At 41.9% G+C, this 288,358-nt stretch overlaps 2 protein-coding genes across 8 annotated transcripts; one reads left to right on the top strand and one right to left on the bottom strand.

Moving 5' to 3' along the window:
• Positions 1-66,893: 66,893 nt before the first annotated feature.
• On the top strand, positions 66,894-280,637 carry DOCK9 (dedicator of cytokinesis 9). 7 transcript variants are annotated; one of them, XM_065896280.1, is made up of 55 exons: positions 105,204-105,329; positions 128,022-128,138; positions 146,652-146,741; positions 150,219-150,301; positions 151,990-152,059; positions 154,060-154,155; positions 155,136-155,270; positions 160,600-160,774; positions 161,694-161,761; positions 171,127-171,201; positions 172,509-172,649; positions 172,968-173,171; positions 173,565-173,687; positions 177,362-177,444; positions 178,028-178,150; positions 185,455-185,534; positions 185,615-185,802; positions 185,939-186,004; positions 187,123-187,215; positions 188,242-188,365; positions 188,717-188,838; positions 189,917-190,003; positions 190,392-190,481; positions 191,760-191,875; positions 192,152-192,221; positions 193,028-193,153; positions 193,710-193,781; positions 208,480-208,626; positions 208,831-208,914; positions 209,637-209,748; positions 212,872-213,050; positions 213,292-213,405; positions 215,619-215,739; positions 220,426-220,559; positions 222,599-222,713; positions 226,069-226,135; positions 227,514-227,561; positions 230,166-230,302; positions 237,967-238,082; positions 243,640-243,777; positions 243,896-244,078; positions 245,899-246,012; positions 246,132-246,347; positions 247,829-247,886; positions 248,775-248,852; positions 250,088-250,194; positions 261,755-261,877; positions 262,393-262,506; positions 263,177-263,212; positions 264,049-264,195; positions 267,749-267,959; positions 273,258-273,448; positions 276,441-276,541; positions 276,677-276,815; positions 278,762-278,884. In XM_065896280.1, exons 1-55 carry the CDS (start codon positions 105,204-105,206, stop codon positions 278,882-278,884), a joined length of 6,396 nt encoding a protein of 2,131 aa, XP_065752352.1. The 7 variants fall into 7 exon arrangements, with proteins under 7 accessions (XP_065752356.1, XP_065752355.1, XP_065752352.1 ...); XM_065896284.1 differs by lacking the exons at positions 105,204-105,329; positions 230,166-230,302; positions 248,775-248,852 and adding exons at positions 66,894-67,055; positions 230,846-230,889; XM_065896285.1 differs by lacking the exons at positions 230,166-230,302; positions 248,775-248,852 and adding an exon at positions 230,846-230,889.
• On the bottom strand, positions 205,264-205,539 carry KRTAP3-1 (keratin associated protein 3-1). The gene is given in 1 exon segment (XM_065896244.1): positions 205,264-205,539. A coding segment is annotated over 1 exon segment (276 nt).
• Positions 280,638-288,358: the final 7,721 nt, after the last annotated feature.

Genomic DNA, 288,358 nt, shown 5'->3' with positions numbered 1-288,358 from the left:
TACCCCATCACTTGGAAGGTGCGGAAGAGCAGCAGCGTGCTCTCCTGGGTAGCTGGAAACTTTTAGCAGCTCCTTGCGTTGGCGCTGCCATTTGTTTTCTTGAAAGGGGCTTGTTTGTGGGTGGGTGACTTGTGTTTGTTGGAACGATCCAAGAAGAAGGGCCTTGGAAGTGATTCTCTGGGCTTTGTGGGGCTGTGTGTGGGTTATTGTTGGGGTGGAGTGCTGGGTCCCTTAACACAGGGCCTGGCTCATCTTTTCGGTGGCAGATAGATGCCCTTTCTGGTCAGACACGGAATGACATGAATGATGGTTGTGGAGACTGGAGACGAAGCTTCACTGATTTCCATAGCTAGTCTGTTCAGTTTGATTTTTCTCACAATTGCTCTGACAGGTCCCTCTAGATTCTTCAAACTCCAATTGGTTCAGTAATAAGGGGTTTTATTTTTCTCTTTTTACTGAAGTAAGGTAAGGGTAAGGAGTAGAGCAGGAGTTGAGAATAGACCAAAACCTGGGATCTCTTCCATAACTTCAGTTGCTTTGGCCTCAGTAGTATATCCTGTATCTTCCTGACTTTTGCCAATGTGTGTATGTTAAGGAGAAAGCCCGCAGACATCTGTGGCTTTTTTTTTGTTCTGGAAGGAAGCTTAGTTCTTTTAACTGGGGGCACTGTCCTCATTAGAGATTTGAGGCAAAAGAAGAGTAAATAAAATCATGATTTCCAAAGTGCGGACAGACCCGGACTGAAGGAGGTACTAGTTTGATAAGCCATTAGGTTGAGCACAACACTGCCCATTACTCACGTGCAACAGTCCTTGAATTCAGCAGCCCTTCCTGTTGGAGGCTGGCCTACTGATAGTGACCTAGTAGTGTCCATTCCCATGCGCGACATACTGCTGCTGTGTTCTACCTCATGACACTGTAATAGTACATCTATTTTCCCTATTCACCCTTAAGCATGAACAGCCAGACGTTTGGCTGGTGTCTCAACCCTTAGTGTTGTCTGTCAGTAATCACTTGTCTGATGAAACTTGTGATGAAGCAAACACAAAATGCTGGAAAATAGGTGGGCCTCCTTGGGCCTTTGAAAGGCTCCCCCGATGAATAGGAAATACACTGCAGTGATTCTGCATTGCAGATGGAGGCATTTGCAATAGCTTACAGATACTAAAAACTACCAATCAACCTCACCCCCCTCACCTCCTGCCAGGTACTCTGCCACTGCCTGCTGTTTCTTGCTGCTCCCCAGTGTCTGCCAGGAAGCCACAGCAGGTGCACCTCTCTCGGCTTTGTTCTAGGAGCATCTAAGAAGCTACCCCTGATCCTTGCAGAAGGCAGAGCGGCAGCCAGGCCGGGGTTTGGAATCCCATGGTCCATGGATCCGTGCTTGGATGGAAGTAGTACTCTGCTCTGTTTTTGACAGCTTGGGTCAGCGCTAATACAATGCCTACAGCATAGTAAACACACAGTAAATATCTCTTAACTAGCTGACTAACGTAGCAATTCTGTAGATGGACTAAAAGAAAAACGAACAGGGTATGGCTTTAACTAGCTCTTCTCATGTTCCTAGTATTGATGAGTGGCTTTTAGTGAGATCAGAAACAACAGAATTAAATAGTTCAGTGGGTAATAAAGGCTGCCATTTAAAAAACAAGCTTTAAAGTGTAAAAGTAAGGTGTACTCATAAATTTTTTGTTAGGTTCATTTTTCATAAGCTCAGGTGTGTGGGCCTTTAAAAATGATAGTGTAGGGCTTCCCTGGTGGCGCGGTGGTTAAGAATCTGCATGCCAATGCAGTGGACGTGGGTTCGAGCCCTGGTCTGGGAAGATCCCACATGCCACGGAGCAACTAAGCCCGTGTGCTACAACTACTGAGCCTGCGCTCTAGAGCCCGCGAGCCACAACTACTAAGCCTGCATGCCACAACTAATGAAGCCCATACTCCTAGAGCCTGTGCTCCACAACAAGAGAAGCCACCACAATGAGAAGCCTGCACACCGCAATGAAGAGTAGCCCCCGCTCGCAACAACCAGAGAAAGCCTGCGCGCAGCAATGAAGACCCAGCGCAGCCAAAAATAAATAAATTAATTTATAAAAAATGATAGTGTATTAATTTGTTTGAAAACCTTGAAAAAAAATACAAAAAAGCAGAGAGAATAGCATCACGAACCTTCATAATCCATCACCCAGATTCAGTAATTATCAAGATTTTGCTAAACTTGCTTTAACTGTCCCCTTTTCCGCCTCGTTTTTTGTGTGATTGTGAGTGCCACACCACCCATCATTTCACCCCTATATGATACCCAGTGTGTATTATTAAAAATAGGGATGTTTTCTTACTACAGTGCCATTATGTTAAAGTTTGCAATAATCTGTTGACATACCATTCAGATTTCCCAGATTGCCTAAGAAACATCTTTTAATGGTAGTTTGTTCTAATCAGGATCCTAACAAGTTTTGCTGGCTTTTTCAAATGTGGTTTACTCTTTCATGAGTCTTAGAATTATTAATGACGGAATGAACCCTCCCTGGGGTCAGGAGTCCTGGATTTTAATCCTAGAGCTTTAGTAGTGCAGAGCGTGGGCTCTGAAGCACCTGGGTTGTAATTCCAGCTCTGCCCCTTACCAGCTGTGCAGTCTTAGGCATATAACTTAGCCTTGGTGTGCCTCAGTTTCCTCATCTGTAGAGTAGAGATAATAATCATACTTACTTTATATGGTTGTTGGGAGGATTAAATGAGCAATAGACGTAAAGCTCTTAGATGGTGCCCAGCTGGTATTCTGCCAGCTACTTAAGTCACCCTGGGCTGTCGCTTAACTTCTCTGAACCTCAGGGCTCCTGTTACATGGGGAGCTGTACTAGATTGTTCTAGAGTCCGTTTCCTTACCAACAGGATTCGATTCTAAGATGCTTTTACAAGAGTAGCAGAGGTACTACTAGTAGTATTCTTAACAGTAGGAAATGTAATTTATGATTTTGGGTAATGAAAGAAGAATCCTCACAACTCCAGAATTAGCTGCCCGTGATTGAGAATAGTCAGGAGGGCAGCACGTTCAAAATATATGCAAACTCAGGAGAAAAACTAGAAATAGTTCCCTGATCAGGGTTGAGTTGCGATTGGGCCTTTCAGATGCATTAAAGATAGCATCATAATGACCTAGATCTAACGGAGTATACCACCCAAGGCCTAAAAATATTCTTTCTCTGAAAGGTTTGTGTAAATATTGGGACAGGGCGCTTTGCATGGGTTTGCTGGCTCGACTGCGCTTGGGTATTGATGCCCAAGTCATCTGGCTGCCGGCTTCCTTGCCGATCTTATCTCAGCGTGCTCAGCTTCAGGCTCTCCTTTGACATCAAGCCCCTGCTGGTGACACCATTGCACAGCCATCGGAGAGCCTGCAGTATGAAACGAAATGAAACCAAGTCAGGCCGTCACTAAATTTTCCTTTGTGTAACTGGAGGATGATGGACAGAGGTGTGGGATGATAATCTCCCGGAGTGCACGCTTGAGGCCCTTCTCGCCCTCCCAGTTCAGTCAACACGAGATTCCAGTATGATCTGAGGTAACCTGAGACCCGAGGGTGGTGTTCTTTGAAATCCTCAGGTAACGTAAAACCTCATTTTGGCTGTAATTTTAAATCAGATAGGATAGGAAATCGGTAACTGAACTGGCCTGAGCTTCACCTCACTGTCTTTCTCCACCCTCTGGTAGAGTCCTAACAACAGAAATGTCCCAGAATACAGGAAGCAGGGTGGAGGCCCATCTCCAACTAGATAATCAACAATAGGTTCTATTTCTTTGGTTTCTGATCCATTTGAATATTGGGAGACAGGAGGACATTAGTAATGCCTTGAATTTGAAAAGGGAAGAAGGGAATTGTGAAATCTTCATCCACATTTGATGAGGGCCTGCTCTGTGCTAGGACTTTTTGCTGGGTGCTGAGGACCTGCTGCTGTGTTGGAGCAGGCCCTTGCCCTGAAGGGCTTATGGTCTAAACAGGTGGACAGGTCACTGTTCAACAAAAAGATAGCAGTACGCAGGAGCACATATAAAGGTTCAGATGCCTGATTCAGACTACACATGAAGGTGAAATAACAGAGAACTGATATAATGGGAAAGGGTTTGTGAAGAATTGAACTGGACCTGGAAGATGTAATGATAAGGAAGACTTTTCTCCAGAAAAGAATGAGAGAGATTGAGCACATGCTTAAAATGCCCGGCTAGGCAAAGAAGGAGCAGAGCAGCTTGGACAGAGAGGGTAAGTTTTAGAAGGAAGGGAGAGAAGCTTTGAGAAATACAGTTGCTAATTTGGGGAACAATTTCAATGACTGGCTGAGAACACATCATAAACGCTTCTTAGAGAGATCTTCCCCTCAGTGTAATCTTGGGGGTAAATAATATGACAGTTTTGTGTCACACAAGCCTAAGGACCCAAAGAGAAGTCTATGACCCAGAACAGAAAACAGGCCTCTGTGTGTGTCAACCTTTAGGGTGCATGTGAGCAGTAGTCAAACATGGTGGGTACACCATTGAGTAAATGATATTGCATAAAAAGTATTGGGGTCCCACCTTATACAGTAAGTCCCCTACATACGAACCTTCAAGTTGTGAAGTTTCAAAGATGTGAACGTGCCCCTGTATCCCAGCTGTTGTACTGGACTACTGTACTTTTCAAGGTACTGTGCTGTAAGATTAAAAATGTTTTCTTTATTTTTTGTGTCTTTTTAACGTATTTTTTGTGTGGAAACTATTATAAACCTGTTACAGTACAGCACTATATAGCCGATTGTGTTAGTTTGGTACCTAAGCTAACTTTGTTGGACTTACGAACAAATTGAACTTAAGAACACACTCTTGGAATGGAACTCCTTCGTATATAGGGGACTTGTGTCACTGAAATAAGTGATAACTAAATGTAAGAGTCACATGTAAAATAAATCAAAGAAACAGCATAAAACATGGGTGAATAATCATGTAAGGGTGGAGAGGAATTTTTTTAAAGCATGAAAGTAAAGGAAAATAGTTTGGCCTGGGCTTGGGAGGTGAACCTGGGCTTTGCCATTGATGAGCTGAGGACTTTGATCAAGTTTCTTCACCTAAGCCTCAGTTTGCTCATCTGAGAATTGGGATTGTTAGGTATTATTATCTTAGGGCATTCTTAAAGTAAAGATTAAACAGTTTAATATATGTAAAGATCCTTAATACTAAGTGCTTAACAAAGGTAAGCTTGTATTATGATAATAAAAGATTGCTTGTCTTGACTAAATATATCTGGAGCCAGCATTTATTAAGCACTTACTGTGTCCTAGGATATGTGTTAGGGCTTTACATGGGAGGTCAAGTCACTTCAAGGTCACAAGCCTATAAGTGGGGGATCTGTGTCTTGAACCTGGGCACTGTGGCTTCAGACCGTGTGTTTCTACTCACCACTCTGCCTTCTGCCTCCCCATGCAAACTCAAACCTCTCTTCTGTATGTTACAAGTACCATAAATTTAAAAGTCAAATAATAAACTTAGGAACAGTATTTGTCTTCTCTGTATATCTATATCTCTGTCATAGTGTTAAGTTTAAAAAAATATATTGAGAGTTCTTATGAATCAATTAAAGAAAGAAAAATACTCCAGAAGAAAAATGGGCAAGGACATTAATAGGTAATTCCTCAAAGAAAGGAATACAGTTAGCCAATAAAGAACAGAAGAAAAAAATGTTCAGCCTTGCTAACAATTAAAGAAACATTAATTACAGCAAGGTGCCATTTTGCTTGATAAATTTGCAAATTTGCAGAGATAGAAAAGGTTTTGCACAGATGGGGTGAGCCAGGCACTTTTGTTTGCAGGGCTTCCTCATCCCACAATTCCAGGGGCCCTATTCGCATGGCATTTTATGAGCATTGTGTCACCTGGGTTTTGTAACATGCATGGTATAACTTTTTGAGCTGGGCTGTATGTATGAAGAACTTTAATGTGCTTCCGTTCTTTGGCTCAGTACATACGATTATAGGAATTCCCCCTAAGGACTAAACTGAAATGTACATAAAAGACAGTGTCTGAAGTCACAGTGCTGATGGTTCAAGGCAGAAAATGTAAAATACTGACCAACTGCAAACGATCTAAAGGTCTTAACAGTAGTGTAAATGGATTGTGGGTTTGGATTGTTTATGATGCCATTAAGTTTAGTTTTAGAAGAATAATGACTTGAGAAAATTCTTCCATTATAGTGTTGGGAGGCAGTGAGGCCTGTGGTTAAGTTTGGGGGCCTGGGTTCTGTTACCACTTTAATACTAACCACTATGTGACCTTGGGTTGTGCCCCTGCAGCCTGGCTTCTGCCTTTAGTGTGGGGTAGCCTCTCCGTCCTCACCCGTTCAACTTGTCTTCTGCAGCATTTGTTACCACACAGCACCTCTCTCCCCTTCTCTGGTTCTCCCGCTCCTCTGTTCCCTTGCTTCACTCACCACCCTTCCGAAAGAGTCCCTTCTCCACCTTTGGCTCATAACATTTAATCTCTTCCCTGCACTCTGCAGGAAGCTGCATACCTTCATTGCAATTTCTGAATCATTATCTCAGTTTTGATTTTTCCCCCCAGCTCAGACCTGCTTTTCTGCTAACTTGCCTGACGTGTACTTGGCTGTCCTTAAGTTTAGCATCTATGAAACATAAACAGTCACTTTTCATCTCAAAGCAGACGTCCGTTTCGCATACTTGTTTTCTGTAGTGAGAGTCATCGTTGCATGGTCACCAACTCTGAAATCTCTAATTCCTCCTTATTTCTCCCTCACGCTGCCTCTCCATTGAGGGTGGCGGGGGACCACGTTGTCCATATTCTGGCACCTGGGTTGATGGGACAGCCAGTGTCTTGAATGTGGTGGGTTCTTTTTTTTTTGGCTGCGTTGGGTCTTTGTTGCTGCACGCGGGCTTTCTCTAGTTGTGGTGAGCAGGGGCTACTCTTCGTTGCGGTGAGCGGGGCCTACTCTTTGTTGCGGTGAGCGGGCTTCTCATTGCAGTGGCTTCTCTTGTTGCGGAGCATTGGCTCTAGGCGTGTGGGCTTCAGTAGTTGCAGCACACAGGCTCAACAGTTGCAGCATGCAGGCTCAGTAGTTGTGGCTCGCAGGCTCAGTAGTTGTGGCACATGGGCTCTTCCCGGACCAGGGCTCGAACCCGTGTCCCCGGCATTGGCAGGCAGATTCTTAACCACTGCACCACCAGGGAAGCCCCACAATTTACCTGTTGATGTGTATGTACATTTGTTTCGCATCTGTTTCCCTCACTGGACTGTTGGTTCACCATGGTTTCCATGCACTTAGCAGGGGCTCGATATATATATATATATATATATTTTTTTTTTTTTTAATTTTTAATTGAAATATAGTTGATTTACAATGTTGTGTTAGTTTCAGGTGCACAGCAAAGTAATTCAGTTATATACATATATATATTCTTTTTCAGATCCTTCTCCATTATTGGTTATTACAAGATATTAGATTTTTTTTTTTGATGAATGAAAGACTCCTGAAGTCTCTACATCTGACACGTTTTATTTTTAAATCTTTTTTTGATTCCCCACTGCCCCTAATTTCTCTCCCCTGCACCCATTTCTATTTACTTCATTCTAGCCTATCTCTCTCTGCCAGATTAACTTTCCTAACGCACAGGATCCATTGTATCATTAGTTTCTCATTGCAACCTGATAGATTTGATGATGTTCATGTACATAAGAATGCATCACTTTGAGGCTGGCCCTTTGTCTGCTTTAGTTTAGAAAAAGCAAGTTGTCAGTAAATCTGTGTGATCTTTGCATAGGTTTTGAGAGCAGCTGCTCATTTTAATACAAGTAATATTCATTTCCTTTTTTAAGACAGTTTTCTTTTCACCAAATCTGTTGAACTCCAACGTGTAGAAGAACACAATGATCTAATTCTTATGTTAGGTATCTAGTAACTCATCTGAGAACAAAACAAAATAAAACAAAAATACAAATAATAAAAACCTGGAAGTGCTTTTCTATCACTTGAAGCATGAGTTTTGCAAATCATTAAGAAGTACTTAGATGGTGAAGTTTTTTCTGTTTCTTTTACATCTCTGTCACTTTTTCTTTTTCTCTGATGGACTCCTTAAATTCTTATCAGCAAATTGTTGGCAAGGAGACTTACTACCTGATCAGAGCTCTGTAATGCCAAGTGGTTTGTTGGCATCTCCCTGCCCGCCCCCCCCCCTTGCCACTTTCTTTGAAGTTGGCAGGAATAAACACAATCAAGATAGTGCTTGGGTATGTCTACTTAGGGAGGCTGGCTGGGTCAGTGCATGTGTTGGAGATGTGCCTATTTATTTATTATAAATTAACATTTGTTGAATGTTAGTCTGAAAGTGAATCTGAAAGCAGATGTCATTGAACTGCCCACCATCTCCATTGACCACAAGAAGTTTATTCTCAAACTCTGTGTACTTAGAGATTCACATACTGTATTTTCATACAGAAAATACACGTTCTGTCACGTGGATATAGAAATGTTCTAAGAGTTGTTTACCATGATAAATTAAAAAATTATAAACAGTATATACAGATTGTTCACTTTTTAAAAAAGCATAAGCACTCTTTTGTTGATGAAAAAGTTTTATGGTATTACAGGTGCTACAGTACAGTATGCTCTTGTTTCAGGAATAAGTTAGATATCAGATGTTTCTGAATTCTAGAACTTAGAAAATAACCGTGGTATAACCAAGTTTCTGTTAATAGGGGGATAGTTCTGTGTGGAGTAGCAGTAGGATGTAGTGGATAAGAACTTGAGCTCAGGAGATTCTAAACCCAGCTCTTCAGAGAAAGCTCAGCTTTCTCAGTCTCTTCACCCCAAGAATGGACATCATAATAGCACTCATCCCATAGATGTTTGTGACGATTAAGTGAGAAGATGCATATAAAGCACTTAGAATAGGGCCTGGCGCACAGTAAATACCCAGTAAGTACAAGTTTTTGTGATTTATGAGGGCAGCCTAAAGGAATATCATATAACTCTTAAAAGTGCTACTTATGGAGGACTTATAACAGGAAAATTTTAATGTTGGGTGAAAAAGAAATAGTATGTGGAAGTATGTACGTCACAATTGTGTAAGAAATAACCTGTGTGTAAGAAAAACGTTGGAAGGAAATACGTGAAAAGGGAATATGATTTGTTCTTTATATACTCTAATATTTCCTAATTGTTTAACTTTCATAAGTGAATGGATAATAACCTATCAAGAAAAAAGAAAACGAATATAGGAGGGAAATTTTGGTGCTTCATGTAAGACACTCCAATTGGTCCTCTTTGAAAATTGTACATCTTAGTGCTTATACAGGTGTGCATCTTAATGTAAAATGTGTGTTCCTGGAATAAGATAAACATGTGCATCTTGGTAGCAAAAATATTGTCAACAAGTTAAGAGTCCTGCTTTGAATGCTCAGAGGAAGGAGGCCCAGGTGAAATAATGAAAGGTTACACTTGATGGTGTTATAAAATTCTTTCCAAAAAACATCTTGTGTGAGCCTCTGGAAAAATGTAGTCAGATAGACAGGGATAGTGGGGTTTTTGGTTTGTTTGTTTATTTGTTTAAATTTCTGTTTTGATGAGGAAACTGAAGACCAGAGAAATCAAGTGACTCGCTTAAGGTCACCTGGCTCATAGTTAACACTTCTTTCTTGATAGGGTGGCAGGTGTGTCAAAAAAGATATAATTTTAAAATTTGAGTTTGTCAGAAACTTTTAAATGGTTAATTTGAATCATTACACGCCTTTGTGGAAAGTACCATGAATTCTCTGGGTTGGTAGAAATTTGTGACATGGAAATGAAATCATACTGCTTTGGAGGTGAAAGATATCTGTAGAGGTCATCTGGTTCAGCTTCCTAATTTTACAGATGAGGAAGATAAGATCTACCATGATTAATCTGTTTATGGTCATACAGTTTGTGTTACAGACAAGAACAAAGAACAAAATCTACAGAGTTTACTGGCTCTGATCCAATGTATTTTCCACTGACCCCAGGAAATAATTGAATGTACTTTGTTTACTTTTGCATTTTATCAAGTATCTTTACATACTGCGGTAATCAGATCATATCAGAATATGAAACATCTATTTGTACCATGGATCTCTTTCCCGCTTGTATATTTCATTAGTCCTAGGCCAGTTTGTAGGTGAAATTGACATTCATTTTTCCATAAGCCAAGAAATGAGTTCTTCATTTCTGTTTAAGGGATATTAGGAGGACAGAGAGAAAGAAATAAAAAGTAAGAATTACAAGATTAATCTACAAAAGATCTCAATAGAAACTTACTGAAGAAGGAAGAATTAACTTAGTAGTCAGATAATATTTTTTTAAGGGATATGAAATCACGGTTTTATGTGTACTTTGGTTAAAATAATTATGTGGCTTGAGGAAAAAACCCACATTGGCCTATTAACCTAAAGTTCTTTAATGTAGAGTAAACTCTATTAACCTAGGTCATTTTGCCTTTCAGCCCGCTTTGCCTTGGCTGAAATAAATATTCAGCTGTAAATGGCAGCTTGTTCAAATTGTATCATTACAAAAAGTTGTATTCGTAAGATTGTTTAGAGAACTTATCTAATCTGTCATTCTAACTTATTGCTATTTTCTTAAGTAGAAAGCAGAGTTCCTATGGTGATAGCAGAGTTCCCATAATATTTATAGTATACTAAATTCGTTCATAAACCATTACACTAGCTAGTATTTACAGGATATTTAATCTCTGAGGTTAGCTTTTTTTCTTCCCAGGATTTGAATATGTTCATTTAGCCATTTTAATTTTCTTTATTCTTTAAATAAAAACCTTCTGAGAGAATGTTAACTATTTTTTTCCGGAAGATGAGAAATAACTGCTGTTTTATCATTGTTTTTTTAAAATGGAAGAATGTATACCCTACTGATTTCTTTGGAGTTGATTTTGTGAAAAACCAATTAAAGTATCAAACTTTTAAAGGGACTTAGAATTAAAAGCCACTGAAAACTGAGACGGGCAAACATTCCTGACACAATGTTAATTTCTCCTGGAAGAATTAATATATCAGGCATAGTTGCTGGGGACTCCATAGGTGGTGGGATGGTGGGGGTGGGCTCCTTTGGTGGATTTTGGGGAGGGTGTGGTCCATTTTAGGAAAGGGGTTTCAGAATAGCTTCCAGAATTTGAGAGAATCACAGATGTCTTCTTCCATAGCTTCAGTTGTTGGAAATGATCAGGAAGAATGCTGATTTCTTTCTTTACAACTTGGAGTCTTGGTGTCTTGGATGTCCCCTACTTTGTGAAGCAAGCCCCAAACCACTCTACCCAACAGTCTCCCAGCATATTCTAGTGAGCTGTACACTTGCTGTTATGAGACCTGGGTTCTACCTGTGATGCCTATCCCTTTGTGGTCTTGACCTGGTGTCACCCACACAATGTGGGGGAACACTGACCAGCCTACAGTGGATGTAAGATCCTCCTTTCGGACCAGATTTTTTTCTTTGGAGCCTGGCCTACTGCGGCCCTGGAGCTCATTTCCATCAAAGGTGACCTTTGGGAGGGGAGGGGCAGAGGCCACATGGAGCCCAGGCTTCTGCGCTCCAGGCTTCCTCATGATCATCTTCTTATCAGTCCAGGGTGTCTTGCCCTGGAGCCTCCCAGAGGATTCAGTGTCCTCTTTATCTTTTAGTCAGGATCTTAGCAGATCTTGAGGCATTTTTTGAGTTCTTTTTTTTTTTTTTAATTAATTAATTAATTTATTTATTTTTGCCTGTGTTGGGTCTTCATTTCTGTGCGAGGGTCTTCTTTAGTTGCGGCAAGCGGGGGCCACTCTTCATCGCGGTGCGTGGGCCTCTCTCTATCGCAGCCTCTCTAGTTGCCGAGCACAAGCCCCAGAGGCGAAGGCTCAGTGGTTGTGGCGCAGGGGCCTAATTGCTCTGCAGCGTGTGGGATCTTCCCAGGACCAGGGCTCAAACCCGTGTCCCCTGCATTGGCAGGCAGATTCTCAACCACTGCGCCACCAGGGAAGCCCTGTTTTTTGAGTTCTTAACAGTGACATTAGCAGACAGAAATGTTGTGTTGTTACAATTTTTTAAGCTCTTGTGCTTAAAAACTTGTGTTCAGTAGATCCCCAGTTGTCACCGGTTGTTCATTTACTCAACAGACACTACAGGATAAACATTTGATTAAGACACAGACCTTGTCCTCAAGGACTGTGCAGTCTAGAGGGAAAGGAGCACAGACAGGCCCCAGGGAGCCCTTGGGTTGGTGTTCCCCTTTGGGAGTCCTCTGCCTCTTGGCTGTTTTCGCACCCTGGAAGGAAGAAGGACGGTTGTGACCTGTTGCAGGTTGAGTTCCTAGGAAGGTGCTGAGAGTGAAGTCAGCTTTCTGGGAAGTAGAAAGGTACTGGGACCTCAACTATTACACTGCTTTCTTGAGACCCAGGAAACATGAAGCTTGACCTGCCTGTTCATTGTAGGAGTAGTGACAGAATGTTTGTCTCATGAAGATATTGAGTAGAGATAGAGGAAACTCACATCATTGATCAGAGTGCAATGGGAATTGTGGGTCAGGCTCAAAGGCACAGACTATAGAGCTAGAGAGGGAGCCATTAACATCCTAAAGAGTCCTAAAATTAAGATTTTTATCTATGCACGGGTAATTTACTTTGCCAACTAGGGAGAACAGATCGGACGTTTAAGAGATTTATTTCTTGTGACATCTAGAATATGTACTGAGGTGCAAAGATCCCCAGATATGCAGGGATTTAGATCTTGATCATGTCCTTATTTAGTCCTAGAAGCCATATGAAACTTACGTTAAATAATTCAGTGTGATAGTAACATATTAAACTTACGTTAAATAATATGGTAGTATATTATTGTAGTTATTTATATACTATGGTTGAGGGTTTAAGAACTGTAAAACCTCTGCTTTCTTCAGAACTGAAAATGAAACCAATTTTTGTGGGGCTCCAGATTAAAAATAATCTGAATTGATTGTGAGAACTGTGCATGAAAAGAAAATTCAGTTTTTTATGCAAAATTGTCAGTGACTTTAAGCTCCATGGGACAGAGATTTGCATGGTGCTGTTGCCTGGGTTTTTAGTGATTGTAAAAGATACTAATCATGGGCGCTTTTGGAAGTAAGGTGACATCCTGCTGATTGCACTTAGGCTAATGATAGCATAACTGACACTAGAAAAGTACCCCTTTTCAAGTGCTGAGGAATGTCTTTATTAATAAAATACTAAAATTCGTTCTTATGTAAGGGTGCATTACTTGGTTTAGGCTTGATTTTTATTTAGTTTCATAGATTGATTTTTGCTTCCTACTTTTAAGGACGTATGGATTACGTTAGTAAGCTCCTGGGAAAAGAAATGAGCACGTATTTGATTGACAAATAAATACACATATTATAGATGCTTCCACATCTATGTCTCCACATTTCTGAATAGATTTTTTGAATAATAGTGTTTATTTATTTTTACTTGTTGACAGTTTGCTTTATTTATGGCTGTGTTGGGTCTTCGTTTCTGGGCGAGGGCTTTCTCTAGTTGTGGCAAGCCACTCTTCATCGCGGTGCGCGGGCCTCTCACTATCGCGGCCTCTCTTGTTGCGGAGCACAGGCTCCAGACGTGCAGGCTCAGTAATTGGGGCTCACGGGCCCAGTTGCTCCGCAGCATGTGGGATCTTCCCAGACCAGGGTTCGAACCCGTGTCCCCTGCATTGGCAGGCAGATTCTCAACCACTGTGCTACCAGCGAAGCCCCTGAATAGATGGATTTTTAAAAATTAGTTTTTTATTGAAGTATAGTTGATGTACAGTATTATATAAATAACAGGTGTACAATATAGTTATTCACAATTTTTGAAGGTTATATTCCACTTACAGTTGTTATAAAATATTCGCTATATTCCTCGTGTTGTACAGGAATTGATTTTTTAAAAATTTATTTATTTATTTGGCTGCGCTGGGTCTTAGTTGCGGCATGCGGGATCTAGTTCCCTGACCAGGGATTGACCTGGGCTGCCTGCTTTGGGAGCGTGGAGTCTTAACCACTGGACCACCAGGGAAGTCCCAGGAATAGATTTTTTAAAAAAAATTAATTAATTTATTTATGGCTGTGTTGGGTCTTTGTTGCTGCACGCGGGCTTTCTCTAGCTGCAGCGAGTAGGGGCTGCTCTTCGTTGCGGTGCGCAGGCTTCTCCTTGCAGTGGCATATTGTTGTGGAGCACAGGCTCTAGGCGCGGGCTGCAATAGTTGTGGCTCACGGGCTCTAGAGGGCGCAGGCTCAGTAGTTATGGCGCACGGGCTTAGTTGCTCCGCGGCATGTGGGATCTTCCCAGACCAGGGATTGAATCTGTGTCCCCTGCGTTGGCAGGCGGATTCTTAACCACTGCGCCACCAGGGATGTCCCCAGGAATAGATTTTTAATTTCACACATACACCAAAGTAATTGAACACATTTGTTGAGTCCCTACATGTGCCAAGTACTGTGCTAGGTGCTTGGGGGAAGCAGGATGAGTAAGACAGATCCTTTCCTACCTTGCTGACAGACTAATAGGGAGGGAAGATTGCAAAATAAGCTTTATGCACATTTAAATCGAAGATTGGAACGTTAAAAGTAACGTGTTAAAGGCTACTAAGGAAAAGAGAGTACCTCTAGTGGAGGGAATTAGAAAAAACTTACTGAAGATGGTGGCATTTTGAGCTGAAAGTAGATTTGAGAGATGACAACTGTTCTGACTAGAGGGACCATGTGATGAAGGCCCCGAGGAAGGAAATCTGGGGAACATGGTCGTTGAGCCTGGTGAGGTGTTGGGAGAGTTAGGGGCGCACAGATCCCGGTCACCCAAGGAAGGAGGGGGCTGACAGAGGCCATGTCTGGAGTGTTGACTTTTTTCTTCATTTTGGGTTTTTGAGCTGGAAGGTGTCTGGATCAGAGCTTTGCCGAGGGACTATGGTGACCATGACATTGGAGCCCAGTGGCTGGGGTGGGGATAGAGGCAGAGAACTGGGGTTTTAGATGTTACTTAGGAGACTTTACCATAATTTAGGCAAGAGGTAGAGGTCATGTGTAAAAAGAATTTTGGGATAAAGTCGCCAAGTATTTGAACCTGATTAGGTTAGGTTTTGTATTCTGTAAATATTTACCAATAATCCCTCCTCCTCCCACTCCAGGGTGAGCTTGGCGAGCTCCCTGGCTACGGGAGAGTGGGAAGCTGGAGGCATTAAATACAGCCTTAGGTTTCAGGCGGAGACCAGGAAGGTGGTGATACAGAAATCTGAGAACACCCACCCCTCTTCCTCAGGCCTTGAAGGAAGTGTAAATTTACCTGGCCTCCTGCTTTCAGATAAACTGGTGCAGACAGATGAGACTCTCATCTCCTACTATAAACCCCACTAGAGAAAGGGGTTAGCAGTGAGCTGTTAGGGGCCTTCATTTTTTAGAGAGTGTTTAGGGTAGAGCCGGTAGCTTTAAAAACCACCCATCTCGTCCTTTTTAAAATACTCAGTCATATCAGCGTATGCTAAACCAGGAGGTCCCGACCAGCTGCTTTCTCTGCCACTGTGTCTTCAAGGCCGATAGTCTGACTTCATATCAGTTTTCTGGAATCACCTTTCTTCACTCTTCTTTTAAGGAAAAATTAAAGAAATCTTTCAAAATGGTAGGTTCACAAACAGTTATTTAGAGAGAAGATAGACAATTAGGTAATTCATTTTGTTACCCTTTTCATGCACATTTCTGTAATTTACTTGTTTTAGGCAAGAGAAGATAAATGACTGCTCCGTACAACGGGGCCCCAGTTCATTTTTGGATGTGAGTTTCTTTAATATTTCCAGATACAAGCTAAGTCACTGCGTGGATTGCTAAATTATAGATGGAAAAGTGTTCTCAGTTTTCCTCCTCTTGGATTTCTTTGCTTCCTATGACTGTAGATCTCTCCTCCTTGAAATCCCATCTTCCTTTGATACTGTTGTTACTACCTGGCTGTTAATCAATATGGTGACAATGGTAATAATGATAACTATTTTTTCATGTCTTCCTTTGTCTCTCACTGTTCCCCATTCTGCTTCCACTGTAGCCATACCCGAGAAGGATGAATACCTGAAGTTTTCCTCCTTCTACCCTCCAGAGAGTTTAGCTGCTACCTCTATTCAAAAACTCATTCCATATCTTAATTTCCAGCCTTAACCAAGACATTTTTGAGGGTCAGGAAAAGCCAGTTGGTGAAGGGTTATGGTGAGAGAAAAATGAGGAGAATCAATGAGAATTTGCCCCAAATAGAAGATCTACAGGTCTTAGTTGGCGGCTCCAGAATAGAGAAGCACAGGAGGTAATGGAGACGTGAAGGTGTTGAACCTACCTTTCTTGTTGTGAGGCAGAGCTACGCAATGTGAAATCCACTGACTGGAGTTTGTTTGTGAATTGTTTATAACTGGCCTATGATGAGATATGTGCAGAAATTGAGAATAAGTGTTTAGAAATCTTTAACAGTTTGACGGGGCAACTTTGAGTCTGTTGAATCTAATAAAAATTGTGACATATCTTGCATGCCTTTGTCTTTTATTTCATTTGTTATTATTATTTGATATAATATAGAAGTGTTGGTCCCCAGTGGAATGGGGGAGTAAGAGCACCTTCACAAGTAGTTTGAGAAGGCTGGTGTAAGTTTGTGTGGATGGTAGTCGGGGATGTTCTATTTGAAGTGGTTGGTTTGGGCAGCAGGAATTAGGGATGCCCAGGCCGGGAGCAGGTGCGTGCTCCTCTTAGCAGCTGAGGAAAAGGGTTCCCTAGTGCGACTGAGTCTTGTGACTTGAAGGAGGTTTTGGGGTGAAGAATAGTGTTTAGGCACATGGTGCCCACACCCAGGTGAGGCCCAGCCCCATCGTTTGGTAGGAGTATGTATATTGCCCTACCGGCAGGGGCTTCTAGGCTCGGGCTGTTGGACCATCATCCGTAGGTCATTTTGGGCTCACCAGACATGAATAGGGTATCACGTCTTTCCCTGTGCCCTAAGCTTGCTTTTCCTCTTTTATTTGTCTCTGTCCTTTCGTACCTTGACTCTGCCTAGATATACTGCACAGACCTAAATGGTGATTCTTCTCTTTTGTTTCCCAAATGCGTCTTTAAAATTCTTCTAACATGAAGAAGGATTCCTTCTGTTGGTGGTTTTCCTGGACCCCTTATATTCTAAGCCGTGCCCCTTTCCATAGGCCTTTTCCCAATTCTATCACTTGTCTGACAGTGGCTGCTGCTTCTTTCTGTGAAAGGTGGTGTCACGATAAATGTCCAGCAGGTACTAACACCAGCAGAGCAGATTCTGGCATCCTGGGCTGGCGATTTCCTAATTCTGTCTTTTCCAGCGAAGTGACAGGATATTAAACCACTGAACTGGTACACGGTCCTCGGCTGCCTGCCAACGGAATATTCGGGGAAAGAATGGACCAGCTTTTGTTTCTCTTGCCTTCTGTGTAGCCTTGGGGTGGATTCTGAGGGGATGTTTTCCCTTGCAGCTCTAACCCATTTGGTATTGAGAAAGCAGGAAAGCGAGTTTTCCTGTTACGAGCAGTGAACAAAAAGCAAGCAGCGGATGGAGATATCCTGTTGGAGGAGGCTTGGGGCGTGAATGTCGACAAATACACCTCGTTCTTCCCGTGTCTTTAAGGAATACGAGGAGATGGGAAGGAAATCAGTCACTCTGCAGGCCAAGTCGAAATGGTTTTCCGTTTATTTATGGTGCTTAGTAAGATTATAAGAGTGTGCTTTGTGATTTAAAAACTTGTCAGACACAGAGATCTATAGCTCATGACAAATTAGGAAAATGAAATAGTTTTTTGTTTCCCATGAGGTTGTTCTAAGTTTGCCTGGGAGGGGACAGTGAACTGTACAAGTAAATGTAAACTCTATCCAAGTTTTATTTATTATTAAGTTTAAAGATCACTTAAAATGGCAGATTCTTGTTGAATTAGATTTATAAGAGGATGGTTTGGTATATGCTCTTAGGGGACCATTCCTTGGTACTTTTTAAAGAGAACTAACTTTTTCCTTTCTTACTACAAGAGCAATACATGTTTATTATAGGAAAATTAGATAACACGTACAGCCAACTGAACAGTACAGGAGTGGGCTGGAAAGACATAGAAATGGAAAATTAGAGCAGTGTGGTAAAGGAGAGAAAACCAGGGTCTTCTGGGAGCAGTGGGGGTGGGAAAGGGTCAGGGATGATCTCCCCAGGCACCACCCCGGGGAGGCTGTCTTGCTTGCATGCCACACCTTCAGCGGTGACTTTATACCCTTTAAGGCTGGTGTCCCCACTCTACCACGAGTCTAGACCTGATTGAACATTCCAAGTTTGTTTGGGGCTGGAAAACTGTGATGACAAGTTGAAAGGCCAATTAACTCACTGCATTTCACATCTTGTCTGTCTAGGAGGAGGAGTGCTAGGCAAGGAGAATCTCTGAAAATAGATATATTAGCTAGTGAGTGAGTGGTGTGTGTGTGTGTATGTGTGTGTGTGTGTGTGTGTGTGTGAGAGAGAGAGAGAGAGAGAGAGAGAGAGAGAGAGAGAATCTTTTAGAACCTTGGCTGTAAGGGAGATAAAGAAAATATAAAAGAGTTGATGCAGAAGAGTAAAACAGTTTTTTTGAGGAGGGTAAGGGAGAAATGTACTGTGGCCTCTGTCATCCTTCAATGTCTTCTTGACCTTCCCAGTTCCTCCATGTCTTGCCACATTGACAGTATTTAGGTGTTCTATGGAATGAATAAGTTTCGTTTCACTATTGTATCTCAGTAAACACTTACAGAGCCGCTGTCAGCAGGTCATACTTTTAGTCAGATTTACCTTATAAGGATACCGAGAGACAGCCTTATAAGGTATGGGATTAAATTATCTTTTTTTTTTTTTAAATCTATGAAAACTTATTTACCATAAAATCTGCTAGCCATTTTATTATAGGTAATGTAGGATTAATATGTAAAGTGGAAAGTGTAGAGGCTTGGACTGGATAATCTGTTGATTTTGGTAACTTGTTTACTTAACAGATATTCATTGAGTCCTGTTACATACCAGCTGTTGGGCCAGAAGCTGGACTAGAAATGTAAATTAGACAGTTTATTGCAAGTCTTTGCAATAAACTTTGCAATCTCACAGACCTGCCAGTCTGGTCAGGACATAAATAGGTAACCAGACAGTTCAATGTGGTGGGATAAGAGCTCCAAAAAGAGACATGTGAGGTGTCCTGTCATTACATGGTAGAGGCATCTGTTCTGGACCAAAGGGAGTGACATCTAGGTGGAGATCTGAAGGATAAAAAGAAATAAGCCAGATAAAGGGGGTATTTTATTTTAGTTATAGGAACCAGCATGTACAAAAAGGCCTGGAGGCAAGAAAAAGCATGGCTTTTTTTTCCTTTTAGTTTAGCATCCAGTAACTAAAAGCTGGTCAATATGGCCAAAGTCTTTCGTCTCTGATGGGAATGATGAGAGAGGGCTCTGAAGAGGTGAGCTGGGACCCAACATAAGGCCTTCTTAGGCACGTTTAGAAGTAGAAACTTAGGGGTTCAGCAAAGATGAGGGGCAGAGGATCAATATAAAAAAATCAGTAGTGTTTCTCTACTAGCAATGGACAAACCAAAAGTGAAATTAAGAAAACAGTTCCAATTACAATAGCATTACAATAAATAACATCAAAAAAACAAATACTTAGGATTAAATTTAACTAAGAAGTGTAAGAATGCTAAATAAATGGAAAGACACCCACTGTTTGTGGATTGGAAGAATTAATATCCTTAAGATGGTAACTTAATTTGGGTAACTCCCCAAATCTATCTACAACTTAATGCAATTTCTATCAAAATCCTACCTGCTTTTTTTGCAGGTATCGACATGCTGATCCTAAAATTCATAAAGAAGTTCAGGAAACCCAGAATAACGAAAAAGATCTTGAAAAAAGAGAACAAAGTTGGAGGACTTACACTTCCTGGTTTCAAAACTTTCTACAGAGCTGTAGTAGTCAAAATAATGTGGTATTGGCATAAGGATAGACATATATATCAATGGACTAGAATTCAGAGTCCAGTAATAAATCCATGCATTAATAATCAATTGATTTTTTTTTACAAGAGTGCCAAGACTATTCAATGGAGATAGAATAGTCTTTTTAGCAAGCAGTGCCGGGACAACTGGATATCCATATGCAAAAGATTGAAGTTGGATCCTTATGTCACACCATGTGTAAAAACCCACTCAAAATTGATCATAGACCTAAATGGAAGGCCTAAAACTATAAAACTCTTTGAAAAAGAACATAGGTGTAAATCTTCATGACCTTGGATTAGGCAGTGTTTTCTTAGATATGACACCAAAAACACAAGTAATCAAAGAAAAAATTAACTGGATATTATCAAAATGAAAACTTGGGTTTCAAAGAACACTATGTAGAAAGCGAAAAACTAACCCACCGAATGAGAGGAAAGGGACTTGCATCTAGAATGTATAAAGAACTCTTACAACTCATTAATAAAAAGACCACTCAGTTAAAAAATGAGCCAAGTGTCTAAACAAATGTTTCTTTAAAGAAATATACAAATGAATCTGCTTAACATAAGTCATCTGGGAAATGTAATTTTTTTTTTTTTTTTTTTTTGCTGTGCGTGGGCCTCTCACTGTTGTGGCCTCTCCCGTTGTGGAGCACAGGCTCCGGACGCACAAGCTCAGCGGCCATGGCTCACGGGCCCAGCCGCTCCGCGGCATGTGGGATCCTCCCGGACCGGGGCACGAACCCGTGTAGCCTGCATCGGCAGGCAGACTCTCAACCACTGCGCCACCAGGGAAGCCCGGGAAATGTAATTTAAAACCACAGAGAGCTACCACTTGGCTCCCACTGGGAAGGCTAGAACATAAAGACAGACAATAGCCCTTGTCTGTTATTGTCATGTTGGTGAGGGTGTGGAGAGATCTGAGCCCTCAAACATTGCTGGTGGGAATGTGAAATGGTGCAGCCACTTTGGAAAACAGTTTGGCAGTTCTTCAAAAAACTGAATATAGTGGGGAGGGATAAATTAGGAGTTTGGGATGAACATATACACACTATATATAAAATAGATAACCAAAGAAGGACCTACTGTATTGTATAGCACAAGGAACTAAACTCAATATCTTGTAATAATCTATAAGGGAAAAGAATCTGAAAAAGAATATATATACATGCTCTTAATATATATATATATATTCTGAATATATATATATATAAATGAATATATATATATAACTGAATCATTTTGCTGTATACCTGAAACTAACAGAACATTGTATATCAACTATACTTCAGTTAAAAAAAAAAAGCTAAATATAGGGTTACTCTATGACCCAGCCGTTTCACTAGTAGGTATATCTAAGACAATTGAGAACATAATGTCCACAGAAAAACTTGTACATGGAAGTATTAGTCATGATTCTCCAGAGAAACAGAACCAATAGGAAATATATGTATGTATATCCTATATGTATAGGAAGAGGTTTACTGTAAGGAATTGGCTCACGAAATTATGGAGGCTGAGAAGTCCCACAGTCTGCCATCTCCAAGCTGGAGACCCAGGAGAGCCAGTGGTATAATTCAGTCGGAGTCTGAAGGTCTGAGAACCAGAAGTACCAAGGGCAGAGGAAGACCGATGTCCGAGCTTAAGTAATCAGGCAGGAAGGGCCATATTTTTCCTCTGCTTTTTGGTCCTATTTAGGGCCTCTGATGACTGGATGATGCCCAGCCACACTGGGGAAGGCAGACTGCTCTACTGAGTTCACTGATTCAAATGCAAAGTTTATCCAGAAATGCCCTCACAGACACACCCAGAAAGAATATTTAGCCAGGTATCTGAGCACCCTGTGAGCCAGTCAAGTTGACACATAAAACTAACCATCACAACAGATGTTCATAGTCACATGGTGGGTAATAGCCAAAAAGTAGAGAGCCCAAATGTCTATAACTGATGAATAACAAATATTACAGTTAACAAAATATAGTATATCCATACAATGGAATATTATTTAGCCATAAAAAGGAGTGAAGTGCTGATACATCCCACAACATGGATAAACTTTGAAACATGCTAAGTGGAAAAAGCCAGACATAAAGCCCACATATTTAGAATGTCCAGAGTAGGTGAATCCACAGGGACAGAAGGTAGATTAGTGGTTTCTAGGGACTGGGGAGAGGGGACGTGGAGAGACTGCTAATGCGTTTGAGGTTTCTTTTCGGAGTGATAAAAGTTAGACTGTTGTGATGGTTGACAACCCTGTAGATATACTGAAATCGCTGAATTATATACTTTAACTGAATGAATTTTTTGTGGTGTGTGAATTGTATCTTAATAAAACATTTAAAAAAAAAGTATGAATTTTATCCTGAGGTTGGTTGGGATCCCCTGAAGGATTTTCAGCAGGGTGGTGACATGGTTGGATTTGTTTTTGGAAGATCATTCTGGCTGCAGTGAGGAGAGCGGCTTGGAAGGGTTGAGACGGGAGGCAGGGATCCCACTAAGAGGCTGTTAGAGTAATACAGATGCGAGACTTTGCTGGTTTAAACTAGGGAAATGGCAGTGGAAATGACCAGAAGAAGACAGTAAACTTAACAGGGTTTGGTGATTGATTAGATGTGGGAGGGACAGAAGCGGGCGGGGGCTGGGGGCAGCGATTTGAAGTGTGTGCCTATATGTCCAGCTTAAGCCATAGGTGGAGGAGGGAGCAGGGAGGAAGGTGACATCAGCACGCCACTGCTGGACCCACTGTTGAGTAGGTAGTTGATACAGAGCTCAGGAATCCGGAACCTCAGGGGGCTTGTTAAAAATGCAAATTCTGGAGCTTCACTTTATGTGTATTAAGTCAGAATATCTAATCAGGGTGGATCTACCTAATTTGAGGCCACCCTGTGGACGTGCCTCCAAACTATAGGAGTGGATGTGGGATTTCCTGTGGAGAGGGTGTGGAAGAGAAAAGAAGGGACTCCGTCTCCATTTATGAGCCCAGTAGTGGAAGAGGAGACTTCACAGGGGTCTGGACCCTGAGAGATACAAGGCATCCAGGAGGGTGGGGTGTCAGGGAAACCAAGGGAAGGGTGTTTCAAAATAAGGAAACATAAGCTTGCCATAAGCTTCTGAGAGGTCAGGTAAGGTAATAGATGCAAAGTGTGCATTGGATTTACTGACAAGGTGGTGACCTGGTGAGGTCCATGGGTGGTGCAGACATGTACCTAGAGCCGGGCTGGCGTGGGGCTCCACGTGTGGCCCATGGGTCCATAGAGTCCTTATGATGATGGGCAGCACCACCCAGCACGCTTTCCTTGACTCTTCTCCATTCCGTAGTATGGCCTCGTTGGAGCACAGTAAACACTTACAGGGCCTCTGCTGGGTGAGTGTTTGACCAGGATGCTTGTAGGGGAACCCTTGGTGAGTGGCCCTGGCCTATGGGGCACATAGAGCTGGGCAGGGGAGGGAAGATGCAGCTTTAGGGCAGAGGGTCCTGGGGTCGCTGACACAGGTAGATGTCCTGTCTGTTTTTTCACTTGGCCTAGTAGAACCCAGCGGCACAGCATGTGTCAAGATGTCAAGTACTGCTGGGCTGACGGTCTGAATCACTAAGGCCGGGGGTTTTTAAGTTGGGGCATTTCATATTTTTCTTGGTATTTTGGTCATGTACAGTTTTGAGAGAGATACTGTACAAATACTTGAAATAAACTTCCCAACCCCCAATTTTGGCACATTCTTTGAAATATTGTTTAATACAAGTTATGGGATTCTCTTAGAGTTGTAAATGTAGATCTCATCAGTTTTCAGCATAACAAAACTACATTGTATTATCAGTATAAGAAAAATCAACATGAAGGATAGTATCTTCAAAATCAGTTAAACGCATGTCAATTAGTATACTGTCTAAGCAGAGTGCCTACTGGTCTTTTAGTCTGTTGTAAGCCAGCACGGAACTCCGGGTCTGCTTAACTGTATTTTTGAAACCACTGTTCCTTAAGGAGGGTTTAAGTTATTGTTTCAAAGAGCTTTGAAGCTGTTTGACTTTTAAATTTATAATTTGCACTTTTAACCTTTATTTTATAAGCTGCAGTTACTTTTTACTTTATTAAAGGCAGCACGTTAGTGTTATGGAAACATTTAAATGTTCAAATAACTATTATTCTTTTATTTGGGGGAATATTGTGTAATAGATGTGGAAGTCCCCTAAATGCAAAATTGACCCTCAGTCAGTGGTTTAGTAAAGAAATCGGAGATGAAACACGAAAGTCCAGTCAACCAGCTCAGCCAGGACTTCCCCTACCTGAGTGGCAGGGTAATTACTCTTAAATCAGGACTTAAAAATATCACCCCCCCCACCCCGTCCCCCGCTGTTCTATGGTTATCTATTTTGTGCTTGCAAGATTTCACACCCAAGGTATCAGTTGATATTTTGGATCATTTCTTTAGTGTGACTGCTGGAAATTCTTTGTATTAATTTGGAATATTGGTTGGTTGCAAGTGACAGAAAAATGGGGGGTGTATTATAAAGATGTAGGGTGTCTCCCAGAGCCCAAGGGCAGGGATGCAGCTGGGTGTATCGATGGGTTTCCCAGCCTTCAGTAATCTCTGCCTTACCCCTGCTGGTCTCCTTAAGGTTTTGAGTCCTTCTCTACCTGGAGATTCCCTTTCTTTGCTCCCAGTCTTCATGGTGGGGAATGGCACTTTGAGAGTCCAGCTACTTGTCAAGAGACTGGCCCATCTCTCAGGCCCAGCTCTGACACCCACAAGGAGGGGACCTGGCTTGGATCTGATGTCCACCCTTAGAACCTGCCTTTGTGGCTGGGGCTGTGGGTCATTGTAGGAATGTGGCTTCTGGGAGCCCCAGTGTTGTCCCTACGGCTTTGTAGGACTGCTGCCTTGTGTCAGAGCAAGGGACTGCTTCTGGGCCCCAGAGGTGGACTGGCCTGGGCAGCCTTCCAACCTGTCCTGGCATGAATGACCCCCAGTGCCATGGAGGGGGTTATGGAAAAAGGGGCATCGCAGAAAAAAGGTGTGTTACGGGGAAGAGGGAAGTGCTGGGCAGCCACCCAACAAGTATTCACTCCACGATGTTTATTTTAACTTAGAGAATAGTATTGGGGAGGAAAGTTTGTTGCCCCAGAATATAAATCCATTCAGAAATGACTTTTGGATTGCTCATTTCTTTGTTCTGGACAGTTAGGAGCTGGTTTTACTCACAGTGAAGATTGGGCCACACCTAGTTGAATCATTACACACATAACATCTTTTTACCCCCTCAGAGTTAATAATGTACAAAATAATATTAGTTATCCTTTATAAGCATATTAACATATCTTTATAATGCTTTTGAATAGTTAGTATTTAAATCGCCCTTTGATGTTTTCCATTAAGATTTGTTGTTTTAAAAGACAAGCTCAAAAACAACTTCCTCAGCACCATTTAATGTGCCGAAAAGATGTCAAACAAGAAAGTCATTGGATGCCCAGGGGGGAAGCTAAATTGCCTATTATTAGTCTGTTTGGCAAAACAGATCTCACAATTGCGTTTTCAGAAGTATTTTTTACACATATATTCTAAAAATGACTCCGAAATATATTTAGTGCTCTCTTTATCAGGAAAAAAATGTTTCCAGGGGGGCACTGTGTTCACTAAACTGGAAGAAGACCTTCTGGAATTTATATTTGTCATCTTCAAAGCATTTGGTGTGGAATACAATAACCAGGCTAGGTTCTGTTTCATTCAACTACAAAGGCACTTTTGTTAAAATTCCATGTCCCTGTGATGCTAGTGCAGCTGATTTTTGGTTCGGATGGTGCTTTTGGAAAGCTTGGTTTATTTCTGAAAGAGCCCAGATGCCTTGGGCTAGGAATTTACAATAGGCCTCAGATTCTGGGTCTAGTGCTGCATACTTCTAGTCTTCCCTGTATCTGTTGTCTGTCTTCGTTTAAAGCTGGGGAGAGGCTGTATAGACTTATGAGGCTGTCCTGTGGAAAGCCTGGAGAAAAGTTAAGAACTGTGTGCATAGTAGTAATTAATATAATTAATTACATAGCTTATGTGCCATATAAGTGCATATAGTTTCCATTAAAACCCCAATTCAAATTCCTTGTGCCTCTTTTCCTGCTCTGCCCTGTGTTTTTGGACTGACCACAGATGACTGAGTGCTTGCCAAACTGCCCTTTTCTTCCAATCTCTCCCTCCCCTTTCATCTCTCCAAATGGAGAAGCCCCAGCTAGCTTTCCCATACCAGGTGTCCTCAAGTCACCTTCCTCCACTCACAAGAGCATACCCAGCCCAAACAAACATCCCATCTCCTACTCCCGCAGCATTTCCTTCTTTCCTTTCAGATTCCTCGCAGGGAATCCTTCTTTCCTGCTTCCACATGGGGACCCGGATTTTGCTTTTGAAAGTTTCTAGAAAGCTCCTTTAGTGTTGGTCTTCAACAGAAGGAACCGTACCCCACACAGAGGGCAAATTACTATTTTTTTCCCCCTATTCTGTTTTTGGAACTTTTATTGAATTTCAAACTTAAACAGAACGGCAAGAATAAAACCAGGAAGTTCTGTATACCCTTTACCCAGATACCCCAGCTATTTACATTAGGGCTGAGTATTATTGATCATCTTCTTAAATGAACACGGAGAAAGGATAAGCCAGATATGATTTCTTTCCTAGCATGAACGATTTCTCTGTACTTTTAGGCTTTTTTTTTTTTTAAACTCTGCCTTGTATTTATTTGTGTACTTATCTCATCAAGCAGTATTTAATGTTTCAGCCTCGGACACTCCCTGTGCAGAGCTAGTGAGAACCTAGTAAGTCTACTGAATGCCGTGCTGATTTTGCTTATCAAATTCAGTTTCACCCACTTACTCCATTCAGTAAGCTATTTCTCATGTTTCATCTGTGTGCCAGGCTGCAAAAGTAAGTGAAGAGATTGCGGGGAGATGGGAGAGGCATGGTGCTTCTTTCCCCCCTTGCACTGGGTGGCCTGGGGTCAGGAAGAGGGAGGAAAGGGAAGCGCTGGACATGGATGAGCAGAACCGGAAGTGGATGAGTAGGGCAGGAAGTGGATGAGTAGGGCAGGAAGTGGATGAGTAGGGCAGGAAGTGGGTGAGCGGGACGCTTCACAGCTGGGTAATAGACGGCAGGTAGGCAGAGAGTGCTGTTGCTTCCTTCTCCAACTGTTTTTTTTTTTAAACAAATTATTGAGATATTCACATACCACACAACCCCCTTTTAAAGTGTACAATTCAGTGGTTTTTGATATTAGTTTTTTTAAATTGTGGTAAAATATATATAACAAGGTTTACTATTTTAGCCTTTTAAAAAATTTTTTAATTGTGGTAAAGTACACAAGACATGAAATTTACCTTGTTAGACATTTAAAAATATAGTTACAGTACATTTCAACATTGTCGTGCTATTATCACCACCTTCCATCCACAGAACTCTTTTCATCTTGCAAAACAGACTTTGTACCTATTAAACAGTAACTGCCCATTCCCCCAGCTCCTGGCGACTACTACTTTACTTTCTGTCTCTGAATTTGACTTTTGTAGGTGCCTCCTGTAGGTGAAGTCATACAGTGTTTGCCTTTTTGTGATTGGCTTATTTAATTCAGACTAATGTCCTCAAGGTTCATCCATGTTGTAGCATGTGTCAGAATTTCCTTCCTTCTTTTTTAGGGCTGAATAATATTCCATTATATGTATATACCATGTTTTGTTTACATATTCATCTGTTGGACACATGGCTTGCTTCCACCTCTTGGGTGTTATGAATAATGCTCCTGTGGATGGGGTGTACAAATATATCTTCAAGTCCCTGCTTTCAGTTCTTTTGCAAATACACAGAAGTGGAATTGCTGGATCATGTGGCAATTATATTTTTAATTTTTTGAGGATGTTTAAACAATTTTAAAGTGTACAATTCAGTGCATTAATTACAACCACAGTGTTGTGCAACCATCATTGCTATCCATTTCCAAACTTTTCATCACCCCAGACAGAAAACTTGTATCCCTTAAACAATAACAACCTATTCCTCTTCCCCAACCCCTGGTAATTTCTATTCTACTTTATTCTATTCTATTCTTTATGAATTTGCCTATTCTAGGTAGCTCCTTATAAGTGAAATAATACACAGATATTTGTTTGTTTCTGGCTTCTATGACTTAGCATAATGTTTTCAAGTTTTATTCATGCTGTATCAGAGTTTTATTCTTTTTTATGGCTGAATTATATTACATCATATGCATATATCACATTTAAAAAAAATCCACTTGTCTGTTGATGGACACTTGGGTTGTTCCACCTTTTGGCTCTTATGAATAATGCTGCAATGAATATTGGTGTACAAGTATCAATTTGAGTCTCGGCTTTCCGTTCTTTTGTGTATATACCTAGGAATGGAATTGTTCCTCCTTTAACTCTTGACACATTCTTTGTGTTAGTTAAACAGAATCAGTTAAGCCACTGAACTCCTAAGTAGTGGAGTAATGGACCATTCATTCATTCACATGTTCATTCAGGAAATTTTCAGAGCAGAAACTTTCTGTATTAAAAATGATGAGAACCTTTCTCTCCCTATTTTATATCTACTAATAGCAGTCATGACTGTGATTTAGTTTCTTGGTCTGTAAAATGGACGGATGAATACCTCTCTCCTGAGTTGGGAAGGTAAGTGGAGAAGGCTCCCTATAATTCTGAGACACCATCTTTTTTTGGTCTTCTTTGTGGATATTGGTTTAAAAATGGCTCATAGTAAAGGCAGCTCAGGTGCCTTTACTATGAGTAAGGTGGCTTGATCTTTTCCATCTCTCTCCTTTAGCCTTATCCCTTAACTTCAAGATGGTGCTGTTTTTGATTGCACTGGTCTGTGAGTGCACTGGTCCGTGAGTGATAACCAGTGGAGTTAAGACTCTCTGAGCGGAGGAGAGGGAACATAAATGCCATAGGTAAAAAGAGGAGCAAGTTTTATCAAACCACCTGTGGCAAAACAATAACAGTAAAAGAAATTTGATGTTATTCCGTGCCTTCTCTCTTGTCCTCAAACCCCGTTCAACAAAACAATAAACAAGAAAAGCCTAGTTTTTAGGTTTGTCACAGTTAAGAACTTAACTATTTTGTGTGGGTTTGTGTTGTTTCCCCAGTTATTCTGTAAAACCTGCTTCATCATGATGGGTGTTATGTCTGCTATTGTGAGCTCACTGTCTCTCTGCTGTTTAGGATGTACTAGGATTCTGGGTTCAGCTATCTTAGCCTCAGTTCTAGGTCATAGTGGGCAACATGGGCCCACCTTATTTCAAATTTTTAGATAGGTAAGAAGGTAACCTACCTTAAGGGTCTCAGAGAATGGAGAGCAACATTTCTATGTTATAATGATAGAACCAAGTCTTCATTTTTCTAGGTGAGAGCTCTTATATTTGTAATTTTGCAGCCTTTGGGGTTTATAAATAGACCTGGATAATCCCCATGAACTGGATTTCAGAGCAGTCCAGCAGAAGAGTCGCATCCTTTGACATGTGGCAAAGCATTGCAACATCTTTTACGGGGGAGATGGAGAAAGGTGAAAATGATCTATATAGAAATTCACTTAAGACTTTGACTTGGGCTTCACCATGGTTCCCCCTTTCTTGCTTAACATGTTAGGGCAGATAACCTTTGAGATGTGGTGTTTAAACTGTGTTAGCCCCATCTGTTGTGTGTTTTTTCAATGCAGAATTAATCTTTTTCCCAAAACCACCTGCTGTTTTCTTGGGAGTAGGAAGGTAGATAAGTGGAGATGGAGGTTATGGGGTGCTTAGCTTCCCTTGGTGATAACCCTCTGAGCCTGTGCTATCTGATGGACCCAGGCCACACGTACTATATATCACTGGGGACCAGGTAACAGTCTGAGGTTTCTTAGTTACAGTAACTGATCCTGACTCCAGGCCATGGCAGGAAGCAGAATACTCTAGCAGTTAATGAAACCTGGGACCCTGTTTTTATTTTTTTATTCCTTTGTACAAGTATCTGAGTTACAGAGTTTTCTGCCTTTCTCAGAAAGTTCTTACTGTTGGCCTTAAATAAAACCAGGTGACTTTCTGGTTCAAGTGGCTTACAGAAAGAATATCTTTGAAAATAAGTTAAATGTTTTAATGCAATTATGTTAAATTCAATTAAATTGAATTTGAATAATTAAGTTTATATTCTAAATTGTTTCTTAAAAGCCTAATGTGATATTTTGGAAATATGTATCAGAGTTGCTGGTGTATTTTTCCCTCCTCTCTTTTTGACATATGTGATTAGTGCGGGAAATTATAGTACCCATTGCTGCAGTTTTGAATAACATACAAGTGACAAAATTTATCTTCTTAGTTCTTTTTGTGAAATATTGTAGACTTGTGAATTTTTACTTTTCTCATTTAACAAAGTCCTTGTAATCTTGTGGTTTAAGTTATTGACATCATTCTTGCCTGATTTCAGTAGAAAAGGACAGTAGGAAAGTAAACACAATGGAAATGGGGAGGGGAGATAGTGGTGATATCAACAGTAATCTGTTTGAGGGGAGAGTGTAGAGGCTGCTGCCCGGAGGTTCATTTTCAGGGCTCTTTAGGGACTGTGGTCGTGGAGACAACTGACCAACAGGGTACTGGAAGTGGTTTGATTGAAGGGGTAATGGGAAAGACTTCACCCTACCATATAATCCTGAGACCTGAAAAATCTACCATTAGTAATTCGTTTATTTGTGTTACGCATAGCTGTCTTCCTGTTGGTCTCCTTTATCAAGTATATACCTCTGGGAACAATAATGCCTTAACTCACAAGTATCTTAATGCAAATTAGTTTCTCTATGAGATTTTCTAATTAAATTTTCTATGAGATAACTGTCCTCTGAGATAAAATGGGCCATAGAAAGGAAAGGGGAAAAGGGCACAGAATGGGGAGAGCAACTTCATAAAGCTTCCTGGTGGCCTTGGTTGATGGCTGAGTTAGCAGTAAGATTGGAAATTTCACTATCAGAGTTGTTTCTGGCAAGAATGGATGTGCAGTGATCCAAAGCAACTTTTACCTATCACTGACTTTATATTCTAACCTGGGAAGATGAAGGATGGTGTGTGTAAAATATCTGGCTTAAACTTTGGCACATGACAGGCCCTGAATTTTTGAAGTCTCTTAAAAATAATATGTTATTGGTGGTTATCAATAACTAATACTATAGTTTTACTCCCTTTAACAGTCTTCAGAATGAAAGGCAAAGACCTCTTGATTAAAAATGTTACGATAAAACCTGTATTGGGAGGGCTTCCCTGGTGGCGCAGTGGTTGAGAATCCGCCTGCTGATGCAGGGGACCCGGGTTTGTGCCCCGGTCCAGGAAGATCCCACATGCCGCGGAGCAACTAGGCCCGTGAGCCACAACTACTGAGCCTGCGCGTCTGGAGCCTGTGCTCTGCAACAAGAGAGGCCGCGATAGTGAGAGGCCCGCACACCGTGATGAAGAGTGGCCCCCGCTTGCCACAACTAGAGAAAGCCCTCGCACAGAAATGAAAGACGCAACACAGCAAAAATAAATAAATTAATTAATAAACTCCTACCCCTAACATTAAAAAACAAACAACAAAAAAAAACCCCTGTATTATCTTTCTTCCTTGGAGATTGTGGCAAGAGGATAAATGAAGAAATTGATACTTGGAAATATTTTGGGATAGTAGAATATTTTGTATGTTGATCATCACTCCTTCAAGGAATCTAGGGAGATGGGGAGCCACCTTCAGGGAGTCAGCTGGGTGCTAGCATCTGTTTAACATGAGATTTTTCCATTCTGCTTCAGGCCCAGGTAGTGGGTGGTAGGCCAGGCGCAGGGGTTCCTGTGGAGGAGACGATACTGGGGTTCCACTGTGTATACCCCTTTCTTTGCTGGGTACCCAATGCACCTGGCAGGTCTCTCCGTGTTTCCACGTGGACTGTAGAGTGGTGCATTTATGCCCCTACCCTCCACCGTAAGCCCCAGTTCTGCTGGCATCCACATATTTCCATGAGAAAATGGTCACGCTGAGATGCCAAGAGCTAATGACTTATGGTTATTAAGGATGTTTTGAATCTTTAAACAGGAATGGTCCCTTGGCTGAATATCAGTTTGGCATCTGTTGCCCCTTGAATTTCTTCTCTGTTTTCAAAAAGCCAGCTCGTTTCTGTTTCCTACAAGGTATTTCCTGTGGTTCTTGTGTTTTTTGGGCAAATTTATTATGAGGGAAGTTCAGCAGATTGTGAATTTCGACTTTTTCTTAGCCACTAGAGGAGTGAAACTTATTCTTTATCTCCACACTGGAAACATAGTTTTTATCTGTTGATTTTTGAGAGGGTTTTTGTCTGAGAATTGAGGTAATAGAGGGTAAAAAGGATGACTATGGTGATGGTGAAGGACTCCCTTCTGTAGCTGGGTCAAGTCCTCCTAGCGACTGTCCTCATCATTTCTGTCTCGGCTTTCTTTGATTTGCTCCTTCGATTGGCATATGTCAGTGAATGACTTGTAAAGCATTCTCATAGCTTTAAGTTCTGGGTGTTAAAAAACCACGGGAGGGTAGGGGAAGAGGGATAAATTAGGAGTATGGGATTAATAGATACGTACCATTATATATAAAATAGATAAACAACAAGAATTCACTGTACAGCATAAGGAACTATATTCAGTATCTTGTAATAACCTGTGATGGAAAAGAATCTGAAAAAATATATATGTATAGTTGAATCACTTTGTTGTACACCTGGTACTAACACAATATTGTAAATCAACTATACTTCAATTAAAAATAAAACCACCCAGAACTTGTTTGTGTGATATTTTCTTTGGTATGAAACCTGCAAACTTAGGTTCCTGTTAGGGGTGGCAGAGAAGGGGGAGGAGGAAGAGCCCTCAGGCCCTTGGCCCCAGACCCAGGGTGAGTTTGTGTCCCAGGCTCAGTCTTCATGGGCTCTCAGGAAGTAGCAGTTGTGTGTGCAGGGATAGTGAGCACGTGTGGAAATCAGTGAACTAGGAAGCAGTAACTGAGCTTGGGACCCGAGGAGTCAGGGGCGATAGGTGGCCTGGAGGGTCATGGTTTTAACTGCCAGCTCCTGGCCAGTGAAGGGTACACCAAGCTGGCTAAAGAGAAGAAAATCCGGTGAGGCTTCCCCGCCTTCCAAGCGCCTCCTTTCCCTGTTGGCGCCAGGGGACAGTGGAGGGACTGACTCTAAGGACACGGCGGGCAGTGGCTGGCACAGCCTCTCTTGCTGGAAGGAGGGGTGCCGGCAGAGCTGGGGAGGGGGCCGGCTGGGAGGGTGGGAGGGTGGTGCTGCAAAAAGAGGTCTCCCACCTGCTCCCCACCCTTCTTACGTCCGCTTCGTGAAATGAGCTTATCGTGCTGGGCTTCATACATTGGGCAGCTGTCTCTGAAGAGGTTTGATCTTTGACCTGGAGAGTCAGGCACCTTTGGGTCAAACGGGAACCAACATTTGGGGAGGTCATGTATCTGAAGTAGAATCCAGTTTTAGAGGCAGAGGCATCTAGGAGTGGGTCAGGCTGCAGCTGCTGCAGGGTATAGATGAAGAGAGCTTACGGGACATGCCGATGGTGTCTGGAACATAGTGGGTGCTTGTGAAATGTTTATTGAATGGACGGGAGAATAAGTGAGTCATTCAAGATCACGCTGTGGCTGATTCACATTTCTGCTCTCTTAGCTGCTTCTACTGGCGTATCACCCCAAAGCCATCTTGTTTATAGTTCTCCTACAGGCCTGAAATATGGGAAGAATTATAGGCACTGGACTATAATTAAAACATCACTGAAGTTTTATCTTCTGCTTTGTGACATAATATAAACTACACATTCCAGGGTGAAGGAGGGATAAATTAGGACTTTAGGATTAGTATATGCAGACGACTATATACAAAATAGATAAGCAACAAGGTCCTATTGTATAGCTCAGGGAACTATGTTCAATATCCTGTAATAAACCACAATGGAAAAGAATATATGTATAACTGAATCACCTTGCTGTACACCAGAAACTAGCACAACATTGTAAGTCAGCTATACTTCAATAAAAACAAAAACACAAAAACTATACATTTCATGTGTGTTTCAATTTTTCATTTGTTTTTACTTGCTGTCTACTGTTTGAAATTTTAGGCAGGATCCAAACAAAATGTAATCAGGTGTCATTTTACATTCTGAAACCTAAATATCCTTGGTAAACTTTGAAAACTTCATAGGTTATTTTAAATATGTTTGCTATATTTATTGCTTATATTTTTAAGTATGATGAAGATGTTGACCTAAAAGAGTGTCTATGGCATTATCTTGAAAGATCGATAATTTCCTAATGAAATTCAGTTTTTTTGTGTTAGAGATTATTAACTGGCTATAGTATATGTCATACCTTCAAAAATTATTTGTTACATCAGTAGCCTTTAACTGGCACCCTCAAATCAGATTTGTCTTTTTGTGGTGTGGTGTGTCCCTTCCCCATGGCTATGGCAAGCTTCCTGAAGCTCTGGGCTGGCCAAGATCTGATGAGAAACTGTCCCATCACCTGCTACCTCTGCTTAGCCAGATACTCTGAGGTTGGAAGGTGAGGGGGTGGGGAGGGTGTGTGAGTTTGGAGGTGTTGTAAACATATTCACATGAACTCAGTGTTACTGTTTATGAATTTTTGCTTCACAGTTGGGCCTTGCCTCCAAAATTCTTAAGTAATGGAAACTTGCGTAAGAATAGCCATTGATTACTCTGCCAGTTGGAACCAGGAAACTGTAATTTATTGAAGTCCATACAATGCCAAAACGTATTTTTTACTATTCCTTTTCATTCTATTGTCAGGCACATCATTTATCAGCTGGTATTAGTAGCAAAGCGAAATTTAAGTGATTGGAATTTCACTTTTTGGTACTCGACATCTTTACCTTACAAAGTGGGAAGTCACGAGAAACTGTCAGTGATGGAATAATATTATAAAGTGTATTACTTACAGTTACACAGGTAACTAAAGAGACCTAGAAATAGTGACAGTGTGAGCGTAAGAGTGTTGTTTGTGTGCTGTCCTCCTCTCTCATAGCAGAAAGTTGATTGAAAATGCTTGGAAAGGGTGAATTTAGAAAATCTATACATTAGAGCTACAGAGGAAGCTACCAGGAAAAGCACCAAAATCACTGAAAGGATTTGCCTCTGAGGAGCAAGGCTGGGAGTGGAGTGGGGTGAGCCAGGCTATACTTGCTTTTCATTGTCAGCTCTTTTGGTTATGTGCATATGTTACTTTGACAAACACAAAACACACGTTGTTAAAAATTCCAGCTTGTCTTCCTTTCCAGAGTAGGGACCAGACAGTAGCAGAGTGGTGAAGTTAAGCAGTGAGAGTGAGACGTGAATTTGGGGAAGCCCAGAGTCCTGGTCACCCATAGGTTGTATCCAGGTTTGCCTCTTTCTCCAAAACTCACAGTTTGGTAAAAAAATCTTGCCAGAGCTTTGGACCATGAAAAAACAAACAAAACAGTAAACCAAGAAGCAGACAGCAGTGAATCACTTTTAGATCCACGTGAACATCTTCCAGAACCTCGAGCGCAATGGGATACAGTGTCAGTGAGCTCTGTCTCTGGGCACCAGTGTTGGGTCAACGCTTGTGCTGCTATTGTAGTCCCTGGTGCTGCCCATGACCTGGAAAATTGAAAATTGGTGGCAGAGCCGATTACTCGACCAGTAGGAGCTCTGCTGTTGAGGAGTCCTGGACAGGAAAGCAAGACAGCGAGGGGTGAGCGAAATGTTGAGTTTGTGTCCAGGGACACTTTGCAGGAAAGGCTGCTGCTTAAGACTGGTGCTTCTTAGAACCACTGATTTGAGAACAAATTTAACTGTGGATTTTAATTTTTTGTTTGATTACTTTCAGACAACACCCGAGGAGTGAAAAACAATGTAGTAAAGAAGATATTCTTAGACCTGAAAATGTTTAAAAGTTGAAAAATAATCCCCTAATTTTTGTTGTCTGATTCTAGGGCCCTGACAGTAACAGGCCTGTGTGCTTGCATGGTAGGGGCATTTCTCAGTCTGGTGGCTCTCTGCTAGAATCTGTTCAGTTGTTTTCCTTAAGGTATTTCCATAGGAAAGGCGGTGTATTCTGAGGAAATCAAGACTGTATAACTTCTTTTTTTTTTTTGGCAAATAAGCCATACTTTACTTCCAGGGTCAACTGGAATGTGGTTTTTTAAATAATTAATTAATTAATTAATTAATTTATGGATGGCTGTGTTGAGTCTTTGTTTCTGTGTGACGGCTTTCTCTAGTTGTGGCGAGCGGGAGCCACTCTTCATCGTGGTGCGTGGGCCTCTCACTGTCGCGGCCTCTCTTGTTGCGGAGCACAGGCTCCAGACGTGCAGGCTCAGTAGTTGTGGCTCACAGGTCCAGTTGCTCCGTGGCATGTGGGATCTTCCCAGACCAGGGCTCGAACCTGTGTCCCCTGCATTGGCAGGCAGAGTCTCAACCACTGCGCCACCAGGGAAGCCCCCTGGAATGTGTTTTAATTAGCTTATCATCTTGGGAAATTTTATCATTGAGAAAAGTATACTAAAAGGCTTGGCTTACTTTATTTATTTGGCTCCTCTATGTGCGTCTCCAACACAGCCATCAAAAAATGGCATAGATTTCAGTGGCTCTTTGACATATTGTTTTAAATAAACATTTTGTCTATTAATTAATTGCTAGGGATATAAGAAATTAAACTTGTTTCACCCAACTTTTGCTCTCTCTTCATACTCACCCTTATGGGAGAGGAAATTTCAAGGTGGATTTTCACTTGAAGCATAACCTGAAGAGGAGCCTCTAAGAGACATCCAGAGCTACACTTTGTAGCATCAATGCACACGTGAAGTTAAGCATAAGTTATTTCTGGGGATATCTTTAGGAGAACTACGGCTCAAGAACTGGATGTAATGAAAATGAAAAAGTAAATGGTGGATTCAGGCAGAGAGAGATATCCATATCTGAGTTTATGCTCTGAATAAAACAGGTTTCGAGGGTGTGGATGAAATGCCTTCAAGGTATTTGACACTGCAGTGAGTCAGAGTGGCTCTTTAGAACCCCGCCCGCTCCCCCACCCCCATGGCCCGCACCTTTCCTGTTGACCGGGCAGGTTCTACTGGGTGTTTACCGCCAAGACAGGGCCTAAAAGTTGGGCAACCGTTTAATTGTTGTTTTGCAGCGTAGAGCTAAGGGAGTTAGCCCACTGGTTGTAAAATCCTTCTTCCTTTTGAAAACCTCAAAACCAACAAATTACTTCCTTTCTTAATCTCTGAGAGGGTGAGTGGTGAGGCCTAGCCTTTAGTTATGTGATGTGTGTGGCACCGAGGTCAGGTTCCTCCTACTCAGAGCAGATGGGCATCCTTCCAGCAAAATCTGCTGCCGAGCGTCCCACCTCCCACCTTCCCTTGGAGGAAGGGCGAGTTTGGAGCGGTCACTCAGCTTGGTTCTGCGAGTCTGGGGTGGCCGTGTTGAAAAGGAGTTCCCTCCTTTTCTCTCTGCTTTAAGATCTCCTGGTTGTTTTGTTAGTGGCAGTCACTTTGATACCACTTAAAAAAACTCTGATTAACACAGTGAGGCAAGTCTTGCAGAAGATCTGTCCATCTGGGTGCTACTAAATGGCTTGTGGGTGATGTTTTTATTGGTTGGATGAGGTGGGAGTTTCCTCCCTTTTTTTCCCTCCGTGTGGTAAAATCCCATCCTGCTGCTGAAAAACTGAGGGAGAAGTGTGTGTGTGTGTGTGTGTGTGTGTGTGTGTGTGTGTGTGTGTGTGATGTCAGCAGTTGAGCTTATAATCAGGCGAGTTCTTTTAGTGTAACTTCTACTTATGGTTTTAAAAACTGCATTGTAGTTTGGGGGAAATGATTGCCCTTGTCTTCAACCTGTTGTCAATATGGAAACAATTTCTAAGGGAGCCCAAAGTTAAGTGTCTTGTAAGTTATCTCAGTTGCTCTTTGTTCTAAGTTTTTGCATTTCCAAATTCTTTTTTTTTGGTGTATGTGTCAAAATTTGCACTTTTATAAAGCATCAGTGAGTAATTACTCTAAAATAAAGAAGTAGGCAATCATCCTGGTTTTCACAAAGAATGGTCTCTTGTTCCTTTCCAGTTGCCACTGTACAGTGGTCCTGGGTGGTATGGGTCTGGCTGGGGCCCTCAGCCAGGTGAGAGAACATTTGATGTCTCCAGAGGTTGAGCCATCTCAGCTGTAGGAAGCATCTGCTGTTACAGGAAACCTCACACTAAGCATTTATTGGCGTTCTCCTGTATACCTGCTAGCTGCTGAGGGGACACACAAATTATACCCAACGCCTGCTGCTCACTTGCCTGCAGGGTTCTCGTTACTTGAGCCAGTGATTCCTACAGAGACATTGCAGGAGGGCTGGCCAGTCGTTTCCCTCAGCGTTGGAGTTTAAGATCATTTTGCATAATCAGCGTGGGGCAGTGAACAATCAGCCTTGGCCCCGGCTTTCCACTTGTGAAGTTCAGCAGTGTTGCAGTTGAACATGCTTTATGACCAACAAACCATGACTGAGCCTTCCCGAGCCATTGTTCGCAGATAACTTTATAGCAGAGTTAATGTGTCATATAAATAAGAATCACAGTTGGGTTACACAACAATTAAATGTAAATGATAAGTAAGTGCTCACTGTCATTCATTCAGCAAACATTCACTAGAGGCCTCTGGTGCCAAGCAGTGTCCAGGGTGCTCACCCCTGCTATGCGGAGGGGTGGTCACGTCACTGCTGTTCCGACTACTATACGGCACATGTAGAGGTCTCGGAGGGCTTCAAAGAGGGGCTGAGCTGAGTAGGGGGCAGGGGATATGGATGATTTGGGTAAAGGAGTCAGTTCTCCTCCCCTATTACCACTGCTTGCTTGAACCCCCTTCCCCAGTTCCCCGTGGGGTGTCTTCTCCCTTTCCTCACCCTTGGTGGATAAGGATTAGAGATGGTCCTTGGCAGCTGCACTTTTGTCTGCCTCATCTTTGTTCTTGGGTCCTGTTTGTGTACCTGTCTGGCAGCCTCCCCCTCTTCCTCCTGAGGTCGACATCCTAAGTGATGGAAAGCTAGAGGGGCTGACATCCCAGGACAGGAGACCGTAGAGAAATGGGACAGATGACTGTTCTGTACTCAGGGAGGGGAGAGCCTGTCCAGGATTTCTGGGGCAGAAGGATGAAAACCCAGGCGCCTGCAGCTGCCTCAGGGCCAGTTAGTTCTAAGGGAAGTTCAATTTCCAAGGCAAGGAAAAGACGGGATGATTTCTTCCCAGTTTCTTTCTTTTGCCTCTGAGTCCTGTTGCGGTGACTGTAGGGGGTTTGAAGGGTTTGGGGCTGATCAAGGAAAAAGGTACAACCACGAGAGGCAGTAGTAGCACACAAGCTTGATTGGACAGCACTTGGGCGAAGTTACATGAGACCAGTCAGAGGCTTACAGCCAAGGGACCACCATTCAGAAGGGGAGGAGGGCAGGGGACTCCCCGGAGTGGGCTGAGGGGGGACTGGAGAGGGCTCCCATGTCTAAGCGACCTTCCTCAGCAGCAGAGGGCTCTTGCAGCCTGGGCCTTGTAACTGTAAGACCCTATCTCATCAGTGCCTGGTGACGTTCCACAGGGTGTGTAAAGCAGGCTAAAGGGTAAAAATCTGCTTGTTTGTGCTGTTTTCAAAATAGCCAGATGTGTAAAAATTTGAGTTTGGTGCCAGTGGGCTCTTGAGCCAACCTGTCTCAGCCTGCAGTGAAGAAATAAATGACCTGGGGCTCAAGGCACAGAGCACATCTTTGCCGCATTTATACAAAAGAGACACATCTTTCCGTTCCACGGTTGAAAGCAAAATGTCTAAAAACGTAAACTCATGGGGAGTAGGAACTCGGTGTTAACACATTTCACTCAAGTTTAAAAATATTTCCAGGTTCCTTCCTCGTTTGACAGGGGATCTTCAAGTCTGGGAAGCATCACTCTGTCGCCCGGCAGGACTAAGTGGATACTTTGCAGGAGGAGGAGGCTGGACGGTGCAGTAAACGTACACACCTTTTGGCTGGAAAGCGTGGAGGTGTAGGTAAAAGGCCACATTTAGTGGAGTCTGGGGTGTAAAACGCCGCTGCACCATCTCTTGCTGCTTGATCCTCAAGTTCAGTTTCGGTGCATCAGTGACTAGCTGTAGAACAGAGATCATACCTCCCTTGGCAGTTTGTTAGAATTATTGGCTACAGCAGAAATAAAGGTGCCTGACCATAGGCTGCCAATAAAAGCCCACTAGAAAATTCTTACAACCACAGAGTTTCCTGTATTAATCATATTGGTCTCTGTATTTGTTTCCTATAGCTCCCTTAACAAATTATCACAGACCTGGTGGCTTAAAACAACAGAGGTTTACTCTCTCAGTTCTGGAGGCTGGAGTTGGAAATCTGGCAGGGCTGTGCTTCTTTTGAAGGCTCTAAGGGAGACTCCTTCCTTGCCTTCTCCAGCTTCTGGTGGTCTCTGGCAATTCCTTGGCTTGTGGCTGCATCACTCCAATCCCTGCCTCTGTTTTCACACAGCCTCTCCTCTGGGTCTGTGTCTTCTGCTCTTCTGTCTCTTGTTAGGACACTTGTCATTGGATTTAGGATCCACATGGGTAATCCAGGATGATCTCATCTCAAGATCATTACATCTACAGAGACCCGTTTTTACAGATTTTGGGAGTTAGGACATGGACATATCTTTTGAGGGGATACCATTCACCCCACTGTACTCTCCATCTGTATCCTGATGACTAGAAAGTGTACCAGAGGCACCCCATGGCCTGCACTAGGTGTCCAACTCTAGGGAATGATGCTTTTACACATCAAGGTAGTTCACTCTTAGCTTATTGTAGAACACTTAAGATATACAGAGGAGTGTAAAGAAACCAGGAGGAAAATATATCTGCTTACCAATACATAATTCTCTCTAGGAGAGTAGGAGAAAGTGGATTATTTTTGCATGTTATCCTGTTTGAACATCTTCCTGCCTCCCTGTACTCTGTTTCAAGATGCTCTGACCACAGATGCTGAGTCCTCTCAGTTACGGGCTGAGGTGTGTCCCTCTGCCCCCACCCCATTCATATTTTGAAATCCTAACCCTTAGTACCTCAGAATGTGACTGTATTTGGAGATAAGGTCTTTAAAGAAGTAATTAAGTTAAAATGAGGTAGGAATGGGCCCTAATCTATCTAATATGACTGGTGTCTTTGTAAGAAGAGATCGGGACACAGACACACACAGAGGGAAAACTATGTGAAGACACAGGGAGAAGATGGCCATCTACATGCTGAGGAGAGAGGCTTCAGAAGAAACCAGCTCTGCTGATACCTTGATCTTAGACTTGTAACCTCTAGAACTGTGAGAAAATACACTTCTGTAAGCCACCCAGTCTGCGGGACTTTGTTGTGGCAGCCTGAGCTGACTGATACACGGCCTGTACCCAATAGCCCAACACAGTTGTCTGATGGCTCTTGGACACTTATGGACAAAGGGTTCTGCAGGGCCCACCTTAGGTGTGAGTGGAATGCCTAGGAAGAGGAAAGCCAACTCTGAACGTTTGTGTGGGTCATCAAACCAGATTCCATTTTAGTTTGCTTCAGAGGAATAAAGCCATCTTTTGTTACACTGCTGACTTATGCAGTGATGCTTGGGGGGTTCCCGGGTAGAGCAGTGAGGCTGGAAGAGATGGGTCAGTCTATTGTATTAAGAGTGTGTCCATCCTCCACCCTCCCATCCCCCGCCCGCCCCAGTCTCCCCACCCCCGTGCTGTCATTGGCTCCTTTAGGACGCAAGGAGGTCTTTCCCTCTGTGTGTCCTCCCTGGGGTCTGAAGCAAAGTAGGAGCTCTCTCTAAATGTTTGGTGAATGAATACTTGAATTCTGGGGATCCATGAATGATTTATGCAGCCACTAGATATCTGGTACAACACTTGGATTGAATTTTGAAGTAGAACACTTTACTTAAACAATCACTGTGTACACATTTTCCTGAAATTTTTATATTTCTGACTATATCTGTGGTTTCTCAGAAAGTCAGTGTCAGTTTTTTTCAATTTCTACTCAGTTCTCACCAATACTTGTAGATGTCCCTCTTGCTGATTGTGATAGGAAAAGAATTATGAAGTGATATTGTTTATGGAGTACTCACTATGCTAGAAGTAGGTACTGTTATTGTCACCCTTTAACAGATGGGAAAACTGAGCCTTAGAGAGGTTAAGTAACTTGTTCAGGGTTATGTGCCAGTAAGAAATGGAGCTGGAACTCCTCAAACCAGGGCTCTCTGACTCCAGAGCCCTTCCGGATTTCAAGCGTCCTGTCAGTACTATCAGGAAAGTGTAACTCCCGTTAGGCAGTCCAGACAGGAATTTGTAATCAAAGTACAATGGTACTCAGCCTCTTTTAAGCTGTGGCTGTGCTGATGACTGAGCAAATACGGAGGAGGGAACACTTGGAGTCAGCTACCAAGAATGCGCTGGTCTTCCCCTCTGGTGTAGAGAACTTCTCTAGCAGACAGAGGCCCTCATGGGGTCGAATTACTTCTGCACTACATTTCCTCCACCAAGCACAGTGTGTGTTCAAGGACTGATAACCTGATGGCACCATTTTGCAGAGAGTAGCCACTATACTTTATTACTTTTATTATCAATATTCAATTAAAGTAGTACGTGTATGACTTTCTACCAAGGTTTCTTTGTTACCAAGGTTTTTTGTAACAGTTTAATTTGAGAGTGTTTTTGTTTCTGTTTTTTAATTTTAGTAGTTAAAGATGAAACAACTCCCAAGTGTTAAGAAATGAAAACCATTTTTTTCTTCCTATGAGTCATGGTTGACAGTAGTGTCATTTAGATTGTAGAGCCATTTTAACACCCATAAATTACAGAGCTTATTTTGTGAGCTGAGTGTTAAGACTTTTAAGATCCCGCCTTATGTATTGGAGAGTTTACTAACATAATTATTCTGTGTACAAAACAATACATTTTCTAACTTCAAAAAGTAAAGTATTTTATTTACTGGGTCTGTTGCCCAAACAGATTTTGTTTTTTAAATAGTGTTAAAAAGTTAATCTATGAAAGATGTTTCCTGAAAAGTTTGATAATTCATGTGCAGATTTTTATTTAGAAATTCTCTAGTAAAGGAAATAGATATAAATTAAGTGAAATAAAGGTTAAACTGCTCTTTCAATGTTTTACCGTTGTTCTGAGGATAATGTGGAATAATTGTCGTGCACCAAATGTGCATAATTTCCAAGACAACCAATAGATATTATATTTATGAGTTTTTCATTGTGTTTTGAGAAATTCTCATAGTGGAATTAGGAGAATTTTAATTCATCCGCTAGTGCTTGATAATTTCTAGGTACTGTTTATCCTTTCCTTTCTTAATCCCCCTTTGAAGAATATACATGTGCACAGACAGTGTAAATGTACTTTCCCATGGGAGAAGCCAAAAATGGCACATAGGAAAACCGAACTCTTTTCAAAGGATGGAGAATATGAAATGCATATTCTTCTTCTCTTTTTTTCAGAAATCAGTTTTGTTTTGAGTTAAAAGTGGCATAATGTCAGCTTTTCAGCTTAGTAATGAGTAATACTGGGGTATTTTGATAACCTTAGAGCAGAGTCTGAATTAGACTAGTTCAAGCTAAAACACGGGTATGTTTGAGAGTCTTTGTGTGAAAATGCTACTATAGAGACATTTCCCCCATAAGTAGTTTTATTGAGGATAATTGACAAACATTAAAATGCAGATACTTAAAATGTGGAATTTGATAAGCTTTGACATGTGTACATCTGTAAAACAATCACCACATTCAAGAGAATGAACATATCCATCACCCCCAAAAGTCTCTTTGTGTCCTTTTATAATCCTTCCTCATCCTAGGGAATCATAGATCTGCTTTCTGTTACTATAAATTATTTTTTTATAAAAATGCCGTCATGCATTAAAAACTTTTTTGGTTTATCTTCTTTTAGCATAATTATCTTGATTCATTCATACCGTTCATTCCTTTTTATTGATGAGTAACATTTGATTATAAGGGTATACTATATATCAGTCAGTCAATCTAGACACTTGGACATTTGGATTGTTTTCAGTTTTTGTTTATTACAGATAAAGTTGCCATGAATATTTGTGTATAAATTTTTGTATGGATGCATGTTTTAATTTCTCTTGGGTAAATAACTGTAGAATGGTTGGTCATATGGTTGGTGAGTGTTTACTTTTTAAGAAACTGTCAGACTGTTTTCCAGGGTGGTTGTACCATTTTACATTCCCACAAACAGCTCATCGGCGTGTTTTGGAGTTCCTTTGCTCCACATCCTTGGCATCACTTGTTATAGTCAGTGTTTAATATTAGCCATTCTAGTAAGTGTGTAGAGGTAGCTCACTGGGTTTTAAAATAAATTTTGCTGATTACTGTTGATGTTGTGCATCTTCCAATGTACTGCTTCTAGATATCTTTTTTGGTGACGATTTTGTTTAAACCTTTTGTCTATTTTTATTGTTTACTTTCTTATTATTGAGTTTTGAGAGTTCTTTTTATCTGGATAAAAGTCCTTTATCAGCTACGTGATTTGAAAACCTTAAATCACTGAGTTAAAGTTTGCTTCTTCTGGATTCTTCTTTTCTTGGCAATATTTTTTAATCGTGGCAATGTACATATAACAAAATTTACTGTTTAAACATTGTTTAAGTGATAGGTTCAATGGCATTAAGTACATTCACATTATCTTATTTTTTAATACCACAGTCCAGAGTCTTTCAGCCCATCATTGTGTGAGCTCTTAGAGGGCAGGAACTGAGTCTTATTCTTAGTTGTATTTCTAGAGTCTATACCATGCTTGGCACGTAGTGGGTCCCCAGTAAATATTTGTTAAATGGACGAAATGTTTGTTTTCAGGTTTGTAGTTATTTCAGTATTCATTAGGATTTAACTTTAACAAAGACCAAAAAACAGTGGCTTATAAAGGATGGAAAATCTTTCTTACAATATTAGTCCAAGTGTTAACAGCCCAGGCTTGCTTGATGACGCTACCATTTTGGGGTCCAGGTTCCTGTTAGCTTGTTGTTCTGCCATCTTCCACATGATCTTTCTTCTTGTAGTTTTAGATGCGTACTCCAGCTTCTGCCAACTGGTCTGTATTAGGGCTAGCAGGAAGGGGAGGTGGTATGAGGATGACATACTCCTTCCCATTTAAGTGCATGACTTTAAAGTTGCACACATCACTTCTGCCTCTATCCCATTAGCCAAAACCTAGTCGTGTAGCCATACCTCACTGCAAGAGAGGCTGAGAAATATAGTCTGGTTGGGTGGCCATAAGCTCACTCATACTTCTCTTACTGTATCATAAGGGCAGGATAGATATTGGGGTGAGTGAGGCAATCAGCTGTCTCTGACAGTTCCTTCATATTTTGTATTACGTTACAGTTAATAGTTTAATTGGAGTTGAGGATGTTTACTGCTGTTATGAAATATGCTCACTCAAAACTGATAGGTTGAGAGTTATGACACAACAAAAGGTTCATAATGGACATTATTGAATTTGATGTTTCTTCAGACTTAAAACACAAGTCTTGAGTGAACATGTACGTGAAAGTTGACATTCAAATTGTAAAGCTGAGGCAGAAGACAGAAACACATCTTCTTAAGAGTATTCTATTTTATTCTTTAGGAAATGGGTTGACAAAGTTTTGAAACATTGTGGGAATGTGACAGATTGGGTCGAGGAAGGACAGTGTCGTGGCTTCTCATTGAATTTTGGATGAAATTCAAACACATTAATATGGTTTACAAGGACCCACCTTCTTGTTTCACAGATGTTTTGGTCACACTGAATAAGGGACAGTTCCTTATTATTTTGTATCTCCATATCTTCTAGCAACTCTGCTTGCCATTTGGATATATTACCTTTTTAAAATAGAAATTTGGGGGTGAAGAAAAGAAAGGGCCCATAAATTGGAGAAGTGAGCGTACTTAAATCCACCTGTCTGTCTCTGCCGTTCATTGCGTGCTAGGGTCCTCCTGGAGGTGCTTCTCACTGGTCATCCCTCTTCATCCTCACAGTACCCCCTGAGGGATAGATCACTGACCATGTTTTACAAAGGAGGAACCAAGGCAGAAGTTAAATGACTTAAGGTTGCAACATTCAGAAACTTGGCAGGACCAGGAATCTTGGCTGACTTCTGAGCTGGGTTTTTCCTGTCACATCTTGTTCTTTTCTTTGAGAGGAAGGTCTGCTCTTGAGTTTAAGGTGACGATTAGTAACTGCAGTAACATCAAGAGGCTATAGGATCTCTGTGAGCTTCAAAGTCAGGTCTGAGTTACACCTACTGGATGTGTGCCACGTGAGAACTTTTACTTTGATTACCTGTGAGGTGACCTACCTCGTTACTTACGTTGGGGAAAACTGGGAAGGGGGAGGAAGCAAATTTGGAGTACAGTTTTAACTAGCTGGAAAGAATTCATCCTTGACTCTTGGAAGCTTGTGGTTTTTATAAACTTTTCTTTCGCACTGCCATTTTAGGTAGAGGTTTGCGATAGCAAATGAAGGCTTCAGGGTTGTGTGAACTGAACAGTACTAAAAATGTGCATTTCTGTCATCCTGAGGATCTTCCATTAATCCACTAGATGGAGCACATGGTTTGAATATATTTCATGATTAGAAGTTGGAAGAAAGATGTGGTCTTCACTGGAGCCATATTGCAGACCCCCTGAAGTTGGCCAGGCATTTTGATCTGTGGGTTTTATTTTTTCCTCTGTAAATACAAAATTTTCTTTTACTTGCTTAGTACTTCCATGTGTAAGGAATGTATGAGGTTCTTTGGGGTCCTGACAGGGAAGCATTGTGGTAGAGTAGGAGTCTGAATCTGGAAGTCTGGGGATGAGGGACTAGATGTCCTAGTTCAGACACTCAGTACTCTGTGACTTTGGTCATGTTTTCTTTTTTTTTTTCCCTCCACATCTTTATTGGAGTATAAATGCTTTACAGTGTTGTGTTAGTTTCTGCTGTACAACAAAGTGAATCAGCTATATGTATACATATATCCTCCTATCCCCTCCCTCTTGCATCTCCTTCCTACCCTCCCTATCCCACCCCTCTAGGTGGTCACAAAGCACCGAGCTGATCTCCCTGTGCTATGCAGCAGCTTCCTCTAGCCATCCATTTTACATTTGGTAGTGTATATATTCCAATGTTACTCTTTCACTTCATCCCAGCTCCCCCCCCCCCCCCGGCCCCCGCCCCGTGCCCTCAAGTCTGTTCTCTACATCTGCATCTTTATATTCCTGCCCTGCCACTAGGTTCATCAGTACCGCTTTTTAAAATTACATATATATGTGTTAGCATACGGTATTTGTTTTTCTCTTTCTGACTTACTTCACTCTGTATGACAGATTCTAGGTCCATCCACCTCACTACAAATAACTAAATTTCATTCCTTTCTATGGCTGAGTAATATTCCATTGTATATATGTGCCAAATCTTCTTTATCCATTCATCTGTTGATGGACACTTAGGGTGCTTCCATGTCCTGGCTATTGTAAATAGTGCTGCAATGAACATTGTGGTACATGACTCTTTTTGAATTATGGTTTTCTCAGGTATATGCCCAGTAGTGGGATTGCTAGGTTGTATGGTAGTTCTATTTTTAAAATTTATTTATTTATTTATTTTTGTGGTACGCGGGCCTCTCACTGTTGTGGCCTCTCCCGTTGCGGAGCACAGGCTCCAGACACGCAGGCTCAGCGGCCATGGCTCACGGGCCCAGCCGCTCTGTGGCATGTGGGATCTTCCCGGACCAGGGCACGAACACGCGTCCCCTGCATCGGCAGGCGGACTGTCAACCACTGTGCCACCAGGGAAGCCCTATTTTTAGCTTTTTAAGGAGCCTCCATACTGTTCTCCATAGTGGCTGTATCAGTTTACATTCCCACCAACAGTGCAAGAGGGTTCCCTTTTCTCCACACCCTCTCCAGTATTTATTGTTTGTAGATTTTTTGATGATGGCCATTCTGACTGGTGTGAGACGATACCTCATTGAGGTTTTGATTTGCATTTCTCTAATGATTAGTGATGTCGAGCATCTTTACATGCATTTTTTGGCTATGTGTATGTCTTTGGAGAAATGTCTATTTAGGTCTTCTGCCCATTTTTGGATTAGGTTGTTTGTTTTTGTGATGTTGAGCTGCATGAGCTGCTTGTGTATTTTGGAGATTAATCCTTTGTCAGTTTCTTCATTTGCAGATATTTTCTCCCATTCTGAGGGTTGTCTTTGGTCATGTCTTCTTTAAACATCTTTGAACCTCAGTGTCCTCACTGGTAACATTATTGTACTAGGTAATATGTAAGATATACCTTATACATAAGGCATATTGGGCCTTCCGTGCCATCCCTTTAGGTTACCTGTGCGACCAAAGATGTGCTCACTCCCATTTTGCCTGGCTGAAATCACACTCACAGCCAATGCCTGTAAAGCAGAGAACCCATCAAATTGTAGGACCTGAAGGGACCTTTGACGTCATTTAGTTCAGTCTCCATGGCAGTGCTTCATCACTCACTGGCATTCCTGCTCCTGCTTGTTAGAGAAGTTTTGCATATTCGTCCTGGTTTTTCCTTCTAGAGCAGCCCAGGTCTTGTAATCTAATCTGTCTTCCCTATCCCGATTTTCTCTTTTAAAGCCAAGATGGAACATTTATCTTGGTCTTCTTTACTACTGGGCCTGGCTGAATTAAGTGATGTATAAGAAGTAGAGAGTATCATCAAAATGTTTCTCAGTCTTTAGTTCTTACCTGATGGTTAGGAAAGTGGCCATATATATATAAACCTGTTATCTGTTTCTAGATATGCTAAAACATCATATGTCCTAAGTTTTTAAGCTTTTATAGCAGGGAACTAATCTTTAACAGTTGTTGGTTGACATATTTGTTCCTAAAAGCCAGTGGTATCTTAGACTACTTGGATCTGCTATTCATGTGTAATGAAGTGAAATGAAAACTTTCATTTTTAGGCATCTTTGAACTTTCTATGGGAATGTGAAATTTTACCATTTGTAATTTCTATTAATTTTAAATTAGGTAGACATCTGCTGAATAAAGACTTTCATTTAGGTTGGTGTTCTTATTGGTTGCCAAGTACCAAAAATTTTGTGATATGTTGAAACAGACTCTTCAGAATTTCTTTAAAATTATACATGCTTGATATCCTCAGTGGGAAAGCAATAAAACATCAATTTATAACATATAAATTAATAAATTTATAGTACCTCTTCTTTTGGTTGTTGAAAAGGACCTGGCCTCAGTCTTTTATTTCCCAAATAGGGGAGTTTTAGGAGTTCATATATTTGAAAGGATCTTGGAATCAGTTTTAACATTAGTATGTAATCTCCACTGTGTCTTCAGTGGCACTGAGGTAATGGATTAAATGTATATGGCCATATTCCTATGCATTGGGTGAAAACTAAAAACTGAGAAACTTCCTTGGACCAAGGCCACTAAGTGTAAGTAAGGATGTACCTTGATTTCCTGGTGACCTCCAGCTAGTGACCTACATTGGTGACTCTGATGGGTTAAAAGAAGGAAGTGCATCATTAGTTTTTCCCAGGAAATTTTGAATCATCAAGCTGTTTCTTTGGTCACATAATAGATATAATCAAGCTATTGGTCATTATGAAATTAAGAATCATGTGTTCCCAGAAGTGGCCTTGGGTTTGTTCATTTGTGGAAATTGGAGGACTCTAATCTGTCTCTACCATCTGTGGTGTGTCCTAAGCAGGTAGCTGTGACATCAGCCCTTGAATTCCCTGTGGTTCTCATGAGGAACAGGAGGAATAATTCCTCACCTTCCATGGATATGAGGAATTTATGTACTGAGTAGAACATGAGGCTGGGCCTTTTGAATGGAGACTTTGCACTGGCTGTGCATGAACCACCTTGTATTTTAGAAGTTTTGGTAGGGCGGCTGGAATAATAAAAAAATATACCTACCTTGGGCTTCCCTGGTGGCGCAGTAGTTGAGAGTCTGCCTGCTGATGCAGGGGACACGGGTTCGTGCCCCGGTCTGGGAAGATCCCACATGCCGTGGAGGGGCTGGGCCCGTGAGCCATGGCCGCTGGGCCTGTGCGTCCGGAGCCTGTGCTCCGCAACGGGAGAGGCCACAACAGTGAGAGACCCGCGCACCGCAAAAAAAAAAAAAAAAAAAAATATATATATATATATATATATATATATATATATATATATATATATACACCTACCTGCTTACAGAGCATCTTCTTCAATGCTCTTCAGCTCGAGTGTTGAAAAGTCTTTCAGTTGATGAAAAGGACCTAGCCCAGCCTTACGTTTCCCAAATATAGGACTAGATCTGTTTTAAGGAACTAATATAACTAAATAAAGCACTGGAAGTTCATATTTTCTTTCAGCATCTTACATGTATGGATACTTTATAATTTTAAAGACCTCTTGTGTAATCATCATTATTATTAATGGGATTTGTGACATGCTGGAAAGAGCAGGGACTTAGGGGCCAGGGAATCTTGGTTCATATCCCACATACCAACTCTATGACTTTGGTCAAATCAGTTTACTTCTCTGAGCCTTGGTCTTGTCATCTGTAATGAGAGAGTAATACAGGCAACCCATGTCTCATGGCCTAATTAGTTCCTGGATAACATTAAATTTACCTTATATTTATCTTAAGTACAATGTTACAAATTGGGATTCTTTTGCAGAGCATAATTTTATACTATAAAAGCACCAAAGATTATTTTTTAAAGTTATAATAGTAAACATTAGCTTTTAAAAACATTAATTATGTAAAACAATATTTATTATGAAATTTATGTTATATTCCTTTTTGACATATTTTACATGGACCTCTGGGGAAAAGTCTTCTTAAAATATGAATGCCCTGAACTTGGGCTAAAGAGTAGTTCTTTTCTCTGTAGTAAGCATAGATATCATCCAGGAATCAACAGAAGAGTTCAAAATCTGAGTCATTCGTTTTAAGAAAAAGTATTTGCCTGTCTGAATGATTAGTCTAGTGGAGAGAGTGTTCCCATCTTTAGAGATCCTTTACTTTTACATTGTAATGATATCCGAGTTCAAGTTCAACCTTGTTTTCAAGGTCAAGAACAATTTCAGTGATGTATGTAATGTATTTAGTTATACTATATGCCTGTGGTCAGTCAGTCTTTGCTGTTTTGTAATAAGGCATCATCAGTCTGTCTTTCTTGGCAATGACGCTATCACTGTTAAGAGGCATTCCTTAAAAAAAAAAAAAAAAGCCTGTCCTTTCACAGGAAAGAATTTTCTCAGCTTTAAAACAGTATCTCCCTATTTAATGACGCTGGCTAGATCTGAATGCTGGTACTATCCTATTTGTTCAGTTTTGAAGCAGTCAAACCATCTTTCACTCAAGCTGGGCATTTCTTTAGTGCTACACACCAGACCTATTCTTAAGCATTTGAAAGAAATATATTCTGTTTACTGGAATGGTTTGTTCTTAGGCATCCTGTATGTATCACATGTAATTATATCTACGTCCAGACACAAACATTTTGTTTTACTTATTAGTGCATCGTGGTTTCTTATCATGATTTATTTCCTTTGCCTACGTCACTAGATTTTCTTCAAATCTTTTTCCTAGCCTTTTTTTTTTTTTTTTTTTTTTCGGTATGCGGGCCTCTCACTTGTTGTGGCCTCTCCCGTTGCGGAGCACAGGCTCCGGACACGCAGGCTCAGCGGCCATGGCTCACGGGCCCAGCCATTCCACGGCGTGTGGGATCTTCCCGGACCGGGGCATGAACCCGTGTCCCCTGCATCGGCAGGTGGACTCTCAACCACTGCGCCACCAGGGAAGCCCTTTCCTAGCCTTTTGTATCACAGCTTCATTGAGGTATAATTTACATACCAGAAAATTCATTCTAAATTTTAAAGGTACAATTCAACAAGTTTTAGTAAATTTACAGACCTGTGCAGCCATCACCGTTATCTAATTTTAGAACACTTCTGACACTGCCAAAAGAAATCTCATGCCCATTTGCAGTCATTCTCAGTTCCCACCCCCAGCTCTAGGCAACTACTAATCCACTGTCTCTAAAGATTTGCTTTTTCTGAACCTTTTATGTAAACGGAATCACTCAATATATGGCCTCTGTGTCTGGCTCCTTTTACTTAGCTTAATGTTTTTCAGGTTCATCCATGCTCTAGTATGTGTCAGTAGTTCATTCCTTTTTATTGTCAAATAGTATTCCATTCTGTTTTCTGGATAAAACACATTTTGTTTATCCATTCACCAGTTGATGGGCATTTGGGTTGTTTCCACTTTTTTGGTTATCATGAATAATGTTGCTGTAAACGTTAGTGTACAAGTCTCTGTGTGAACATGTGCTTTCATTTTTCTTGGGCAGATACTTAGGGGTGGAATTGCTAGGTTATGTGGTAACTCTTTAACATTTTTAGGCAATGTGTTTCCCAGAGCGGCTCTACTAGCAATATATGAGGGTTCCAGCTACTCCATATCTTTGCCAACAGTCAGTGTGGCCAGTCTTTTTAAATTTTAGCCATCCTAATAGGTATGTAATGGGATGTCATTGCAGTTTTAATTGCATTTCCTTAATGATCTTGAGCATCTGTTTAGTGCTTATTAGCCATTCTCATTCTTTGGTGATCCTAGTTTTTTTTTTTTTTTTTTTAAATAAATTTATTTATTTTATTTATTTATTTTTGGCTGTGTTGGGTCTTGGTTACTGTGCGCGGGCTTTTTCTAGTTGCAGTGAGCAGGGGCTACTCTTCGTTGCGGTGCACAGGCTCCTCATTGCGGTGGCTTCTCTGGTTGCGGAGTGCGGGCTCTAGGCGCGTGGGCTTCAGTAGTTGTGGCTCGCGGGCTCAGTAGCTGTGGCTTGCGGGCTCTAGAGAGCAGGCTCAGTAGTTGTGGCACGCGGGCTCAGTTGCTCCACGGTGTGTGGAATCTTCCTGGACCAGGGCTCGAACCCGTGTCCCCTGCATTGGCAGGCGGATTCTTAACTACTGCGCCCCCCGGGAAGCCCAATCCTAGTTTTTAAAAACTCCTTAGAGCCTAGTACAGTTGGCCCTCTGTATCCATGGATGCAGAACTTGCAGATACTGAGGGCTGACTGTACTGTGCCATTTTATATAAGGGACTTGAGCATCTTTGGATTTTGGTATCTGCAGGGCGTCCTGGAACCAATCCTCTGCACATTACAAGGAATGACTGTATAGCATAACAGTCAGGGTACAGCCAGGAAACAGAAATCACACCAGTTATTTTAATAGAATTAAATATAAAGAGTTGCTGTTAGGTATAAAATTGTTAAGTAGGTAATTGAAAAGTTAAAAAGAGAACATTAACATATCATGGAGGTAGTGGCAGCAGGAAGCAGCCATCAGCCCTGGAGCTTGGGGGACCAAGGGTTGAGATTGTGTTATTAAATCTTAGATGCTAAGGGTGGGGGGATTCCCAGAGCTGAAACCCAGACCTCTGAGGAGTGGGTGCTGGGCAGCTGGTGATGGTGTTTCTGAGGGGGAGCATAGTGAGGATGGTTCTGTAAGTGCTGGAGAAATGGCAAACCTGATTCAGCTGCTGTACAGGAAGGAACTGCTGCCTCCAGGGTGAAGCAGTGTTGCTGGGTGACACTGGGAACCAAAGCCAGCAGGAAGCTGGCACCAAGGAGCAGGCTCCTTCTCCTCCCCAGGCTTTGCAGTCTCCCTCTGGTGCCCCCTGCTGGCGAGCCTAACTGGGACCCAACTAGTAAAACAGTGTGGTTTTCAGAGGACCAGCTCTAGCATCCCAGAGCTGAGTATGGAAGGGTGGGGCTGGAGCTGGGAGACAGTAGTAGCTTAATAACTGGCACAGACCACCCCCTTGACTACTCAGCATGCAGACCCACCCTCTACACATACTTGAACTTCCATACGTGTTTCAGCCTAACAGAACGTAGATATCCTTCAAGTACATGAAGATGTTCTCATTGGCTCCTCAAGCAAGGAGTCACAAAGTCTCGCTGTATCCATCTTAGGGAGGAGTAACATCATCCATTTCTGGGCTTTGTTAATTAATCCTTAAATTCAGTAGCAGCCTCGTGAATATGTGCTACCCGAAGTCTAAATTGTAAAGTTTCAACAACAATGCTTGTATAAAGTAATACAAGAGGAAGGGAGAGGGCTTCCCTGGTGGCGCAGTGGTTGAGAGTCCGCCTGCCGATGCAGGTTCGTGCCCCGGTCCGGGAAGATCCCACATGCCGCAGAGCGGCTGGGCCCGTGAGCCATGGCCGCTGAGCCTAAGCGTCCGGAACCTGTGCTCCGCAACGGGAGAGGCCACAGCGGTGAGAGGCCCGTGTACCGCAAAAAAAAAAAAAAAATGGAGAAGGAGGAGAAGAGATGAAATTGGTACACACATACACCCAAGCAGGAAGGGAATATGCATAGGTGTTGCAGTGTTCATTTCTCTAACTGGCTGTTTGGGAGTAGTTCATAATTACATCTTTATTGTCCTCTTACTAATTCCATATGTCCTTTGCCCCCAGCCAGAACCTCAATTGATTAGACTTCTTTATCTGAACATCTGAATTCTCAGTAGTCTTGACTTTCTTTGGATTGCTGTCATTTTTCATCAACTTGTACTATTGGAGATAGAAATACTAAGAGATGCCTTGAAGAATCCATCCTGGGTTGCAGCCATGGTCTTTGCTGACCCTTTGGAAGGTGGCAGCCCAGTTTCATCTTACCCTAACTGGTAGAGTATCCTCCTCATTTGTCTTCTGGTTCAGCAGCTTGAGGAGCCTCCAAATGGCCAGGTCTCACCTTTCAATTCATTGTGCACTGTTGTGTCCCTTAAATGGAAGCATTCTTCCCTTTAAAACCAGGCCCTCTGTACCAGCAGGGATGGAGTGTGTTATTAGGGTTACAGTGAGACTGGCCACTCCCACCTCTACCCTTTGATTCCTGGGCTAGTGTCTTCAGACTTGGGGACAGACAGCTGCTTCAAAACATATAGTATATCGTGTGAGACAGAAAGCCGTCCTTTCGGAATGTTTTTACAACTGTTGTCTTCAGTAGGCCCTTGCATTCTGTTCTTGGGCCAGCTGCTTGTAGGGAATGTGATATGTGGTGACACTGGTGAATTCCAAGTGCTGACAGACACTACTTCATAAGTGGTACATGTGGTGGTTTCAAGCTGCAGGCCATGAGCCATAGTGGTCCTGAAGCCAGTTTAGTAGGCTGTGACCAGTTCCCTCCCTCCTTCCCTCCAATGAGCTAGCATGGACTAGAGAGGCTAGGCTAGAAAATAATATAGTGTAACACATGTTGTAAGGGTACGTATTCTTGGGGAGATATTCTTATACACACTGTATCGTGATTTAAAATTCATTTATTAATATAATTAGTGGTGACAGTACTTTGAAAGCTACCAGTCTAAGGAGACATTTGAACTTGTGGGTTTCTCACATCCAACCCCACGTGGTTTATCAGTCCCGGTCCACACAATGTCAGTGTTGGTTGTAGTCCTTCAGTGGTCCTACACACCAGGATGGGTTTCTGTGGAGATCTTGTTTACTTGTAACAAGGTCAAAGCATGGCAGTCACGAGTGAGCTCACCTATGAACTTAACTTTTAGAATTGTTTAGAAGATTGTGAGACCATGCGACTGAATTCTGTGCTCAGCATCTGGCATGTAGCAGGAATTAGGTCCACATAACCCACTCTATTAAAGATGTGCCCTGCACTATTTATAGAACGTTTTTCTATAAATTATAAATTCATAAAATTTACATTTAAAATGTAATTGTAATTGTCATATTCCCCTTGTACAATATATCCTTGTAGCTTATTTTATACCTAATAGTTTGTACCTCTTTTTTTTTCTTTCTTTTTGGCCTCCCTGTGTGGCATGTGGCATCTTAGTTCCCCGACCAGGGATCGAACCCACTCCCCCTTCAGTGGAAACGTGGAGTCTTAACCACTAGACCGCCAGGGAAGTCCCTAGTTTGTACCTCTTAATCCTCCACCCCTATGTTGTCCCTCTCCCTCTCCCTACTGGTAACCACTAGTTTGTTCTCTGTATCTGTGAGTCTGCTTCTTTTTTGTAATACTCACTAATTGTATTTTTTAGATTCCATGTACAAGTGATATCATATAGTATCTGTCTTTCTCTGACTTATTTCACTAAGCATAATGCCCTCCAAGTTCATCCATATTGCTGCAAATGGCAAAATTTCATTCTTTTTTATGGCTAAGTAGTATTCCATTGTATATATATATGTGCCACATCTTCTTTATCCATTCATCTGTTGATGGACACTTAGGTTGCTTCCATGTCTTGGTGATTGTAAATAGTGCTGCTATGAATATTAGGGTGTGTTTATCTTTCTGAATTAGTGTTTTTGTTTTTCTTTGGTAATATACCCAGGAGTGGAATTGCTGGGTCATATGGTAGTTCTATTTTTAGTTTTTTGAGAAACCTCCACACTGTTTTCCACAGTGGCTGCACCAATTTACATTCCCGCAGACAGCGTACGAGGGTTCCCTTTTCTCCACATCCTCACCAACATTTGTTATTTGTGAGTTTTTAAAAAATTTTTTATTGATAGCCATTCTGACAGTTGTGAGGTGATACTTCATTGTGGTTTTGATTTGCATTTCCCTGATGATTAGCAGTGTTGAGCGTCTTTTCATGTGTGTGTTGGCCATCTGCATGTCCTTTTTGGGGAAATATCTTTTCAGGTCTTCTGCCCATTTTTAATTGTTTTTTGTTTTTTTTTTTGAGGTACGCGGGCCTCTCACTGTTGTGGCCTCTCCCATTGCGGAGCACAGGCTCCGGACGCGCAGGCTTAGCAGCTATGGCTCACGGGCCCAGCCGCTCCGCGGCATGTGGGATCTTCCCAGACCGGGGCACGAACCCATGTCCCCTGCATCGGCAGGCGGACTCTCAACCACTGCGCCACCAGGGAAGCCTGGGTTGTTTGTTTTTTGAGGTTGAGTTGTATAAGCTGTTTGTATATGTTGGATATTAACCCCTGATTGATCATATCATTTGCAAATATTTTCTCCCATGAAGTAGGTTGTCTTTTCATTTTGTCCATGGTTTCCTTTGTTGTGCAAAAGCTTTTAAGTTTAATTAGGTCCCATTTGTTTATTTTGCTTTTATTTCCTTTACTTTAGGAGACGGATCCAAAAAAATATTGCTACGATTTATGTCAAAGAGTGTTCTGCCTGTGTTTTCCTGCCCCTGATATGTACTATCTATTTTTTTTAACAATTTAAGACATTATTCATGTATTATACAATTTACTCTTTTAAAGTGTACAATCCAGTCGTTTTCAGTATATTCAGAGTTGTGTATTTATCACTATAATCAATTTTAGAAAAATTTTATTACCCCCCAATGAAACCCTGTACCCCTTAGCTGTTGCCCCCTAATCCCACCCTACCCAGCCCCCCAGCCATAGGCAACCACTAATCTACTGTCTCTACATATTCTGGACATTGTTTACCAACAAAATCATACAATATGTTGTCCTTTGTGACTAGCTTCTTTCATTTAGCATCATGTTTTCAAGGTTCATCCATGTTGTAGCATGAATAGTATTCCATTGTATGGGTATACTGCATTTTGTTTATCCATTCATCAATTGATAGACATTTGGGTTGTTTTCACTTTTTGGCTATTACGAGTAATACTATTAAGAACATTCATACATAAACTTCTGTGTGGACATGTGTTTTCAGTTACTCTTGGGTCTATAGCTAGGAGTGGAATTGCTGGATCATATGGTAGCTCTATGTTTACCCGTTTGAGGAACTGCGCAACTGTTTTCCAAAGCAGCTGCCCTATTTTACACTCCCACCAAAAGTGTATGAGTGATCCAGTTTCTCCAACAGTTGTTATTATTTGTCTCTTTTATTTTAGCCATCCTAGTGGGTATGAAGTGCTGTCTCGTGGTTTTGATTTGCATTTCACCGATGACTTATCATTTGCTTGTTGGCCAAATGTGTATCTTCTATGGGTTTTGTCTGTTTTTAGTTGGCATGGAGGGATGGCAATATCTGTAATCTGTCCAATTGTTATGTGGAGACTGGTTTCCCAGAAAAGTTTCACACTTCCCTGACATAGTTAAGTTCACTTACATGTCAGAGAATGCTTAGTCAAAGTAACGTTCTTTTAAAACCAGTTATAGTTAAGCCATATCCCACCCATAAGGCTGTGTATAGAAGAGAATCTTACGAAGGCCCTGAATTTTATGTCTTTGTAAAAACAATTAAAACTTTTTAAGGAGTCAGGTAGAAAATGGAGTTTTATAAGCTTTCATAAGTGGGGATATATGATATATCTAGTTCTTTCTGACCCACTGGCCTAGATAAAGGAGGACATATTTTATATCTTTTCATTCTGCTTTTTCAAAACCATAGGAATATTTTGAAAAATTCCATTTCCCACCTATATTTTGGAGAAGTAACCACTGTGGTATCTTTATTTCTTATTATTTGCTTTTTGATTAATCTGATTGAAAGTCTGATGATATTGCATAGTTTTAATTTTTTTATTTTAATTTTATTTTTTTCTTTAAAAATGTTTGTACCTTTTGACCATCTTCATCCAATTCCTCTTCCCCCTCCCCCTACCTCTAGTAACCACAAATCTGATCTTTTTTTATTTGTTTTTTGAAGTATAATTGCAATCGTTTTTTTTTAATAAATTTATTTATTTATTTATTTTTGGGTGTGTTGGGTCTTCGTTTCTGTGCGAGGGCTTTCTCTAGTTGCGGCAAACTGGGGCTACTCTTCATCGCAGTGCGCGGGTCTCTCACTGTCGCGGCCTCTCTTGTTGCAGAGCACAGGCTCCAGACGCGCAGGCTCAGTAGTTGTGGCTCACGGGCCTAGTTGCTCCGCGGCATGTGGGATCTTCCCAGACCGGGGCTTGAACCCGTGTCCCCTGCATTGGCAGGCAGATTCTCAACCACTGCGCCACCAGGGAAGCCCTGCAATCGTTTTTAAAATGGCAAACTCAAATTTTATGTTTATGTTTTCCATTTTATTTATTTCCTTCCCTCATTCGTGTTGAGACAAATATTTCTGTACTGACACAATGACAGTAAAAAAATTTTAAATATTCAGCTGCTAAAACATAAGATACAAGTCCTTGAAATGTGTGGAATCTGAATTTTCTCTCTTCACATGTAAGAACAACTTTCCAGTAACTGTAACTCCGTATTTGAAGCACATGAACTGTTTTCATGAGTGCATTTGTACACGAATTATGCTGCGTACGTTTTATGTTGTTTAAACTCAGTATACCTTGCCACTAAGTGATTTCTTCAGATGTCTGCCTAAAATAGAATTTCCTTGGAAGAGGCTGGGGGAGGCCAAGAGGAGGTCACTGTGAGTTCTAGTCTCACTTTGCCATTGTGAGTTTGCTCTCCTTCCTTGTTTTTTGCTTAGTGTCTCATTTACAGTTGGACCTCGGCGCTTGCTGTATTCATTGTGCTTTTCTGGGCCATCAGCCCCCCTCCACTGAGCCCCTCCCCTACCAGTGTGTTCAGTGAGGAATAAAGCTTTGCAGATAGCTCTTTTGGCAGCTTCTCATATTTGACATATGATTGGCATTTATGGGTTTATTGATTTCTCTTCAAAAAACTGCGTTCCCTCAGAAACCATGGTTTTGCTCCATGACCTCCCATAACAGCGACTGAAGTTCTGACTTTGCCTGCAGCTTCCTGAGCTGAGGGATAAATCAGCACCTATATAAATACTGTTGGTTCGTTCATTTTGTAGCTCGAAATGAAGAAGTAGAAGTCATCTATGAATCAGAAATTTAAATCTCAAGCTGTCTTTTTTTTGTGTGATGGTACGTAGTTCAAAGGGTTTTTCTAAGAAGTTCATTACCAAGTGTTAATGAGGAAATATCGTAGTTATTAGTTATATAAACTATAGTATATAAACTAATCTAATATAAACTATTTGAAATAGGAGAAAAATAAGCATATGAAACCTATTCCTTGGGCCTGTCTGCCCTCCGTGAGGGGCAGGAGGAGAGAAGGGGAGAAAAGACTAGTTATCCTCCTGGTTTTCTGTTATTTCACATCAGTTGTTCCTGGAAGTCATAGGAGAGCAGTGCCTAGTAAGTAAGTTGCTTTTCTTTTTTTTTAATGTATATATAACATGCCATATACATTACATAAAATTTACCATTTTAACTTTTTAAGTATCGTGTGGTGGCATTAAGTACATTCACATTGTTGTGTAACCACCCATCTTTAGAACAGTTTCATCATTACAGACAAACCCTGTATCCATTAAATAACAACTCCGCATTTCCTCTTCCCCTCAGCTACTAGAAACCACCATTCTGCTTTGTGTTTCTATGAATTTGTCTATTCTAGGTACCTCCTATTAGTGGACTCATATAGTATTTGTCTTTTTGTGACTGGCTTATATATTTCACCTAGCATAATGTCCTCAAAGTTCATCCATGTTGTAGCATGTGTCAGAATTCCTTCCTTTTTAAGACTGAATAATATTCCATTGCATGTATGTACCACATTTTGTTTATCCATTCATCTTTTGATGGGCACTTAGGTTGCTTCCACCTCTTGGCTATTGTGCTGTTATGATCATGGATGTATATAAATATCTCTTTAAAATTAGGCTATCAGTTCTTTTGGGGATTGACCCAGAAGTGGAATTGCTGGATCATAAGGTAATTCTCTATTTAATTTTGTGAGGAATTGCCATACCCTATTTCAAAGTGGTTCACCATTTCGCATTCCTACCAGCAAGTAAGTTGGTTTTCTTAGTGCAAACTTTTCTTCCTTTTGGAGATCTGTTTTATTTGAAAAGTTGTTTAACTTGGTCTCCTGTCAAAAAAAGGAGGACTCTTTCCCCCTTTTTTGGGAGACTGGTCATCTCTGGAAGACCACCGCCCTCAGTTCCATGGAGCCTGAGTTGGTTGCTTCCACTCCATTTTACCTGGTCACCCAATGAGCATGCAGGTATTCAGAGCATCCCACAGGGACTGGCTGCCTCACTGATGCTCCAGCACCAACACAGAGACACCTGTGTAACTTTGCATTCTCTGCTTCTGAGAATGATTAAGTACCACTGTTAGCAGCAGACCTGACTCCAGTATTTTATGTGGTCATGACTTTAGAGATACGTTTTTTTTTTTAGCAAAATTAATTGTTTCACCACAGTGGTACAGACAGGAATGCAGACCGGGGCTCTCTCAGGGGTCTGACACCCTCCTCTGCACCACTGTCCCTACACCCACCTTCATCTCTGCTCACCTAGAGGTAACAGTCCTGGCATTTCAGTGTTTTGAGGGGGGAAAGATAAATGATGGATAAAAGTTTTTGGATACATGGTAAGTCTACCCACTCTCCTCCAATCAAATTTTAAGGTTTATGTTCCTGAAATACACGGTGGTGGGAAAGTTTTCCTTTTCCTTATTTTTTAAAAAGATTTTTATTTAATAACACTTCCATAATTTCCCTTATTTAAAAAAAACTTTTTAATGATCTTGACTGCAGCCTCCACTCCTTCACCAACTATCTTAACTCTCTTTTCCTGTACCAGCACCCACATTTCTCTCTTTTAATTAATTTTTATCACTACAAGTAATTTGTAGTTTGAATTTATTAGATCTCACATTCTCATATGCATGAATTTTATGTAAGGGATGCTTGTATTTTTGGAAGAACTATCTCACTCTTTACTCTTAATATCAGGGAAGAAAAAAATTTAATTTGGGGTAAAAGGGAGAAGGGAGAAGTACATTTATTGGGCATGTGGTATATACTAGGCCCTGTGCTAGACACTCGACTTATGATTGATTATACTGATTGAATAAAAAATAGGGTGTTGATAGATCAAGTTATATAACTTGTTCAGCAGAATTCACTGCATTAACATATGAAATATGGACTATTAGGGATGGAAATAAGCTCTTTGTCTGGACTGGCCATCATAAGGGCACTTAAATAGAATAAATGACCTGTTAGATTGAATTCTACCCATACTCCATTTATTTATTTAGGTTTTATGAAGTGTGGCTATATCATGTGTTGTGTATCATTACATGAGGTCTTCATTTCAGCACTTCAGAATGGACAGAATTCCACTCTCTTCCTGGCCTCCTAAGGTAGAACCCAAGGTCTGACCCGGGTGGAAGCCTTATTATATCTGTTTGAGATACAATAGTCATTCCAGTTTGTAGTTCAAGATATTTTTAGGGGTCACTTCAGATTCTTCTTTATCCACATTTTTCTGAGAAAGTATTAAGTAAATCTGCCAGTCAAACAAATCTGACTATTAGAAGATATTTAAAACAGAAAGACACTTGGCAAGGAGAGAACTGCAAATGGGAGCAGCAGCTCCAGATGGATATGCTTGGGGCGGGGCCGGGGGTGTGTGCTCAAAGCTTGAGACCTGTTTGCTGTGGTCTCTGTGGCCGGATGGCTGAGGTGTGTTGTGACCCCCAATGTGGCCAGCTAATCTCCCTGGACTTACTGTTCATACAGGCTTTCTGGTGTTTTGTGCAGCGTGGCGCCCCTTTCCCAGACCTAAAATGCACACCCAAGGGCAGCCCCAGGCACATCCCATGTTACTTGGTTAGTGTATTCCTGACAAGTGGGGCCAGCGCAACATTCAGACGTTGTAAGGTGGCTGTTTCTAGGTGCACAGTAAATCCCTTGTGAAGTATAAAACAACAGCTATTTCCGTGTCTATAGCAATGTCTCGGTTGAGTTCTCTCCTATGGTTTTATTTGAACTTGAGAACCTTATGTGGTAGGTAGAATAGATACTATCCCCTTCGCCTCTCCTATTTTAAATAATGGTTTTATTGAGATATAATTTACCGTTGGAGCCACTCCACAGAAACAGGATTGACACCTGCCCCCCTCCCCCCAAATTTGCTTTGGATGTTGAGACTAATGACACCACACACACACACACACACACACACACACACACACACACCCCACCCAGGAGGGTGTGAAAGGCTTATTACTCACATAATGAAACGCTCTGAGGGGAGCAGGGCTGTACCCAAGCACGTCCTAAAGTGGCGTGGCTTGACTGAGCAGGGAAAGGAGACTGGCTTGGGGGGTTTTGTGGTGGTTGGGGGGCGGGGCGGGGGTGAAGGTCCCTGAGAGTGGTTTGAATTTCCCGCTGGCACTAAGGGAGGGAGCCAGCCTGGCACTCCTTGTCCTTTGCCCACAGGGGAAGAAGGAGAGGTGAGACTTAAGAGCTGTTAGCAGTAAAACATCAGAAGTGGATTCGGGCTCTTTGTTGTATCCACATACAACAAAATTCACCTTTTCAAAGTATTCTTTATCCAGCACAGGGAATATAGCCAGTATTTTTTAGCAGCTATTAGTGGAATATAACCTTTAAAAATTGTGAATCACTATGTGGTACACGTGTAACTTATAACATTGTACATAAACTGTACTTCAATAAAAAAAAGAAAAAGTGTTCAATCCAGTGGTTTTTAGTATATTCACAGACTATATATTGTGTATAGATAGCATGTATGCTAGAAACACTAATTTCTGAACATTTTCATTACCCCTAAAAGAAATTCCATACCCACTAGCAGTCCTCCTGCGTTCCCTGGTAGCCACAAAGCTACTCTCTATCTCTATGGATTCGCCTGATTCTGGACGTTTTACTTAACTAGAATCGTATAATATGAGGTCTTTTGTAACTGTCTTCTTTCACTCTGCGTGACATTTTCCAGCTTCGTACACATCGTACCATGCACTTGGACTTCATTCCTTTTTTTGGCTGAGTAATATTCCACTGTGTGGTCGTACTATGGTAGTTATAGTAAAAGATGACTGACTTGGAACATCTGAGGGTGAGGTGATGATGGGAGAGCCAGGTATCATTATTAGCAGGAGAGGAAGACATGCGCTTGGATCTCAAAGGGAGTCAAGGGCAGACATCCAGGTTTGGATGTTGTATAAATTAGAGGTGGCATTTCAAGATGTGAGAGTAAACGTGATCTCCAAATTGAAATATGTACTCTGTAGGTAGCTGAAATGGTTGCCAATAGATACCATCCATCTATTCATGTCCTCTGATGGAATTCATGGTAATTATCATTTTAGACTAATCCAAGATCGTTATGATGCAGAAGAATCAGTGAAACCAGACACACATTTTGAATGATTCATTTTTGTCATGCTTCTGTTAGCATGAAACTCAGTTTTTGGCCTTGTTGAATCCCTTGCTCTAAACGTTTTCTGTTTTTCTTGCCCACTCATTTTGTTGGTTGGAAAATGATTAATATTTAAAATTGATACAAGTTGCTTAAATGCTTAAGGAAGTATTTCTTTTTCCTCTGAATGACTGTTAGGAAATTGTTTTATTCTCTTCCATTGTTTTAAGTATTAACTTAGGGTTTTTTTTTTTTTTTTTAGTAAATCAAATAGAATATACCAGCAACTTCAAATTTGCTTGGTTATCATTTATGATCCTTTGTAAAGTTCAAACATAATCTTTTATATATTGAGCAGTATTTGCTGGCTTCTATACCCAGGTTGTCTAAAATAAGTAATAATAGTAAATTAAGTTTAAATTTCTAGGTATCACCTTTATATTGGATTAACTATTACTTTTTTTTGTGTGTGTGGTACGCGGGCCTCTCACTGTTGTGGCCTCTCCCTTTGCGGAGCACAGGCTCCGGACGCGCAGGCTCAGCTGCCCTGGCTCACGGGCCCAGCCACTCCGCGGCATGTGGGATCTTCCCGGACCGGGGCACGAACCCGTGTCCCCTGCATCGGCAGGCGAACTCTCAACCACTGCACCACCAGGAAAGCCAAACTATTACTTTTTAAATTGTTCCCCTTATAGTACAGAAGTTAGGTTAGTTGGTGAGTCTTCTGAAATCTCAAGACAGACAATTTTAAACCCAGGTGTTTAGTCTTTTATAGTCTATATAGATTCAATTTCTGTGTAGATAAGTTTCCATGTTATTTATCTGCCAGCACTGGGATGTCACATGAAGACTTAGATCTTATGATATCAGGGCTTGGGTGTAATCTTGAATACTGTAGCTATTTTTTTTTTTTTTTTTTTTGCGGTACGCGGGCCTCTCACTGCTGTGGCCTCTCCCGTTGCGGAGCACAGGCTCAGCGGCCATGGCTCACGGGCCCAGCCGCTCCGCAGCATGTGGGATCCTCCCGGACCGGGGCACGAACCCGCGTCCCCTGCATCAGCAGGCGGACCCCCAACCACTGCGCCACCAAGGAAGCCCCTGTAGCTCTTTTTTTAACAGAATTACCATTCTGAAGCTGATTGCTTTTGACCACATATAGTTATTCTGGTTTTGTTTGCTTGCTTTTTGCATGTGGCTGGTATCTCTACTCCTTTGATCTCTATAGCTGTTTGATACACTGCATAAAAATTCAGGAGATAGACGAAGCCTAGACTTTTGCTTATCTATTGGGCCTAATAGGTAAACTAACCATAGAAAGCAGAAATTTTAGAATTAGGTGACTGCATGGTATTCTCTAAAGATTTGCTTTCACTACATCACACAGGTTTCTGTTACCAACCTTCAGGTACTCAATTATTATAATTCACTCTAACTTTGAAATCTGTAGATAGAAAATAAACCATCTGTTGCCTTGTGAAGTAAGGAAGAATATCAGAACAGATTTTAAAAGAGCAGTAACTCTTTTCTAGGTGCATGTTGTAGGTGGGAGGGGTTTCCCCTGTGTGTTCATCGTGGTCTTTTTACATAATTCGCTTTTCATTTTCTAGAAGGAAAGTGGCAAGAGTCAACTTGGTATTATATCAATGACGAGCTTTCCTATCAGCCATCCCCAAAGATATATACAAGGTAGTGTAGTGTTACTGAGTTCAGTCTGCAGTGGAAGGACCTGGATTACTTATGCACCAAAAATAATAACCTTGTTCCCTGTGGGACTTCAGTGTGCATTTACCATTGCATACCAGGGAGCTGCTTCAGAAGGTGCCAGGTAATCCTGTATCCATCTTCTCATTTGCATCTTTCGGTACCAGGCATAGGAGAATTCTTCCAAGCAGTGCAAACTTGCTAGCCCCCGTTCTAGCAGAGAGTGGAAATGGGCAGAAGTCAAGATTGACACAGCAATTTCATGTTCCCTTGTGGTTTGCTGTCAGCAAGCTGTTACCCACACACGCAAAAGGTTGTTTGAAGTGGGCTTACACATGTTTCCATAGCAGCAGTCATCTTAGTGATTCCTCTCGTTTTCGGACTTTTTTTTTCTTTTGCTTCCCTGTTCCTCGCGGATGCAGGATTAAACAAACAGCATATTTAGGTCAAGGAAAGAGATGTTTGCTAATATAGATGCTAGGCTAAGCATTCTGGGAGAGAGGTTTCTTGCAGCAGATGAACATTCTTTGTGCCTTCCAGCAGCGTCTGCAGGGTGCTGTCTGGCACCGTCTTTCTCATTTTGGGCAGGTTCTGAGATTCAGAACAATCCCAAGCAAATCCCAGGAGCCGGCAGTTTTCCAGTAACCACATGTAAATCTCCTGCTTATTTGTTTGTGGTACTAACAGAGAAGCAATCTATTGGAAAAACAATACTTTAAAGGTTTTGGCGCATCTGAAGGTGTGTCATCTTGTTTTTGCACCACCCCTCCTGTTTTACACTTGGAGCTTGGATTTTTTTGTCAGGCTGCTGGGCAGAAGCGGAATCTAGTACAGCAGCTCGGAGCTTCCCTTCTGTTCTGGTGTCGGCAACTGCCTGTCACGAAGATGGTGCAGTGGGAGCCTGCTCTGAAGAGCCAAGGAAGATGATGTGGAAATGGAGTAGAGATTGCTAGAGACCTGAACATCCACACCTTGGGGATGGGTTGCACTACTAGTGTGATTCTGTTTAAAGGCATCCGCACCGTTTTTGAAAGAAACTGTGCTTATATGTGCAAACAGCAAGGAGAGAATAATGCCCTTGAATACACAGCATACAATTGGACAAAAGAAGATTCAGAACTATTGATCTCCTCCTGTCTGGTAAATGCTGTCTCTTAATTAACAAGTAGTTTGCTGGTGTTAGGATAAACTAGTCTTTACCTGTAAAGCAAATATATTTATCTCAGTGTGCTTATATATATGTAGCTTGTGTGTATGAATGGGTAATTAGTGGCCTTAAAATTAAATTATGAAGCGCCTGTTTGTATGTGTGAGAATGTCATGTGTTAATCAAACCTGAAATACATACAGAGAGAGCAGCTGGAGTAAGATATTTGGTTACAGACCAGTTTTCTAAGTTAGCTCTGTGAGCTTACATGTTCTTAGTATAGTTCTAGAAATAATACTGGGCAAAGCCTGTATTTAAGGTCTAATAGAGTGAACCCTCTCCCTATGATGGTGAACTACTCAGTCCCCTTACATCTTAGCCTTTTACCTGGCTAGATTTTCCTTACTAATGGCTTGTGGTTAGTCCTTTGAGTCGGGGAGAAATGTAAAGGGAACATGAAAGAAAATTGTAATGTAACGGGTGTGAGAAAAATATTTGCAGTTTTATTATTTTAAATCCAGCTATTTATAATTTTGTGGGTGAAGGCTCTTGAGAGTAAAAGGAAGCTTAGCTGACGCCTCTGTGTTCTTTCCTCCTTTCCCAATGCACAAGGAGGTGTCAAGTCACAGATGGGTGTGCCTCTCCATGGCCTTCTCACAAATACCAGGCTCATGAGAAAGCTGCATATTGGTCTCCTCCTCCCTCAGGATGCCTTGCCATTTTTCCTTGTTCTTCTCACAGTTTGTGTCAAAACGAGTGGGGAATAATACACGTGGGAGTTTCTGTGTGTGGGGCTGGCCAGCAGGATCTCGGTATGGCGAAGGCAGGGTGTGCGGAAACCCCAAAACCGTTCCTGGTCGTTAGGCTGCCATCTGAGACTGAGAGGCTAGCATGCCATATGCACCTCCGGATCGTACCAGGTCGCCCCAGCCTTGCAGAAGCCCCTAAAGGGGATGTGTTTTGTGGAGAGGCTTATGTGATGTTAGCTCTCAAAATCCTTGGGAGGAAAGAAAAGGAGAGTATCACATGAGCATCAGATGCATTTTGGAAGGCAGTGAGTGTTATGCGTGGGTATGGAATTTAAGTGGTACTGTTTTAACTACTAAATATTTTAAACCCTAAAGTATTTGGGGATATGCTTTTGAGAATAGCTGGTTTCAGAGATTAGAAGGACTGGCTCATTACAGTGTCTGTCCCAGGAGTGTAATCCATAACCCTGACAGCCGTAGGACTGCTTGGCCCGTGATGCCAGCGCCTCTCCCATGCCACCAGCTTCTGCTCCCTCAGGCCACACTGACTTTTGTTTGGTTAACCTGCCTTTGGGAGACTCTGCATGTTTTTCTTTTTCTTTTATTGTGTGAAGGAATTCTAACCTGCCAGGGCCTTTGTTGGTACTCTGGGACTGGATTCTGAAGCACAGGTCCTGTGCCTTTGGTCAGATGCTCTCTGCCACCACCCTCACCCACACCAGCAGACCCTGGAGCACGACAGGACCGTGTGTGCATGTGGCCGAGGTGCTGTGGGTGGAAAGATGCACCCTCTCACTCCAAACTGGTCTCCCTGCCCCTCTCCTTGGCCCTATGCCTTCTCTACGTGGCAGACAGTGGTCCTTTGGAGAGGAAAGTCAGACCATCCTTCTTCTGCTCAGTCAGATCCAGAATCCTTACGGGGGCTTCCAGGTCCATCCCCAGCCTGCCCACCAGACCCTGTTTCCTCCTTGTCACCCTGTTTCCTCCTCATTCTCCTCATTCCTCTCTCACTGGCCTCTTCTCCTGGGATCTCTACCCAGACGTTTACCTGGTCCACCCCCAGCCTCCTGCAGGGCTTTGCTTAGATCTCCCCATGGCAGCAAGGCTTCCTTGACCACCGGTGTAATCCTGCTGCACCCCCAGCGCACCCTTCTCTGGGTCCCCGCTATAGTTTCTTCATAATATTGATCTCAGCTGACGTACAGTTAGGCAAGAATAATAGCATAAGTGTAGTAATAGTAATTAGTGCTGTTACTTACGGTACTTAACACAGGAATAAGATTTATGATGGCAGGGATTTTTGTCTGTTTTACTTACCGCTCTGCCCTCAACAGCCTGAACAATGCCTGATTCCTAGTAAGTGCTTGGCTAATAAGTGAACTCTGATGAAATAGCTTTATGGTCCTGAACTTGAACTTGGAGAAGCTGTTGAGAAGATAGGTTATCTTCTAAAACCAGTCTTTCTTGGAGCTACCCTAAGAAGTTATGTGGTCCAAGGCTGGCCATTCCATGGGTTTGCTGTGATCCTTGAGTGACAATTGATTTGATAATACTATCTTTGGATATTGTCCACACTAGCTCTGTTGAGACCTGTTCCGTGGCATGGGCATTTGAGGACCTTCTCATCCTTTGGTTTGATCCAGCCAAACCCTTTATTAAGGGAGCCCTGCCCATCGGCCCTCCCTTGGGCCTGCTCCATGCAAAGTAGGTTGACCTTCTCATCAGGCAGATGTGGGTCCTTGTCAGCCGCCTCAGCCTTGGTGGGGAGGATGTCTGTCCTTCCTCCAGCTCAGGTGGTGACGCCAGCCTGTGGCTCGACCTTAACTGTCAGCAGGTCAGCGCTGCACTTCACTGCTCCTCAGGGTATAACCCCCACCCCGGTCACTCAATGCATAAAAAACCTTGTGGAGGAAAAGTAATGTTCATGTAGCTACCATTCTTCTGGAGACTCTAAAATACCGGAGATATCTGCCTATCTGTTAGAAACCCACAGGGGTGGACTGGCTCATTTTGGCCTCAGAGGAATTGCTGCTCCTGAACTAAGCTTTGCGTTTTTCTCTTGCCCACACTGAAGGACATCATAAGAAACATCCTTAGAAAAGTGATGTCTACTATGAGGGTGTTGAGGGCACTATAGTGTAGTGGTTAAGAGTGGCGACTCTGGGGCTAGCCTTCAGGGTTTGAGTCCCAAATCCACAACTTGCTAGCTGTGTGACTTTGGGCAGTTTACTTAACCTCTCTGTTCCTGTTTCCTTATCCATTAAATGCAGATAATAACAGTGCTTATTACCTCATAGGGTTATTAGATGAGTGAATATGTCTAAAGTTCTTAGAACAGTGTTTTGCATGTAAGTTAGTGCTAATTGTTAGCAATTATAATTACTTATATTTTTTAGCGTTCCTTTTATGAGGAGCCCTGGAAGAAATTTCTTGTCTTCATGCTCTGAATGGTTTTGCTTTTCCTGAGGAACTACTTCATTTTTATTTTATATACATTATGATTCATGTAACTGACCTCAGCCACCTCTTCAGTTGACTGTTAAAAGAAAGCTTATCTGGGCTTCCCTGGTGGTGCAGTGGTTGAGAGTCTGCCTGCCGATGCAGGGGACACGGGTTCGTGCCCCAGTCCGGGAAGATCCCACATGCCGTGGAGCGGCTGCGCCCGTGAGCCATGGCCGCTGAGCCTTAGCGTCCGGAGCCTGTGCTCTGCAACGGGAGAGGCCACAGCAATGAGAGGCCCGTGTACCGCAAAAAATAAATAAATAAATAAATAAAAGAAAGCTTATCTTTTAACAGTTTCACAATATGATCCGATTCTAACATACATAGGCTCTTTCAAAATGATTTGTTTTATATTTCCCTTAAACTTTGCTTCTTACTTTCCTGTATGACTATTTTATCGCTGTCTGCTTCTTCTCATCTGCTTATTAAAATACTTTTAATCCTCTTCTGTATGTTTTTATGTAAATCACTTTAAATCCTTTTGAAACAAAGCAGAGTATGAATTAATAAGTGAATAGAGAACAGTAGTGAAGAACAAACCTTCAAGGTGGCTCTGAAGCAAAATCACGTCTTTTTTTAATGTTAATTTAATTCCGTAAAAATCTAATTTTATTAAGCTTGCTTTTTTTTTTTTACGTTTTGTTTTCACACAAGTTGTGTGCTTTGCTGTGCCAATGGCTACATCAGAGTTAAGACAGTTTTATATGATATTCACTTACAGCACGTGTAGTGCTTACGCTACATGTTACATCTTCATCCATTACTAAAAATCACCTGGGTGACTTCTTTAAAAGTTAAACTATAGCTCATTAAAAATCAGATGTCTTGAGTGCAGACGTTAGCTTTATAGTAAGGCTGCAGCTGTGCAATCTTGCACAGGAAGGTTCTTTTTATGTCTAAAAGGATGAATTAGCCCCGTGGCGGGTGGTACATTGGGAAAAGGGCTTATCTGGAAGTCATGGACTGACTGAATGTCCAGTGTGCCACACTTAAATTTTGATTAGTAATTCTGCCACAATGGAGGGACAGGATTGAGTTGGGGTAGATTGTATTCTTGAGTATAGAGTTTTCTAAAGTCTTTCTTTTCTAATTAATGGAATGTCCAGGTTATTCAAGAAACACCCTTGAGTGCTTCTTTGTGCCGGGTGCTGGATGTACAGGAATGATGAGGAAGCTCAGGTCCCCACCGGGGGAAGCTGACACAGGACGCACAGGGCACGGTCAAGGACGTGAGGGCTCAGCTTCGCCCAGGCACCTTCCATGAGGAGGGGCAGCTTGAGCTGAGACAAAACACTTGTAAATCCCATTTTTCCTTGTCTGTGAGGGTTTGTGATGCACCCAGCCCTATTGACTAGGACTTGCCCTGTTTTACACATAGCCAGTAATAGAATCTTCTTCTCTTAATGTTTCTGTGGAGGAATTGAGGACCTGTGGGATTATGCTGTACCATGTTCTCTTTTTGCCAGTTGTAACTGACGTGAAAGAAGTCACTTAGTTATAACCTTGATGGCCGCTGGGATTTTGTCAGTAGCTTCATAGAGAGCACGTTGCTGCAAGTCACAAGGAGAGAAGACAAACTTTCTTGTCCTCAATTTCTTTTGTGACATGTTGGGATAATATATTGATAATTTTACGCATGGTAAATTGATAGTTAATCTTTTTTTCTTACCTCCTTAAAGCTTTGAAGTTTTTCATGGTTTTCCTATTTCAAGATGTGCTACACGTCGTCAGCATGTTCTCAGCCTTTACTGCTGTGTAGGATTTTATCAGACTACTTTAGTCTCCCCAGGCTAAACAGTCCTTCCTAACGTAAAACACCTATTGGCTTTGAAAATCCTTTGGTTTGTCGTATGTGCACTGTGCAAAGAGAACAGAGTTGAAGGCGATATGGCCATAAGAGCCTGCGGTCCTGCTTGTACGTGTCTGTGCAGCTACAGGGATAGATGGGTTGCGGGAGGGTAAGGAGAGGTAACGGTATAATCGATGACGGGCTAAGTGAAAAGTGGTATAATACCTGTCAGCTTGAGGCAGTGGGGAAAGTAAAGGCTAGATCTTTATTTTTTCAGATGTTCTCTCATAACTGTTTCTTGCACTGTTACAAGTGTCTTGAATTGTAAGAAAGCGGAAACCTGCTTGGCCACCTTCTGGAACACTCCTTTGGTTCTAGGTCCAGTCACAGGGCCGTGGCTTTCGGTAGGCTGTGTTTTCCATTTTATTTTTAATATCCTTCCTAATGATGCCCAGTGGATTTCGTTGCCTATTTTGATCACAGCAGTAAATTGGGCTGATGTTTTCAAGGAACAGTCTGCTCTGATTCCTAGATCCATTTCCTGTGTCCTGAGATTGAGTTGCTCTATTGATGCTGCTTTTTGTGAGTGCAGCCAGCATGAGCTAGCAGGAGCGAGTATTGTACCTTTCCCTGGTGCTTTTTAAAAATTTACCGTCTTTTTAATATTTATTAAATCATAAGCAGGAAATTTAACATTCATTGTAGAAACTAAGTGTGCTGTGTTTGCTACACAGAGGTAACCACTGATACAAATATTTTGAGGCAAAAACCTTCAAGAACTTCATCCATGTATACTGTTGTTCATAAAAGTTACATATATAATGGGTGTCTGTGGACTAAATTTTGTTGTTTCCCTCCACCCCCAGTTCATATGTTGAAGCCCAAATCCACAGTATGACTGCATCTGGAGGTAGGGTCTTTAGAAAGTAATTAAGTTAAATGAGGTCATAAGGGTGGGGCCCTAATCCAAAAGGACTGTGGCCTTCTAAGAAGAGTAAGAAATCTCTCTTTCTCTGCCATATGAGCACACAGCAAGAAGGCAGCTCTCTGCAATCTAGGATGAGGGTCCCAATCCAGGATGAAGTTCAAAGTTAGGCCACCCTAACTTTGAACTTCAGCCTCCAGAACAGCGAGCAAATAAATTTCTGTTGTTGAAGCCACTCAGTCTTTGGTATTTTGTTATGGCAACCAAAGCTGACTAATAAATAACAATATACATGTTATTTTGTTCTGTAGTCTTGTTGTTTGCTTTAAATAGATATCACAAACATCTTTCTATGTCAATGAGTATACATGTATATCTAATTCTTAATGGTGTCATTTCATCGTATGGATGTGTCTTAGTTTATTTCGGGCTGCTATAACAGAATAACATAGATTGAGTGGCTTGTAACAAACGTTTATTTCTTATAGTTCTGGAGGTTGGGAAATCCAAGATCAAAGCAACCATAGATTTGGTGTCTGGCGAGGACCCACTTTTTGGTTGTCTTCTTACTGTAACTTCATGTGGAGGAGGGAGTGAGGGATCTCTTTGGGGCCTCTTCTATAGAGAACGCTAATCCCCCTCATGAGGGTTCCACCCCCAAAGGCCTCCCCTCCAAACACCATCACATTGGGAATTAGGTTTCAGTATATGAATTTTGAGGGGACACAAACATTCACATTGGAGGAAGTGACATTTTATTTAACTTAAACCCATTATCCCATTTTTTTCCAATTGTAAATGCTGTGATAAACATCTTTGCATGTGTACTTTAAACAGTTGTCAAATTATTTTCTTAGCATAAACTTCTAGACTTGGAGTAGCTGGGTCAAAGTATATTTGCTTTTTTTTAAAGTAGATCTTTATTGGAGTATAATTGCTTTACAACACTGTGTTAGTTTCTGTTGCACAACAAAGTGAATCATCCATATGCATGCACATGTCCCCATATCCCCTCCCTCCTCCCTATCCCACCCCTCTAGGTCATCGCAAAGCACCGAGCTGATCTCCCTGTTCTACGCTGCTGCTTCCCACCAGCCAACTATTTTACATTCCGTAGTATATATATGTCGATGCTACTCTCACTTCGCCCCAGCTTCGCCCTCCCACCGCATGTTCTCAAGTCCATTCTCTATGTCTACCTCTTTATTCCTGCCCTGCAACTAGGTTCATCAGTACCTTTTTTTTTTTTTTAGATTCCATATATATATGCGTTATCATACAGTGTTTGTTTTTCTCTTTCTGACTTACTTCACTCTGTATGACAGACTCTAGGTCCATCCACTTCACTATGAATAACTCAATTTCGTTTCTTTTTATGGCTGAGTAACATTCAGCCATAAAATATTGTATTGAAGATGTGCCACATCTTCTTTATCCATTCATCTGTCGATGGACATTTAGGTTGGTCCCATGTCCTGGCTATTGTAAATAGTGTTGCAGTGAACATTGTTGTACGTGTCTCTTTCTGAATTATGGTTTTCTTAGGGTATATGCCCAGTAGTGGGATTGCTGGGTCATATGGTAGTTCTATTTTTAGTTTTTTAAGAAGCTCCATACTATTTTCCGTTAGCTTTTGCACAGCAAAGGAAACCATAAACAAGACAAAAAGACAACCCTCAGAATGGGAGAAAATATTTGCAAATGAAACAACAAAGGATTAATCTCCAAAATATACAAACAGCTCATGGAGCTCAATATATTTGCTTTTTAAAGGATTTTTGTATGTATAGCCAGATTGTCCTCCAGAAATATTGTTTTGAGATTTTTAAAAATTGAAGACAAGAAAACTTGTTTTCTCTGCTTGTGACTTCAAGCAGTTTGCCTTCATAATTGCTTTTTTTTTTAAACATCTTTATTGGAGTATAATTGCTTTACAATGTTGTGTTAGTTTCTGCTGTATAACAAAGTGAATCAGCTGTATGTATACATATATCCCTATATCTCCTCCCACCTTCCCTATCCCACCCCTCTAGGTGGTCATAAAGCATTGAGCTGATCTCCCTGTGCTGTGCGGCTGCTAGGTACCACTAGGTATCTGTTTTACATTTGTTAGTGTATATGTGTCCATGCCACTCTCTCACTTTGTCCCAGCTTATCCTTCCCCCTCCGTGTCCTCAAGTCCATTCTCTACATCTGCGTCTTTATTCCTGTCCTGCCCCTAGGTTCTTCAGAATCACTCTTTTTTTTTTTAGATTGCATATACATATGTTAGCATACGGTATTTGTTTTTCTCTTTCTGACTTACTTCACTCTGCATGACAGACTCTAGGTCCATCTACCTCACTACAAATAACTCAATTTCGTTTCTTTTTATGGCTGAGTAATATTCCATTGTATATATGTGCCACATCTTCTTTATCCATTCCTCTGTCGATGAGCACTTAGGTTGCTTCCATGTCCTGGCTATTGTAAATCATTATTGCTTTTTATTAAGCTGTTGATGGAGTTATCTGCTCAACAGAATAATATCAACTTAGATTGCTGTATACTTAGGCAGTAACATAGTCATACCAGGGTTCAAATTAGTACTACTTTTGCCTCAACTTCTGGAAGCATTCTTAAATATCCCCGTAGAATTCTGAAATGTTCCATTGTGGGGGGCTGGAATGTGTTTGTTCTGGGGGGTCATCAACCTTTTAGAGCTGGTAGCTATTTCATAGATATTGAAGAGGGAAGAGCAGAGAAATACTGAGTAGAAACAGATGAGTAGGGCTGTTACTACTTTTGCTCAAGTCTTTTTAGGTATTCCAATAGCTGGTTTATGTTTCTCCCATTGATCTGGTGAGAAGCAACAACTTTTTTGCTTTTTTAAAAGTAACGTTGGTCGTCTTTCATATTTAGAATATGTAATTATTTTAGAAAATATAGAGACTACAGAGAAGAATAAAGAGGAAAACAAAATCAGCCATAATCCCACAGCCCTGAATTAATTACTGCTTAACATGTAGTGTATGTTTTCTAATATCTTTCCGTGCTTATGCAAATATAAAAAATGGTATAATATTTCATAAATAATTCCGATGCCTTTTTCTCTTGTCATTTTTTATGGCCATTTACTTATGCCTGTAATGTTCTGCTAACAGAGTGTTTAATAAGTGCATAATATTCCATTGTAATGCATATACTAGAATTTATTTAAATGCTTTTCTTTTGTTAGGCATTTAGGTTGTTATAAACTAAGCTTATTGAAGACATCTTTACCCAAACATATTTTTATGGATCTGTAATTATTTTCATAGGCTAGATTCATAAACATGAACTTGTTAAGGCAGGAATGAATTTTTTAAAGGCCCTTTAAGGCATGTTGTTTTATTGCTTGATGATTGATCCAAGTTACGTTCCTAGCACCAGTGAATATTAGTCTTGTTTTATATATGATGATTGCCAGGATCGTTTTGCCAATTTGAGAGATAAAAGATACAATTTTGAAACTCAAATCCTTTGTCATATTCTTTTCAAGTATTTCTCCATTTTGTCATTTGCCTTTAATTTTGTTTACCTTCTTTATAGTACTTATTTTACTAATAGAAGTTTAAATGTATGTGATAAGCATAAGAGTCTTTTCCTCTGTGATTTCTTCCATTACTTTTTTTTTCCCCACTTATTTTTTTGGCTGTGTCGGGTCTTAGTTGTGGCACACGAGATCTTTGTTGAGGCATGCAGGATCTTTCATTAAGGCCTGAGGTCTCTTTGTTTCAGTGCTCGGTCTTCTCTCTAGTTGTGGCATGCAGATTTTTCCTCTCTAGTTGTGGTGCGCGGGCTCCAGAACGTGTGGGCTCTGTAGTTTGTGGCACACAGGCTCTCCCCTTGAGCCGCACGAGCTCAATAGTTGTGGCTCGCTTAGTTGCCCTGCAGCATGTGGGGTCTTAGTTCCCTGACCAGGGATCGAACCTGTGTTCCCTGCATTCAAAGATGGATTCTTTACCACTGGACTACCAGGGAGGTCCCTCTTCCATTACTTTTATACTTAGAAATTCTTGCCTATCTCAGATCAGATATTCACCAGTATTTTCTTTTGGAACTTGTTTGCTTGCTTATTTATTTACTTACCATTTGGCTTTCTTATCCAAGGAGCCTGCTTGCCAACTGGTTTTGTTAATAAAGTTTTATTGGCATTTGTTTTCATGTTGTCTATGACTTCTTTCTTAGTGGCAGAATTGAGTAGTTGCGGTAGAGGTCTATATTATTTACTTTCTTGATTAAAAGATTTATTAGCTGACCCTTTATAGAAAGTTTGCCAATCCTCGCTTTAGTCAATCTAGAATTTATTTGGTATATAGTTTAGTTGAGGCCCTAACTTGATTTCCTCCTTACTCCCAACACTCATATTTCCCAATCCTGTATTTTGAATAATCCATTCCTTAGTCATTGATTTGTGATCCTGCCTTCATTATGTTTTATGTTCCTTTATGTACTAGGCTTTGTTTGGGAACTATCCTTTGTCCATTATAGAAGCAAACTTCTTATCCAGCTATGAGTTCAATTACAGTTTAGTAAAAATGGAAACAAGAAATTTGAAGAAACAAATTCTACATTTTAAAGATTTATCTATAAATAGGCTATACTGCATAAGTTGCTGATTTAGGTAGTTTTATAAAGCATGTATTGGTAAAGATTCAGGGGCTGAGGGTTAAGGATTGAGTGTAGAGTTAAGTATATTTGTAAATGTGTTTCCTTGTGAAATCCCCTGCTCATAAGGTAGATCAAGCTTGTCTTAATAAGGAATCTCTGGTGCATTTTGATGAAAGAGAAATTCCAATGTGGCAGCTGCATCCTCAAGTGACCTTGGTTTGAATCTACATGTTTTGTGTATCCGGTCTCTCCTAACAAAAGGAGTCCCAGCAAACTATAAGCAGAGGTACTACCAGAGTTTCCAAACCAATTGTGTTGGTGTCTGCAGGAAATTTATCTGTATCCTAATAGATGGAGAGTGAATTGTAGTTTTTCCTTTATACATTATATGCATTCTAAAGATAATTGATTTCCCTCCTGGCCTACGTTTTATGTGTGTGTTAAGTTTTTTGTTTGTCTTTTTCGGTACGCGGGCCTCTCACTGTTGTGGCCTCTCCCGTTGCGGAGCACAGGCTCCGGACGCGCAGGCTTAGCAGCCATGGCTCACGGACCCAGCCACTCCACGGCACGTGGGATCTTCCCGGACCGGGGCACGAACCCGTGTCCCCTGCATCGGCAGGCGGACTCTCAACCACTGCGCCACCAGGGAAGCCCTGTGTGTTAAGTTTTAGATATGCATATGTCTGTGTGTGACTGTCTATTTGTGTATGTGTGTGTATTTTTTGTTGTCACCTCAGTACTGAAATATTGGATAAAGGGGTACTTTACTTTTTTCGCATGTCAGTGAACAATCCAAGGCTTTATCCTCGGATACATTTCAATAAACATTTGTTTCTCTGCCAAGGAAAAACCCATATCCTAGAAAACTGAAGTAGATGTGACTTGTGAACCTAAGCAGAGGGACATGGTAGTTGCTGACGGATGGGTTTTCTCTGCTTTTCTAGAGTATGTTCTGCCTTTACAGGGTCTGTTTACTTATACAGTTCTAAGATGTGGGCTTGGTGGCAGTCCTTGCTAATAGTTTTATCCTTCTGCACGTTTGGTATTCCTTGTGTTTTCTAGGCTTATGAAATAGGTAACAGCATCATCAAAGAATTTGCCTTACAAGTGACTCTTATTCCTCTAAGCTTTCTGTACTGTCAAAGAGCAATCAGAAGAGAACCCTGAAATTGTTTTCTTGTTTTTTCCCCTTTACTGGAAAAGCTATTTCCTGTACTCCCAACACTTCTGACACCAAATATGTGGGGTTTATCCCTCATGTTAAACAATTTGGATGCCAACTACTCAGAGTTAGTGCAGATCCCACAGGTCAAGGGCTCAAGGGCTCACAGGTTTTCACCTGTGCTTCTGACCAGTCAGCTGTAAGTCAGGGTTTCCTACGTCCCCGCTCCTTGGATTCGATAATTTGCTACAATGGCTCACAGAACTCAGGAAAACACCGTACTTACTACTACTGGTTTGTTATAAAAGATACAACTCAGGAACAGCCAAATGGAGGAGATGCATGGGCCAAGGTATGGGGAAAGGCTATGGAGTTTCCATGCCCTCTCCAGGCATGCCATTCTCCTAACTCTTCTATGTGTTCACCAACCCAGAAGCTCTCCAAACATCTGTGTTTAGGAGGCTCCATTATGTAGGCGTGATTGATTAAATCATTGGCTATTGGTTATTGAACTCTATCTCCAGCCTCTCTCCTCTCCTGGGAAGTCAGGAAGCAGAGCTGAAAGATACAGCCTACTATTCACAGGATTGGTTCCTCAGGCAACCAACCCCTCCTGCTCTAAGAGTCACCTCATTAACATAAACTCAGGTATGGAAAGGGGTTTATTATGTATAACAAGATACTTCTGTCACCCCTGTTAGTCACGGAATTACAAGAGTTTTAGAAGCTCTGTGCCAGGAATCAGGGCAGAGACCAAATAATTCGTATTATGTCACACCCAATATCCATCGGATACCTTTTAATACAATGGTGAATAAGCCACAGTCTGTGCTCTCAGAAGGCCTGGAGATCTCCTGCGTGGGATACAGGCTGTGATGGAGATAAGCCTAGCTACCATGAGAAAACCTGCAAGGGACTCCTAGCTCACCTTTGGGACAGAGTCAAGGAAGACTCCTGGAGGAGGTGATGTCTGACTTGAGTCTTGAAGAAGGTGAAGAAGTTAACCAACTAAAAGGGTAGGAGGACATTTCTGCATAAGGAGAAAAGTCCTAGGGAGGGAGAGCTGAGACCTCCTTGTAGCTGCTCTAGTTTCATGAGGCTGGAGAGGGCTAACTGGGCTGAAAGTACAGTGGTGACCAGTGGGGCTAGAGAGGTAGCACGGACCAGATCATGGTGGGTCCTTTGGAACTTTATTCTAATATTGGAGGAGAACCATTTGCTGAAGGTTTTAGGTTAGGAAATACATGGTCAGACTGATGTTTTAGAAAGATCTCTCAGACTGTAGAGTGTATGATTGGGCTGGAGAAAGAGGGTGTCTGAAGATGGGAACACTAGTGAGGAGGTCTGGGCACCATGATGACAGGCAGTCGTGGCCTGACTAGGGTGGCTGGTAGTGGAGATGGAAGGTGGTATCTGGATCTAAGAGATAATTAAATGAGAGAGAAAGGAGTCAAGGGTGTTCAAATGTCTGCCTTGGGCACCTCCAGGCTGCCGTCTACAGAGCTGGGGAACAGCTTTGAAGGAATGAGTCTGGGGAAGTTGGGATGGAGAGGAGGATTTTATTTTGGGTCATCCTGAGTTTGAGGGGGGCCATGACTGTCGGGCTGGAGGTAGAACTGTGGATCCCAGCCTGGTGAGGAAGGCATGGGAGTGGACAGAGTCTCCTGGTGAGAGAGCTGAGAGTACCGAGAGCCAAGGCCCCGGGAAGGGCAAAGGAAGGGAGTTGGAATAGCTGTCTAGAATTGAGTGGTCAGGGAGGTAGAGCATGGTGAGGTTTGCATCTGGAAGCAGGATTACAGCCCCCTTAATGCCCAGAGCTTGAAGAACTTTGCCTGCATATGTTTGTTTAAGCCTCCTGCCTCTAGCGCACCGGCAGAGTCATCTGAACCACTCACAGAAACGTTTAGCGAGCTGTGTGCACAGTATCCTTCTTGCACAAGGTACGTATCCCCTCTGCCCTTTAGAAGGGGCTTAAATAGTGGAGCAGAGGAATAATTGATCATTGAATAAAGTCATGGCCCCTCCTTCTACCCCCATCAGAATAGCTGACGTTTATTGAGTGTTCACTAGTTCTCATGCACTGTTCTAAGCTCCATATGTTTATTTACTCGTTTAATTCTTATGACAACCTGGTGAAGTACTCTTGTTACCTTAATTTTATAGTTGAGGAAACCAAGTCGGGGAACAAAGAGAAAGGTGAATAAAGTGTAAAGTCATATAAGTAGTTAGTAGCACAGCTGGGATTCAAACCAGTCATTTAGTTGCAGAGCCCTGTGCTCTTAACCATCATACCGTAGAGTCCAGCCTTCTGGTACAGCACACATGGGGTGTGGGAAAGTACTCAGAAATGAATGAACCTCGTAACACTGGATGAGTGAGAAAAAGATGAGGCAGGACAAGGAGCCCAGTCCAGCTTGGGAGATAAGAGGAAACGTCAGTAGAAAGCAATAGCTGAATTCCACAGGAGGTCAAAGGGTGTGTGGAACAGCTGATCGGGGGCGACTGGGAAGGACCGAAGAGAAGGTGGCATTTCAGGGGGTCTTGAAGGATAAACGCAAACCCTGAAGGCATTAGGGTGCGGTCATGCGTGGGGAGGACCTGTAGCCAAGGGGAACAGCGTGCTGGGAGGTGTGCAGGGAGGGCTGAGCGGCTCAGAGCTGGGTGTGAGGTGGGTTGGCCTGTCTGTGAAGAGCTGCCTCATGTGCTGAGCAACCAGTGTTCAGTTTGGAGGCCCGCGGGGCCCTGTGGGGTTAGACCATCCTTCTCATGCCAGAGTGGGGTTTGGAATCAGAAAGGAAGAGACTGGAAGCAGGAGGACCAGGGTGAAAGCTCTGACCCTCCAGACAAACCCTCTGATGGAAGGCATGGAGGGAAAGGACTGCTGCACACTGGAAATGGATGAGAGAGCAGGGAATAGCAACGCCCAGTCTTCTGACTTGGGAGGTGGTGATGCCATTAATCAAATGCAGGCATGGAAGGGGAGGGACGGGTTTAAGCGTAGCTGGCATGGAGCAGAGGAAGGGGGAGAGTGGATCACGAGTTCACTTTTGGTCTTGCTGTGTTTGAATGCCTGAGGAACCTTCAGGTCAGGGACAGATCCAGCTTTTGTAGGGCCTGAAGCTCCTACAGTTGAGAGCCCTCTTTAAGAGAACTAATAGAAAATGAAAAGACCAAGTTAAGTACAGGACTTTAGGAGGGGCCCATGCCAGGGAGGGTCCTGAAGCGTGAGCTTCGGTAATTTCTTGGTGAACCTGCTCCTGTGTCGTGGCAGATGCCTAGGCTCCTGGAGGTCCTTTTCCCTCTCTGGTGTCCCCTGCTGTGTCTTCCTGCATCTCAGAAAACCCCCAGGTTCCTCTCTGAGCCATAGGCTGGTCATCATCTTGTTTAGACTGTAAGAGCTAATTTAAGTTAACCCGGGGTTACCTTAATGTGATGTCTAGGAAGGCCTGTGCTGTGCCTTCTGACTTTTCTGCAGAAAAGGTACCCTACTCCCGCCCTCTCCCCCGTCCCCCAACTCCGGTCTCCGTAACACACAAGTGAAACGGAAAGAAAAAGCCACAAAGGGCTTGTATGGGACGAGGGATTCGGTTTATTACCGCTGTCTATGACCAGAAGAGTGAAAGTATGGGTTGGCCAAACAGTTCATTCGGGTTTTTCCGTAATGTCCCGCACGAACTTTCTGGCCAACCCAGCATGTTCTATTTAGATTATCAGCAGGAATTGGTGGCCATGTGTACATTGAACTGTAGCACTTCCAGCTTTTCCTTTTAAGAAAGAGTTTGGGGGACTTATTTTACCTAAAGCCTCTTAGAATAAAGTCTTTTAAACCAAATTTGTATGGTTTCCTAACAGAGATGAAAAATGGTTTCATCATAGCCAGTAAAAATGTAAGGCAGCACATTTAGGTAATTATCCCAATAATATGTACAAAAAGTTCCGTAGCAGTAAGAAGGGAGCGGAGAGGGGAATGCTAGAATCATTGTTTAGTCTGTGTCGTTGATAACATTGCAGAAGAGCCTATCCTTGCAGGGAGATAATTACTGACACTACCAAGGACAAGGTTGTACTTGGGTCAAACGTCCTCTCTCCTGCTGCTGCACCTTGGCCTTTGGAACCGCCCACTACAGTGCCTCGTGCTCTGGGCAGCCACCTGCCCCCTCAGTGCTCGAGAAATCTACCCCCGCCCTTCCTGTCACTGTCAGTCTGCGTGTGGATGATCTCAGCTAGATGTTAGGCTCTTATCTGATTAAAACCTTCACAACATGGTATAAATAGCTTACAGAATTCTGTCTGTCAAAGGGTATTTGCACTTTAGAGGGGAGTTTGCTAACTAAAGGTAGCGCTGCAGGTTATGGAAGATTTTGGAGCAATTTGTCATTTCCAAACTGCAGAATGGAGTTTGTATGCTAGTTTCTATGTGTGTTGGGTTTTTGTTTAGATTATAGGAGGAGCATGTTTTTACCTCATTTTTCTTCTTCTTCTTCTTCTTTTTTTTCCCAAGTAGGCATTGGTTTTCTGTGTATGGTTATCTAGGGCAAACTTCAAATGTTTAATTAACCTCTAGCAGTGGCCTTCTCTGCTGTGTCTTGCCGACTGCAAACCACCAAGCTCCCAGAAAGATGAGCTTGGGAATCTAGCACCTTGCCTTGGAAAAGTTGGCTCCTGCTCTTGTGAACTGAAAATATCTGCAGATTGCATCGCCGGGCCTGAAATCCTGGGACCTTATAAAGAAAGGGTACTGAGATGTTGCTTTCTCATTCAGATCCATGACCTGCTGGCGTTCCTGAGTCAAGGCTGAGAACTGAGTGCTACATCTTAAGAAGGACCTAACAGGGCAGGAGAAAATCCAGAGAAGGGCTGTTAAAAGGACTGGTGTGTACTTATAACTTAAAGTTGGTAGGTGGGAGCCCCTTCTATGTATGTCCTTTCCCAGAGCCTTAAGTTACACCAGATCCTCCTGTGTTGATAAATCTGATTTGGGGTGTGAGTGCGGTGGGGTACTGAAGACAGGCAGAGCCCTGAATGTTTTAGCCACTCCTGCAAAGTAGACATCATTGTCTTATTTTTGGTTTCCCTTTTCCACTAACTGGAGTGGGATTCACAGTCCTTCTTTGCCAAATGAATAAATGAGGGCACATGGATAGTTTCTGGGAACTTGGATGCAAGAGAGTTGATGCTGAAATTTGTTTTCACTTTTCACCCTTAGAATTTAACCACCTTTTAGAATGGGCTGTTGTGTTACAGAGGGATGCAGGCGGCTGTCCAAATCATACTCTCTCGTGACCAGTGTTGTAAAACAAGAGGAAGTTCTGATAGTTTCTGGAGATGCGTGTTTATCTGAAAAATGCTGGGCACTGTCCAAAGGGAAAGCAGGCAGTAATGGCCTCAATTTTAAAAACAACCTCTAGCTGTACCAAAACTTGAAAACCTTTTTCATTTTTATAATTTCTAATCACCCTCTGTTAAAAAAAGAAACTTTTTTTAAAAAGACCATTGAAGATAAGTTTTAGGATTGCTTATGTTTTCTGTCCTGCAACCCCAGACATGTAGGGCTTGGCTGGAAGCAGGCAATTAGAGAATTCAGGAGAAGGCCAGATGATCTTGAAACAAGAGAGTTCATCGTTTAAGAATTCCTTCTATTGGGAAATGAATTTAAAAAAAAAAAAAAAACAAAACCTTAAAACTATTTTTGCTTTTCTTATTAAAAAAGAGTTGTTTTGTTATCCTTTCCTTGGCCATGTTCCTGTGTATGTGTGTGTGTGTGTCTGTGTGTTTATAAACTGCTCCTATGAACCTTGTTTGAGGCCACACACCCACCCTCTGAGCCTGTGAACAACAAGACTAATGAGTTGGAAAGGCTGTTGAAGGAACTCAGGGAATTGCCACACTAGGTTTTAAGAGAAGACTTAGGCCATTTATTTCCAAGTATACAATGTATGAGCTTCTAGTGCCAAACTCTTGAGTTTGGGTTTATCACAAAAGTAAAAGGGGGAGTTGACGCATACCTTTGACTTCCTGTCCACCCTGTTGTCTGTAGTTAGATTATTTATATAACAAAACTGTGATTCTAAGCTTCCCTCCATCCCTTTTCTCTGTTTCTTTCTGTGCCTCACCGTGACCCAGTGACATTGTGGCTGTCTTTCTCCACTATCCACTCTCTGTACATTTGGGATTGCAAACTAATTTAGAAAATAGCCCTAAAGATGAATCTGGCTGCTCAGATCCATAAGCAAATATAGATGGCCTTGGATTGCCCACCACGAAGGACAGTCTGCCCCCATCGCCTCTCTCCATTACTATTTTGGAAGTAATGGAGAGTAATCTGAATGATCTAGAAGAATTTGTGTGCCTAGAGTTTAAGCAGTTGGAGTGTTAGCAGCTGTGCAGCCTCCCTTGGTGTTGCTCTTACTGTCCTGGGTAGAAGGTAGATTGGGAAGATCTCAGCTGGGTGGGGAGTTCTCAAGTTTGCTCTAGAAAGAGGAGATGCTGACCAAGACTGTGCTCCCTGAACCGCAAGCCTCTTTCAGACTTCATGAATCTTACCAAATCTCTTGGGTTGGAAACTTGTAAAATATTTTGGCAGCTTGGCTTTGGGTTCTCTCTGCCTGTGTGATTCAGATGGAAAAACCAAGACCGGGAGTGCTGTAAAGTGCACTTGAGGTTAAAAAGGGCTCATCACATTGGTGACAGGCTTTTTCCGCTTTTCTGTCTGCCTGGGCAAATGATCAGCCCTTAGTTGACACCAGAGGGTGAGTACAATTGGAACCTCGAAGGTGGGGTGGTTCCTACCTTCAGGGGCTTCTGTTCCATTTAGTGAGATGAGACGTGTACACGGAGACGCGTGGGTGCCCTCGTCACACCCCGTGTGGCTTTTCTCTGTGACGTGTCCCCTCATCCCTGCCCTATGGCTCCATCATCCATCCACGTCCCGCGTTAGCTGTTCTCAGCTGTGACTCACTCACAGAGGGCCAGCCAAGTGCCCAGGAGCCATGGAGGAGGATGTCAGGTTGGGCACTGTGGTGTAACTTTCACCACCATCCTGGGATGTTTCTGTGGTTTGGAGCACAGCTTGCAAAAGCAGGCGGGCCTCTGCCTCACAGTCTGAGAAACTCCTCAGGGCTTTAGCAAAGAGGACTCTGGGGATTTAGCAGGGATTTGTCGGCATAGGTGGGCTGGGCAGTACCACACCCGGCAAAGCCAACCCCTCCCTAACTATAAGGTTGCAGAATGGCATGCTTCTCAAATGTCTTCCCACGATCCCGCGTGGAAGTGCCTTCTGTTCTATCACAAAGATGCACAAAATCAGGGAGGCATCTGGAGTATTCTTGACCACTCAGGACTTAACGTCTCACCCTGATGAGCTGTGAATCAGCAACGCACAGAGATGGAGAGTGAATTCCCGGGAAGAAACAGTGGAGGCTGAGCATGGCAAACCCTGGAAGATAGTCCAGAGAGGTGGGCCCTGGGGATGGAGTGTGGGTGGTAGGTGGTGAGAGAATGCCAAAGGATGTCAGATGGTTTTGAAGACAAACCTTATTTCACATTGCTGCTGATCTGGTTTTATTTCAGGTGTGGCAAATAGGAATCTAGTGGTCAAGCAGGACACACGTTATCAAAACCCTTGAGAGAGGTCTTCTTTACAGTGTTTTAGGCAAAGCCACTCTGAGGGCTCAGCATGACTGAGGTTAAAAAAAGGCTTTATTTAGAAGTTCAAGCCAAATTGGTGAGTTCTTTTTTATCCAGAGTTTTCATATCATTCCTGATTGGGGGTGTAAAGGCAGGTTTGGATTAGATTATCTCTCCAGGGTCAGAAAATCTTTTATTTTAAAATTGATTATTAGAATATATATACATCATCAAGGAACTATAACGTACAGTCCAGTTGGAGTATGGGATATAAATATATGAAAAATTAAATAACTGTGTAATATTAGTCTTGATCTTAGCTCAGAATGACTTTAGAAGGTGTAAGTCACCTAATGGTGAATTGCTGTTAGTACTCAGGGTCTGGAAAAAGGTGTGTGACCACTGTCATCGTTGGGCTGGTTTGCACCTTGGAAGCAGTGTGGGTGAGCTGGGTTTGTGGTAATTACTAGTAGTAACACCTGTATTACTCAGGGCCAACATCTTGGGTGATGTCATCCACTTTCATTTTTTAGCCACCACCTGCCTATATGTGGACTCCCACCAGATCTGCATCTGAAGCTCTGTTCTCATCTCTGTGCACGTGTGGCCACATATCATTTTCTGCCTAAAACCGCTTGATGGCTTCCCATGTAGCCCAGGCTAAAACACACAATCTTTAATACACCTATCAGGGTGAATCTGTACTCTGCTTACCCCATCAGGCTCAGCATGGGCTGTTCTCCCCTGGACCACTGCACTGAAACTGAGTGGGCTATCTTTTCATTCCCCAAATGGGCAAGTTCTTTTGTGCCTCAGAACCTTTGCATGTGCTGTGCTAAACCCACCCCCAACTTGCTCTAACTCAGCCATTCTTTATTCAACTTCACTCTTCCTTCTGGACACAAAGTATCTTCCTCAGAGAGGCTTATTTGACCCCAAACAGGTTAAGCATCTTCTGCCTTTCTTTCAGCACGCTTATCACGACCATACGTAAACCAGCAGTTGTGTAGCTCATTACTTACAGGAGGATTCCCTTGGGAGCTCTGCACATGTTTGTAGAAACCTTGGCGAGTCAACATGTCTCCGGTGCTCCTTCCTCCCAGCCCACTTGCTGGCGTTATGTGATGAGCCACTGTAAAGTTATCACCCCCATCAGTGCCCTGCCATTAGCTTTACGTGAGGGAACGATATTAATAGAATGTCCACAAGCAAAGGCCTTCCTGGGAAAGGGTGTCTCTGTCATGGTGGGACTCGGGGTCCTTGGTGGCCGCGTGACCTGCACGCACATAGACCCGGACGGTTGAGTACCGCCACCCAGCAGAGAGACTTCTAACAGCATGATTCAGACACTAGGGATGTTCTTTTATGTGTACATTTCTTTAGAACACCTGGGTCATTTATACAATTTCCTGTTTGTGGACTGGTAGTAACCATCCCTCACTAACTTCTTCAAGTTTTTTACTTGTTTACAATTTAAAGTGAACAGAAATGTAAAACTTAATGTTTAATATTGTTGGGCTTCTAGAATGTACTATTCTAAAACATAATAATTAAATATTTTTAACACAAAAAATTACCATATGTAAGGCCTGGATTTTTGATAAGCATGTTTCTAATTTTCTTCCAGAAGTCATACAAAAGAATGGAAAGAAAAGGGAAGATAAACTACCACTTTATATTAGGAGCACAACTGGGAGGAAGGAGCAAAGATAATGAATTAATTGACCTTGATTAGGGACATAATTGTAAATATCTATATATGTATATATATAATATTATGTACACTCACATATATGATTATAAATAACATGATTATATAAGATATAATTGTAGGATGGGTACACTGAACTCTTTGTGCCTGCATTCTCTTGTTGCAGAAGAAGATCTGTACATTTGAGAAGTCAGTCAGTCCTCTGATAGGGTTGGTGCAGGGCTTCTCAGCCTTTGCACTGTTAGCATTTTGGGCTGGATAATTCTTTGTAGGGGGGAGTGACTTGTACATTGTAGGAAGTTGAGCAGAATCCTTGGCCTCTACCCACTAGATGCCTCTTCCACAAGACAGCACAACCAAAAATGTCTCCAGATATTGCCAAGTGTCCCCTGGAGGAGAGCAAAATCACCCCCAGTTGAGAACCGCTAGATTGGAGTATCTCATGTTTCAGGTTAAGTCTGTAGTCTGGAGGGTGAGTGCTCAAAACTAGCCTAAGTGCTTAGAATAATGCAGGCAGAGCAGGGTGCCTGTCTCCATCAGCATTTCTGTCCGGGGAGGTGGTGTGCACATCCCAGCTTCTGTTGAGACTCATGCTGACAGCCCTTCCTCTGCAGTGGGCATTTCATTCTGGACTTTTCTGAAGTAAATGAAGTCGAGTTCATTGTTTTTTTTTTTTTTTAAACTTTGAAGCACCAATCCAATTCTGAATTCTTCTTATTTTGTTAGGAGCTCTGTGCCAGAAATGGGACAAAGACCAAATATGTATTTCTTATTATAAATCACAGTATCACAGTCCGCCCCCTGGTCTTCAAACAAGGAACTCTTACAGCAAAACAATCATAAAGGTCAAAAGATACTGGCACATTACTAGAATCTCATTCAGTCATTAATACCTATCCAGTCCATCATCATGTTGTATGAAAAAGTCTCCCGGGGCGAGGCCACTCAGGGTTGCAGGCTTGTATATTTTTGTCAGATTCCAAAAGCAGGAGTAGTGTCAGCAATATTTGGCTTGGTCCTTTCTGGCCTCTGATCTCAGGCCCAGCCAGATGGAAGGGATGCATAGGGTGAGGAATGGGGAAAGAGTTTCAATGCTCTCTCCAGTCACACCACTCTCCCTGAATCTCCACATATTTACCAACCTGGAAGCTCCCTTAATTATACCTTAAGAGCCAACTCAAACCCACCTTTGCAGGGAGCTAGATGACCACTCATCAACTCCTGTGAGCATTTGGTTGCCTCCCTCCTAGGTTCTCAAATGCTGGTCCTCAAACCATGACAAAGCTCTTTCTGATCTGTGTGCAAGTGAGAAAAATAAGGGAATGTAGTGAGCTCTTAAAGATTTAAAAGCTTTTAAGAAAAAAATTAAGATTGGCATTCCTGGTGGCAAGTATGTTTGTGTGTATATGTTTTAATAACCTTTCTATATGAAACAATGGTAGTGATTAATGTTATCTGTTTTTAGTTTGTTTGTTTGGGTTTTGTGTTTTAGTATTATTGCTTGGCAAAATAAATGTTGGAAACCTATGACAGTGCTCTGATAAAAGAAATTGATAATATATGCGAAATTTCTTTGACTAAGTTGTGTGTGAGTGAAGGATATCGAAAAGGTATCTTCTCATATTGCAGCTTGACTATATTAAGGTTATATTGCTGAAAGGGATATAATTTTTTTCTCTTTAGTGTAAAACCAGTTTGTTCCTTGAATTTGTTGGTTTTTTTTTTTTTTTGCCGTACGCGGGCCCCTCACTGTTGTGGCCTCTCCCGTTGCGGAGCACAGGCTCCAGACGCGCAGGCTGAGTGGCCACGGCTCACGGGCCCAGCCGCTCCGCGGCATGTGGGATCTTCCCGGACCGGGGCATGAACCTGCGTCCCCTGCATCGGCAGGCGGACTCCTAACCACTGCGCCACCAGGGAAGCCCCTCCTTGAATTTTTGACATAAGCAAATTCCATGTATTATTAATCTAATTTTAACTACTGTGAGAGAAAACATTCAATAAACTGTTTTTTAACAAACTATTTTAAATCACTTCCCCCTCCCTCAAATGATAACTAAGGGACCATTAGATCACAAAGGGACCATTTGTATTTGAGCAAAGAATATGTTTAGCTCAAATAGAAGTCTTTCTCCTTCTACTGAGAGAAAGAAAAACACTATTTTCCCCAGCGTTCATTTGGATACAGCACAGACAGCATGCCTGTTTCAGCATCTTGCACCTAGAAATCTATTTTCACCATTTAATTTTTAAAAACTATGTTTCCTGTGTGAATAAACAATTGTGAGGGTTGGAAATTTGGTATGGTCATAAATTAGATTATGATTTCGTAGAATATTGTTAACAGTGATTTTAGAGGTTATCTGTCTCACTGCCCTATTCAGAGGGCACTAATACTGAGTGAGTTGGGAACTGTTGTGTGTGTGTGTGTGTGTGTCCTGAGTAGTGGCAAGTAGGGCGCTTAGATCTGTGCCCCTGAAAGGGGCTCCTAGTGAAGTCCTGTTCCTCATACTCCCTGCCTTCCGTAACCCAGCACAGGCCCATCTGTCCTCTGCTGTGGTGTTTGTCAGTTCTGGTTGCTTCTCTCCAAGACAGCTAGCCATTTGTATCTCACCAGGTTGAGTAGCACCTGGTTAAAATAATAGACACTCTTTGCATGTGAATTATATATCTTTTCCTAGGAGCAAATTTTTAAAATTTCCATATCTAATTTCCCAAAAGTTTCCGTAAAAGTACACTGAAGGCAAATGTTACTCTGCTTATAGCACAAACACAGCAATTACATGGCAGTTAAATTATTTCTCAGGTCACATAACAAGATTATAATAAAGGGGTGGTTCATCCAAGAATTACAATTTTGGAGTCTCACAGTTGTCCATAATGAATAAATCACCATACTCTACCCCTGTCATTTCCCAGGAATTTTGCAGGTAGTTGAAGTATATTAGCAGACATTCATATTGGCTTTAGAGTAATTATTTTTATTGCTACCTATGCTGTGGAAAGGAAAGCTCTGCTTTAAGGTTCTCACTGAGGACTCAGTTAGAATTCAAACTCTTGACTGCTGAATACAAGTCTGCATTTCTCTGGCTTTTTCTCCCCCTTACTCCTTTCCTAGGACCTGTGACGTTTCTTCACTGAAAATCTTGCTGCTCCCCAAACACACCGTGCTCTTCCAACCCTCCAAATCTTTCTGGATAGTAGTTCCTTTTGCCCGGAATGCCTTTTGTTCGGTTCACTGCTTGACAAATCTTATTCTTTAAAGACGTTGGTTTTCAAAGTGTGCTGTGTGCTGCCTAGACGAGCAACGTCAGCACACCTGGGAGCGTGTTAGAGCTACAGATTCTCACCGGCCCTCCAGGCCTCCTGCACTGGAGGATTGGGGGAAGGGAGACTGACAGCAGCTCAGAAGAGGGTCTTGGGGGAGACCCTGTGTCCTTAGAGGGCTAGCGCTCTCACACAGACCTCCCTTCCTAGCTGGATCATCCTAGAGAGGATTGGAAGAGGACCCAGCAGTCTTCGCCTTAACAAGCTCTCTGAGTAATTCTGACATGATGGAGTTTGAGAACCACCATGTTTAGTCACCTTTTCGCGTGGCGCCTCATCTCTGAAGCTTATCCTGAGAGTTCTTGAGCAGGTAGTCATCTGTCTCGTGAGGTGCTTTTTCTTAGCGTGTTAATTAGTCAGGGTAGGCTAACTGCTGTAACCAAATGACAGTAGGTTAACACCAGGTTTATTTCTCGCTTGTGACAAGATCTCATTGGGTATACCTTGAGTGGTCTTCCACGTGATGATTCAGGAATCTAGTTTCCGTACATCTGTGGCTTCTCCCTTACCTAGGACTTCCTCAGAGCTGCCTGTGGAGTCTCTGCTTTCAGTGGGCCCATCAAAGAGACAGAGAGAGAGAGAGCTGGGACAGTTGTGCACCTTGTTTTACAGCTGCACCTAGAGTTTGCTACCTCATTTTTCTTATGTTCCTTGGCCAGAGTCCAATCACATAGTTTCAGCCTAACTGCCAAGCAGATTGGAAAAGGTGGTCTTTCTTTCTACCCAGGAAGAAGAAACAGTACTGGGGAGCATCTAGCCCAGCTCTGTCCAATAGCAATACGATGCCAGCCATAGCTGTCATTTTACATTTTCTAGTAGCTGTATTAAAAAAGTTAAAAGGAAACCGATGAAATTAATTTTATAATAATATATTTAACTTAATCCAGTATATTCAAAGTATTATTCAGCATGTAAGCAATAAAAAATTATGAATAAGATATTTTACATTCTTCTTTTTTCATCCAAATCCTTTGAAATTTACACTTAGAACTTATTTCCATTTGACTAACCAAATGTCAAATGCTCAATAGCCCCGTGTGACTAGTGGCTACTTCAGTGGACAGCACAGTTCTGGCCAGTCGCCACCACACGTGGTATGTACGTTACTCATTTGCATCCCCCCATCTTCACTCCCCCACTGGACTGTGTGTTTCTTACCTCTCCGTCCTTGCACAGTGCCCTGTGGTTAAGAAATGCTTGTGAGTGATTGAGGTGGGCAGGAGACTTCATGTGTGAATCCACTAAGTCATGAATGGATTAATGAGTAAATATGGGAGAGCATTCCTCTTGGCTCTTTTAACTACTCTAATGAAAGTTCCTAAGAAGTTCTCTTTTGTGGTAAGTGCTGGTTTGCACAGGGTATGACAAAATTAGTGTCACAGTAGAAGAATAAAATAAGCCTAATTAGCTGTGGTGCTAATACGTAGTACTTAATTGCAGAAAGTTTGAGCTGAAAGAACTTGACCATCAGATGGTTTGTTGTCCTCATTTGATGAGCATGTGTCCCTGAGACAAGTGGAGACTTGGAGGTGGCACATCAGCTCCAGGGAGTTGGGTCTGCTGACACTTATAGTTGATTTAACTCTATTGCAATAAATCTGAAGTCCTGTGTTTTCCCCCAAATGAATGAACACATATTTTAGTATATGCTGCCGTTATTTCAGAATGACATGTTAGGGAAAGTGTTAACATAGTCTCAGTTTAAAAATGCTGCTAAACAAAACTTGTTTAAGATTTTTTGTTTTACCATTTTTTTAAGTTTTAAATCAGGAGCTAGGAAAGCTCATGTAAGTTTTATCAGTCCAATGTACACACCTGAGATTCTATTTAAAAGGAAAATAGTACATTAGACTGTAATATTGGATTAGGGGTATTTTTTTTCATTACTGGGCTAATTGCAGTGTGGAGGATACATATGGAGGATGTCACTTTGGCATCTTATTCCTCTTATGGCAGGAAGAGAGGAAATCCTTAGAAATGCATGTGGCCTTTCTCTAAACAGATTGCTTCATTGCTTTTAGTTAGCCACCATAATGGTCACAAATTCGAACTTGAATAAGAGCTTGTAAATCAGCTGGCAAACAAGGTGTTTGTGAAGGGATTCTAGGCAACAAAACCCTAGGGTTGGTTTTGTTCTATGTTCTTCTCAGGAAAGTACACTGCTAAGCACCTGTTTCAGTATGTGATCATACCAAAAATAATTTGAGAGATGTGTGAAGCTTGTCCTGCTCTGTAGATCTTTTCTTATTGGCTTGAAATTGAAAGGCATTTTATTTTGGCAGGGGTCGGGGAAGAAGGAGCAAGGAAAGTGGGTGAAGGGTGATTCTGGTGGAAGAGCCCACCCACAAAGTTGTGTTTTTCCAAGAAGTGCAGCTAAGTAGAATTGATCAGTCACTAATGAGTCGAAACCTGCCATGGTGTTTCAGTTAGGCTAAGGCGTGTGTTCATCCCCGGGAGGATAGTAAACGTTTTGGCCTCATCCCCATACTCTACATGTTTCCTTGTATTGGATCTGGGCTTAAACATTGTGGGTGTTCCTCCTATATCTTTTACGTTATTGAATTAAGATCAGTGATTCTCAGACTTACGTGAAAGCCTGCGGCATAGTTATCACCTGCGGAGCTGTGAAAACTATAGATCCCCGGGTCTCAGCTCAAGGTTTCAATTCAGAAGTTCTGGGTGGGGTCCTGGATCTGTATAATACAGAGGCGAGCAGGCATTTGACAGGTTAAGATCGGGAGGTGGTAAGGGAACATTCCAGATTGACAGACAGCATTTCTGGAGGCATGAAGGTGAGGCATGAGGAGGCAAAACAGTCAGTAGTCCTTGTGCATAAGACTTGGGATGGGGTTGGTGAGGAGGGCAGGGGGGACCACAGTGGGTCTGTTGCTGCATCAGCCTGGCAGGCTGTGGGTTGAAGGGTTGCACAGCTTAGCACATGGAGAGACTGTCCTGCCCTGGGAGCTGGATCTCCAGGTTATACTGTTTGTTTCTTCCTTCCTGCCTTCCTTTGGGGGATTAAAATGGAAGGAAAGTCTTTGCCCTCACATTTCCATCTACCTTCACTCTGTTCCCTACTTTGAACTATTAGGAGGTTTCACCTATGTGTGAACAACAAAATAAAAAAGGTTTCAAGAGAGTGAGGTTTTGGTTCTTTGCCCAAATTGCCCCTGTATTCACCTAGTCTTCTAAGGAGGAAGCACTTATGTTGAGCTTCAGTTTTAAATCTTTCAAGTTGTGGATGATAATCTGAAGATCTGGTCATTTGTAGACCAGTTTTAAAAATAGATGCTGATTTTATCTTTATGGTCAAGGCAAGTAAAAATGACCTCTTATTAATCTTTTTAAAATTGTTTTACCACAGAACACCTCTGTGACCTTGGACTAACTCCCTAACTTCCGTGCCTTGGTTTCCTCATCTGTAAAATAAGGGTTGGTGGAGGACTAAATATACTGCTTATCATAGTGCCAGGCACAGAGTAAGCCCATGCTGAGCAGAGCTGTATTGGAGCCTGAAGCAAAAAGAAAAAACAATCAGTACTACTGATCTTATCTTTATTTCAAGTTTTGATTTGTCTATCATGGCTTTTTTTGGGTATTAACTTTGATTTAGTATTTCATTAAATTTTATGTATCTTGATTACTGAGTTTTTAGTGCTGTCTTAAATTCTGTTCCTCAGTTGAGTGCCTCACTTAACCTATCCCAGTCCCGGCCATGGAGGAAGTATTACATATGCATTAGCTACTTTTTAGACATAATTTAAAAAGTTTCCCAAATGGTAATAAATGGCTTTAGAAGGTTTAAATAATGTGCTTAGTTTAAAGTAATTCATGCTTATTAAAGGAAGTCTAAAAAGTATAGATAAGTAGAAAGTAGGGAAGATGAAAGCCTTTGTTCCATATTTCAGACACAACCGCTGTTAACATAGCATTTCAGTTTTCACTTCCTGTTATCTTCCATTCTAATATTTTCAGGCCTCAGAAAACTCTCCAGTATTTTCCGTGGCTCCCTTAAGGAGATACATGTTCGAAAGGGAGGTAAAATTATGTTTGAAATAAAACTTAGGGGCTTCCCTGGTGGCGCAGTGGTTGAGAATCCGCCTGCCAGTGCAGGGGACACGGGTTTGAGCCCTGGTCCGGGAAGATCTCACATGCCACAGAGCAACTAAGCCCAGGCACCACATCTACTGAGCCTGCGCTCTAGAGCCCACGAGCCACAACTACTGAACCCACGTGCCACAACTACTGAAGCCACATGCTTAGAGCCCGAGCTGTGAAACAAGAGAAGCCACTACAATGAGAAGCCCGCGCACCACAACGAAAAGAAGCCCCTGCTCGCCGCAACTAGAGAAACCCTGTGCGCAGCAATGAAGACCCAACACAGCCAAAAATAAATAAATAAATTTATTTTTAAAAAAACCATAAAATATTCCGACCTACTTAATTACTAGCTTTAAAATTAATTTTGAAGCATAGCTCCAAAGCACAGCAACTATGTGAACTTAGGGTAAGTTAGTTAATTTATAAGAACACCAGTTTCTATAAACAAAAATACCTCCATATAGTGTAATTATTGTAACGGTTAAATTGAAATGAATTAAATGAGTATGTATGTTGAAAGCCTAGCACATAGTAGGGACTTGGGAATGGTTTCCTTGCCCATCTCTGCCAGACCCCAAGCCACTCATTCTCTTCCCTTTCCTCTCCCCTTCTGTGTTGAAATTCCTGTGTGACAGTTACCTAAATAAATAAATAATTATTGACTTCTAGATTTAGGTCTAGCATAAATTGAAGTGTGTGCCTGGAAAGTTCCTGAATGCTTCATACAACTTTGGAAGACTCATTTATTTCGTATTTATTTAACCTGCTATTTTCGAATCGACAGAGGGACTTCAAGACCTGGCCCCCTTTTGTGGAAAGGCCAGTGGAATATTCATAGCCCCTGGTGTTGCACTTTTCAGAGCTTGATTAAACATGTCTCTCTCTTGCTCTCTCTTTTTTTTTTTCCACCTCTCTCTTTTAACTATGTTTTTCCTGGAAGAAGAGTTTTTTCCCTTGTGTGGGAGGGGAAAGCTGAAGTCCATTGTGTTGCATGCGTAATACTTTAGAAATGTGACAGAAGTAGCACTGGACTGTTCAACCTTCAGTACAGGACCAGAGATGCTGCAGCTCCATCACCACCACCACCACTGTTGGTTTCTGAGTTGTGTGATGTGTGTGTGTTGATCTGGCAGTGAAGAGAAGCTCTGATGGCCTGCCTTCCTTTGACATTTGCCCTCCCCACCTGCCTTGTTTGTATCTCCACGCCTGGTCACCTTTATTTGTAGCTTATCTATGAAAAATTCATTTAGTTTAGTTATGTATTTTTACAAGCACTCCGGGGGGGGGGGAATCTTTGACTTGTCAGGATGTATTGTCCAGGAATAACATTTGAGCCCCCTAAAACTGTCGGCTTTATTTTCTATTCCTTGTCAGTCTCTTAATTTCACAAAGGAAATCAGTCACAATGAGCTTGGAGGGAGGGCCCTCATTTAGGCAGCAGGATGAGAAGGACACATCATCTTGGCTGCTGATGAGTTTATCTTATGGAAGGGACATAATCTACTGCTTTTTAAAAGAGGGGACTTCCCAATTATTGTTAGGGAACCGGTATGATTGTAAATGATCATTGTCTTTTAAATGCAGGCTAAATTTGGCCAGATCTTCTGGAGGAGACTCCACACCCCCTTTGCGAAGTTTCCTCATGGTGGGTTTGCCCCTTGCAGCCTGGGAGTGTTTTCCTTTTTGCAGAAGTAGGTGTGCAGTGCTGGCTGGACCCGTTCTCTCTCCTTCCCCCTTGTTAGGGAGCTGATGGCCATGAACTGTGACACCTGGGAGTAATCAGAGCCCTGTGACCTCTTCCTGCTTGTCCCATCTCTGTCATCTAGAGATGCAGGCATCAAGATGGTCCCCCGGCTTTGCGCCTTATAAACACTGATGGAACATGCTTTAAGTAAATTAACATACACAAATATTTTAATGAAACCTGTAAACCTGGGGCCTTGGTTATTCGTGTTTTTCATTATGTTGTTTTGAGAGGTGGATATGGGGAGAAGTGAAAGAGTGGACATTTGTCTTCCATTTATAACCAAATAAGGCATTTGAAGGAAAAATTTAGTGCTTTCAAAAAAGGTTTTGATTATTTTTTTCTTACCAAGCACGCATTCTCTGGCCCTTCACCTCAGTATTTGTCACGTGGTGAGGAAAGTTAGAAAATTCAACTTCGTGTGAACTCCCTTGATGCTCGAGTTTGTGATAAATCAAACCAAGGTGAGGCAGTTTCATCCTTTGTTTCTATAAGCAAACATTTATGGATCACCTACTGTGTACACAGTACATAGCCATCCCCCCTCCCAGGGCTCAAAGCTGATGAGGGGAGATAACACATGCTCCAGTCAAGGTTGAGGCTGCAACAGGCCCGGCTTTGGTAGCTCAGGCCGGGAGTTTCATTTCCTGAGAGGAATCCCAGGCACATTATGTTTTTCTTGGCTATGTAAATTTCCATCTCTGAAACAAAGCATTGACACTGCTGGCTGAATTATCATGATAGTGACTAAAATAAATAGTTCACAGAAAAACTGTGGGTATCCAGAGTGTAAGAGCTCTATATCCAGACTGAGGGGTTCCTGACCCTTTAGTAGATTCATCCAGTAAATGTGTTTTGAGCACCTACCCTCTTTTAGGACCTGGGAATAGAACAGTAAACAAGACAGACAAAAATCTCTGTCTTCACAGAGCTTCTTCTGTTTTTAAATTGGAGTTAGACAGACACTAAACAAATAAGGAAAACAGAATATAGAGTGCCAGATGGTGATGGAGGCTGTGCAAGAACGGAGGCAGGAAAAGGGGATGCTGCGGGTGGGAAAGGCTGTCTTTACTGAGAAGCTTCTAGATCATTCACAGCTGTTGGAGGCAGCGTTCCTCCACGTGGTGGGACACGTCCATTGTCCACCTGGGTCTTGGGAGTGAATAATATCTAGCTAGGATAATAATGGTGGACTTTCTGATCCCTGTTTTCCAGGTGAGGGAACTGGGCCCCCAGAATGGTGAAGTCGCTGTTCTAGATTCCCACAGCCAGTACCAGAGAGCAGCCAGTAGAAATGGGAGGACTCTGCCCATCTTACTTTCCTTATCTGAAAACAGAGCCTTCTTTAGGGCCTGTCCCCCACTGTACCAGCCCTGTGGGCTCACCCCGCCTGGGGAGAGAGGGCAGCAGGCCTCCCCTTCCTGCTTCTTCACCAATAGAACATCCTATAGTTCTTGTCCTCTGCCAGCCTGTCAGCTCTGCCCCAGCTCTGTTGGAAATGAGGATCTGACATGTTTAGAAATATATCTACCTTTTAGTCTTTGTGTTTTTCTTCTGTGTGTAGTAGGGCAATATGATTTTGAAATATTTAACATTCCATTCAGATGGTTTATTTCTCCCCAGATGCCATCAATAGGGGAAGTTTTAACAGTTAATATTATAGACATGTGGAGCTGGAAAGATCTTTCGGTGTTAAGTTCTCTGTTGTTTTACAGGTAAAGTGTGTGGGACCCAGAGAGGTGAAGTGACTTCTCTAAGAGCACACAGCTGTTGAGCAGTATAGTGGGGCTGAAACCTCAGTGTGAGCTTTCTCTATGCCATTACCTTGTAATACAGCATATTTGTTTATTTCTAACTCTAGAAGTGATAAGTGCTTTTGAAGAAAATCTGGAAAACAAGAGTGAGAAAAATAAAATCACTAATAACCTTACATACCAGAAGTAACCAGCAGTCACATTTTGTCGTTGCTGTTGTTTTCAGTCTTGTATATGTGTATAATTGTGGGCATTTCCTCAATGTCATTAAAAGTTCTCAAAAAACATAACTTTTATTGGTTCTATTATTTGCCCTGTTTGGAGGTTTACTGTGTTGGCCTTTGGGTGTCCCCTGGGCATTAGGCTTCATCTGATGACTCATTTGCTGACTTGGCCGTCAGTCAGCAAATGAGTGAGACTGCAGGTGTTGACACTGCTGATTGCCATCTAATGGTCTGTTTATTTAACCACTTAAACCATTTAAATTGCTTTATCTCTACTTAAATTGAATTTGAACCTGCTCAAGTGAAGAGCTTTGTGTCTTAAAACTTTGGTTGACTCTGGCTGGTCCCTCTGGACCCGTTACCTTATTCTGTGAGTGGAGGGTCTTCCCTTGGTCCCTTCTCTAAGAACTAGGTAAACTCTAGGGGCTTCTCTCCTCAGAAATTACAGGAACACAAAATTTTGAATGTAATTTTAGAGGGTTCGTGGACTACTTTCCTCCCAAGTTCAGCATTGGATTCCAGGCTAAGAAACACTAGGCTAAGATGATGATGTGTATCTCGTTTCTGTGATTATCTGATTAAATCTCTAATGACAGAAGTCACTGAGGTGAGCATCAGACTTTATATCAGAATGTACTTTTGATATTAACTTTTCTAAGAGGCCCCAGGGGTCTGGTATAGAAACCCTCTCTCCTCTCCCCTCCCACCTCTACCTGTCCCCACATCTATCCTGCATTTTTGTCACCATATCCCTCCTGTACTGTAACTGACTATTTAGCACTTTGCTCCCTGCACCCATTGCCTCCAATCTTGTCGTGTAGTCTGTTCTGCTACTTCTGTGTACCATATTTTTGTTTTCTCAGAGGGACAGATCATATTCCCATCACCTTTTCTTTTCTCTGGCTAGCAAGCTGACCCATACACTGTGGAAAATCTTTAGTCATTTGCTCCTTTTTGCAATTTTTCTTAATAATTTTTTCTTACTGTTTCACATTTTCCCACAAAAGAGAAAAGGAATGATTACTTTGGAGTATATATCTAATATGTATTTATCTACTCCAAAGTAGAGTACACTTTATTTATTCAAATATACTTTACATGTACTTTAAAGGCATATATATATATATATATTTGCCTTTAAAGTTAATTGTTATATTTTAAATATCCTCCTGATATGCCAAGAACCTCTAATAGGAGAGTAAAAAAATTCTGTTGAGATAATTGACATTTATTCCTTGCACAGTCATTCTTTATATAGTTACTAGCTACAGCAAAATGCATTTTGAATTTTTATATAATTCATTGCTAAAAACAAGTTTATTTGTACTTCTTAAAGGTTCACTTACAGTTTCCAAGGATACCTTTGTCTTTAAAAATGTCTAGCAAGTTTTGCAGAAAAACATTTTCTTAGCTGGGAGAAAGGAACATTTTAATTATTAGTAAATGATCCGTTGGGTTTCAGTTTATGAACAGTTGAATGCTTCTTCCTTAATTTGGGTCATTAACAAGTGAAAATATTTGCATAACTTTACAACCACCAAATTGCACTTTAGGGCTAAAGATAACGGTGACATAAAACTGCCATAAGAATTCAATTCAGCCAGTATGTTTTGAATGCTTGCAGTACCTCAGACACTGGGGACTCAGAGGTGGTTAAGATACAGTCCCCGCCCCCATGAATTTATAGTCTCACTGAAGAGTGCAGCACATACAAACTTAGTAAAAGGTAGACTGTGAAAAGCTCCAAGATTGGAGGTAAATGAAACTAATGCCCAGATGGCATCAGAAGAGGAGCTAATTCTGTCTGGCCAGGAGGATCCAGGGAGTTTCAGAGGGAAGGTGGCATGTAAACAGGGTCTTGAGATGTCCCCTGGGCGAAAGGGTCCTTTATTCAGCTTCTTGCTTTTCAGAATGTGATGGAACTTCATCTTACGGTGGGAGGAGGAAGATGGGGGCTTTGGAGTCTAAAGTTAGCCTTCCTTATAGTAAAAAATTACCCTTGGAAAATTCCTTAAATTTCCTGTAAAGTCTTCATGTTTTTTTTGTACCCAACCTGTATAATAATTTGTACGTATATCAAAATCTGAGAGCTGAAACCCATATACAGAAACATCCATTTCATCTTGTCTCTGAAATGTTCCTACTTTCCCATGGTTTTTACTCCATTCTGTTTTAACAGTAAAACTCTATACCCTTAATGCATGTTGATAGACATATTTGTTATTTTAAGAGTTAAAGTGGCTAGTGTGTGAAAGAACTTGAGGTCGCTAGAGTTAAGAGCTTGGTGAATGTTTGTGGATTTGAATCCAGAGGTCCAGCCTATGCCTTGTTCTTTGAAATGTTGTAAAGTAGAACTTGACCACATACTTCCTGTCCTTCTAAGATGGTATTTCCTCTTGTGGCTGCTGTGACCAGGTGTCATTCTCATGTCCTCAGACGTCGATCTCATGAATCCCTTAGAGAAACCACATCCTACTTGTTGGTTTAGGTTCGGATGCTAAATTCTGTACTGTGTGACTCCCCTTGACAGGCAGACTTCTAAAGTGTTGGTCTGTCTTCAATGAGCAGAATTGAACAAGGGCCCCTTACATTGCCTGAGAAGTTAGGTGACAGGATTGGTGACAGTAGTATCTCCATTCCTCTAAGTCCTGAGAATTTCCTTCTTTCATAAAAAGTGGACCCACTCGAAGGTGACAGGCTAGACCAATGTCTTGCTCTCACAACTGCTTTCCTTTATCTGGGATTTCAGTATAATGCTCTGAGGTGGTGGTGAGAAAGCTGTGTGAATTTTGCTGCTGCATTTCCTATAAACATGTTGAGAACCTTGTCTAGACATTAATCAGTTCTCTTTTATGTAACTCTGTGTGAGAAACTTCAAAAAATTTACTTGCCTTACAGCTTGGTATGTTGTTTTGTTTTGATGATATGAATTATGGAACTGATTATGTTTGCCTTTCTGTCTTGGCTACCTGGAAGCTCAGAGCCAATTCGGAGTTTTTTCCTTGATTACAAAAGAAATGTAAATTCATGGCTAAAGTTTTGAAAAGTATAGGAAAACTTAAAGAAGAAGATGGTCATGGCATGCACACAGGGGGATCAAGACAACTGTTTGAAGGCTGTTGTCACAATCAAGCCACAAAGAGGGAAGAGCAGTGGATTTTAAATTGCCTAAGCGCTTTGTAATGTGTTGTAGCAACACAGTAGGCGGAATTGTCGTTTTAGATCACACAGCCAAAGTCCTGAATTTAAGACTAAGGTTAATTTCTTCAGATTGGAATAGCAACAGCAACAATAGTAATTACCATTAAATAAATACGTACATATGTATTAGGCACTGTGCTATGCCATTTTTACAGTTCTACCTCTTCACAGAAATTACCTTGATTGGATTAAACCCAGATGCTGCCTTTATCTTTAATCGTTGATCAGTAGCTTTTACCTATTTGTGCTTTTTAGCTGTTGGCATCGTTGGAATAGAAAACTGGTTCACCATAGCATCATGGTGAAGAGTGTGTACACTGCATCCATACTGCCAATGCAGTGTGTGACCTTCTGCACATACGTAACCTCTCTGCCCATCAGTTTCCTCATCTGTAAAATGAGAATAATCATGTTACCTACTTCATAGGGTTGTTATAAAGATTAAATACATTACCTCTGCAGGGTTTGGGACACAGTGAGCACTTACAGTGTTCATAAAATAAATAACCTTTTAAATTCCTTCTCATTACTTACAGAATGTCAGAGTATTTTGACCCAATAAATAGGATAGCAGTTCTCTCTCTCCTTGAAGTCTAGAACTTCTGTTGGCTTAATGATGATGGGGATTTGAGGAAGAATTGGGCTTTTTAGAACTTCTCGAGCCATTTCGAAAAGGTTTTCCAACTGTTGGTTATGTTGTGCTTTACTAGGGCTCAGTTTGTCTGTTTAGTGCTTATGGCTTGCCTCCTCTGATTTATAGAACATTTCTAAGTTTTGATTTAACTTATTTCAAATCTATATTTGTTACAGGCTCTTTAGGTTTTTTTTTCTATCCTCTTGTAACTTTTGAAAGATAGATTTAAAAACAATTTTTTTTGTTTTTTCTTTTTAATTTTGCTGTTGTGGGTTTTTTTGTTTGGTTGTTTTGGATATACCATGCTGCACGTGGGATCTTAGTTCCCAGCCCAGGGACCAAACCTGCGCTCCCTGCAGTGGAAGCACGGAGTCTGAATCACTGGACTGCCAGGGAAGTCCCCTCCCCAAAGATAGATTTTAAAAATCCATAGATTGTATTATTTTGGAACACAGATTTGGTGAGTTTATATTACCCTGAAAGATTACCCAAGGTTGAGAAATTGGGTAGTTTAAAAAAAATATTATAGAAACTACTAATTTTTTTTAATGGACTCGTAGAACCCTTGTGACTCATTACCCAATAGTATCCACACTCAGAAAGATTCCTGATGTTTGAGTGACAGAGACTGGGGTGACCTCAGCGGGCCCTGGTGGGAAGAAGAACGTGTGGACATAGGGCGCCATCTTGGCTCCCCCAGTGTCCCCTCGGAGCCCTCTCAGCCTCAGTCACTTGACCGGGAGAGGAAGAGACTTGTACCTATACCTTACGTGATAGTTTCTGTATTTTCCTGGATAGATACACCTGTATATCTTGTGGCACCTCTTGTTGTTAAGTGATACCTCGTTCCATTGTTTACTTCTACTTCTATTATTACTCTTGCTAAATTCTCCCCAGTCTCAGTGAAACAAGAAGAATAACTAATTGGGAGAAAATCTGCAGCATCCCGGGAAGTACAGATTAATATTTAATCCCATCTTAATGTGCATTTTCCGTGTAGTTTATTAATAAATCCCGTAACACTTTTGGTTTTTCCTGAGATGATTTAAAAGTTACTTCACTAGTAATTTGAAGAAATGATTAAAATAGCAGGCTTTTGGGAAAACACATTTTAAGTGCTACCACCATTGAACCATGGGATGGTGACCCATCTACTTTCCTGTGCTTTTGTGTAAATCTCTGTTAATTGCATGAGTCTGTTATTTATGATGTCTATTAGTCTTGCCTTCTCAACTTGCTCTGACACTCCCGGAAGGGAGAGACACTCTACTCTGCCTTGTATTTTTACTGTGATCCTCTCAGTACCTAGTACCAGACTTATTAAAATTGGTACTCACACACATATTGATGGATTTAAAGTAATATTTCGTTTAATTTACTGTGACATGTGGTATCTCGTGAAAATGTGAGATGACCTCCTCTTTTATCTGCTATAAAATAGTAGGTAAATTAAGTTTGCGTGCCGCAGGCTGTCGAGCAGGGAGAAACTCTTCACTTACATCTGCACGCATGAGGTGCCGGCTACAGGAACCCCTTGGTGTTTGCACCTCCCTGCTTTGATCATCAGCCAAGCATTTGGTGTTTAGCCATAACACGAAGGAAAGCATCCAAAAACTATACGAATTTTAGAACAGCCAGATGACCTAGCTTCTCTTCAGCTCCAGATTTGAAGTAATTATGAAGGAGTCTAACTGTGACTGGTTTTCTTTTCAACACAGCACTATTTTGATTCGGGTCGATGTGGCCCACGCCGCGTGGAGCAGGCACGATGAGGCCGGTCTTTATCGAAGAGGCAGTGCACTGTGCATTGTGCAGTTTGGGGTTTGTTTTCCTTTGGCCGATGAGTGGGATCCTCCCATTTTCCCAGCAGTAGTAACACCCCTGGAGGCTGGCCCTCCCACCCTAGCAGGCTCTGCAGACCCAGCCGGCAGGGCTGACCACTTGTGCCTGGGAAGTCAGCTTCCTTTCCGTCCTCAGGCCCCTGGCATGCTGGTGCCTTGCACAGCCAAGGACTCGCAGCTGTCCCAGTTGCCAGACTTTCTGACTTGCGTTTTCAGCCGAGGATGCAGGCTGATAAATTCAGGACAAGTAGTAGAAGTGTCAAAAAGGAGCTGGTGATCGAGTCCCCCCTGCAGTGCAAGGATGCAGCCCAGGGAGAAGTGGAAGCAGAGAGCCCAGGGCTAGTGCTGGTAAGAGGGCCCCATCCACGGGGCTTCTGCTGTCTTCTCCACGCAGTGCTTCTATTGCGTGTGCATGCTCGGGGCCTCTGGCTTTCTGGTTTGATTTTAAACTTGCCTTGCCTGTTTCTGGCGAACTCTCTTCTCTGTTTCCTCCTGTAGATTGACTTCAGTTCCACTTTGATTCTTCTTTGGGAGGAAAGATATGTTGACGTTTCGTGGGTGAATGTGGTTTCCAGGAGGCTTCTTTGTGTAGAACAACTATGGATTGTTCATGTCTCACCTAGCCGCACTGTTGTCAAACATAAACCCAAGAGGCACATTGTAACTGCCTTTTATAGGATTGAAAAACGTCCTTTGCAAAATTAAAACATACTTACATTATGTGTTTATGTGAAAATTATGACGACGACATGGGGGGAGTGTTAAGGAACATAACTGCTGAAGTTAGTTACATGTATTCTCACTCATTTTAACAGGTTTGCCTTGAATTGAGCAAAGTAAGAAATAACCTAAGCTTTGAACCAGTTAATAGAAAAGTTTCTATTTTTAACATTAGCTAAACTCAGAGCAGTTTGGATAAATTCAAGTGCTTCGGTAGACTTTGTAAGGGAGGAATGTGAAAAATGGTTTTGTTGTTATCACCAGTGAGTAGGTTGTGCTTCTCTCTCGGAATTTCTTTAGTACAATAAAGGCACATAATTTTTTAAGCAAACTGCAAAAAACCACCAACATGCCCTGTGGTGGGGACAATTGAGCCTTTCAAATGATCTGTTAAAGGGATTGTTAAACTTGTACTTAGCAATTTTATATAGTGATTTTTTTTTTTAACACGGAGGTTCATTTGCTGTTATAAAGTGTTTGGTTAATGAACTTAATTTTCAATTAATGTCTTTAAGAATCTGAACTTAAACTTCTCTGTAATGGATTTGATTTGAATTAAATTGCCTTTGACCTGTGAGACTGCCTTATATTGTATTGCCTTCAAAATTATGTTGCTAACCACGAACTGAGAAAGTCAGTAAAGTGTGATGGGCTTTTTCACTGTAGGCTTTCATCTGAGAGATTTAGGCCCCCCTCCCCGCTCCCAGCATTGTTTAGAGATGTTATTCGTTATCTTGGATTCCTTTCTGCTAGCACAATAGTTCATTTATCCATTGAGAAGCTTGAGCAGCTTTCATGCAGTAATAGATTTAACCGGTTAAAGCTCCCAGCTGATGTCGCTTATGATTTCTTGGAGGAAGTTGTGTGGTTTGGGTTCCCTTGTGAATATTCTTAAAAATCTTTTGTCAGTGATTCTCCAGATGTGTAGAAATATTTGCCCAGAGGATTAAATACACTGTAGAAAGATGCTCTGTGATTTTTTTTTTTATACCACCCAAGTGACTTTAAAAAAACTTGCTTCTCTTTCTTGTGCTCAAAAAACCAGCCGCTTATGTCCCAGTTATTTGTTTAGGTCAAATCTCACTCCAGGCAGTTCCACGGGGAGTACGTTTTCCACTGTAATGGATAAGGCTGTGCTGGCTGCAGCTGCACCTGGTGGGAGTGCTTGTGGGGACCCAGAAGCTTCTGGCAGCATGGAGAGCTCTGGCCCGTGCACCTGCAGAGAGAGGTGTGAGGGAGGGGGGAGGCAACAGTGATACAACAAGAAGCTTTTTCTTATCTGATGGTGTTTCTCTTATTCCATTGGGGTAACTAAGCAAGATAAAAAGAGCTACTACCAGATAAGAGAAGCAAGGATATTTAAGCAGAGCCTCTGCCCAGGGCAGATCTCCTTACCTGTGATTCTCACTACCCACAACAAATGAGAATTCATCACACTGCTCGGAATACAGCTTTTCTCCAAGATGATTTTTTAAAAGTATGCCAGCACAGCCATGAGATCTGTGTGTTGCAGTGCTGTTCGTTACTATTATGTTAGTTAGCCCATGTGCCTGTTGAGAATCCCCAAGTCTGTAATGTTTACATGTAAGTAACTTACTTTGAAATCAAGTTTTGGCTGGTTTTAGTTATGTACACAATCACTCCTTGGGGAAAATATTACATAGTTTAGAAAGCCAAACAAGTAATTAATGCATATAATTAGAAATATGAATAGTGTAAAATAGGGAAATGTAAAGTGCCCTTACCTTTAATTTCCAAAAGTGCCCGCCATTTATTATTTGGTATATAACTTTCTCCAAACTTTCTCATGTGCACATAAAAATATAACTTACTGTGTGTGTTTGGAAGATGCATAGTACTATAAATTTATGCATTAATTTTCTCCCAGAACATATCAAGAACATCTTTCTTTGTCACCACGTATGGATTTATGCCATCCTTTTTAATGGCTGTACCATAATTTGATTCCATTTGTTTCCAATTCTTTGCCATTAGTGCAATGTATAATCATTGAGAAATGGCTTTGTGGGCTGTGAGCGACTAACAGTGAATGTACTAGTAAACGTATCTGAAAGCATTTATGCTGGACAGAAGTACTTTTTCTGTAAAACCTCTATCAGAAGTCAGTGTTTCTTTCCCCTCTGCCAGGGCAACAGTTAAGTTTCCCCTAGCAGTGGCTACTTGTTCCATGGTAGGTAAACATATACTTTCTAAGAGAAGTATATGTTTGGACATGACAGATTTTCAGAGGCTGCAAGGTTCAACTTACAGGCACCTATGCAGGTAGGTCATGTCCCTTCACTGTGACAATAAACAGGAGGAAGTACATGGTGAATTTTCCCCGTTCCTCTCCAGGCTCACTGCCAACCCTATAGAAAAATGACTTTGTGGGTTGTGAATGACTAATAGGGGAACAATCAGGATATTCTTGATGTCTACAAGTTAGTTACCCCACTGAATTTGAATACCTATTTTTGCCCCCCAAACTCTAACGTAATTCCTGGAAATAATTTATTCTAATTGTTACAGCTCAACAATTTAGAGGAAAAGGGTGTGGCCTCAGAGAGTCAGAACTGGCTGGGGTATATGTCCTGTGTGTTGCCTTTGCATTGGGTTACTTTCAAGAGGCAGGTGAGGACTGCAGCACAGGTCTTATTTTGCGAATTTTGAAGGTTGTAAGATGTGAACATGGAGAGAGCTGCGTTTTCACGTGTTAGGTATACTCCTTAGGTATTTTTAAAGAAGTATCTTTTCAGAAACACCTTTTCTATTTTTGATATTTTTTTTTTTAAAAAAACAGCAATCAGAACTTTATTTATTGGCCTCACCACGTGGCCCGGTATTGAACCAGTGCCCCCCTGCGGTGGAAGTGCAGAGTCCTAACCACTGGACTGCCAGGGGATTCCCAATTCTTGATAATTTTCTGGAATCTTCAAGTGTTAAACACTGAATCTGAGTTCTTATTTTAACATTTTAAAGAACAAATGATTAGCTAAATGACCACATGAGAAAGGAGCATGTGTACCAGTGTAGAAAGGAGTAGGAGACTGGGCTGCTGGTTGGACAAGTCAGTGCAGTACCTGGAGAAACCTTTTCTCCCTCAAGTTCTATTTACTCTAGAAATAGCAGAAACGAATTAAGGTACAAACCCTGAAGGCTAAGCTTATGGGTAATGATCATGTTGTCAATATCCTATAAGACTTCAGAGTACTGTGATTGAGTTAATTAAATTATACTTATAAAGCTCTTCTGAAGTTTTTCTGCATCTCCATAGAAGTCTTTAGAAATAATTAATTATATTATGTGGACGATACTTAATATGTAGTTTCTTTTTTTTTTTTTTTTTTTTAATATTGAGTGGTAAAGGAAGGAAGTTCCTTCAAGCTCTGTGTAATGACATATTCCCAGGTGACAAACAACAGGACATTTTACTGATTCAGAGCCATAAACCTTCACTATGCTCTTTGGTTTTCCCCTTCATTTGTTTATTTGTTTGTTCATTCAGCCACATTTATAAGTACTGAGGTTTGCCAAACATACTGGGTAGTGCGTTGGGATACAGGGGTGAGTGAGATACATGCTCCCTCTCCTCAGGCAGCAAGGTCTGGGGAATGAGGGGCTTCCTTCCTCAGAAATGCTTTTCACGTGGTAGTTTTTAGGCACAGTGAGTGTTGATCTCACCCATCCTTTTCCACTTAGGCAGAAAACACCTAAATCATCATCAGCTCCAGCAAGGACACATTCTATTTTTTAGCACCTAAAGCAGGCCTAGCCTTGCTTTACTGAAGGCATAGGGACCTCTGTTCACATGAATAGTCTGTGTGATTGAGGCCCGGCTGTTGCACCGTATTTTGTGGAGCAGTTGGTGGAAGGAATCTTTGGGAAGTGCATGCTTCTCTTGCCCCAGAGAAGGAGCTTCCACAGCTCGTGTCAGTGCCTCATTACAGCGCGGAGCCACTCATGTCTTCTGGGAGGCTTGCTCGTACAGAGCATAAAAATCCACCCAGCCCCGGTGAGTTTCTTTTCTCATGCCTGTCATCATTGTGGAGGCAGAGTGGCTGGTCACTGTTTTTTTATAACAAGGTAATGGCAATTGCTTTCTTTCTTTCTTTCTTTTTTTTTCTGCTGTAAGGATAAAAATAGAAAATATTTATATAGTGTCTTGTTTTGTGTCAGACACTGTTTTAAACCTCTTTAAACATTATTTCAGCTAGTCCTCCCAATTCCAGGAGGCAGGTACTGTTATTATTAGTCTTTTTACAGATGAGAAGACTGAGCACAGAGATGTTAGGTAACCTGCACAAAGTTATACATTTAGGAAGTGACAGAGCCTGGGTTTTAAGCTGCCAGTCAGGTTTTCCAGAACCCATAACTGAACACATATGTATGATTCATTAACAAAAATGAGTGTATTCCTTATGCTTGACATTGGGATTATAAAGATGGAAAAGAGGGGTTCAAAGTTCTCTGTCCTTAAAAATTTTTTTTAATTGTTAGAGGAAGGCCAATTTCAAAGTGACAGAACAACGGCAGTTGAATAGCTCGGAAAAATAAAGAGGAGGATGGTCATGCCTGAGGAAGTTGGAAACGTGAACAAGATGGGGTTGGGAGTTACGTCACTTTCCTTTTGAGTGTCCCCTTTTATCATCTTCCCGGAAAGTTATACAGGAGCACAGATTGGTGGAATGTCTGACAGTCTGGAGACATCTTATTTTCCTCCCTAGATTTTTTTTTTTTTTAAACTGATTTACAGCACGATCCAGGATAACCCTGAAATGTTTATTCCCTAATCAGTAGAATAGGCACCGTGGTCCCCATAGTGTTTAGAGGAGGCTGCCACTTGCCCAGTGTGCTCTACCCTTTGACAGGTAGTGGCTAAATACAAGATAGCAGAACTATGTCACAGGCAGTGGGTGGTGTTGGGTGGTCTCAGAGAAAGCACTTTGGAGACCAGATTCAGGTTTGGTCTGGAATCTGCCTTTCAATCTCTGAGGATGACTACCCTTCCCTCCCCAACTCCGTGCCAGCCCGGCCCTGGCTTTAGTACTTTTCTCGTCTGTAAAATGAGAAGTGTGTAGTAAATAATCTCGAAGGTCTCTTCTGGGGCTAAAGCTCTGTATTTCAGGGTCATTAGCTTTGGTCCCGTAATAACCTGTGATGGAGTCAGATCCAGATCCTAGAGTTTCAGTTTCAGGTTCTAAGCTTAGTTTATCCAAAATCGTTTGGGTTTTGAGTTGTAGGAGCTGTAAAACAGGGGATACTGGATTTCCACCCAATGTAATGAATAAGATGAGTGCAGTGGGTTGGCAAACCTAGAAATAAATAGAAGTGGTAGCAAATTTGCAGTTACCAGGGATTACTGTACAAGAGAGGCAGGAAGACCTGACTTGAGCCTACAGATGACACGACTGAGTATAATTTTTAGAAACAAGAAGACTTGGAAATTATAGTTTATCCTCAACTTTCCAGAAGTTTGAAATATCCCTGTAATGTGATACATACAGCTCTTCCGAAGTTGCTCTTAGAGTACCGTTTTGAGGCTTCAGAAGTTTTTAGTGCTCGCTTTCCAGACAAGTGTACGTGCCGCTTACTAGTGGGTCTCTGAGTGCTCTGCCGGGTGCTTGGGGAAGAGCCAGTCTGAAATTCTGTTTTGGGATCTCCTTCATGGAGAGCCGTCACTACTAAGGGAGAAACAGAAGTTAGTGGTGCCAAGGGCCCTGCGCTCACAGTCAGGAGTCCTGGGTCCTGTGTCTTCTAAACATTCGACATTTCTAAGCTGAGATTGTGTTTCTGTCAGACGGAGGTAGTCGTGATGTCTGTCCTCCAGACTCCTCATCTCCGAGGGTTGTCTGGCTGCCCTGGTCAACTTACTGCATTCAGTCTTTTCTTATTTCGAGCCATGCTCCAAAGTGCCACCAGACCAATCTTTCCAAAACACAGATACGGTTATTAATTTCCTCCCTAAACCCCTCCCCTGACTTGCCTTTACAGAGAAGGCAAAGCACGGCCCACTTGACCCTCAGAAGTTGGCCCTGAACTTGCTTGCAGGTCTCCCTCATCTACTGCACTTTACAAAATGCATCCTGACCCAGGCCCTGTATTCTTCAACAGGGGGTGCTTTCACACCCGGGCACAGTGCTTCTTTTGCCTGGCGTGGCTTCACTGCCCGACAATTCTCCTTCATCCTTCAAGTCCCGGTCACATGCCAGCTCCTCCAAGAAGCTTTTAAAACTCTCTCTCCACATCTTCCCATGGACTCTGTTCTCCGTGGCCCATCATGGCATCATTATTCTAGCGTGTTAGGTTATTATGCATCTCTGCTGTGTTGTAGCTAAGGCTTGTACTCTAGTCTCCCTCACTAATGCGGGGGCTTCTGCCCCACAGGAACCATGGTTTTCTTTGTATTGTCTCTGCCATAATGTCAAAGCTCCCCCCGCCTTTTTTTTCTTTTCTTCTCAGCATCACTTTTGCAGGATGCGAAGAACAGGTTGCAGAAAGGGCTTCTGGGGGAGACGGGATCTGAGGATCATTCTCCCTCTTCATTCTTCCCTCTTCCACCTTCATCACTTTAGCCACTAATATTCAAATACGTTGAAATGCCAAAAAGTAAAAAAGGATGCACCTAGAGGAGCCTGCTTGACTAAATGTGATGTGGGTATTGTGCCCCCAAACTCTCCTTTGCTTCTGTTATTTTTGATCTAAATTAAAATGTTAGCTAACACTTTGTGACTTGAGGACACAAGTGCAAACTTAGGTGACCAGGGTCAAAACTCTTCTATTTCTTCCTCTTAGCCAGCACCCTTTCCATGTGAGTACTACTTCTTCTCATCAGCCACACCTGAAACTGTAACATCACCTTTAATGGTTGTAGGACATTTGGAAAAAATCATTGTGTGACCTTATTACCAGAATCCCAGTAAATTGATTATATGTGGAAAGGGTAGTGGAGACCTACAAGATGTAGGGCAAAGAAGACCACTCTTCCTGGGGGGGAAGAAAGGAAAGCGGGGCCTGTTAGCAACACTGAGCAATGTAGGTCACCTGCTTTACTTGACCAAGACTCGACCTGTTTTGTCCCTAATAGGGTAGTTTTTCCCAAATTTGTCTTGTGTCCAAGTGAAAATTTCACTTGGACACAAGTCCTTTGTTTTGCCATGAAGTATTAAAAATTACCTGTGTGTTAAAAAAACATATGTTTCATACAGTCTATAATTGTGCTGTCTAATAGAACTATATAGCATGAGCCACATATGTAATTTTAAATTTTCTTATAGCCAAATTAAAGTAAAATCGATAGGTGTAATTGATTTTAGTAATATAGCTTTAACCCAATATTTCCAAAAGTATCATCATTTTAGCATTTAATCCTTATAAAATATCAAGGCATTACACATTCTTTTATTCATACTAAGTGTTTGTAAATTTGGTGTCTATTTTACACCTGTAACACATCTGAATTCAGGATAGTCACATGCGGCTAGTAGCTACTGTAGTGAACGGTGCAGGTCTATAACCTTACATATTCCATAGCAGAAACACTTCAAACCAGAAAGTGGTCATTTTGGTGGGTGAGTCATTGGATGGGGTGGGGAGGAAATGCATGATTTAAGTTTAAGGTTGGGTTTTCCTTGTGAAGATCATGTCCTTGAAGTATTTGGAGGTAATGTAAATGAGGTTCTACCTGATGGCATTAAAACCTCACATTCAAACCTGATTCTTCAGGAAGATTTAATATTTTGGAGTATGATTTGTAATGTACTTGATATGGAAAATGAATATCCTTCAGGAAAGGACTCTGCCTTTTCTCTCTCCCCCGTGAGATCATGGAGCCTGGGCAGTTCAGTGTAGCTTACGTTTCCAGGTCTCAGAGCAGGGCAGAAAGCCTCAGATTTCTGTCCTTGCTGGAGGTGTGCAGGCTGAAGCATCACAGTGTAGAGCAGTGTTGTGCATTTCTCATACAAAGAGAAGTGGAAGCATTTAGGGGGGCGCTTCCTGTTCTGGAACTCTGAAATTCCATCACGTGTCTTGCTAGTGGGTGATGGGAAAGGTCCTGGGCTTGGGGCCTGGAGACCCACGGGTCACCATCTGTGAGACCTTTGTTAATTCATGTAACCCCTCTGAGCTTCAGTTTCCGCATTTGTGAAATGGTGATGATACAACCATAAGAAATTTGGGGAGGTTTAAAGAGAAGATATACGTGTGATCCAGCAAAGGCATGTTTATGTTGTAGGGACTAAAATTCTCCTGTATCTGAATGACACTTAACTATGTATGATCCCCGTGACCACCATTTGGTGAGGTCCTGCTCTGTACCAGGCACTGTATATTGAAACCCTTCAATAACCTTGTGATAAAGATAAGAGAAATTGGTACTTTTCCCATTTTCAGATGTGGATATGGAGATTTAGTAACTTGTCTTAAGGCCACATAGCAAACAAGGAGTCAAGCTAAGATTATTTTTTTTCTTTCTTTTTTTAGAAAGCTCCCTTATGTATGTATGTATGTATGTATTTTTGACTGCATTGGGTCTTCATTGCTGTGCACGGGCTTTCTCTAGTTGCGGTGAGCGGGGACTACTCTTCGTTGCGGCGTGCAGCCTTTCATTGCGGTGGCTTCTCTTGTTGCGGAGCATGAGTTGTAGGCGTATGGGCTTCAGTAGTTGTGGCTCACAGGCTCTGGGCCCGTGGGCTCAGTAGTAGTGGCGCACGAGCTTAGTTGCTCCACAGCACATGGGATCTTCCCGGACCAAGGCTTGAACCCGTGTCGCCTGCATTGGCAGGCGGATTCTTAAGCACTGTGCCACCAGGGAAGTCCCTCAAGATAGGATTAAAAAAAAATACTTTTTAATATGAAATTCTCAAACACACACAAAGCTAGGTAGACTAGTAGAGTAGTTCTCTAACTTGGGTGGCGTCACAGTCACACACAGATCACAATCAGATTGCAGGAACCCACCCCCAGAATTTCTGATTCAGTGGGTCTGGGGTGAATGTGCATGTCTAAAAAGTTCCAGGCGATGCTGATGCTGCTGGTCTGGGACCATGCTTTGAGAAACACTGGACTGATATAAGGAATCCCCATCCCCCTGTCGCCACCTGCAACAGTAGTAAATATTTTGGGGACCAGGACTTCAATCCTAACTCCCCACACCTGCCCTTGGTGGTCTCTGAACTGCCTTTCTGGTGATGACATGCTCAGAAGCTCCTGTGAACCAGAAATGTGTTATGAATTCCATCCCCCGCCACCAATATTTTCAGATAAGTAGCTTAAAGTAGGTTGTTTGGAAATCTGACTCAATCTGGCTTTGCGAGCCCTTTAGCCTAGTTACTTAACCTCTTTATTTCCGTTTCGAAAATAACTTTTATCGACATAGGAAGAATTAAAAATTTCAGGCCATAATGCTAAAAAAAAGGGGAGGGAAATTATTAGTTGGAACAGAGTCTGTAGTATAGATTTAAGATAGAATTATTTAGGCACCTACCATGGTGCATCTCTTTCTCTTTTGCTTTCATCATCACTTTGCACATGTGAAAAAATGGCAGCCAGAATTAGTCGCTGGGGTGGATGTGTGTGTGAGAGATGCTTGCAGAGCTGTCCCTCAGGCTCTCCGCCTGTTCTCTCTCTCCTCCTCACACCCTTCTTTACCCCTGTTTGGCTCATGCCCTGTGTCAGGATAGAAAGAAGACACTTGAGGTGCTGTCTGCAAGGGTGGTCCCTCCTCCACTCAGTTCTCTCCTTGTGCTCCAGAGGCACAGGGCATAGAGGAAGCCCCCTAGATCCCTTGTTCTCTCTGGCACCCCCATTGAGCACAGCTGACTACATACAAGCAGTTGTGCAGGTTTTTGTTAACAGGTGTTATCACCTTCATTATTATCTCAATTCCCTTTCCATTTTCTAGATGCTATTGACTTGACAGTTTTTCATAGAGTCTTTAATTCTGCTCATTTTAGTAATAGGATAATAATTTTGGAAAACCACAGTTATTTATAAAAATGACAAATACAAAACCCAGGCACTTATCCTTCCATTAAATTGATTGATTTTGGGTGTCCAGGTATTGCTCATACTGACATGCCTGATTAAATAAAATCTCTCAGTGACAAGTTTTCTCATTTGAGTGCTCTTTTTAGTACTGTGTAAAAAGGGAATTCAGCATCTTATCAGTGTTTATAATATAAAAAACTATATTCACAAGTGTGTTATTCTTGGTGTTAGTCTGTTCTGAGTGTAACACCACATTTCAGCATGAGAAACATATTTAGATGTGTACAAGTCTGGTGTTCATTATGTGTTCTTCTAGACATTCTCTGGTTCATCAGCTGTTATGGTTTAATGCTCAGGTTTGAGCTTTCTTCTCAGTCCAAGCTTAGATAGGGCTCCCTTTTTCCTCCACTTTTCTATAGCACGTGCTTGTGCATCAGTGAACCTGCAAAATTTTAAATGTAGAGGCTTAGAAGAAGAACAGGGACCAAGGAAGAGCATGGTCCGGGGGGTCAGGAGACCTGGGATTCAGGCCCAGCTTTGCCAGCAACTCTTTCTGGGACCTTAGGACAGTCACTTAACTCCCATCCATGCTCCCAGGTGTCTCTGTCTGTAAGACGAGAGGGCTAGAGCAGATAATCTCAGGTTCTGATGTTTGCACAATTGTAGTTCTAGTATTACTGAACCTCCTGCTCATTTTAAACATGCACGATTCTGAACAGCTGCTGAGACCACTGTTCCTACACACACTTCTCCACAGTCTGGAGAAGAGCATGTACTGCTGAAGGAGACTGTGATCATATGTTGGTTACCATGGTATCCTAAGCTCTAATGTCCTGGGTTAAGGGAAGAAGACCATGTGTATTACAAGGAGATGGGAGGCATTTTCCACGGCTGGAAGATGTATGGACGTAGTTTTATGTCTCTCAGTCTTCACCGGTTTGCTGGCTTCCTTAGGGACCTTCTCGACATGGCCCACCTGCCACTGTGGCCTCATCTTTCACCACAGGCTGTATTCTAGGGGTGGCTTTGAGACATGTGGGTACCCCAGGTGAGCTAATCATTGGGACGACCTCAAACACAGGCTATTCATGGGACTTCCCTGGTGGTGCAGTGGTTGAGAATCTGCCTGCCAATGCTGGGGACATGGGTTCGAGCCCCGGTCCGGGAAGATCCCACGTGCCGCGGAGCAACCAAGTCCGTGCACCACAACTACTGAGCCTGTGCTCTGGAGCCCACGAGCCACAATTACTGAGCCCGCGTGCCACAATTGCTGAGCCTGCGTGCCGCAACTACTGAAGCCTGCGCACGTAGAGCCCGTGCTCCACAACAAGAGAAGCCACCACAATGAGAAGCCAGCACGCTGCAACTAGAGAAAGCCTGCGCTCAGCAGTGAAGACCCAACGCAGCCAAAAATAAACAAATAATCTTTAAAAAAACCCCAAACGACATGCTATTTAGATGTTTATTTTAGAGGGGGAACTGAGGGCTGCCTGGGGCAGACGTGAAACGGGACCCCTTGTGCAGAGCTGTTCGTCTCTGACTCCAGTGTTCCCACCTATTCAGAGAAACCAAGGCCCGGCAGGTAACTATCCATCGTTTCTTAAGCATATCCATTCCAGGAGTTCCGCTGCTGACCTCAGGCGGCTTGTCCATGTATTCTTTGCAGCCGCATCGAGTACCCTTTCAGAAAGGAGTTCTCGTAAACGTAGTTTTCTGCATCACATTGGATTTCCAGTGATGCAGACACTGGTGCCCCAAGCCCTTGGCCAGCTGCCATCTGCTCCCTTCATGCAGCTCTGCCCAGCTATTCTGAACTGCCCGCTGCTTCCTGAACTCACCCTGCTCAGAGGGGATCGACCAGGCCCTGGAAGAGACTCCAGCAACTTCCTATTCATGACTTTGTGTTTTCTTTACCCCTTTCCCTCTTCGATTGTACAGATTTCAGGCCCCACAAAATCTGGTTCCATCCGTGAGTGCACTCCCTGGCTTCTCCATTTTCTCTGCCAGGAGCCCCCAGTCCACCCTGAATCCTGGCTGACTCGTTCAGCTCTTAGACTCAGCTCTAACCGCCTCCTTTAGGAAGCACCCGCGTTGTTGGGCCCCTTTGCACACTGAGTGCCTGTGCTATGCCAGGTGCTGTTCAGGGACTGGACAAAGCAGAAATAATATAGACACAGTAAATAAAATAGAACTCTTTGCCCTCATGGAGCTTGTAATCTAACTGGAGTGGGAGGGGGAGGGGAGTCAGGTTCATTCTAGTGGGTCAGGTGCCACTCCTGGGTTCCCACTGCTGTCATTCTTCTCGGGACTGTTCACACATCCGCCTTCCCTCTGGAATTGTGAGCTTTCTCGGGTGGGGGCTGTGTCCTTTTTATCTCAGTGTCCCAAAGACCTGGCACAAGGCGCATGGATAGGCTCAGTGAAAATCTGTGGAGAGAAGGAACATGTAACTGCTAATAGCATTTGCACGTGAGGAAGGGGGGCAGCTGCTAATTTCCTGCACCCACCCTAATTATAGGAAGCTGAGGACTTTTCCTTCAAAGCTGACAACTTCAAGAAGTTCCCGGTGCGAGTATAGAGTGAGTGAGAGTTGTGTGCAAGACGGTAGTGCAGAAAGGCTCGGGGGCCAGGCTGATAAACATCTGGTTGCAGAAGCCCTCTCCTCCTTACTGCAGGCCGTGTCGTCCCCCTCTCCCCGGCGACAGTGCTGGGGTCCTGTTGGCAATGTTGAGAAGTGCACCATTTTGAAAATGGACTCAGTTCCATGAGGGATTTTTATCTCAGCTGGTCGAGTAGCTTTTATAGCTCTGCAGATAAATCAAGGAAGTCCTAAATTCTTTATAAGCAGAAGCGATGCATTTCTCATTTCTTAAAATAGGGTGCTCCAGGAGCTGCCATTTCCTTAGTTTGCTATTTCAAGAAGTGGCATTCAGGGTTTCAGCTCGTGTTAACATTTAATTACCAGGCGCACAAAGGCAAGAAATGACTAGAAAGTTCACAGGAAGCTATCGTGTCAGAGGGAAGAGCAGTAGAATCAGAAAGCCTTTTTGTGTAGCTCTTCCCATGGTTTTTGAGGCTTCATACATGTTTGGCCAACACTGAACTCATTTGTGGGTTGATGCTCTCCGGTTCTGCTGGATTCCAGGGGAATCTCATTTTCTTGGCGCTCAGAAGATCCCCTGGCTTCTGATGGCCTGTGGATCTGGAATTTCAATCTGCGTGGTTGTTGAGCAGCCAGACGCAGAGCAGCAAATGCTGTAGGAAGGGCTGAGTTCAGAGAGGCTCAGAGGGAGATGGACGGGAGGGCACGTGGATCACGCCCTTTGGCGCCCGTGAGAGCCACGTGATCACTGGAGGCTCGCCTGCTGCCCGCTGCTTTGACCAGCAGATGGGGACTGGTGGCCTTGGTGTCAGTGGCTCACCTGTGCCCATGATGTCCCTTGAGGTGGAGGTGCTTCTCCCCACCGTCTGGTCACATGGCCCTGGCCTCAGGCTGTTCCTGTGAGTCTCTTCCAAGGAAGCCAAGGCTTTGATTCTTTGATAGAAAACCGTGTGTGGGCCCCAGTGACTCTGCTCCATCTTCTGCCCTGCGGAAGCGCCACACAACCCTCGATGAGCAGCGTCCCTTGGGATTTACCACTCCCCCCTTCTCTCCTCCTCAGTGTAGATCCTGCTGATCTCATGGAGCTGCCCTCGTGGCGGGTAGGTCTAAAGTGCTTCTGTGTACACCCCGACCCCCAACTGTTCTCAGCCCTTCCTGACACGAACCTCATCAATACTCAGTTCAGTTTACAACGTAAGCGTCTATTCGGGTTTTCTTTGGGCTCAGTCCCTGAATTCCACTGTCACCTCTATTTATTATTATATATTAATAGTTTCCTCTGCATTCGGCCTTCTGTTTTTCCTTTTTTTGTGAGAGTCCCTGCCACTGTTGTCTGTTTAATATGTTCCTTGGAGGATAGAGGAAAGTTTTTGTAAACAGATTGGTGAAATTGAATGTATGTGTAGCACGCACTCAAAAACAAACAAAAAATTAAGATTACTGTCATGCAAGCAACATATTTAATAATAATAATAATGGTTACATTTATTGTGTGCCTACTGTTTGCCAGGCTGTGTCGAACATTAATTCAGTGAGGCCCAATGACAACCTCACGTAACTGCACAGCTCAGCTTTCTTAACCACTGTACTGTAGACTGCCTTCAACTCGATCAATATCTGTGTGGCATATATGGCCCTATCAGGGCAGATCCAGGTTTTCTGAGCAATGAAGCTTAGAATTTTGGGGTCTTTTAAGAAAAATAATTAAAAGTTTTAAATATAAAATTTATAAATACAAAATTTGGCCTGGAAGTGAATGTTTTAGAATTTGAGTTTAGAATAATTTAGAATTTGAAAAGAAGTCACAACAAATTACAAAATTTAAAAAGCCAAATTATCAACATCAGAAATACAGGAGAACACATTTTTATCAATGAGTCTCTTGGCACACCTCAGTAATAACTTTCTTCGCGGCATTTTTTGGCTTCATACTCCTGTTACCTCTCATATGATCATGATTTTGTATCATCATTCTGTGTGGCAAGAATAGGTCGTTCAGTCTTTGCTGTAGCAAGGTTAGTAGAACTTTGTATTTTATTAATCATAGCTTAGAAAAGTTTCTTCTAGCTCTGCAACATTTGGTAACATCACATAAGCTTTTAGGATTGGATAAACCTGTTAGGTTTCTTCTATACAGGAGCTGTGTGATTTGGGGGCATTCTCAGTTTGCACAATGACTAATCTCAAGCACCTCCTAGCATTTCTGGCCCAAGCACCTTGGGATGTGCCTATATTGCAGTATGGCCCCTGTGTTGCACCTCATATCGATTTGCCTGTATGACACTGGGTGGACCGACATAGTGGGCCATGTTCCTGTAAATCTTCCTATACCAGGATGCCAAGCAGCAGTTGAACTCAACAGGGACGTACGTGTATGGGTCCTGGAGAGGGGTCTGTGCAAGTGAGGGGCATTCAGCTGTCTTAATGACAGTCAATGTGTCTCTGGATCATGGGCTAGATGCTGCGGGAGCACAGAGATAAGGAGGCCCAGCCCTGTCCCAAGGCACTAATAGTGGAGGAGATGAGCTGTCCATGGGTCATTTCAATGCAGGGCAGAAGGAACTGAACCCTAGCACTGCTACTAACCCAGATGCAGTGGTCAGAGACGGGACAGGCTGCCTTTTAATGGGTTGAGGTGGTGCCCCAGTTATATGGCCATGCACTGCATGCCCTGGGGCTAGAGCAACTACGCTTTAACTTTTTCGGCATCTCTGCCTCTGTCAGATTTGTTTTTTTAGAGGAAGGATTCTGCTGCTAAAATAAAACATCTTTGGACCTCTGCCTGAAGGGCTGTAGGACTCTGACAGGTGTATAGGCATGGGGAATCACAGGAGCAGGCTTGTCAGAGACAGTGAACCACATTGCTTGTGTCATGGGCGCGCGGAGCTGGAGATGTGACTGGAACCTGTGCACCTGCTTGTCCGAGGAGGGCTGCGCCATCACGTTAAGGAGTTCAAAACCTTGCCCACCTGAAGAATTCTCATTCTTCCCTCAGCGCTCGTGAAGCAGCACTTCCTTGGTGAAGTGAGGAAACTTTGCAGCCCGTGGACAGTAATTGACACCACCTCTCGCCCTAGCTCTGCATTATCGTCTGCCCGCACCTCTCACTATACTGAATTAGGTGTTTACGAGCCTGCTTGTCCCACTAGTCCAGGGTTTCTGTGACTCGGTTCCATGGCTATTCTCCAGGGAGGGACAACCCTCCCCCCAAAACTGGGTATAAAATGTAGAAAGTAATGTGTATATACATTTCTGGGGGGAGGGGGCCCATGGTCTCAAAGGGGTCTGTAACCCAAGGAGGTTAGGGAGCTCAACACTGGGCTTGTTCCTTGTTCATCCCTAAATTTACAAATTCCAGCACAGTTCCTGGGTCATCATGATAGACCAGGGGTTCTTCAGAATCCCTTGGAGAGCTTGTTCAAGCATGGTCCCCATTCCTGGAGTTTCTGATACAGGCTTGGGATGGGGCCTCAGAATGTACATCTGTGTGAGCTTCCCAAGTGATGCTGGAGGTGCTGTTCCCGGGCCCCCACTTTGAGAACCGCTGTTGTAGACTGTTGTGGACTGAAAGTACCACAGTCCTCGCCCTGTCTGACTTCACAGTAACCAAGAACTGAATGTTCATAGATAAGGACTTTTAACCTCCAAACGGGGGAGAAAGCTGAAGGACTCGTGTATAGATTGAGTTACATTTTTTACACACTATAAATGCACAGTACATGCACTGTACCTGTTCTCAATGTCCTAGACTCGGGAGCTGGCCGAGCCCCATCATGCCTAGGGAGACACAGTGTCCTCGAATATTGAAAATTCAAACTGGTAAATGTGCAGGGTTCCGAAATCTGGTAGATCTGATGGCCTAGGAGCAGTTCTAGGAGTATTGACCATTCATCAATTTGGGTAATTCTGGACTCAGATTTTTTTTCGTTTGAAGATAAAAAATCAAGAACTTGTATGTAGCTCTTTGTATAATCAGGACTCATAAGATGGCTGCTCTCTTGCTGTCTTGTACATCCCCTGCCTGACCCTGCCCTGCGTCACCCTTACTTTATGCACATGATTGCCTCCCTCTCCTAAGCTGATGGTTTAGTCAGTAACTACCTATGTGATTGGTCCGAGAGTGACTGTTCTAGCCCTGGGACTAGACCAGCTCCAGTATGTTTGGTCATCAACAGGAAACCGCGGCGCTCACTACGGTTGCTAGCCCAAAGAGCTGCAGGGGGATGTGTTCCAGCATTCCCCCTGGCAACCGAGGAGCCTTCTGATGTCATGTCCCCATAGCTGATAGCATCCTCCTCCTCTGTGTAGCGAAGTTTGCTGTCGTGTCCTACCTGCCGTGAGCTGTACATGGTCAGCTGTTGCTCTGGGACTTCGGCCTCTGGCTTGTAGGATTCCCTGTTCAGTAAATCGTTGATGTCTATGTCACCGACTCCAGGTTCTTCCTTTGGCCTCATGGACGGGCAGTTGCAAGGATTGCAGGACTCTGGGGTGCAGCCCAACACTCTTGGAGTTATGTCACCAGGAGAAGCATTGAACTTAGGTGTGTTGAGATGGCTTTAAAGCCAAGGCCATGTGCCAGCTCTGTGCTAATAAAGCCTCTTTCTTCTGAACCAGGACTAGGGGACTGGCAGTCTGATAATTAACCTAATTTCACTTTGCTGTTAGTGGACATTCCTGTTAGCAGTGATGCTGCAGGCCAGTTTCCTACACTAGTGGGCTGTCCCCCACACTTGTGACCAGCTGGAAGAGCTTAGTGGAGCTGAAGAACACTGAACAGCTGTAACCAGTGAATCATCAGTTTAAAGAAAGAGTGGAAAATAGGCGATTGTGCTCTTGACCCACAGTTTGGTAGATAGGTCCGCCTCAAGCCTCCCAAGCCCCTCTCTTCTGTCATTTCTTTCTGTCTTCTTTATCTTGCCCTGATGTTTTCTCCATCCCTGCATCTTCTACCTCCGCCACGCCTAGGTGTCAGTCACTTTTGTCTCTTTCTCTCCCCCATCTCCTTCTTGTCTCTTTTCTTTTCTTTCTTCACCAGTCTCCCTTCTCAGCCTTTCTCCTCGGAGAGTTTCTTTCTTTCTTCCTCTTAAAATCCACATGTAGAATCCACATTGTGCGTTATTCGTGTTTGAAGCAAGAGCTTTTTGCCTTGTTCTTAACTTAGGTAGCAGGTGAGTTGCTCTCCGTTGGCCCCTTTTCCTTGGAGTCAGTGGTCCTGTCGGGGACCATGCGCCCTGCAGCTGCCGAAGACCTCTGCCCAGTCAGGTCTCCAGGAGTCACTTCGTTGAGCAACTTAAGGATTTGCACAAGTTTCAAATCTTCCCAGTCCTGGAGTCCCGAAGACCAGAGAAGACGTGTTATTCTTCTCTGAGATTTCCTGTATTTCTCATTCTTCCCTGAGATTTCCCTTATGCCATTCTTCTGTGGGCTTTCCTGTTAACATGCGTCATCAGTCTTTAACAGAAACGCTGGCTTATAAACTCTCCACAGACGTGCCATAGTTGAGCATTGGTGAGCACAGACCCTTAACAAGGAAGCCTGGAGAAGGAAGGGTTCTGACTGATATAGAAGACTGGGTTCTAGTCCCGTCTGCCGGCTACTTGGGACGCTCAGGCAAGCAGCTCAATTTGTGATCCTCAGTTTCCAGCCTCAGTCAAATGGAGTGATGTTTCCATGCCTACCTTTTAGTGGCGTTAAAAGATAAACTGAGGCATATTAAACATTTCAAGAGTTTATTTGAGCAAAAATTGATGCAAATTGGGCAACAGCCAATTCCCAGTGGTTGGGAACACTCTGATGATAGGAGCTGGCGAGAGATTTACATAAAGAAAAGTGCAGAAGCAAAGAAAGGAATAATTGATTGGCACTACCATGAAGCCTAGTTGGCTGTGCTGGGTTGTCCTTAGTGTTTTGATTTCATTAACCTTGAGGCATTTACAGGCTTACATTTCAGTTTGCTTACGTAGACTGCCACCTCAGACTGATGGCCTCCTTGTCTAGTTAATTTAACAGTGGACTAAGTGTGATCATCTGTGTGAAAACACCTCAAAAATTAACAGTGGCCCACAAAAGCAAGGTAATCCTAATACCTACAGTGTTACATAAAATACTGCCAAGATACCTTCAGGGGAAAACAGTAATTCATCTAATTAACAAAAGCGTTATTTGGTATGCTAAATAGCAAAACTGATTTATGAATATGTTAGTTGTTTTCATTTACTGAACATTTAAGAAATCCAAGTTCAATCAAATGGTGAGAAGTGTCATTAAATGCACTTAAGAAGCTGTAAACATTGTCTGTATCAGTCCAGACGCAGAAAACACATCAGTTGATTGAACATGGAAAATTAATATAGAGAATTATTAAATTGGTAAAAGGGGATCAACTACTAGGGAGTAAGGGTAACTCTAAAGCATGGATCAGCAAACTGTGGCCCGTGGGCCAAATCTGGCTGTTGTACTGCCCCTCCCCCTGCCATGCCAGTTTTATTGAGATGTTGACGTATACCACTGGGTTGCCTGTTTTTGTAAATAGAGTTTGATTGTAACACTGCTGTGCCCCTTTGTTGACTGTGGCTCCTTTTGCTCTGCAACAGCAGAGTTTACTAGTTATGACAGAAACTGTAAGTCAGCCAAAATATTTGCTCTCCGGCTCTTCACAGAAAACATTTGCCAACTCCTGCTCTAAGAATACAAGCCTAGTCTATCCAGGGAGCAGAGACCCAAGGAAAGCACAAACTGGGAAGAGCCCCCCACCCCCCGCCTGCCCCACCCCACCCCCCAAACCTGCACCCAAGGCTAAGATTCAGGCCTAGGTGGAGGGAGTGTGGCCCTGGTCTCTGGACAGTGGAGAAGTCAGTCTGCTGAGGATCTGTGGGCTAGAGGCTGGGAACCACCTGCTGGGGTGCCTGTGCAACTTCTGCAGGGTGTGTGCCCCTGGGTCTCTCCCAGAAAGCCCCCAGTGGCTGCTGGGCTATAGGAACAAAGCAGAAAACCCCAAAACCAAGGAACAATTCCAGAACACTGGAGCCTGAGAAAAGCCCCTTTCTAAGCAGTGTCCCCGCAGCACCCTCTGCTAACCAGGGCTAACACTGCGGCAGTTTTCTGAGAAAGCAGTCTGACCTTACCCTGTAGTCTGGAGGGAGTGGAGCTGATGATCTGTGCTGAGGGGCTGGAAGGGGAGGTACCCAGCTGAGGATTCCCCTGGGCCAGCTAGTGCCTGTGGAGGTGCCCAGGGCTGCAAAACTAGGTCACCCGCTCTGGGCTTCGCTGGCTGCAGTCATGTGCTGGACACGATACAGGGCCGGGGGGAGCACAGTGTCTGTTCCATCCTGCAGTCTAATCCTTCTGACCTCCTTGTAATGGACGTTTAGCTGTCAGAATCCTGAGCTCTGTCACTGTAGAAAGCTCTGTGCCTCTTTGGATTTTATTAGGAATATAGTCATGGTTCTTAAAGAAAATGTTACTGATTGTGACATTGATCCATTTTGCCAACAAGCACCTGTAGATTGATTACTATATACAACATAACAAACTAAAATAAAGGAAGAAATGATTTAAGTTGAATTAAAATATTTTGGAGAATACTTTTATTTTCTGTGTCAGTTCTTACTTAAAAATAATTACTTGTGTAAATCTTTTATTTGGCCTCTTTTGAATATAAAAACATTTTAACATTACAAATATTTTAGAGGAAGAAATTACACTTTCACAAGATAGCTTTAATTTCTTTGATTGTGTATATATATTTTCAATCTCCGTCCATAAACACGTACTATTACCCAATTATAATAATTGTGCACTTGTTTGAGCACTGTGTTTTTTCCTCAGCATATCATGACGTCATGTAGAGTCTACTTAAATCAAGTAATTGAAGTTAAATATGAACATTTTATTCTTATATTAGGCAGAGCAAGCTGACTGCTTCATTAAGAAACTTGAGAACCTCATTGGCATAACACAGTAGATGCTTTAGTTCTTGTTCTCAGGCTATCTCAGTGCCTGTTTCAAGCAGACGGCCTTCAGCAAGGTGATTCAGGATCCAAACTCCTTTCGTCTTGGGGCTTCACCCTTTCCTCAGGCCTCCTGAGTCCACTGCTGGATCCTGTGCATGCTGCTGGCAGAGGGGAATAGGGAGAGGACAGGGGAGAGAGGCCATCTCAGCTAGCTTGGGCAGCTGTAATATCAATAGAGTGGGGCTTAAACAACAGATATTTATTTCTCATAGTTCTGGAGACTGAAAAGTCTAAGATCAAGGCACTGGCAGATGCAGTGTTTGGTGAGGGTCCACTTCCTTGTTCATGGATGCTGTCTTCTTGCTGTGCGCTTGCATGGTGGAAGGGACGAGAGAGCTCTTGGAGGTCTCTCTTATAAGGACACTAATCCCATTCATGAGGGTTTCACCCTCATTACCTGATCACCTCCCCAAAGCCTCATTTCCTAATCCATTATTTTTCAGGATTGGGTTTCAACATATGAGTTTTCAGGGCACAAGTATTCAGTCTATAGCAGAGGCTTTTATGAGCCAGGCTTGGCAGCGACCACATCCCTTCCACTGACATGCTGTTGGCCAGAAGACAGTCACATGACCACACTAACCATGGGGAGGCTGGGAAATGTAGTCCAGTTCTATTTGGAAGGAAAAGAGACAGATTTGGGGAACACAAAGAAGTCTGTTACAATTCCTAATTTAGATGGCACATACCCGATGTCTTTAATATATTTATTATCTGTATATGAATTGTCATTTTATATAGAGCATTTGTTGAAATTGCGTTATCAGATGTTTTTTATTAATAGTTTCAAAAATAATCTTGCAGTAATGAATTTATTGATATAATGAATTTACTTCTGATAAGTGTGTGTGTGTGTGCACACGCACACGTGTGCCTTTTTAAGCACTTGGCATACTGTGCTATAGTTAGTTGAATATATATCTTTATCCTTGACTTAGCCCAGTTAGTGCCTTGCATGTGGGAAGTGATCACTGAACACTGTGGCAATGACTAAAACTAGCTGAGATTTTTACTGAGAATAAGTTTGGAAATAGCTAGAAAAGGCATATTCTCTCTTTTCTTTCCCAGTTGCTCGTTGCCTCTTTCTTTGGATTAGTGCATTCCAGGGATGATCATCCCTACCCCCTGGGGGTCACCCACAAGCCCTGGTTTAAGTACTTTTTTCCCTTGCTTGCCCGATTTTGGTCCAGCTCACATTTCTCTATGTTTAGGTGTTGTATATATAAGTGTATAGATAGTTCAGGTTAGACAGGGATATTTTGAGACTCAGAGATGAGTTCCATAGAGTTTTATATAAAATAGCTCTGGGGATTGCTTTAAGCCTAGGGCCAAGAAGAGATGGTCACGGCTGGAGCTGGTGGCCTTCATTGCCAGACCATGGCTGGACCTCCACGCAGGGCAGTTCTGGCAAAGCTTAAGGCTTAGAAGGGGACCGACCTAGCCAGGGGTGACCCAAGACGTGACTGGAAGTTCCACCAGACTCCATAGCCTCCTTTGTGTTTAAATAACCAAACAAGCATGAGGACCATGAAGTGTTTTCTTTCCTTTGAAGACAACTTGTTTCTCTTGTTTCAGATTCTTCCTGATAGCAAAACTGATACACTCTCATTGTAGAAAAGTTGGAAAGTACAAAAACATGTAGAGTAGGATGTATGAAGTTCTTTAGTCTTAAGAAGTTACTTTTATAAGAGTGTTCCAATTGCTTATCTTTTCACCTTCTAGGCCAAACCAAAGCTGATTGAGCCACTCGACTATGAAAATGTCATCGTCCAGAAAAAGACACAGATCCTGAACGACTGTTTAAGGGAGATGCTGCTCTTCCCTTATGATGACTTTCAGGTAGGTAACTTCTAAGTGTGTGTAAATAGAGCCGTGTGGAATTATTTTTGCATATATATGTGTATATATGTGTGTACACATGCATATCTGCATATATGTTACATATGTATGTATATGCATATATGCAAATACATGCATACACATATGCATAAACGCATACGTATATGACACAAATATTTTTTCAAGTGTGTATCTTTTATCTTGAATAGAAGTGCTATACTCTGGGCTAATTCTATAGACACAAGTGTCTCCTATGTCTTAGAAAATTTGTTTGAAGAGGTGTTTAGGGGTTTTGCCAAGTGCCTTAGAGTCTTAAGGATGGGATTTGCTCGGAAGCAGTGGAGGATTTTGCCATGCATCCTTTTAGAATGTCACTTTGGGAGACTGCCTTGAGAGAGGCCCTGAACTGTGTGTGGGCTCATAGAGAAGAGTTTGGGGGTTCTGACATCGAGGAATGTCCTAACATTTACCTCACTGATGCAGTGACAGGTGCTGTTTCTGGGAGCTCAGTAGCTGCCAGCAGGGGACTCAGCACAGCTTCTGTTGTGAACTGCTCTAGATTGTTGCTTGAAGCCTTTCAGACTGTGGCCTGTGGCTGAGTGACCCACAAGAGCTTTGAGCCACTGAGGAGTGATAGAACCCCAGTACCGTTAGATGCCTGGCAACCTGGAGTCATCTTTGTCTACTGGAGATTCCAGTTATTGCCCTTGATCTCCTGGGACTTAATCTTGGCACTTCCTTCTTCTCTACCTGAGGCTGTTACCATCCAAGACCTGTCTTTTGTGAATTAAACTGCCTTATTATTTTTTTTAAAAGCTTCCTTGATTCTTTGTTGTTTAATTTTAAAAACTAGTACATACGTGTAACAAACAAACAGGCACTATTGAAACGTTTGACATTAAAAGCCTCCCCTACCACCTTCTTTTTAATCCCACTCCCCAGAACATAACCTGTTATATATACAGTTCTCTATGTACCGAATTGTCTTTAGAAATTTCCATGTTAATAACAATTGTTAAATTATATTCCTTGAAGTTTTTTTTTTCCCACCAAATTTAAAAGCTTCCAGTTTACAACAAAGGTGAGAATTTTCACAAATGTTCACTTTTTCTAACTGTGGGTAAAATGATTATTCTTTAGTTCTTTCCTGAAAAATAAGGAATGCCACGGAAATGAAATTGACTATTAGTGGGATGCTGCTGCCAAAGTACGTTCTGCTCATAAATGGTTTCAGATCACGCCCCCAAATATGATGCCTTGAAAACTTCATTACAAGAGTAGATTACCTAGCTAAGGGATGAATAAATGGAAACCTCAGAATGATGCCTTTTGTTAGCATCATTTGTTAGCATGAGAAGTTAAATCAGATGATTACAAATTATACTCTATGTTGATGTATTTTTCCTGTAGTGTGCTCTGAGGAAGCTAAAGGTTGAACCTCAAGTTTCTCTGAGCGTGAAGTATGTATTCTTCTTGGTATCAGTTAGAGTAACAAAGTTATTTGGAGTTTTGCAGCCTGGAATGCAAAATTGTATTTGCAAACCTGAGATAAAACTGCTTAAGAAGCAAACAAACCACATAAATTATATACACTTAATTTAATTTCATCTTTTATCTCACAGACAAGGAATCTGGATGTTTAAGCATTTGTAGAAACAGATGATTGAAACTTTGAGAAAAACTCCTTTGTCCCTTTTGCCTATAACAACTTGTCTGGGGATACCAGACACAAATATTCTAGGAACGGCAGAGAACTCACTGACATTCTGCCGGCCAAGATTGAATGAACAGTGTTAAGTTCTGCTTGGGGGAAGTTTTTTCAAAGATTAAGGAGCTTGAATTTCAGCTTTCATCCCCATCACAGTAACTGTGATGGGGCACAGTGAAGTTTGGATAGTTAGTTTTTTCTAGGAGACTCCTGTATTCTAATCTAGTAAGGTTATATGCTTTCTTGCTAAATTGTCTTGATGATTTTAATAGCTGTCTAGTTAGTGGAATGAGCCAAATGTCTTAGTGATGTCACAGATTCCTTCTGTCTGTCCCTGCATGTTTAGGCAGAATGGGATCAGAATTATTATTGTATTATTAGAGGCAGAGGGAACAGATTAGATCAGGGGAAAGTATTTTACTTCGTATGGAAAAATGGTAGCAAGTTGGTTAGGAAATGGGTCAGATAGTGAGCAAAATGCATAGTGGGGTTGATTTGCAATCCTATACTTACTAGTTAAACAATATTAGTTACCTGTTAGGAGAATAGAATTTGGTGTGAAGTCCTGTCAACTATATTCAAAATGACAATTTACTGAACTATAGGTATGCATAGTGATGATACATTTGTGCAGGTCACAAGTAGACCTGTGTTGGTATTGGTCAGCCCCTAAGAACGTCTGAGTTCTCTGAAAATGAGCCTTATGGAGATAAGGTTTGTCGTTGGGTGTACTTGTCTAAGGTGGGAGAAGAGTGTTTAAAACAAAAAAACCCGAGAGACAGAGTCAATGTGAATTTTAAAAAGGCAAAAGGACAGTTCTCAGCTGTCAGAATATTTATGGAGTGAAGTTTTATCTGCGAAGATTGGGGTAGAAATACCGTGGCTCATATAGACTACGCTTGCTTTTTTTTTCAGAATCAGACCCTGGCGCTTTGGGGTCGTTCTGTTCTGTCTCTGCCCTGGCTTTATGGTTCTCCTTCCTGGCAATATCATCTCTTCTTTCCCATCCTTCTAGAACCTTCTCACCCTTTGAGGCCACTTCAAATCCTGTCTTCTGAAGTTGTTCAAATCTACAGTAATTTTTTCCCCATTCTCTTAGTTCCTCTAATACTTACTGTCTCCATTGTTATATAAATACCTAAGTGCGTTGTCTAGAGCTTTTCAGTAATGGCTTCTCACGCTTTTTGTGTTCAAGTGTCCCCACCCGTGCTGTGGCCCTGAGGACGGGGCTGTGCTGGTGCCTCTGTCACCTCCCTCCCCACCCATCCACCTCCACATCCACATGACCACTGTACACTGGATGCCAGGCTTGGGTGCTTCAGGCTTCATATAAAATCTGTAAAGTTATTATGAACATTAATTAGTTTTCTTTGATTCATGAAGTGACTATGAATACCAGTGAGCACATGTGGAAATGCCAGTGACTAGAATTGTAAAACTTTTTGCTGCGCCAATGATTTGGTTTGGTGGAAAATTAGGTAATTTTTGAAATAAAAATAAAATGGGGGCTTCCCTGATGGCGCAGTGGTTGAGAGTCCGCCTGCCGATGCAGGGGACACAGGTTCGTGCCCCAGTCCGGGAAGATCCCACATTGCCGCGGAGCGGCTGGGCCCGTGAGCCATGGCCGCTGAGCCTGCGCGTCCGGAGCCTGTGCTCCGCAGCGGGAGAGGCCACAACAGTGAGAGGCCCGCGTACCGCAAAAAAATAAAAGTAAAAAAATAAAATGGAAGCGAAACAGAGTCATAAAAGAAGCACACTTTCTGGTGACTAATGGACCTTTATTGTTCTTAAAGTTTTGTGGCCTCTTCAAGTTTACTTGGCAAAACTCTGAGAACTTACTTTTCCGTGGGTAAATAATAGGTAAACTTTAACAGGCAATTAGACAGAGATGATAACCTTTAAGATTAAAATGTTTTAGATCAAGAAAGGTAAGTTGAGGGACTTCCCTGGTGGTCCAGTGGTTAAGACTCTGCACTTCCAATGCAGGGGGCATGGGTTCGATCCCTGGTTGGGGAACTGAGATCCCACATGCTGTGTGGTGAGGCCAAAAAAAAGAAAAAAGAAAGATAAGTTGACTTATTGCTTAAGAAATGACAGCTCTAAACATAACTGTAAATAATGCCCAGGGCTCCTCCCTTTCCTGTCAGAGACACAGAATTCGATGTGAGTCTGGCCGTTGATTTCCAATCAAGGTTCTCCTCCTTCAGGTGGAAGGAAGCCTTTTACTGGATGATACTGTTGGTGGTGACATTCTTAACTGCTGGCATCAATCCACTGAATCTGTAGCTGGCTTTTGAGCTCCTTGTATCCTGGCTTGTTACACAGCTTACTAATGTTTGTGCAATTTTATAAAGTGATAGAATATGGAAAAGGTAGTAAACAGTAAAAAAGGATGTTGGGAGGCAATTTATGGATACCATTTATATTTTACAAACATTAGACTTTGGTGTCTGATATAAACTAACAAGGCATAGAGTTTGTATGAAAGAAATAAAGAGAGAAAGTCATATTTCACTTCTGGGGATATACCCAAAAGAATTGAAAGCAGAGACTCAAAGAGATACTTGTACATCCATGTTCCTAATGGGATTATTCACAATAGCCCAAAGGAAGAAAAAACTCAAGTGTCCATCAATAGGCAAATGGATAAACAAATTGTGTATATGCACAATGGAATATTATTCAGCCTTAAAAAAGGCTGATACATGCTGCAACATGGATGAACTTGGAGGACATTACGCTAATTGAAATGAGTCAAAAAAGGACAAATATTGTACATGGATGAACTTGGAGGATATTACGCTAATTGAAATGAGTCAAAAAAGGGCAAATATTATACATGGATGAACTTGGAGGACATTACGCTAATTGAAATGAGTCAAAAAAGGGCAAATATTGTACATGGATGAACTTGGAGGACATTACGCTAATTGAAATGAGTCAAAAAAGGACATTATGCTAATTGAAATGAGTCAAAAAAGGACAAATATTGTATCCCACTTGCATGAGATACCTAGAATAGTCAAATTTATCCAGACAGAAAGTGGAATGCTGGTTGCCAGGAGATGGAGATGGGGGGATAGAGAGTTAATTATTTAATGGCTACAGATTTCAGTTTTGCAAGATGAAAAGAGTTCTATGCATGGATGGTGGTGACAGCTGTACAGTAAGGAGGATATTCTTAACGCTACTGAATTGTACTCTTAACAATGGTTGACATGTACATTTTATGTTATGGACATTATACCACAATGAAGAAAAAGAGCAGGATGTTACGGGTTTTGTGTCCTGTACAGACGTGAAATTGTTGTCTTCCTGGAAGTTGTATGAGAAGTCAGGGCAAGGAGTGTCTCTCAGGTGTTCTTCCTGTTGACATTTCATGGTGTATCATCAATGTCAAATCTCTTTAGCAAGAGAATTTAAAAGATGGGAAAATTATTAATAATTGGCAACTCTAGAAATTTTCACTTTTGGAAAAGTTTAGATACAGGAGAATCCTAGAGTGTTCTCAGCATTGTATCGAAAAATGTGGTCAATCCATTTCCCTTTAAATAACATCCTGATTTTTATTTTTCTTCTGTTTCTTTTCCTCTTCTGCTTACATGAGACTGATAATGATCTACAAACCACTGACCTGAAAAGGAAACCAGGCCTCGCTACTTACAAAGGGGCTGGAAGTCCCTCATCTCATTTCCCATCTGTCCTTTTGAAAAGAAAGAATTTTTTTTTTCACAGTGTTTTGTCCTTGCTTTTTATTATATGCTGCCAAAAAATAATCTCAATACTTTGTTTTGGGCTTTTTATTGGAAAGTGTTCTTTTGGTAAAGTTCCTCAAAATTTTTATCGGTCTGCATTCAGTGGCCAACAATGTCAGTTTCTGTGAACATTGTGGGTTTGGGGTTATTAGTTCATGTCTAGGATTGAACCTACCTGAAAAATCTGGATAAATAATGTTTCCAAATTGACGTTGTCCAGACCTTCAGGAGATGAGGATTTTAATTCCAGGTCAAGAATTCTGCCTTTTGCAGAAAAGAGTGACAGGTCATTTTTTTTTTTTATCATCAAGTATGTCTTAAAAAGAAAAGCTTATTTTTTCGATAGCACTGATCAGCTGAGTTGAAGAGTGTATTTATTTAGCATATAGTTTAGAGTTATACTGTTTGTGCAGAGAGCTCAGACAGGGTTCCTGTTTTCAAATTGCTCAAAACTTAGGAGAGGAGATATTGAATTAATATTAATAATAAGAAGGAGAATGTGACCACTGTCATGACAAATTGAATCCTATGGGAATTTTTTCTTGGAACATTGAGATAGTGGGACGTCCAGGTGCTGAGCCCTTAAAGTGGTTGAAATGCAGAAGTGCAGCCTGAGAGAGAAGCCAGGATTATCAGTCTGGGCTCACCCGTAGAAATGTGAGACAGCGGCCACAGGGACCGAGAGCATGAGAGTGCCCTCCAGGGGACTGAATCTTGGGGAACACCTTCACCTAGGAGGAAGCAGGGGTAAGAATCAGATACAGAAAGTGGGAAAAGGACCAGGAAACTGTGCGGCCCTGGAAGGGAGTGAGAGGCGTTTTGAAGAAGGCAGGCAAAAAGAGCAGACCGTCATGCGCTTCTGCCACTGGCGTGGGAGAATGGTCCTCGGAGTTGATAGCTAGGGCATCATTGCCTGTGATGGTCATTTCTTGCCGGGGCTGAAGAAGTGAGTGCGTGGGGCACGGGTTAGCGTTAAATGGTAGCAGAGAGAAGGGATCATCGTAAGTCAGAGCAATAACAGGAGGTTTTATCAGGACTGAGAGAATGAGCTAGGAAGGGAAGTCCAGGAATGAGGAAGAGATTGAAGATGCAAGCTGTGGGGGTGCGTTTTCAAGCAAGGCTCTTTAGGGGGCCCTGGGGGGATGGAATGAAGGGTCTCCACAGGAAGAGTTCAGGAAGGAGAGAGAGTTCTGTCTCTGAATGGGAAGGAGAGGATTGGGTATTTGAGAAATTTAGAGGCAGATTGGGCTGAGGGAGCTAATGTCAGGTTGGCCCAGGTGAAGAGCAGCCTGGGGGCAAGTCAGGAGGGTTTGGAAAGCAGGCTACGGGGCTTGGGATGGGGAGGGCGTAACAGTAAGAGTCATCAGTCAGTACCCCTACTGCTGTAACCGTGGCCACTGCCCTCATCCCTTCTTACCTTGGTTAATCCTATCAGGTCTTCCAGATCCTATCCTTGCCCTTCTTCCTGTCTATGCTAACAGAGTAGCCAGGGTGATCTTTTAAAAGCTAAGTTTCAAGGTAGGTCTGATGACCTCACTCAGGGAAGTCTTACTGTGGCCGTGCTCTTGTCCACCGCACCTCTCTGACCAGTCGCCTCCGCGCTCTCTGCTGCAGCCAGACTGGCCTCCGTGGGGCTCCTCTGTCACTCCAGGCAGCCTCCTGCCCCAGGCCCTCTTCTCAGGCTGTTCCTCTTCCCGGAGAGTTCTTTACCTAGCTCTCACTCACCCACTGCAGGCCTTTCTCCAGTTCTTACTTCTCCGTGAGGCCCTTGCCTGCTGCCATGCCCTTCACCCTCTTGGCGTTCCAGATCCTCTTTACTTTGCTCTGTTTTCTTTCTTCCTCAGCATATCACTTACCTGCTTCTAAGATACTCACGTGTTTATTGTTTATTCTTGTGTACCCTGTGAGGGTGGGGATCTCAGTCGTATTCACTGATGTTTCCTGAGCACACAGGACACATGGCACAGAGTAGGAATTCAAGAAATACTCATTGAATGGAAGGAGTGAGTGAGAGAGAGAGAGAATGAGAATGTATGAATCAACCAAGAGCGGGGTCCTTCCACCTAAGATTTTGATGAAATCAGCCTTGTTGGGAATGTTAACAGCTTAAGAGCAGAGAAAAGAAAACAAAGGATGGGGGTTAAGATGGCAAAGGGGTGGGCGTGTAGCTGCTGGACCCAAGAACGCGGAAGCTGAGTCCTCAGGACTCTCGGCTGCTGGGGAGTGTTCAGAGGTGGATGTTGGATGGGGAGGAGAAGACACAGGAGGACCCTGAAGATGAACAAGCAGAAGTGCCTGGTGCGGGGGAGCTGGAGGGATGGAAGGTGGCGCTGGGAGAAGGGGCGTTGACGTGTTTGTGATCCCACAGGTGGAGTGCTGGGTAGGCAGCGTGGAGTGTGGGTGACTTTGGAGGGCCCACAGGAAAGGTGAACTGACGTGTGTGAGCACTGAATAATAGTTGGATAGAAATTCAGAAGATTAATAGATGTGAAAATGTTCAGCCCAGCTACCAGGTCTAATGAATTTAAATGATATATAAAATCAAACTGAAATCAGAAGTAAGTTATGGGTATAGCTCCTCAAAACTATTTTGAACATTTAATGTAAGCTTGACATGGATCCTTAGGCCCTTGGAAGGTATATATTGTAACCTTTCTTGTTAGAAATGCAGCAGGAAAAGAAGTGATTTAGGAACCTTGGTCATTATTATTACATTGACTGTTACATTTGTTCCTTAATTTGTTAAAACCTTTGTGTTCAGCTCACCCACTTTAAAGGAGTATCAGCCTTGGAAGTATGCCAATTCAGTGTTCCTTTGGTGAAGGGGAAAATTGCTTTTGAAAAACAGCTTCTATATCAGATTCTCAATCAGAAAATACAGAAATATATTGAAGAACCATAATTAACTTTGATTTGTGCCATCCTTTCTAAATGAAGGTAGCAGCCTTGTAGGGTAGGAGGACAATCTGGCCGTAACCAGCGAGGTTCAGCTGATGTGGCACCCAGGTGGGTACTCTGGTCTTCCTTACTGCCCACGGGTGTACCTCTGGGTCCCTGTGCTCTGTGCAAGCAGAGGAGGCCCGTTCTTCAGTGGAGGGTGGCCCATGCCATGCTCCATGGGATGCAACTCTAGGGGACATGATTGATGCACGTTCTTTGTTCTCCTAGGGAGCTGGGGCGTTCATACAGAATGCGGTATGATGGTGCCCCAGCAGCTGGGCACCTCAGGGAGCTGCAGTGCCTTTTGTGAACACCATTAGAGGAAAAACTTGTCAGGTTGATTTCTATGTTTACTAGCACTTTAGACATTTTCTTCATTTTTCCTCAAGACAGCCCGGTGAGGGAAGTAGCTCTTTCCCCACCACACACCATACCGGCAATGTATGACATGAGTTTTGTTAGAAACACCATGCAGTGCTTAGGAAAACTTATGATCGAGTGGGGATTTGAGATTACCTACATAAATAACTAGATGAAATAAAACACACACACACAAAATATTACCTTCATAAGTGAATCTAAGATTTTATTCTCTTCTCAGATAGAATAAAAGATACTGGATGAGTCTAGTATAGTCCATTACTGTATGCATGTTTTCCCCATATCAGGTCACATTTTCTTTCCTTCCTCCCTCCCCCCCTTCTCTCTCACTCACTCTCTTTCTTTCTTTTTTAAAATTTTCTTTGCTTTTTAAAAATAACGTTTGCTCACATTTTAAATAGGTCCGAGAGACTGGTGAAGGTTCTACAGTGAGTGGAATTGGGTAAGCACAGACCTCATGTGTAACCAGGGAGGGGTAGAAGGACACTTTTATCTATGTGATTCATGTATATGTCTTAGGTTACTAAACACTACTCACAGGCATTGACAGAGGAAGATTTGAGCCAAGATGAAATCTTAAGACAGTGCAAGCAGTGGAGATTTATTTATACCATATCTCTAGCATTCACTGAAAATCATTCTTTATTATGGTTATTTGACTTTATTATTTTCTCTATAAGACTTTATTATAACTATAAGACTTTATTATTTTCTCCCCAAATAGAAAATAAAACCTCTGTGAGAGTGGCAAACCATAGTTGTTGTTTTTTTATTATAAACCATAGCTTTTTGAAAATTCACCTTTGCATTTGTGATGTTCCTACAACAGTGCTTAATTCGTGGTAAGCATTTAATATGTTTTGAGTAAATGGATGGATTTGAGATCTCGGCACCAGCTGCCTTTGTGGTTGTAAGGGCACAGCTCAAGGTGGTGGGTCAAGGGAGTAGAAGAGAGGCAGACGTGTTTGCATGCAAAAACAAAACTCAGAAGTCCTTCAAATAAAAGAAAACCTGGGTTTTGGCCTCAGAATCATCAGATGCCATTTAACATATTACTAGGCACACACTCTGTGGTTCCTACAACCTGAATGGGTCCTGCTGTGTCCATACCTCTGCCTTTTCCTACCAGGGTTACCGTTACCTGGCAGAACCTGGGCCCTTCTGAGTGTCCTGTGTGGGTTTGATGGACCTTGCATCAGCAGCACCCTTGAGTGTGTGCCTGAGATCCAGTGAGGACAAATTGAGGGAGTTCCGTGAAGTCCCCTGATGTCAGAAGTCCTCCAATCAGGACTTCCCCATCTGCTTAGTATTTTATCCGCAAAGCATAACCTCTGCTCCACTGTGTTTAAGATAGGACTTTGCCTGGCGTCCCAGGCTTTGAAGGGCTGCTCTGAGCAGACCGTCCTGGTGGTGCTGGTAAACGTGCAGAGGGGCTTGTGTGAAATTATCCTTGATGCACGAGTGAGGCCTTACGTGTGAATGAAGGCGTGTGCCTCCCTAAGGCAAGTCCTGAAAGGAAACTTCATTGGGATATTGGAAGTATATAAATAATGGACATGTTTTAACGTGAAGCATATTCACTACGCTAGGTATTCGCACAAAGGTATGGTGTTTTTAACAACTAAAATTGCATTCTAAAGAAGACACAGAGAACCATACACAGACAAGTAGAAAAATGAAAGAAGCTACACTTGCCTACCCCTTCCTCAAGGCTCTGTTACCGAATAGAATGGTAGTTGTTCTAGACACTAGGGTAGTGGCAAGACCTGAGATGTAGTCATCTGGGTTTAGATTTTAGCCCCAGGTCTGTATGTCACTAATCTGGGTATTTCAGTAAGCCATAAACCTTCCTAAAATTCACCTTTCCTTTTTTTTTTTTTTTTTTTTTAAATTATGCTCCCATGTAAATTCACCTTTCTTAACCTGTAATTCAGGGATAACATTTGCCCTAAAATTGGGGTTCTCATTAGATGTGTGAGAATCCAAAGAGATACCACCATTCAAGGAAGCTCTTTGTACACACTGGCTGATGTCCGACAGGCAGCAGGGAGGGAGCTGAGTGCCCAGGATGCTTAGTGGAGTCTCCTTCCTCTCCTCTAGGTAACATCGTTTTATTTTTGAGGATGGCAGTTTTTAGTTGCAAAGTCATATGATGTGGAGCAGGCTGAGCCCCTTACTCATGGGGGAGCTGGACCTGCCACGTGTCCACCCAGGTGGCTGCAAGGCCTCTCCTGGTTTTCTGGATAGCCAGCCCCGTCCTCACTTCTGCAGTGATACTTAAGTGATTAGAGGGACTTCCCTGCTGGCGCAGCGGTTAAGAATCCGCCTGCCAGTTCCGGGGACACGGGTTTGAGCCCTGGTCCGGGAAGATCCCAAATGCCGCGGAGCAAGGAAGCCCGTGCGCCACAACTACTGAGCCTGTGCTCTAGAGCCCACGAGCCACAACTACTGAGCCCATGTGCCACAACTACTGAAGGCTGTGTGCTAGAGCCCGTGCTCCACAACAAGAGAAGCCACCGCAACGAGAAGCCCGCGCACTGTGACGAAGAGTAGCCCCCGCTCGCTGCAACTAGAGGAAGTCCGCACGCAGCAACGAAGACCCAACGCAGCCAAAAATAAATAAATTTATTAAAAAAAATAAAAGAAACCAGCTTCTCTGTAATACCAAACACCCCCCGCCCCCCAGTTGATGAGTCTGGTCATTAAGGGTTTTGAACATTTAACTTACTTAGTTATAATTTACTGCATTTGACCAAGCTGTTATGTAATACATAATTTGGGGGGTTTTCAAGGTAGCAGAATGAAATTTTTATGACTATCAAAGGTCTACTGACATTTATAAGTGTACATATATGACACTTTAGGAAACAGGACACTATGCAGTGACAGAGCTACCTGATGTCTCACCAGTTGCTAAGACACTGTCTCATTCGGAGCCCCAAGTGATTCCATTTAAAAGTCCCGACTGCCCATTCATTCAGACATTCAGGTTAGGCCAGACGTTATGTAAGGGTGTTGGAGAAGCAAAGATGACTAGCACAGTCTGAGGTTCTTGAGTCTGGTGGGCGATGCAGCAAGGTTTCTGAGTAATTTCCGCAGAACTGCGTGTGTGCCGTGTGCTGCAGGAGGTGGGAGTGAGCAGCCCCGCAGCCAGGCGCAGGGGCTGCTATGTTAGGGAGTCAGAAGTAGCCCGCGTGCTGGAGGGTCAGAGACAGGCAGGAGAGGAGTCCAGAGAAGTCAGTACCGCGGGTCACCAAAGGTCAGGTCATGCCGAGGAGACTGGACTTTATTCTCATGGCAGTGGTGGTGGGGGTCCTTGAAAGAATTCAAGTTGAGGCATGACGCTATTGCTAAGAGTTTCAGAAAGATGACTGGCAGCTGTGCAGAGGGCTGGTTGAGGGAAGGCAGACATCCCCGTCAGGGAGGGTGCCACACTGAGGTTCACACAAGAGCCCCCTAAATCGGTGCGTTGTCATGGGGATGTACAGCAAGGAAAGTCCTTGATGGCACAGGGTGATGCTGTTGAGGGAAGAGAGAGAGACAGTTAAAGATGGAAACCTGGGCACCGGGCAGGGACTAGTGAAGAGGAGCTGTCAGAGAGAGGCAGAGAGATGTCTGTTTCTCTGCCCATATTAGGCTCCGTCCTTGTAATGTTTTAGTTTCTCGGGAGTTGTTTTTTATTAAGTCCCTCCAGAAACCTAAGTGGACATCTTTCTCTGGACCCTTGTCTTGTCCCATGCCCTGTTTGTTTTCTTGATTATTAGTGCATTAAACGTTGAGAATCCTCAGGAAACTGCTTCCCTGGAAATGGACTTGTCTGACCTTCATGGAACACTGTGGGTCTGATCTCTGCAGTGAGATGTGGGGAACGCCCTGTGTGGATTTCAGTTTCCAGCCTAGCTTGGAACTGAATCCTCTCAAAAGCTAGTCATCTGCTCTGAAACAAATGCATCTGCCAGATATTTGGAAAGGTTCCATTACTGCTGTGCTCAGTAAGTTGCAGCTAAGTTCCCAGCCTTGTCTAAAGTGAGGTTTAATACTGCGCAGGATACGTGCATCCAAGGGGGTATTTCCAGCAGATTCAGAGGGACCTAGAGGCAGAGGGAGGAGGTGTTGAGAGCCGTCTCTCTAGCAGGGAGCAGTTGAAAATCCACTTGGCGCAGTTGAGCACAATAAAAATTCAACCCAGGGCTTACTCTTTAGCTAGGGAGATGGGCCATGCCCGCCTGAGAGCTCAGTCTTACCCAGACCACCTGGGCTTTGATTTCTGCCACATCCACTTGCCTCCCTTCACTGCGCCTTGGCCCCTCCTACCCTCACTCCCCAGGCCTCAAGGCCCATCTTAGAGGTAAGATGGCAGGAGCATAGGAATCCCTTCTCTCTCTCTGTTCTGCAGCCATACCTACTGACCAATTACTGAGGAGAACCCTCTTCACCTCTTCTGTGTCTCAGGTGGTGCACTTTGGCCTCGCCTTCCTTCGGAGTTGTTCTGCTCAGGACACCCGAGGAGCAGCCACCTCTGAGCTCGCACTCCCTCCTGGGCTGCCCGTGATGTTTGTTTTCTGTCTGAGGGTGGACACTCCCTGCCCTGCGCTCCTTAGGACAGGAGAGGTGGGGAGAGTCCTTGTAGATCCACACAGCTGGCTCAGGTTACAGCCCACCCACTTCTCTGGGATTTTGTCTCCAGCTCTTTGTTCCTGTGTCCCAGGGGAAGGGTGGGCCTTTTGTTTCAATGTCTGAATTGTAAGTCCTATAAAATATGATATATTAGACACCCAGTAGATATGCATACTTCCCACCAGGAATTAAGAGGGTTGTTTTGTTATAGTTTAATGCCCATTGTAAAGTGATTAATAAAAAAAATCTGGTGCCTTATGAGTTGAGAGGATTAGAAAAATAAAGAAATGATGACACAAAAGAACATCTTCGTTAATACTAACGCCTGTATTTAAGTCTACAGAGTGAATCTTCCCTCCTTTTAATCCAATTTCTTTCATAAAAACACATTAAAACAATTCCTTTCATTAAAAAAGTAAGTGGGGTAATATGACTATAAATCAAAAAAGATACAGCGTATTCATCTTTTTTCTGGATGTCTTTTAAGTTTTTAGTTTCTCACAAAGCAATTCGTAGCACTCATAATAAACCACTTGTGAGAGAGAGACTTAGAATTCCATGGGACTATGGAGTTTTTAAACCACAAAGAAAACCTAGAGATCCTAGAAAATTCTGGATTTGGAAAGTTAAAACTTTCCTCCAAGATTACACAGCTAATTACAGGCAGAGCTCAGATGAGAACTCAGGTTTCCTGGCTCTCAAGTCCAACCTCTTTCCAAGATCACTTCTCAAATTCTTCCATAGGAAGTTTAATTAAATTATGTGCTTCACATTGCTTGTGGTTTGAAACATGAGCTTCTTGGTTTCCCAGCCTCAGTGGGGTTAAGGTAGCGTGTTAGCCAGCACCCTACCGAGGAAAGACAGAGCCCTGGCCAGGTTGGGGGCAGGAAGTTCATTAGTAAGGGGGATTCCAAGTTAAAGCTAAAGAAACAGGGCCACAGCAGGCCATCAGGTAAGAGCAGTGAGTGGTGAAGAAGAGGGGCAGGAAATGCCCGGAAGCCCCTGGGGTTGTGCCCAGGTGAGGAAACGTGGTACCTCTGTATGTTCCCTTTAGGGACCCTGCTTCCCTGGGCTGAGCATCCCGCATTCCTGATTACGGGCTCATAGCCATTAGAGTGACCCCAGTTTTGGGAGGGAATCATTTCAACCAAGAGGAAAAAAAAAATTTTTTAAATAAAAAAGGCTCTATTTGAAATTTGTCCTCCTAACTAGACTTGGAGATAGTCATAAATTGTACGCTTTATATTCGGATCTGGGGGCACCTCTGCATTTCATCAGTTCATTCCATTAAAAAAAAAAAGTCCCATAAAGATTGGCCTAGGCTCTCAGGTGTCCATGCATCATTATATAAGTCCTTTAGAAGAGGACTTCACCTTTTTCTCCTCCTTTTGTAGTCCTAAGTTACCTTTTCAATTAGTCCTAAAATTTTGTGGAAGGCCTCATAAGACTCACGCCCATACTTGGCCAAGGTAATTAAGGATTTCTGTGCGTCAAGCACTGCCAGTGTTTAACCTAAGAAACAATATTGGCTGAAAATAATTGAATCTGTTATAGTTGCTAGAAGAAGGCTTTTATTTTTTATTTTTTTTTGCTTTTTTTTTTGGCGGTACGCGGGCCTCTTACTGCCGTGGCCTTTCCCATTGCGGAGCACAGGCTCCAGACACGCAGGCTCAGTGGCCATGGCTCATGGACACAGCCGCTCTGCGGCATGTGGGATCTTCCCGGACCGGGGTATGAACCCGTGTCCCCTGCATCGGCGGGCGGACTCTCAACCACTGCGCCACCAGGGAAGCCCGGCTTTAAATTGTATTTTGTACTGTGAGATTTATATCCCAGAGGATGTTTGGGATGCTAGCTATGTTTAGATTTAATTTTCAGATCTTATCACACTTCATAGTGTGCACTGTTTTTTCCCCCTACCCCTTGCAGATGTACAGCTTTTTTAGTAGAATGGAAATAATTTATTTCCAAACAAAGGGATGGGACTGATGTTCTTTGAATGTCCGCCTTGATGACGATTTATATAAGGTGGACACAGACTCATCTTTTAGCAGGAATATGATTTTAGTTAATAGGAAAGTAGGAAAGAATGCCACAACCATGAAAAAGAAAATTAAGCTCATATTTGAGAAGAGTTTTAGTGTTCATTGAGTATAAATCTGCAGGTACTGATTTGGACTCTGTTATAAGCCAGATAAATAAAACTACAGAAATTTAATGTGAATCGATTTGACATACGGTAGACTATTACCTGAATGTGACTTTTAATACATAAAATATATGGAGAAGTTAAACCAGAATACCATTTAATAATGTGCATTGAGAACTAGAATTAATAAGCAGATCAGAATACATTCATTGGCTGTGTGTTCTCTGATTAGGAGAGTCGAAATGGGAATTATGATAAACAAGTGGGTTAGTGAGACTAAACTCAAAGCAGAGGGAACAAAAGGAAAGACCTTGGCAACTGGTGACATCAAACAGTGACTCCTCATTGGAGCCAAGTCCAGGAGTCCCCCAGTGGGTCACAGCCTGATGGATCCCAGCCATTCCTATTAAATGGTGACAAAGACATTGACAAAATTGCTTTGGTCATACAAGCCCTGTTCTTTCTGTTGGCTCATTCTTTCCCTAGTTAAAACCATTGACTAGGCTGTAGGTTGGTGCGGTTTTATTTATTTATTTATTTTTGGCTGTGTTGGCTGTGTTCTCTGCGAGGGCTTTCCCTAATTGCGGCAAGTGGGGGCCACTCCTCATCGCAGTGCGCGGGCCTCTCACTATCGTGGCCTCTCCCATTGCGGAGCACAGGCTCCAGACGCGCAGGCTCAGTAATTGTGACTCACGGGGCTGGTTGCTCTGCGGCATGTGGGATCTTCCTAGACCAGGGCTCGAACCCGTGTCCTCTGCATCGGCAGGCGGACTCTTAACCACTGCGCCACCAGGGAAGCCCTGGTGCGGTTTTAGAGATGTTTAATTCAAGCTAATTAGAGTTTTAGGCAGTTTTTTCTTTGGCGTATATTTTTTTAATTCTAGGACTTAATGGGTTTGCTTTTTATGTGTATGCAAAAAGCTCATCTCGTCTATTATGACTTGATTTTGTTATTTTAACTTTCTAAGGGTAGGCTTATCTTCACATTCCTCTTCCTTTTTGTGCTAAACACAACTTGTACTCATCCTGTACAGTGTAGCTTAAGCATCTTTGCCTCAGTGCGCGTCTTCACCTTCTTGATGTCCGCTTCTCCTCCCTGTGGGATTTAGACTCCCCTCTTAGACTCTTTCCTCTCGTACCAGCCTGTGCTTCTGTGTTCTTCTTTCTTACACCCTTCTGGTATTGGTGGGTGGTAATAAACACATGGATGATTGGTTTAATTATGCCCAGTGCTCTCTTATCTGTTAAAAGTCGTCCATCTTTAATGAGTAAAGTTGCTTTCTTTTTAAATTGAAAACGTAATGCACTTTGATCCACAATAATAAAAAGGTTTCATTTCCTATTATTTTTCTTACCTTAAAGGGGTGTTTGGAAAAGTGTCACATAATTAAAGTTTCTTGAGTTGGTAATTCCACTAGGAAAATTCTGTAATAAATTTTATTTCTTCCTAATGTTCTGATGGGGAATGACCCTAATAGTCCTATTTCTTGACCTGAGCCATTTCATGAACATTTTTAAAGTATGATAATTAGTTTCAAAAAATCGTGATAGACCCAAATAAATCAAGATAAGGACGCAGTAAGTGGGGGTATAGAATGTGTCCTTCTTTGAAGTGCACATGATTTCTTAATTTCCCTTTACTGGTATACCTGATTCTTAACAGTTTTGACAATCGATGTCTTACTTTGAAGCTTTTTGAATAGATTATGCCTCCAGTGCCTACTGTCATTCGTCTCTATGGCATTTCATGGAACCAGGTGTGTAAGAAGGGTCACCATTTGTGACTTTCACAAAGAAGCCAAGAGCCAGGGTGTTGAAAGCCCTCTAGGAGGAGGCTGAATGAATTAATAATTCACCTGTGAAGGACTTTGGTAGAGAACAGAGTTCCTTCCTTCTCTTTCTGTAGAATAAGGAAGCCTTATTAAAAGTAGGATTTAAGATTGCTTTCAAAGATGGTCATAGTGCAAGCAAAGAGTAAAGACAGGTGAAGCAGACACAACAGGGAGACAATACGGGCAGGAAATAAGATTATTAAAAAATGTATGCCCTGGAGTTCTTCCCCTGTGCTGGCAGAGGAGGGACCACAGATCTGACCCAAAGTTTCCTCCAATCTTAGGAAGAAGAAAAACAGATGGGACAGATGCTGGGAGATCCCAGCTTAGTAATTAGCCTCAGGAACCAATGGGATAGATTCTGTCAACAAGCTGGTTTCTTGTGTGCTGTTTTTATAACTATGATCTGTTAATAGTACCCAAGGATTACAGTCCATGGGAGAAAAAATCTAGAACATTCCTTCCTGAAGCCCAAGGCCTAGTTAACTCGAATTGACATTACAGTCCCTACATTACAGTGTTAATTAGGGTAGGTGTGTTGCTGCCTAAAGTCATGAGAGATTTTATTATTTAGAATAGGCATTTAAGCCTCATGAAACAGGAGCAGTTCTCAGTTACAGGAGGGAAGGTAGTATTCACAGTCACAGATTCAGTCAACAAATATTAAGGACCTGCTACGGGTCCCACTGGGGATGTGGCAGTGAATAAGAACAGTTGTAAAAGGCAGTTAAGAGATGGATGTATAACAGTGTGAATGTACTTAATGCCCCTGAACTGTACACTTAAAAATGGTTCAAATGGTGAATGTTATGTCTGTTTTACCACAGTTTTAAAACTGCCGCAATCCAGGCAAGTAAAAGGCAACTTCGTGGGACTAGATCAAGCACGTGGGGTGGGGGAGTGTTAGGGTCTCTGAAAGCGGCCTCTTTCCTGCCTGGAGGGGTCCTTGGGCCCGTGATCCAGAAGGACTTGGGAGCCACTGCCCCCACCTTTTGAAGTTTAAGGAGCCAGCTGGAGTCTGGGGTCCACAGGGTGCGACTGCAGAGGAAGGGGAAGGGCCCCACTGCCTTGGGAGGCTGGCGCCTTAATGTCTTCATTTAACCGAGTCGTGTCCTGGTGCTTCCTTCACAGACGGCCATACTGAGACGACAGGGGCGGTACGTATGCTCCACCATCCCTGCCAACGCACAGCAGGAAGCTCAGAGCTTATTTGTTACAGAGGTAATGTATTTCTTCTATACCTCCTCCCCTTTTAAAAATTTCAGTGATATTTTCAAGAAAGTGTCAAAGAGGTAATTACATTTTTATGATGGAAGTTAGAATAGAAAAATAATAAGAAGTTTTCAGAGTCTGAAACTTGGACAGAAATGTCAATGGGGTCAATTTGATGGCAAAACATGAATTCTACAAAACTTATCTCATAGCCTTAGAATAGGAGTAACTTGTGAATGAACTCACTGGACACCTAGCAGACTTTGATATTGTTTTTTTGTGTGTCTTTTTTTGCTGGGTTTTCTTTTTTTTTTACATCTTGATTGGAGTATAATTGCTTTACAATGGTGTTATATTGTTTTTAATGGAGACTCAGCACATGCATTTATGTATTCATTGACTTCATTTATATGTTTATACTTGTAATTTATTATCAAGATTAGTTCAATATTCATGAAGTACCAGGTAACAATGAGCAGAGCCTAACTATCCCTGATCAATATATGATTATTATTACTTTTGTTTGAACATACAGAAAACGACTCTTTCGTTAAGGAGGAAAGAAAAATTATTGCTTTGAGATTGCTTGCTTGTTCTGTCTTGAGGTGTTTGTTTCTTCCTACAGGTGCCTTTAGATAGGATGAACGAGTTAGGTGTTTTAATTTTGTTTCTTGAAGTGCTCCTTCATTTAAAAAATATGTATTTTTATCCCCATTTTTCTAGTTGATATTTGGGAGCTAAATATGCCCATCAGTAAATTTGCCCACTACAAGGAAGCTATGCTGTTCTAAGCGAAGGCCCATTACAGTAACAACATTTAGTTTCACTGAGATTTTTGAAAACTTGAATGTATAGTTAAAAATTTTGAAGTGTGTTGTTCTCTTATCATTCTGAAAAGGTAACTTCTTGTCTTACCTCCTTTGCCACTCTATTCGTAATATTAATGCAAGACAAACACAGCCAAATATGTTTACAGAGTCTCAAATGTTTATTTTAAAGCAGGGCATTAGGTGAACTGTCCTGCAGCCTGTTTTTGTAAAGAAAGGTACACTGCGGCACAGCTGCACCCATTTGCTCGCTCACATATGCCTGTGACTACTTCACATTACAGCTCAGACACCAATGGCTGCAATGGACACAGTGTGTCCCTCAAAGCTGAAAATACTTGCTATCTGGCCTTTTGCAGAAAAAAATTTGTTGATCCTTGTTTTAAAGCATATAGTAAAATTGTTAATTACTAATTCAGTTCTCCCAGTTTCTTAAAAAAAATACTATGTTTGAGGGACAGCTCTCCATTAAGTTCTCCCATCGCTGCAGGTTGGGCAATAGCGACTTCACCCTGTGGGGCAGGAGCCAGCATAGCTACACCCTCTTGGGCCTCTTCCACCAGGGTGGAGTGCAACAGCGCTTCCGCCCCGTACTCTTGTCCACAGGAGGATGACCTAATGGCTTTAAACAAAACAAAAAAAAACTTCAAAAACCTTCCAGTATAACTTCAAAATATTATTGAATTTCACAAGTTTGAAAGGTCAGTCATGAAATCAGCGTACTGATTTCTGATTGAACCCCTTGTCTCCTAGACGTTCTACACCTCCAGAGGGGTGCGGGTTGCTTGCCTTGTTCTGTGCACCTGCCTTGGAATTTTGCCTGTGCCTGCCTTGTGGGCGGTCAACAATGGCTTATTAAATGAGTGAAGCTAGTTACTTAACCTGGTTAACTGTGTTTTTTGCAGTTCCTTATAATTTAAAATATTTAAACATTGTAATTATCTTTCTTACCCATTTTCCCTAAGATATTAAAAATCTGGACATTCAGGTGTTCTGTTCATAAATGCACTGATTATGTACAAGTGTATACTTATTTATTTATTTTTAATTGGGCGGGTACATTTTATACTTCGGAATAGGTTTAATATCCTACAAGAGACTTCGGTGGTATGAAAGTTGAAGTTGAAGGGCTTCGTGAAAAACCAGAACAAAGATAATAGAGCATGTCCACAAGACTGTGTCATACATAGTCTGACCTGACTTAGCTATGCTAATGGACCCAGGGATAGGATAGGAAAACCCAAACCTACAGATGATTCTGAAGTCATACTGGTTTTGGAATGTGATTTTGAGTGTGGATGTCTGATGTTCTAAGTGTGAAAATGCTTTGAAATTAAAAAAAAAAAGCATTTATAAGAATAAAATGGTATTTAAAAACATTTGTAACTACTTAGCAAAGAAATTGAAAAGTTGTTCAGCTCCCACATCTGACTGTTTTTAACCCTTCTCTGCTCTTTATTCCACCTCAGAATGATAATATAAAAAACTTACTCTACCTTCCGTTCACAACCTTGCCAGTAGAGTGCTTAGTGTAGAGCCTGGCACAAGAGGCATTAGCTGTAGTTACTCTCATGACCTTGGGGTTTTGCTTCAGAAAGCCTTTGGGCATGAAGTATGAAACAGATAAAAAGGTTCACAGTATAAACAACAAAGTGAAGTAAACAGAATAGAGACTTTGTTCATGATGTTTCAGCCAGAGTCAAGTCAACTAGGTACGACTAATACATTTAACTACCTATGTTTTCACTTTATTCATTCATTTTTTGCCACACTGACATCTATATATGTGTAGTCTAGAGCTGTCCGTACGGAAAAGCAAGTTCGCTGATGGAAACTAAATCAAATGCTTCACCTGTTGATTTTGACTCATTCATATTTGAAGATCTGGTGGAGGAGACCTTATAATCTTAAGACTCTACACACTACTCAGTGGATCCTCCTGGACAGATGAATGAAAGACACCATGCTGGTTGATCGAGCTTGTCAGATAGCGAGGTAGTTTAATGCAGTCCGTGTAGGTTGGTGTCACTGTGGAATCTGAGCAATGGACTGCTCCATACTTTGTACATTTCTACACATGCACGCACACATGTACACGTGAAGAGGTCATGGTGCCACTGTGAATTGGAATCTAAATCTTTCTTCCTAATTACCTCACACTGTCCCTTATAAATAAAATGAAAATCCGAGGGCAAATGTATGTAATATTGACTAATGAGCAAGTTTTAATATTAGTAAATACTATGGAAGTATCTTTAGGGTCACACTTCCCATTTACTTTCCTGTTCTTCTAGAAGCCCACATGACTTCTTAGGAGCCAAGTGGTTTTAAGTCAGAAACAGCACATTGTTATGTAAATGCAGCAAGAGGAGGTGAGGTTTGTCTCCTTGTAACATCTGCTCATCATCTGATCATGAATGACGATGACCTAAGTGACCCCTCTCCCAAGTGTAACGTTTCAGTGGTTCTTAAGCTTCATAGGAACCTCTAATGGTGGCATTTCAGGCATGAGAGGGTTGAGGGGAAAGAATTTTTTTGATATTGGTGTGGGTGTGCATTCATAAACTTTCCCAAATGTTCTCCAGAAGTCATCACATGTCTTTTTTCTTTTTCTCTTATGCTTTTTCTTTTTATGCTCTCCCCCCACCCCCCCAAATAGTGCATCAAAACCTATAACTCTGACTGGCATCTTGTGAACTACAAATATGAAGATTACTCAGGAGAGTTTCGACAGCTTCCAAAGTGAGTAAATGATCAGACCACACAGGATGGGGTTATACACACAGGGAAAGTTCTTTGTACTTGAAATGCCTAGGGAGATGTGTATTCACATGCAATCAGAGTGATTAGAGAAAATATTTCTAGATGATTTGTGTGTATGTGGGTTAGCTATTGTTTACAGGGTATTTGTTAATAGTACTCAAACCTAGTACTCTGGGAATTGGTTGGTGGTAAGAAACACATGGATGGTTTAATTATGTTCAGTGATTCTGCTCAGGGTACCACTGATGAAACAAAAACAAGTGAGATTTTTTTCAGTGAGAAACAGAAAACAAAATGTAAGCGTATTGAAATATGCTGAGGTGTGTTTTATCTTAAAAATAATATTTTGAAAAGACATGAAAAGCATTTTATATTGAACAAATTTTATATTTAAAAAATGTACATCAGAGAACAAGCATTTTCCCAAATTTCTTTACCTTCTTTAAAGTATTAACTCATTCTAAAATATACCAAAAGCAAGTGTGTTTAGATTGATGAGCAGTAGTTAAAGTAAACCAGGTATAGATAGGTCTTGCCTTGAGAGGGTATCTCTTATAAAATGGTACATCCTGAAATAACACAATTGGCAGATTTTAGTTTATTATGAAAATTTAAAGCACGTAATGATGGATTGTGTTTCAAAAGGAACCGTTGCCAATGAAAATTTTAATTAAGACCCTGTTAATAAATTTTTCTTAGGGTTTGTTCCATCTATGAGTTTGAACTGTTTATACCATTCTCAGTGGACCTAGCTGTTTGTTTTTTCTGTTTGTGTGGTTCAGCTACTCCTTAAGAGCGTCCAGCCAACTTCCCAATTGCCTCTTTTTAAACCTCAGCTGAGAACACTCCCTTCCAGCATTGTCCAGATGGGTACGCTCCTTACTTCTGTATGTACCCAGTACTTATCTGGGGACTTAATTCTTCCTGTTTGGTCAGTAAAGCTATCTTCACTGATACGTTTGTTCATGCTCTTCTCATGACTGAAAGAGAACCGACCGGGGATTCAGTGTATTTTATACGATATACTTTTACTGCTGGTGGATTTTACCTCTTGGCGTTAATAAGAATTTCAGTTGTGTGATGAGAAGGAGACGAAGGTTGTAACAGTGATTAAGAACATAGACTCTGTAGTCGGCCTGCATCATCTACTTACTCTGCCCTCTGTAAGCCTTAGTGTCCTCATCTGTTAAGTGGTCTTAGCACCAGTCCCCACCATCTAAAGGACTAAAGGAGGTAACACATGTGAAGTACAGCACAGTGCCTAGCACATAATAACCGTTTAATGACTGATATCGTTACTGTCATGTTTTTGTTGTTAATACCATCATCATTAAGACTGTGGTTTCCGATCACTTCAGATGGAGTGACCTCATTTAAACTTTGTATTAAAAGTTATTCTACCATGTGTTTATTTATTAATACACTTTCCCATTTTTAATCTACGTAACTCCCAACAAGCCATGCCGTCTTGTCTGCCTGGCTTTTGGGAGCTCTCTAACTCTTGCATCACCCACTTTGAAAAGCAACTTCATCTGTTGTTTTTATTCTTTAGCCAAGTGGGCCAGCTTTGGATTTGTTAAATGCTGGTTCCTTTGATGGGGGAAGGAATGCAGCATCTCTTCATAGATTAGGTAATTATAAAACGAGATTCTTTCTTCTTTTTAAAGCAAAGTGGCCAAGTTGGATAAACTTCCAGTTCATGTCTATGAAGTTGATGAGGAGGTGGACAAAGATGAGGTAGGATGCTTGCTGGCGGATCGAAGGATTGATTTAGTTCACAGATTTAGAAGATTCATTGGAAAATTACCAACATTTAGCCAAAACAGGAATTGGAATGTTCCTTGAAACCGGGGAGGAATTTTTAAAAAATGTATTGTTTGATCGATTGAAATAAGGTCTCTGTTTCAACTTGACTGCTTAGCGTTGCCTGTTCCTCTGGTCCTTGTTTATTTGTTCTGAGATCATTTTCAAAGTCCCGGACAGGATTTGGCTACATTGTTAAAAGATCAAGATTACTTAGATCCTAAGTTGAGGTTGTTTTTCAGCAGGCTATTTGAAATAAACTGGCAGCCAGTAGATTTTAAATGGCTGTTTCTTCAGTGAGGGCTCTGAGTAAAGTAGATAGTACCCAGAACCTCTGAATTTAACAAGCCCACTCCCCCTACTATTGGGGGAACGGTTATGGCCAGAGAAGTGGATAAAGAGAGCCGGGCATTAAGGTGACCGTGTCCACTGAGCAAGGAAAACCTAATAAAAAGTTAGTGCTGCCCATCTCCGCATTACTTACTCTTCCCTACTCAGTATTCGATGCCTAATTGTGAGTGTTAACAATGTCCATGGTAGCAAATTATTTTAGAAACCACTTTAAAAATATTCTGGGAAGGGTGAGTGGTCATTCACAATGAAAAATAAGATATTAAAAACTTGGTGCTGATTAATAGTAAGAGGAGGACTGATTGAAATAATGCACATAAGAGCGCACACCAAACTGTAAAATCCTAGACAGGTAAGTTACTTCTGTTATCACTAATAATAACAACAGTAAAACCACCAATACTAAAATTGAGGTGGGCTTCCCTGGTGGCGCAGTGGTTGAGAGTCCGCCTGCCGATGCAGGGGACACAGGTTCATGCCCCGGTCCAGGAAGATTCCACATGCCACGGAGCGGCTGGGCCCGTGAGCCATGGCCGCTGAGGCTGTGCGTCCAGAGCCTGTGCTCCGCAACGGGAGAGGCCACAGCAGTGAGAGGCCCGCGTACCACAAAAAAAAAAAAACAAAATTGAGGTGGTCTCAGACAAAGCATAAGACAGGTCTTTCTGCAGTTGTCTACTTGATTACAAAAATAAACATCATAATTAGACTAGTCCTCAGGAGGTGTGAGCTGGGTGACCTGACAGTGTAGTCCTCTCTTCCTAAGGCTCCTACTCAAGTGTGTATTGGACACAGTCTTAGGGGGCAGAGTCACAAGGCAGAGATCTTAGAGAGTAAGGAAGGGGCGCGGGTCAGAATGTGGTGGAAGGTTTGCCCCATTGTGTATTTGTGTGTGTGTATATTTCATCTGTCTGTCTGCTTATTATATGTGCAAATATAAGCCTGACTTATTTATAGCAGCAGCTGGCAGCCCCATGCCCTTAAACCCAGATCTCAGTTTTCGGGTCAGAACTTGAGGAAACATGTTTCTTTACTTTTCTAGCTGTCGCCCTTCACTTTTCTCTCTCCTCCTTTCCTCTCTCCCTGTTGTGGTCTTGCCTCTCTCTTTCCCTCATTTCTGTTGCCCCAGCATTTTATCTCTGCTTTCTTTATTGCCTGCCTCATATTTCCTTCCTTTCTTATTCACCTTTCCCTGAACTAAGCATCTGGGAAGTTTTCCAGGAATTTGCTTTTGTCCTCCAACTATATGGGAGTGTAATGTGAAAACATTTTTCACCAAACCGGGCGAGACCTTACAACTTGAGTGGTTAAGTATGGTATGTACTTTTTGTGGCTCATTAAACACTTAAAATACTTGGGGGGGGCGGGAAACTTGGACTATAACAAGCTTTGCTTTTTAATGGACTAGCATTTGCTTTTTAATGGACTAGGCTTGTTCCACCTCTTTTATTGATAAGTGGACACAGTAGATGTTAGTGCCAGACAGTTACTCCAGTAAAGGGGCGAGGGGCAACCTGGTATGAATTGAATGGATTTCCCATCAGTAATAACGGGAGATTGATTGCGATGTTGCCCTTGTCTCCTAGGATGCTGCTTCCCTCGGCTCTCAGAAGGGTGGGATCACCAAGCACGGTTGGCTGTACAAAGGCAACATGAACAGTGCAATAAGCGTGACCATGAGGGTAAGGAGGCCCATCACCCTGCTTTCCCCTTACTAAGCCCTTTTTTTCCTGTGGGTCTTGGAAATGATGCTCAAGATGAATGGGCATGCTGTTTTTTCTGACAAAAGTGACATTGTCTGGTGAGTGAGATGCCTCCCTGGTGATCGGTGATCAACCCCCACTGGTACAGCCCCATTTCCATCCTCTCCCCTTGTCACCCTCCAACCACCAGCGTGATGAGATCATCGTAAGGCTGGTGTGAAGGTGCAGTCGCCTTACAGCCTTTCTTCTCCGTATTGACTACAAAAGGGATACTTGGTACCTCGTAGAACATCACCGAGGGGCTACACCTAAGCACTTTCATGGAGGTCTTCCTGCAGTAAAGTCAAGAAAAGCAAAAATCAAGGACTAAAGGGAAAATGGTTAAATTGGAAGGGGGTTGTCAAGAGAAAAGTAAAACTAGTATAAAAACTATTCAGGAGAGAAGTAGGACCAATGTAAGGCCAGAATTAATAATAAAGAGAAACAATGGAAGTGAGGTAGGATGAGCAGGGGATAAAAGTTAAATCAGGGGAAATGCTGATTGTTGTAATCCTGAGGCTGGAAAATCGTCCAGTTCCGTGAGGCAGAGAACAGTTCCTACTCCGTGTGAGCAAGACACCCTGGGGATTTGAGAAAGTTTCCATCCTTCTGAGCTCCATCCCAAATTAGAATTCCCTTCACCGCTTCTGGGTGGTTATGTAAAAATCTCTGATTCTGTGGGTGAGAAAAATGACCCAGGAATGCTTAGTGAACCAACTCCACAGAATTTAAATTCAGTAAAATTATTAGATGTGATGGAGAGTCTTAACTCACCCAGTTACCTGGGGCACTGGCCAGAATTAGATTTGTTTTGGAGAGAACTGAAATGGTTTTTTCATAGGGTGTACTTGTGAGTTATTGAGAGAGATTGTGGCTGTTCTCATCTTGAAACCATAATTATGTGTGTATTTTTCTCTCAGTCGTTTAAAAGACGATTTTTCCACTTGATTCAACTTGGTGATGGGTCCTACAATTTGAATTTTTATAAAGATGAAAAGATCTCCAAGGAACCAAAAGGATCAATATTTCTGGATTCCTGTATGGGTGTGGTTCAGGTAAATATGAAGCGAGTTTTCTCATTTGTAAAAGTACCATCTATGAATTAGCAGATTTAAGCAAACACTTCAAAAAATGGCAATATTCGTGGTAGAAGTGTAATAGCAGACTTAAAAATGAGTTAAAGGCTTGTTTTTCATCATTTTAGAAGATAGTGGGTACAACACACACGCAGAATTATGTCGTAGGAGGCCCGAGTGCTCTGCATATGAGTTTTTATGTTTAAAACCTGGCTCAGCTACTTTTTACATTTAAATTTATTTGTTTGTTTATTTATTTTCAGCTGCATGGGGTCTTCATTGCTGCACACGGGCTTTCTCTAGTTGCGGTGAGCGGGGGCTGCTCTTTGTTGTGGTACGCGGGCTTCTCATTGCAGTGGCTTCTCTTGTTGTGGAGCACAGGCTCTAGGCACGCGGGCTTCAGTAGTTGTGGCACACAGGCTCAGTAGTTGTGGCTCGCGGGCTCTAGAGCACAGCCTCAGTAGTTGTGGTGCACGGGCTTCGTTGCTCCGCAGCATGTGGGATCTTCCCAGACCAAGACTCGAACCTGTGTCCCCTGCATTGGCAGGCGGATTCTTAACCACTGCTCCACCAGGGAAATCCTCAGCTACTTTTTAACTGTGTGACCTTGGACTGGCTATTAACTGAAGTTTCTTCACATGCAAAATTCAGATAATGATAATATTTCCTTAATAGGGTAAGAGGATTGGATGAGTTAACTTGGAAATATTCAGAACAGTTCTTAGCATCTCTGGGATGACTTTTATCATGATAGTATCAATGGCACAGTAGTATATTGACCAAGAGGCTGGGTTTCAGATTCAGACTGAGTTCAGATCCCTGCTCTACCCCTTACAGCTCTATAACCTGGAGATACTTTTCAACTTCTCTGTGCCTCAGGTTCCTCATTTGTTAAGTAGGGATAATGATAGTACTGAATATGGTTATGGAAGGGATTAATCAATACATGTAAAGAGCTTAGAACGGTGCTGGCACATGGTAAGCATTCAGCCAATATTAGGGTTGGGGTTAGGGTTTGTTATCATAGTGCTGTTACAGTTGCAGAGTTAGTCTCAAAAATTATTTTAATTATACATGATACATGAATGTATTTGTATCCTGAAATGTTAGGCAGTACAGGTAGTGCAGAAGTCCCTGTTGACCCCCATGTCTCCCTTTCTCAAGGAGCTACCATTACCAGTTTGGTGTGCCTCCTTCCATGCCTTCGTAGAATTGCCTTTGAAAGCAGATTGGCAGTTTCCCCAGTCTGTCTGTCCGTCCGTCCATCCACTCATCCACTCCCCTCCAGTTTTCCAGGAATATCTAAGCAGCAATTTACAAGGATGCATAAAACACAGGCTAATATAAATTTAAAGTGGTGTGAAAGGAGTCAGGGTGGGGAAGAGATGAAGTGGGATTAAGTTAAGGAAAAAGCATGTATTTTAAAGACCTAACTAACACCCGGTATGGTGGGTGACAAACCAGGCTCTACGCTTTCTAGCTTGGGGACCCGTTCAGTTGCACAGTGTCTGTAGATACAAACAGTCCAATTAGTCAGAAGCTGCCCGAGTAATCTCAGAATGAAGCCCATTCAGGCGTTTCTCTTGGGGGCCCTCATACAGAGGGCGCTGTGTGATGAACGAACGGTCTTCTTGACGGCTCCTCACAATAGACGCAGTCACCGTTATCAGAGAATTCTTCCTTAAGATGACTCAGTGTTCGCTGATGACATTAGCCCAAAGCTCGGTTCTCTAAGAAAGGTTGTTTTGTGGGGCCAGTATGACTAAGGTTAGAGACACAGCTCTGCTTTGACCCTCAGGTGTACTTGCTTATGCATTCACATGTTTACTTAAAATGAAATTGCATTTTCATCCAAATAATACATTCATCTGGTTTAAATGTCAAACAGTACAGGGAGGTAGCACTAAAGGCACAGTCCTGCCAGCATCACCTCACTTCACCTACTCCCCACTCCCTGAAATGGTCATTTTCAACTTTTTCCACTGTTTTTTTTTCTTGGGATTTGCCTCCGTATTGCTAGATAAGGAGTGTCCGCTGCTCTTCATTCATCAGTTGTGGCCATTATGTGATGCTAGAGAGGATTTTAGCTCCTGCAGCCTGCCTTCATGCTCTAAGCTGGACTGACTGCTTCCTCAGCCTCTGCACAGTCACTGTCCTGGAGATTCCCTTTGCTGTCCTGCCTGTGTCAGATTCCTTGTTTCCAGGATCCTATGTCGTCTTCTTTCTCGTTTTCCTTTCTTGTTTTGGAGGAACACATCCTCCAGGAGCTTCCTGGAAATCATGTGTAAGATCTTAATTTTTTGAGTTAGATGAAATTTACCTTAGAATTTGAAGGCGTTCCATTGTCTTCTAGATGCTTGTGTTGTTTTGGAGTCTTATGTTATTCCCTATTCTTCACAGTCTTCTCCTTATCTCATATCTATGGTGACCTGAAATTTAGGTTATTGTGTCTTGATTTTGATTTTTTTGGTAAGCTTTTTTGTTAAGGCATGACATAAGGAGAAAATAAACATGTAATGAATGAGTTTTTACTGAGTTTAGATCTCTATTATCCATTTGCGCTGAGAAGTCTGTTCTTGTTCTGGAGACTCTGTCCTGCATGTTCTAGCCACCTGCGTCTTCTGAACTCTGGGCAGCCTCCTCAGTTAGCAAGACTGTCGGACTCTGTTCAGGCTCACCTTCCTGGGTCCAGATAGGCCTCCAGGCAGAAAGTGATGAGGTGATGGTAGGGCTCACCTCATCTATTTCCTTTCTATCAGGGATCACAGGGCTGCCCTGATGGTTGCAAAATACCTAAAAACAGTTGTTTCATCTATTTTGCCCAGTTATTTCTAGTAGTTATGTTGGGAGAATAAGTCCAGACCTTGTTGCTTCATCGTGGTCAGCATGGAAGTTGGGGGTCCAAACTCAGCTGGCTACAGGGGCCAAGCAGATAAGTGAAAGAAGAGGCCTGGGTGTAAAGTGATAGGAAATGCTGGGGACTGTGACAAACTGGAGCACAAGTGGTCCCGTTTAAAGGGGCAGCTGATGTGCTGGGTGGCACTGCCAGCTCAAGGTTGCCAGCTCATCTGGTTCAAGAAAACCAGAAATACAAAATTTTAGTTAAATCTTGGTATTTTTAGTTACTGGTGACTAATTTAAAAACAAACAACCCCCCCCCCCAAAACATTGTTTTTGGTCCTCTAGTGCAGGACCAAACCCTAGATCAAGGTGATAGCACCACTTAATATTCATTGAGAATTTTTTTTGCATCAACAGCTAATTGGCATATGGCACTCTCAGCTTGTAACCCAAACTCAGCTGAAAGCTGCCACTGTAGAAACCAAATTATATCAAAGTATGTTTATTCACAGCATAAAGGAAGGAGTACCAGAGCAAATTGTCAATGACAGTGAAGTAACTTCTTGTGTGGGATTCCCAAGTGGGAGTTTCATTTGTATTCTTAAGCTGAGAGACCTTTTCAGTTACATTTTAGTTGAGTTTTCTGGCATTGACTTTAAAAAAATGTTTAAAGCAAAACTAAATATATTTGGCAACTCATTTGGAAAGTAGCAGTAATTACTTTTGTTTTATAAGAGTTTTGTTGCCTGTCTTCAGCAGAATATAGATGATTTACGGTACGGAGTCCCCAATCACTCAGTCTCTGGAATACATTTCGGAGTCTAAAGCTCTGACTTCAGTGGCCATCCCTTCCTTCATATTCTTTTTGCAGGTGTGGCTGATGGTGTTTTACGTTTAACGAATTGTGTCTAAGGCTTCAATATGATTAAATAATTTGTTTTTATCTCCACATCTGTTTGTAAGCTCAGCTCCAAAAGTTGTGGCTTAAGTATTTCAGGTTTTTTTTTTAATATTGCCTTTGGACATTGTAAAAATATGAGCTGATTAATGCTATGAGTTCAAAGAAATGCCTATACTAAAATTTAAAACTAGACCTGAAAAGAATCCAGTTACGAATCTTGAGCCCTAAAAGTGTTTTAGAACCTTGAAGTTGATTACACTTATTTTGCAGATAAGGAAACTGAGGCTCAGAAAGAGGAATAATTCAGAATCAAGGCCTAATGCTCACCCTACTTTTAACTTATTTTCATAGTAATGAGTAGGTGAGGAGTGCAGGGGAGAGAACTCCTTTCATATCTGGCCTTTGACCCCTTCTCTGACTCCTTCTGTGAAGTGAGGTGTGAGGCGTTGTGCACAGTGGTCTGCATGCTCTGCTGGGAGCAGTTCTCTCCTGAGAACCATGCTGCAGAGGTCACAGAGGCGACTTTGGGAGGGCCACCCTGTCCCCGAGACATTCGCTGAGGGCCCCCTCAGGGACTGCGGCTAACCAGCTAGAATTTTAGTGGGCGAAGGCTCTGCTCGGACGCCGCACATTGGTGGGAGTTTGTGATGTCACGTCCTTCAGCCTGTAAGTACCAGGAGTCTTGAGTCATGTTCCTCGGAGCTGAACCTCTATCTAGTGCAGTCACCAGGGCGATTTTACCCACCAGGGGATGTTTGATAATATCTGAAGACATGTTTTGATCTTCACAACTGGGGGGCTATGCTACTGGCATCTAAGGAGTAAGACCAGGCTGCTTCTAAACAGGCTACAGTGCACAGGACGGTCCCCATAACAGTTATTGGCCCCAAGCGTCAGTAGTGCCAAAGTGGAGAAACCCTGGCCTCGTGCACATTCATCCTTCGTCATTTAATGCACATGGACTGTGGTTTTTATACTTTAAGTAAGATACCCTTTCACAGGCATAAAAGCTGGAGGCATGAGGGAAGCTGGAGGAAGGTAGACATGGTGTCTAAATACCTTTTGGGCCTCATAAATGATGAGAAAGTTCCAGGTAAGGAAATCAGACATATTGATAGATAATGGTTTGCTTTTAAAATGTGATACCACATACTACTTCATTAACAAAGATAGGAGCTAGAGGAACTGAAAATTTTCAATGAAATTTCATTCATTCAGATATTTTTCAAGAGCCTATTATTTGCCAAGCGGTGTTCTAGAAATAGGGATGTAGCACTGAACAAAAGAAATCTCTGCTCTGAAGAGCTTCCATTTCATTGGATGGGACAGACAACAAATAAATATGTAAAATGTGTAATGTGTCAGATGGGAAAATGAAGCCATGAAGAAAATAATTGAGGGAAGGTGGATACAGATGGGGGTTTATTGGGAAGGGGCTTGCCTTTTTAAATAACTTGGTCCGAAATGCTGATGAGATAGTACCCATCAGCAGATAATAAAGAGAATAATTTTTAAGGCTGTTCCAGTTCTTCCGAAATGTGTCTCTTTACCCTTTTTCTGTTTCAGAACAACAAAGTCAGGCGTTTTGCTTTTGAGCTCAAGATGCAGGACAAAAGTAGTTACCTTTTGGCAGCAGACACTGAAGCGGAAATGGAAGAGTGGATCACAACTCTGAACAAGATTCTCCAGCTCAACTTTGAAGCTGCAATGCAAGAAAAGCGAAACGGAGACTCTCATGAAGGTAGGCAGGTATAGCTTTCCCCAGGTGCATGCACACTCTGCGGGTGTCTTCTATTTTGCCAGAGGGCACAGGAAGTGCCAGATTACTGCAGAGGTACATGGAGGTGGGACAGACGTGAGCTCCTTAGAGATAACCTGTCAGCAAAGATTTTGTCCCAGTAAAATGTCCTACCCTGACATCATTTGTATAATGAGAAGAATCACAGCTTTGGAGGCAGAAAGGAATACCTGAGTTCAAGTCCCAGCAATACCATTTTTCAGCCGTGAGACCTTGGGCAAGCCACTTATGTTTTCAGAGCCTTGGATTACTCTCTTGTAAAATGGGAATCAAAACAGAACTTGCTGGTCGATGGGAAGATTAAACAAGATAATGTATCTCAAGTACCTGGCATAGAGTCGGCACTTCAAATACTAATTATAGTTTTTATTGTTATCATTAATCATATCCTTTGGAATTTTCAAGTCAAAGTTAGGATGGGCAGAAGCCACAGATTAAATTGGTTGGGAAAATCTGGCTATGTTCTTGACAATTCATGTTTTATTTCAGGTTCTTGGACGGGTGATTCCCAACTCTGGCTGTGCCTTAGAAGTCCCTGGAGACTTTTAACAAGTACTCTTTCCTTTGTCCCACCAGAGATTCTGGTTTAGTTGGCCTGGGCTGGTGCCTGGTGGGTGTGGCCATGTGTGCTGCTGTCCATAGCTCTTGACAGTTCTGGTTAGACACTGTCCGTGCTGCTCCAGCCATCACCACTGGGCCTGGCACCAGCATTTTTTAAAAGCTCTGAGGTGTTTCTGTTGGGTATCCAGAGTTGCAAACCACTGTGTGAAAGGGCACATAAGAGAAACGGCCTTCCTCCTCCTGTTTTAAATAAAATGCTTTCAACTGTGAGTGACTTAGGTAATCTGTTTTGCTGTTTTAGATGATGAGCAAAGCAAAATAGAAGGTTCCGTTTCCGGTTTAGATAGCTACCTGCCTGAACTTGCCAAGGTAACATCATCTTAAATCTTCTGCTCTTCATAAAATGATATTGAAATGATTAACAAATACATTATAGTAAATTATTAAAATCATGGTGTAGTTACTGCTATTTTTTGACTTCAGCGTTTGGTGAGGTGAAACACATGGCTGACTTCTTAAGTCGGATTTGAGTTTGTTTTCCAGAAAGTGCCTTACAAAGTATTCTGTTTTTGTTATTCTTTGTTTTCCCCACATAATATTTAATGCCACGTTAGAAGTATTGAAGAAATAACCAAGGTGCACAGGTAAATGTTTCCATAGTAACATGTTACTTAGTACATTCACACATACGCTTCCCCTATTCAAGTTAATAGAGACAATTCCAAAAAGGATGGATAAGTAATAATCTTGTTACTGAACAAAAGAGGGTTGCCTGAGTTATATGAATTTTTCCCGGGTCAGTCTGAATGAAAAAAAAAAAAAAAGTTATACCTGTTTTTTATAATCTTGAGAAACTCAAAAAGTTACTGAAAAGCACGAAGATCAAAACAACCATATTCCCACCACCCAGATTCAACACCTGTTACTGTATTGTCTTTTCAGCTTCAACATTTTTTAAAGAAATAAAAATATCAGTTATACTTGAAATTCTTTTTTAAACATCATCTGTATTCCATTCCCTTCTTCCCCCACAACCTCAACTAGAGACAACCACTATTATGAGTTTTCTGGAAATACTTCCATTTGATTTTCATATCTTTACCAATATATCTATCATAATAATATGTGGCTGCGTTTTGTACGTTTAACATATTATATAAATGCTAACATATTATTCTGTACTTGTTTTTTTTTTTTTTTTTTTTATGCGTTACGCGGGCCTCTCACTGTTGTGGCCTCTCCCGTTGCGGAGGACAGGCTCCGGACGCGCAGGCTCAGCGGCCATGGCTCACGGGCCCAGCCGCTCCGCGGCATGTGGGATCTTCCCAGACCGGGACACGAACCCGTGTCCCCTGCATCGGCAGGCGGACTCTCAACCACTGCGCCACCAGGGAAGCCCTTGTTTTTATTTTTAAATTAGCCTTGTTTTTGAGATCCATCCAAGTTGGTATACAGATCTAATTCATACCCTTTACTGCATTGTGTAAGCATTTCATTTTAGCAGTTCTATTATTTCCAATTTTTTCTATTACAAACAGTGCTACAATGAATATCCTTGTACTTGCCTCCCTGTGTGCATCTCTGAATAATTCTTTCTAAATGAGAGAAATATCCTTGTCTTCTTTGGCCCTCTATATTCTTACTCTGTTATTGCCTTTCTATTCTTTTGTGTGTGTGTGTGTGTGTGTGTGTGTGTGTGTGTGTGAATACAGTGAAATAGAGACGCTACACACCCGTATCTTAAACACTGTAATAGAAAACATGGTTTATCTATATACCATTATAAATAGACTAGCATTCAACATTGACCTTTACTTTAAGACAACATAGCTGTTCTAAAATATAAAATCTCCCTCCCTGGCTAGGACTTTAGAGCATTGTTTTTCTTTAGCACTTGACTGTTACCACAGTATCTTTTTAGCACCTGCCTATTAAAGCTAATTTTAGTGCTACCACTGTAACCTCCTTCTAGGCTGGGAAGAGTTTAGCTTGTGTGTTTGTGCTTTCATGTTATGAACTTCTGTGTGTCATATTTTGCATTGAGATTCGCTTTTTTGTTATGTTTTGGGGTTCATGATTTCTCAAAGCAGAATCTCTGTTGAAACAGATAATATATGTAGTGCAATCTAGAATTTTAAAAGTTAACTTTCTACACTTACTGGGTGAACACAGTGGATACCTAGGAGAAGACTCATATTATTTGAGCTTAATGTTGATTAATTAGAAATGTTTTTTTTTCTTGTGAAGACAAACAGGAGTTGTGCCTTCCTTTCTTCTCTCACTGCCTACTACTACCTGGCCTTTAGAATTCCTTGCTCCTAAGACCTAAGGAGATATATATCACATATATTTATTCTTTAAAAAAATATATATATATACATATTTATAAAACATATTTGAATATGTTTTTCAAACTGGTGGGTAATGACCAAGTTAGCTGAAGCTATTTTAGTTGGTAAAAAGTAATTAAATTGGTCTAATTAAATTAAATTAATTGGTTTCAATCTCCATTTCTCATTTACTTTTAAATTTTGTCTTCTTTTTTTATTGAAGTAGAACTTACATAGAGTAAAATGCTCAGGCCCTAATTGTATAGCTTGATGGATTTCACGTTTGTGCACCCACATAACCCCCAACATATAGAACATTTCCAGCACCTCAGCAGACTGTCTTGTATCCTCCGTCCCAGCTGACATTCTCGTTGTTTTGACCTCTATGACTGTAGATTAGTTTTGACTATTCTAGACCTTCCGAAAAGTGGAATCATACATATGACTCTTTGTGTCAGGCTTCTTTAGCTCAACATTATGTGACCCAGAATAAAAAAAATGGATAGAATTGAATAGAGGATAGTAAAGTGCACTGCCTTTAATAATGATAGATATTATTTAAGATATATGTGTATATCATGCATATATCATATGTTGATATATATATGTAGAAAGAGAGTGAGTGTGTTTGTGTATGTGTGTGTTGGGTTGTGATGTAAATGTATTTCTTAACTGTGGATCATGGTCAGAACCTAAAAAGTGCAGCATTATAAGGGACTTAACTGTTGTTTCCCACTCCCCCACCCCAGCTCTCAAGTGTTTTTAAACCATTTTAATTTAAGAAGGTAGAAAAAGTGCAGACGGTAATTTTTCGAAGAGAAAAAAAAAAGAAAATTAAGGTGTGCTGTTACTCACCAGCATGCTGCCATCCCACTTGTGGGGCAGGTGTCTGTTGGTGATGCCTCTTGTCCGCCTGCTTGGTGGCAGAAGTGCAGTGTGAGAGGCTCAGGCACCAGTGTGCCTGGCTCTCAGCCCCTTCATCATCCAGGGCCCCAAGTGTGAGTGGTTTTGACTATTTATAACCCCCTCCAGTGTATCTGGGGTGGGATCATTTGTACCTGTTAAGAAAGAAAGCAGGTTGATTGATACCTGGTCATCCTGATTTTAGAAGGAATGGATTCCAGAGTGTGAGATTGAATAGGGGTGGGAGGGTGTGTCGGAGGGGGAGGGAGGCTCGAGTTGCACAGCTAGGCAAGGAGGGAGAGTTTAGTCGGGGTGAGGAGGTTAAGAGGGCAGTACCAGGGAAAGGTCCATGGGGAGATCAGGCCACAGTTACATCAGATTGCAGAGAAAGGCCTAGAACAGTGGGGGCAGGCAAAGGTGTAATTTAATGGCAGGCTCCACTCAGGTCAATTCCTCTTTCTGCTTCATTCATCCTGTTGCCCCGGCTTTTGTTTTCCACTGTGAGGGAAACATAACCAAACAGGATATGAGCGACAGGAAGTTGTTTTAGTACAAAAATAGCTGATGTCTCATTGTGGAATGTGATGGAGGGGCCCTTGACATACAGTAGGAGTGATATGGAATTAGGTTTTCAGAATATTTTGTATGTTCTTGGCCCTTTTGTTGCTTGTACATTTAGTACTGAACATCTCTATTGTTTTCTTATGGGGACACACTGTGTATACCCTAAAACCTGTTCTTTTCCTCCTATTGTCTAAAATGGAGCCAAACATATGTTTGTTCTAAACGTAACAGCATTTATAGTATCAGAGTACACAGTCTTATAAACATTTTTATGAAATAAACACAAACTGTAGTTAAAGTTAGTTAATTGATTTCTTCCCTACAGTGTCAAGGGGTAATATGATCATGTGGTAAACCCGATTACTATTTATTTGATAAATATTTTTTTCTGGTTACATTTACCTTAGGTAACATTGAAATGAATATACATATATGTATGTATGTATATATATCACCTCCTGTGTAAAGGTAGTATGAAGAAAACCCTCATGCTCCCACCTTATATTTTCCTCCATAGCTTTTCTATTTTTGAGCTCTTTGTGTACTCAAAAAACAGCTGCTCACTCTTAATTTGGCCTCCCCATGTGGTTCCTGTTGAACCAAAATTGCTCCCATTCTGTTACCTTGTAACTTCTTTATAGTGAATGAATTTACCTTTCTTGGTAAATCTTCCACAGTTGAACACAGGCTAGAGTCTGGTGTCTCAGACTTTATGGTCTCATTGAGGTTGAGTGAGCATCAGGAGGCCAAGTTCGGCAGTACTCGTCAGAACCCAAACAGTTTCACAGACACCTTCTCTGAGATTTTAAACCACATCTGTAATAAATGCTTCCTTCTCTGTATCCTAATCCAGAAAATTATGTCATTGTGTTATGATACAAAGGAACCAGCTAGGGTTGTGTTTGTGAGGTCATCTGGCGCTCCATTTCTTGGGCTTCCTTATCTAGAATGCTTTATTATAGCTTTGTGACACAGAGGATGAGATGATGGTCCCTGGGAGTTAGATATCATGGAAGTAGTGGAAACAATTCATGACAGCTCTTTAAGTTAAAAGTATGTATTCTGGCTTCAAAGGATTTTGCTAAGTCTTCCTGTTTGCAACCCATTCTGTTTAAATGAGCCAACAGTCAACACAGTATTTTCCTGAGGAGCCATCCTCAAAATATGATGCTCTGGCCTTCGATTGTTTTCCCTGCTCAGAGATAAACTTAAGACACAGGGTATGCCTAAACTTTATGGTAGTTCTTCTGGAAACTCTTGAATGTTTGGTTCATAACTGCCTCTTAATACAAGGAAGAAAACATTGTCAGGGTGTATCATTAGTGATTAAACTTAGAGAATACAGGAGTGGGGGGAATAGCCTTTGTTTTAGACAAATCATTCTCTTCTGTAGTGTCTGAGAAGTGTCCGTTTTTATAGAGAATGGCTCTGTCATTGTCACTTTTCTCTCTCCATTTTCCTCTATACTGAATTATTAGACGAGCAGTGGGTAGGACCAGCAACAGGGTTTGGGGAAGAACAAGTTGGGTTCTTCCTGCATCTACGGTATGGACTGACCACAGGTTATTTTAAGAGCAGAGCTGGTCTCTGTCACTTTGAGAAGTGCTGGATGGCATAGTCTGTGGGATTTTTTTTTTTTTTTTTTTGCGGTACGTGGGCCTCTCACTGTTGTGGCCTCTCCCGTCGCGGAACACAGGCTCCGGACGCACAGGCTCAGCAGCCATGGCTCGTGGGCCCAGCCGCTCCACGACATGTGGGATCTTCCCAGACCAGGGCACGAACCCGCGTCCCCTGCATCGGCAGGTGAACTCTCAACCACTGTGCCACCAGGGAAGCCCTGTGGGATATTTTTTTACAGCTATGTTTTGTGGGCTCTTAGACTGTGAAAGTACTTATTACAGGAATTTATTTTATTGTCTTTACTAAAATTTAAGTGAAAATAAATGTACTTGCTATAATAAGTAAAAATATTCAAAGTTGTATAAAGAAAAGTTCATGTTTTCCCTTCAACCTCCATCCTGAGAGCACTGATGTTATTAACCTGTTATAATTGTTTCTTTACCGAACCAATTGCTCATGGAAACATTTACACATATGCAGTGTTTTTAGTTATTTTTAAAAATATGCTCATGATATATATATTGCTCTGAAACTTGTTCTATTACTTAAAAATTTTTCATAGTTGTTCCCCTGGGGCCATAGAGGATCTAGTTCACTCATTTTCATAGCTGCATAATATTCCAAATATGGATACTGAACACTTTATTCAGCCATCTCCCTATTCATGAGCATCTAGATAATTTCAGTCTTTAGCCTATACAAACAGTGCACAGTAAACATCATGACGTATTTATAAGCTGAAATACTCATGCTCTTATTTCTATATGAGGAATTCCCCAAGGTGGGATTTCTGGGTCACAGTTTATTGTGCTTTTAGTGCTTTAAATATTGCCAGGTTACTTTCCCAAAAGGTTGTAACAATTCATATTCCCATTTCTCTGCATACTCACCAGAGGAGTGAAAAATGATGTTTCACTGCTTTAATTTGTATCCCACTGTTTTAGTAGTGGTATTTTTCATATTTTTGTATATTTATTTGCCATTTGGTTTTCCTGCTCTCTGACTTGCCTGTTCGTATTCTTTTTTTTTTTTTTTTTCGTATTCTGTACCTATTTTTTTCTGGTCTAATAGTTAAAGAATGTGGGCTCTGAAGCCAGACAGCCTCAGTTAGAAGCCAGGTTTCTGCTTAGGGTTGTGAATTTGGGGCAAAGTATTCACCCCTCGAGCCCCAGTGTTTTTCTCTTAAACAAGGATAATAATAAGACTTGCCTCCTAAGTTTGTACCAAATTTAAATGTGCACTTAGGATAACATCTAGCATAGAGATGTTGGCTATTATCAACAAATATTTGCTTTTATCATTGTGATGCTTTCAAGTATTTATTATTCCCTGGCTCTGGGGGAAAGCCCTGCCCTTCCCGAGCCACATTTTCTTACTGCCTAGGTTTTACTTGGTAATTCTTTTAAACACTGTTTATCAGGCGTCCCATCTGTTTAAAGCACTCTGGGCCTTGGGAAGGATGGGAGGAGCTTTAAGAAGCTGAGCCTGCTTTTCATCTATCTCATAGAAGAGCTGTCAGTGTGTGCAAGGTGGATTATAAGCTTTCACGTTATTTTTACATCTAACGTTGTCCCTTCTTCCCCATTAAGTGGTTTTTCTAGTGAAGAATATATCCCTTGGATATTAATGGCAACATCAGGATACTTTGAGTCTGTTTTGGCTAGTTGTTGATTTTTTTTTTTTTCTGTTAATGTGTCTGCATCTCTGTTTGCCTTCTAATTATATAGAACTCTTAGCAGTCTTTCTTGCTTTATTCATTTCTCATCTCCTACTCCACTTGAGTCAACAAGAATCTTTCAGAAAGACATGAGAAAATGCCATCTACATTAAGAACCCATTGCTGTGCTCCAGTGTCTAAGATCATAGCGTTTGCTCTTGTTGAAGGACTCAAGCAAAAATTCAGGAGAATGTATTACTGTTGGTGGTGGCTCGCAGCACCTAGTACTGATGTTTTTGTTGGGAAACGCCATGGGTTGTATACAAAGTAAAGCAAATTCTTTGGGTTCATTTAAGTGTATTCTACATGCACGTGTTCTGGTCCTTTTGGTTTGAAAAATTAGGATAAGGGGATGGGCAAGATGGATTTAAAACATTGTCCTACACACCCCCGTCCCCAGCCACAGGCATACCCTTTCCTCTGTAAGCATGAGCAGATGATTTGTAGGAATGCCCCTGAGCCTCCAGAAGCCTTAAAGCTGCAGAGAGAGCATCAAGATAAACTTTGTTGTAGAAGAAGACTCGAGCCATCATCTTGTTGAACACTTTTACTCAGAAATGAAAATAGAGTCCAAGGAAGCTAAGTGGCTTGCTCAAGTTCATGCAGCCAGTTAACAACTGAACTAGAACTAGAACCCAGTTTCTTAGCTGGCATTCTGGTGGTCATTTCATTCTGCTAGATGTAGATAGTTTGTCAGATATGGTCAGGGTAGAGTTTGGGTCATTGCTAAGAACCTGTTACAACAACTACATGGCTGAGAAAATTAAGATGCTTAATTTCTCATTGGCCGTGATTAGAAATGTAATAGTAGACCTCTTTAAGCCACCAGCAGAGAGGACAAGACGCCCTCTCCCCTGTTGCTGTCACCACCCATTATGTGCTGAGGTGTGACTCATGGTCTTTGGGCAAAGGAGCAGATGAGAGAGGACATTCTATTAAGAACTGTGACTGCCAGGAAGAACAGGATATAGATTCAGAGGCATCAGGTGTGGCATAACGTGGCTGGAGATGACTTCTATCTTGTGAATGTCTAAGAAGCTCCCTCTTCTCCCTGTTCCCATGTCCCACTTCTCCAGCCCCCATCTCTGCCACCATGTCTCTTTCCCTGAATGACTTCTCTTCTTCTGTCCATCCCTTCAGTGTTGGGGCCCCTGGATTTCTGTCCACAGACTTGCTTTCACACTTTCCCCCAGGGACTCTCACCCACCCCCAAGACTTGCATCCTCACCTCTATGCTGATGTTCTCCTGGTCTGTAACTCCAGCCTTCCTCCCCACCCTGTGCTCACGTCCCATCTCTCTGGTTGTCTACTGGATGTTTCCGCTTAGAAATCCTGCAGGCATCTCCAGACTCTACCATCTTCTCCACAAACCTGCTCTTCCTCCCAAATTAGTGGATTGTCCAGTCAGCAGGCCAGCCAAGCTAGGAAGGTGGGATTTGTTATGGGCCTTGCTGTGAGACTGGGATCCTGTTGTGATAACTCAGGAGAGACCATGTGGACCTCCTAGGGACCTTCAGTCCTAACCGAGGGGTGGATCTAAAATGCAGAACTGGTAATTTTATTCCCTTGATTAAAATATTGCAGGATTTTTTGGATTCTGAGTGAAATCCCCAGACCTTACCGTACAAATCTGACTCATTTCTCTACTTTTTTCATCATGTACTACCATTCAGTTGTAATGAATGACTTGATCATTGCTCAGGTGTGACTCGTACCTTTATACCTGTAGTACCTCCTCTTAGAATGCCCTTCTCTCCTTTTCTGGCCAAATGTCCTTGTCCTTCAAGATGGGCCTTCCTCTGGGAGCTCTTTCCTGGCGGCCACCCCTAGTGCAGGTTAGCTCACTGTACGTACGATTTCTTTTGCCATTCATATTGCTGTTTATTTTCTGTCTTCCCAGATGGTGTTCCTTGGGGATAGGAACTGCATTTCATTCATGTTTGTGTCCCTAGCTTGACATAAAATATGTGCTCATAAATATTTATTCAGTGAATCAGCAATTCTCCCCTTGCTTGCTCCTGACATCTATGGCTGTCCTTCAAGATATGCCACAGTTTTCTTTATTCCACCATCCAAAACATATGCCTTCCTCTTCCTTTGCTTGTACCCTCAGTCTCAGGCTGGACCCTAAGTCCTTTCTACCCTTTGGGCTCATTTCCTCTCTCAGTATCTGTCCTTTCTGTGCATCCTTTTCATTTGGTCTGAAATGCTCATGCTTTCCTCCTTTTTGCTATCTAAATTCTACCCCTTCATTCAAGGCTTGTCCCCTATTCCGTGACTTTATGAAGCTTTTCCTTGACATTAATGCTTAATTGTTCTCTTTTGCTTTCTTTGCATTGGTTTTGGCTGCAGTTGATTATCAGCTTCATACGGGCAGGGATCAAGTCTTCTCTTTTTACCCCATAGCACTGACATTGTGTGCTACATACTGGATAGCCTATCCTTGTTCATTGACATGCAGGTGACCCTCCAAGATGAGGGCAGAGCTGTCTGGCAGTCTGGCTCTTCAGGATGGGGTAGCTTTCAAACATATTTAGACATCTCTGTAAGAAAAGGGTTTTTTCAATGTAATTTTTGTTTTCTGTTTATCTTGTTATCAGAGTACCAGAGAAGCAGAAATCAAACTGAAAAGTGAAAGCAGAGTTAAACTTTTTTACTTGGACCCAGATGCTCAGGTAAGAATGATTTTAATATTTAAAATAGTTAAGGAAGGAAAACCTTTGTTAGATTATTTGTTTGTTTGTTTGCTTATTTATATACTTTGGATAACAAGCAGTATAACAATATAGAAAATTCAGGAGAAAGAGGAAAATATAAAGACAACCTGTAATCTCATTACCATAGCACAACCATTGTGAATATTTGATATTTAATAGATTGTTGAAAATTGATTTATCCAAAGACACTCTCAAGTCCACGAAGAACATATATAATTTACCCCCCAAAATCACCATCAGAAAATAACAAACATCGCTACAGATGCCCAGTAGACTGTGATATTTTCTGACTAGCCCAGGCTCAGTTCCAAATACAAGCCTTGCAGTACATGTGGTCCACATCTGTGTCCCCAAAAAATCCAAAACACGGCTTGGGAGGGCCTCCAGGGTTGCCTACAGATAGGGCTGCTTTGAGGGGCCAACTGTTCTGCTGTGTTTCCTCCCATATTTTCCTCTTCTTCATTTGTGGTCTTTTTATAGAACTTCTTTTAACCATTTATCTTTAAACATAAGTATTTTTCTATATCTCTTCACAGACTTCATAACCGTATATATACTCACACATATATATAATTTGCTTTTTGATGATTTTTTGTTTATTGTGGTGAAATATGCATAATATAAAATTTACCATTTTTAAGTGTACTATTCACTGGCATTAGGTAGATTCACATTACTGTAAAACTATCACCACTATCCATTTCCAGAACTTTTTCATCCTCTCAAACAGAAACTCTGTACCCATTAAACAACAGCCCACCATGCCTCCTTCCCCTCACCCCTAGTAACCTCTATTCTACTTTCTGTCTCTATGAATTTGCCTATTTAAGAAGTTCATATATGTGGAAGCATACAATATTTGCCTTTTTGTGTCTGGCTTGTTCCACTTAGCATAATGTTTTCAGGGTCCGTCCCTGTTATAACTTGCGTCAGAACTCCACTTTTTATGACTGCGTAATATTCCATTGTATGTATACACCACATTTTGCTTATAGATTTTTCTGTTGATGGACACTTGAGTTGTTCATAACAATAATTTTTAAGCTCTGCATAATGATCCATTGAGTAGATACAGCATCATTTATTTGACCATTATTATATACTATATAAATGTATAAAATAGTAACACTGTTGTGAGTTAATTAAGGTATATAGCATTTCCATATTTTAAGCAATTTCCTTAGGATACATTTATTATGGGATTTTTCTTTTTTTTTTTTTAGTGAGAGCATAATACATTTATATATTTGCATTTTCTTTTAAAGAAGCTTGACTTCTCATCAGCTGAGCCAGAAGTGAAGCCATTTGAAGAAAAGTTTGGAAAAAGAATTCTTGTCAAGTGCAATGATTTATCTTTCAATTTGCAATGCTGTGTTGCTGAAAATGAAGAAGGACCCACTACAAATGTAATTTTCCTTTTAAAAAATAAAGATTAAAAAGCCTATTCAGAGGTTTCAGATGTGCCTGTTGCAATGCAGCTGGGACATTCAGACCTAGTTCCTGGTATCAGAGAGGTGTGGTGTTAGATCAGGGTGCCGAGGGTTGTTTCGGCTGCCTGGACAGGATGTTTGTGATACAGGACAGGTATGGAGGCTGTTGCTCTTTAGCAGTAATTTATAGCAACAATCATACGTAGGTCTAGTCATTTATTCTCTGATAGCAGTGTTCTTTTTTCCTGACAGTTTGAGCCATAGTGATGGTCTGGATTGTTTTGTTTTGTTCAGGTCGAGCCTTTCTTTGTTACTCTATCCCTGTTTGACATAAAATACAACCGAAAGATTTCTGCCGATTTCCACGTGGACCTGAACCACTTCTCAGTGAGGCAGATGCTGGCCACCACATCCCCGTCTCTGATGAATGGCGGTAGGCAGAGCTCGCCTGCCCTGCAGGACATCCTTCACGAAGCCGCCATGCAGTATCCGAAGCAGGTGGGGGCAGCGTGAGCCCAGCGGTCATGCCAATAAGGCTTCTCTTGCACGTGCTATGTAAATACGTAATGAAACTTTGTAATGCACAACTGGGGTAAATGAGACGGTTAATTATATTGACAGCATATATAATTAGACAGTAAAAGCAAGCTGAAAGAGAAGAAGTCGTTTTTGATTTCTTTTTTCTAAACTTTCTGCTAGTTGCCTCCTCCACCAAATAGGCTTTCTGATCAGATGATGAACTGTTGATGAGTTAACCAGTTTGGCCCTGGGTGCTTCTGAATAGCTGTACTGTATCAGTGCTCTTGGCTGCTTGAGAATCTTTAATGTTTATGGGATTTGTTTAATGTGGCTGTAAATTCTACTCATGGAAGAAAATCTTTTGTTCCCTAGGGAATATTTTCAGTCACGTGCCCTCATCCTGATATATTTCTTGTGGCTAGAATTGAAAAAGTGCTTCAGGGGAGCATCACACATGGTGCTGAGCCATACATGAAAAGTTCAGACTCTTCTAAGGTATGGATGACTTGCATGCTTTGTGATGATTAGCAGCAATCAGAAAAAAAATATAGAGAAATGCTTAAAGAAATCACAGTTAAGCCATATTTATATTCTAAAAGATGTAGACTAGTCTCATAGATTGTCTTATAGTTAACCTTATGTGTCCAATTTTCAGTGAAAAGTAGTTCCATGTGTAAATAAAATACTTCATTTGGCTTGACTATCCTGACATCCTGAAATAATTGGCAAAGGAATTTCCAGCTTAGTAGTAAACTTTCTATCATTAAAAAGTACGTATATTGTATTTAAATAGAGTTTATTCCACTTGTTGGCATGTCTCCAAGGTCCTGGAATTATAAATTTGGGTCCATTTACACTTAAATGTGAGACTGGAGACTAGGAGCTGACCTGGCTCGGATGATCTGGCCGGTAGTATCAGTAGATCAGGCGCACTTGTGTTTTGTCAGGTGGGGCGGGGCTACGGTGGCAGAGGTGTTGTGACATTAGGTGGAAGAGGGAAAGGAAAGGTACAAGATGTATGTTTGGTGTGTTTTCATTACTTTGGTGTTTGTTCATTACCTGGGGAGTGCCTAAGTGTGGACATACAGTAGAGTTATTGAATATTAGAAGTCATCTAGGCCAAGAATACCTTTCACACTCCCCAAAGCTGAGGTTTATGAAGGTTTAGTTACCTGCTCAGTGTCCCACAGCTAGAGTTGCCAACTGGCACTTGACTGTCACTTTCTAGCACATTGAGCTACCTGGTTCCAGTCAGCTGTTGAGTGCTGTCCTGTGCCAGTTTCACAGTACTTTTACTTATTTAAAAAGAATTTTGTATTAGTGGTCATCTGAGACCCTGATACTTGACAAGGACTGGTCAGCAGTAGGAGGGGACACCCCAGAGGCTCTAACTGGGGTTTTCTGAGTGACTCAGAGCTTCCTGTCTTCCTCTCTTTGGCCACTGTACATCACAGGTGTGTCCACCAAGATGCAGGACGGTTTTTAAAGAACAGGTTCCAGGAGTCAGAGACCTGGGTGCTGAGCTCCTAACTAGCCTGGATACATCATGTCACCTCTCTGGGCCCCAGATGTTTCATCTGTAGTTGAAAGATGATGTTGCTACCCCCACACACACACCTACATACGAGACAGTGCTATGGGTACTAAATCACTGACGCATACAGCAGGATGTCATTATCAATTATTACAGCTCCAGTCAAGGAGAAGCCCATTTACCCAGGCGCGTGGCTTCAAACATATGCCTTTCTGGCTGATAAAAGCAGAGTAAAATTTGGTCTCTGGAGAGAAACAGTTTTATTTTTAAAATCAAGTCTGTAAAACCTTGGATGAGAAGCTCTTTTAGTTCTTTGATGGTTTGATTAATAATCAATGAATGCCCAAGATAAAATCTACTCCCCCGCCATGTATGCAACACATTTCCAGGCTTGGTATGCGCCAGCTTTGCTACTTCTGTCTGCCACGTGCATGGTTTGAAATTTGGCAGCTCACGCTGGTGTGAAAATCACATATTCCCCCAGGCTAGATGCCACACTTCCCAGTGTCCATTGAGCATCTGTTGAATTTGCTCCTGCTTCATTACTTATGGAATGTAAGGCTCAGCCATGCATTCACACCTCCAATGCAGTAAATTAAAGCAGAGATTAAGACTCAACCATCTCGTATAAAAATAGGAGCTTCGGGCTTCCCTGGTGGCGCAGTGGTTGAGAGTCCGCCTGCCGATGCAGGGGATACCGGTTCGTGCCCCGGTCCGGGAGGATCCCGCATGCCGCGGAGTGGCTGGGCCCGTGAGCCGTGGCCGCTGGGCCTGCGCGTCCGGAGCCTGTGCTCCGCGATGGGAGAGGCCGCAACGGTGAGAGGCCCACATACCGCAAAAAAAAAAAAAAAAAAAAAAAAAAAAAAAAAAAATTGTAAAAAAAAAAATAGGAGCTTCGGTAGAGATTTTGCTGAGGGATGATTTTTTCTGTATATCAAAATGTCTCTTCATGTTTTCCAAGATGGTCTAGAACATCATTTGGAGGAGATTACTGTTTTGGAGGAAATTTTTAGGAGTAGTCTCTGTAGGTGTCCACCACGAATAGATTTTCTAAAAAAGAAAGAAAAGCGGGGGGAAACCCAAAGGGCAAAATTGAGTTTTTCACTCTGACTTTTATATATATTGTGTTCCATTTATACCCTCAGTAAGTCTGAGAGTTCAGTCCTCGTTCACTACAGGTGAGAGTGAAACTTATTTGAGGCCTGTTTTGGCTTTAAATTTTACGCAAATATTGCATTTTACTCCACAACATAGTCATTACTGTTAGAACCTAAAAATAATCATTTCTACCTGAAAATGTGTAAGTAAAAATGGCCACCCCAGGAAGGCAGACCATTTACTCTATGATCCCCGAGTCCCCGCATGGACATGCCCCACTTGAAGAAGAAAGGGAGGGGCTGGATGAGCTCCCGACACCTGTTTGAATCGAGAAGTGTTTTCCAAGTCATTCATGAAGGCAGCAGTTCCCCCCCACGGTTATGGTAGAATCATCATGTTTAGTAACTGGAACGGAAAATAGCAAGTCTAGCCCAAGCTCTTCATTTTTCGGGTGGGAAAGTAGAGCCCAGAGAGGTTTAGTGCTCTAGACTCACACAGCTGGTTTCAGATTTACTCGGAGACAGAGAGCTCTATTGTTGTCCTTCTGAGTCTTCTAGATGAGCGCTTCTCAAACCTGGCGCACACAGATCACCGGCGGTCTGGTCAGAATGCAGGTTCTGACCCAGGAGGTCTGGGGTGGGGCCCAAGACTCTGCATTCCTGACAGGCTCCCAGTGGGGCTCTGCAGAGCATACTTTAGTTCACAGGCACTAGGTCACATTTCCCAAAATTGGTTTGACTCCGATGTACTTAAGTAATGTAAAAGACCCTTCAGCCCCCCGCTCTGACTCTGAATCAGTCACACTTTGTAGTGCTAGCAATGCAGTATTCCAGAAGAAGCAAATTTGGGGAAATTGGGTGTCATCTGCTTTAGCAATAGGGGTATAGTTGATGAATAGACCTGCCATGCATACGTAGGCCAAAAGCAAATCTGCTTCCCTGTGCACTATAGAGTTAATCCAGCCACCCGCAACAAACCAAAATTAGTCATTAGAAGTGAAAGTAATGGTAACTTATACCTAGAAAACAAGAACATAGTGATTGAAAACACTGGCCTAACTTAAGTCAATACCTGTAATGTCTTAATAATGAATATATATCCCCCAAATCTGGGGAGTCTGCATAAGTCAGTACGCATTAGGAGTTATGAAAGCTTAGTATTTTCATTAGTATTCTCATTTAAACTCTAGTAATGTGATATATTTGGGCATGAATACCAAGTATTAGTAATTATTAATAACTCAGTGGACTCATAATATATAGCCCTTAGTCATGAAGAAATAGAAAGGCCTATGAAATGGCATGCTTGTTGCCTGTGAAGACCGAAGAAAAGACATACATTTTGGAAACAATTTTCATTTGATATTCTTTGAAAATCACTGCTAGGGAATGTGAGAAGCAGAATACTCTGCACTGAGTGTACATCCAGCCACATTCACTGCAGTAAGGTGTGCTTGTCCATGCATCTGATACTACCGTAAGAGGTTGTTTAGTCTGTGGGATACAGTAACTCATGGTTTTATTCTGATGTCTTCAAGGTCGCTCAGAAGGTGCTGAAGAATGCCAAGCAGGCATGCCAAAGACTAGGGCAGTACAGAATGCCATTTGCTTGGGCAGCAAGGTAAGGAGAACATCTTTTATTCCTTTTATATGGATACAGATATATGGAGATAGATAGTAGACAGACAGACAGACTGACCTATTCTGTTTTTTTGTCCAGAGACAAAGAGGATTTAAATATGTAAAACTGAAAAATAAGTAAGCTCCATATCTGAAAAATCATTTATTAGAGACACAGAGAGGAGAGATGCTAGCTGGAGGGTAGCAATGTTGGCACTGGCAGGATGGACAGGAGTGTTTGTTGCAGAGCTGGGATTCCAGGTTCCAGCCACATGCCTCCAACTGGGAGTGGGTGGCAGCCCAGTGAGGCCTGCAGATCCTCTTTATTTGTGGTCTCTATTTCTTAAGCATTTGGCTGTGTATGTTATTTCCTAAGCACAAGCCATTTGCTGGAAATGTTTTCTATGTAAATTGAGTTAGTTGTGTTCATCCTCATAAATATATTCCATGTCTTTAGATAATGAGATTTCTGCAGGCTATAGCCAGTGGAATAATAATTAGTCTTCACGTAGAAACCGGAGTCAAATTATGGATTTATTTTGGTCATTTGCAAACAGCTTAGACATGTTGTTTTGCTATTTCAGGACGTTGTTTAAGGATGCATCTGGAAACCTTGACAAAAATGCCAGATTTTCTGCTCTCTACAAGCAAGACAGCAATAAGCTATCCAATGAAGACATGCTCAAGTTACTTGCAGACTTTCGGAAGTGAGTCTCAAGGCCTTACTTATTTCCACACCTGAAAAACAGAAGTTGTTCAGTGGAAAGGGAGAAAGCAGGAGCAGTCTTTTCAGTTGCTCAGCTCATACACCAGGGCGTGTTGGATGAGCGTGGAACTTTTCCTCAAGTCCTTGAGCAGGAAGAAGGGGTTTAAAGTCATAAGAGTTACCTGGTTAATTTGAATTGTATAAAGAATGTTATTGGTGGTGCTGTGAAGGGTTTGTTGGGTAGAGATGAGCCCAGGGAGGAAAGAGACAATTGAGGAACCTTTGGCAAGAGGTGGGCAAGGACTCAGCAAAGCCATCGCAAGTGGACATAGGAAGAGTAGGAAATAGGACTAGTTCACGTCACGTTAGACAGGTGCAGTTACTGGGTCTTGGCTTCCTGATTGGGTGTTAGGGTGGAAGGAGAGAGAAATGGGTGGTAGTCTCAGGTAAATAACTCCCAGTTTTCTGACTTGCACGATGGAGTGATTCATGGTACCATTAACTGAATGGGTGATGGGGGCAAGGACAGTAACTCATATAGTACTTAACAGTTCACAAGCATTGTTCTAAGTGCTTTACCTATATTAGTGAGGATATTTGTTCCCTAGAGCTGCTCTAACAATGCACCACATATTGGGTGGCTTAAAAGAACAGAATTCTAGAGGCTAGAAGCCTGAAGTCATGGTGTTGGCAGGGCCACGCACCCTCTGAGATCTCTAGGGGAGGATCTGTCCTTGTGTCTTTCATCATCTGGGAGCCTCAGGCATTCTTGGGCTTTTGGCAGCATAACTTCAATCTCTGCCTCCCGTCTTCACACGGCTGTCTTCCTGTGTGTCTCTGTCTATAAATTTCCTTCTTCTTATAGGAACACATCATATTGGATTAGGGCCAACCCTAATGACTTCATCTTAACTTGATTACATCTGTGAAGATCCTGTTTCTAAATAAGGTCACATTCATAGGTACTGGGGGCTAGGACTTCACCATCTTTTCAGGGAACACAATTCAACCCATGGCAATAGGGCAGAGAGAGGCTGAGTGAGGTGTCCAGCACTGTACAGCTGGTGGCAGTCAGGGGGCTGAGGATCTGGGCCCTTAACCACTGGGCTGTTCTGGTGCTCCACTGTAAGAAGTTCACTGCTGAACCCATGACGCGGATTTCCGTTGCTAGGGACGTGGGTTTTACAATTTCTCTGGGAAAATTCTGGGAAGGAGACAGAGCTGAGGGTATTAAAAGATAATGAAATGAGAAGAAGAGCCAAGAGCCAGCCAGTAACTATTCTATACCTTAGGTGCCTTTCAGTCTGATTTTTTTACTTGAAAAAAATGCATTTCAAAGTAACTATATAAGTTTACCTAGAATTCAGAATGGCTGTCTAGCTTTCTTTAACTTCATTTTCACCTTTTTCTTCTCTCTCTTGTGTTTTTTCAGAATTCTAAATAGAGTCATAATTAACATCTTTCAAAAACCTTTACTTATTGGTAATGGGTAGTGTATTGTTATACATACTGTGTTGTCATAGAGTACTGTTAAGTTTTTATTTGATTTTCAGGAAATTTTCAGCCTTGCTTATAGAATAAAAAAAGTTGATTTAAAAAAAAAAAAACTCTAGTCACCTTTAGTTTAAATAGATTACAGTTTTCTCTCACTAGCCTGCCATGCGATTCTCAGCAATCATGATGTAGGTCTCTGTGTACTCACTTAGGAAGGTGAGCTCACTGTATTGGTAAGGAGGAGAAAGTGTATCTATGTGACATCATTTTTGTAAAGAAAATATTTCATATATTTCTTTTTTGTATATAAATGAAGAAATGGATAGGCGAACAGCTAGCTAGATGGAAAGATAGAAGGACATAAAAATAGTCATTTGGGTTATACACCAAATGGTAGTCATGGTTATCTCTGAGGGATGGGTTTATGGGTGATTTTTCACTTTCCCTTTGTAGCTTTCTATGATTTTAGATGAACCTTTTTTTTTTTTTAACTAACATTTACCCATATATTCCAACAAAACAGATAGTGAAGTTTTTTATGTGTGATGGGGGTTGGGAGCCCTGTCTCAGAAGTCACTCCCTAGGCTGGTTAGCTTGAAGCTCCCGCCACAGTGGCTGCTCTTTGGGGGTGGCCCCAGCTGAAGGTCTGGCTTCCTGGGTGGAACCTGGAGGGTGGAACTTCACAGATTCATCAATCAAAACATGATCCGAGCAGAGAGCCTGTGACCAGGCAGCAAAGAGCAAAGCCTCCACTGGTCCTGAGCACAGGGTGGGTTCTCCCTGCACAACAGGCCTTCAGTAGGAAGGGTTTGCTGGGAAGAGTGTGGTCCAGATGGCCAGCGAGAGACTCAGAAACCCGAAAATAGAGACCCAATGCTGTCAGCAGCAGAAAATGCAGTGGCATGAGGAAAGCTGCTGTCCTTTTTCAGTAAGCGTCCAAAGAAGTGCCAGTGTTTCTTTTTCACGGTTGAGTTAGGGGAGTGGAGGATTCCTTTTTTCATTTTTTAAAAAACCTTAGTGTTGCTCTTTTTCCTTCCTCTTTGTTTTCTTTTTTTTTTTTAACAAAGAATAATCTCATATCAGTGGCTTGGGCACCAGCTTGGATCCAAAGCTATGGTTTCTGCTCCCATGATTGTCTCAAAATGTCATTTAACAATGGATGAGAAAAATATTCTGAAGCTGCCCTAGTGTCTAGAAAACAGCTGGCAAAGCTCATCAGCCACTTTGCCCCTCTCCCTTGTAGTAATTATCAGAGGAGACATTCCACGATTTAGTAAGAAAATAATTCTGTCAGATAGATAGTATTGCTAACATATGTGCTCCAGGAAGTATCTATCCAAGAAGAGGGATGGTTTTTTATGTTTGTTTGATTTGCTGATGGCTGTGTCTTGTCTTATTTCTGCGAAGGCAAAGTATAAAAATAGAACATTTTCTTTAAAATGCAGACCTTTTTTTAATGCTACCATATTAAGTAGTTTAGGTAATAATACTATAAGGGTTTCTGCATGAGGCTTACATATTTGTGTTTATTTGTACCTCTCTATTCTGTGTACCCAAGTTTGACATTATTATTGTTTGCAGCCTAATCCGTAAGTCACTTCCGTGATGGGAGATCTCAGGCAGGTCACTTGGCCTCTGTGCTTGACTGTCCTCTTCTTTTTTTTGCGGTACGCGGGCCTCTCACTGTTGTGGCCTCTCCCATTGCGGAGCACAGGCTCCGGACGCACAGGCTCAGTGGCCATGGCTCACGGGCCTAGCCGCTCCGCGACATGTGGGATCTTCCTGGACCAGGGCACGAACCCGTGTACCCGGCATCGGCAGGCAGACTGTCAACCACTGCGCCACCAGGGAAGCCCGCGTCCTCTTCTTTTTCAGGGGGGATAATAATAGCCCCGCCTCCTAGAACCGTGGGGGGAATAAGTGAGAATGCCTGTCACTGTGAGCACTGGTCTCATCCCCTGTTCCTTCTCAATACATCTAGACCTTCCACTTTTCAGTAGACGTTTGTATACACGCTATGGACGTAGTTGCCATCATATATCTTAAATAGTTGACAGTATCTGCTGGATTTTTGGCTTCTTGAGGACGGGAATCAGATCCTGTTTGTCTTCTGTCCACAGTGCCTAGTGTAGTGCACATTGTAGCACAGCGTAAACACTTGATAGATGCTTATTGAAATTTATCATAGACATAAATTCAGTGGTTTTGTTTAAACAAAAATATCTCAAATTTCTTTCAATCATATATATATATTTACGGGATAGAAGAGCTTTTAGGGAATATTTCCTTTTACAAAATGCAGTTAGAAGAGTAGACTCACACCAGCAACACACCCAAGCATGTCTGTATTAGCAATTGATCACTTTAATGGGTCAATATAGGAAGTAGGGAAGGGAGGGCCAAGCTCCAGAAACACAAAGGTAAGGACACCAACCCTCTTGGCATGGGACGACTGCTAGTTTGTGATACCATTGCCCTTTCCTCTGGGGGAGTGGTTGAACCAGCAGGAATGTATAGACAGTGGGAAAAGAAAACCTTTCCTTTTCCCAAGAGAGGGAGTTTGAGCCTCACTCCTAAGTTCACATGTAGACAGAAGCCGTTTCCAAATGCCAGGCTCCGTACATGCATCTCCATTACACATTTATTTAATCAGTGAAGTTTTAAGATGGGTTTTCGTGCTCAAGCATTCTTTTATAAGTTTTACATAGAATGTAGGTACTAATTTTTAGCATTAAAAATAATCCAAACTAATTTCAGATATGAGAGAATTCTCTTTGTGCAACACATGTTTGTGCACACAACCCCCCCACCCCGTCACTTTGGAAATGCACGTATAAAAGGCAGTAGAATTTTTGATGTGTGTGACGTTTTGATCTCTAATAAGCCAAGTTCAATAAAAATCATAAAGTTTTGAAATAGGTTTAAGATTATGTTTTAAAAAACTGAGTTGGTAGAAACAGCTTCCACAGAGTCCCTGTGCTACCTGATATGGAACTAAGCTCAGATCGGTGCTTGCTTGGAAATGAATGGAAATAATGCCACTACAGAGTAACAACTAGAAGTAAAAGCTCTCAGTAGAGGGAGGAAACAGAAAAAGAAGTAAGTATAAAGCTCTCAGTAGAGGGAGGAAACAGAATAAGTAGTAAGTATAGTTAGACACAGAAGTAGGTAACACATCGTTGAAAGAGTTCCAGTGAATGAAGATAATTTAATTAAAATTTGTTGTTTAGAGATCCAAATCTCTCAAATTTATATGGGCATGATGTCATAGTGATAATCCAAAAAAAAATCTTGAAGAAGGTATATATTTATCCACAGGTAGAAATAACTAGGAAGGGGTGAAATATAGTACTCTCGAGTACTTATTGTACATTTAAAAGTATCATTTACATTACACATAATATTTCTGACTCAAGGAAGCAGATACAACTCTGTAGGTGTCTCTAAGATTTTGTCAACACAGAGTTTTATGGTATGTTGCAGAGTTAAGTTGCTCAAATGACGAGGTGGAGCAAGGCAGTATACGTCAAGAAAATTTATACCTGCATAGAAGCCCCCTGGTCTGAGGGATGATGCCCCAAGAGCTTTGGGTAAAGGTGAGGGAGGCTCTGGTGGAGTATCATTGTGGTAGTTAACAGTGCTTGGGAAGCCATTGACAGCTCCCAGGGAATGACTGTCGAAGGCACAGTCTTCCTGCTAGAAGAAAAGGGTATTGTGTTTGTGAACAAATCACACAGTGGCACAGGGACAAAGTATCGGGGTAGTGCTGGACGGTACCTGGACATCTTTTGGCCAGCAATCTTTTTAACTGAAAGCAGAATGATGAATGTCTGTTGACTTGCCTTCCTGACAGTTATCTCTCTCAGGAGTTCAAGGAATTGTTCATTTAAACTCAGATGTAAACAAAAGACAAGTGGAAATGAGAGGAACCCTGAGAGAAAGTGATTGTGTAAGTTGGAGCTGGTAATGGGCAAAGACGACTATGCTCAATGTAGGCTGTAGTCATATGAAAGCAAGAATTTGGAACTGTTAGGGACCTCCTGGTTCAGATCTACAATACCACAAGATATATTTTAAGTTACATGTGAGATTGCTTAAGACAACAATAATGTCTGAGGAATCTTAAAAACGGGAGTTAGGAACTTTTCAAAACTGGGAACAAAACCAAATGCTGAATCTGTTGGCCACTGAGCTGTGCTGTTTCTTGCCAGTGTTCTCAAAGACATTATTAAACAGGTGGCCGATGAAGAACCAGGAAGCAGTGTTCTGTGTTCTAGGAACAAGTCACGTCACGTAGAACAAGTTATCCTAGCCAAGTTTCTGCTTCTCTGTTTTTAATTGGGTTGCCACGCTGGTCCAGCAAAGGAATGCAAAGTGTATATTCTAAGATGACCAACGGGTCAGAGAAGTGTAGCGCATGTGAGAGAGTGGACAGTTGTTCAATGCTGGAGTGACCAGAAGCCAGGAGGGATGATGAGTGGCTAGTATCAGTCTGGCGATGGGCCTCTAGAGGTTTGAGAAGGAGCTGCTTCTTGCAATATTCTGTGCATTATCTTCATCAATGACTCTTATGAGAATGTAAAGTGCTGATGAATGTCTTCATGACATAAAGCTGTTAGGCATATCTAATACATTAGATGTTAGAATCTGGATTTAGGAGGGTTTTGATCAACTGGAACGACTCGATCATAAAAAGATAAAATTTCACCGAGACAAAAATCAAATCCTGTTCTGACTTCTAAAAACATAATTGTATAAATACAGGATGGAAACATATAGCACGATAGTGAAGCATATGAAAAAAAAATTAGGGAGTTTAGGTGCTTGTAAATTTAATGTGCGTCACTAGGGTGGCGTGACTGTTTAAAAGTAATAGAATTTTGGCTGCATCAGTAGAAGGGTATATTGTTCAAAACCGGACAGCTGCTCTACCCCACCTGGGCAGACCACACTGGGCCTTATCTATGCAGTTCTGGGAGCCATGATGTAAAGGGGATGTTCTTATGTGAGAGAAATGACATTGGAGGGAGATGCAAAAGGGCTGAGAATCCAGGACTTCAGGAAGGTGTGATAGCTGTTATAGATGGTTAAAAGTGTTACACAGAGAAACATAACTAGGCTCCTTGATGAGTGGAAGCTTCAGAGAAGTGAATTTTACCATGTTGTGATGAAGAGCAGTCTGGGTATCGAAACGGCTATGTTGAAGATTTCCATTTCACTAGGAAGGGCTGAGGCAGGTCAGGAACGTCACAGAGGACATTCCTGTATTGGATGGAGTCAGACCAAATACAAAAACCAGGCATTTCACTGAGTACCTTCTTTGTATCTGGCATTTCACTAGACATTGGAGCCTAAGATGGCTTCTGAATTTTCATGAATCTACATGAGCCAAGAATGTATGCTGAGGATGGAATGGTTCAGGAAAACTTCTGCTATAACATTTTGCTAATATTCTTATCTGGACTTGTGGTGTCCAGCACAGTAGCCACTAGCCACGTGTGACTATCGAGCACTTGAAATGCAGCAGGTCCTACTGAGATGAGCTGCAAGTGTAAAATACACACCTGGTTTCGAAGAATTAGAACGCACTTTTTATACTCATTACATATTGAGATAATATTGTTTAAATGTTGGGTTAAATAAAATATTTTTAAAACTAATTTTTACCTGTTTCCTTTTACTTTTTTAAAATGTAGCTATTAGAAAGTTTAAAATTACTTTTATGGCTTGCATTATATTTCTCTAGGAAGTGCTGCTCTAGAATTCAGAGCTAACCTAACCTGTTTGATTTTTCTCTTCTTTCGTTTGTAGACCTGAGAAGATGGCTAAACTCCCCGTGATTTTGGGCAATCTAGACATTACAATTGATAGTGTTTCCTCAGACTTTCCTAGTAAGTGTAAGTTCTATGTAATAAACAGACAAGTTTTTGTTTGGTTTTTACTTCAATTTGTTTGTTTTTAATTTTTTTAGATTATGTCAATTCATCATACATTCCTACGAAGCAATTTGAAACCTGTACTAAAATGCCAATCACGTTTGAGGTAGAGGAATTTGTGCCCTGCATACCAAAACACACTCAGCCATACACCATCTACAACCACCACCTTTATGTTTATCCTAAGTCCTTGAAATATGACAGTCAAAAGTCTTTTGCCAAGGTGAGTGCAAAGATTGAGGTTTTATTTTTGATACCCAGCTCTCTTAGGTTTTGGCTTCTCGTGTTCTTTTATAGATATTTACATACTTTGGCTTTTTATTTTCTTTTATTTTTTTATTATTTAACTATCGCTGCAGGCCAGAAATATTGCTATTTGCATTGAATTCAAAGATTCAGATGAGGAAGACTCTCAGCCTCTGAAGGTTTGTATTTTATGTGCTCGTAATTTTCCATTTTAAAAATGCAGTTGCATGATATTGTACAACTAAAGGGATTTAGCACATTTTAATTGACACAAACACAAAATATGTGACATCACAGAATATAACCACATATGCTGAACCTTACAGAATTTGGAATAATTGAGTTCTTGCTCTTAATTGATAATGTCTGTTTTGTTATACTCTTTAGGGAGGGGGTTTTCTTATACGTGTTCAATTCAGTAAACATATCATGCACCTAACTTGAAAATGTTTATTCTAGTATGTAATAATAATAGTAGATTATTGGTGATGTTTATTGAGTGCTTGTTATATTCCAGGCTCTGCTCGTAGAGCCCTATAGGTAATTAGACTCCTTTAATGCTCATAACAGTCTTTTGAGTTAGGAACTATTATTATCTGAATTTTTTTTAGATGAGGGAACTAATGCACAGAATTTAAGTGAATTGCTCAGGGCCATACATTAGTGGAACCGGTGTTCAAACCCAGGCATTCTGGCTCCAGAGCCCAAATTCTTTACTGGAACTGTGTGGAAATGACTTTCCAAAAAGGGAAGGAGATAAAGATGCAAAGAATATAATATAGTTTTTGCCCTCAAGAAATTCACAGTTTAGTGGGAAAGGCAGTCATGGAGGAAAAGCTCCTGGCACACAGAAGGTACAGAAATGGTTTTTTGGATAAAACTGAGTAATTAGTATAAAAAATTGCCGAGGGGACACAGGAAGGAATGACTCATTTCTTGAAGGATGCATGAGAGTTTGCTTGCTGTACATGGGAGGGAAGGTCGTTCAGACTGAGGGTTTGTGTCAGCAAAGGCATGGAGGTGAAAGTGAGCAGTGAGCAGGCGTTGTCCAGGGCATGGAGGGGTGGGGGAGGGGTTGGGGAGGGAGTGGAGGGGAGGGCTGGGAGATAAGCCAGGGGCGGGTAGGATCTAGGAGTAAGAGGGCTTGTGGGGCTGGAGTCTTGTAAGCAGGAGAAATCCATCAAAGGTGGCTTAGTTTATGCTGCAGGAATGCTGCTTTCTTTACAACACATCTGTGTTTATTTTCTTACTCTATTAATTGAAGACTGGTGTCTCCCTTTGCTAATTCTTACTTTAGTGCATTTATGGCAGACCTGGTGGGCCAGTATTCACAAGAAGCGCCTTTGCTGCAGTTCTACACCATCACCAAAACCCAGAATTTTATGATGAGGTAAGTGAGGTTTTCAAGAGAAAACCCAGTTTAACCAGTTTTAAGGAAAACTCAACTTTCTTTGCCTAGTAAACCAGAATTCAAGAGAAGCTGCATACTGAAATTACAGTAATAGAGCTAAATGTTGAAATATTTATTTGACATAAATTTTCTAATTATAAAAGTAACATTTATTATAAAAAATAAGAACTTGGAAAATGCAGATAATATAGAAAAGAAAAACTCAAAATTCCTCTTGTATCCCTACCACCATTAATATTTCCGTTCAAATGCATACTTAAGTATAGTTAAATACTTGTTGGACCTGAGAATCTTCCTTTCTTATTTTTGGGTTTCCTTATGTAGAATTACAATGCAGTTCATTAAAACTACTATGTGAATCCTACTTTTAAATGTTTAAACCTGGTTTTTCATTATGCCTTGGTTGTGTTAAGTTAACAAAGTGGTTTCTGTCATGAGTTTTCCAGTTCTTTCTAGAGTTGAAATACCAACTCTCCTGTTTTTTGGTCAGTGAATGTTTTTAGTCCATTCAGGCTGCTGTAACAGAATACCACCAACTGGGTGGCTTGTAAACAGCAGATATTAATTGCTCACGGTTCTGGAGGCTGGAAGTCTAGGATCAGGGTGCCAGTATGGTTGGGTGAGGGCCACCTCCCAGGTCACAGACTTCCCAGTTGTGTCCTCCCATGGCAGGAAGGGCCTGGGAGCTGTATAGGATCTCTTACAGGAGCACTAATGCCATTTATGAGGGCTCCATCCTCATGCCCTAATCACCCCAAAGGGCCCACCTACTAATACCATCACCTTTGGAGCTAGGATTTCAACATATGCATTTGTGGGGGACACAGACATTTAGACCAGTACAGTGTATTAAGGATCCATTTCTTCCTTAGCACAACTTTACAGCCTCAGCTCTCTTTAACTGCAAACGTTAAATCAGTTTGGAGAGCAAATACATGTTTGTACCTGGGTGACACGTTATTGTTTTAGAATATAAAAAAGATTGTTATTTTGTCTTCCTTGCAGATTAAAATAGAATTGCCCACCCAGCTACATGAAAAGCACCACTTGCTGTTCACATTCTTCCACGTCAGCTGTGATAATTCAAGCAAAGGAAGCACAAAGAAGAAGGATGTTGTTGAAACACAAGGTTTGAATTTCATCATTCCTTTGATTGTTCACAACTTACACATCAGGTTCTTAAATTTTGTCTTGATTCTGAATTTGCATCCTTTTGTGAAGGTGTTTTTAGATGACATTTGTAAGGGTAGCATGCCCGGCTCACATACGTCCATTTTATAGGAGATAATTTTAGAATTCTAATCCCAAAGAGGCCAGCGTACATTATAGACGCTGTTCTGCAGAGACTATATTCAGGGTCTTTTCAGTTTCTTACTGATTGGTATTAACAGTTCTTAAAGATCAGGCAATTTAGTAACATGGCTGTCTTCATACATTTTCCTACACTTACGGTGATTTTTTTTGTTCTTTATTTCAACAGTTGGATATTCCTGGCTTCCTCTCCTGAAAGATGGAAGGGTGGTGACTAGCGAGCAGCACATCCCTGTCTCAGCCAATCTCCCATCCGGCTACCTTGGCTACCAGGAGCTTGGGATGGGCAGGGTACAGTACTTTAAGATTGGTTGATCGCAGTTCCTTGAGAAAGCATTAAAGATCAGCTAAAACAACAGTAACACACAAAAGCATGCATTATTTTCGCCAGTCCCTCATTTTGGTTTTAGTTATTCATTTTCAAGTAAACTTAGGCCACTGGAAGGCAGTGCTGTTAACAGGTATCACAATCTGGAATTACAGTTTGGGCGTTTTATAAGCCCTGAACTAGCAGTACTTCAGCAGGGAAATGGAAACTTGGAGGTACTGTATGAGATGAAAGTTTGTCTCTGAAAACTAGCCGTGCTCAAATAAAGATAGGTTCTTAGAGTCATGCAAATGGTTAGGAATTGTCTTCCAACTTATTGTAAGTCTAGTAAGCAAATCTCTCACCCACATGGTAGTCCACTCTGATACATTTCTGATTCATTAGAGCTTGAATTTTCTCAGATTCCTCCAATTGGTTTGCTGGTTTTATATTCTTTTTAGCCATCTTAAATGTTATAGACTTCAGTTTTATAACATGCTTAGTTAAGATCTGTTCTGTTTCATTGTGAATGGCTTTTAATATCTCTCTGCATTTAAATAGTGCCAGATTTGGGCCCATGTTATGAACAAATAGTTAAAATATTCCAAAATAAGGGTAAATCATATAACATTCAGTTATTATTCCTAGTCTGAACATGAGAAAAACAGAGGTTTCAGAAATAAAACTAAACACAAACAGATGATGGACCCTTTGCCTGTGCCAGGAATACTTACTATCCTATTTACTTTATCTGGTACCTTATGCCATGACTTTCGGAACCCTGAACTCAAGTTTGGTTAAGTGATTGGTAGTATTGGGAGTCTTTCCCTCTCAAATGGACAGTAATTCATACAGCTGCAAGTACACAGAAAAGGTAGCTTAGAATATCAGGAAGTAGGCAGAAACTAGTACTGGTTACATTCCTGCTGTGAGCCAGGCCTAAATATCAAGTTACTGAGGCTGTCTGGCCTTCAGCACCTCATCAGTACCTTCACTGAAGATGATGTTTGAAGCTAATGTCAGTAATCTGTTGGGATGTTTCTTCCCTCCATATTTTTTCAGCATTATGGTCCAGAAATTAAATGGGTAGATGGAAGCAAGCCACTGCTGAAAGTTTCAACTCATCTGGTTTCCACAGTGTATACTCAGGTAAGCGCTGTTCCATTAAAATTAGCAGTGATTGCTTTGTGAATGAGTTTGCGTGATTTTTTGGCAAAATAAAATCCTAATTGATATATTACATAGATATATTTTCACTCTATAAGTCCTTTTTTGAAGAAAGAAAGTGCATATAAGGTGCTCTCATGTAATGATATAAATGAATAGTACAAGTAACATTTCTCAACAGTTTTCCTCTTTTGTTGGAGGATCTTTGAAATCTTTTTTTAAATTTATTTTTATCTCTTTGATGCTTTCATTTTTATATGATATTTTGTAGTCTAAATAAAACATACATGCTGCAAGAAGCAAATACTTCTGTTTCCACAGCAGATATGCTAATAAACTTTCATTTTCTTGTCTTCTTTTATCTCCCCAGGATCAGCACTTCCATAATTTTTTCCAGTACTGTCAGAAAACCGAATCCGGAGCCCAAGCCTTAGGGAGCGAACTTGTAAAATACCTGAAGGTATCACATAGCTTTCTTAGTAACCCCTTTTTAATGAGTGTACAGTAGGTTGGTTTTTTTTATTTGGTGGTGAGTGAGGCTGCTCTTAGCTAGATACCCTCACACTGATGGCATCTATATGGTTTTAGATAGTGGGAAGAAGTGGACTCGGAAATAATACCACTGTGATCTTCATTCTAGCCCCACATATCCTTTTCTCAGGCTGGACCTAAAACACATTATTCCGCGTAGAAAACCACCCACTTAGAGGCCCTCTCTGTGAGTGCTTACTGGGTGCAGAGCACAGTCACAGGCACATAAAAAGCAGTGACTTTAGTCCCACTGTTAAGTAACTTCTTATTCATTGTAGGGGACAACATAAACTTGGTGAATGCATGCTAGGTGGGCAAAAAACCCAGAAATGATGCACATAACCAACTCCAGCTTTGGGCAGGCTGGGGGGCTCCTGGAGTCATGGAACAGGGAGAGCAGGAGGGTTGGTCAAGGGGAGTTTCACCCAGAACGTGATTCTAGGGGAGCATTTCGAAAAAGGGCAATCTAAGCATGGGGACAAAATAGAAGAAATGTGAGAAGTGGAATTCGTTTGATTTAAGCAAGGAAAATGGAATGGGGATTCTGAAATCACTGCTCCAGGTCCCCTTTCAGCTATATCATAAGAGCCATGTGACTTGAATAAGAACCTTTTATTCATTCTCTATTGCTGCTGTAACAAATTACAACAAAATGGTGGCTTAAAACAACACAAATTTGTTTTCTTACACTTCCTGTAGGTCAGAGATCTGACACGGGTCTCACTGGGCTAAAACCAGGGTGTTATTAACAGGGCTGAGTTCCTTTCTGGAACTCTAGGGGTGAATCTATTTCCTGTCCTTTTCCAGCTCCTAAAGGCTGCACTCATTCCTTGGCTTGTGGCCCCTTCCTCCATCTCAAAGCCAACAATGTTGCATCTCTGAGCATTCTTCCCCCCACTCTCCTGCCTCCCTCTTCCACTTTTAAGGATGCTTGTGATTACTTCAGGCCCACCTGGATAATCCAGCAGAGTCCCCTGTCTCAAGGCCAGCTAATCTGATTAGCAGCCTTAATTCCCCTTTGCCATGTAACACATTCACAGGTTCTGGGGTTTAGGACGTGGACATCTTTGCCCATTAGTCTGCCTGCCACTGTCTCCATTTGTTTAAGATGGATTTCTTCCATCCTTATTTGGAACTAAGTGGAAACTTCTTGGGGTTGGTTTACTTTTAAAAAGGTAACACGAACTTTGCCATTCCACGTCTGTAGAGCCTGCATGCGATGGAAGGTCACGTGATGATCGCCTTCTTGCCCACCATCCTAAACCAGCTATTCCGTGTCCTCACCCGAGCAACCCAGGAGGAAGTCGCCGTCAATGTGACACGGTGAGAGAGGCAGAGAGCGGTGGATACTCTTCTTCCCTTTCAGTCTGTCCGCATCTGGAGCACAGTCATACGTATCTGGGATGCGAGTATGTGTTGGACATTATAGTTAAGAAATTTCTTTTGATCCCATATGCGGGGACCCCATCTGATTCCTTGTTTCCTCGTTTCCTGTGGTGCCAATAGCACCGTCATTGTTCTACTACTACTGTGATAATAACGAAATGTTTCCATTTTCACATTACTGTTCATTGCTTTATTCATTCCTGTGATGTGTAGGGTCATTATTCATGTGGTTGCCCAGTGCCATGAGGAAGGATTGGAGAGCCACTTGAGGTCATATGTTAAGGTATGTAAATGAAACTGCCCCGGTCATTTAAATCTGTGGCTCTCCAGTTTTCCTTCTGAGGACTTACTTTTTTTAATCTAGTCATTTGGGGATGTATTTGGGATGAAACTTAACACCTCTGCTTTATCTTTTATGCCTATAGCTGGTGCTTGCACCTGAACACGGGGAAGTCCAGAGCGGGGCAGCCATTCCTTTATTTACTTAATTTCATTCTTTCAGCTACATTTCATCCTTTTATGGGTTTTGCAAATAATGTGACCCAAATGACATAGAAATTGAAAGATGGGAAGGTTAGCTGTGGCCACCATCAAATTAGAAGACTATGAAGGAAAGTAAGAGGTGCCGTTAGGATAAACATCAGCAAGTTTGTCATTTACATACAATATTTCGTGAACATGGTGGCCTTTACTGTTCTCAAAAGTTACATGTGTTCTATTTAACCTTTGACACCTCTGTGAATTATAGTTATGTATTAGTTTAAAAAGTAAAATTGGGGTGCTTTAGGGAATCAGTTCCTGAGTGTCATGTGACACATTGCTTAAAGTCCTTGGGAGGTGGAGTTCTGGGCTGGAGGACCTACCAGCTGAGTCAGGTGATTCACATGTTTTGATGGGCTCCCTGAAGACACCCTGGGCTCCCTCTTCCTGTCACATGACAACCACCCTTCCCACCTTCCGTTTCCACACCACCTCTCCCACCCATGCAGTTGTATCTCAGTCCCAGATCTCCATCCTTTGGAGCCTCTCCAGCTTTCAGCCCAACTTGGAGAACCGATGCATTAAAATATCTTTCCCTTTTCTTCAAAGTATGCTTATAAGGCTGAGCCGTATATTGCTTCCGAATACAAGACGGTGCATGAAGAGCTGACCAAATCCATGACCACAATTCTCAAGCCTTCCGCCGATTTCCTCACCAGCAACAAACTACTTAAGGTATGTCAGGAGGGCCAGTGTGGCTCTGTGGTATTGAAACAAGAAAATTCAGACTTCATGGCCTGATCGATTTCACCCTCTTTGTGTGCTTTTGGAGACAATCACCACCTCCTAAAAGGGGGTAACAGAGTTAGTTCTTCAGTACCAACTTCACTACTTGTACTTGTGCTCCTAACAGAGCCGCAAGGTATTACTGTGTTCAAAGTTTCACAGTCATTATATTCAAACCGTTGGAGGACACTGAGTTAGAGACTATAAAGGCAAGTGTCCACGGGTGGGACCCAACCGAGAGGAAAGGCCAGTGCGAATGAGTTGGCACCTCTGGTTGGCTGTGCCGTGCTGAATGTCTGCTGAGTGTACAGCATTGTTTACTGTTGGACGCGTGGAAGCGGGTGCATCTGCCTTGCACCTCTGTTCTGACAGCCATTCGCCAAGAGGCTCAGCTATGTTTTCAGGTCACACTTGTTTCACATCAGTGACATTGTCAGCCTAAGGGAGTAAATGTCTCACCTTCTGATTTGTTGTTTTCCTTACTGGATTCTTTTGTTTCTTTCAGTATTCATGGTTTTTCTTTGAAGTTTTGATCAAATCCATGGCTCAGCATTTGATAGAGAACTCCAAAGTTAAGGTATGTCACTTCCTCTCAGGGCTTACCTGGCAGTTCTTACGGGAAATTCTCTTTCATTGTGTTTGTAGCTAACACTTATTATTGCTTTCTATGTTCCGGTCACAGTACTGTTCTAGGGGCTTTCCAAGTAGTAAGTCATTTTGGCTGTATAACAACCCTATGGGGGAAGTACTAGTCTTATAGTTTTATAGATGAAGAAGGTGAGACCAGAGTGCTTGAGTTAACTACCCAGGATCACCCTGCAATGAATTGAGGGAGCCAGGCTTTGGGCCAGTCTGGCTCCAGAGCCCACACTCGTGGAGCTCTGTGTTATTAAATCCAGAGAAAAATAAGTCTTTTCCTTTGACTAGCTTAGAAATCTTCACATATGTTGAAAAGGGAGTAGCAGTTTAAGCGTTCATTTCAAATGTAACTACCCAGTGTTTGTTAAGTGTCTTGAACATTGTAGAGATTTCTCAGCAACTTAGATGGGAAAGTCTGGTATGATCACACATCCTCTATGGCCTGAGACAACTCTGAGACAACTCCGTCTCCCCTGACGCATCCTCCCCATGGTGCCTGGGTGTGTGTGACCCTCTGGGTCCCCGTGCTGTCCCCTGGTTCCCACTGGTCTCTGCCATGAGATGAACAGACTCTGGCCTGATGCCCCCGCTGGCTGGCTGAGGTTCAGTGTAGATAAATATTTATGGAATTCCAACGCAGTAAACCCAGGTGGTTGTGCGCAGAATTGCTTCTGAGACTCTTGGAGTCCCGGAGTTGCTGTATGACTGGATTCTTACTGTGTCATAGCTGTACAGAAGCGGGGTGTTGGTGACTATGGCCGGGAGCAGCAGGCGCTCATGCAGGGAGCAGGGTTCCTGGGGCCCAGCAGCCTCCTCAATGCACGTGGGAATGAGGGCGGAGCCCCAGGGAGGGAGGCTCAAGATCTAGGTCCCCTGGACAAGGGATCTGGATGGAGAGGAAGCCTGGGGAAAGGCTGGTGGATTTTGTCAGGTGGAAGGCTGGTGGTTCAGAAGCTAAAGCTGTGCTTTTCTTCTAGTAGAGCTGGAGCCTGCTCAGGAGGTTTCCTTTCTTTTCTTTTTTCTTTTAAATCCAATTTTAGTGCACAGGGAGATGCCAGATGGAGGTGGGCCCTGCCTTCCACAGAGTAGCGCACCATCTAAATCTTGCCAGCACAGCCTGCCAAGGGAAAAATCTAGCAGATTGTCTACTTGGCAGTATGCAGCTAAACAGGCATGCACACACACACATCATGTTATTTTGCCTTTCTGTTAAAAATGCCCTATACAGGACAGGCTCTAGGCCTGTCGTCGTCTGCTGGGGCTGCCATCACAAGTACTATACACCGGGGGACTTAAACAACAGAAGTTTATTTCCTTGTGATTCTGGAGGCTAGATGTCTTGAGATCAAGGTGTCTGTAGGATTGGTGTCTCAGGAGGCCTCTCTCCTTGGCTTGTGGGTGGCCTTCTTCTCCCTGTGTCCTCGCATGGTCTTCCCTCTGTGTGTGTCTGTGTCCTAATCTCTTCTTAATCCTGCTGGATTAAGGCTCATCTTGATGACCTAATTTTAACTTAATTTCCTCTTTGAAGACCCTATCTCCAAATGCACTTACATTCTGAGGTAGGGTTAGGACTTCAATATACGAATTTTGGGGGGAGGTTGGGAACAGGGACACAATTCAGTTCATAACTGAACTACTGGATTTTTCATCATTTTTGTCTTTAAATAAATGGGATCACTTCAGAGAGATTAGTAAACCTGATTATATTTTTAAAAAGAACTGATGTGTTCAGGAAGTATTCATTGAGCCCTTATTATATGACAGGCTCAGAGGTTACACGGTTAAATGTAGTATGATTTGTGCCCTCATGGAGTTCATGTGGGAAAGCATGCAGTTATACCACGGGAGCCATGTTCAAGGAGGTAAGGAACACTTCTGAAACATTCCTGAGAAGTATATTTATTTATTTGTTTATTTTTATTTTTTTATACAGCAGGTTCTTTAGTTATCTATTTTATACATATTAGTGTATACATGTCAATCCCAATCTCCCAGTTCATCCCACCACCACCACCTGCCCCCCAATGTTGCCCCCTTGGTGTCCATGTTTGTTCTCTACATCTGTGTCTTTATTTCTGCCTTGAAAACCGGTTCATCTGTACCATTTTTCTAGATTCCACATATATGTGTTAATATACGATATTTGTTTTTCTCTTTCTAACTTAATTCACTCTGTATGACAGTATCTAGGTCCATCCACGTCTCTATAAATGACCCAGTTTCGTTCCTTTTTATACCTAATATTCCATTGTATATATATACCACATCTTCTGTATCCATTCCTTTGTCGATAGGCACTTAGGTTGCTTCCATGACCTGGCTATTGTAAATAGTCCTTCAGTGAACATTGGGGTGCATGTGTCGTTTTGAATTATGGTTTTCTCAGGGTATATGCCCAGTAGTGGGATTGCTCGGTCATATGGTAATTCTATTTTTAGTTTTTTAAGGAACCTCCATACTGTTCTCCATAGTGGCTGTATCAATTTACATTTCCACCAACAGTGCAAGAGGGTTCCCTTTTCTCCACACCCTCTCCACCATTTGTTCTTTGCAGATTTTCTGATGATGCCCATTCTAACTGGTGTGAGGTGATACCTCATTGTAGTTTTGATTTGCATTTCTCTAATAATTAGCGATGTTGAGCAGCTTTTCATGTGCTTCTTGGCCATCTGTATGTCTTCTTTGGAGAAATGTCTACTTAGGTCTTCTGCCCATTTTTGCATTGGGTTGTTTGTTTTTTTAATATTGAGCTGCATGAGCTGTTTATATATTTTGGAAATTAATCCTTTGTCTATTGATTCAGTTGCAAATATTTTCTCCCATTCTGAGAGTTGTCTTTTCATCTTATTTATAGTTTCCTTTGCTTTGCAAAAGCTTTTAAGTTTCATTAGGTCCCATTTGTTTGTTTTTCTTTTTGTTTTCATTACTCTAGGAGGTGGGTCAGAAAAGATCTTGCTGTGATTTATGTCAAAGAGTGTTCTTCCTGTGTTTTCCTCTAAGAGTTTTATAGTGTCAGGTCTTACATTTAGGTCTTTAATCCATTTTCAGTTTACCTTTGTGTATGGTGTTAGGGGGTGTTCTAATTTCATTCTTTTACATGTAGCTGTCCAGTTTTCCCAGCACCACTTATTGAAGAGACTGTCTTTTCTCCATTGTATATCCTTGCCTTCTTTGTCATAGATTAGTTGACCATAGGGGCATGGGTTTATCTCTGGGCTTTCTATCCTGTTCCTTTGATCTATATTTCTGTTTTTGTGCCAGTACCATATTGTCTTGATTACTGTAGCTTTGTAGTGTAGTCTGAAGTCAGAGAGTCTGATTCCTCCAACTCTGTTTTTCCCTCAAGATTGCTTTGGCTATTTGGGGTCTTTTGTGTCTCCATACAACTTTTAAGATTTTTTGTTCTAGTTCTGTAAAAAATGCCATTGGTAATTTGATAGGGATTGCATTGAATCTGTATATTGCTTTGGGCAATATTGATTCTTCCAATCCAAGAACATGGTATATCTCTCCATCTGTTTGTGACATCTTTGATTTCTTTCATCAGTGTCTTTTAGTTTTCTGAGCACAGGTCTTTTACCTCCTTAGGTAGGTTTATTCCTAGGTATTTTATTCTTTTTATTGCAATGGTGAATGGGATTGTTTTCTTAATTTCTCTTTCTGAACTTTGTTTATTAGTGTATAGGAATGCAAGAGATTTCTGTACATTAATTTGGTATCCTGCAACTTTACCAAATTCATTGATTAGCTCTAGTAGTTTTCTGGTGGCATCTTTAGGATTCTCTATGTATAGTATCATGTCATCTGCAAACAGTGACAGTTTTACTTCTTCTTTTCCAATTTGAATTCCTTTTATTTCTTTTTCTTCTCTGATTGCTGTGGCTAGGACTTCCAAAACTATGTTGAATAATAGTGGCAAGAGTGACCATCCTTGTCTTATTGCTGATCTTAGAGGAAATGCATTCGGTTTTTCCCCATTGAGAGTGATGTTGGCTGTGGGTTTATTGTATATGGCCTTTTAGGTAGGTTCTCTCCATGCCCACTTTCTGGAGAGTTTTTATCATAAATGGGTGTTGAATTTTGTCAAAAGCTTTTTCTGCATCTGTTGAGATGATCATATGGTTTTTATTCTTCACTTTGTTAATATGGTGTATCACATTGATTGATTTGCATATATTGAAGAATCCTTGCATCGCTGGGATAAATCCCACTTGATCATGGTGTATGATCCTTTTAATGTGTTGTATTCTGTTTGCTAGTATTTTGTTGAGGATTTTTGCATCTATATTCATCGGTGATATTGGTTTGTAATTTTCTTTATTTGTAGTATCTCTGTCTGGTTTTGGTATTAGGGTGATGGTGGCCTTGTAGAATGAGTTTGGGAGTGTTCCTTCCTCTACAATTTTTTGGAAGAGTTTGAGAAGGTTAGGTGTTAACTCCTCTCTAAATGTTTGATAGAATTCACCTGTGAAGCCATCTGGTCCTAGACTCTTGTTTGTTTGAAGATTTTTAATCACAGTTTCAATTTCATTACTTGTGATTGGTCTTTCATATTTTCTGTTTCTTCCTGGTTCAGTCTTGGAAGGTTATACCTTTTTAAGAATTTGTCCATTTCTTCCAGGTTGTCCATTTTATTGGCATATAGTTGCTTGTAGTAATCTCTCATGATCCTTTGTATTTCTGCAGTGTCAGTTGTTACTTCTCCTTTTTCATTTCTAATTCTGTTGATTTGAATCTTTTCCCTTTTTTTCTTGATGAGTCTGGCTAATGGTTTGTCAATTTTATTTATCTTCTCAAAGAACCAGCTTTAGTTTTATTGATCTCTGCTATCGTTTCCTTCATTTCTTTCTCATTTATTTCTGCTTTGGTCTTTATGGTTTCTTTGCTTCTACTTTGGGTTTTGTTTGTTCTTCTTTCTCTAGTTCCCTCAGGTGTAAGTTTAGATTGTTTATTTGAGATTTTTCTTGTTTCTTGAGGCAGGATTGTATTGCTATGAACTTCCCTCTTACAGCTGCTTTTGCTACATCCCATAGGTTTTGGATCATCATGTTTTCATTGTCATTTGTCTCTAGGTATTTTTTGATTTCCTCTTTGATTTCTTCAGTGATCTCTTGATTATTTAGTAACCTATTGTTTAACTTCCAAGTGTTTGTGTTTTTTATGTTTTTTCCCCTGTAATTTCTGATCTCATAGTGTTGTGGTCAGAAAGGGTGCTTGATATGATTTTAATTTTCTTAAATTAACTGAGGCTTGATTTGTGACCCAAGATAAGATCTATCCTGGAGAATGTTCCGTGTGCACTTGAGAAGAAAGTTCAATCTGCTGGTTTTGGATGGGATGTCCTATAAATATCAATTAAATCTATCTGGTCTATTGTGTCATTTAAAGCTTGTGTATTCTTTATTAATCTTTTGCCTGGATGATCTGTCCATTGGTGTAAGTGAGGTGTTAAAGTCCCCCACTCTTACTGTGTTAGTGTAGATTTCCTCTTTTATAGCTGTTAGCATTTGCCTTATGTATTGAGTGCTCCTATGTTGGGTGCATATATATTTATAATTATTATATCTTCTTCTTGGATTGATCCTTCGATCATTAGGTCGTGTCCTTCCTTGTCTCTTATAACATTCTTTATTTTAAAGTCTATTTTGTCTGAGAGAAGAATTGCTACTCCAGCTTTCTTTTGATTTCCATTTGCGTAGAATATCTTTTTCCATCCCCTCACTTTCAGTCTGTATGTGTCCCTAGGTCTGAAGTGGGTCTCTTGGTAGACAGCATATATATGGGCCTTGTTTTTGTATCAGTTCAGTCAGTCTATGTCTTTTGGTTGGAGCATTTAATCCATTTACATTTAAGGTAATTATCAATATGCATGTTCCTGTTACCATTTTCTTAATTGTTTTGGGTTTGTTTTTTTTTTTTTTTTTTTTTTTGTTGTTGGGTTTGTTTTTGTAGGTCTTTCCTTCTCTTGTGTTTCCTGCCTAGGGAAGTTCCTTTAGCATTTGTTGTAAAGCTGGTTTAGTGGTGCTGAATTCTCTTAGCTTTTGCTTGTCTATAAAGCTTTTGATTTCTCTGTCAAATCTGAATGAGATCCTTGCTGGGTAAAGTAATCTTGGTTGTAGGTCCTTCCCTTTCATTGCTTTAAATATATCGTGCCATTCCCTTCTGGCTTGTAGAATTTCTGCTGAGAAATCAGCTGTTAACCTTATGGGAGTTCACTTGTATGTTATTTGTCATTTTTCCCTGCTGCTTTTTTTTTTTTTTTTTTTTGCGGTACGTGAGCCTCTCACTGTTGCGGCCTCTCCCACTGCGGAGCACAGGCTCCAGACACGCAGGCCCAGCAGCCATAGCTCACGGGCCCAGCTGCTCCGTGGCATGTGGGATTCTCCTGGACCGGGGCACGAACCCATGTCCCCTGCATCAGCAGGCGGACTCTCAACCACTGCGCCACCGTGGAAGCTCTTCCCTGCTGCTTTTAATAATTTTGCTTTGTCTTTAATTCTTGTCAGTTTGATTACTGTGCATCTCAGCATGTTTCTCCTTGGGTTTATCCTGCTTGGGGCTTTCTGTACTTCCTGGACTTGGGTGGCTATTTCCTTTCCCACGTTAGGGAATTTTTTGACTATAATCTCTTCAGATATTTTCTCGGGTCCTTTCTTTTTCTCTTCTCCTTCTGGGACCCCTATAATGCAAATGTTGTTGAGTTTAATGTTGTCCCAGAGGTCTCTTAGGCTGGCTTCATTTCTTTTCATTCTTTTTTCTTTATTCTGTTCTATGGCAGTGAATTCCACCCTTCTGTCTTCCAGGTCACTTATGTGTTCTTCTGCCTCAGTTATTCTGCTATTGATTCCTTCCAGTGTGTTTTTCATTTCAGTTATTGTATTATTCATCTCTGTTTGTTTGTTTTTTAATTCTTCTAGGTGTTTGTCCTTTAGTTCTCCAAGTCTTTGTTAAATATTTCTTGCATCTTCTCGACCTTTGCCTCCATTCTTTTTCTGAGGTCCTGGATCATCTTCACTATCATTATTCTGAGTTCTTTTTCTGGAAGGTTGCCTGTCTCCACCTCATTTAGTTGTTTTTCTGGGTTTTTATCTTGTTCCTTCATCTGGGACATAGTCCTCTGCCTTTTCATTTTGTTTATCTTTCTGTGAATGTGGTTTTCTTTCCACAGGCTGCAGGATTGTAGTTCTTCTTGCTTCTGCTGTCTGCCCTCTTGTGGATGAGGCTATCTAAGAGGTTTGTGCAAGCTTCCTCATGGGAGGGACTGGTCGAGAAGTATATTTAAAATCAACTATCAGTGTCATCTATCTGAGAACTGTGATAAAAATTAATAAAGGAATTTAATTGTGTGTGTTCTTTTCTCAAGATGGCAAATTAAACCGTAGAACTTTAGGGTCAGTAGGGACCAGAAAGCTAACTTCTTGTCCAACTCCTCCCTTATTTCACAGAGGTAGAGATGGAAGTCTGTACCCATGAAGTGACCTGCCCAGGGTCACACAATTGAGCAGAGCCAAGAATCATGCTAGAGGCAAGATCAGCCTATCTCAAGTGTTCTGCCATTCCCAGCCTATAACCCCATTCTCCAACGTGACGAGGAAATAGTTTGTACTTGGAACTTTACACAAAGCACTCAGATGCTGCCATGCAGAACCTTTTCTGTAAGTTAATTATATCTTGGTCTCAAAACAGCATTCAGACAGTTTTTAGAGATAGTTTATTTTAAAATTATCCAGTTTGCAAAGAAACACAGGCATCCAAAAGGAGAAAGCTTAATCGCAGCATAATTTACTATAAAAAGAGACTCAAAACACCAGCTCCCCACTTTGGGGAGTTTGACATTATTCACTTTTAGAGGGGCTCTCCTGTGGCTTCTGCTTCCATGTCACCCAAGATAGCATCCTTCCCCTAAATCATGCCGCCCTTCCCCTAAACCACACCTTGATCTAGAAACTTCTCTCACAGTTTTTGAAGCGTGCATTAACTTTGCCTCATATCTTAGGAGTAATGAGTTTTTATGTTTGAATTATTTATTTTAATATTTGTCTTATATTTACATCTTAAGAATTGCATGTCCTAGTCCCTGATCCCTGTGTTCTGGATTTAGGGAACAAGTTCATATTCACCATTTCTGTACCACTTGTGATTTCCAGAATCATGATCAAATCCTCTCAGAGTTTTTCTGTTTTTAGGCTGAAGATTGTCAGTATAATCCAGTGTGTTTATAATCCCGACCTTGACTTTCTTCCTCATTGGTGAGTCTGTCTTAAAGTGCCATGAACAGGCACACAACTGTCTTGTAGGGGCATCTGGGCCATGGATTCATGTAAGAGCCAGATGTTTTTTTCAGTGTTGCTGAAAGCCCTGCCCAAGGATATCTGCCGTGGATCAGCATTTGGGGGCATAGTGTGTCTTGAACTGAGGCCTTCATTTTCCAGTCCCGGTGCTGGCAGGGTTGTTCCATCTGATGCCCATATATGAGGAGGGATAAATCTGCACGCTGTTGTACCGAAGATGGAGGCAACCACGTATATATGTCCACCTTCCCGTCCGCGGCCAAGCAAACTACACTTGCGGAGGAGAGCTGTGAATCGGAGCCTCTCTCTGAACTAGCATCTAAAGTAATCAATTTCTTTACTACCGTAGATGGACCTGCAAAGTTTGGATTGATAACATATGACTGTGCCAAACTTGAGTGTTTTATAGGTGAGGTCCTTAGAATCTGTAATAAGCGGTTTTTGAGAAAGATACAAAACAGGCCTCATTGGGGCTTACTGAGGCGTTCCCACTCTGCCTCTAAGGTCAGCATATTTTAGGTGTGTTTTTTCTGTCGTTTATTTTTAACAACTGTAATTTCAGCAGACTCATTTTGAGTTTCCTTCCCTCCCATACTGAATCACGCAAATTGTTAGCATTCCACAGGTGTTCCTCGGGGAAGCTGGAAACCTGGCAGTGGACAGGATGAATATCTACCTTTAAGTGTCAGTTGTTTAGCTTTCAACCATTTTCTGTCTTAATTGAGCAAGGAAAGAGCTTTCATCTGAAGAGTGAACAAAAGGGTGGTATATGGTTCATGTTCTAGGTGTACTGCCAGGACTTCCTCTAAACCATATGTGTACTCTATACGTACATGATGGCAGAACAGTAATAGCCATACTTCCATCCATGAGTCATTGTTTCAAATAGTGTTTGTTCTGTGCAGAGCATTGAGGAGAAATGCAGGTGGAGTGGAGGGTGCGTCCTCAGCCTTGAAGCTCACAGAGTCCTTGCAGAAGGAAAACATGCAGCCAGAGGAGAGTGCAGGAAGGTGTGCACGCTCCAACGTGGTAGATTCACGTGGAGCTGGAGCTGGAACTTTACCTGGGCCTAGAAGGATTATTTTGGGGAGCTTTGTGGCCAAGCAGCAGACGATTTGGTAGAGACCATAGAAAGGCAGGGTAGTGACAAGATGAAAGAGAGTGTAAATGTTAGCAGAGTGATTGGGAAACTTTTGTACCAATGAGTCTCCCTTCCTCCTGGAGTTTAAATAGTCTGTGGAACAGATTAATGCACCTGTCATTGTTTATATGTCTTTTACTTATTTATTTTTTTTAGCTCTCTAACTGCACTAATATAAAATGACGTTTTCTTGTGATGCTGATGAAAATCTAGCATTGGGAGGGAAGAGGTAGGCTTGAGGATGAGGACACAAACCATTATGAATGAATAAGAGAGGATATTAAGACAGAACCAATAATTTGACCCAGCAATTGTACTTCTAAAGTATTTACCAAAGAGAAATGAAAACAGATATCCACACAAAGACCTGTATGCAAATGTGCATAGCAGGTTTATTCATAGGAGCCAAAAACTGGAAATGTCCATTAACTGGTGAATGATAGACAGGTTGTGGTAACTCCATACAATGAAATACTACTTAGTAATAAAAAGGAACAAAGTATTGATTTGATTTCCATCCAGAAACATGGATGGATCTCGAAAGCATTATGTTATGTGAAGGAGGTCACTGTGGTCACATATACATGATACACTGTACACTGTATGTGTTCATTTATATGACATTCTAGAAAAAGGAAAACTACAGGGACAGAAAACAGAGCAGTGGTTTCCAGGGGCCAGCGTGGGGGAGGGGATTCAAAGGGACAGGAGGAATCTTTTTTTTTTTTTTTTTTGTGGTACGCGGGCCTCTCACTGCTGTGGCTCTCCCGTTGCGGAGCACAGGCTCCAGACACGCAGACTCAGCGGCCATGGCTCACGGGCCCAGCTGCTCCGCGGCACATGGGGTCTTCCCGGACCGGGGCACGAACCCATGTCCCCTGCATCGGCAGGTGGACTCTCAATCACTGCGCCACCAGGGAAGCCCAAGAGGAAGTTTTTTGGGTGATAGAAATGGACTGTATCTTGGCTGTGATGGTGGTTACACAGCTGTATTCATTTGTCCAGATGAACCCAACTGTGTACCTTAAAAGGGTGAATTTTAGTATATGTAAATTAAACCTCAATATATCTGACTTAGAACATAGTAAAGTCAGATTGAATGGGGGATAAAAGGCCACCTGGATATTAAGTGTGAGCGTACAGTGGAATGGAGCTTTCCAAAGAGAGAATCGGGGCATGGTTTACCAGGGAAGGTGGAGGTGATCAGTTTTCTTGGGAGATCTTATGGTTTAGGGCTATGGGTTCAGCTGCTGTGACAGAGATCTAAAGTAATATTGACCAACAAGAGAAAAAGTTTATTTCTTCTCACCTCAAAGTCCAGGGTAGTATGGGGGTTCCGTTCCACAAAGTTACAGAGGCCCAGACTCCTTCCATTTCCCTCCTTTGTCTACCTGGAGGGCTGTTCGTCCTCCTGATCTGAATGGGTCACCCCCACGTCCACGTGGAGCCAGCACAAAGAGGAGGGAACGCCTTTTCCCTGTAAGGATATGGCACCAGCAGGGTGCAGAGAGAAATAAACACAGAAAGGTTAGAGAGAAGACCAAGTTTTGCAGATGAAAACGAGGACACAGGAGAAGGAAAGAACTTGCAGGACAAAAGAGAGAAGTGATGTAGGATTCCAGTGAGAGGGAGTAACTTGAGACTGCTGGAAATGTCATTGGCAAATTTCTTGTCTATCCCATTACTTTTCTGTTGTTACTGTCGTTTGCTAAGCCAGGAAAATGAAGTTTATTAACTAGTAGTCTTATTTATTGTAACACTGAGCAGTGAAATGGCCTGTAGAAGAGAGGTCTCTACACCCAGGAGAGTAGAACACAGCAAGGAGCAAAGCACTGAACGCGTGAAGGCTTTTGGATGTCCTTGCGCAGTGGGCAGCGACTTGGGTGGCAGTGGATGCAGCACCCAGGTGATGTAGGACATGGTATAGCCCCTCGCTGGTGTCTGTGGAGACGTGGCTGTCAGCAGCAGGGCCCACAGGGCCCTTCGCTTCAAGGCTGAGTGTGGGTCATCAGGGAGATCCCACTCAGGCCAGCGGTCTGGTGGCAGGAGCTGAGCAGCCAGCAGGAGGGCATGAAGGTGTCGGGCTGACAGCAGGGTGGGGGGCATGGGGCGCAGCAGGTGGGCTGGAGGAGGCGGATCAGGTGTGGGCAGGTGCTGGGCCGGCAGACGGAGCACCGGCAGCCCTTGCTGGAGGCATAGAAGGTGGTGGCCGGGCCACTGCGGACGCTGCAGCATTACCAAGGGGAGAGCCGGCTGCAGGACATGGTCAGGAGGTAGGTTTCGTTTGGCTGAGAAGTCTCCTGCTGTCTTAGTGTCTGTCCTCTCCTGAGCCAGTGCTTATAACACTCACTCCCCTAGATATCAGCTCATTAGCCTAGATCATGTTCTTCCATCTCAGTTTATAATAATCTCCGTAAAGTCATCTCATTACCTCAGTCTTTATTACCCTTCGATGTGTGTCTTACCTCATTGCTTTGTTGCCAAATGGGGACTCTTGACAATAGCTGTTTGTCACTGTAGGGAGAGCTTTATCTCACCATTAAAAAAATTTTATTATAGAAATTTTTAAAAAGAAAAAGAAAGGGAATAGTTTAATGAATCTCATGTGCCTCTCACCCACCCAGCTTCAACAGTTATCAGCACTCTGCCTTTCTTGCTTTAGGTATCCACCCTCATACTTCTTTTTTCCTAGAGTATTTTTAAAGCAGTTCCCCAATATTTTATCATTTCATCTATAAAACTTTAGTGTATAATATCCAATGGATAAAGCCTTAAAAAAGAATAACCATTGCACCATATGACACTCAGTAAAGTTAGAAATACTTCTCTGTTATCATCCAACACCCCATCTGTATTCCGTTTCCCCCAGGTGTCTTAAAAATGTCATTTTACAGTTGGTCGAATCAGGATCTAAACATAGTCCACACACTGCATTGGGTTGATGTGTCTCTGAAGTTTCTTGGATCCTCACACTGTTTCCTCTCCATTTGTTTCTTTCTTTAATGCAGTGTATTTGTTGAGGAAAGTAGACCATTTGTCCTGCAGAATTTCCCATATTCTAGATTTGGCCAGTTGTAACCTTGCAATGACACGTGACATGATTCTCTGTACCCTCTGTATCCTGTACCCTTGTGTAGTGATATCTAGAGGCTTAATTCCATTCAGGTTTGATTTTCTTTGTGGCAAGGATACACCTTAGCTGGTGCTACTGTATCACGTCAGAATGCATAGGAGTCTGGTTGTCCCACTTTTAGTTATAATAATATTGACTAATAGGTTCCACTCGGTCCACCCCATGCTTCCATTATAGAGTTCCCCATCCACTTTTCATGGTTTAAGCAGCTGTTGACTCAGCCCCATTCTGTAGGCTTTTCTTGGGAGACCTCTTTTTTAGGAATGGCCAGCTTAGGTAGCTGGCGGTCATGCCTGGTGGTTAGAGTTGGCCTTACCTGGGTTCCTGGAAGCTGATCATCTGTTGAGGCTGACACCTCAGGATATAGAGTTACTGGTTTGCACATACGGAACAAAATCCTTTTGGAATTTAAAATTTTACTCTTCTGTTTTTGAAAGTAGGTAAACTTCTAATTCTTATGACTTGATCCTTCCCTCACTGGATTCTTGAGTTTGTGTACATTTACTAAGATTGTCTTGGTTTTGGTTTGAGAACTGAGATTATTATAAAGCTGGCATTTCAAAATTTCATAGTAGGTTCTGGTATTTAATGCATAAAATAATGCATGCTTTCATAGCATAAATACCTAGGCTCCAGTTCTAGCTTTACAAAATACTATTTGTTTGATATTAGCATACTGGTTTGGCTGCTCCAAAAGAGGCCAAAATAATAGTGGCTAAACTAAGACAGAAGGTTCATTTCTCTCTTTTGGAAAATTATGAGCCAGTAGGCAGCTCAGACAGTGGGGATCTTGTCCCCCAAGGTCATTCAGGGACTCAAGCTCCTATCCAACTATCCAGCCCAGGTGTCACCCTCGTCTGCATAGTTGAGAAGCTGGCTCACCACCACTCCACATTCCAGGCAGTGGCAAAGAGGAGGACTTGGTAGGCAAGCAGCTCCTTTTATGGGAAAGGCAAGCCTCTTACAGCCCATTGGCCAGAACTAGTCACATGGCCATTATCTTGCCACAACTTATGCTGGGAAATGCAGTCTCTAGCTGGGCAGCCATGTGCCCTGTAAAACCCAGGAGTTCTGCCACTAAAAGGGAGAAGGAAAGGAAAGATATTAAAGGTCAGTTAGTATTTTTTATTGAATCCTTCCAAGCTTCAGTTTCATCTCATCTGTAATGTGGGGATGAAAACACCCCCCTGGTGTGGCTGTTAGAATTACGTGCTCTTAGAATCACGTGCATGCACGGGTAAGTGTCGCGGAGCATCCAGTTCAGCCCCCTTCACATTCCAGGCCTTCAGTAAATGGTTCCATGCACTGGGGCCAGAGGGGTCAGCGCAGCATCACAGAGCAGAAAGAGCATAGGCTTTAAACTCATTGTAGATCTGGCTTTGAATCTTTGTTATTGTTAGCTGTGTGACTGAGGACACATTTACCTAACCTCTCTGACCCTCTATAATATGAGGGTGTTTAAGAATTTAATGAAAAAGTACATAAAAATATCCAGTGCAGTGCCTGGTGTGTAGAAGATATATGGTAAGTGGTAGCTAATTGCTAAGTGATCTGTGTGTAATTTCTTAGGTAAGCGTTCCTGATGGGGAAAAATTATTATGTAAAGTCAATTTAAAGAGGACTTCTAAGCAGTTTCAACTAGTGACATACAGTCACCATTCTGTGTGTGTTCAGTTTGAGTACTTGAGGCTTAAACCTAAGACAGTGTTTTCTAAAGAAATCTCTGAAAGATACAGGCATGAGAATCAAAGTAAAATGCAGTAAAAATGCTGGTCTGATCAGAATCTCTGGAAGTAAAGGTGCATCTCCACATTTTTATAAATACCTCCACAGTGGTCTTTATCATACTGAAGTCTAACATCTCAGACCTGATCCACAGCATTTATTTGAAGTATTAGAATACTCATACAGTACTTCGAGAGAAGAAAGAATAATTTATCTTACCTAATTTCAGATAAATAAGATGAGAGCCCTGGGTTTTTGAAATGAACTCAGGGATGAGGTGGTTTTTTTTTCCCCTGGAAGGTTGCAACTTAAAAAATAATAAATGTTTGCTCTAAATCCTTTTTAGTTATTGCGAAACCAGAGATTTCCTGCATCCTATCATCATGCAGTGGAAACTGTTGTGAATATGCTGATGCCACACATCACTCAGAAGTTTCGAGATAACCCAGAGGCATCTAAGAATGCGAATCATAGCCTGGCTGTGTTCATCAAGGTGGGGGCCTCCGGGGAAGAGGGTGTCTGCCAAGTGCCTAATGTGCTTTTTCTAGCAGAGTGACTTGTACATATAGATGCTCAGTGAACGTTGATGGCAGGTTTTTATGCCAAAGGATAAACTTACTCACAATAAATGCAGATTAGAAGCCAACTTTCAAAAAAAGCCTAAATACTTAACCTTTGTGGGTTATTTCCTCCACAGAGATGTTTCACCTTCATGGATAGGGGCTTTGTCTTTAAGCAGATCAACAACTACATCAGCTGCTTTGCTCCTGGAGATCCTAAGGTAGCCTTTGCGTACGTGTGCACGTGTGTGTGTGTGTGTGTGTGTTACACACTGTTCTTTTTGTCTCCCTGAGTGACATCTGGATACCCACCTGTTTCTCTTTGTTCACATCAGAATTTTCTTTCAGTCCCAGAGGCACTATTCATTCTCCTCTCTTGGAGATACTAACTAGTACTAACTAGTACTTGCACTAATGTGTGAGATATTAGGGACACAGTCATTCCACATGCAACATAAATACCTGTTGATTTTTCTCATAAATACCTTAAATGACTTCTCAGCTGCAAAACTAAAAGTATATGTGTTGCAAATCATAGTTTATTTAACAAGGTAACAGAAATAACCATGTAGCCTTTCTCTGCTAGAATTGTCTGTCTCTTCGCTTGCGTGTCTATTTTAAAGCTCTGCCTTACGCATTTTTTTATTGCACTGAGCCTGTGGCTATAATTATAAGCTGCCTGAAATCCTTTATTGAAGTAAGAGGAGCATAAATCATAAATGCCCTTAAAGTCAGTGGAGGACATTGTTTAATGAAATGTGTTCCCAATTTTCAAACAAATCCCTGCAGACATTCTGAAATCTGTAAAGTAGCCCAGAGCCTGCAGCTCTAAGACAGGGAAGAGGCTAAAGACGAGTGTGTGATTCCTAATAGGTTTTTCAGGAGGCTGTATCAAGTATCCACTGAGGCATTTAACTTACGACTAACCATATTTTTCTTGCAGACCCTCTTTGAATACAAATTTGAATTTCTCCGTGTGGTGTGCAATCATGAACATTATATTCCATTGAATTTACCAATGCCATTTGGAAAAGGCAGGATTCAAAGATACCAAGGTAATTTATCTTGAAATATATTAATCCTAGTCTTTTCAGAAAGAGAGCCATTCATTTTTAATAAGAAAAGAGAATTAGTTCACACATGACATTCAAATTATCTGATATTTTTCATCGATGAATTGATTTTTTTTCTTGTTAAATTTCCATTAAAAAAAAATTGATAAAATGCTATGTAGGAACTTACTTCTTTTTAGCAAATTTACCAGACTACAGATCATGCCAGTGTGACTCTTTTTCATTGAAAAGTTCCATTGCTTAAACGATAGTAATCCATTTTATTTACTGTAGTTTATTTTTATTTGTTTCACTTTTCTTTTTTCTTATGAATTAGCTTTTCTTTCACCAGCTGTGGAGTCAAATGACACTCCTGTAGGTAGGTGTGGGGTGTGACGCTTCCTTTCTTGCATCTTCCTCCTTTAAAAGAAAAAGAATGCAAGTGATTGCTGAAATGCTTACGTATGCTATTCATGTAGGCATTTGTCATATACTTGGATCAGTTTTAAAATTGATGATAAACCAGTGAATTTGTTCTCACTGTAGCTAAGACATTGCCATAGCATTCCCGGGAGTCATCTGGTTTTTTGCTCCTGGGGTCACTAGGTCCTCTAGGATGTTTCTTTAAGAAGTAAAGCAAATAAACAAAAAGCTCTGCTTCATTTCAAAAATGTATTATTCCACCATTTTCATAGTCCTTGTTTATAGCAGTAGCAGTAACCTATGTCACAAGCAACATGGCTTTTCACATGCTTTTTATGTTTGCATGCTGAGTCTTTATTAACTGTTCTGTATCCTTTCTGAGTTTGAAGAGAATTAAGGTCATAGAGATTTCTTTGTCTTCACTGAGTAAGTCAAATGAATCAAATTCGTCGCTTGGGTCTGTCAAATAATATCTAGCAACTTGTATGTGCTCAGGATTATTTATGCTAAAGGAGAGAAAAAGTGGAAGGATGCCACCAAACTATTAATGACACCTAAATCAACTGACTCTGAAATTCAGAGAGAAACTCACAAAGGAATTCATTCAGAGACATAAATACCTTGCCTTTTAAAGAGCAAGAAGGGGGACTGCGGCCTGAAGTCGGCGGTCATGCATTCAGCAAATATTTGCTCAGCACCAACTCTACCTAGCCTTGGGATAGAGTTGTGGACAACAAGGATGAAATCCCCTGCTGTCTTACCTGTGTGAAATATGTAGAACATGAGAGAGTGATAAGTGCTAAGGAGAGAGAAATAAAGCAAGGGAAGGGGATAGGAAATGGGCTGGCATTGAGATCAGGTGGCCAGGCAAAGCCTGACTGAGAAGGCAACTTTGGGGTGATAATTGAAGAAGGTGAGGGGTTGAGCTCCTGGGCTGTTCAGCATCCCCCATCCAACCCCAGCCCGCCCGCCTGTCCCACCCCGCACTATTCCCCATAGGCCAGGCGCACTTGCTGGTCCCAGCTCCTCACACATGGCAGTCCCTCCCTGCACTTCTCAGCCTCACACAGCAACTCCCTGGGCATCCTGTCTTCCTCCTGGCCAGTCACTCAGCACCTCCCCTGTGGGCCCAGCCAGGTCTCCCCCTCGCCTCTCCCAGCGCCCCACCTGGAGTGAACTGCTCCCTACCCTGCACCCCAGACCCTCCTTCACCCCACCTTCAGTTCCTAGCCCACCTGTCCTTGGAGACCGTGACCGTTTTCCTCTCACCTCTCAGGGTGCTGAGGATAGCTCTTGCTGCCCAGTGGTTGGGCAGTGAACATGTGCTAATGTCCGTCTTCCCCACTGGCCCAGTTGTCTATCCTGTAGAACCAAGTGAGGAGTGAGGAGGAGACCCTTCAGGTACCCCAGACTCGCACAAGCTCTTAGTAGACTGTCGGGGTATTTGGCGGCTAGAAGGGCTGCCCTAGGCAGGTGGTGGGTCAGCTACAGATAATTTCCATAACTGCACTGATAGGAATAAAGTTTCGTTTTTTTTTTCAGCATCCTCCTTCCTCTTACCCTTCTCACCTGCTCCACTCTCCTCTCTGCACACGCACATGTACACACACACACACACACACACGTGTGCAATTAAACCCATAAATAGTTTTCCTTCTAAGGGGATCATGTGAATTCAAGCTGTGAACTGTCTTTTCAGTAAACTGGACTTAAAAATCGTAAACAGTGGACATGAGTATTCTGGAAAGATGAACGCTCTTTCCCTTCCTTCTGCTAAAGAGTTCATAGGACTTGGGTCAGACTTTGAATAGGTTTAGAAGCAACTAACGTGGCGTTAAAGTTAAAGGAGAGGCCTATAGACTTTCCTCTAACAATGGATTCAGTATAAGAATTTAAATCCGAGCCACAGCTTTCTGGATAGGTGTATTTCAGCTTTAGCGTGTGATGCTTAGCTGCTTTTATTTACCCTCCCTCAGTAGGTTTCACGTCTGCTTCTTATCTCTTTTCCAGAAGAGCTTTCAGTCTTGTCACTTCGCTTGCTGATGACTTACTAGTTTGATTTGGTGCTTTGTCCATTTTAGTTCTAATTTATATCAGTTTTCTATTGGCTTTTTGAGGTAAAGAAGTTTTAAGAGTATATTTTAGAAAATTCTAAGTCAAATAAGATCTTCAGTGATAGCAAAATAATAGGTAATATGGTAACTCGTTCATTTTAAACACGTTGGGTTTTAATGGGCATATATGGGCATTAATGACCAGGAAATCGATAAATGAACTCATGTAGTGAAGAACATTTTAATAGACCACCTATATTTATTCTTTAATTACGTGTCTCTTATGCACAAATTACTCCCCAGTAATGTTGTCAGTTACTACAATTTTATTTTTAAATTTCATATCAATAACAAAATTACATTTGTAATATAACATGCTGTCCTGTATTCTAAAAATTGGTACTAAAACTATTCACTAACTTAATAATTATGTAGGATGTAATACCTTTTAAAATCAAAATCCAGTGCATTTATTTGTATTTAAATTTTGTTTTCACTTTGGAGTGCAGAGCAGTATTTTAGGTTATCAGCCCTTTCCACCTGATGACACACACAGGGGAGGCTGAAAGCAAAGGATGGGCTTGGTTTTTATTTTATTCACAGAGTGTTACATCCTTTCTAACTAAAGCGGTTTCTATCCTCATTTCAGATCTCCAGCTTGACTATGCATTAACGGATGAGTTCTGCAGAAACCACTTCTTGGTGGGACTGTTACTGAGGGAGGTGGGGACCGCCCTCCAGGAGTTCAGGGAGGTCCGGCTGATTGCCATTGGTGTGCTTAAGAACCTGCTGATAAAGCATTCTTTTGATGACAGATATGCTTCCAGGGTGAGTGTTCTCTAATGGAAGGAAATATGATTGATAAGTGTCCTTCATTTTGAGTAATATAAAGAAATAAGCAATTAGAAAATTAGTGGTAACAGCACTAAGACTTTCTCTGTTTATGCAATAAAATCTAACATCAATCTTTATAGGAAGGATCCAAATACAGGAGATGGCCAAGTGCTAGCTCAGTCCATCATTAAATTCTGAGTCCGGGATAAACTTACGCTTTGCGCCTTTGTTTCAGAGCCATCAGGCAAGGATAGCCACTCTCTACCTGCCTCTGTTCGGTCTGCTGATTGAGAATGTCCAGCGGATCAACGTGAGAGATGTGTCTCCCTTCCCCGTGAACCCTGGCAGTGTACGTAAGCACATTCACATAGACAAAGCCTGTATTTGCTTCCTGTGGCTGCCCTAACAAAATACCGCAAACTGGGTGGCCAAAAACAACAGAAATTTATTCTCTCACAGTCAGAAAGCCCAAAGTCCAAAATCAAGATGTCAGCTGGGTTGGTTCCTTCTTGAGGTTCTGGGTGAAGAGCTGGTTCTACACCTTTCTCCTAGCTTCTGGTGGTTGCCCGAAATCCTTGATTTTTTTAGCTTATAGCTGTATCACTCCAATCTCTGCCTCTGTCTTCACATGGTGTTCTCCCTGGTGTGTGTCTGTGTCTCTGGTATCCTGTCCTGTCCTTATAAGGACACCAGTGCTTGGATTTAGGGCCCACCCTAATCCAGGATGACATCATCCTATCTTACATCTTAATTACATCTGCAAAGACCCTCTTTCCAAATAAGGTCACATTCTGAGGTTCAGGGTGGATATGCAATTGGAGGGACACTATTCATTCAACTATACACGTCTCCTCTTTTTTTGCCCCTAAAACCATAAAAATCTACAGTAGTCTTGGTAAGTTGCATTTCTGGCTAAGACAGGGTCAATCAGTAAACCTTCAACTCTTGTTAAAAATCATTATATGGCTTCCCTGGTGGCACAGTGGTTCAGAGTCCGCCTGCCGATGCAGGGGACACGGGTTCGTGCCCCGGTCTGGGAAGATCCCACATGCCACGGAGCGGCTGGGCCCGTGAGCCATGGCCACTGAGCCTGCGCGTCCGGAGCCTGTGCTCCGCAGTGGGAGAGGCCACAACAATGAGAGGCCCGCGAACCGAAAAGAAAAAGAAAAAAAAAAATCATTATAAAAAGCCATGCTTTCCTGATGGCTTGTTTTCTTGTAAGATTTCAGGATCTTCTTTGTGTATCCAACAAAAAGTTATAGAGGAAGGAGTTTATTTTGTTTTTTAAAAAAAAGCATAGTTCTAACCTCCATGCTATAAGAGCTCAGTGCTAGCCCCTGTTCTGATGTAACATACTACACAGTCTTGGAAAAGCCACCTCTTTGGGCTGAAGTTCCTCTGTGTCTGTAAAATTAGAAAGATAATCAGACTAGATGTCGGGGGGCCAGGGTGAATGACCCCACCTCCCCAAACTGACCACCTTAATTTACTTTAGCTTTATGTAGTCATTTAAAGATATACTGAAGATTAAGTTGACTGAAGGATGATGCCAGAAATGATCTCAAAGTGTTTTGGTTGGAGACAATCTGGCATTAATTTGGATAGGTGTTAGCAGTTCAGCAGTGCCCTTTTCCTGTTTATTCTGGCCCCGTGAACCGGCTCCGTTGTTCATCTTGCCACTTTGTCATTACGGCATACACCAGGGGAGCTCCCTTGTGTGTATTTCTGTCCCTTTTCCCCCAACAATGGTGCTTTGTCCTGTTTTCTATACATCTCCTACGTGATGGTGCATTGAGATGAACCGTGTTTATAGAATAGTTTTTGTAGTCCCAAAGAGCGTGAATGTTCACTGTCCTTACATGGAATGCACCACACTGATCTCACCCTCGACAACATTGTATTTCACATGTGTATTCTCTAAATTTGTCTGCTTTTCTAATCGGAATAAGTAATTCAGGGAGTAATGCTACCTATCTGTACTGCTTCAGTCCTGAGAAAAATGAACACCAGCTTTTGCTTTGGCTTTCATGAAAGTAAAATCCCTTTTATGACATAAGTTCATAATGAACATAATTTCTCCACTGATTGAGAATTCACACGAAGCACCCACCTTGCAGAGGTTTTCACTGCTGCTACTGTGAGGTCACTGTTGCTCATTTGGGAAGATTTCTGATGTGAGAGAAAAAAAGCAACGTTCCAGTTAGAAAGAGCACATGGGGCTTCTTCTGAAGGAAGAAACATACTGAAATAATCTACAGAAATGTTGGGCATCAGAGCTCTGGAAAGAGAAGGGTGCTAGACCTCCTGGGGAAATACAGGACTTCATGGGCCAAGGTTTCTCCACCCGCCCCAGACCTGACGTGCCCCGTGCTCCCTCCTCCTGCCGCTTCTGTGACCCACACACCCCACCTCCACCACGCGCTGTGCTCCTCCCACTCAGGCACGTTTAACATGCCAGGCTCTTCTGTCCTGTTCTTATGCTCGCCCTCACACTTGCAAGAACTGTTGGTGAATCCTTTAAAGTCATCTTCAATTGTTTCTTGTCTCTCTCCTCCTCGACAGACTGTGAAGGAGGAATCCCTTACTTTGCCAGCCGTGAACCCGATAGTGACACCGCAGAAGTCTGGGAGCACGCTGGATGCCAGTCTGCACAAGGACCTCTTTGGTGCCATCTCTGGCATTGGTAATGCTCGGGCTCTGACCTGCTTCTCTGCAGTCTAATTCGGAAAGCGTCTTTAATCCAATCATTTGTTAGCTTTCAAATCAGAACTTTGAAGTCTTGAGTTTCTACTGCAAATATTCTTTTCCTGATTTTGCTCCTCAGCTATGAAACCCCTTAACTCTACACTGAAATAAAGATCTCAGATTTCAGGAATAACACATGTAGTACACTTAACCACATATTTGTCCTGTTTGCTTTTTGTTTAATGCGTGTTAATTTTTCATTTTAAATCTTCAAACTAGATTGTTTATACTTTTAGGAAAAGAATATCTTTGCAAGTGTGTGTGTAGTGGGTAGGATTTATTTGTAGTGTTAACGATTTAGATGAGATGTGACAGACTAATTGCTGATGGAGATACTGGTTTATGGCTAGAATGCAGTCCTGAAATCAGTTTTCTAAAATCTTCTTTCCTACAATATTTTTTCTATCTGAAATAATGTTAGAGCAGCCCCCATGGGGAGGAAAACAGATGGCATAAATCAAGATTCAAATTGAGTAGTTTTTCCATAAGAAAATGCCTGAGAAATATATTTATTAATACTCTGATTGAGCACATGTGCCAGCTCCTTCATAAAGATAATGGTACAAAAAATATATATATATATCTTCACAGACACTCAAAGGCTTATGCTGTCTTCATTTCTTCCTCTCTTTTACACCACAGTTTGAATAAATGAAGCGTCCTGCTGTGGCTACTGCTTAGACCACCCAATAAAGGAACTAACTCAGAGGGCAGAATAAAGGGCAGTCCTTTTACCTAATTAATCTGCAGGACTGTGGTTCATTCTGAGTTTATGTCCTCAGCTTTTGTGTTGTTCTAGTTGCTAACGTGGTATTTCATGTAGGTGATGAAACTGGCCAGACTGTAAAATTGGAAACCTCATACCAGTGCTCAGATTTATCCCATAATGCCCATACCAGTCTTTAATCTTAATTCTGTTTCTGTGTATTTTTCATAGTCATACTTACCCCATTTGGCGTTGTAAAGATGAAATGAGTTAATTCATACGAAACGCAGAGCCTGGCATGTGGTATTTCCATTGCCTTTCTCATGGGGCCCTCGCTCTGTCTCCTTTGCCCCACTTTGTCCACAAGCCCAGCCGCTCTCCGGGAGTGGGGAAGGGGTCCTTTCAGGGGCTTTGTCTGCAGCGGTTCCCAGCACTGTTTTTAAAGTCAGACAGATGTGGCTTTGGATCCAGACTCCACCATTTACAACTGCCATGGGCAGGGTGTCTCTCCTCTTTACCCTGTGTCCACATCTCAAAAATAGAGTCGTGGTGAGGGATGAAGAGCTAGTTGAATGTGTGCAGTGCTTGGCAAGGTAAACAGTGTTATTATTTGACTGTCATTATAACAAGCACAGTTCTTCAGTGTTATTCATGCTTTGTGATAGACTCTTAGTAACCTAAATCTTAACTCTCTGTCCTCTCTGACCAGTATTCTGTAGGATTCAAGACTTTGTGGAAATGATGAAACTAGAATGAGGTGATGTTTTGACTCTGACTTGATTCTCCAATTCCACATTCACCTTTTCAGGGTTTGGGGTGCCTTGAGAACATAGAGATGAGCCGAGGGGGGTCTTTAGCACAACTTCAATGACATAAATGGCCTTCGATTGCTCTGTGTTCATGGCGAAGTTACAAAAAGTTCTCAAGGTTAATTTTGTCCCATTTCATTCTTTCTTGAATTTCAAGATCTGGATCCACTTTTCATGGGAATTCACCACAATAGACTTAATTTATACTCAGGCTTTTATCTATGTTGCCCCCATCTTTAAACACTTTAATCCTTGTTTCCTTTTAGAAATGCCTTCCAGGAAAGCAGCCCCCACCTTTGAACTGGGTTTACTAGTTGTTTTCTGGTAGCTTTAGCAATTCTTCTTTTATTCATCAAGGAATTTCCAGTTAGTTTTAGTCCCAGTGCTTATCAAGAGCTGACTTTCTCCTTACATCTCTTAAGGAAATTCTGTTTCCACACTTACTGAGAATGTACCCTCAGCGGTTTTTTTAATGCCTTTGGAACATGGTGCATGAAAATTTCTGAAACCGATTCATTGCCTGGATAAAAACTACTCAAAGATTACGTTCATTTTAGGGGCTTCCCTGGTGGCACAGTGGTTGGGAGTCCGCCTGCCAATGCAGGGGACATGGGTTTGAGCCCTGGTCCAGGAAGATCCCACATGCGGCGGAGCAACTAAGCCCGTGCACCACAACTAGTGAGCCTGCACTCTAGAGCCCGTGAGCCACAACTGCTGAGCCCGTGTGCTGCAGCTACTAAGGCCCACGCACCTGGAGCCCATGCTCTGCAGCAGGAGAGGCCACTGCAGTGAGAGGCCTGTGCACCGCGGCAAGGAGCAGTCCCCACTCGCCTCAGCTGGAGGGGGCCCACGCACAGCAGCGAAGACCCAACACAGCCAAAAATAAATAAATTAATTTAAAAAAAAATTACATTCTCAAGGCACGCATTCTTAGGCTCAGGATTCCTTTACCTACCTACTCAGTGTATTGCATTTTGCTGTCTGTACAAAGGGGAGAGAGTTGAACTAAATTTCTTTTAAAAGTTATGCACTGGGCCAGGATATTAAACACACACACACACACACACACACACACACACACACACACACACACACACACCAGGAACATAGTTCTACGAAGCATGTTGATTTTTTAATTTTTTTTTCGGTGCGCGGGCCTCTCACTGTTGTGGCCTCTCCCCTTGCGGAGCACAGGCTCCAGACGCGCAGGCTCAGCGGCCATGGCTCATGGGCCTAGCTGCTCCACGGCATGTGGCATCTTCCTGGACCGGGGCACGAACCCGTGTCCCCTGCATCGGCAGGTGGACTCTCAACCACTGCGCCACCAGGGAAGCCCCAGCATGTTGATTTTGATTTATTGCATTTACATCTGTTTGCCTTGGATTAGAACTCTTGTTCTGGAACTGAGCCTAAAACTTTGAGAATTTAATGTCTAATTTTACTTTACTGAGAGCCTTTTTCTCCTGAGTTCTGTGTTCTACACTAAGTATGAAGTCTGGTTATATTAGGAAGACGATAGTTATAATTTGGTCACAGTGCATGTTTCTTTTCTCTCTGAGTATAGAAAAAGGCCCCTGGCTTTTTCAGAGGGTTTTTACCTGTACCCTGTGGCAGTCAATCACACAGTTCCTATTCTGGGTAGGCGCAGCCCCTGGCCAGTGGTTTACATGTTCCCGTCTGCACTTACATTTTCAGATTCCCTTGCCCTTCTTTGCTTGATATACTTAATACACTGAACTGGTTTCAGAGATGGTGGTGGATAAACCTGAGTGTTAGGGGCGGGGAGAGGATTAACTTCGAGGTGTATCAGCCCATGGCAGCTAATTTGCAGGCTGAAACCCAAAAAGGGCCTGCCTGTTCTGAGGTGCCAAGGAAAGGCATCTCAGGTGAAGGCAGCTTGGGGGTGGGAGGCTGTGCTTATAGCTTGCCGCAGCGTGGCGCCGAAAGTCTTCCGCAGTGTGCACTGCCAGCCCAGCCTTGCAGCCGGAGGCATGCCTTTTGGTTCAAGCCAGAATGTGCAAGTCTAAGAGTTAAGAGTCATTTTTACTTACGTGATTTATTTAAATCTTATCTAAGCAGGAAGTCGATCTATTACTTTTAAAAATTCCACAGTATTGAGGTAGGGGTTGACTTCTCCCTTAAAATTCTATTTTTTCAACAGATGTCACAAATTTTATTTCCAAGTTAGATTTCCTTTCTGCTTGTAACTGTTTATTGCAGAGATTCCCAAACATTCTCAATTCACAGCACCCTTATTAATCAAAGTAATTTTTCATGGAGTCCCCAAGGCCAAAAGAAACACCTAATAGTTCTGTTTATTAGGTACTTAGGGCCAAATAATAAGTACTTATAACCTAACAACTTAGTAGGCGTTTGAAAACTATATACATACATAAAGAAAAAATTTTTATTTTTACTAACCACGATTCTTACTATTGGGTTGTGTGTGCCTGTTGGGCGCTACACGGCTTCTCAAATTTGGAATCAGTTCGCTCACCAACATTCTCATTTCCTGTTGCACACTGATTTTCACCCAGTACTTGCTTTTTATCATCGCGACCACCAAATACCCCACTTCACAGAGATAAGACATCACGGAAAGGAATGTAGCACAGTCGGAGGTTGAAACTACAGTTTCTGGCAGATGTCAAGTATCACTGTGTTTTCCTAGAAACTTTAAGATGTCCCATGACACCCCTCAGAGTTTTCTGGGGTATCTCAGCCCGCCGTTTGAGTACTGCACGTTTATTGCATGGTTTAGGTTTTTTTTATTTGATAGTTGTAGGTGGATTTATCTTTTTAATTTTTTGAAGTCTTTATTCTACCCCAGTCTGAACCAGCATGTTCTCCTTTAGTCTGAGCAATCCAAGGTGGTTTCTCATAAGTGAATTGATAGTTATGTCTGAACGTTTCAGATTAACGGTTATTTGTATCTCAATCTAAATGGCCTGGTTCTTTAAAGGAGAGTTAATTGAATGAAACTCTTGAGCCAGCTTTCTCACAGGAAAAATAAGTGCCATAAAAGCAGTTTCCCTTATTAAAGTTCAGTACTTATTTTTATTTTGTTCTGTCTCACCAAATCTTTGGTCTTGGCTTGATTTCTGTTTAGCTTCTCCGTATACAAACTCAACTCCAAACATCAGTAGTGTGAGAAATGCTGATTCAAGAGGATCCCTCATAAGCACAGATTCCGGGAACAGCCTTCCAGAAAGGAATAGTGAGAAGAGCAATTCCCTGGATAAGGTAATTTCTTTTAATGTAACTTAAGTGTTTCTTATAACTAATGGATTTAGCCCAAAGTAAACATGCTTCATGTTCTAGTGTTCAGTAAGTATGACCTTTTTTTTTTTTTTTCCTTAAACAACTCAGTTAACCTGGGGTAGATGATCTCAGAGTATGGTCTAGGGATGGAGCCCATTCCCTGAAACCCCCTGGTTCCTGTTGTAGGATTTCATCAGAGCAGTGTTTACAGTGGAGCACTTTGAGCCAGTGGTTCTGGCAGTTTGAACAGGTAGGGAAATCAAAATGCCACTTGCTTAGAATCCCCACGGTCTGTGTGCCAGGGAACACCAATTATAACACAGTTCTCCATGCGAATGGGCGTTGGATCCGAAGCTGGCTCCAGAAAAGATTAATCAGTCGTACAGATGATGCAGGAACAAGGCTTTATTTGGAATCACTCTATTCATACTGTGCCCCCAACACAACACATCCTCCTCATATTTAACTATTTTTTTCTTGAAATACCTAAGTTTGGAATTTTGTGCAAATGGATAAAGCTTGGATTTAAACCTGGAACCGTGATAGATTAGTCTCACCTCAGCCACTGTTTTCCTAAGTTATTTCAAGTTATAGACAAGTTATGTATAGGTTAAGTTATAGGTTTATGTACCAATAAACAAGTAATTCTCTTAGGGATGTATTCCTAGTTCTCAGAAACGTGGAAGCCGCCCTTCCTCGGGGTCAGGTTCGTAACTTTACCGCGGTTGTGTGGCCGACCTCGCCGTATGACCCTCAGCTGCGGTCCTGTAGCCGTCCGAGCGTCTCCGCGCAGGTGTCATGACCTGTCGAACTTTTCCCTTGACCCTGACATGCCTTCGTGCGTAGAGGGAGAAGCTGCTCAGAAGGCACTCGGCTTGTGTCATACGCGGAGCTGGAGAGGAGGAGAGCGGCCAGTCAGCCAGGAGACACCGGGTCACCATGGACTTCTCGCTGCTAACGCTGCTGCCTCTGCCGGAAGAGGCCCCACAGGCGGCGCCCCTGCTCCCGCTGCAGGGAGGCCTGGGCTCTCCCAGCGGCGCTGATGAAGTGGGTGGGCGGGAGGTACGCCGGCACCACGGCTTTGCCGCTAATTGCAGTGTGTCTCTTCCTATAATAAAAATACTCGTGTTATGTTATTAGTTAAACCTGATTAGTATATATCTTTTCCATTGCCCACCAGTACCTTGAATGAAAGATATTTTTTCACTGATCTTTCTGCTTTGGTATTTGGCAAAAAATTTTTCCAGATTTCAATTGGAAATATAACTTTCAAGATTTTTAAATTTCTTGTGTTTTTTAAATGAGATGAGATTCTTGTTCTTTTTTCTTTAAGTGAATGCTTTGAACATGGTGTGAACCTGCTGTCTAGTGGCAAAGCTGCCCTCACCCTGCGCCCTGAGCTTTCTGAAGTTTGCAGTGTTGAGCTAAGCTGATGATGGCGTGATCTCATCAGTTTAGGGGCTTTGGTCCTGCTGCACTGAGGTGTCCCTGTTTGTCCCTATCGGGAACCTGCCTGTGGTTTTCCCCCAGGGCTGCCCTAGGATGTAACGGAATAACGGTGACTCAGCTCCAGGCTTTAGTGGCTGGTCCACAGCAGCTCCTTGGACTTAATTTGCTGTTTTCAGCCACTGACGTTTTCCTGAGGATATGTTTGGTTTGGTACTGTCTTCTGAATCATCATTTCTCTTTGATCTTAGCACGCACAGTTTTTTGCATGAAGTTTTGCTTGGCATTTCGGCACTAAGCCGACAACTACGACTGGTTTTTCAGTTTGAAAGGCCCGTGCCTTCTGGCTTGTCCCGGGAGAGTGTGCCAAGGAGACAAGACAGAGCCTCCATGGATTAACACCTGTGTGTATTTGGTGACAGTGTACTTGTAGTTCGTTGATAAATCATTTATACCTTCCAATTTGTATGATTTGACTCAATTCTAAGACTCTGTCTCTTCCAAGGGAGAAAAGTGAACCTAATTTTGTTTTACCTGTAACGAAGGAGAAAAATCACCTCTGTTTCCTTCTTTAGCACCAGCAAAGTGGCACTTTGGGAAATTCTGTCGTTCGCTGTGACAAACTTGACCAGTCTGAGATTAAGAGCCTGCTGATGTGTTTCCTCTACATCTTAAAAAGCATGTCTGATGGTAGGTAAAAAAATGAAGATACCTGTTTTACTTTCCTTGTTTCAGTATTTGGTTTATTTTTTTAAAATTGCAGTTGGTTCAAAGTGTTTAAGGATTTAAAGGGATTTTCTCTCTTGTTTGAAATACATATTAATTTACTGAATGTACTAGAAATAAAAGTCTTAATTTGGAAATTTATTTTCATTAATTATTGTATTTCAGAAAGAGTGCTAAAATGTGAATGGCGTATTTTAAAAATTTATATTAAGCTCAGACATACATCTTCACTAAGGGAGACAGAAGCAGATAAATGAAGTAGCTTTTGATTTTTTTCTTTTGAATTTCATGTGTCCAAGCAAACTTACTGGCAACTTGTATAATTTTATTAGTCAGTCTCTTGAATTAGAGAATGTAGTGTTGGTGACCTAAGCATCTCTTCCATTTACAGTGTGTGTGACATTCCTGGCTTTAACTAGAGGTGGGGTGTGTTTAGTTTTCTAATGGAAATAGTGGTATTCTGGTAGATTAAGCTTCTCATTAAGGGTTTGACAATGACATTTTTAAATAGAAATGACCACAACCATTAATGCTTTATCAGTACCATTTAAAGCTTGTAAACATCCATGGCAGGACAGTTCCAACTCTGATTGTGTGATATAAGCAATCACATGAAACTGTGCCATAGTATAATGTCACAGTTCTTACCTTGGTCAAAAATCTTCTTAATTTTCCTGTAACAAATTAAGAAGGGTTCTGTGAACTTCATTAAGGTCATTGAGAGAAGACAAACTCTTTTGAAAGTAAAATGCCATTTTTGGAGACCTGAGGCCCACTTGTCTGGTGGCAGGGGGTGTGGGCATTGAGCATCCAGGGGAAGATACTTCTGCTGCAAATAGTGTTTCTTTTGTATCGAGCTTCCATTTCAGTAGCACTAAGAGCCTGACCTGTAGCTCAGAAGTTAGGAGCAGCATATGATCCTTAAAATGCTTCGGAACTGGAAGATTTTACTCTTCTGTCAACTTGTTACTTTAAAATAGCTATTTTGAAAAACACAAACAGGCAAGATTTTTTTTTGTGAATGATGACCAAATACAAAAGCCCCAGGCTCTTACTCTGATTTTTCAGTTAGAAAGTTGAAATTCTTCCCATTAAGTCAAACGTTCTCAATTTTCATCATGGTAATGAGTTTCAGCCAGCATTATAGTCCTGTTTTTCCTTTATTGAAAGTTTTCTTTAAAATATTTTACATTTCAAATATTAAATGTGATGTGTAACTAGAAAATAACTTTTTAAAAAACAAATATACAAGAAATTTTGCATCCAAGTGAAAGTTACCCTTTAAAGTCAGCCTTTTGGAAGGCCAGGCACATATTTAAATAATGCAACAACTTCTTCAAAACAGTTTTAGAATATCCTTTTTTTTAACAACTACTGTTGTTACACTTTTTTTCCCCTTTATAATTAGAATTTTTTGTGTGTCTCATTTAAGAAATCTTTACCTACCCCCCAGGCTCTGAAGATATTCTCCTGTATTTTCTTTAAAAGCTGTATTATTTAAATTTTCACATTTAAATCTTAGTATCTACCAAGCATTGGTTTTTGTGTATAGTATGGGGTGGGGGAGAAATTGCCTTTAGAATAGTTTACCAGACAGATAACCAAAATCAGTTGTGTAACTAGCTCTGTCGCTACTCTCCTTTATCCCACATTTAATGCACACCTTCTACACACAGGGCCCCTCGCCCTCTGTGCCTTCTTGTGCCTCCTTTCTCCGTAATAGAGCTTAGCTCTGTCTTCCCCCCTCCTCAGCCAATAGCCAGAGCACAGAGCAAGGACAGGCCACGATGGTACCACCCGGCTGGCCAGCTGGTTCTGTCTGCTGGCCTCAGGTGTCTGCAAGTTGACCCCGAGGGGCCCAGCATCCAGGGAACTCCCTGGGTTCCCAACACACCAGCCTCAAGTAACCAGAGTCCGTCCCTCTAGATTCTAAACTTGAAACCCCCAAGAGATGGAAGCTCCCCGACCCACCCTCTGGTCTAAGAGGCCAGGCATGGCTTTCAAAATCGGGTGCACTTGATTTAAATCGCCGTTCCACCGGCCTTCTGTCAGCTGGTAGTTGGGAGAGTTACTTAGCTTCTCTGAGCCTTCATTGGTTCATTTGTAAATGGAAACTCTGCCCCAGATCATGATGAGGATTCGATGACAGGATATATGTGAAATCGTGAGACCTAACACAGTGCCTGGTGCATAGCAGGTACTTGGTATGTATCCCACGGCTTCTCCCGCCTGTCACTGTTCTTGACAAGTGTAAGATAAAAGTCCGTTGCCATGCATCTTCATGAGCCTCCAGCTTCTCTGCAGCCAGCCTCTTGCTCATCTCAGGCCCCAAAGACTCAGTGGCTTTTTCCCTGAGAGAAATCTTTTAACGCATTTCTCAACTTCAATGTAAAATGTGAGAAGGCAAAAATGTTTAGCTAACACTCTTTGTGCAATGTCGAATGGTTAAGAGTCATACACGGAGAATGCTTCCTGTAAGTGAATTTGTAGGATTTGCCTTAACTAAAGATGTGCCCAGTTGCTCTTGATAAAGAGCAGGTGTGGTTCTTAACCACTGGTACATTGTACCATCGTGCTAGGAAATAGGAACTCTCATACACTGTTATTTGGAAGGCTATTTGACAATATGTGTCAAATTTTAAATGTACACACTATTAACATGGCTAGTTCACTTCTAAGAATTTCTCCTTTAGATGTAGTTGGACGAGTGTGCAAGGACGCATGTAAAAAGGATTTTTACCGAAGCATGATTTATAATAGCAAAGAATTGGGGGGAAGAACAAGTAAATGTCTGTCAGTAGGGGAACTGGTTAACTCAGTTGTAGTACATCCATGGAGAGGACTGTTATGCAGCTTGGAAAAGACTGAGATAGATCCAGGCTTAATTGCTGAATTAAAACTCAAAGGGCAAAACAGTGCCTGTAGGATACATGCTTCCACTGCAGTGTGTGTGTGTGTGTTGGGAAGGGGTTACTTACGTACATGTAAGAATTTTCAACAGATTCTCTACTGGGGAGGGATTCTGTAGTGGGTAATTTTCTAGTCCATTTAAGAGCACATTATGTATAAGTTAAATAGGTACCATGCAGGGCTAGATGATGCATGCTGAAATTAAAGTTCAAATGTAGCTTCTGCATACTGACTAAGCCTGTTGTGCCTGTTACCCATTATAATAGATTAGTCACTGTGGTTTATCCTTTGATCAACTATAAAAGGGGGCTGAGGAAAGTTTGGAGGCCTACACTCTGAGGTCTCTTCCCATCTTATAATGTATGAAATAGGCATTATAATTCTAATCAAATAAATGTTTACTTTCCAGATGCTTTGTTTACATATTGGAACAAGGCCTCAGCATCTGAACTTATGGACTTTTTTACAATATTGGAGTGAGTAGCTTCGTCTTTGCTCATTGACTCTTGATTTTTCCTGGCTAGTTAAGAGGTGTGAAGAATACACTGCACCCGCAGTTGAACCAGGAGTGCAGTATATATTCACATCCACACTTACCCTTAAGCTCTTTCTCCCGGACCTAACCCCAACCCCCACTCTCAGGGGCTCATGACCCAGTGGACAGCGACAGCCTTAAATGATTAGATATGTGATTATTGAAGATGAGAGGTTACTACTTGTGCGTACAAGCCATTTTAATAAAATAACACAACATCTGTTGGCTGAATTTGGTGGGTGATACTCAGAAACTGAGACGTAAAAACTGCTACAATTAAAAAATATGTAAAAGTGAAATTTTAAATACAGTCTATATTATTTTATTACTTTAGTTTAAGTTTCTGTTTTCCTTTAAGCTTTTTACTTCCAGAAACACGAATCTACAATCCCTTATCCAAAACTAGTGGGGCCAGATGAGTTTTCAAATCCAGAATTTTTTGGATTTTTGAAAAATTTACATACAGTATATTCCGCAGCACCCCACAGTCAAGCACGTGATTGTTTCTGCAGTAAGAAGTTATTTCTGTATACTATGATTGTCCACAGTAGTAGGTTAAATCATGACCAGGTAGCTTTACCTCTGTTAGTTGGGGTCATGAATTTGCTGCCAAATGTGTTTGCACGAATTCGGGGCAAACCCATGGTGTTCAGAGCTTTGTGCATTTTGGAATTATGGTCTTGGTCCCCAAATTCATGGTCACTTCCTCTGCTGAGTTAAAGGTGGGAGTTGTCACATGTGAGACAAGATTCTAGTAAGTTCAGAAGAACTTACTAGACGTTGTTTTAACTGACTCTTATTAAATATATGATTTTTTAAAAAAACAATCAATGTTGTAAATAAAATACAGTAAAATAAAACAAAAAAATACATAACTTGATGTCTGTAAGGAACCAGTCCATTTACTTGAATCAGAAAAGAAAGCTTCTTACATAGGCTGAATGAGAACGGTATAAGCAACTTGGAACAGTGCATATGGTTTCCACCATGCCTTCTAAGGCAGACGTGGAGTAAATATCCACACCCAAAGTCAACAGTCAGTCCTGTCGGTCCTGGGCCTTTCTTCTGCGTTGCTCAAACCAGCCACCATGGCACTGATAGCAGCGCAATATGCGGCCTCCCTTACGTTGGACCATTTTCTCTGGGTTTAGAGGGACCTTCCAGAGAATTTCTGAAAACCAGAAGTAAGGGGCTAGTGGTAGATGTAAGAGCTTACTGAACATGTTACTGTAAATGGGTTTAAACAAAGCCATGTGTCAAAAATAATTTTATCTCCAATGACTTTATCGCTCCCTAATAATCTTTCACTCTCTCTGCAGAGTCTGCTTGCACCAGTTCCAGTACATGGGGAAGCGATATATCGCCAGGTACTGTGGGAGTTTTAGTTTGAAGTGTTTTGTCATTCTCTGTGTTGCTTGGATCCAGAAGTGTGGGAACTGTCGTCTGTGGGGATTGGCGGTTGTAATTCTCATAAACCGCCATGAAGACAGTGGCAGGTCTTTGGATTGCTGCCATGAAATCTGGGGGCATCTTTCGCCTATGTTCCTACGTTCCTTCTGTCTTGTTCTGTCTTAGGCATACCTCCTGGAAAGATTTTCCTCCGTGGCCTGTTGCTGCACTTCTCCACTTCCTTCCAAATCCTCCCTCGTGCTCTGTTCCTTCTGTCTCCTCTTTCTCTTCTCCCAGTTCCTCTGGCTGTGTCTTCCCTCTCTTTCTTTTTTTCCTTCCTCAATGATCTCTCTTTCCCTTTTTCGCTTTCAAAGGTCCTTTTATTTACCATTCCACCTCCCAACTTACAAAGAGAGTAATTTCTCATCTAACCACTTTCCTCCTTAATGAAAGAATGTTTTCAGTCCATCTCAAATTTGTTTGGACTGCCACAAAAACCATCTCTAAAAGTGAGCCTTTTTTCCTCTTTTTCTGAATAAGCTGTCTGTGCCCTCTGTTGCTATCTGACCAGAACTCTCTGTTGAGTATCATAGACCCTCACTGCCCTGTCCCAGCCATCCTCTCGCTTCCGCGCTGAGTTTGAGGAGAGCTGGACACTCACTGCTGATGGGCAGCCACGCAGCTCCTTCTCTGGAGGCTTTCCTCAGACTGCCTCTTGTCATTAGCGAGTTCTTACTCCTTCCCTGTTGCCATTCAGTGTGTCTGTATTTGTTTTCTTCCGTTGCTGTGTATCCTGTGATAATGTATTCATGGGGTCTTGGTCTAAGCATCCTATTTTTCTATTGTTATTGTTGCTAAAATTTAATTATAAGTAAATATATTTATGTTTTAAGAAAAACTTTAAAATTTAGTTGTCATTGAGGTTTTTCTCTTATCTATAATTCTGCTTTACAACAATGAAATAGGAAATAGATTTTAAATAGACTTTCTATTTAAGTGTCAAGATTTCGCTCTTTATGGTAACATTGTTTTTTTCTTGAGATATTTGAGAAAGTTTCAGAATTCTGTTTATGTCAAATAAAAGTATGTTTTATTTTAAAAAGCAAATTTAGAGAGACTATATTATGCCTTCTTCCTATTAATACTTTCTATTTTTAATTGAAATGTGGTGGCACTTAACGTTCTCTAATCTTAACTCTTATTTTTTATCGTAACAGTAATTTTTGCATTTGAGTTTTTTGGGTACTAAATGCAAATATATACAATGTGTCCTTATACAATAACTTCATTCTTTTTGACTTTGTCCCATGAAGATGGGCAAACAGTATATTTGGAACAGAGAGACACTGTGCTGGGGGAGCTTCACACCCTCTCGTGGTGTCACCCACCTCACAAGATGGCATTTGGAAAATGTTGTGCAAATAGAATAAAAAGCCTCAGAGCTGAACACAGTGAATGTGAAAAGCTGAAGATTTCTGCCCCAACAGACTATTTTGGAATTGGATTTTGTGAAGCAGTTAACTTATTTTTTCTATGTCTCTAAATTTAATTTTTTTAAAGAAAAATCTTCTGACTTCTTAAGCACCCTGTATATATTTGCATGTAAAAGTATGCTTCCTTGGACTGTCTTAAAAATAAATGGGCATAGATAGGAGGGGTGGAGGATGGTGTTACTTCATCATGCACACAGTGGAAAGACGTGCCCTGTTTTATAGAAAATTGCCATGGTCTCTACTGCACATGGAAGAGATCCTGAGTGATGATTTAAACGTTGTCAGTGTTTGCCCTCCGTGGTGGTCCGGTTCTGTGAACACTGCGCCTTCTCATTGTGTCACTTTGAAATCACCCAGCAGCATGTTGCCCGATGATATTCCATGCATGTCCTGTTCTACTCCACACAATAACACAGTGAGGGAGACGGTTGGCTACGGGACGGGGGACAGGTGTCATTCCAGCGCTGGTCTCATTTTTCATCTGCTCTGGTGATGGTACACAGTAGGAAGTTAGCTGTTTGATTGCTAATCCAGATCACTTTTCTATTTTCTTCACTTGACTGCTGACAAGTCTAACAAAGGTTGTGGCTCTTCTCCTCCTTTCCTGGGTAAGAATAAAGGTGTTAAACCGCCTCATATAATCCTTCCCATTGCATGTTTGTTCTCTGTTTCTTCCAATGTATTATTTTAACTAAAAATTTTTTTTTTGCTGTTTAATAACATATATAATCCAGAAAGATTCGTGGTGTTTTGGCTGTTGTCCAAATGCTGGTCATTAGCACCACGTTGGACTGATGCTCACCTTTTTAAAGAGTAGCATCTCTAAATGACTTTCCAAACTGAAAAGGTCTCTGCTTTGGCCTGGTTTTTGCTCCTTCGTCTTCAGATGCTTTGCTGTGAACTCTGCCAAGTGCTGCTGCCTGCGTGTGTCTTTGGCTCACGTGGCCCCAAACAGGCTCCTCTGTGCTTAGTCCGTGCGTGGCCAGTCTCCTTCGTGCTGTGTCCTGGCCTCACTAACTACTGCTCCCCATCTCGCTGCAGTGTAACAAATCTAACTTTTGCTTCTATCCCATTTCACTCATGTTGCAGGAACCAGGAGGGGTTGGGACCCATAGTTCATGATCGAAAATCTCAGACATTGCCTGTTTCCCGTAACAGAACAGGAATGATGCATGCCAGATTGCAGCAGCTGGGCAGCCTGGATAACTCTCTCACTTTTAACCACAGTAAGTCCCATGACACACCATCGTAACAGCCAGCCATCCCATGTGACAGTTCAGAGGGGAGAGCCCCTGGCCACACCACACCACATCACCAAATCGACTTTTCTTCCAGCTCAGAGCAGTAGGATGAAGAGCTCGTGGCGCAGTTCCCTTCCTCGGAGGAGAATGACATAATGTGGGACGTGGTCAACTACAGCACCAGACCTGAAAGCCTAGACCCTTTGCCCCACGCCATCTGCTTGGTGTTTTTAAAACAAAATCTGGCCTGATAGCCAGACATTCTCTGATAATTTAATTTAGTATTTTGATTTGTTGCCAGTGGCCAACTTATCATCAGTTTTCCCCGTGTGACTCCCAAGAACATCTGGGGCAAGTGCCTTTCACCCTCCTGACCCCATGCGTGTAATTGATCAAGCGTCCACATTCTGACATTCTAGCCCTGAATGTATGTTAATCGTTAAACTGCTGTGAAACCGTAAAGCCCGTGAATCAATGTGTGAGGGTGTGGAAAAGCCAATAACAAAGTGACTTTTTCTGTGTTTTCAGTGTGAGAAAGATATCAAGTGTGCTTGGAATTTCTGTAGACAATGGTAAGATTTAATCAGGTTGAAGTCTGCTTATGAGGCCGCTTCACTTGCAAACCGAGACTTCTTGTTCATCTCGCCTTCCTAACTTTGGGGCTTCCTAACTTCACAGTAGAGACTTTGCCAAAACATGGGAGCATATCTTTAATTTAATTTTATCAATTGACAGAGGGGACGTAGCATCATGTGCTGTTTCTAGAAATCTAAGTGTTTAGTCTTCTTAAGGGTTTCTTGAAGCAGAAAACCTAAAAGATATCAACCATGTAGCACTTTATAAACTAATGTCATCATTTCTGTCAGTGGTGTGTTCTCTAAATTGTCCCATCTTTGCTCCAAGCATGACATAGCTAGTTATTGTTCTATCTAGACAATTATTTGTACTCGTTGCAAGCAATGTCTTTAATTCATGGTTAGTAATATCTTCTCATCATTTCTAATCATAAGAATTCATTCCATTCACTGTGATTTCCATACCTCTTTCTTAGTACAGGCTAAGAGTATAGACAATATATTCCTGACACCTTAAATTGAGAATAGTTCAAAGTAAAAATGCTGAGGAATCAAAATATGGCACCTTCCCACTCTTCCACCCCCAAGAAAGTTAAATGTAGTGGGTACAGTCTCTCTTTATAAAATTCAAGGCTTAATTTAAATCAATATTATGTCAGTCTGCCACACACTGAATTGGTAGGCTTCAAATGCTAGTTCTGGGTTCTATACTTAGCTGTGGAATGTGCGTTAGTGACACGTCTAAGGCTACAGAACTTGATTTTTCAACATCTTGTCTGTTAGGGCTATTTTAGCTCTGCAGACAAAGGGTTTAAACAGACAAAACAAGGAGTTTCATTATTTTTAGTTTTCATTTCCTATTTAGCAAAGAGAAATCAAATTCCCACTTTTTGCAAGACTTGCTACATTGCCTTTGCCCAGATAATGTATAATACAGGGACTGTCAGTACCTCACTATCAGTTGAAATAAATGCTGAAACTTTAAAGCACTGTAAAAAAAAAATCATAAGCAGACCAAGGCCCCGCCTCCAAAGATAATCATGTAGGAAACATAGAAAACAAACAAAAATAAACTGAATGATCAACACACGAATAAATAACCTTAATCCACCAAGATATGCAGCAACCCCTCCCTCTGCAAATGGATTTCACGGTGGTGGTTTGAATTGGAGGAGAGAGACAGCTGGCTGTGTTCTACTGCCAAAAACCCTATTGTTAACATGGTTGATTTCCATTCTCTCTTCCTGCTACCCACAGAGAACCTTGTCCTTCCTGCCCCTCTCCTCTTTCAACCCGAAGTTTTTCTTCAGTTTTCAGTGACACCATTCTCGATCAAAGTTTCTCCTTTTGCCTTCCCAGTCAAGACTGTGTAGCTGATTATTTTAGCCTTTTAATGTGTGCCCACAATTCCTGCTCTCCCCGAATAGCTTCTGATGTCCCATAGTCCTTGCCTCTCCACCCTGAACTCAGTCTTCACTTACATCTCTAATTGTGATTCTGTATTTGGGAGGCTTCAGCCTCTACCACCATTAGCTTTTTGAGTTCCAAATCATCAACTCGGCCAAAAGCCATAGAGAAGGGAGTGTATACTGTATGTATACATGTGTATGTGTGTGAACTCATACATACATGAGTTTTTACATCTTCACCTAGATATTGTATGGGAAATTTGTAGCCACGTATGTCTCTTTAAGAAAATTCCTATTTAACGAATACAGTACCTTCTATTGGGCCAACCAGTATGACAGAGATCCAATATGTGAGAGACTTGCTGGGATGCCAGAGTCTAAAATGAATTTATTTTGGAAAAGAATGAAAATAGGAAGAGTCCCCTATACACCTGCATTTTTCATTTCCTTTCTCTGAGTAGGAAAGGCTTTGTCAGACCTTAGCGTGACCAGCAGGGGGCAGCAGAGGACTGCGAGGAACTTGAGCCGATGCAGGCCAAGCCGCGCTGTCTCCATCGCCTATTAACAGTAGGACACGGGAAAAGACACCACACGCAGCACACATGTAACGCTAGCGGGCACTTACCCTTACTCTTGGATTTTTATAGGAAATAATGAAAATTTCACTGTGGCCAGTGGTCTTACCTATTTTAAAAACACTCAAAGGGTAGGAGTTTGTTGTTTGGGTCATTGCCCAGGCTTATAAAAAGTAAATGTTTACAACATTAAGGCATTGACCTGTTTAAGGCAACATGTACTCATTGTGTATCAGTAGAAAAGACTTGTGCCAAAGGACAAATTGAGAGTGATAGGTGCTCGGAGTATACTTTGTATATTTTATATAAACTGAGTGATGAGGGGAAAACTAAGTGAAACATGTTTGCAAATAAGTGATTCATTTGCAAAAATATATCAAATAACAGTTTGTATTTACTTTAATGTTATGTATTGTTCTAGGAATATGTTAAATTCACTTGCATGATAATCCATATTTCCCATTGGTGTGATGGGAGAGAAGCCAGCCGAGAGGTAGAAACCCTTGAAGAAAACCTGTATTTCATATAATTCAGTATAGGAGACAATTTAAGATCACTGGATTAAGTTGCAGAGAATTAGATCTCAGGTGAATATGGGGAAGCATTTTCTAACTGGACTACCTATTGGCTAGTATAGGTACTGGCAGCTGGAGATGTGAAAACAGAGACTTGATGAGGACCCATTGGGGATACTGTCCAGGTCATTTAAGCCTCATATGAGGAGTTAGACGAGATGGCTTGTTCAGACCCCATCTAATTCTGATATTCTTTGATATCTATGAATCTCAAGTAAGAAACTGAATATAGATGATAATTAAATTCCTTTATTTTAGACAATATTGAATCAATATAAAAATGCAGGGGAGACATATAGTCTCTGAAGTAAAATCAATATTTCTCAAAAGTTCTTAAGCATGGGTGATATATCTTTTAAAATAGGTGAAATGGGCTTGGATGCTTTAAATGTCTGTACTCAAGATAGTAAATAAAATGTCTATAAAGCCACATTTCCTTGATCTGGAGATAGATTTTTGCCCCTTTGCCAGCATTTCTGAAATCAGGATATATTTTACAGATTTAGCAGGTCTTATCTTACAGATACATCCTGAATATTACCTCTGACATGGTAGCCTGTCATTGATTGGTGCTTCTTGCAATTGATAGGGTTTCAGAGTTGAGAAAACCTGACACAATGCCCATTTAAAGTCGGTCATTTTTTATATTTTTAGTATCCTTAAAGAGGACTTTAAATTAAAAGTTATTATATGCTTAAACCAAGTGTTGTCACAGTTTGGGGTCTGTATCCCATACCATTTTCAGATACAGCTAAGTATCTGATTGTCTAAGTGACAATCACTTATGCAAGGTAATCTGAGACTAGAAAGCAGGTAGTATAACCGTTTCCTCGAGTATAAACTCTGAGATTATAGACTAGTTTCGCAAATCATTTTGAACCTATTTGTTTCTTTGGTGGTTAATCAGAGGGCAGACAGCAAATCACATGATGTTTTGCCTTGGAATGTCATTCCTTATTCTGTTCTCCACTTCTTGCCCATCTGTGGGGAAAAACTTTTTAGCAATAAAAATGAGATGGAGATCAATAATAGATTGTGTAGTGGTGGATCCATCTGATACTTTGCATAAATATGTGCAGTTAGTAAAAGCTGTAGACCATGAGTTAATATATCTAGGAGGCTAGGTCTTCTACATTTGGGGATTTCTTTTAGCAAGAAGATTCCTAGCTGTTCAATATTTATATTTTTTTCATAAAATGTATTATTTTTCTGGATTCATATTATGGGCCAGAGAAAAAAATTAAAAATAAAAACAAGAATTCTGGTTTCATAAAGAGTGAAGGCAGCTTTCAAGAAGGAAGTGCCTCCTGTGAGAACATGTATCTGACTTATTCTTCTAGCCCAAATGTCCTCTGACTTTCGGAAAAGGCAAGTGGCAGTGGATCAGGCTTCTGCCTTTCTGACCACATCACCTCTGATGTGGCACTGGGGAGGGAGGGGTAGTTTACAGATGTCCTCAGCATTACTAAACCGAGCTTTTCAGGAAACAGGACTTCATAAAACGGAGTAAAGTTAGGTAAGTCTAACCATAGCAGATGACATTAGAGGGAAAAAAATCTCATCCTCATCCTTTGAGTATTTGAAAGATTTGGGGATTTGAGAATAAATCACTTATCTGAGTATCAGCAGAATGAAAATTGTGTACATGTGAGCAGTGGATCCTAAGGTCTCTAAAGCACCCCTTGAGGTGCCTGCTGGAGATGGCACATCAGGGAAGTCCTTCCCTCCCTGAACTGCCTCAGTGACCACGTCAGTGCCTGTGCCCCAAGGCACTACTACCCCCTAGTGGAAGTCAGTAGGGTTAACAGTAGTTCTTACTGGCCCTGGTCAGAATCTGCTTAGTCAGCTTTAAAAAGTTGCTGACCGATGCTCTGAGAAATTACTGTGTCTCTTAAGACCCCTTCTTGGGTTTGCCAGCTCAGTTTCATTTTCCTGTGTTAGCCAGTAACAAGGTGACCATTGATTAGAGTCTTCCCTCATGCACAGCTTTGTTCCAGGTCTTGAGACAGACTGTCCCCACGGGGGTATCTTTTGTCAGATTGTCCAGTCAGTCCCTGTCACTCACACAACATCCCATGCTGCCACTTATTTTTAGGGATGTTTAAGTAACACTGGTTCAGGAACCTGCTGATTTTTGAGACAAAACGGTTTAAGGAAAAGCAAATTATAACCAATTGTGGCTAAAAGGACTGTTTCTTTTATTCTTATATGATTCGGATACAGGCAGACAGATTTCTGTATGAATTGACTCTTATTCTAAAGGAGATTAGATAGTGTAATGTAGCTTAGAGAAATTTTGTCATTAATTAGCATGGCCCATTGATTATATATGTTTAAAAAATAGCACATTGACAAATTGCAATTCTTGAATTGTTCTAGACATTCAGCCAGGTATAAGTAAACTCTGTTGGAGTTCTTCAGTGTGTAGACCATCTCATCTCTAATAATCACACTTGGATACACTTATCCAATAGGTTATCTAGAAAGAGAAAAGGATAGTTCTGTGCAGACAATACAGTTAATCACCAAAGCAGGTGCCTTGTTACAGTTTAACCCAGATTATAAAACTTCATTTGGGATAAATGGCAGCCCTCAGTATAGGGTCCTTTTGACCTGTGTGATAATTTTGGTTGGTCTGATAAAAGGTGGTGGTTTGTTTGTTTGTTTTTTTTTGTTTTTTTTTTTTTTTTTTGGTCCTCTCTTGCCCTGGTTTGTGATCATTGTAACAATCATCATTAGTTTGTTTTCCTCTTTTGTTGGCTATCTCACCAAACAAACCTTACCAAATGAGGAAATACCTTGGCTTACCAAGGCAGTTCAGTGACTATTAGTACCAAAAAATGTCTGTCTTCCTTTCTGCTAGATTTCTTACCAAAAAAACCTAAAAGCAAACCAGGAATATAAAGAAACAGAACTAGCACGGTGCCAAATGTGTTCCATAGCCTTACTAGGGACACGACTCTGTCACACTGTGAAAATAATGCAGGCCACTCAAAACCACCATTATAAGAGCAAAGCAAAGTTGGATGAAAGCACATAATAGTTTTGGTTTTCTTTAATCATACTTTAAAAAGCAACTCGGTAGCTTTAGAAAAGCTTTTTGTAGTCTTTCAAAAATCATTCTCTATCTCTGACATTTATTAAAGTCAGAATAACATCATGCTAATTACTTTATCTTAATAATAGAGATTATGGTACAGTGACCTGAATAAGGAATTGGGAGTGTAGTTTCTGGTTTTATCCCATTACTGGCCTCAAGAAAATTCTCTAGGCTTTCTGTACTTCATTTTCCTGATCTATGTACAAAATGTCCTCCTCTGTGGAGTATTAAGAAAATTACCTACATAGTAAGTGTTGATTTGTTTTGCTCCTTGGAGAAAGACATTACCTGACGTTTTATTATATTGCCATCTTTCTTTGTAATCTAGATCAATACTGAAACACCTTTGCATCCCTTATATATATTTCTGCTAATGCATACCATTTCATAATTTAATCTCAAATTGTATGTCAAACTACATTTATATCAATACTAAATTGATTTTACAGCCACATACAGAAGATATCAGTTTGTATTTAAATTATGATTCTCAAGTTCTCTCCTTTTCTTAAACATTTCTTTCAGTCATAGTGGCTTTTGTGCTTTTTTATTAAAGCAAGTAGAATACTGTTAGCAGTGCAGTCAACTCTTGGTTATCATTCATGATTCCAACTGATAAAACAGATCCTTACTTTATTGACTTGAGACTTACATAGCATTCACTGTGTGCCAGGCACTATTCCAAGAGCTTCACAGCAATTAATGAATTTAATGCTCACCACAACCCTTTGAGGTAGATACTGTTATTATCCCCATTCTACAGATGAGGAAACTGAGGTATAAAGAGGTCAAGTAACTTGCCCAGGGTCACACAGCTAGTAAGGGGACGAGCTTGATTCACTGACCAGCAGTCTGCCCCTCAGCTCATTTTCTTTCCCTGTGCTGTGCTGCAGCCTCTGTCTGTGTGGGGAGCTTCAGAGATCTCAGCCTCCTTCACTACCACACCATCTTAACAGCTCAGTCAAGTGGCGCAATTGAGTGACTCTGGTCCATGTACCAGTCCTAGCTCCCCTGTTTACCAACTGTGTGACTTAAGACAAGTTGTTTAGCCTTTCTGGGCCTCCATTTCCTTATCTGCAAAAAGGGTTTAATAATGTACATACTTCATAGGGCTATTGAGGGATTAAATAAGGTGATACATGTAAAGTTCATAGAATTATGGCTGGCACATAGCAAGTGCACAATAAATGTTTGCTGCTATTACTTCCCTCCCAGAGCTGAAAAAGTCATAATTGAATGGAAACATTTTTAACACCTCCTTTTACCCACCCCGCCACCAAAAACAAAAGGCAAACAGGGAGATATGGCCCTGAAGGAAGCCTTCTGGAAATAATCAAAAGTTGACTGTGACTATACCATTCCCTAGCCTTTCTTCTTCAGCCACCGGCAGTAACCTTGTATTATGATTCATGCAGGCTATGGCCACTCGGACGCAGATGTTCTCCACCAGTCGTTACTTGAAGCCAATATTGCTACTGAGGTGTGCCTGACAGCTCTGGACACCCTCTCTCTATTTACACTGGCATTTAAGGTTTGTATTGAACAGCTGTTCATGGTCAGAGCCTCACCTTTTAAATTCATTCTGTTTATTTAACTGAATCAGCAAGAACTTCTTATGTTGTATTTTTACTGCAGCAACTGTTTTTGCCCCTGTAAGGAAACCATTAATCCTTAAATTCCCTTAATGAAACCGTTCCACTGTTAATGACTTGAATTCCCTGAAATATAATACAGCTTAACTGGTCAGGGTTTGCCACCTGCTTGCAAAAGGTGGACACAGTCCCAGGAGGCGGTTAACGCTTGGCCAGATGAAAGCGTTTACCGGGGAAGGTGGCTTTGCTGAGCCCTCGAGAATGATAAATACAGGAACCTAATTGGGTATTTCTGCCTCTACTATCTTTAAACATATCCACATGTGGTAGCAATTAAAATTAGATGTTTATACTTAGAGGAGCAATACCTAAAAACATTCACCTTTTCAATTTTTTTTGGATCTGTTACTAAATTAAATGATAGAAACATTTCAAGTATAGAGAATAAAAAGTGATCTTGGTCTTATTTTTAGGTTTTAGCAAGTAACATTTACGTAGGTAAAGATGGTCTCTTCAGCCACCTTCTTGTTTTTAGGAACCTAACCCTTCCCATTCTCACTCAATAACTACTTCCGTTTCCAGAGAAGCTGAATTAGTGTTAATATGCTCTGAATATGAAATCAGTATGTTTACTTGCAAGGGTATTTGGGAAACATACCCAAAGTCAATCTGTGCTTTACTCATCTCCTCTTCTCATGAAGCACATTTCTTTATTAGAGTAAAAATAGTTACCTGATATCATGTTGCTTTATTATAATTTACCTTTGTTCGTAGCAGCCATGCTACTCACATCCCCAGGAAATGTCATAACTAGGAACCCAGTCGAGAGCTGAGGGCATACAGACCCTTAGGATGAGTATGGGGACAGCAGTGTCATCTTACGTGGAGCCTTACTCTAGTGGCCTTCAGTCATGGTCCCCAGGCTGGCAGCAGATGCAGGCCCTGAAGCTTGTTACAAATGCAGGTTCTCGGGCCCTGGCTGACTGAATCAAACTCTGGGAGTGATATGTGCACAGACAGTATGGCCTGAGAACTACTGCTCTACTAGAACCATGTTTTGAACCTCTTTCTGTTTTCTTTTGGAGATTTTTAAGTAAATAGGCAGTGAAATTTGTAATGTGAGCATTTGCCCTGGACTATGTCAGTGCTAGCTGTGCACCCGTAAGTTCAAACCAGTAGTTGGGACACTTGCTTCCACTCTCTCCCTGGGCCTCAGCCTGTAAATGAGCAGGAAACCCCGGGGCTGCACAGCAGGTGTGGTCTGGCAGCACTGTGAGAATAGTGGCAGTTTCCTTACTGCACAGCCTGCAGTTCATACTCAGCTCCTTTAAATTGCTTGCTTCATATTAAAGAAGAGTATTTGTCAAGATTCCCGGATCCCCAGTGTCTGGCCACCAAATAGGTTCTGACTCAAGAGAGAGACAGCATCTGATGGTCTCTGACCGAAGGCTGATTTTAAATTTGTTGGGTGAATGTCTTTGGGAAAATCACTTCATGTCTCCAGACCTAAGATTTCTCATTTGTAAGATTGAAAAAATAGGATCTGCCTCCCAGGGCTGTTGTAGCTTAAAGTGAGGTGACCCTTCGAACGGACGAGCACCCTGCTGCTACGGACCAGGCTCCAGGACACTTGGGAGCAGCCGTGTGTACAGAAACACCATGGGCTGCAGACCCCAGCTCCGCCATTAGCCAGATGTTAAGCTTTGGGTGGGTCTGCTTGACATCTCTAAGCCCTGATTTCCTTACTTAGAACGTGGCAATTATTGCTGCTGTATAATGAATTGATATGAAGTATCCAAAAACATGTATCCTGTGTCTGGCACACAGTGGGAGCTCAAATGTTGACTCTAGTTTAGCAATAAGCGCTTTCCCTAGGCTCACGCCTTCCTGATCCTATGGTAAAGGGTCTGATTCCTGAGACGCACAGGGAAGATTGTGTTTTAGAGCTGAGGTGATCTCTATCAGAGTCTATATGCCTGTGTGCAGAAATCTTTGATGTTTAAAGCTCAGCGCATACACACACACACACACACACACACACACACCCATTAAAAAATGGGAAGATGGGCAAATGTTACGGTATTAAAGGATGTCATGCCAAGCTGTAGGCTTACCTGGCCTAGGTTCACAGGTCCAAGAGGCCCACTGGCACAGCAGCACTGGGATCTTCCTTTGCAAGTATTTACTCAGCTGAGGCATCAATTGGAGCATATCGGGAAAAGTAAATTATTACATTGAGTTGGCTGACATAATTGTTTGCAGAAAAATCTTCTTCCACAAATGTTGCCTCATCGTTAGTGAGCCTCTTAATTGACCACATCTAATAAGTTGCCAAAGGCAATCAAGAAATCATGTTCTTAATGAGAGGAAATGTTTGAAAAGATTTAAGCCCTGAACCCCAATTTATTGTTATATTAGCTTGCTGCCGTTTATTGAGTGCCTTCTGTGTCTTCAGCGTCAGTCCTCACAACAGCCTGGCCCAGTAGATCTTCTTATCCCCCATTTTACAGATAAGGAGATTGAGGCTGAGATAGGTCGGGAAATTAACCCAAGATCACTGTGTGTGTGTGTGTGTGTGTGTGTGTGTGTGTGTGTGTGTGTGTGTGTGTAGGGGGAAGGAGCTAAGCTGGGTGAATATCAAGGTAGCTGAATGATCTCTCACACAGAAAAAAGAAAATTACCAAGCACTTACCAGATGCTGGTACTGTGTGGGCACTTTCACAGATATTGTTTAATACACGAAAGGTGTGTTATGTAAACCAAGGTGATTACATGCAGAAAAACATGGTTCTTCTCTGGCTATTTTAAAATGTCTATTAATACAGTCCTAAACCAAATCTGGCCTTTAAATAGTTGATGATATTTTTAATGTACTTACAAATTTAATCTGAAAATGTATTTTAAGTAATTCTCTGTAGTGCCTTCTCTTGATGTGAGGTGCATGGTGAGGACCAGCCAGTACATGATGAGAAGGATCGCTGTGAATGACCAGGGTGGGGAGCACGTGGATGATGGGGGTCAGCTAGGGAGCCTGGGGTCCAGTTTACACAACCGTGAGCCTGGGGTTTAGGTCATCCTGGTGATTGGTGAGCCTCTGCGACAGAGAGAGTGCTACTCTAAGCTAGATTTTTAAAGTTATTCTATAAATCAGTGTCTAAATAAAAATCAAGCCATATCCCTAGGAAGGATGTCGCTGCCTTAAATAACATGGTTCCAGATATGTCATTTTGGCACATGAGGTTTAAGTTCATTTTTCTCCTGTTCCTGGCTCTTTAGAAATTACTGATAATGTGTGTTCATTCTCTGAAAGCCCCATTTCCCTTAGGAGGCTGGTAACGACAGTCAAACTTGAATCCACATCAGCCAATTCCTGAGAATTATTTATAACCTATTGCTAGAAAATAGCACCTTATTGCTAGAAATAAGTCATGCCTTTCCCATTATTCTAACATCTCATTTAATTTCATTTTAATCAATGAAATTCTCCCATCCTCAGTAAAAGTCTATAGGGAGACAGAGGTAGAAATGAGATACTCCATTGTTATCCATGGTTATTTATGAGTGGAAAAGTGAAGGTGATTTTTGTTTTGCTTTTTTCCCTGCTCTGAGCCTTTCTGAATGTTCAACGTTTTTAATGAGAAAGAGAGAGAGAGAGAAGAAAATTGATTGGAAAATAAGGAAGGCAGCTGGTAAACTGGGGTGTGTTCAGGACGAAAGGTCCCTTACCCCTTTAAATGAGGGGTTGTTTATATCTTTGTAATGCATTTTTACTCCATTCTTCAAGCAAGTTTTGTGATCAGAACCCAAAGAAGACTAAATCCTGAAAATGGGAAGCAAAAACCTTGACCAAGAGAGAGTGAAAGGAAGGAAAATTTAACTCCAGTGGTAACAACTTGGAGACAGGCCAATTCAGACAGCAAGGCCAGAGGTCTTAGCGATTTTTGTATGAACCATCTCTCCTGGATATCTCCAGCAAAGATGGCTGAGAAAATAAAAGCTCATATCCAGATTCATGCAAGCCTTAATCCAGCCATAATTAGGAAGGACTATGACTCCTGGGAAAAGAACTGCTCAGAAACAGTAAACACTAAGCAGTTCCCCAAACACTGGAAACAACCTCTTTTTTTTTCGGTTGGTGAACAGCTGCTCATGGTTGAGAATTACATCATATTCAGTTAATTAAGTCACATTTTCTGCTCCATTAAATTGCTTCTCTTTCACATGATGGAATTCAATACTGTACTTTCGTGTTTCATGATATAAAGATCACTGTGGATTCCAGGTGTCCTACCAGCTGTAAATACACCCGTGAATTACTGGACCTAAAAAAACAAAACTTATTCCTTGAGTAAAACTTCTCCAACAATAAGATGAGATAAATCTTGAAACTATTACTCCAGCCGTAATTTGCTGTGCAACCGAACTATTTGGACATAAGTTATCTCTGTTCCTCTGGCTAAACTGTAAGGTTGGTTAGAGGTACTGACCTCTGGACATTTTTTTTCAGTGATAGTCATTTTTGCCTACTTGTGCAAAATGCACACATTCTCCCAAACACACCTTTGTCCTGACAGGCCTGTCTGTATTTGAAGATGCAGCTCTCCAGTGTCAAGCACATGTGGCTGCATGCTGGCCTTTAGTTGGGCGACACCTCTGTCCACTGCATGTGCAGCAATCATTGGGAGTTTTAGCCATCCAGGCTTTCACGGTGTTAAACCAGTGTGAATTTGCTGCTGGTGGGAGAAAACCTTGAAGAATTAGGAGAAGTAATTAATGGTGACCCTCCTGCCACTTAACTGAGCTAGATCAGAGGGGGCGTCAGACGATCCCTATACTTGACCTCAAGTCTTCCCAGTAGCTATGCAAGCTTAGTTTTAGGGTCGCTGTTTCACAGATGAGAATGGCCAGGCTTAGTTTACCTGTGCAAATCTGTGCACGTGAGAAATGGTGCCTGTGCGTTTTCCCCCTTACCAGACTGCCTGGTGATTCGTGGCTTTGCAGAGTGCCTGAGAGCCTGTGGCGGGGGAGAAAACCCAGCCCTCACTGGTAGAGGACCTGTTCCATACACCTCACTTCAGTGATTTTTTCCAGCCCATTAATTAGCTGATACCTGTAATGGCACTTCTCTGTTGGAATTAAGGTGTCGCAAACATTACCTCCGTATTAGTTGCTGGTGATAGTAAAAATAAGTAAATAAATAGAAGCCCAATCAGTACGTGGCACAGTGGTCCTTTAAACCGTAGTACAGTTTGCTGGGAAGTTTTAAATTAGTCTGTCCCTTAGTAGAAAAAGTAAATTCTCCAAAGCATGAATTTATTGATAAGTTTGTACTACAAGAGACTTCTGTGCTTTCCTAGAGGATTCATGGGAAGTTTGTTTAAATTATAAGTTGTCTTAGTACCTGAAAAATGTAACCTTTGAGGCTGAAAGTTGTATGAAACCAGTCAGCAGTGTCTGGCGTGTCTCACTGACCAAGCTGTCCTTGTGTGTTTTAAGAACCAGCTCCTGGCTGACCACGGACATAATCCCCTCATGAAAAAGGTTTTTGACGTCTACCTGTGTTTTCTTCAAAAACATCAGTCTGAAACGGCTTTAAAAAATGTCTTCACTGCCTTAAGGTCATTAATCTATAAGGTACGTTGTTTCACCAGGGAAGATCATTCTTGATTCTCACCCATTCTCCTGTGTCTACCTGGAGCTGAACGGGGCACTTAACCTCTCTGGGTTCATTTGCTTCCTCATGTCCATGTAGTTTCCCTCAACGTTCTATGAGCGGAGAGCGGACATGTGCGCAGCCCTGTGCTATGAGGTCCTGAAATGCTGCAACTCCAAGCTGAGCTCCATCAGGACTGAGGCCTCCCAGCTGCTGTACTTCCTGATGAGGAACAACTTTGACTACACTGGCAAGAAGTCCTTTGTCCGGACGCATCTGCAGGTGCGTGTGCTTTAGCTTTCCAGGTCAAGTGTGCTGTGTGGAATTATGTTTTAGCAGGAAAATTTTGAGTGTCACATCTACCAGGTTACCTCGGTGTAAGTATTGAACGATCTGGCCTCTAGATGGAAAATTCAAAAGTCACATTTACTGGTTTTATATATTTCATCCTCCACATCGTAAGATTTGGGCCCAGGATGTGTTTCTACTGGTAAATTGACATTTAAATGTCGAATCAATGTTCGACTGACCGAAATTCTACTGAGTAAAGATTTATAGAACCTATGAGAGGATACCTCACAGTAAACATCTTAGGTAAGACACAGAAAGCCCAAAGTGACTCTTTTCTGTCTTCCTTCTGTTGACACATCTGCCATCCCTTCAGAGTTAGTGTCCCAAATTCTCTGCTCTGTGAACCAGGCCAGATACTGAAGATTCTTATATATTTTTGTAGACTTTCTTTTTTTACAAACACATATAGGAGCACCTTCTCCATCTCTGTACTTACTCTTTTTTAAAAAAACAAATGTTTATTGCTTGCAAACTGTGTGCTGGGATTCATGGATGAACATGAACAAAACAGGACCTCTCCTGGCCCTCACAGAGTGTCATCTCCTGGAGGACAGACAGACACTGAGGCCCTTGTGCCGTGTGCCCAGTCCCCTAACAGAGGAACTCGAGTGCCCCAGGGAGGGGATCAGGGGGCTTCCCATGGGATGTGACGCATGAAGAGGGGTTTGGGGGTGAGCATGTTCCAGGCCACGCATGCACCATGGGAAAGGGACCATCCAGGGGACCAGAGAAGGTCCTTACAGTGGAGGTGAGAGTATGGGTGAGAACAAGTTGAGATGGCAACACTGCACATTTGGAGGGATCGCCTGGACTCCAGGCTGAGAATGGATCAGGGAGTCAAGGCCTTAGATCGGGAGACCGTGGGGAAACCATGGTTAAGTTTAGGCCAGAGAGGATGCTGTCCTGGGTCAGGCATGGTGAGGTTAGAAGGGAGAGGAGATTGAGTTGAGAATACTTAGTGATTGATTATATCTGGGTGTGGTGAAGGTAAAGGATGAGAAGGGGGAATGGGGGGAGGGGCATGGTCCACGGTTTAGCTGAGTAACTGGGTAAAGGCAGTGCTATTTGTTTTTTGGGTTTTTTTTTTTTTGCGGTACGCAGGCCTCTCACTGCTATGGCCCCACCCGCTGCGGAGCACAGGCTCCGGACGCGCAGGCTCAGCAGCCATGGCTCACAGGCCCAGCCGCTCCACGGCATGTGGGATCCTCCCGGACTGGGGCACGAACCTGTGTCCCCTGCATCAGCAGGCGGACTCTCAACCACTGCGCCACCAGGGAAGCCCAAGGCGGTGCTATTTATAGACCCCCAAAAAGACAGATTCCCCCACTGCATAGTTCATATGTACATGTTTTAATAATAAATGCAAAAGACAGTCCATTTACTGAATATTTAGTACATATAAATTCAAGCCAAAAACCAAAGAGGTAAATAATAAGGTCTTCCTTTTTATTAGAGAAGGTGATAGGTAAGTAACCATCCAAGTGATATGGGCTTATCTGATTCTCATTCCTCTACACTCTCCTGATTAGCATTTTGATGTGCAACCGAAATGGAAAGGTAGCAAAATCAACTTCTAGAATAATTCTTGGAAGGGGGAAGATGACTCAGACGTTGTTTCCCACACTGGAGCGATCCTTGTTCACAGCTTCCCCGTTGCCCCATCCCCATGCCCATCCTAACCAAAGCCAGGAGCTGAGCCTGGGGCGTCACTTGAAGGTGAATTGATTTGCTCACGTTTGTGTGTCCCTAAGGTCATTATTTCCGTCAGCCAACTGATAGCAGACGTTGTTGGCATTGGGGGAACCAGATTCCAGCAGTCCTTGTCTATCATCAACAACTGTGCCAACAGTGACAGGCTCATCAAGGTGGGTGGCCCGGTCTCGTTTTATGTTTTACCCCCAAAACTCCGCCTTATCATCTGATATGTATGCACACGGACAGAATGCAGCTGAAAGCCCCGTGTCCCCCTCCACCCTTGTTGCAGCACACCACCTTCTCCTCGGACGTGAAGGACCTGACCAAAAGGATCCGCACAGTTCTGATGGCCACGGCCCAGATGAAGGAGCATGAGAATGACCCCGAGATGCTGGTGGACCTCCAGTACAGCCTGGCCAAGTCCTACGCCAGCACCCCCGAGCTCCGGAAGACGTGGCTGGACAGCATGGCCCGGATCCATGTCAAAAACGGGGACCTGTCCGAGGTAGCCCCACAAGCATGTCAGTCCGGGCTTTTGAGAAAACAAATTGTGTCCCATTCACTGAAGGAAGCCAATTATGAGAAAAATTTCCCAGTAATTCAAAGAAGCCAGTTAAAAATATGTGATACTTTAAACAGTGCTGGGCTTGGGGTTCCTTCATGGTCATCTAAGCATATTAACAATTTACAACATCGTAAGGGGATGTCTCCATCACAAAAGAGCATTGTTTGAAGGCTCTTAGAAAACATCCATGCTCACACAGGTGCCCGCTAGTTAGGTGCACTCAGTTTCTGCATCAAAACTCCTCTCTAGATCTAAAATTGAGCTATTTTATGATAAAATTAGATTTCCCTGTATCGAAGTCATGAATGACAGGGCATTGCTTTTTCCTGTTTGAGGTAGTCAGTTTCTCTCTGTAGTTGTGGCAGATGTCAGAGCTCCCTCATGGACAGAGCTGCACAGTTCAATAAGCGACAGCATGGCGGGGGCAGAGGGGGAGTGTGGGCTCCAAGGCAGACTGGATCCCGGATCCAACATTGACTAACTCGGTGACATTGAGCCAGTTCTCAACCCCTCTGTGTCTCTATGACGTCATCTGTAAAATGGGGGAAATTAAGGAAAACTGTAGGCTGTAAGGCGGGAAGTATTCATGTTCCCATGAAAACTCTGCTCAGGGTTCATGCCTGAGGCATTTAGGTATGATTAACAGTACTACCAAAGAAGTGTGCTTTTACCTTTAAACCTCTCTAACTGCTTAAATTAGTAAAATTGTGTTCTATCTGAAATCTGAAAACTTTATGTAACTATTTTTACCTATTGATTGAGTCCATTCTGTTTGACCATAAGTTTAATCTAAAATATACATTAGCCATAATGAAAATGAATTACATACTGTTAGTAGTAGTAATTTTTTTTATCATTCTGACAAGAACCAGGGCTCAGACATTGGAACCTTATGGTAGGTTCATTTCCAACAGCTATCTTTAATGTTTTGTAAACCATGGCAACTTGGTGAAAAGAATTTATTTTTATTTTTTCTTTTGTTTTAAGGTGTTTATAATGTTATCCATTTAACATAAAATAATATTTTCATTTAGAATTTTTGGAAAAAGTTATAACTTCATCTCTGAATCTGAGAATGGACATGCCTTTTCTTCAAATGATCCTCTTTTCCCTTTAAGAGAAATAATGCTGAAATTTTATAGTAAGAAAAAATGCTTTTTAAAAATCTTTTACATTTAAATTTAATAATTTTAAATAGAAATAGGTCTTAGCAAATTTACGGCCATTTGTCTCAATTCAAAGTTTAAAATTTTCAATTTATTTGAATTGTTCTACTTTTTTCAAAAGGTAAGATGTCGGCCATTAGAAACACTACTTGATGCCTTGAGATCTAATATAAGTACATAGTCATTAGATTTCTGCTTGTGAGCATTGTGCCATTCTTCATAATTGGTGATTCTGAAACGTGTCTTTTGTTTTAGGCAGCAATGTGCTACGTCCACGTCACAGCCCTGGTGGCAGAATATCTCACACGGAAAGGTGAGAAGCGACTCCTGGGTTTTGTGAAATAAACATAAAATTGCACAGAGCAGCAAAGACAAGTGAGAGCCGTTAAGAAAGATGTGGACATGGGGGATTTCTGTGTGTGTGTGTATGTGTATGTGTACAGTATATTCATTGTTCTGTTCACTGGTGTGACACTTGCTTGACGTGGTAGGCACCACAGAAATGGAAAACAGAAGTAGGTGGCATTTTGTCATATAACCTCTTACTAATAACTCCATATTGCAAAAACTACTTAATGAGCTTGGCATCTGGGAGTCCCTGGCCAGCCGATCTCCAGCTGAAAAGATTTTATTTTCCCTTAAGATAGTTCCCACCGGAACTGTTTACCAATCAAAAGGCAGCTGTAACAGGAGGTGATCAGGCAGTATTTTCTGGAGCACAGCCCGGTTGGCTTTGCTGTGTGCGAAGGCAGCTTGCAGGCTGGAAACCTTGCCGCCCCATGGAAGGAGCTGGCAGGAGTGAGTGCCACCCACCTGTGTGCTAAGTGCTTGTTCCCACGTTAGCAGGCCGCGAGTTCTGTCACGGCTCCTCTGGTTAAACACCAGTTGCTCATTTCCACTTCAAATTTGAGAACACGGGGCTTTTAGAAAGGCCAGTTGTGTTCATGTGTGTACTGGAGCACAGCTGCACCAGATCTGGCTTATTCCTTCACAATGTGAGGAAACCACAGATGGCCAGGTCAGGGAATTTCTATCTTTCTGGTACAGCTGGCTCTTTGGAATGGAATTTAAGGGCATCTAGGCTTGTCATACGTCAGAGCTGGAAGGAGAAAGAAACCAGGGAGGGGCTCCGTATTCTCTTACTGCCAGCACGATTTCCTGTTGAGACCTTCTGTCGGGTAATACATCTCCTCACGTTTAGAAGCAGACCTAGCCCTCCAGCTGGAGCCGTCCTTCCTCCCCTCCAGCCACAGCACCTGCCAGAGGAGGCGCCGGGGAGGTGAGCTGAGAGTGGGCCGGCCGCCCCGTCCCTGTGACACTCAGACGTATGGGGTTTCTCTTTCAACTCTGCTGGGATGGACTTGGCTCTCCTTCCCTCCCTTCTTTTCCTGGCCACTCTGGTTTGATGGCAGGCAAGGAGAAGAAAGCACTTTGGCCACCATTGTCGTTCCACCAGAGCTGACTTGTATTTTTAGATCTACTGTGTAGCCAAAAACATGGATGGTTGGATTTTATAATTTTGCTTTTTGTACACTCATGTATCCTCAAGCTCCCAGGTTAGTGCTTTGCATAGGGGAATCTTTGTCTCCATGAAACAAAAGCAAGGCGAAAGCTGGACATTGGCAGAGATGTTAGACAACCCATGAAGGGGCTGGAAACCTTGACCATGTGCAGTAGAAGCATCTCTGACTTTAGGGTCCACTCTTCCAAGACTTGATTTCAAACTACTCTGTGTTCCTTTTTTCCCTGAAACATGGGAGGTCTCAGTTCAGGTTTTGACTTTTGTTTTACTGTAAGCAGTAATCTCAGTAGAGCAGGAAGACATTTCAAGTCCTTCTTCACTTGATCGTTTTTGCCCAGCTGACATTGTCCAAGTGACATGAAACTTTCCCCAGTGACTCCATGGGAGGAAAGGCCTCTTCTTACCCCTCAGGCTGCTGACGTGGAACCAGCCAAGGCAGCCCCTCAGCTCACGGCTGCGGCCATCGAGTCACATCTTGGTAGACTGCTTCCTGCAGGAGAAGGGCGAGTTCTAATCTGAGTTCTGGGTTACCCCAGCCAGAGTAGGTGAGATGACAGCTGGAAGTAAACAGAGTTGTTTTTGAGTCTGTATTTCTCTGATTGGCTTTGGCTTCTTTATTTTTCTTGGTATCTGAGCATGGGTCATTTTACCAAATCAAACTATTGTTGTTATTACCTTGCTATTAATTTGATTCAATACCTATTTCAGTTTATTTAAGGATTACATACATTTTAATAAAGGTGGGTGAAAAATAAAAAGGGATGAGAAAAATAAAAAAAATTGAGGGCAGTGAGGGTTAAATATTGAGGAAGCGAATGAAGGAAAGCACACAGTGGCACCCAGGCTCCCCATGGGAACGCTGGCCTGAGACGCAAGAGATTTCAAGATCGGTCCTCGTTCAACCCAGAAACAAACAGGGCAGGAAGAACCCTCACGGTTCATCCACTTTCAGGTTGATAGCTCCAACTGTCTCCCCTGCTCTCTAATTCTAGGCATGTTTAGACAAGGATGCACAGCTTTCAGGGTGATTACCCCGAACATAGATGAGGAGGCCTCCATGATGGAAGACGTTGGCATGCAGGACGTCCACTTCAACGAGGTGAGCGCCGCAGCCCGCGAGGGCTCCGGTAACCCCAGTGTCTCGGGTGCTGCCGTTCACCTGCCCCTGCACCAAACTGGGATTTTCTGTCTGCAGCTGCTGTGTACACACTTCACTCTAAGATAATTCTCCAGAGCACTGAAACTGAACAGTGAAAGCTTCTGCCATTCCCATTCCCAGGAACTCCCCCTTTCCTCTGGAGAGAGTGTGAGGAACTAGTTAATAATGAAGTGAGGCTGAGAGCTTGGACACTTGGGGTAAAAGGCCCAGTATTGTGAATCGTAAAGTTTCTCATTCTTCGCAACAGTTAATTTCTCTGGTTCCTGGGTTTTATTTCTGACTTTTAGATCAGTATCTCCAGCACAAGATATCTCCCCGATGTCCCCAAACATGCAAGGCCATGAGAGGCCAGACTGGGCTCAGGGGCAGAGCAGCTCCTGTCCAGGCCCCCAGTTCTCTGCCCCCACTTGAGTGCTGTCAGCAAGGGCCTGTGCACCATGAGTAGTTAAGACCACCCTTGCCCACCCCCCATAGAGACCAGAAAGTTTGACTTTAGATCATTGTAGCAATTTTTGCAAGTTTCTTGCCAAAACAGGATCACCCTGCAGCCACTTAAAATCTGAAACTAGAGAGTTCTGAAATACAGCTAGGAATTTGAACAAATGCCAGTTTTCTGTGTGCGTGTTTCTTCACGTGGAGAGAAAGAACAGAGAAAGGAGTAAATGTCTTCTGCCTCTGTTATTCTTGTGTTTATGATGTGGACGTCCTGCAGTTAATATCAGGACTTTTGATCATGTTCATGCTGGTAAGCGGGGCCCATGAGCAAACATCCTCCTTGACACTGACCATCCATGAACCAGCAATTCTCAAAGTGTGGTCCTGGGGTCCCCGAGACCCTTTCAGGAAGTCTATGAGGTCCTTACTTTTCCAATTGAATATCTCTGTGAGGCTGGATTTTCTTTGTCTACATCACCCAGAACAACATATTGAAGAGATTGAATGCAGAAGCAGAGACAGGAATCCAGGCTTTTCCTACGAAGTCAGACCTCAGAGTTGCAAAAAATGTAAAACAATGCCACTCTTCTCCTTAATTTTTTTTTGGAAAATGTTATTTTTTCATTAAAAGTGTTATTTTCATTAACATGTCATAGGTTTATTATCTTAGTTTAAAGTAATAAATCTTTTTACTTTTTTTTCAGTTTTAATTCCTAATATTGTAAATATTGAGAGATAACACCCATGTATACAAAAGTTCTCAGCTATTTTTAAAGAATTCTCAATAATGTTTATGCTATATAAATGGATCTTAAGCCTCAAAAGTTTAAGAACCACTGCCAAAAATTGTCTAGTCTCAAATGACCCTCTAAATTAAAAATTAACTGTGAGAAAGAAGGATAATATATTGAGTGACTTCACATTTAAAAATTAAAATAATTTTAACCAAAATACATGAAGTTCTCTAAGTATTCTGAAGGGGAAAAAAAAAACCATTTGGTTATTACATGGTCTTAACAGTTCAGCTGTTTCTCCATCTTGAAATGCCTGGCCCAATGGTAATTTTTTACTCTGATGTGTGTGCCTGTCACTTAGGCAACAAGGCCCGCACGCTCTTGGCTTTGAACTCCTCGCTTCAAGGAGGGCTTGCACTGGGTTCTTCCCTGAAAAGAGGCTTGAACGCATTGTTTCCTTGGAGAAACCACCCTTGTCCCCTGCTGACCAGTCAGTCCTCCGGAGCGCAGCACTTTGTTTAGATTCGATAAGGAAAACAGCAATGCCAAGAACAATTAAAGATTCGAAAGTAAACAGTTGTGGGTAACCTGTCATCTGGAATGATAACATGAAGTTCAGGTTTGCTCATCAGATTAAGTAATAGGCTGGAATAGTCTCTGCAGCCTAGGGAATGAGCCCTGTGAAATCAAGGGCAGGCTTGATTGGGGAAATTTGTGGATGGCACCCGCTCTGAGTAATAACTGAACATGTGACAGGGATAACTTTATCAGTTATTTTCAGAATATGGACTTTCCACCCTGTCCTTGAAGCGTAAAGTTGGTAAATCTTTAACAAGGTCCATAGTGCACGATGATCCATCCTGATTAGGATGTGGCACGGGGGTTGTAAAGCCCCAAGCAAGCCCTGCACATTAAGAGTGAAACTAGCCAGCAGTGAAAAAAAGAACGTGTTCCAAAAGTCACGAAAGCAGAAACTGCCACGTAGTTTCCAGAAAAAGGGAAAGTCGAGTATCTCTGCCAGAGGAGGAGTTTTGGGGAAAGCTGATGGGAATAGGTGTAGAACAATAGTTTAATAAAAATCATTGCCCTTTTAATGTGCATTATTAGATATATTTAAATGTCTAAGATGCTCTCCTAACATGATTTTAGAGGCGCTACCTAAAAATGCACAATTCTCCTAGGAGGAGACCTCAGATGAGTTTTTATTGGTAGCAGTCCATCTTCCTTGACTCTGATCTAAAGAGCGAACTCCCCCGCAGCTGCTTTTGATTAAAGAGAAACGTCCCATTCCTGTTTACATTTTGTTTCACAAATTGGAGCCTATGCAGATTGAAGAATTCTGAGTTGCCTATGGTGTCAAAATTCCATGCAGCCCATGTTGTCTTGAGATCCCTCCCTCATCCCATACAGGCAGGGTCCTAGAAGGAAATAGGTAGCACTCTCAGAAATTGAAGCAAGTCTAACAAAGGGACTATTTTGAGAAGTTTGGTCAGGGTTTAGGGAAACCAACAAGGAATATTGCAGAACCCTGGAGGTTAGCAACAGCTGGGTTGCCACTGTCAACCTGTGGGCTAAGGGAGCGGGGAGAGAGAAACTACACAGAGGGGCCACCTGCCCCGGCTCAGTCCTGGCATGGGGGCAGGGAGGGAGGCACCCCCTCCCCACACTCTCCTTCTGTCCACCAGTCTCCTGCTGGCCTTCCACTGGCTGAGCCCAGCAGGCAGGCCAGCAGTCCTGGTGCGTCGGCCCGCATGGCACAGAGCGAGGGAGGAACGGGGCCAAAAGGGACTGTAGTGGGGAACTGGAAAATACAGTCCATCCTCATTATTTGCCCAGTTGCTAAAATTTCTTTGTTACCCCAGAATCAGCATGCACTGAGGTGCTTTTACAGTCATTTCGGGACATGGCACAAAGCAGCAAAAAATTTGAGTCCACACGTTCCCATCTGAGGCTGAACAGGCAACACTCTGCCTCCTTGTTTCAGCTCGTGCTGTAAACAGGGGTCCTTCTCTGGCCCCCTAGCATGGTGCTGAAGTGCTGTCCAGTGTTCCTGAGCTCAGGAAGGTGATGTGCCTTACAGAGAAAATAGTTGTCAGATAAGCTCTGTTCAGGCCGGAGTTACAGTGCTTTGGGTCGTGGGTTCAATATTAATGAATCAACGATATGTACTAAATGAGGTGTCTTTAAACAGAAACACACATAAAACAAGGTTATGTACTAATCAGTTGCCAAAAATTTTGTAACCAGAGGCTCTCTGGAGCCTAATCCTGTATTTCCCCAAGAAGTGGGTGTTCCGTGTTCACAAATTTAGTGTCGGTGGTGACCATAGAACATAACCACAGCAAATAATGAGGACCGACTGTGTTTGGCACCCTCAAGTGTTGTTTCACAGACCAGCAACGGTGAGGTTCACCTGGCAGGTCACTGACTTGTCTTAGCCAAACTGCATCTACTCAGAAATAACAAACATAAAATGTTTATACCTACAGAACATCCCAAGAGAGAGTTAGCAACAAAACACATTCTGTGGTTCCTCTGTTTACATCTCATCCAAGCCTGGCAATTTTCTGTAACCCTGTAGAGTGGTCTAAGCATCTACTTTTCCTTGACCGAGAATACTCTTAGAACCACCAAAGTTATATAGCATATCTTCACTTTTATAATGCTTCTCGAAAACAATAGCAGTAGGGAACGTGGCCCATGGAACTTGTCTGACTGCTCTACCTTGTCTCATACCAGGACATATTGCCCTGCTTCATGTTGCAAATATTTCCTAAGCTTCCTTATGCTGGAGAGACAAGGGTGAGCATGATGTGATGTGATCATGATGTGATCTGCCCCAGCACACAACACTGCTTCTGATGCTTTCTTGCCATTGAGGAGAAACACCTAAACCACGGTCCCTTAGAATCTGAGTTGAAAGTTGTCTCAGTTCTTTGTGGCTTAGAAATTTCTACATTTACATGTGTTGATTCACTCCATAAACTAGCTGTGTGCCATGTGCCAGCTCAGTGATATATGAGGGAGTGCCTGTCTTAGAAAGTTTGACCTAGTGTGCCAGTCCTCAAGCTTTAGTGTGCTTAAAAATTACGTAGATTCCTGTTACAAATATAGATTCCCATTCTAACCCACCCCCACCCATCCCCAGATTTAGTTGGGTGACTGCAGCGCCTGGGAATCTGTATTTTAACAAGCATCCCAGGTGATTATTCCGATACAAAGGATCTTCGACTGTATCTTGAGAAACGATAATATAGTAGAAATGTGAATGATGCCATGATGTATGCCATTGCCCGAGCCAGGTCACATGCTTATGGTTATTCCCAAATGGTAGATAAAAGAGATAGCTAGCTTCATAAGAAAGGTTAAATTAAATCAGTCAGTCCTAAGATGGGGCAAATATTATTTAAGTGAAAAAATTTTAAATACCCTGCAAATGCACAGGCTCATAATGCATTTTCAAGCACACACATGCGCCCATGCACAGCATTAGGGAGCTATTTCCACAGACAGGTGCTCGGTGCCATCAACTGCATGGCTGTGGCACACCTAAGAATGACTGGCTAATTACATTTTAAACAGCTTCCTGAATGGCTTACAAGCTTAGTGTACTGAGATCTTTTTAAGTCTAGTCTAATATCATAAAATGTGTACTTTCCAGGTGCATAAAACTCATTGAGGTTTTTTTTTTCCCCGACCAGTGATTACTTTTAGTTCTTTGCGTGTATTGACAATTTAGAAAAAAAATAACTTGGCATTTAGATTTTAAACAAGGGGGAAAACTATCAGACTTTCTGTATGATCGCCTTTCAAGGTCACCACTCTGACCGCTGTCAGTGTAAGTTCTGGTTTTCAAGTGATTGCTGAGAATTCAAAGTAAATTCATACGTGGAGTTTCTGTTGAGAATATTATTTATATATGCCCCGATGTTTAGTTACTATGATGTCTTAGTTTTTATGACTCTTTATAATTTTGTGTTGACATATGGTCTCTCAAACTTAGCTGTCTATGATTGCTGGTTATTTCTATTCGAAGAATTGTTACTTGATGCACCAGCTGTAAACGTCTAGGTACAGAGTTGACATTAGCTTGAATAATTTACCTTACCAAATTAAGCTTTGATGCTCAGTAATCCATACTCTACCTTTATGAGAGAAGGACTTAACCTTTTTTTAAAAATAAAAGCCATTTTTAGTTTGTTATTGGGTAAAATCTCTAACTACTCTGCTTTTTATAGTATACATTACCATTTTCTACAATAAAAACGATATTCAGACTGATACACTATAGATCCTGAATGCCTCCTGAATCAAAAGAAAAGATAAAATAATGTCTAGTAGCATATATAGGTTGATGATGTATTATTTCCTAATTCTTAATTACCATCAAATTGTGATACTTATTTCATAGTTATTTACTAAGCTCTATTCACTCTATGAAACATTACTGTTTTCCCACCATTCTGGGAAGTGTCCCTGGTTGAAGTTTACTTTTTTGTACCAAATATGGCAGATTTTTCCATAGTGAACTGAATTGTCCATAGTATTGATATGCCACAAGAATTCAGGTTTCATCATTATTAAACTTTCCTTGTGTTTCTGGTTTGACAAATGAGTAAAAGTAGTATTCAAATCTTAGTCTCACAATTAGGAGCATTTGGCCCGGGAGATTACTCATAAACTCTATTTGATATATATTTAAGTGACTAAATCTAGAACCATTCAAAATATACCTGAAAGGCTGCTATACACAGACGCCTTATGAGGTATAAACAGAACATCATTTTAAAATCAAGTAACATCTTCCTTATATAATACTTCCTTGTTGTGATAGCGGATGTATGTCTGTGTGCATTTTCATTTCTCATAAAATTATCTATTTCAATTATTAATTTATTTTTAGAAAACTTTTGAATGTGGCTATTTAATCTGTGTATTTAATCTTTCCACCTCCCCAACTTCATCTGTCTGCCCTGTTTGACTCAGATTTTATACTCTGGCCCTCAAACTACTTATAAATTTCTCACACACCGTGCTGCCGTCTCTCCCACGTTCCTGCCCAGGCTGTTCCCTCTCCCTGGAATGTCTCCCCCCTCTTCCTTGCTATTCCCACCTTTCACTTTCACCTCACTAACTCCTGATGTTGTGTAAGACTCAGCCAGTCATCACTTTCTGCAACCTTCCATGGCCCCCCATCCCCCATCACTGGATAGGTGCTGCTCCTCTCTGCATCCCTGATTCCCTGCGCATTTATCAGCACACTCACCACCATCTTTTGTCATCTCTTTATGGATCTGCATAGAGATCTGAGCTTTATGAGCAGGAAGTGCTCTCTTCACGTGATTCTTGGCCTCCCCTGGACTCACTCAGAGACACACAGACTATTGTTAAGTCAGTAAATGCCTACTGCTCTCAGTTCAGAGTGTCTTCCTTCTGACTTGCAGTTTGGCACGTATTTGAAATCACTGTGGTTTTCTCAGTCCTCAGTATCTTAGCAAGCACGTCAAATCTCTTCCAGTCGGTGGTCATGAGTCTCTAGTCCATCAGTTCTAGCTGCTTCGAAGGACAACCTCTCTGTGTCTTTGAGGGCCTCCTCCTCAAAGCCAGTTTCGTGTATACCACATAACCTGATAAACTATCCCAAACCCACCCCCAGCCCACATTTAGTAAAAATCTACAGAGCCATTTTTATAAATTACAGAAACTTCAATTTTATTTATATAGGTTTGTTTTATAAACCCAGTGTCGAGTACAGTGCCTTGTATGTAGTAGCTTCTTGGTAAAATGTGTGAATGAATGAATGAATGAAAGAATCAAGTTAATGATGTGGTAGTGACTGTGCCTGGTTATAACATTTATAACTCTTTGAGAAGAATGTTCAATTTTCTATGAGATTATATTGAAGTTACTCTAGAGTCTTATTGTGCTGTAACTGCTAAGCATGGAGTTAAGAACCTTTAGGTCTCTCTGATCCCATCCACAATAAATAGGGTGTCATCACTGTGTGTTTACATCTACAGTGTGAGCCATACTATAGTTTGAACAAAACCCAGTAGTGAGAAAAGAAGGGGCCAAATGAGTAGTCTGTAAGTTAAACCTAAGAATAGCTTTAAGATGGGTAAATTTCCATGCCTTGACTATTTTGTTATCAGAAGAATTCCTTGGTTGTACAGCATTCTCATCCCTGATGGGAAATTGGGTCTTCTCAGAATTCATTCACCTCTGCTGTAGTCCCACAGCATCACTGAGAATGAAGATGCTCAATAAATACCCAGTGCAGTGTCTGTGGTCTAAGAAATGTAAGAATTGCAAGGCTTTGATAAAGGACTCGTTTCCCTACAGCGAAGGACAGCTAATAGTAATATTGTTATATTACTAACAAAAATGCAGATCGATTCATTCATCCAAGAAATTCTTGCCTACCAAATATGTATGTGGCACTGTGGGATATTACATTACCCAGTAGAAGTAAGATATCATTTTTCAAAAATTAATACAAAGTAGAAAGTGATGATTGAAAAAGAGAAATTTGTTTAACTGGCCTATTAATTGCATATAGCATTTAGTTTTCAGAGCATTTTTTTTTTTTTTTTTTTTTTTTTTGCGGTACGCGGGCCTCTCACTGCTGTGGCCTCTCCCGTTGCGGAGCACAGGCTCAACGGCCATGGCTCACGGGCCCAGCCGCTCCGCGGCATGTGGGATCCTCCCGGACCGGGGCACGAACCCATGTCCCCCGCATCGGCAGGCGGACGCTCAACCACTGCGCCACCAGGGAAGCCCTCAGAGCATTTTAATGGATAAAATTTTATTTGATCATCACAACTACCAAATTAGATTAGACCTTTATTACCTTCCCAGTTTTACAAATATGCTAAAGTAAGTACGTTGACACTGACACTATACAAGTTTTATTTTTATGCTTTTCTTTTATGTCGCTTTTTATAATCAGAGAAGTATGAGAAAAATCATAAAATTTTGTCATATTTAACCTGGATAGATTCTCCATTGGAAAAGATTTGAGACAAAACTAAGAGAAAACAGAGAGAGGTTTTGCAACTTCATAATACAAATGCACAAAGAAAAGATATGGTGTTAAGACCTTTACTGACTTTTTTCTTTGTCTATAGCTGTTAGGATAATTACTACATATTCTGGCTTCAGTGTTTCCACTTAATGAGACCTACAATAAAAGTATGAGATAACTGATATACCTCTTTATAAGCATTGGTACAGCGTTTAGTCACACAGATGACAGTTTTATGACTTGTATGTTGTAAATATGACATAGGAATTAAATGTCTTGCTTTAAAGATGGTTTGTTTAAGTCAGTTAGGTAGTATTTTCTGGTAAATTGATTCACAACTGCTTTTAAAATGTTTATTTTCTTTGGACCTATGAACCGTAGACATTAGGACTATAATGAAACATTAGGCTGGTAATGAAAAACACAGGTCATGCCCTTTATTTACAGAACTATGGAGGATACAAACATATTAAAAGGCAACTATAAAAGCCTTAAAAACTATATTAGCAAATTTAATCTAGCACTATATAAATAAGAGGAATATATTGTGACTAAGTGGTGTTTACCCTGACAATGCACTGTTAGTCCAACCCTGTAAAAACCAATTAATATAAGTCACCATATTAACAGAATAAATAAGGGAAGTCTTATGACCATCTTAATAGATGCAGAAAAATCATTTTAAAAAATTCAATATCCATTCATGAGTTAAAAAAAAAAAATCCTAGGAGTAGAAAGGAACTTCTTCAAGAAAAAAGATTATCTACGAAAAACCTACAGGTAACATCATACTTCATGGTGAAAGACTAAATGCTTTCCCCCTAAAATTGGGAACAAGACAAGAATACCTGCTTTACCACTCCTATTCGACATTGTGCTGCAGGTTCTAGCCAGTGCAGTAAGGTAAGAAAAAGAAATAAAACTGCGTATATTGACATAAGATGCAGTTGTCTTTTGTGACAGAAGTAACCCAAAAGAATTTACAAGAGAAGTTACTAAAACTGAGTTTAGCAAGATCATAGGACATAAGATCAGTGTACAGAAATCGATCAACCTTCACGTTTAGAGATTCTTATACCATAGTTTCACCATATTGTTAACAATTATTTTGTATAATTCCTACAAACAGGTATGCTGGATGACTTTAAATCTTACTCAAATAAAGGCCTTTACTCCAAAAAAAACAATCATCAAAATTAAAAAACAGTACTGTTTATAAAAGCATCAAAACCGTTGAAAAATTAGGTGTAAATCTGTAGAGATTTGTATGCTAAAAACTACCAAACACTGATGAAAGAAATCAGAGAAGTCCTAAATAAGTGGTGCGAAAGACTCAGTATTTTTAAGATGTCACTTCTCCCTAAATTGATTTACAGATTCAAAGCAATCCTAATCGAACTCCCATCTGGAGTTCTGGTAGAAATTGATAAACAGATTCAAAAATTTATAAGGAAAAGCAAAGGAACTAGACTAGCCAAAACAATTTTGAAAAAGTTGGAAGAGCCGTGCTATCTGATTTCAAGATAAAGCAGTGGTTCTCAGCTAGGGATGATTTGGCCCCCTCTCTCCCAGGGAACATTTGGCTGTGTCTGGAAAGGTTTTTTAATGTCACAATTTGGGAAAAGGGGGAAGGGTGGTGCTACTGCTACTGGCATCTAGTGGGTAAAGGCTAAGAATGCTGCTAAACATCCTGTAATGCATAGGACAGCCCCCCAGAAAAAAGAGTTATCTGGCCCAAAATATTGTTCATGTCAATGTGGAGAAACCCTTCTATAAAGCTACAGTAGTGATCAAGACAGTGTGATACTGGCACAAAGACAGACACATCTATCAATGGAACAAAGTAGAGAAGCCAGAAATAGACCCACACAGGTATGGTCAGTTGATTTTTGACAAAAATTCAAAGGCACTTCAATGGTGAAAGGACCGGCTTTCATCAAGTGGTGTTGGAACTACTGGACATTCATATGGGAAAAATAAGTTGACCTGTACTTTACACTGTATTCTAGGATCAAAGGATCCTAGACTTAAATATGAAATACAAAACTATAAAACTTCTGGAAGAAAACATAGGAGATAATCTTTGTGAACTTGATAAAGATCTCTTAGATGTAATGTATAAAGCACAATCCAGAAAATAAAAACTTGATAAATGGAGCTTCACCAAAATTTAAAATATCTGCTCTTCACAAGACACTGTTAAGAAAATCCAGAGACAGGCTACAGATTGGGAGAAAATTATAAATCACTTTTATGCAAAATATATAAAGAACTCTCAAAACCCAACAATAAGAAAATAACCCAATAGAAGAAGAGTGAGGAAAAGATTTGAATAGGTACTTCACCCAAGCTATATAGATGACAAATAAGCACATGAAGTTTACTCAACCTCATTAATGAAACCCTACTCCAATGGGCTTAAATAAAGGTCGAATAAATGGACTCCCATTAGTAAATTCCACAGAGGATTGACAAATCAATCTGATTGTTTAACAAAGTGGTAAAAGATACAGTTACTTTGGAACGGAGGAGGAGCTCTCCACTCTGTTAATAGGTCAGACAGGCCCCTGGCTGGCCATGGGATGTCCAGTCTGCTGAGAGCATCTGTCCCAGCATTCCCAGCAAGGGTCCTAAAATTCACCCTGATTGGCCAGTTTAGGTCACATGATGAAGCAGTGATTCATCATGATTCATCATGATAGATTCATGATGATAGATTTATGCTGGTTAGTTTAAACCTGAGGCACCTGTCCCAGCCCTTGAGTCATAGTGTTAGCTTCTTCCAAAGTTCAAGGGCTTTAATGGAGGCAGGGTGACTGCGCAAACTTAAGTAGATAGAAATTTTGAAAGGAAAAGGGAAAGAATGTTGGTGAGGCAGGCGTAGTGCCTACCACACTCCATTACTGAATTGCTCTAAGATGTTTAAATTGGTTTGAAGTCATGCTTAGTGACTTTCCATGTCTCAGCATTGTCATTGTTCCTCAGAAAGGAAGAAAGTCTAAATTATATTTAGAAAAAGAAAACTAAGAACAAAAATTGAGAGCCTGTGTGAAACCATCAATTTCAATTTTTTTCCATGCATTTAACTATTACACAGTTACACAATGTGACCCTTCGTTTCTGTTTGTAAACATGTTTGGAAAACAGCTCATTAAAAAAAAGAAACATGGAAGTTAGTGTTTTAAAATATTACATATTTTGAAATTTTCTTCCTGGCCGTCTTAACCGTTTATGTATTCTGCAAGGAACACAATGCCAATTTCCCTGTAACACTCTTTCCTGGCCGGGGGCCTTCTTCTTTGATCAGGATGTGCTCATGGAGCTCCTGGAACAGTGTGCAGACGGACTCTGGAAGGCCGAGCGCTATGAGCTGATCGCCGACATTTATAAGCTCATCATCCCCATCTACGAGAAGCGGAGGGATTTTGAGGTATCTGAGTGGTTTGTTTTCTCCCGTTTGAGAGGACAGTGGAGTGACACACATCCCCAGACATTCTTATATGCAGAAAGCGCAAGCAGGCCATTTGAGCAATGACCTCTGACCCGCCATGTGAAACTGGCAGTCGCCACCCTCAGAGCCATCAGGTGTCACACCTCTACCCAGACCTCAAATCTCAAACGACAAGGGGTGGGAATTCTGGCACTCCACCTCTTAGCTAAGGAATGAAGTAGGAAAAGCGAAGACTGCAAACGTCATCAGAGGACTGAATGGGCTTACTGCACTGGAGATCCAGTGGGTCTTCAATATGCAGGATGGCCCTTTGGGTAGAAAACAAAACAGCTGGATAATGATCACTACCAGTTGTGCTGTCAAAATTCATTCTTGATTTTTTTTTGAAACTCAAGTCCAACGAATTTTCACCTATATAGTATCATTTCATTGTTATTTTAAAATAATTCTACTAGTTGCAAGTGGGAAGAAATGGGGTTTGTTCTGCTTTCCAGAGGCTGGCCCATCTGTATGACACACTGCACCGAGCCTACAGCAAGGTGACCGAGGTCATGCACTCAGGCCGAAGGCTTCTGGGGACGTACTTCCGAGTAGCCTTCTTCGGACAGGTGAGCCTCCTCTCTGTTCTCTAGGCCGTCCCAAGTCCTTTTTTTCTTGTTTAAACTCTATATACAAAGTGGTATTTTGTAAATTTTCTGTTTTCTAGAAATGCTAATTTGATGAATTTGTCATGTTTAGTATGGTTCTTATCTTCCTCAGTAGTAAACTTTCTGCCTTTTCTTCTTTCTTCCTTTCTTTTTATTACTTTCTTAAGGCAGCGGTAAGTTCTCCTTCCATAAGATATTCTTAGCGGCATCTTTGGTACCTCAGTGTGGTTTGCAAGTTTCCTTTTCAAGTCTGTATGTATATCTGTCCAGTCATTACAAACTCCAAAACAAAATTAACATTTTATTCCATTTACAGAAATAAATCACCTGTTCCCTTACACGTCTATACTGCATGTTTTAAACCAAAATTAAGACTTTGTGGTTTCCTTTGTCCCTGTGCTTCTCTATCTTTTATAATACAATATCTCTGCAAGTAGATTTACCATTGTAATATTTCAGAAACCCTTTAGAAAAGGGGTCATTTAAATTTAACTGAAAGTTTAACCTCCAAGTCTCTAACATGATTAAATAGTATAAATTACAATCCATTTATTCAGGGTGTGTGGTTTTCTGTGAGCATTATATAACCTTCAATTTATCCTGTTATTTATTGTCTTTTATAACTTTATAGCAATACCAGTTTACAGACAGTGAAACAGATGTGGAGGTAATTACAGTAAATACATAAAAAGCAAGTAATGTAGTGAAATTACTGCATCTAAACTCCTAGTTTGATGTGGGTGTTTTTTGTTTCATGTTAGCCTGCATTTTTTCTTTTATATACTGTGTTTTTTGCACCATTTTCTCTCTTTCATTTTAGATGAGAAAATTTTTTTTAATTTATTTCAAATATTAACCCAATCTGGGCTTTTTAGTTTTCAACCTTTTTCACTTCCCATGCAATACTTAGCCTTCTTGTATCGAGACATGATTGGTGCTAAAACAGATGATGACTGGTGATAATGAAAATATTTCCTGATCTTATGCTACAGCCCTTTAATATTTGTCTCATCAGGAAGACAAAACATAATTTACACCAACTTCACATAACTTTTGCCAGACCAGAATGCTTCCTTTTATGCCGTAAAATCCCGAGTAAACGGCAGAGATCAGGAGAAGCGTTTCTGAGGCCTGCAGATAGCAGGCTGCTGAGTCATGTCTTAGTGAGTCTTAGTGAGTTCTGCTCCTTGGGAATGTGAAACAGGCTTGAATCCCATGATTAGACTTCACCGAGGGAACACAGTCTTGAATCCCCAATCTTTCATTTCCCTCAACACTTAACGACAGCATTCTTGGATGAGTTTGCAATTTTGTGTTTCGCCTTTACCTTGCACCCAGACCTCACATTATTATCATTTTCCTTCCTATTCGGAAAGCCTGATTTTGTTTTTAGAATCATTCCCTTTTTTGTTGTTGTTAACTCCTGTAACAAAAGAATCCTTCCTGGGTGGTAAGCCTTGGGCTTATATCTGGGGATAGCTCTAATTGTGCTTTATGTCACAGGGATTCTTTGAAGATGAAGATGGAAAGGAGTATATCTACAAGGAACCCAAACTCACACCTCTGTCAGAAATTTCTCAGAGACTCCTTAAACTTTACTCAGATAAATTTGGTTCTGAAAACGTCAAAATGATACAAGATTCTGGCAAGGTATGACTATGCTTGGAAACATATTATAGCAATATAATATTGTTTTTTTATGTATGATTGATCATATATTATATATTTATAAATGTGGTAGAAAAAAGAAGACCCAGGAAAAAGTCAGGAATTGTTGGCCTTGAGTGGCAGGTGTATTTTTTTTTCTTAATACTTTTCTGTGCGTCCCAGGTGTCTTTCATTAAGCAAACCTTTATTTCATAATTTTAAAGATATTATTTTACAAAATAATTAACATCTGACAGGATGTACTGTTTTTAGTCCCGCTATTTAGAAACTCTGTAGGAGTAGGGTCCTAGGTTCTGTTTGTCTTTGTAGTTTTTCCTTGCACTTAGCACAGTGCCTGGCATGTTACTTGACACTCTGACTGATTGTCTGATATATGGACAGATGGATGGGCAGACAGAGAGACCAAGGAATGAACTAATTAGCCAGCACATTTGTAGGAATGAGATCTACTTTCTACTTGGAGAGGCTGTCCTCTGCTGTATCACTCTCATGAAAACCCTTTCTGAATGTACACATTTTTCCTATATGTTTATGTGTTCCACTGTCTTCAGGACATCTCCCAAGAGATGGGATCCCTTTGTTTCCGGAAACTCAGGCCAAGATAGAACTTCTGTTCGTTGCATTAAAAATGCTTCTCCTGGGCTTCCCTGGTGGCGCAGTGGTTGAGAGTCCGCCTGCCGATGCAGGGAACACGGGTTCATGCCCCGGTCCGGGAAGACCCCACGTGCCGCAGAGCGGCTGGGCCCGTGAGCCATGGCCGCTGAGCCTGCGCGTCCGGAGCCTGTGCTCCGCAACGGGAGAGGCCACGACAGTGAGAGGCCTGCGTACTGCAAAAAAAAAAAATGCTTCTCCTGCTCAGTTTCCAGCAGCAATAAGCTCTACCTTTTTCTCAGTTCATCCTTTTGGAGGATCCTTCGTTCATTTTTTGGGGGCCTGAGCCCTGCTTTGGAGTCCCCAGTGTCTGGAATCTGTTTCCTTGGGGCCCTTCATTTTCTCCAGAGAAGACTCTTCCAGTCTCCTGCCCAGGTGGTAGGGAGGGGACAAGGGAGGGGGAAATAATTCTGAATTCTGGAGGCAGGGGATGAGCAAGGGCGAAGGTCCCACATCCGGCTTGCAGCCTTTCACCTGCCCTCCCTGCATCCTGCTCTGTTCCTTGCCCCTGCTTTCTGCTGAGACTGGTGAACCCACTTAGACTCTTTCCAGACTGGTTTCTCCAACGGGCGGTCTCTTCTCTCTTGTGGGGCTGGAACTAGGGAAGGGAACCCAGGGTTCTGCCACCTCACATAGACTTTGGGCCACTTGCCACCCCACACATCTCCTGGTCACCAAAACCCTGGTCCTCTACAGATGCGCCAGTCTGTTCAGGCTCCATAACAGATACCATAGACTGGGTGGCTTATAAACAACAGAAGTTTATTTCTCACAGTTTTGGAGGCTGGGAAGTCCAAGGTCAAGGCACCAGCAGATTCGGTGTCAGGTGAGGTTCTTCTAACTGCTTCACAGACTGCTGTCTTACTGCTGGGTCCTCACATGGAGGAAGGGGTGAAGGAGCTCTGTGGGGTCCCTTTTATAAAGGCACTAATCCCATTCATGAAGGCTCTACCCTCCTGACCTAATCACCTCCTGCCTCCTAATACCATCACATTGAAGGTTAATATTTCTGCATGAGAATTTTGGGGGAACGCAGACATTAAGTATATCACAACAGGCTTTTGTGGGGTGATCTGACTCCCCTGTTGTTGCCCCTCTCCATGGGAACTTGGGTTAGAACTTTCTCTCCCAAGTCAGGGAGTACATCTCCATGCACCTGCCTTCCAGATATTCATTAAATTCATCCACTGCTGTTCTATCCTCTCTTCTTGGTCCTTGCTGGTTAATTCTATACTGTCATTTTAATAGAGTTGCGCAAAGGAAAAGGGACAAACGTACATTGTTGGTCCATTTTTAGCTAGAAACCTCAACACAACCTTATTAAGACCTACTTCCTTTCTAGACCAAATCACTCAGGTCCAGCTTGCCTTTTTCTCTGAAACCAAAACCTTTGTCTGGGTCAGGTTGTGGCTTTAACCTTAACAGCCTTCTGTCAAGGTTCTCACGCATTGGTTCTTCTTGCCCTTTTGATATGTGGTCCTTGATGCAGCAGCTGAAGGACGTCCTAGACCTTCTTCTCTTCCTCAAACACCAGTCCTTTATTCCTTCTGCTGATGCACACATACAAGTTTGAAAGTGAAAACTAGGGAAACACCACTGAAATATAGGCAAGATTGGTCATTTCCTCTGCTTTTAAATTGTTTCTGCTAAAGAAAGTTAAGTCTAAGAGGTTTGAATACAATTATAGTGATTGGCCAGATGGCCTTTTCTAAAAGAAAAGTAACTCATGACTGTATTTTCTGAACTTGTAGAGTTTAAGGCACTTGCACATCTGTTTTTCATGCTTCTTCACACACATCTCTGTTAAGAGAACAGTGGTGCATGATAATTTGGGACCAGTAAACCCATCTTGATCTCAGTTGCTTGCCCTCATTCCAGGATCGTCTCCAAATTCTCTGTATGGTCATTTCTTTCATGTCCCCTTTTATTGCTGTAGAAGCTTAAAAACAATATGTGCAAAGTAGATTTGTCTCCCTAATAAATTAACTTTTTTTTTGTATGGAAAGTGCCTATGTTTAATTTTCTAGCATGTCACAGAAGTTAGAGCACCACGAGGTCTAGCCGTGTAGTTTTAAAAGCGTTCATGTGCTGAGTCTGTCAGGAACTAAATTGATAATCTGAGCAGTCTTAGGTTAGTCTGTACCTGTATTGAATTAATTCATCTACATCTGTTTATATCTAATCTATCTACAGATTAACTATGATTTGGGGGCCTAGGCTTTAAACATTATTAGTAAAATAAACATTTTTGTCTCTAAGCCAAATATGTAAAAATACGGCTTAGAAAATAATCAGAGGAAGCCAGACAGGGAGTCATTCCACACAAAAACTAGCATGATGTCTTCAAAAAAGTCAATGTCATGGAAAAAAAATAGTCTAGATTAAACAAGACTAAGGAGACAAAACTAAATGTAAAATGCAATCATTGATTAGACTCTGGTTCAAACACAAATAGCTATAAATAATATTCTGGGACATTTGAGAAATTCATCTCAACTTGGTATATTTGGCACTATTAGGAAATTAGTGTTAATTTTGTTACATATGATGATGTATTGTGGTTATGGAGGAGAATATCCTCATGTTTAGGAGATGCTGCCTCAAGTGTCATGATGTGAACCACTTACTTTGAAATGTTTCAGCTAAAAAAAAGTCTACATATACGTGTGTGTGTGAATAGACACATATAACAAATATAGCAAAGTATTAACAATTGTTCTCAGTGGTGGGTATGTGGGTGTTCATTGTACTATTTTTTTTCAAACTTTTCTGAAATTTCCCAAAACTTTTACTAATACGAAGTGGAAAAACGCAGCTTCGGCATGCTTGGGAGGAGTCCTTTCAATAGCCATAGCAATATTCCATTTCCTTTATGCATTTAAAGGTCAACCCGAAGGATCTGGATTCCAAGTATGCGTATATCCAGGTGACTCATGTGATCCCATTCTTTGATGAGAAGGAATTGCAAGAAAGAAAAACGGAGTTTGAAAGATCTCACAACATTCGCCGCTTCATGTTTGAGATGCCCTTCACCCAGACTGGGAAAAGGCAGGGAGGCGTTGAAGAGCAGTGCAAACGGCGCACCATACTGACAGGTACAGTCTTCCTGGCCCCTTTCTTTAAGAATCACACCCAGACATCAGCCCAGATGTCAAGATAAAGAGCCCTCCAGAAGGGGCCCAGAAGCATCTAGAATTGGAAGGGCCCTTCGAGCTTCGTTAACTTTCCTTACATATCCATTTCAGCTTAACGTGTATCTAATGCTTGCTTTCGAATACTCATGACATTTTTCTATTTACCTGTTTGTATTTTATTCTTCCACCAGACCAGAAGTTCATACCCAGTGTCAGGTAGCTTACCCTTTTCAGAATCTGGTGAAGACAGCTCAGAATGCTTTTGCACACAATTTCAAGTGATTTGCAGACTCTGTAGACCCGTGGCCCCCCCAGGTCAAGAACCCCCGCACACAGTGCTGCATCTGTGTCATGGGAACAGACCCCTTACACACCAGCATGAGCCTGCTCAGAGATTCTAGGTGGGGTGAATAAATGGGACATGAGGCTGGACCCCACCCACCTAGTCTCTGAGTGGCTGGCCACCTTCAGCTTGGGCACCTCCAGTACCAGGAAGCTCACTGCATTCACAGGCTGCCCATTCAGCTGTGCCGGAGTTTTAATGGATCCTTTGGTACTGCTTAGCCATTGATCACCCACCCCCAGAACTATGCTGTGCATCATCTCCCTGTTCCTGACAAGTGCAGAGTCATCTTGGGAGTGATTTCTACCTTCTTTAGGGGAGCTTGACGCCATCGCTCTTAGGGTTAGGGTCAGCAAATGACGGGTAACCTGAAATAAAACGCTTTCTTGACTTAAAAAAAATTGGTGAGGAGGCTATTGAGAATGCCAGTTGTGTCTATCTCTGCTATTGAAGCCCATTTTTCAAAGAGTGGCCACACTTAAGTCGAACCTGGAAAGCACCCGCTGCTTGTCCAGCAGTCGATGCTGTCAGGTGTTCCGCCTGGGCGGGAGCAGGGATCATTGTAATAGTTAGTGAAAGGAGCACTGTGAGGGTGGCATGTTTCAGATGAGGCTCCACCCTCGCCAGTGGACAGTACACTTTAAATGGGTGAACTGTGTGGTGTGTGATTTATGTCTCAGTAAAGCTGTTGCCAAGGAAAGAATATGGTTCATTATGAAATAGCTCAGAACAGCCTATTGCACAGGATTTTTCACCATTCTTATGAGGGAACTGAGATAAAAATTAAAATACAAAGAAAACCCACCCCCAAACCCTACATTCTTAAAGAAGGAGTCTCTGCTCCTGCTTTTAGAATAATAAGATAACATGTAAGGCACAAACAATATTGGCCTCTAAAACGTTAACCCCTCCCCGTAGGTAAATGAATTGTTTTTCTAATGGACACAGTAGCAAATTCTTACTAAGCAAAATAACTGCATTTCTAGGTGGAGTCATTTGATGAGATTTACCAGCTTACCACATTTATCTCTACAGCTGTGATGACCTCAAATCAGTGCTTATCAAAGGTTGTTTGTGGGAATATCAGCAGCATCAGCATCACCTGGGAACTTGTTAGAAATGCAGATTCTTGGGCTCCACCCAGACCTTCTGGATCGAGGACTCTTGGGGTGGGGCCCAGTTGGTTGTGTTTAACCAAGCCTTCCAGGTGATTCTGATGCCACTCAAGTTTGAGAACTGCTGATTTAAATAAACCTAGCTCACTGATGAGTCAAGATCAGGATTTTTTATTATGATTATTCTGCTCAGGTAGCATACTGATTCATAAACAGTTACCTTGAGGTGCTTTCCTTGGCCAGTTATGTCACAGAAATAGTTTTGATTAGATAACGGGCTAGAGCAAAGCTCTGTACCTGCCAGAGCAGAGGGGACAAAGAGTAACCCCACTGCAGAGAGAAGCAAAGTAGACACAGGGGCTGTTGGCTTGGGAAACAACCACCTTGAGAAGGTGTGGGCAGTGCAGAGCCTGGGCCTGGGTCCTGTAGACCCAGTCACATCCTCACTGTGTGACCTTGGGCAGGTCACTTAACCTCGCTGCACCTTAGTTTTTCATCTGTAAAAAGAGATTTGTACTATCCATCTGGTGTCAAAGAATTTTGTAAATTATGCCCAGGTGTGGAAAGAATGTACTTCATTTTGCCACATCTCAGCCACGATTGAGCTCCTTGCCTTTTGAGGTTGGTGAGGAGTGAAAGGAGATTATAACATGACACAGCACCAAAGAGGGGTGCAGTTTTTGCCCTGAAAGATTCTCAGAATTTCATAAGGATAATTACTGGGTAGTGTAAAGATTTAGAGAAGGGGTTATAAAAATGCTATTAGGAGCCTATAAACTACATCCACCTTCAGTTAAAGACACACAGACCAGGATATTCTGAAGACTTTGAATTTGAGAGTTTTCCCTTGTGTTATTAATCCCTTAGGTTCTTCTTCCACTGCATTGCTTCAGAGCTGACCTTTGGCCTTCTAAGTTGTCAGGGAGCCCCTGCCCTCCCTGCCCTCTGAACCCAGACTGGCTCACTTTCCTGGATAGTTTAGTCAGTTAGCTGCAGTTGTGGAATCCTTTGAAAAACCTAATGATTGCCCTCCAGGCCCCCTCGGTGTAAACTTCTGAGCCTGCCTCCCTACGTGATTCCCCCTGTTCCTTCTTTCGTGGAACTTATTCCATGGAGTTTCTTCCCGGTCACTGTTCCAAAGTCTTGCAAATCATGTCCAGGCTCCTACTCAGGTTGGAAGTATCCTCCCGCCCCTCACCCTCTGTTCGGTCCAGCCAGACCATACACCCACCCGCGCTTCTCAGCCATCTCTCCCTCGTCCTCCTGCCTGAAGGGCTACAGATCACTGGTGTGGGGCGTTGATTAATAACACGGTGGCTCACTCAGTCCACCACCGAATTTTCCACCTTCCAGGCCAGTTTGCTCTTTCATTTAGCCATTTGGGCAGTAATACATTCTTCAGTTCAGCTAAATTCATTGAGCACAGGCAATGTTCCAACTTGGCGTGTCAGCAAAACAGAGCTCTCTGGCTTGTGAAGCTTAGACTCTAGCAGGAGGAGGCAGATGGTAAACAGTAAATATAATGGGTAAATGTATCTGTGTTGGAAGGTCATACACGTTCCGGACAAAAGCAAAGGGGGTTGGAATTGTAGGGTTGGGGGCAGGGGGGCTGCAGTTTAATGGCGTGGCCAGGGTAGGTTTCACTGACAGTCCAGACTTGAAGGAGTTGAGGGAGCGGGCCCTGCACATGTCTGGAGGGAGAAGGCGCCGTCGGGGCAGAGGCCAGCGGCAGGGGTCCCTGTGCCCGGCACATTCAGGGCACGACCAGCAGGCAGGCATGGCTGGAGCTGAGTGAGCCCCAGTGAGAGGAGAGATGAGGCCTGCAAGGAAGGCAGGGGCCGGGGCAGTCCCAGATTGCGTGGACCGGGGAGGCTCACGCACAGACTGGAGTTTCCTGTATCATCACACCCCTGCTCTGCCTCGTTGACTCTCCAGTTAACCATCGTAAGGAGCAGTGACTCAGGACTTATTTGGCTGAGTGAAATCAGCGCAATGTGCACATCTCACAGACACTGTTGGAGTTGGTTTTTCTCTCTGAAATAATGGCGCTACCGCACTGTGGCACTTAAAAACACTGCGCTGACACTAATCGCGTGTATTTGGACATGGCTGTTAGCCTCATGAAACGTGTGTCCTGACAAGTGAGAATGCAGTGGCCCTCCCCTGTGTAAAGCGTGTCAGTCTATCACGTGCGAACTCACCTCTGGCCGGAGGGCCGTGTTCTGTCTCCCTGGCTGATAAACAGCAGCATCTAGTTCTTGTCATGTATCAAAGGAGCCTTCAGTCCGGAGAGGACTTATCAATCCCAGGGTTGCCACTTAAAAACTCTGTGTCCACAAGGAACACAGAAGAAATAGTAGACACAGACCCTTGGCCTTAGATTGATAAAACATGTAGCGACTAGAACAGGCCTGTAAGTGTGTGACAAACAAGGTTGCATCACGTTGAATGTCTTTTCCAGCCTTGTTCAGACTCTGGGTAACCCAAGGGAACTCTGTGTTTTGTAGGGAGCCGGGCTTTCTCATTTTGTGATCAGTCCTTTTTGAGTAAACCCTCCCCAGCCACTTAGTAAATAGTAAAGAATCCAAACATAACACTCCATCTTACTTTAGCTTGTTAAAAAATAAAATAAGCTTTTAAGCATATGTTTACCTGTTTATTCATAAATATATATTAAATAAGAATATTATAGATTTTTACATATACCATACAAGCAATAAGGTAGAAATGTAAAACAGTACCGAATTGGAACCAGTTATTTTTCTGTTCTTTTTTTTATATATAAATTTATTTTATTTTATGTATTTATTTTTGGCTGCGTTGGGTCTTTCTTGCGGTACGCACGCAGCCTTCTCATTGCGGTGGCTTCTCTTGTTGCGGAGCACGGGCTCCAGGTGCACGGGCTCAGTAGTTGTGGCTCGCAGGCTCTAGAGCTCAGGCTCAGTAGTTGTGGCGCACGGGCTTAATTGCTCTGCAGCATGTGGGATCTTCCCAGACCACAGCTCGAACCCGTGTACCCTGCGTTGGTAGGCAGATTCTTAACCACTGTGCCTCCGGGAAAACCTTTCTGTTCTTCTTTAAATGAACTCTTTGGTGTTGATATGTTCAGGTGTCTTATAAGAAAGGAAAACAATATCGAGTGGTGCCTTTTTTGGTAAAAAAAAAAAAAAAAAGTGAGAAAAATTAAATATTTTTATTTAATGTTTTTGAATCAGTTAAAAGTTTTAAAATATCTTTATTATTATGCAACTCAAAGAGTTTGTGAATTTCTGCTTCATAAAATACTTTGCTTGGAAATATATTCTCATGTTATTTTTCATTGATTTCTCTGGCCGTACAAACGTAAGCATGTGATTCAAAGTTGTTCTATGGCTCAAGCATATTTCTATGGAACTCTTTTCTGGACTTAATTTATTATAGGATATCTCAAAACTGTTTGTTTAGTCTTTTTTATATTTGCAAAGCCATCTTATACCTACTAGCTCATTCAGCTCTCATAATTTCCAAGGAAGTAGTGCCTTTATGGGTGAGAAAATTGAGCAGGGAATGAGAAAGTGATTTCTTCAAAGACAAACTTCTCATATTAAAGTTGACAAGAACCCAACTCTCTTGACTTTATGTGATGCCTGTCATGCACAATGATAAACGAGGACAGTATTCTGGTTCCACGAAATACTGGCATGTGACCTAGGCAAGCTCTGGGTTCCTTATCTGTAGAATGGGAGTAATGATCACTTCTACCTCAGTACTAGTGAAGCACGTGCAAGCTGTGGACTCATTCTAGGCCGTGTTCCTCCACAGCCATACACTGCTTCCCTTACGTGAAGAAGCGGATCCCCGTCATGTACCAGCACCACACGGACCTGAACCCCATCGAGGTGGCCATTGACGAGATGAGTAAGAAGGTGGCCGAGCTCCGGCAGCTGTGCTCTTCGGCCGAAGTGGACATGATCAAACTGCAGCTCAAACTCCAGGGCAGTGTGAGCGTCCAGGTGAGCCGGGCGCCGGACCAAGCAAACCACAGGGCAACAGAGAACAGATCCTTAGACCTTGGAAAATTTTAGGTCGTTCACACCAGCAAGGTCCAGTGTAGATCCCTGGCTTTATCAGGTGATCCCCGTTACCTCCCTTCAATATTTGTGCAGTTTCTCCTGATGCCAGAGGGGCGGTAGCCTTGGGGCTATGAGAGTGTCATTCTCACCAAGTTGTCTGCCAGGGGTAGGAGATGGCTCTCCAAACAACCTGGTTTTTCAATAATTTGAGGAATTCTGGGTGCCTAATTGGAAGCATAAAGACTCTTTTAAATATAAAGCAAGTGTGGATAGCTATAGGTTTTCTTATAAAACTGTTGTTTTCTGGTTACTATGAAAATTGCACCTGAAAAAGTACATTAAGTTTCACTCTCTTAATGGTATCTTTTATTAACAAAATTATTCATTTTAACATAGCCCAGCTAATCAATTTTTCCTTTATTTGTGTGTCCTCTTTAAGAAATCTGTGTCAGAGATATTCTATGTTTTCTTTGTTTAGATTCCTGTGTGGGTGTGCAATCTATCTGAATTGGTTTTTGTATGTGGTAGCATATAGGGGTCTAGACATTATTTTTCCTATAGCTGTTCAAGTGATGTGTACCATTTATGGACAAAGTCATCCTGGATCTAGGTGCTGATTATACAAATATGTTCCGTTTGTGAAATTTTATCAAGCTAAACACTTATGATATATGCACCTTTATGTTTGTATAGTGCACTTCAATCATGGAGGTTTTTTTCAGGTATTTTACGTATATGATTTCCTAAGAAATTAGTAGATGTTAAATCACTCCCTCCAGGGACCAGCATGCTTCTTGCTTTATTGATGTTTTTAAATGTATATAAATAATTCTATCATCTGCTTTATGTATATATTCCCGTATCCAATTATTTTCTCTTTCTGGAAGGGTGTGTTTATGAAAGTTACATATAGATTGTAATACAATGGTTTCATTTCCTGAAGTCAGTTTTTGTCAACTTTTTATCAGATCCTCGCTGAGCTGTTACCTAACATTTTTCTAAATGTCTGTCATTCACTGCAAAAGTTTTCACAGATGTTTTCAGCCTCTTCCCTTATGGCCCAAAAGACTAATGTGCCAAAGTAAGTTATCAAGCGAATATGATAAATATTCCAGCCACATGATGGAGTAGATAATGGGCCAGAGGCCAAAATTTTCTGCAGCTGAAAACAAAACCTGGCCTGGGAACATCCAGCCTCTATCTAAGGCCAGTGGAAGAGTGTGTGTGCCAGTAAGGGATGGGGCTGGACAGGTCTAGCCTTCTAAAGGGCAAGATGTGCCCTGCCATTTGATAGTGACCTTGAGGGGTTTTGTTTGTTTTTTTATTTTTTATACAGCAGGTTCTTATTAGTTATCTATTTAATGCATATTAGTGTATACATATCAATCCCAATCTCCCAGTTCATCCCACCACCACCACCACCCACCCCACTTTCCCCACTTGGTGTCCGTGTGTTTGTTCTCTGCATCTGTGTCTCTATTTCTGCCCTGCAAACCGGTTCGTCTGTACCGTTTTTCTAGATTCCACATATATGTGTTAATACACGATATTTGTTTTTCTCTTTCTGACTTACTTCACTCCGTATGACAGTCTCTAGGAGTGACCTTAGAGTTTTATAAATGCCCCATCATCTTGAAAAGCAAAGAATTCCATGATGAAATGAGGAGATTACGTTTATACACGTGCACCCTCCAGGGTAACAACAAAGCTGGAGTCAGGGGAAATGAACTTTATTGTTTTATTTGTGTGTTTCTTTAATGCTTCCACCAAGAGCCTCTGGGCTTGCTGTTGTACAGGATAGAGCCATCAGGTGGCTCCGGGATTCTGCACTCCACTCCAAGGTCTTGTCATGCTGGACTTCATGAAGTCTCATCAGCTTCCCTTCTGCATCTTCTTGAAACTGAACATATGTATCGTTTTGGATAATCCTTCATTTGGGTTACCTTTAGGTTGTCAACAAAGCTCTCCACACATACCCAGTCATCACCAAGGGTTAGCTAGTTGTCCCTGTCTCAGAGGGCCCCACCTCTAATGTCTGTGCCCCCGTCTCCCCACCTCTGGTGTGAATTCTCTCGGCACACTTACTGTGCAAGTCCTGTACACTGTGGACCAGGACCACGGCCCGTCCCCTTCACCGACAGCCACAGACGAGACAGACAGCCCTCCCTACTTACCTTCCAAGTCCACCAGGCCTCCCAGGAAAAATCGTGCACTAATCACATGGTCAGGACCTTTCCCAAGATGTCTCAGGTGCCTGGAACTTTCTCCTTCCCATCCAGTGTGTCTAACCTTCTTTCTCTCGACACTCCCACGTTTCCTGACTTACCCAACCTCGGCGAACTCTTCTTGGTGAATTAAAGGAGACATGCAGGGCTCTGGTTCACTCATCCTGTTGCTAAATGCCCCAAATCTTTGTCTTTCCAGCCCACCTGAATGGTTAGTTCATTTGAGGATAGCAGATCAGCTTGCCCATGGCTATCTACACAATTCCATGAGGTGAACAGTTGGTTTTTTAAAACTGGCTCATATGCTTAATTTTTCAGTTTTCATTGCACTCGCCAGATTGACCTCTTAGTTCAGTGTCATGTAGCACAAATACCAGTTGGAGGACTTGGGCTCTGATCTCAGGTGTTTTGCTTATTGGCTATTCAACCTCGAATGGGTCCTTAAGTTTTCCAAGCATTGGTTCTTCCTACATAAAATGAACCATCATCACAAGTGCCCTAAGGATGGCTAAGACGCTAAAATCAAATCGCTTATAACATCATGAGCTTTATTCATGGTTTCCTCTTTGGTGTCCTAAGTTCCTGGAGGGCAGAGGTCATGACTAACTCACTCAAGCGGCATTTTTAGCAAATGCCAACTGAAACTAAATTAATGATAATTGGTATTTTCTTCATAACGTAATTTAAGATCTTTGTTCTTTATCTAGGTCAATGCCGGTCCACTAGCATATGCCCGAGCTTTCTTAGACGACACAAACACAAAGAGATATCCTGACAATAAAGTGAAGTTGCTTAAAGAAGTTTTCAGGTAAAGCACACGGGAAATGTCTCTTTTTCTTCAAGTATTGATCATTTCTGTGCTCACTCAAGAACGAGATCCTACCAGTTGGACTCATCCTGTGTTCTGTACATGCCTTGATTTCCCTCTCCCACACCGTTCCAGGCAATTTGTGGAAGCTTGCGGTCAAGCCTTAGCGGTAAATGAACGGCTGATCAAAGAGGACCAGTTAGAGTATCAGGAGGAAATGAAGGCCAACTACAGGGAAATGACGAGAGAGCTTTCTGAAATCATGCATGAGCAGGTAGGTGCCACTCTGGAGCGCTTCTCATTTTTAGGGAGCACACATCAGTTGGGGTCTCAAGTGCCCCCAATGATGGCCTAAACCCTCCGACATCCTTCCAGAATTTTGCTATCTGAAGGATAGTGTAGCATGCTGCACTGCCGCTACTACCTAACCATGGGTACCTGGGGAACAGCTAACATTGTGCTCACCCGTCATTGTCTAATATGACCAGAGGAGACCAGCACCCTCCTCCTCTTTATCACTTAATCTAGCTCAAAAACACCTCACATTAAAAAAAAATACCAATACCGTTCCTGGAAGCTTCTTTATTCACCCAATCCTTTGGAAGAATAGGGTTTACCAGCCTGGTTTAAGGAATTCTCTGTTGTAGTAAGTGTCTTTCACCATTTAAAGAGATAGGGTCGTTCAGTTTTTTACTGTTTACAGCTGACCTGGGTGCCCTCATGGGTTCCTCAAGGCTACTTCTTTATTCCTTGTCATTGTGGGCAGCTTTCCTGATTACACTGCTACTGTCGTCTTCCTGTATGAATTCCTTTTGGTAGGATTACATATGTGGGCTCAGTGGTCATCAGGGGGGACGGCTGCCCAGGGAACTGAGTGAATCTCAAAGGCGATCCTCTCCTATTGCTTCTGGAGGGGTCTGTTCTCCATCAACCACAGCGACTTCTTCTGAGTCACGGACTCAGTCTTTATGATTAGTGTTGGCACCTTGATAGCACACGACTGCTTCTGTCTGTTCCCTACGGTACTGTCTTTCATTCTCGCAAAATGGAAGCCAAGACCATTTGTGTCAGTTAACGTACCATGTGATGATTTAGTGAGAAGGATTCTGTTGTAGGAAACTCACTTAAATGTCTAAGCTTTAACTTGCTTTTTTCTCTCCTCCATGCTCACACGTTCAGATGGGATGGTAATGTCATTTTTTTATTTTATTTCTCTGGATCTTGATAACTGGCTCACATAAAGTTATTACTGAGTTTGGGCAACTGCAGACATTGACGTAATGACCATGCACGTGCAAAAAGAAGCCCTCTTCTGGGCATTTAGAAAAGTAGGAAAACAAAACTGAATAAACATGTGAATCATTAAGCAGAAAGAGAAGGTCTCATGGGAACAAGTTTTTGGAGAAAGCTCAAGGTCTTTTCCATGGGGCCTCCAGACAGGACGGAGAGCTTGGTCAGTGGGTGCCAGCACTTGGCACTAGAAAAGATGAAAGTAGGAAGAAAATTGTGGGCTGAGAATATTAAAATAAACTTCCAGATTGTATGGACACAATGCCATGCCGTGCTCTAAACTACACCTTGAACTTTTCATTATCTCAACAACTATGAAGATTAAACTTTGAACCCTTGAGCAAAAAGAGTCATGACCTGGAGTAGACTTGCTTTTGGATTTTCCAGGGGAGCCTCTGAGTGTGTATGTTCTTCTCAGTTTCCACCTGGCAATAGCCCAAGTCTTGCACTTAGAATTCTTCCCTGCATTACTGAGCGTGAAAGAGACTTGATCAGGGTCAGCGAGGCAGCCACACTCTTGCTCCCAGGGTAGAAATCTGTAAGACCCTAAGAGAAGGAGCTGGTAGAGAACACCGATGCTCCAGATTCAATTAAAAAAGACTTTTCCAGGGGACAAGGCCAGGTCGTGTCCCCATCAAGTATGTGTAGGATAGGCCTCAAGGTGCCTTATAACCTGGTGAGGTTAGAAGACTCTCTACTCACTAACCTGGAAAGGAAACAAAACATGTTGTTCTTGACTTTCTCCTTAAAATCCTGATCTGAAAAACGTCATTTATGAGGTGAGCTAACACACTCCCTCTGCAAACCACCAAAGCCAAGCTCTCTGAGGGCACCACCACTCACAGTAACAGTGGCCACTGGATGATAAATGTGAGAAGTGTCATTTGGAGCAGTTTACGCTTGGGTAACCTTGTGTTTCTGTGCCTCGAGATTTGCCCCCTGGAGGAGAAGACCAGCGTTTTGCCGAATTCCCTTCACATCTTCAACGCCATCAGTGGGACCCCAACAAGCACGCTGGTTCACGGCATGACCAGCTCGTCCTCCGTGGTGTGACGTCATCTCGTGGACCGCGTGTGGGGACTTGCTTTGTCATTTGCAAACTCAGGATGATCTCCAAAGCTACTCACTGGGCACATGCCAAGGCCCGGGGAGGCGGAGCCCAAGGAGCAGTCGAGGGGAACGCGCGAGAAGGGAAAGAAAGAGCCGTGTTATTTCATAGCAGATGTTCTGCAGGGTCGTAGGAGAGCACACATATTTTTTTAAACCTTGCTGGCAATAGTCAACATTTTCATTATGTCTTAACAGAGGTATGTGGCGGACACTCTTAAGCTGGAGTTAAATTTTATTCTTCCTTACAGAGTAGTATTAAAAATAAACGGCCTGGAGAAAACAAGTATTCTGGAATGTACATAGCACTGAAATCGAGGCTGGGGTAACCTTTTGCCTCTAGGCTAAGCTGGAAAATCTTGAAAATATTTTTTTTTTCCTGTGGCACATTCAGGTTGAATACAAGAACTATTTTTGTGACTAGTTTTTGATGACCTAAGGGAACTGACCATTGTAATTTTTGTACCAGTGAACCCGGAGGTTTAGTGCTTTTATACTCATTTACTTGCATTTAAAAAATATGAAAGCTTAAGAAACTATGTGAGCTTAAGACTAGTCAAGCAGTTTAGAACCAAAGGCCTGTATTAATAAACACAACTATGCTAAACATTTAAAGTAGTACAGTATACTGTTATGTACATAGAGTTTGTTAATACAGTCTTGGCATTGTGTACATACACGTATGACATTTCTACATTTTTAATACTCACATCAGCTTCCGCATAAAGTTTAATTGTGACAGATTTGTGTTGTTCTTAGTATATGCAACACACTTGACTTTACTGTTTTATTCTTGTACATAAAAAAAGTGCAATATGGAGATGTATACAGTCTTTGCTATGTTAGGTTTATAAACTGTTTTAAAAATTTCATCCTTTTGCCAAAATGGTGGAGTATGTCATTGGTAAATCATAAATCCTGTGGTGAATAGTGGTGTAATGTAAAGCTTTCACCATGTTATATTTTCTTTTCAGACATTAATTTAGTAATTTTATATTTGGGAAAAATAAAGGTTTTTAATTTTATTTAACTAGAATCTCTGCCCTGCTGTAATTAAACATTCTGTACCACAGCTGTATTAAAAATAACATTGCTGATTTTCTGGTAGTGAGTATTGGGTATTTATTGTCTGACAGTCCTAAGAGGGGCAGGATATTGAAATATTTGGGGGTGAAATAATGTGGTAAAAGAAATTTGCTTTAAAGTACCTAAGGGGGAACAAAAGAGGGTAGGTAGGTGACAAATGTTGGTAATTGTGGAAGCTGAGGCTGGGTACGTGGGAATCATTATACCCGTTTCTCTGCCTTTGTGCAAAGTTTCCATGGTACAGATTTCAAGAGGCAGGGCTAGGGTCCAGATCTTCCAGGGGATGTGGATAAATGCCTTGTTACACTGCAGTCTGGCTCTGAATTCTACTGGTTGTTCCCAAGTATACATAGACAAGTTAATACTTCTGTCTTTTCCTCTTCAACTCTACCAAGGTCTCCATCTTTATCATCTCCCTGCTTGCTTTGAAGGTGAGTACTCTGGGATAAGATGGTCATTTATCCCAGCAATGCATCAGCGGCCAGGTGTGCCCACACTGCCTGTGCCCTACATCATCATAAACGCTGAAGCCGAGTCAAGTGATGCCTCAGACTGCAGGTGCTGGTCCTGCCTGTGGTGTGCCCAGGGACCCAGTGGAGGAGCCGCTCAGCCCCGGAGTTCCAGTGATGGAAGAAAGAGGAGTCTTTCACAAGAAATAAAATAGCTGGTTTTCCTACTTGAAGGGTTTTGGAGGCTGTCTTTTTTCATAACCAGTTGAGGAAGGAAATCATGATGCTGTGTACATCCTGAGCACCCAGATGCCAAGGATCTTATGGTGTCTTTGGAACTTCTCTATCAGTGGGCAAGGCTGTATTTTACAGATGGCGACAAGGTCATGAAGAAGAGATGTGAGGAGTTACGACAACTCACTAGGCTGCAGCCCATTCATTAGTGGATCCAGACTTAGGGCTTGAGAAGATTCTCTGCGTTTGCCCTGAGTCTCTGACATGTCAGCCCCGTGTAATAAACCTTGACTCTCCCTAGCACCAGCAGGGATAGGTATAAGAGTTTGTCTCCCTTGTCGCCGAGCTGGATTTCCTGGTCACAAATGCCTCATTTAGAAGCCATAAAATGCAGGTCATCGTTCAGTAAGATAAATGTTATCTAGAAAGAGCTAACTTGCTACCTTGTGGTTAAACTTGGGAAGTAATTTGTACAGATTTCATGTCAGATAAGATTCAGCTTGGAAGGTGGCCAACCATCACTAATTACAACAGTGGAGAAAGGAACCATCTCTAAGATGAAGACATCTATTGACCCTGCACTGAAGCACATTCACATCAATTAAAAACCTCATTTAGTTTATGCATAAAATTTTAATTTTGGTATAAAGTTACATATTATAGTAGCAGTTTATTGGGGAAAACTATGTTTTTTAACATTAAGAAATCTTTATTGCTAATTTTCAATAAATTTTTAAATGTTTTCCATAGATCTTATTTATTCTTTTTTTTTATTGAGGTAAAATCTACATAACATGAAATTTACCATTTTAACCATTTTTAAATGTACAGTTCAGTGGCATTAAGTACATTCTTATCGTTGTGCAACCATCACCACCATTTATCTACAGAACTTTTTCATATTCCTAAACAAAAACTCTGTACTCATTAAACAAGAACTCCCTATTCCCCCTTTGGGAAAATTCTTTGAAGTAATTTTGGAAATAAAACACTATTGAGTACTTTATCAGGGATATTTGCCACCTGGGAACTAACTAACTCTAGGTAGTGTACATAAATAAAGTCAGCCCCTTGCATGGAGAAAGCTGTTGAGAGTAGGGATGTGAAATTGAAAGGTGACTTATGTAATAATCATTGGTATTTACATAACCGTATGTCAGAGTTACTCAGTGTAGAAACTCTGTTCAAAAACATTTTGATTTCCATCAACATAATAGTACAATCAACAAATAGTACAATAGTTTGCATAAACTATTGTACATCTACACAGTGACTCCACTGTGTAGCTGTAAAAAGGGATTAATATCTCTGTTTACTGCTTTGGAGTGATCTTCAAGATACCATATGTACAAAACACAAGACAGAGAAAAGTGCAAATAGTGTGCTACTCATTATTTAAGAAAGGAGGGATAAGTAAGCAGAGATAATTGTTTTTTTTTAGATGGAAGGGAAAAATCAAAAAAGAAAAGTTTTAAGTTATTACCTATATGGGGAGAGAGGGAATAATACATAGGGGACAGAGTTAGAAGATTACCCTGTTCAAATATAATTTGCTTCATAGATTTGGCTCTAGAACCATGTGAATATTTACAAAATTATTAAAATAAATTTTTGATTCCTAAGAATTGAAAGCAAAATGAAATAAATCAACATAACCACATATACAGTTGATGACACAAATACATAGGAATTATTTCAAATGACTTTAAAATACAGGAATTTCACTGTGCATCTCTAGTGACATGTACCCTAAGGACAAAAATAGTAGCAACAAATAAATAAATGATTGGTTAATAAACAAAAAACATTTTCAATAATTGTTTTGTTTTGTGGAAGTGGTGTTTTGTTTTTGTGAGATTATATTGTCATTCTGAGACTGTTGTGTGTTTACTGTTGGAGAAAGTAAATGAGTGATTATGTCGATATCATTAGGAACCAAGTTTTTGGCATGGGAGAAAAAAAAAGTTACATCTATAAGACAAAAATAGGTTAAATTAAAACCCTTTAGTTCTGAATTTGATATGGAGATATGAATTTGAACTCATCATATATTTATCTTAAATACACACTTATTTCCTCACTTGGTTAACTGAAAAGACTTAAAAACAATGACCAAGCCAGTAGCTAATGAGCACCTCTAAGTGCCCAAATTGTGGTCTCTAAATACCTTTCTGACCAAAACTATCCAGGCTCCATGGAGAATGGCTGATTCTAGATTTAGGGCAGAAAATGTCCAAGGTGAGTCTGGAGCGTCTTCTCATCCCTGACTTCCATGGGACTGGCAAAGACACCACAGACCCTGTCAAGAGAATTTCAAGAAGCTCCTTCTAGGTAGATATGGGATGAACATAAACAAGAATAATAATAGCAGTGGGTTAAAATTATATAATTAAGTTCATGATGATACTAGAAAAATAAAGACTAGCAGCGATCGAAGGAGCTAATATTACCAAGAAGACGAAGAGGTGATACATGCCTCATGATGGAAGTACACACCACCATCTATGACGGAGTCTTGCCAAAAACTGTAACCTGAATCTGATCAAGTCTAAATCTAACCACCCATTCCCTGGGAAATACAGGACACAGAGGAGCATGTTAAATGACACCACGGGGAATGCAATCAGCAAAATCCAGTTCTGTGGGAAGCTCTGTAGAACAAACGATCTGATTTCTTCAGTAAATTTCAAGAAAAAAGAGATGGAGAGGGCACTTACATGTTAAAAGAAATTCAAGGTTCTCTTGATACGGTATATCTACTATGTAAAGTAGAGAAACTTTTCCCTGTCCCTTCCACTAAATACAACTAAAAACCCTGGACATTATAAAACAAACAAACATAAGAAGACTCAAAAGTAAAGTGAAGGAAGCAGACCAGCCAGCAACATTGGGACCCAAAGAACGATAACAATGGTAAGCCCCCCAGTTTTTTTGTTTTTTTAAAAATTTTGTTCAAGCCTTTTTTTTTTCTTTTTTTTTATAAGTTTATTTATTTAGGCTGCGTTGGATCTTCCTTGCTGCGTGCGGGCTTTCTCTAGTTGTGGCGAGCAGGGGCTACTCTTTGTTGCGGTGCGCAGGCTTCTCATTGCTGTGGCTTCTCCTTGCGGAGCACGGGCTCTAGGCATGCAGGTTTCAGTATTTGTGGCACACGGGCTCAGTAGTTGTGGCTCGTGGGCTCTAGAGCACAGGCTCAGTAGTTGTGGTGCATGGGCTTAGTTGCTCTGCGACATGTGGGATCCTCCCAGACCAGGGCTCAAACCCGTGTCCCCTGCATTGACAGATGGATTCTTAACCACTGCACCACCAGTGAAGTCCCCCAGTTTCCTTTATGCATCTTATATCCCATACTTGGAGCTGAAGAATTCAGCAACAGGGAAATACCTACAGGCACAGACAAAAGAAGATCAACACCACTTCACGCTCATTATTATAGCTATTATCCAAAAAAAAAAAAAGTTTTGATAAGGATGTGAAGAAATTGAGACACCTGTGCATTGCTGGTAGGAATGTAAAATTGTACAGCTCTTGTAGAAGGTGGTATGATGGTCCCTCAAAAATTAAATATAAAATTACCATATGATCCAGCAATTCGATATGCCCAAAAGAATTGAAAGTACATACTTGAACAGATATTTGTACACCTATGTTCATAGCATAGCATTTGTACACCTGTGTTCACAATAACCGAATGATGGAAGCAACCCAGGTATCCACTGATGAATGGATGGGTAAACAAAATGTGGTAAACAATACAACAGTATATTATGCTGCTTTAAAAGGAAGAAGATTCTAACACGTGCTACGACATGAACCTTGAAGACATGCTCAGTGAAACAAGCTAGTCACAAAAGGACAAATCTTGCATGGTTCCACTTATATGAGGTCCTAGAGCAGTCAGATTTACACAGACAGAAAGTAGAAGGGTGATTGCCAGGGCCTGGGGGGATGGGAAATGGGGAGTTAGTGTTTAATCGGTACAGAGGTTCGGTACAGAGGTTCAGCTGGGTTGATGAAAATGTTGTGGGCTGGATGGTGGTGCTGGTGGCAAAATAGTATGAATATACTTTGTGCCACAGAACTGTACACCTTAAAACGGTAACTTTTATATGTATTTAACCACCGTTAAAAAAATAAATGAAACAGAAGCTGCTCTCTCTACCAGAGGAAAATGAAAAGGGCAGCGTAGCAAGACAGAAAATTTTTAGGCCACGGTGGCACTACTACAGCCAACACCACAGGAAAAACATCCTAACCCACACCCACATCAGCAATGGCCAGGTGGGGAGCTAGACTCCCACCCTCTCTAGGCTGGAGCACGGGTCCAGCACACCTGCCAGGGTGGGATCAGAAGGCCCGAAGGGAGCCAGGACTCTCAGCCACGCTGGCCTAGCAAGAGTCCTGCCCCTGCGGTGCCCGTGGAGACCCCTGGGGAGCCTGGACTTGACAGCAAAAGCATGACCCATGAAAGGACAAATTGATAAATTGAATTTTAAAAGTAGAAGTAAAAACTTTCATTCTGAGAGGACTCTGTTAAGAGGATGAAACTATAAGCTACAGACTGGGAGAAAATATTTGCAAACCAATATATCCAACAAAGGACTAATATCTAGAATATATGAACACTCAAAACTCACCAGAAAAAAATCAATCCAATTAGAACATGGGCCAAAGACTTGGATAAACATTTCACTGGGGAGGATAGTGACACCACCAAATGCTGGTGAGAGTGTAGAGAAACTGAATCACTTGTAAATTGCTGATGGGAAAGTAAATTGGCCAGTTTGGCGGTTCCTTAAGGAGCCATGTATGTGATCACTGTATGACCCAGGGATTGCACTCTTGGGTATTCGTCCCAGAGAAATGAAAATATTCATTCACGCAGAAACCATTACACAAATGTTTATAGCTGCTTTTTGTATAATAGGTCAACCTAGAAGCTCCTCAACAGACTGTGGTGCACCCAGGCCGTGGATGCTACTCAACAGTAGAACGGAGTGAACTACAGGTGCATACAACACCTATGACTCTCCAGGGAATATGACGGGCGAAAAGAGCTCATCCCCAAGTTACATACAGTATGATTCCATTCACATAACATTCTTGAAATGACAAAATTACAGAAATGGAGAGCAGTTAAGTGGTTGCAGGGGGTTAAAGAGGGGGTGGGATGGGAAGGAAGTGGGAGGCCGTGAGAGGGCAGCCTGAGGGATACCCGAGGCTGCGTGCTGCCCACCCTATCCTATCTCCTGCCCAGCCAGGTGCTCCTACTGCCAGGATGGCCTGTGTCGCCTTAAGGGGGTTGTGTGAGCCAAGACCGTGGCTGGCATCAAGCAGAGTGCATGTGGCACTTGAGCTCCACACTCAGAGTGACCGGGCTGTGCTTCGAGTTGGGGACACAAATGCTGTCAAATGTTTCAGTAAGTAAAGCAGGTCTCACAATGGTAGAAAAATGATGAAGTTGCCTTTTCCTGACTCTGGGCTGCTGCTTCATAATTATATCCGTGTCCCTATTCTCCTTGTCATCATTTCCTCATGGTGACAAGTCCGTTGGGGGGGAGGGCGTTCCCTATGAGCACAGGCAGAGTTTGGATGCATGTTTGTCATTCTCTTGGCACTCGTATAGTTTGCAACCAACTCAGTGCAATCATGACCAAGCAAGTCTCTGGGTCATGCCAGCCTTGGGACAGAGCCTGAGAACTTGGCCTTGAGTCCTGTTGTGAACCACGCCATCCCCTTGGCTGTCATGCCCGTCATTTCCCATTCCCTGCTTCACCAACTGATGGGATCAAGGTTATATCTTTAGTACTTTAACACTTGTGTTTCTTAGTATTCACAGAGAACAATAGCCTCTGTTCCCTGTAGTGATGGGATGAATCATGGCCCCTGAGCGGGAGACCATCCTGGATTATCCAGGTGGGCTGGTATAATTAGAGGTCCTTGTAAGAGGGATGCAGGGGGAGTGAGAGTCAGAGAAGGTGACGTGATGACAGAAGCAGAAATTGGGCTGATGAGCTTGCAAAATGCAGGAAGGGGCCACGAGCCAAGGGATGTTGGCAGCCTTGTGAAGCCGGAAAAGACAAGGAAACAAGCTCTGTCCTGGAGACTCTGGAAGGAACCCGCCCTGCCAACACCTTGACTTTAGCCCAGCGAAACTGATTTCGGACTTCTGACTCCCAGAAGTGGGAGATAATAAGTCTGTGTTAAGTCACTAAGTTTACGGTGATTGGTTACAGCAGCAAAGGGAAACTAAGACACCTGGTATTGCTTTAACTAGCGCTCCCTAGGAACTAACCAGCATATTGCATGGCCTCCACTTCCAGAGACCATGCAGTCCCTAAAGCCACGTTCTCTTCCTGAGGTCCCTGTGTGCTCTGTAGGGCCTTGCTGGCATTGGATGGACTCTGCCATTTGTCAGGAAGTTCCATCTCCTCTGTCCAGGGATGTCACCCCAGGAGACAGAGGTGTCTTCTGTTCTAGAAAACTCTAGCACAGGCCGGAACAGCAGTGCAGCCCCCAGAGTTTGGACAGAACCACCTCCTTTTGGCAGACCATCGCCTTTGTCCTCCCCCATGCCCACCTCCCCTCTGACCACTGCCTGGACCCCAGGGCACTTTGCAATTTTATTTTTTCTGATTTGCAAGGATAACAGCTGCACCTTGCAGAAAATCCATGCAGTACAGAAACGAATAAAGAAAAGTAAAACTGTGGCAGTTCACCCAAATTGCTCTCCAAAAAATAACACGAGGTCAAGGGCACAGCTCATTATTTTGTCTCCTTTAAAGCGTGGCATCTTTCTTGGATTCGTGGTTGTATTTGAAAATTTTCTGACAAATGTTCCAATTACAGTTCACTTTGGACTATAGAATCTGCCTGGGACAGCTGGATGGTATTATTTGGACTTGAGCAACTAGAAAAAGACAAGGAAATTAAGCCACCAGAGGTGAACTGTATCTTAATTCAGTCTACACTTACTAGCTGTTTGACAGTGGGAAAGTTTCTTAACTTTTTTGCCTCGGTCTCCCCATCTGTTAAATGGGGATGCTAATGGTTCCCAGCACCTCCCGTGGCCCTGAGGATTACAGGAGTTAAGGAGTGGCGCAGTGGTTGAGAGTCTGCCTGCCGATGCAGGGGACATGGGTTCGTGCCCCGGTCCAGGGGGATCCCTACTTGCCACGGAGCGGCTGGGTCCAGGAGCCATGGCCGCTGAGCCTGCGCATCCGGAGCCTGTGCTCCGCAACGGGAGAGACCACAACAGTGAGAGGCCCGTGTACCGCAAAAAAAAAAAAAAAAAAGAACTTAACTACTTAATTGGCTCTGAGTAAGCTCAGAGTAAATACCACTTTTTTTTTTTTTTTAAATCAAGACTCAGCCCAAATGAGGAAAGAGGAGAAAATTCGGTATTAATTCTTGCTCAATAATTGTTTGGACCCGTGTTTTCCTGCACATGTCCTGTGGAACATTACTGATTCCAAAGGATTTGGGATGTTAATTGGTATTATGGGGAAACAAAATTAAAAATGTATGGATATAGTGAGGCAAAGTTAAGCAAGCTCTTCCTACAGTACTCCTCAGAGTCATCTTTATGGACTTTGCTTCCAAGATAGGTCTCCTAAGGGGCATTTCCCCAGACTAATTCATTGAGGCAATCCAT

Source organism: Phocoena phocoena, chromosome 18, assembly GCF_963924675.1.
Source record: "Phocoena phocoena chromosome 18, mPhoPho1.1, whole genome shotgun sequence".
NCBI classification, from domain to species: domain Eukaryota; kingdom Metazoa; phylum Chordata; class Mammalia; order Artiodactyla; family Phocoenidae; genus Phocoena; species Phocoena phocoena.
This window is presented reverse-complemented; position numbering and strand designations above follow the sequence as displayed.

Bases quoted from the DNA above. Each gene is read 5' to 3' on its own strand.
- DOCK9 (XM_065896280.1), top strand. From the start codon at position 105,204: ATGCAGGCTGATAAATTCAGGACAAGTAGTAGAAGTGTCAAAAAGGAG. The intron at 171,202-172,508 runs GTAAGAATGATT...TTTCTTTTAAAG, and splicing joins ACTTGGACCCAGATGCTCAG to AAGCTTGACTTCTCATCAGC. The intron at 230,303-237,966 runs GTAAGTCCCATG...TGATTCATGCAG, and splicing joins CTCTCTCACTTTTAACCACA to GCTATGGCCACTCGGACGCA.